The sequence below is a fragment of the Lichenostomus cassidix genome, chromosome 4A (genome assembly GCF_008360975.1).
Source record: "Lichenostomus cassidix isolate B80296 chromosome 4A, HeHo_3.0, whole genome shotgun sequence".
NCBI lineage: Eukaryota > Metazoa > Chordata > Aves > Passeriformes > Meliphagidae > Lichenostomus > Lichenostomus cassidix.
The window spans coordinates 2,640,588-2,904,284 of record NC_139485.1 but is presented as its reverse complement, the minus strand read 5'-3'; the positions used below and the strand labels follow the sequence as shown (position 1 = coordinate 2,904,284).

Sequence of the window (263,697 nt, the reverse complement as noted above, 5' to 3'; positions counted from 1 at the left end):
TATTCTCTGTAGGTTTTTATTCTGCTCCATTTTACTGCAGATCCTAGCCCTGGATTCTGCCCAAGCAGAGATTCTTACAAAGTGTCTGCAGTCTTGAAGGGCAAAAGGTTGATTTTTGCACAGGTAAGATGGTGCCATGCCACCTCAGGGGGTGACAGGAAAAGCTGGCACAGCCACCCTGGGAGCAGGGGAACAGGGCAAAGCTGCAGCAGGGAAACTTCTTTCCAAAAACAATTCAAAAGACCCTCCAAAAATCCCACAAATGCAGATGATTGAAAAGCAGTATCATTTCTGAAACACCATACCAACCCATGCTCCATTAAAAAAGCATATATATGTATATCCCATTTGGGAAGGCATCTGGAGCCACCTAAACTCAATTAACCACCAAGGACCAGATTTCCATGCACACCAAGCTCTGGCAGTGGTGTCAATCAGAATCAGGCCTAGGGGGGCACTGATAACCCATTTTGTCTCACAAAAGCTGTCTGGAGCCAATAATCTCAAGAATAATTACACGTTAAAAGGGCACGATTATTTATTTCCTATTTCTTTACCAGAAAGTGGACAGTTGCTGAGCCCTAAAAATGGAAAGGGGAGCGGTTATCCTTAGAAATAAAGCCTCTGGAAAAATGCCTTTTATCTCGCTGAAAAAAAATGTGTTTTTCTTCATTGTGAAGAAAGGCAGATTTTGCATATTTTAATTAGATGAGTTGAAAACTTGGGAAAAAGAGAAAAAAGAGAACCTGCTTTGCTGTCAAGCTCCTTAGTGAAGAAAAGTTCTGAAAGTTCAGGAACTTGGAGAGAACTTTAAATCTCCATGGCTAAAAATAATCCATCCCTTAAGAAAATGCAATAGATTTTTTTTCTTTCTTTCTTTTTTTTCTTTATCATCACTGCCTTGGATGACTTCAGGTCATTAGACCATGGAAATTAAAGTAGGAAACTGGAAATCTTTTTCTTTTCAACTTGCTGGCTCTTTGCAGACTCTTTTTGCTGCTAGCTGGGCAGCGGGTAATCCCTGCAGGGCTGCCGTTCCACTTGGGTCTGCAAGAAATGCTGCAGCTTGACGAAATAGAGCTTGACAAGATGTTTGGAGCTACAGCTGGTGATGCAGGCATGAGCAGGAGGTTTCTAAGCTCCTCCTCGGTGGTTTTAATTCTATTCTGGATTACCTTTATTAGCATTATTTGAGGTTCTGTCTGTTTTGCTCCACTGAGCACTGAGCGAACACCGCGGGCTCTGCTGGTGGCAGCAGGGACAGCTCAGCCCAGGATTCACGTCAGGGGAAGATCAGGCTCCAGGACTTACACCTGCTGCTCCCACTAATATGTGCAGGAAAATTAGTTTAATTCCCGTTGTCACAATGCTCCTTCCATCCTGCAATGGACCACAGACTGACAGAATCACCAAGGCTGGAGAAGAACTCTGAGATCATTGACTCCAACCATGAAAGCAGCACTGTGTTCACCACCAAACCATGACCCCAGGTGCCACATGCCCACACCTTTTGAATTCCTCTGGGGATGGTGATTCCAGCACATCCCTGGGCAGCCCCTTCCAGTGCTTGACTACCCTTTTGGTGAAGAAGTTTTTTTAATATCCAATCTAAACTTCCCCTAGTGCAACTTGAGCCTATTTCCTCTTGTCCTGTCACTTCCTAATTGTGAGCAGAGATTGACCCCCCAGCTGTCCCCTCCTGTCAGCAGCTGGGCAGAGCCACAAGGTCCCCCTGAGCCTCCTTTGCTCCAGGCTGAGCTCCTTTCCCAGCTCCCTCAAACACTCCTGGGGCTCCAGACCCTTCCCAGCTCCACTGCCCAAGGCCAGTTTTCCTCCATTTCCTTCTTACTTCTCAAGGTGCTTTTTTTTCCCTTTTGCTGCCAGAGAATTCACATCTTTGCCTCCCTCCTGCAGACAGATCCAGCCCTGGGCACGCTGAGCTGGGTGTTTTCTGGCAGGGCTGCCGCTGAGCTGCACCAGCTCCCAAGTGCTGGCTGCTGCAGGAGTGACCTCGAGCAGCGGTCACAGGGCTCGTTAATTACTGCTCATTAGTGATGTTCGCTCCTTCTGGACTGTGTCCCTCTCCCTCTGTGCTCACACGGGGGGTGATGGACATGCTGACCCCTCCTGTCAGTCCCCCTGCCCTGCGTGGAGCTCTGCAGGACAAACTGATCCTGACAGGGTTGCCTGCACCCAGTGTGAGTCCTCAGGAAAGTGCCAGCAGTTCCACCCACAGACACACACGGGGGATGGTTTAGAACATGCTGGAATTGTCAGAAAGGAAGCAGAGACCTTGACCTGGCAATAAATCTCCTGGGAAGAGCATGGTGTAGTGGCACACAGTGCCAGGGAGGGCTCGGCAGCCAGGAGCACTGAGAGGTGTGAGAACATTTGTATGAGACCAAAGGAGTTTAATTCCCATCTCCCCACAATTCACCTCTAATTTCAGCCTTCAGGACAAATACCTTTGAAGTGTCGCCTTCATGCTCTCTTGCCCTGGATATCTGTCTTCAAACCTGGTCTTTTCCTTAGTGCACAATTATTAATTCTTTTTAAAAAGAGAGTTTGGGGTATTGGAAAGAAATCCTTTAACTGTGAGGGTGGTGAGGCACTGGCAGAGGTTTCCCAGAGAAGCTGTGGCTGCCCCTGGATCCCTGGAAGTGTCCAAGGCCAGGTTGGACAGGGCTTGTAGCAACCTGTGATAGTGGGATGTGTCCCTGCCCATGGCAGGGGGTTGGAATGTGATGATTTTTAAGGTCCCTTCCAACCCAAACCATTCCATGATTCTGTGATTCTATACATAATTACTCTGGAGCTGGGCGTGGTTACTTTATATTAAGTGACTGGAACTGTTTTACATTCCATCGCTGCCTTGTATTATTCTTGCTATGTTTAGTCCTCTGGATCACAGACTTCCTTTCCCCAGCAACTCCCAGCTACCCTGCACTTCAAGAAAACCACTGAAATCTCTCGATAAAACTGGAAACGTACTGGCAAAGTCATTGCTTTCACCCCATGCCAGTTGGACAAAACAAATGCTGTCAAATGAGCATCTGAGAGGGCAGAGAGAAGGGTTTGCTGTCAGCTATAGCTGCAGAGCTGCAGAGTGTTTCCCCCAGCATTGTATTCCCCATCCACAGCCTCAGGGTGACCCCAGAGGAGACCCCAGAGGCAAGGCAGGTGTGGGGATTTGGGGTGCAAACTGCTTGGAATGCCAAAAAAAAAGGTTATCCCTTCTGAACTGCATGGTCTGTGCACCGTGCTTCAGAAAGAGGGAGGTCATTGCAAAATCCAGTTGGTTTCAGATGCTCAGCTTTGTCAAAGCAAAGGTGTATTGAAGGGGCAATAAATCTCCTGGGATTATTATTTGATCTGCTCTGGTGGGTGGCTGCCAGGGGATGTGCACTGGGGACTTCAGCCAGAACTTCCCAGACAATGCCTCAAAATGCTGTGAAACCACATAGCTCTGTACTGTACCTGTCCCAATGTAATTTATATATATATATATTTGTGCTGCAAATGGATGCAGCCTACCCTCGTCTGTATTCAATTAGGATTTGCATATTGGGGACATCAAATCCTGTGCTCTGTCCTTCTCAGGGCTGTGTTCTGCCTGAGTTAGGGGGGGAAAAAAAGGCAGAAAATGACATTGTAGATGCAAAGGGGAATAAACATCCTGGAGAAAATCTTCCAATCTCTGCTGGCAATCAGCTTCTGAGCTGGAGCAGAAGGGATTAGATCCCTCAGAGAAAGATAAACTTCTTCTATCTGACATGGTGGAGAAAACTCTCACTTTACAGATAAATCTCCCTGTGTGCCATCTTCAGGGCTGTTTATCCTCTGTGCATCTCCCAGGCTAATCACAGGCAGTGGCTTTCTTTGTGTGCAGTGTCCTGCAGTTCTGAGCATTGTGCTCCTGGGTTTTATGTGCCACCAAAATCAGGGACTCAGGAAAAGTCTGCAAAAGCAGAATATGCAATAAATGGCTTGTGAGTGTCCATCCTTCTTTCTGTGTGTCTGTATCACCTCCCCAAACTGAATCATTCTCATCTTTTCTCTCCCCACCTCAGCAAGGACATGTATTTTAGGTCAGGAATTTGTCTTTTCATCTCTTCAACCCTCAAGCCTCTCATGCTGAAGCAGCATTGTGGTTGTCCAGGTCCCATCAGTAAGCCTGGTGTGCAGTTCTCACCTCAAGCCAGGCTGATATCCTTTATACATGCATTGAACCTAAGCAAAATATTGATTTCAGTGGTGTTTCTCATGATTTACATTTGTGTAACAAAATTGTTTCTGCTGCAAATATCCATTTTCTCTTCCGTTTAATGGAAATACGATTCTTCATGTGGGAATAATTCTGTTTGGCTTTTAAAACTGGCTGCTCTGGGGACGGAGTTTACCAAGTTTAAAAAAACCCTGACTTTGCATAGTCCAGACTACAAATTATTCTTTGGGAATAGGAACCTCTCATTTTCCTGTGGCAAACTCTTAGATAAAAGGAGTGCATTCAGTCATGTTGTCACACCTTACACAGTTATTAATGAGCTCAGGGATGGAGCCATGCTACAGGGGTAATACACTAATGATCACTTATAGATTGTATTGCAAACCTGCTGGTGTCATGGGATTTAATATTGCATTTGAGGGCAAAAAGAACTGTTTTTGTAAGGAATCAGCATCTATCTGCAATTTCAAACCATGGTATCAAAGTAGATCCTTTAGTAGGAGCCTTTAAAGTAATTTCCTTCGCTTGTGCAAAGCCTCCACTACTTTGCCCTTAGTGTTCCTACCCATTATATTTTACTGCCTTCTTTCCTTTTTATGACCCCATTTTTATTTACAGTGCAGCCCTTAATTTAGTAGCGCTGACACAGTTACATTTGCAGCAATAGCTTAATTACCATATATTCATGAATAGGGTGGTTAGGGATAGTAGCTACAAAACATGACAGATTCATTTGCATTATTATCATTAGCATGCTGCACAAACGAGTTTCTGTTTGGGAAGGAGCTGTTTAATGGGGCTATATTGGTTCCATAAGAACCCAAGTCTGGAGGAGAAGAGTGAGCTGCCACTAGCACCATACTGGCCTGAAACCTCTGCAAATTGCACTGTGATCGTGCTGACAGATGGTATGCAATGCCATTTTCCTACTCAGCAGAAAATGGAAAAATATAATAAAGACACGGCAGAGATTAGAGTCTTTATCAATGGGACTTGAAATCTAGTGCACCATATGCTTGGTATAAAAAGAAACATTCATCTGAAAAAATTAAAGCAGAGCATAGGCTGAATTTATCTCTTACTCTTTGTAGACTTCGTGGTTAGGTTTGAATCCATAATTTTAAATACAAGTGTAGCTGTAGTGGGTGATAACGTGGTGCTCTAACATCTTCCCTGCTCTCTAGTAGCAAGTCCTTCCCTCCCTGCTGTCAGAACGAGACTCTGTCTGTGCTGAGGTGATTTTGTCAGCAGGAAATGGTGCTGGCTGCACCAGCTGGTGCTCCCAGAGCTCCTGCCCACCCCGTTTGTTGGTGGCAGAGCTGCCCCAGTGCCCAGGGGCACAGGGATCTGAGTCTGACCTTTCCTCTGGCAAAGGTCCAGAGATGCATCTCCAAACATCTCCAGCCAAGGCTGCTGTTTCTGCCAGGATTACTGTGGCTGCTTTTTGCTGGGTGTTCCTTAGTGGCAACAGAAGAGGCTTGCTGAATGCTTGAAATGCAGGCACACCAACTCTATCAATAAATACATCTCTGACAGTGTCCTGCAGGGATAGCCAGCATTCCTGGTAAGATGCCAAAGGCCAGCTCAGGTGTGTGGGAAATGCTGCACCACAATGACAGCACAGGATTCATCTCGGGGCACATTCACTGCACAGAGAGAAAGCTGCAGAGCTCCAATCACTGGGATGCTCAGGTGTGTGCCTCATGCTTGGCACAGGAAAAATCCCACTAGGGTTACTGCACCTGCTGAAATTCAGGTGTTTGCTGGAGTGCATCCCCAGATCTGGAGCAGGGATCAGGTCTGAGGGAGCAGGGAGGCCAAAATGCTGCTGGGTTGTCCCTTGAGGATGTGAACTCTGTTTATGCCGTGAGGTAAAAGCAGTGGGAAGGCTAATTGCACAGCCAGGAATGATGACTGCTCCTGCTGGGCCAAGAGGAGATTTCCCAGCCTTAGAGATGAATTTGCAATACAAAAAACTGGTGCTTTGGAAAAGTTACCATTTCCCCCTTTCACAACCCTACCTGTTAGCTGGTGCTTTGGGGTAGGGACTAGCCTGAGCAACAGCTTCTTTCAACCACACTCACACCAGAGAACAGGAATTTGTTTGGAGTAGGTAGAGAGGCTGTTCAGCTCATTTTCATTCCCTTCTGACACTCCACAACGAGATGAGAGAAAGGAAGACATATATTCAGTTTTCTTCTTCATCCAGATGAGATTGCTGAGACAGCAGGGCCATAAAACCCAAAACCTGAGCCCTAGGAAGCTTCATCACAGACAATGAATATAAAGACAATAATTTGCAGTATTTCCACCAGCTTGTGTGAAAAGCTGGTCTGAGGGAAGACTTTTTGGTTAAAAACTGAGCTCATCTGTGTTAAGAAACAACAGGGTCTGTGCTTTCTCTAGGGTATCTTGTAAGTCACTGTTTAAGAGAGGCACCTCCAAGGCCTCAGTGCTTGTACTCAAATCCTGCTCACACCTGGCTCTGTGGCATGAGACTAAAATTGTCTTCCAGTCCTGGAGTCTTGATTGCAATCCTATGACCCATGGCTTTGGGATGTGTCAGCAGGATGCACTTGTCAGGGTTGCCAAAGCATTCCATGGGAATAAGACTTGGTCTTTGTGTTCCCAAGCAGCAAAAACCCACTATATTACTCAGCAGTATATTCCTGCTATAAATACACTTTTTTTTTTCACATTAATTCATCCTTATTTACCACAGCAGATAACAGAACTCCGGGCTCAGATCCATGCAGCAATAAAAAACGACAGAAATTTCTCCCAGATTATAAAGATTTGTCATGTTGTCACTACGTTTATTTTCTCCATCTATTTCTCTCCTTTCTGTGCATTGCTTTATGCTCTGCAGGGCCCTCAGGGGAGGAAAAGAGGGTATTGTTTTGAAAAAATATAAGGGTTTTTTGATTAAGGGATACAAAATTAATTTGCTTCACAGAGCCTGGGAGCATATTATTTGACAACTGTACTTCAGTGAACAAACACAGCACACATGGCCAAATTCATCATGTTGATCACCAGACCTTGGCCATTTGTTCTCCAGACTGGGGCGTCTCTTTTGCAATTAGAGAATGTGAATTTGGTGCAACACATGGAAAGGCAGGTTGCTTTTTTTCACTCATTTGCTCAGTGTTAGAGGAATGGTGTGGCTACAGCTCCCACTGGATTGGAAGAGTGTTGGAGCACAGCACATAGCACAGTGGTGATACTGGACACCACAAAGAGCAGTGCTGGAGACTAAACCACCCCCTCTGGAAACCCCAAACCTAGATTTACTAGCAGGGTTCAGTTTAGGGTTAGGTCCTAACTGAGCAGGAGAGATCAGAGGAGTCACAGTGGTTTTCTCTGAAGAGTAGGTTTTCCCATTTGGAGGGTTGGGAATCAAGGTTGAGAGCCCTGAGGTTGTTCTGGATAGGTGATGCTCTCAAAACAGGGCACAGCCAGTCCTTGGGCAGACACTGTTAGCAACTGGGAAACAAAGCTGAGGACAATTTGCTTTTTGGGGTATTTATACCCCGGAAAATGGGGACATTTCTGAGTGTCTGCCCTGCCCTGGGAAGGCACATCTTTACCTTGCTGTCCCTGGGGTTCAGCTCCATCGCTCCCAGCTGGGACATCCCCCTGATGCACAAGTTACATTGCCTGATAAGCCTCCCTTTTGCTTTGTGTTTTTGAGTGCAACAAGGAAGAGCCCAAAATTACTCACACAGGCAGAAATGTCACTATGGAAACAAGGAGACAGTTTAGCCTAGTTTGGCCAGTATTGACAGAGCTGCTCTAATAACCCAGAAGATGGTGCGACCCTGGCTGTCTGCAGGGAGCTCCTGAGGAGTACAAATCCTTAAATCTTCTAAAATATCTAAATATCGGGTATAATGGACATTATCAGCTTTTTCCTATTCTCACAGTGCCTTCCCATATCTAAAGGACTTTGGGAGTGTGCAGAGGGGATGAGACCTGAGCAAGGCTTGTGAAGACTCCCTGTTTTGCTGTCCCAACCCTCCCACTGGATCAGATGTGTGTGTGTTCAGAAATCACACGATGTCTCCATGCACAGAGCAGCTCAGATCTGTGGTTTAGGTTCAGTTTTCTGCAGCCCCAGCCTGGGCTCAGGATGGAGAGTGTCCCACAGCTCTTGAAAGCACAAAACACACTCTGCTGGAGGAGCAGCAGTGACTCCTGCCACAGCAAACACATCTCGTGTGTACAGCACGACCAGCTCTGTCAACTCGAGTGAAAATAATGCTATAAAAACAAGTTGGATGAAATCCTACTGCTCATGAGCTCTGGAGAGAGGGCATGTCCCCATCTCCCTTCTCCCCATGACTTATTTACCTCCATTTGCCTCAATCCATGCAGAGAGCTTTCAGGAAGCTGCTGCTGTGACCATTTTTCTCTGCAGATGTGTTCTCTGTGGGGTCTCACTTGTGTGGAAGATGAGCAGGAGGAATGCATGGAGATGAGACCCTTCCTGCAGATCAGCCCCAGCTCTCCCTGCCAGCACAGCCTCCCACACCTCCTGTGGTATGAAACCAATTGAAATTGAAAATACAATTAGCAGCAGTAAGTAATTCTGTAGTGCCAGTGTTTTAAATACCTTCCAGACAACTGTGTACCCAGAGAGAAACTCAGTGTGGCATCCAAGTGGATGGTCCCCAGAAGAATGAGAGGGAATAAGCTCCCAAGGACCCCCTTAGGGAAATTTTGGGTGGTTATTCGTGCCAAAGGTGGGGAACATGCTTGGGGCTCCCACCAATCCCAGAGACCCTCAGCTTGAGCCAGTTTCCCTGTGGCAAACAAAGTAATGAGTCTGACTGGGACAGTTTTGCTGTTTTTATTGCTTTGTGGGGCCAATTACTGGGGAAGAAGGAAAAGAGAAGGAAAAGACAGCTTTTAGCCATCCTGGGCAGATCAAACCTTCTCTGTCCTAGAATACCAGCAGTGCTTGGTGGCCCCAGAGCTCCTGAGGGAGCAAAGACCAAACCTGCTGCCTGGGAAGGGTTTCCAGCAATGCTGGGAGCTGCAGGAGAGAGCTTCAGGGGAGGTGCTGTGACCAAAGGTTGGCACCATTTCAGAAAGACGTGATTGCCTCCAAAAAATATAGTTTTTAAAGATAATTAATTGACCCATTTCAGCTTTTGCTTTTATTCTTTTTTCTTTTATCTGCTATTTCCTCAGCCCATCATTCCTAATCTGTAACTGTGTCATCTTTTACACAATCACATTTCTTACAATAGGTAGCTTAAAAGAAAATTAATCCTAAAGAGTCAGATCTATCCTGGTCCTTTCTGGGCTCATGTTTCTGATCTGATCCATTTTTTCCATGCTGCTCAAAAGCAGTGGAAACAAATCTTCCTGAAAATCACTCCCTTCTTCAGCCTGTGATTCCTCTTATATGATTCATTTAGTTCTGTATAGGAAATAAAATGAGGCAAGATGATAATTTTTTCCCCACTGAGGCAAGTTTTTTTGGGGACTTCCCAGAGTCCAGCACTTCTTACTCTCCTCACTGTCACTGTGGTACTCCTAAAAACACACAGGAGAGTGAGCTGGTGAAGAGGAGCTGTGAAAAACCCGAGGGATCTGCCAGGTTTCTCCATGTTGGGAAACACAAGTGTTTTGTCTCAGGCTGCTCTAGTAAACAGAATGTGAAATGCAGAGTGAGGGATGGAATAAGCTCCCATCCACAATATCATTTCTGTGGGAGGGAGACGTCTGCACCGTTAGTTATACTGAACATGTTCTCCTTTGCCTGCATTGTGCTTTCAAGTCTTGAGTCACAGAAACATTCCCCTTGGAGAACATTGAAATTAAAGACTGAATCAAGCAGGAATTAATTGTGCTCAGTAATTGTAATTGCAATGCTCACGGTCCCTGGTCCTTGGGAGCAGTGGGAGGAGCAGCTGCTGCTCTGCCCTGGCAGCTCCTGCTCCCTGCAGCCAGGGAAGAGCTGCATGTTGGATTTTAATGCTTATTTCAGTCTCCAGCATCTCAGGGAGTGCATGAAATGTTTGCTGATGCCAAAGTGGTCCCTGGGATGAGCGTGGCCAAAATGCAGGGTCCTGCTGAGCTTTGTCAGGAGAATTTGCTTTCCCAAGGTCTTCTCTACTGCAGAGGTGATTCAAATGTAGCCAGGAAGGCTCTGGTGAAGGAGCAGCACATGCAAACTGATATCTCAGCATTGATATGTCAGCTTTCAGCCCTGTTGCAGCTCTCCAAGTCCCTTTACAGACAGGAGGTCACCCTGGCAGATTGACCAGCACTGCTCATCCCCACTCCCATCCCAGCCCACCGTGGCTGTGAAAGTTGGTGGCTTTAATTTAAGATCCAAATAGCACTCTGACAGCTCCACTCTCCCACTGAATATCATCCTTCCCAAGCCCAAGTGCCACCAAGTAAGGAAGCTATTCACCCATGTTAGACACTTTCATGTGAGGCATGGAGGCTCTGCAGGCAGCTTCTCCTCTTGGAGCACCATGTGGCTTCACACACAGCATCCTCTGGACCTGGTTTGTGGTCAAGAAGCCACTGGGAATGTCTTGGGTGCATGGTGAGCCCTCAGTGTGTTTCATCCTGGGGAGAGACTGCAGTGTCCCTGTCCTCAGATGTGGTAGGGAGCACTCTGTAAAATTGGATGTGAAAACAGGAAATGTCCCAAAAGGCATCTATCAGTGTTATTGCCCACTAAACCTGCCTGTTGTTAGTTTTGGAGGTGTTTCTGCTGTGTGTGCTGTCAGTTTATCAGATCTTTCATCCAGCACAGGCTGTCTCAGACTGGTCCAGAGGTTACTGAGTACTCAGGATGTGCAGTGGGGGAAAAGGAGAGAGAAAAGACATCTGGAAGTTGGATATTCCCTGCAAAGAAGTGCTGCTTCTCACCCACAGATCAAGTGCTCTTTGGATTTCCAAGGTTTTCCTCCTGTCCCAAAGTGGCACAGAAAATCCCCAACCCCTCAAAAGAGCCTTATGCCCACTGACTTTCCAGCACATTGGAGAGCAATCCAAAATGAATGTAGATTATCAAAAAAAAGTCACAGATCAGCCTGAGTGAACATTTTCACTCTGGATGCAGCAGTGCCAAGTCGGAAGACAAGAAGATACACACAGCCCAACTTTTTTCATAAGAGCACACTTGAAATGGATGTCATCCCTATATATTTTTAGATTTAATGTGAAGTTTCACCCCTTTAAAATTAACTTCACTTCTGACATATAATGATGTGATTGTTCATCACATCTTTGATTCTGCATTAGCTGTTGGAATTCAAGGCTTCTTCTTTTCCTCTTTTTTGAGTGTCTCTTAATAACAAAGTTCAGTTAAAAAAAAAAGGAGAAGAAGAAGAAGAAGTTTGTCTTCATATGCATTTCCCATGCGTGTGTAAAACTCACAGGCAGCTTCAGAGCTGCCTACTGATCTGAAAGTCCTCCCTGTTTTTTTTATAAACTCCACAATATATTGCTGTCATTTCGTATTTAACAGCAGGTGCTATTAAAGGACACAAAACATGTCACCGTAACCCGGAGGGAACGGCAGAGGAGCATCGTGGTTGCAGAGCTTTGTGTGCAGCAGGAGAGTGACAAGCAGTGGGTGTTTGGCTCTGGCACGTTCCCCTGCAGGCTCCTTGCCTCGAGGGGTGGGGAGTTGTGGTACCACTCGTGTAGCACCAGCTCTTGGCATATGAATTGCAAATTTCGATTCTCCTCTTTTTGGGGGGAGATTTCATCGAGGAAGAGGCAGGGCATTGCTTCTTGTTTGGCAAACAGCTCTCCTGCTGTTCCCCAATGGCGAGGGGAGGGAAATCCCTAATGGTGCAGGAGCCATCAGTCGTTGTCACACGGAATCTGCTGGGGTGTAAAGGCAGCATTGTCACAGCAGTGCCACCCCTGGACTCTGCAGAAAAGGTGGTGGCAGACACTGGGACAAAGGCAGAGAATCCCAGGATGGTTTGGGTTGGAAGGGACCTTAAAGCTCACCTCATTCCAGTCCCCCTGCATGGGCAGGGACACCTTCCATAGACTAGGTGGAGGGTGTTGAAGTCAGAGCAGTGATTTTTACTGCAGCCTGGAAAACTTCTTCCTGTGTCGTAAACTTGGAACAGAAAGAAGTAGGAAAAATTCCAGATTTAGATCCCATCTCTGAATTTCACTGGATCTGATACATCCCTGAGGCTCTGGGCTTGGCAGAGCAGAGGGTGCTGGTATTACCTGCATTTCCTAAGTGTAGGATCTCTCATCTGCAGTTGCATTTCAGACATACGGAGTGATAAAAGGATTCTCAGTGGTTCTGTACACATGTATGTGTGGATATACAGAGATATGTATCTATACATATTTATATGTGTATATTCATCCACCCTTACTATGAATCTAGAGCACTCTGTCCCTCTAGCTCAAATTTAGATAAAGGGGAAAAACCACCATGATTTTCATAGAATGGTTTGTGTTGGAAGAGAGCTTAAAGATCATTTACTTCCAAACGCCTTGCCATGGGCAGGGACACCTTCCACTATCCCAGCTTGCTCAGAGCTCCATCCAACCTAGCCTTGAACACTTCCAAGGATGGGGAAGTTTTCATGTTCATTAAATTCTGGCAGTGCCCAACTAAGAAGGCTTTGTGCCTTTAGGAATCCTCTGCTGCATCTGTGCTCTTGCTTGTACAGCACATGGAATGCAAGCTGCAACCTGAAATATTCAGTGGAACTAAGAGCATCGAGGCTGTGGAGTTGTAAAGTGAAGGAAGGAAAAGATTGGTTCACTGGTAAAAAGAAAGAAGGATTTATTTCTGATTTCATTCTTATTAAATTGTAGATAATGTTGGTGCAGGCAAAATGTAAACGGCACCTAGAAGAACAGAAACTTCCCCTAAATCAGGGTTTCTCACCCTTTAAGGGGGGAGCAGCTCCCTAAATGCAACCTGTCATGATTTTGGTGTAAGACCAAGAAAGTGCAAAGGATGGCAAGAGATGTCAGTGTGAGTGAGGCATGGGGATCTCTGAGAGCTCTGGAGAGGAGCTGTGCTCTGGAGCCAAAAGGGTGTCAGGAGACAGGGATGAGGCTCAGAGCGGCTGGAAACTGCTCGGGACTGGCAGGAGAACACCTTCCTGCCTGCTGCTAATCCTGTCTCCTGTGCACAACTTGAAGTAATGAAAAGCAGACCCTGGAGGAGATAAATTACATTATTAGCTGTTTCTGACTTACTACCTCACTCTGCCTGGAGATTGCTATCATCTTCCATGAACAGGAATGGGGAAACATCACCCTAAAGAGGTTGGGACCACGGAGGGTCTGTGGGGTGTGGGTGGCAAAACCTGCCCAACTTCAGTGTTACAGCAGGATGCATGAATTTACACATGGATGTATCCAAATTTATGTGCACTTGGGCCTGTCAAAATGCAGAGAGTAAACACTGCTACAGAAACATGTTTTCATGTTGTCTTGTGTTCTCGATATTATATAGAGGACAACAACAGAAACAGGGAAGGAAACAGGGTTTTTGCTCCAAGCAAAATAACTGCAGCTTTTGACATATATTTAGCTGGGAAAAGGCAGACTGATATTAAAAAAATAAGAAGAACAGAAAAGCAAAAGCCCATTTTTCAAGTTAATTAAACAACTGGAGCAGCCCAACTTGTTGGTAGACTCCTTTGAAATGCACAGAGTTCTCACTCTTGCTTTAAAGCTGACTGTAAAGCACATCTTTTATCTTTACTCTGCCAGCCACCTGCTCTCTGTAGATGAGTCCAACTGCAGTCCAAGGAATTGCAACAAAGCCCTGCAAGGGGAGCAAGGCAGGGAAAAGAGGATGATTCCATGTCACATGTCCAAGGATCTCCTGGCACAATATAAGGAGTCTCACAGGGTAACCCTGGGTGTTGAGTGGGTCTGTGTCCTCTGAAAGCCCCAAATATCTCTAGTGAAAGTGGCCCTAAAATACCAGTTGCCCCACTTTTAGCTGGGTCAGGGTGGCTCCAGAGCTTGCTGGAGTGTTCATGACAGAAAAAATTGGCATTTTCACTGTCACTTAGCAAAGCAATCCATTCACTGCAGTCTGTTTCATCTGAGGCTCTCCAGATGCTCCTGCTGTGCATTAATCACCAACAGGAACCCTGAGGATGGCTGGAAGAGCTGTCTGCTGCTGAGGCAGGCACAGGTAAAGAGCTGCTGTGGACAACAGGAAGGTTTGTGCAACATTTGATCACAACCATGCTGCAGTTTTTAAAGTGCTCGTGATTTAAGATCACAGAATCACAAGATGGTTTGGGTTGGAAGAGGTTTTAAAGGTCATCTTGTTTCAACCCCGTGCCCTGTGCAGGGACAGCTCCCACTGTCCCAGGTTGCTCCAAGCCCTGTCCAACCTGGCCTTGGACAATTCCAGGGATCCAGGGGCAGCTACAGCTTCTCTGAGCACCTCTGCCAGTGCCCAACCACCCTCACAGGGAGCAATTCATTGTTGATATCTCATCTCATTTGTAGGTTTCTCTCTGCTGAGGAGCCACAGAGCTTCTCTGCCTCAGTGAATGAAATGAAAACTGGGATGAGATGCAGGGGAAGCATCCATGTGGTTTGAACCCAGAGCAGCACAAAGCTTGAAAGCACAAAGAAAATAATGACCCAAGGTCTTTCCACAGGCTCAGAGGGAAAAACTGATGTTGTTCTCTTCAGTCTTTTTGAAAACTGAACAGGGTCGTTTTTCTGTAGAACAGTGGTCATTTTGTTGATGAAAATCTAGAAGAGTTTGAACTCCTTCAGAAAATACAAAATTCCCCATCTCCCTTTTTGCAAGCCAGAGTGAAAAATCTCTTCCTAATACCTAATCTAAACCTTTTGCATGGGTTGTTCACAGCAGTTTGCTCAGAGAGCAGTGGGGCACTGAGCTGAGGCTGCTGGGTGGTGTCCAGCACATCTGGGTGCTGCAGAGCAGCATTTGGATCAGCAGGTGATGTCCTGGGTGTTCCTACACCTTTGCACAGGGGTCTTGTGTTTCACAGGCACAGATCATCCAAACAGTGGCCCCGGGGTCACAGGAGGGATTGAGTTTGAGGGCATCAGCACCAAAAGCAGGTGAAACTCTGGAAATGTGATTGCTCCTCCCTGCCAGGCACTGGTGGGTGCCCTGAGCTGGTGTCTGGGTGAAGCAGTGGTGACAGGAAGCAACCTCCCCATGGGAAACCTCCCCCATCCCTGCCCTCCTCCCTTCACAGCCCCTCCAGCCCCAGCCTTGTATTTCAGAGCCCATTTTGGAGGCAGAAAATGATGTGTTCCCAAAGGGAGCAGGGTAGGGCAGGCCAGGAGCTCTCTCCTCCCTGGAAAACAAGGGATCTTCATAAAGACAGAGATTTCTCTTACTCACAATAGCCCACCTCGCCTCTGCTATTTTGGGAAGTTTGCAGCCACCCCGTGAGCCCTCAGAGGCCCCATGGACGAGCTCAGAAACGGAGAAATCAGCTCTTCAAGCTCATGGGCACTGCAACAGCAGCCACAGCCAGGGCAGGGGCTGGAAACAGGGAAATTATTTGGGAGCTGGAGGAGGGACAGGGAAGCCTGGCAAGGTCAGGGGTGCATGGTGGCAGGGCTGGGGCTGTGGGCAGGGCTCAGGCACTGCTTGCAAACATGTCCTTTGGCCAGGTGGCCAATTCTGCAGCTTGGCAAGACAAAGTCTGCACCATCCAACTCTGCTGAGCTCCCTGGAAGAAGGCCAGAGGCTTTCTGGCTCAGTGGATGCAAATCCCTGGCCCATTAAATGTTTGGGGAGAATAAGGGCTTGATAGTGCTTTTTATGCATGCTGGCAACAGGTATTTTAATAGGGTCACTCCCCAGAATGGCATTTATATTGTAATGTGTATTCTGAAGGGATAATTCGCTGGAGTTGTCACATTTATGGGAAAATCAATATCATTTTGAAAATTCTTTAATGTTTTATGTCACAGGTACTGCTTAAGTAAAATAATGGACTTCATCCTCATTTACCAAGAATGATACCTTCATATTGAAAACCAATGTTTTAAAAAATTCATTTCCACATCAGATTTGAAGCTGGATGTTTAATATATAGCTGTTAAGGGTTTTGATTAATATCTCAGTTCCGCTGTTCCTGAAGCAGTGTTATTAATACTGACAAGGAAAATGGAGGCATTTTTTCCTGCAGGTTTTTAATAGAAAATTGTATTTGAAAAATTATCTTGCAACAGCAGGCATTTCATACAAGAAAAAAAAATATTGGTTAGTTTGCAGCCAGTTATCCTACCAAAAATCTCTTGTTCAGAAAGGTTTTGCTGAGCTAAGGGCTATTTCCTTCATCATTTCTCCAAGGAGGCAAAGGCATCTCAGCAAATTCTGCTGAATCGAGCGTTGACAAGCAATGCAGATTGACATTACAGCCCAGAAAACTTCCACAAGCAGCTGTCACAGCATGTCCTAATTATCAAATCTCCCCTTTTATTGTCACCAAAACCTGGATGAAACCTGCACGGCCCTCCCTGACAACATTTCTGTATCAAATGGGAGGTTCCTGTTCCCAGATCTAATGAGCCCTGAAACCTGCCGATGGCCCCAGGCAGAACATGGCCCGAGCTGGATTTCAACAACACAGGATTTTGATAGAAATTCTGCTTTCAGGTGGGAAAAAAGGCACATTTCAGTGAGAGGTGTCCTTGCAAATGGTGGCAGGGGAGGGAGCTGGGGAGGGAGTGCTATGTGAGGCTCTGGTGGTCAGAGGTGCATCAGGCACAGGGCTGAGCACATGGCTCTGGAATTGACTGCAGAAATAACAATATGGGACCTGGGAAAGCAAACAGCTCAGCTGGGATTTGTAACTAACTCCCCCAGGGCTCATCCCCGCCAATTCCCTGCTCCCCAGACGCCTCTTTGAAAGGCGGCAGAGTCCAAAACCCTCACTTGCCAAAAAAGTTTGAAACTGGCAGGAACCTCTCTCAACTCCCTTCTCCACAGTTGAATTCCCATCTCCTCCCCGCAAGTGCCTCATGTGCTGTGAACATTTTATTGGCTCGTTCCCTGGAGCAACCTACACATGGCTCCTGCCCATCCCTGCTGGCTCCTGTGCCCTGGGGAAATGTGCCTGGAAACCCAGCAAAACCCATACAAGTTCTCAGTCAGACCACACCAGCAGTGCCCAGTCCAGCCAGGCAGAGGCAGGTGAGTTGCCATGTCAGCAGAATGGGGAAATAGTAGCAAATTGTGAATAAATAATTTTTTTTTTTTTGTCTTAAAATGCATTTCCAGGCAATGGTGGTTTCTTATAATGTTTCTCTCTCAGATTTTCTCTTGCTGGACCATCCTGATGCTGGAGATGCTGCTTGAGCAGCTTCTTCACAAGGCTGATGGATGCCCAAATCTCACCAGCCCATCCCTTCCCTCCCTGGGGAGAGAGGCAAGCTCAGCAGCAGAATTCAGTAAAATGAGGATTTTCAACCACACCGAGGTGATTGCAGCCAGAAGGACCAGAGCAGAGATTTAATCAGGGCAATGTGCTTTTAATTTGCCTTTTTTTCCTCTTTGTAGCAGGCCCAGTGAACAGCCTGGAAAGAGCAATAATTAATACATGAGGCCTGAGAGCAGCCTGGGTAGCAACTGGAAAAATTTCATGGAAAACCAGGTTTAATTGTGCCTGCCAGCTCCCTTCCAGCAAACTGCTGCCACACCAAGTGCTTTGGAGGGAAAAGGGGACCATTTGCTGAACAGCTTTGATGTTCTGGGCTCTCTCAGGCTGTCCTGCAGGGCATTTCAGAGAATCACAGAATGGTTTGGGTTGGAAAGGACCTTAAAACTCATCCAGTGCCACCCCCTGCTATGGACAGGGACACCTCCCACTATCCCAGGTTGCTCCAAGCCCTGTCCAGCCTGGCCTTGGACACCTGCAGGGATCCAGGGGCAGCCACAGCTTCTCTGGGCACCCTGTGCCAGGGCCTCATCACCCTCCCAGGGAACAATTCATTGTTGATATCTCATCTCATTTGTAGGTTTCTCTCTGCTGATGAGCCACAGAGCTTCTCTGCCTCAGTGAATGAGATGAAAACTGGGATGAGATGCAGGGGAAGCATCCATGTGGTTTGAACCCAGAACAGCACAAAGCTTGAAAGCACAAAGAAAAGAATGACCCAAGGTCTTTCCACAGGCTCAGAGGGAAAAGCTAATGTTGTTCTCTCCAGTCTTTTTGAAAACTGAACAGGCTCGTTTTTCTGTAGAACAGTGGTCATTTTGTTGATGAAAATCTAGAAGAGTTTGAACTCCTTCAAAAAATACAAAATTCCCCCTCTCCCTTTTTGCCAGTCAGAGTTACTGGATGAGCTCAAATGAGATTCACTAACATCAGTCCTCTGATCTGTAATTTATGATGAATAAACTCACCTTCAAAACTCTCCTGGCTCCAGGCAGACCTGTAGGAAGAAAACAAACAAGCAGAAACTGTTGCCTTCTGATAGTTATGCTGTCATTGACATGATGTTTTATTACAATTATGCCCTGTCCAAACTACAGGTTGCCCTCCACCTGCCCTGGCCGTCCCTTCCAGACTGTGCTGTCAGAGCTCTTGGGATCTCACACTGCCCTGCCCACTCTGCATTTGCCCTGCAAATGCTGAAAGTCTCTGGAGCATTTAAATCCTGAAAGAGCAGGAGGAGGCCAGGAGCTTGTGCTGCACTGAGAATATTGTGTTTGTACAATTTTCTTCAGGTGCCAGGGAAGGCTCTGTGCTCCCCCTGCAATCCTTGCGTTTCATAAACTCTCTGTAGTTGTGCTGGAACAGAAATCAGCTCCCAGAAGAGGTTTTAAGAGTAAATGGTCCCAGATTTCCTGGCAGGAACCTGTTGCCAATGCCAGAGAAGCTTTCAAGGCTGCAGTGCAGGGCTGGAGCTTTAACTCAGGGCTGAGCAGTGGCTGGGAGAGAGCTAAGGCTCCAGGGCTGTGTGAGCACTGGCAGGAGACACTGCAGGAGCTGCATTTCCCTCTGATCCCAGAGGAAAAGCAGAAGCTTCCCCCCTCCAAGTCTTTAATTAACGCCTGGATGATGAGAAATCTCACTGTGGAAAGCCTCCAGCAGCACAGGGCAGAGTTACCACTCATCTCCCAGCACTGGGTCCTGCCGGTGCTGGATGCTCCCAGCTGCACCAGCCCCAGCCCTGCCTGCTCCTAAACCTTTACAGGAATTGGCACACTGCAATTCCCAGTCCAGGCATCCCCCCTGGCCCTGCTGGCACCGTGCTGGTGCTTGGCTCAGCCTCCAAGCCCAGCAGGGCCAGAGTCACACTCCAGCCGGGAGGGGAAGACCAGGACAGGGAGCACCAACTGTGCTGGCAACCTGCAGGCAGATGCATCATCCAGGGAGGAAATCACGTTCCATGGTTCCAAATCCTCTGCGCTGCCTGAGCTCAGTCACTGACTGTAGCAAGTGCTCCTGGGTGGCATCAGTTTTTCCCAACATCCTTGAGCTGCTTTGGGAAGCATGCCCTGCTTCAGGTGGGCATCAAAACCCAGAGCAAGGCTGGCTGTTTGAGGCTCCTTCTCTGGAGAACTGGGAAATTATAACACCAAAGGAAATTTCAGCAGGGAGGAAAAAAAAATGCATTTTTTGAGCAAGACATTTTTACCTGCAAATCCCAGGTGGGATCTTCCCTCCCCCACCTCTCCCGCTGCAGTGTGCAGTCTCCTGCTGTAACAGTAATATGATTTTGTGTTCAAACAGAGCTTTTGAGAGGAGGAAACAGCCACTTTCCACCTTCAGGAGAAAATGGAGGTCAGTTGCCCAGGGTCACACGGTGAGACTTGGCAGGGACAGCAGCAGATGAGGGACATGGACTGCCAGGTCCCCAGCCAGACTCTTGTCTCTCTCTCAGCCAAATTGCTGGTGACTCAGTGATTTTTTTCCATTTCCATCTGAACCTCCAGCAATTGTGAGCTGTGGGGCTGAGGGCAGTGTGGTCCCTGGGCCCAGACTCTAATCAGGTTTTTCAGTTCCTTAGTTCTCCGGCAGATTAGAAAGTCATTTTTGTTGTCACATTTAGGTTCATTAGTAGCCTGTCAGATAAATTATTTCTGATCTCGCTGATGACACTTGGTTGGGCTCCAGCTCCAAGCAAACCACAATGCTGCTGGTGGCTGGCTGTGTTATTCCCAGCCAGTTGTCAGCAGGAGAAGAAAAATCATTACAAATTTTGTCGCTGTCACTTGGTTCAGATTGGACAAACTGGGATGGAAACTTTAATGCCTCATGAAAACAGAATCACTGACTGTAAGTGGCATTTGCTGACACTTCCTCTCTGTGCTCCTTAGAGCCAGCTCTGAGCTGCTTCTGAGCAGCAAGGGTTGGAGCTGGAAGGGCTCTCTGCTGGCAGACATCATCACAGGACCTTCACCTGGGTGTGGGGCTTCCCATGGGAGACTGGATTTAACCTAAAAGAAGATAAATTTAGATTAGATATTGGGAAGGAACTCTTCCCTGTGAGGGTGGTGAGGCACAGGGTGCCCAGAGAAGCTGTGGCTGCCCCTGGATCCCTGGAAGTGTCCAAGGCCAGGTTGGACAGGGCTTGGAGCAACCTGGGATGGTGGAAGGTGTCCCTGCCATGGCAGGGGGTGGAACAAGATGAACTTTAAAGTCCTTTCCAACACAAACCATTCTGTGATTCTGTGATTTAACTATCAATGTATGGTTGCTTTCCCCAGCCAAGCCAGGGAGACAAAATGAAAGCCAGAAATTATCAGCCCCAAAGTCTTCTGCCTTTTAATTTATTTGCGACCAATGGGTGACTTGTCTTTACAACCCGCTTCCATTTTAAAGAGCATTTTGGCAACTTTCCACCCCCTAATACCATATAGATAATTCTCTCACAATGTACCATAGATAATGCAATTAGCCTAGAGTTTCCATAGACATGTTTTATATTATCTACTTAAAATAATCCTGTTTTCTTGCTGTAATCTAATCTAGCTGTGACTTGGTGTGCCCTAAACAAGATATATGGTTGAAGACAAGGTAGAAATAATAAACATGGGGAGGATAGGTGCCATATCCTTGTTTTTTGATTGAGACACGGTGGATTCAGAGTAGATTCAGTGCTCTGCCTAGCTTGGGTGGTATATTTGTGTGACAGAGAAAATTCTAAAGGCATTGCTGATCACAGAATCATGGAAATATTAGGATTGGAAAAGCCCTCTGAGGTCACTGAGTCCAACCTTTAAGCTGACACTGCCAGGCCCACCACAGAACCATATTTCTGAGCACCACATCCACACATCAGTGAGTCAACCTCCTCCCTGAGCATCCTGTTCCAATGCCTGACCACGCTTCCAGGTTAAGAAATTTTTCTTCTCCAAACTCAGGAATTTCAAAGCACTGGAAGAGTGTGCCTGAGCCCTTCAGTCAGTGCAGCACCTTGTGGCTTTGGGAAGAGGGCAGTGCAATTTGATCTGAAGGGTTATTCCTGCTGCAGAGGCATGCAGGACCTACCAAAGTCTGTGAGAAAATGAGGTGGTGAAGCAATGTTCATGGCCTCAGCCATCACTTCTGCCTCCCTGTGGCATCCAGCTGATCCTGTCTGTGCCCAGGACATGCAGAGTGGTGATCATTCCAATGAGGAGCATCCTTCAGCAGCTCCTTGGCACTGCCAGAGCATGGCTTTGCCTTCAGCTCAGCTGGCACCACCATAAACACTGCTCCACCACCCCCAGAGCACAGGAAGGGCCAATGCAAAGCAAAACATGAACGGTTATTAGTATTGGAATAAGATTTAATTATATGATTGGTAGGTTAAATAAGGATTGATGGGGCTTAGCTGCCAAGCTGGATGTGTTTGCTGTGGGAAACACACATTGTCCATATTGCATATTCTGGAAATCTGGGAGATCACGAGAAATGTCCTGTGCCATACCCAGGAGCTCCCAAGTGATGTGAAAAATTCCCCCACCTGCACCACAAAAGGGGTTTGAGGTCTTTGTGCACCTTTATCATCCTCTAATGATCCGTGTGCTGCAAAATGAATTCATATTTGGCTGAAAACCTGGATGGGCTTCCAGTATCTATCAAAATTTCACAGTCCAGCATCTGCCCTCTGCAACCACAGGCATCCATCACTTTTCTTGTCCCCATCTTCAAAACATCTTGTCATGGATGGGCAGGAAGCTCAGAAATTCAGATGATTTCTATGGAAAGAAAGAAAGTCCCCTGTTTAAGTATCAGACCAAATTCTGCTCTGCATTTTCATGCACCCTCTGTACCCATTGGGGTACATCTTGGGTGGGGTCAGTGCCACAACCCCTGTCCCCAAGGCAGGGGCTCCTGGTTGTGCCTAGGGCACTGAGCTCCATCAGCCAAAACCCTGGGAATGGGCACTCCTTCCTCCTGCCCTGAGCCACACAGCCCACAAATGTGCTTTCCTTGTCGACATGTATATTTTATAGGCAAACATTCAGCCTGCAAACTCCAAACATCCTTTGGAGCTGTTGTCACAGCTGAAAAATCTGAAAAACCTGATGGAAGTGGGAAGGCTCGCAGGTATAATACAAGCAGTGGTTTTGGCACAGTTTAAAGTCAGATTAGTCGATATAAATGGAGGGCCTGGTTGTGCTTGTAGCATCAGAGATGCATCATCTGTTGAAGCTTCTGAGTGCCTTGTTCAGCATGTGCTCAGCTGCAGGAACATGAATCCCATCCCTGCACTCTGTGGGATTCCTGGCTGTGCTTGGAGATAAAAACACCTCCAGAGTGGCTCAAGTATTCCATGGGCAGGGATGAAGCATTCCACCCTTTGCCAGACTGGCTCTTTAACCAGGTTTTGTGGCTGTCAGGATGTTTGTATTTTGTAGAGGAGGCTGAGTACCCAATCACACTGTCACCTCCAGAAGCTCATTTATCCCCATCTGTCTGAAAAGGCTGATACCTCCCCTGGACCATGATTTCCACCTGAATCCCATCCCTGAGATCAGCTGGCTTCCCTAGGCTTCAGTGCCTCAGTCCAAGTACACAATTTGTTTGACTCCCCTCGATTAGAAAGCTGCTTTTCCACGTTTATCTATCTCACAGAGATAAAAGAATATATACCACAAAAATAATTTCCGATTTAAACTCCTGCATTTATAATACTTCCCATATCTCTCTGTTTTTCTTTTTGGCCTTAAAATTACTCTGTCACCACCAAACTGCAGCATCTCTCATCTGTGTGTGGATGAGAATGCAGGAAATCCAAAGCACATTATTAATACAAAGTAATTTCCAAAGCATTAAAAGCAGACATGTATTATAGCAGAAGCTGTAAACCAGCAGAAAAATTTAATACCATGTAAAGGAAGAGAAAACCGTATTCCGGAAAGATTTTTCCAAGTCGAAGGAGGATCCAGTGGGTAGGAGCATCTGGAGATAAATGGGAATAGAGAGATGCCGAGCGCATCGCTCGCTCAGCTCCATCACAAGTTAATTACTGGGGAAGGGTCTCGTTGTTCTGCGAGAGGGTCCCAGCCCTGCTCCACCTCCCAGGCAGCGCTGCTGTCCCCAGGGCAGGCGCTAATGGCAGGATTTATCACTGCCACCACACTCCATTACCGCAGTTTAGTGTTTAATGGAGCGAGAGGAGGCTCCGCGCTGCCTTGGCCAGCGGCTGCTGCTCCCGGCGGGAGGGGATGGGCGACGGAAGGGTTAATTGTGTGAGTCCGGCACGGTGACAGCGCTGCTTGTCCTCATTCACCGGGAAATCAGAGAGGTGACAGCTCTGGATGGGATGCACCAGGCTCATGGTGTCACCGAAACAATATTTTGTCCTCCAACAATGTTTTTCATATTAGAGAGTCAAGGCATTACTGTATTTTCTGGCCAGGATGTGCCACAGAAATCATCTCATCCACACATAGCCCGGCTGTGCAGCGAGAATCATTCCATGACACGTGGATTTTAGAAGATTTTCCCCATATTTTATACAGTAAAAATCCATAGAACTTAATTGGTTTAATGTTCGTTGGTCTAAAGCAACTTGCTCTGTCTAGACCAACTTTAGTCATTGGTCTAAAGTCGCGTAGCCTTTAGTGTTTGGCTTCTTATTGGATCCGGATTTCTTTGCCTCTGATGCTAATTAGCTCCTCACTCCTTGATTTCTTCTCAGTCCTTTCCGGACTAGATGTCTCCAACTCTGCCAGAGGTAGTGTTTGGGGTAGATGTTCATGGATGGACATTGATGTTCTGTTGTTGGTTTTCATCTTTTTGGGTATCTTTTGGGCTACTCCCAGTCTGTTGGTGTGTTAAGCTCATCTCCGCAGAGTGATGCTACATCCCTTAAAAAAAACTTATGAAATTCCTTTCCCCAAGGCTAAGGCAAACCAAGACTGATTAAAGTTGCAAAAAATTTTTAAACTGGTGTGTTTTCTAATAATGGCAGAGCCCCGGGTGGGATGTGCAGAGTCCCGGAGGGATGGCAGCCCAGTTCGAGGTTTTGTGGCAAAAAGGAGGCAAAATCCGACCAAAAAAAAAAAAAAAGAAAAAAAAAAAAAAAAAAAAGAGACCAGCACAGAGCTCGTCCTGCTGGCCTCCCTCTGCCCCCCTGGGAGGGATTGGAGAGCTTGTGGTTCCTGCAAGCTTCTCTCTGATCAGGGCAGGTTTATAAGAATGTCTATAAAGATGAACACTTCGGGATGAGCAAATAATGAAAGCATCTCCATAAAAAAGTAGAAGAATATACAAATGACTGAGCAAGCAATGAGCAGTTTGAAAAAGTACAGGCAGCAGCCAAAAATCCCACTGCATGATGGTGTTTGGGATGCTGGTTGTCACACACAGCAGCCCAGCCAGGTAATTTGCTGCCTTTAGAACTGAAACAACTTCATTTTTCTTGCTTGAAGCATTCTCTTGGTGCCAACAGCTCTTGTACTGCCTCTGTTCTGCCCTGCCTCCCCTCAACCACGCTGCTCTGCTGTGGGGAGATGTCAGTTTGAGAGAATCCACAATCTATTACTGCCCCAATTCAGCCGAATTCTTCAGCTATAGGATCGAAAAGGCCTCAAATTTTGTATCCAAGTCACATAACATATGTTAAAGAGCTTGGAGAGTTAAGCCAGCTTCAGCTCCCCTGCTTTAATTTTTTAAATGCCAAAGCTCCCCAGAAAGCATCCTTCAGAGGAGGATACCCACTTAAATCCTAAACACTCTGATAAAAATGTGATTTAAAACATTGGGATATATGAAAAGGAGGCACTTGAAAGTGAATAAAACATTCAGCTAAGTAATTGTGCACACACATAAAACACTCACCCTGTGCACACTCTGCTGCTTTTGCATCCTAAGTTTCAAATGATGTCCCGTGAATTAATGCTGAATATAGAGTGAAGGTTATGGAATGCAATAAAGTACAGTAGCAAAAAAAGAAACCCAAATTCTATAAATAAACCCTGCCTGCTGTCCTGAGCTGTCCCCCAAACACACATTCTTGTTCCACCCATGAGTTGCAGTGCCTGCTATGTCGCCCATCAGGGATTTAATTTCATCATTTCATCAAGGGAACATCATAAAACCTGATTTTACAGCTACTGTAGAGAGGCTGAAAAATGCCCAGAGAGGAGCTGGAGTGCACTGTTATTCCTGATTGACTCGAGCCTGTTAGATTGATTCCATCAGGAGGGAATATTTATTAACATCTCCTCAGGCACTTAATAACCAGAATGATTTAGAGGCTGTGTCTGATGCAGAGAGTCACCCCCATCCTCACCAGCATCCTGCCCTCCTTGGACAGGCCTGGGGAGCCTGAGGAGTCTCTGCATCCTCCTGCAAGGCTGAGAATTTCATTTGTAGCACATTTAGCATTAAATGTCACAATATTTCCTGCTGCATCTTTACACTCAGCCACCTTTTGTAGAAAATGAACTTCCATCCCATCTGCATCCTCAAACTTCGTGGGAAAGGCTGGGTGAGTTCCCTGGATGGCCTCAGCTCTCATTTCAAAGGCATCTTCATAAATACACTGAAATAAATATTGAAATCAATAATAAAGGAAAGCCAGCCCAAACCAGCTCTAAATCCAGCTGGCTGTTGAACTGCTTGGGAAATGCAACTTAGGAACCTCAGCCATTTTAAAATACAATCAGATGTCTGATTTTCCTCTTCTGAATTTAAACCTCATGGCCACCACTTGTGTCACCAACCCAGTTTTAATTTAGAACCTCCTGATAAGCTGGTGCCACTTAAATGACTCAGTTGGACCCAAGCTATGATGAGGTTCCATTGCTGTCTGCCCCTGCACTTAATGTTTCCAAATATTTCTAGATTTCCATCAATCATTGTGAGACTTCTTGTTTCTCTTAATCTGCCTTGTGCTGGAAGCATCACCTCAAAGGGCTGCCAGGGCAAATTCAGAACCTAATCTTGTAATGAAAAACTTCAAAACGGCCTCAGGGTTGAATATATTAAAAATGAAGATAAAATTCTCGTTGGTGTTTGAATGTGCTAAGTTGATCCCTGAGCCACACTGTGCCCACAGCTCACCCTGGAACTTCTCCTTTCCTTGTGGAATCATGGAATGCTTTGGGCTTCAAGATCAGTGGTTTCAAGATCATCCCACCCCACCCCTGCCATGGACAGGGACACCTTCCACTATCCCAGGTTGCTCCAAGCCCTGTCCAGCCTGGCCTTGGACACTGTCAGGGATCCAGGGGCAGCCACAGCTTCTCTGGGCACCCTGTGCCAGGGCCTGCCCACCCTCACAGGGAACAATTCCTTCCCAATATCCCAACCATCCCTGCCCTCTGGCAGTGGGAAGCCATTCCCTGTGTCCTGTCCCTCCATCCCTTGTCCCCAGTCCCCCTCCAGCTCTCCTGGAGCCCCTTTAGGTGCTGGAAAGCATCCCAAGGTCTCCCTGGAGCCTTCTCTTCTCCAGGTGAACATTCCCAGCCCTTCCAGCCAGGCTCCAGAGCAGAGGGGCTGCAGCCCTGGAGCAGCCCCATGGAGTTGCAGATTATGGGATGTGACACTCCAATGAACCCTGAGCTCTAAACACAGCCTGAGACCCCCAAAGCAAAGTTTCTCATCTGGCTTTGGTGATTGGCAGCCCAAACTGCCTCTGCTCTGAAAGGACCAAAGCTGAAACCAAGCTGCCAAATCACTGAACCAGATCAGCCTTTGGTTCAGGTTTCCAGCCCACCCAGCCCTGTGCATCCCAGCTCTGCGGTGGATTCCTTGTCCTGATGGAGGAGATGTACTTTTTTTCTGGAATGAACAGTATTTTGATATCAATATCTGTCACAGCCCTTCCCTCTGAGGGATGTGCTTCCCTCAGCAGCAGCACCACACAAAGAAGAGAGATCTCTGAGGAGGGCTATCAAAACCAAGAGGTCAGAAGGGAGGTAGAAGAGCTCAGGTACCCTAAAGCAGCCCAGGGCATGGCTTACATTGTATGACAGCTGGGAAGATTAAAATGTTCAGAGGAGAACAGCAGAAGCTTTTTCATGTCTTTTTGTTGCTCTCCCCCAGTCCTATTTTAATCAGTTTGGCAGGAGAAATGTCTGCAAGGCATCTCTCACCCATTTATTTTTTTTACTGGTGAACATGTATTAAATGGCAGATCTTCCTGTGGAAATTTGAATCCCATGGCCACTTGACAAGGTGTGGAAAATGAGGCCAAGGGCTCCTAACAAGTGATCTGCTCATTACCTTGCCCCTGCTGAGATAACAGGAAATGCCCACCTGGCCTTGTGAGGGAATTTCTGAGGACAGATGTGCTGATGTCTGCAGTGCCAGTGTGTTGTTTGGAGCTGAGCCCTGATCCCCACCAGGACAGCAGCAAAGCTGTCCCAAAGGTGCTTTTCAAGACTTCCAAGTGCCTGACCTTCCTATTTCAGCAATACTTTACATTTCACTCACATACACACACGTACACAAAAACCAATAAATAAGATTTAATCTTTTTTTCCTGGTACTTACACAGCTGAACTTTTCTGGGAATCATTTTATTGCAGCATTCAGGGACAAATTAGTCTTGTCAATAATTGCTGAGTGACAAGTGTGTGGTGTTATCTCCTCCTGGATGTTTCCATCTCTCCCTCCCCTGTCTTTGAGCACAGACCAGCACTTTTCACTTGCTGTTTCTGCACACTAAGGAGCAGAGCTGAGACTCTTGTCTAACACTGTCCAGGACACCCAGGCTCTCTTCCCAAATAGGTTTCTGCCAGATTAAAAGATTCCCTGACTGAGTGCTGGGATTTGGTCACTCTGAGATGAGCCTGGTGCCACCCTGCCATCCCCATGGATGGCCAGCCCAGAAATGGGGTGTTTGTGCCATCAGACTGGCTGTCCCAATCCTCAGAGCTCCACCTGCCACCCTCCCCCTGTTTAAGTTCTGAGGCTTCCATCCACCCCTGGAGCTGGAGCTCTGCTTTCTGCTCACTCCACTCCTCTCACACCACCTGGAAATCAGCCCTGGTCTATGCAATTTGCCTTCTCCTGTGCCTCTGACACACTCAGGGTGGTGTGATGCCTCAGGGTTGGGTGTTTGGCCATGCCTGGAGTGGGAGATGCACAAAGTGCAGAATAACAGAATGCCCTGAGCTGGGAGGGAACCACTAAGATCATCTAAGTACTCAGCTCTGAAGTTCAGCGCTTTTACCAAAATCTGAGCCATGAAAACTGGGGGATAAGGGGAAAAGCCTTTGGCCTGTCACCAGAGTGTTTGATACCTGTGCAGACCAACAAATGGATTGTTTTCTGTTCCTGAAGGTGAATTCCCAGTGCCCTGCCTGGGTTGGGGTGCAGAGCCTCTCTCCCCTCTCTTCATTCCCTCCCTGATGAAACCAGAGCAAGCTTTTCCTTCCATTTCACCCTCTCTTCCCCCTCACGCAGGGCTGCAGAGATTCAGGCTTCACTTCCAGGCTCAGGCAAGTGGTCTGGACCAGAAAGGTTAGTACCAAACATCCCCTGGAGCCTCACTGCTCCCAATCCAATTCTGCTCCTCCCCAAGGTCTCTCTGCACTCCCTGTGTGCTGTTCTCATTGCAGGCAATCCCATCAGTGCCCTTACTCAGAGCTGCAGTGAAATAAAACACTTCTTTGGACAGAAAATACTTTTCCCAGAGCTGGCCACTGCACCCAGGGTAGAAGCTGTGACTATGGATGATGTCCCTGCTGGACCATGGCCACTCTCCTGGTGCCCTCAGCCCTTGCTGGGGCTGGGCAGTGCTAGCTGGGAACCAAACCCTCTGCTAGAGCTGAGAAAACACCTTTTTCAATATCAGGGCTCAGTCTGTTGGGGAGAAAAGCTCTCTGATCCGTTTTCCTGGCATTTGTGACAGAAATGCAGCACAAAGCTATTCCTGTGGGAATTTCCTACTCGAGATACCAGGCTGTTTAAGATGAGCTGGGGCTAAGCTGCCTGGAAATCAGCACAACAGAGGCAGCTCAGCTCTTCTTTGGGCCATAGAAATATTCTCAGGCACGATTTTGGGTCAGGAAAAGGTGTGGTGGAGCAGGAAAGCCTCCAGCCTCTCTGTCCTGCTTGGACGGGCTGTGGGGTGCCCTGTGCTGGAGATATTACAAACCACCCCCAAAAAACCTATTAAAATCCACAATATTTTGGCTCCTGCTCTGGCAGGAGTGGCTGGCACACCTCACCCCTCATCCATCCTTTCCAGCAGCCATGAGAATGGCACCAATTTGATCCTACTGCTCTTCAGTCTCTTGACCAACATCATTCCTAAATTACAGCCCTGGAAATGTTTTGGCATCCTCAGCAGGACTGGGGGGGAAATCAGGAGGAGATGGTAAGCCCAGCTCCACAGAGCTGGAAATATGAATGAAGAAACTGCTGATAAGGAGGTTAAACCTGGCACTCACCTTGCACATTGAGTTCTGGGCTCTAGGAAGACTCATCTGGGGCTTCATGGACTGTTTTCACTGAAAACAAGTTTTGTAGTGTCTAAAAGACTAAGTATTAAAGACTAAGTATTATCAGTAAATGTATGAAACGACCACATCTGCTTATCCAGCCAAGGAAAGTGTGATCCTTTAGGGGAAATCAACTCTCCCCAGTGCCCCTCACTGCCACACAGCATCCCCATGGCCCTGTGGGCTCACTGAGGGGAATGGTGGCGTAAAAATAGAGCCAATGTCACCTGTGGGTGCCCAGCAGGGACAGCCCAGGTGAGGCTCCAGAGGCTGTGTGGAGTGTCCCCCAGGGAATCCAACCTGCAGGGGAAGGTGACCCCACGGAGGGAGCAGAGATGGATGTGGTCAAACAAAATCCATCCCCATCACTCATGGGCTTCATCCCCCTAAGAGGAGGGAGGTGCCAACTTCCCTGCCTGCCACTGACCCCTGCAGGTGTCCCTCTCCCCTTGGGGACACAGCTGAGGGAACCCAGGGTGACACAGCCTCTTCCTACCTTCCTCAGAAACCTGAAACCCTTCTTCTCACCCAGCCAGGTTAACATTTCCCAGCTCTCTCTCAGTTCTTGAATAATTAATACAGCTGGAAAATACAAGTTGTAGGTGTTTGTTTTCCTTCCCCAGGGGCTGTTGTTCTGTGCTGTGGCTTCTCCCCCAAGCTCTCTGTGAGTGTCCTCTGCACATCCCTGAGGGGCTGCTGGGGGGCTCAGGTGCTTCATTAGGGGTTTAATTACCTTGAATTGAAATCTGGCTTCCTTCTCTATTTTTAACATTAGCCCAAAATGAAGGCATTAAGGAAGTGAATGGGAATGATTCAATAGGAATTCCTTCATTAAGGAATGAAGACTTAAGGAAAACACAAAGCAAAAAAAGAATATTGGTGTCCTGTTCGGAACTGGAGGGGAAATGACTGGAACAAGGTGCTAAACTGGGCCCAAAATTAGGGATAACTCATCTGTAGTGTCCCTTGCTGGCACACAGTGCACAGCAGACATCCACCAGCCCCACTCCTGCCCCAGCACTGGGATCAAGCAGACAACTGCAGCTCGCAGTCAGGCAGGTCTGGAGGACAAACATCACAGCTCCACAGGGAGTGCAACCCTTCCCAAGCACTCCTAACAGCCAAATAACTTCCAAAAAGACATTAGTGCTTCCTGGAGCGGAGCTGGAGCCGTGGGTCTGTGTCATCTTCCCTGGTAATTGTCACTTGCTGGGCCTGTGGCAGCTTGGCAGCGAGGATGGGCAGGCAGGGATGGAGCAGGTTGTTAATTATGCTGCTTTATAAACTCTCCATCTCATCCACGAGCAGATCTTTACCCTGACGAGCAGCCTGTGCACGCAGGCACAGCTACAGGGTGTTATTAATTGTTGCACATCCCTGTTTGCAGAGACACAACCCAGATTCCACCTGCAAAGGGATTAAATGAGACCTCACCCGGCAGTGTGTGTGAGAGAAATGGACCCAAAATGAAATCCTTCACCACCATGCTATTTTTGAGCCAGAATTGCATTTTCGCTCTACAGGCACATCAGCCCCGCAGCAGGGGCGTTAGATTAAACTGCAAAATTTAAATAAATGACACTTTAAGAATGCCCTGGAGCCAGGCAGCTCCCGGAGATGAGATGAGATGAGATGTCTGCAGGGAGAGCAGCAGTGTGGCTGTGTGTGCTCTGCTGGCCCAGCCCAGCTCAGAGCCCTGGTGCCTCACCAGTTCTACCTACAACAGAGGCTGGGCAAGGTCAGCTAGGAGAATAAAGAGCAGTTAGATTTATTGAAGGCCTCCAAGGTACACTTAGGGCAGACAAAGCCTACTGGAGAGGCTACACCCAAAATGGACAGCGAGTCAGGAGTTTTTCATATGTTATAAGTTCTGTCCATTAACATATTGAGCCTTTTTGCTCCAATTACTCTTTCAGGTAATGATGTCAATTACCCCAAGTTTGCTTCCCCCAGGCCATTGCTGTTTACATATTTTGGGGCTCTGAGGCAGCAAAGTGTCCCTTGGATCTCGAGTTTTAGAGGAATTGTTTTGTCTAACACATGCTGGGAACAGAAGTTTTAGCACTTTATATGGAAGTCCAGAGCTACACACTAAAACTACAGATACAAGAAAAATACAGAAGCTAAAAATCCTTAAGGCATCAGCCCCACCAGGGCAGGGCAAAGCCTTGTCTTTCCCTGGGCACTGCTCACAGAATCCTTGCCCATCACAGAGCAGTGGGACAAGCTGGAAATTTGCATTAAGATGTCTCACGTTCCTCTGGTCAGAAGGAGCACAAGAGCTGGCAAAGCTCCCTCTGTCCCATCCCACCAGTCCAGAGGCCCATTGCCATTGTTTTCCCAGCAGAAATCCCATTGCCATTGTTTTCCCAGCAGAAATCCCATTGCCATTGTTTTCCCAGCAGAAATCCACAGGGGCTTCACTTCTGCTCTCTTCCATTAGTTAGGTTTTGCACAGGCTCAGAAATTTGGCTGAAACACAGCAAAGTCCTCAAGACATGGAGAATATAGCATTGATAAACTCTTTGACTTTATTCGTCTTTTCCCAAGGAATATTTTATCCTCTCTGGTAGGCAAAGTGTTCCTATTTCCCCAAAATGCCCAAGACAACAAAGAGGCTGCATCCTCCCCTCCTTGTGCTGCTCTGACAACACAGACACACACTTTTACAGAGCAAATCACCATTACTGATGTCAAATGTTGTTAAAATAATCTTCTTAGCAAGCTGCTTGATTTATGGTTACTTTTAACTGCTGGATTTTTTTTTTTAAGGAAAATCAATCCTTTTGTATTTTCCCCTTTGAAAAATTCCTTCAGTAAATTTCCTGCTCTGAACTGCCAAGACAGAAATCACTTCCCTTCCCTTTCTGCTTTTGAAGAAACAGGAAAATCAGAGGCAGTAAATGACAAACTTCCAGGCCTCAGTGACAGAAATGGGATGGGTCAGAAAAACAATTATTTATAGTTATCCCTGTTATCCTAATTTGTCTCCTGAGCTGTGCTACACCCATGGGATGGCATTTATGGCTTTTGTCTCGTGTTCTTGGCAGTGCCACAGGATGCCACCCCACATGACAGTGTGGCATCTCAAATCCCTGTTTTCTTGAGCACACCAGAGGCTGCTTGGGAATTTCCCTGCTTGCTGCTGGGGGAACAGGCAAGTGATGAACTAGGATCCCCATCTGCTCCAGAGGCTGGGAATGACTCAGTGCTCCATCAGGCTGGGAGGGTTCATTTGTTTTTGTCCTTGTAGGGAACCAGTGTTATCAGCCTGGCTTCTCCCCATGACAAGCAGATTCTCAATCATTTTATGCAAAAGTTCACAGTAGGACAGTTTTATTTTTGGATATGGCAATGAGTGAAAATTTGGCAGAAGGAGGCAGGATTTGGATGGGGGAAATCAGACAGGGCTCCACCCCATGTCTCTCCAGCTTGGAATTTTGGATTTGAGCGTTGACTCTTGTTTTCTTTGCACCCAGCAGAGCTTTGGGACTGAATCCCCAAAGAAGACATTGATAAAAACAACACTTAGGAGGCTTTTGGGAGAGCTGTGTTTTTTCCCAAAGCCCCTCCAACACCCCTCTGGGTGTCACTGGGGAGGGAGCACCCCTACCCTGTCCCTGCCAGCTCACCCCAAATCCCACCAACAACAAAACCCTGAGGGGAGATGACTGCAAAACCTTCATCCAGCCAGGAGCTCTGCTGTCACCTCTACATCCATCAGATGCACCTTGTAGGAGGGGAGAAGGCCTGAGATTAGATTGCACTGCAATCTTCAAGAAAAACTGCTTTTTGATGACAAAAATGATGAATTGCTGTCCGTTCTGGGAAGATCATATCTGTGTGGCAGTCGGAGCCATTCAGTGCTCTGAGGGTGATGAATCAGGAGAGAGGAGCCTGGAACTCATCCGAGGGAGGAAAAAATCTCTGTTTTCTGTACATGTACACACACCTCCACACATGGGCATCTTGAGCTTGAAACCCAGTTTTTTCTGCCCAAAGAGCAGCTGTTTTCCATTAAATAACCTGAGATTTCACACCCTCCTGTTCACTCCTTCCTTTGCACCCAGGGCAGGCTGTTATGAGGATGAGGAGGGAAGTTAATGATGCTCCATACAATGAGGTTTATTGATAAACTCTTTATCTCAGTGACAGATTTTTCCCAGACTGCGACTGGTCTGAGTTGGACAGGGCTTGGAGCAACCTGGTCTGGTGGAATGTGGCCATGGCAGAGATTGGAACAAGATGGCCTTTAAGGTGCCTTTGTGATTCTATCATTTCATAATTGTAAGATTTTATTCAAGCAGGTATAAAACACACAACCCCTTCCCCAGCCAGTGCTGTGGTTCAGATATTAATGGAGAAGAAATTGCCAATCTGTTATAAGACATCTGCTTTTGAAGATAAACCCAGCTATTTCCAAGGTGACTCTTTTATTCCCAAGCCACCAGCTGAAAACTGCTTGGAGGCAGGCTGGGGGGGAAGCAGAGGAGGTGATTCCTCCTCTGTCCCAGCCCTGTGGAGCTTCTCCCCTGGCCTGGGAAGAAAAGCTGCTGCTCTGACATCTGCCAAAGCCTGGGCAGGTTTTAGTGCTGCTCCTCGTTTATGGTGGCATTTGGCTGGCAGCTCCAGGAGTGGCTCTGGCCATGTTGTCTGTTTGCTGTCTGGGCAGGCTGCCACGTGAGAAGGGCTCAGGATGTGCAAAATCTCCTCCAGCATCACTGCAACAGGTTGTAAAATACTCACAGTACCTGCAAGCCGTGCAAGACTGGGATCTGACATGACACTGGCTTTTCTCTTCCCCAAAAAGAAGTGAAAAACAGCATTTAAAATACTCAGAGCTTGCTAAGGTCTGCTGTCAGGGCCAAATGTCAGGTTTTTACACATCTTTGCAATGGCCTGAAGTGTTGCCTGGAGGTTTTGGGTTGTTTTCCAGTCTGTCTTTGATCTCTTGGACAGAAGTGGTCAGAAACATCTCCTGGAGGCTCAGCAGCCTGTGCTGGTGGGCTGAGGGCACAGAGCAGCCCAACCTGTGGAGGAACCTCCTTCTCTGAATAGGATCCTAGAAATGTTGGAAGGGAACTTAAAAATCACCTCATTCCACCCCCTGCCATGAGCAGAAACACCTTCCACCATCCCAGGTTTCTCCAAGCCTCATCCAGCCTGGCCCTGGACACTCCCAGGGATGGGACAGCTACTGACTCTCAATGGGAGTAATCCCATATTGATGGGAATAATCCCACTGGAGCTCCCCAAGTCCATTGGGAAGCCACAGAGCCCACCAGGAAGGGTAAAGGTAGCCTGAGGCGATGGAGAGCAGCAAAGCAAAGCCCCACAGGTGAAGGTGCCATTTCAGCACAGGCTCTGCTTTCCCACAATCCACCCACAGCTCACACACAATAAGCAAATACCTGCCACAGCCACAAAACTACTCATGTTAATCCTTTTCTCCTGGCTAATACAGTTATCATTTGTATGACACTAATGAACACTGTTCTCACATGGATGGGTTTGCTCTGAATGACAGATTCACCATCCTATTCCAAAGCAGGAGATGGAAGAGTTTTCCCCTGTGAGATGTTCACAGTGATTCCTGTAGTGCTTCTACATCCCACATCCCACATCCCACACTGCCATCTGACCAGGACCTCCCCAGACCCCACCAGCCCTCACTGAGCCTGATTCCATGGGCTGGGGGGTGCCATGGATTATTCCAAAAGTCACTCCAGCAGTTTTGCTCTTACCCAGTCCCACCTGTGCTGCTCCCCAAATCAGCTGCTGGGCAGTGCCATTGCTCCCCTGGGATATGCCCAGTCTGACCAAGGTCTTTGATCCACTCCCTTCAGTGCACCAGCAAATTCAATGTCTTTGCAATGCAGTAAATCTGGATACAAGCTGTCTTTAGAGATGCAAGCAAGAAGTTTGGGTGGATAATTTATAGAGGACGGTAATAAAACAGACTGCACAGTTTAGATCTTAATAAAACAGCAATGCCTTTTGTCTGATTTTATGGACAAATTTTATTAACTTAGTACCTTTGTACCAGAGAGGTCTGACAGGTTTCTAATGGCTGAGAGCTCTCCTGAGCAGAAGAAGAAGAAGAAGAAGAAGAAGAAGAAGAAGAAGATGATCAGAAACACTTAGTGCCCGAAAGCAGACCACAAACCCCTTGCAAATCCATCCTCCTCAGGTGGGTCAGGGCTGTGGTGGAGCTGCAGGGAGAGGAGGAATCACAGAATCATGGAATGATTTGGGTTGGGAGTAACCTTCAAGATCATCCACTCCCACCCCTGCCATAGCAGGGACACCTTCCACTGTCCCAGGTTGCTCCAAGCCCTGTCCAGCCTGGCCTTGGACACTTCCAGGGATCCAGGGGCAGCCCCTGGAGGAGCAGCTTGGCCAGGATCCACCAGGGCTGCTGGCCAAGGCTGGCAGCACTCAGGGACAGCTGGTGCCTGGGAGAGCAGGAATCAGGAAGGGTTTGCTAACAAATCCCATTCCAAGCCATAAGCAGCAGTGCTCAAGCACTCATCCACAGCCTCCCTGTGTCCCACCCCTCACCTCACATCACAGAGTGCCACCCAAAAACATGGGGGTGACCCTGGCTGGGGAGCTGGGGCAGAGGGACATCCCTGCTGGAGGACTCAGGGGCAATGGGGGTGGGTGGGAGACCCTTAGGGACACCCCAGGAACAGCAGCGCCTGCACTGCCCATCCCAGCTTCTCCCTCCAAGGACAAAATCCAGGGAAGAGAAAGGTCCCAGTGTGCTGCCCTTCTTCATTCCAGTTGGTGCATGGATGTGTTTATCTGAATCTAGTTTTCCTAATTATTTCCCTAGGACTAGGCACAGCTCCCTTTTGTAGGTGATCCACTACCCATTTGTGTCTGGCTCATTGAGTTATTTAAAGGGGAATTTCTGCTGATTCTGACACTTGTGTGCAAGACTTTGCACCCTCCACCGTGGCCATGGGATGGGGGAAATGGCCTTGGGGAGCTTCCCCACCAGGAACAGCCATGGCATTTGTGGTGTTTTCCTTGGAGAGCTTCATCCCCACACGTGACACAGCACCAATAAAGAGATCATCTGTGTGTTTTTTCTTCATCTGTGTGTTTGTTCTTCATCTGTGTGTTTGTTCTCTGCTGTTTCCTGCAGGCAGGACAATGCCAGCAGACATGGCAGGGTGGTGGGGTCTGATTGGGACCCAAACCCCATCCCAAGGCATCCCCACTGCTGAAGGACACAGCCAACATCCTCCTCCCTTGTACTCCAGGGTTAAAAAAAGGGGGGGAAAAAAAGAAGAGAGAGACTGCATTCTCGTTTTGTTGCCATAGCAGCCTTCTGGATTATTTAGACTGATAGCATTTGTAAAAATTCAACAAAGGGTAAAGGATCACTTGGAAATGGGAGCAGATGTAACAGTGCGTGCCATATGCCACTGGGAAAAAATCTATTGGCAGAGGCAGCAGCATCAGAACGAAAGCCTAACCCATATTGTGCCACGGAAAATGTCACTTTCTCTAGATTACAGGGTAGAGCTTTAAAGCAGAGAAGATGATGTTCACATATATAATTGCTGAAAGACGTCCCAGGCGCAGAGCTGCAGGGAGGTGGGCTTGAACCTGATGAACCTCCCTGTGACACAAAGGAGAGGTTGTTAGCATTAAAAATTAATTAACCCTCACACACAGCTGACTGGGACTCACTCCTGAGCAATCCTGCCTGCACAGTGGATGAGTTACAAGGGGCTCTGTGAGCAGGGTGAGTAACAGAGCCCTGGGAGAGCTGCTGGCTTCACACCCTGAGCTGCTGCTGCAGCAAGAATGGAGCCTTTCGGAGCACCAGAGCAAACCACAGAGCTGCCAAAGGGTCCAGAAAACCTGACGGTGCTTCAGGGAGTTATTCTGAGCAGAGGTCAGGGCAAAAACCTCCCAGCTCCAAGGAGGAAGGGGGCTGGAGGCCAGAGGCTGGCAAGGAGCAGGGAGGCTGTGGGTAAGGGGGTGAGGCTGTGGGTGACCCTGCCCAGCAGCAGCCTGGTTCCAGGGCTCCTCAAAAGCACAGCCAGTGCTCTTCTCCTGCTCCTCTCCTGCTCTTCTCCTCCTCCAGTGTCTCCAGCTAACACCAGAGCCATGCCAGAAAGGCACCTGAGGACTGAACACAGGTCAACCACATCTTGGATGGATGAGGTTGGACAGGGCTTGGAGCAACCTGGGATAGTGGAAGGAGTCCTTGCCCCTGCACGGGGTTGGAACAAAATGATCTTTAAGGTTTCTTCCAGCCCAAACCACTTCTAAGATTCTCTGACAATACCTGTGAGGGTGGAAGCCTGGCAGGGGAAAGCTCTGCTCTGACCTGCAGAGCCCCAAACATGAGAACTCCAAACATGACAACTCCAAACATGAGAACTCCAACACCTCCAAGACTCCCTGTGACAGGCAGATGAGCAAGAACTCCCACTGCCACTCACCCGAGGCTGCAACAACCAGTTATTAAACACAAATGCAAATATTTCTCATCTCACCAGCAAAATAAGCAACCAATGGAGCAGCAGAGCCAGCACTGGAATCACTCCCTCCTCACTGCACACCCCATACCCAGGGTTGTTTGCTCCTAACCAAATCCTGATTCCCTGTGATCACAGCAAATCCTCCTGGGCAGGATGAGCCTTCACCCAGCCCATGAGGAAATACAAGCTTTCAGAGCCAGGCAGAGCATGGGAAAGCCAGGTGAGCACTGCTGCCAGCTCCAGGCTATCCAGGAGTGTCATTGTCCCTCCCGGGGAGCTGGGGGATGAAGTGAGGCCAGCCAGGAATTCCAGAGCTGTCTGGAATCACCAGGCTCCTCATGGACACAGCCCTGTGCTGGCTGAGCAGGGATGTGATCAGTTCCTTTGTCCTACATGTGTATTTATAGGATTAATAGCTGTAATCCAACCAGAGCACAATTTAGCAAAGCCTAATAAATCTTTTTTTTCCTTGGAAGAGATGAAGCATTGATATTTTCTTGCTGCAAGGACCATCCTGAGCACCCCAAGCAGAGGAGGCTCTGGACCCCACAGGTCTCCTCCTGACGCTGTACCCTGGGGCAGCACCCAGGCTTGGGGACAGCCAGGAGAGGAGGTGACCAGGACCAGATGGCACACACCAGCATGCCTGTGAGGATCATCTGGAGGGACAAACCCTTCTCAGCTGTCCCTGGGTCCACTCTCTAAACATTTCTTTCACAGCAATGATTTTTGGAGCCTGAGTTTCACCTGAGTGATGTCCCCAAGTGCAGTGTCAGCTCAGGTGATGCTCCTGGTGCATCCTTCAGACAGACACACCCTGCACAAAGCCCAAGCTGTGCAGAGCCCAGGGACAGCCTCGGCATGTGGGGGAAAATGAAGGGCCCTGGGATGGTCCTACCTTCTCTCAGGAGAAAGGCTCAGATGCAGAGCAGGGCTGGCACATCCCCAGGGCAGGGTGGCTGCTGGGGACTGACCCCACCAGGGCACTGCACCCCTCCCAAGTGATCCTTGGGGTAACCTGCCACAGCAGCCACACCCCACGGGGCTTGAAGGGCTCCTGTTTCTCAGATCAGATTATGGAAGAGGCTATTCAATGCCCAGACCTTCCTACAGCAGCCTGGGCAGCCATCCTGGCCACGTCCCCTTGCTTGCTGCTGCTGCAATTGAAAATAAAAGGATCAGAATGGGCACAAAATGATAGGAAATGAAGACACACATGAGGCTGGAGCAGCAGGGACAAATGCCAGCCAGCAGAAATCACCTCATCTGCACTTTCCAAGGAAAAAGTTGCTTTATTAAATTACCAGCCCCTGGAAAAAAGTATATCATGTTCCTCTCGAGAGGAGAGAGACACATAAAATTTGGGCTGGTTTTGACAAGATACCTTCAGTGAGTGTAAATCACTCATGGGTTGATTAACTTCTCTTCTCAGGCAATTCTGCAAGTTAAATGACAAAGCTTCCTCTCCTCCTGAAGGCTTTTACTGAACTCATAATGAATCCAGGTATACTAATGCCTTTCTTTTTTATTATTACTATTATTGCAGAGCCAAGGCAGCATGGCAGTGTTACTGCCTGGGAGCTGTTTGTCATTGCTACAGGACACCACTTGCTGTTTACCTTGTTTTCTCCTCAAATACCAGTAAATTAAAAATTTAAAAAAAAAAAATTGGAAAGAGAATTTCATCAACCAAGACAAATGATGCCATTTTTTGATGCATATGCAAAACAGCAAATTAGGAATTTGCTGATGCTCTTCCATTTACGACACAAAAGGGGTGGGATGCTGGTATGACCTCCCCAGGATGGAGGAACTCATTCCATCTCCTCAGCCTCACCTGCAGCATTTTCCCTGTGAAAACACCGTGGCACCACAAAAAATTCTTTATGGGTGTGCTCTACTCGTGCCTTAAAATCTGAAATGTAAAATATAATTATTTTCAAGCCTATTTGTAGCAACATTTCTTGCATGCAGGGCAAGGAGCTGGGGCTGCTCCCCTGCTCCTCCTCCCTGCAGAAATTCAGATAAAAGAGGGAAAAACAAATCCTGCAGATCCCTACACCAGGGAATGTACAGTAGGGACGTGCTGTTAACCCAGAGGGGTGACCCCAGAGCTGCTGGGATGTTTTCTTGGGTTGGCTAATAATAATTGCTAATTGCTGTGGGCTCTAATGAGAGCAGGGATGCAGGAGGAGGGATGGGTGAGCACACCCTGCCTGGGGCAGACCCTTGGCGAGGCTGGCAAAGCCTCTCACACCTCACACAGAAAGTCCAAACATCGCCGTGAAACGCCTGAGAAATGATGGAATACATCCTCAAAAATAAACTCTGCCAAGGCAAGCTGATAGCAACAAAGGAGTTATGAGAGGAGAGGAAATGTGCCGTTTGGGGAACGATAACCTTGCAAACACTCTGTATTCCTGACACAGAAAGAACAGAAGCGACACGCTCCCTGCTCTCCCGCCCATTCCAGAGAATCCGAGCTTTTCCACAAGCTGCGAGAAGGATCGTGTTTTATCTGCTCCTTCCCAGGTTCAGCTGAGGTTTCAGCAGGAGCTTGCTGAACCATCAGTGCCTGCAATTAACACTTGCAGCTATTTTTACAGTGGATCTGGGCTGGGTGTTGGAGAGCCCCCGGAGAGAGGCTCAGGCGTGCGCTGAGGCTTCGGGAGGAGCATCACCCTGACTCCGCAGGCTGCTCCCTCCCTTCCAGCCCACAGTGCTCAGGGAAACCTGCAGGAAACCTGGAAATCTTGGTTCTCAGCCTAACCCTCAGGTTCTGCCCCACTGGGCACCCTAAACTCAGTGTGCTCCTCACTCCCTGCTGAGAGCACAGCCAGCTGCTGCTGCCCTCTGAGCAACACCTCCAAACACACCTTGGGACTTCCAGAGCCTTGAGGCTGGGAATTTGTCCAGGAAACGCTTCCAGGTGCTATTTGAGCTGCAAGGGAGGCAGCCCAGGAAGAAGGGGTTGGAGCCTCAGGGCTCTGCTGTGAGCTGGGCTGGGGGGAAGGCTTTGGGCTGTGCAGCTCTGAGCTCTCCTGGCACAGTTTGGGAGCAGCAGAAGGTTGTGTGCAGGATTGCTGAGGGAGGCTGTGAGAAACTGTCCTAAGGATGAGATGCTGATTTATTTTGTAGCACAGTAAACCCAGAGTGGCTTCATGGAGCTCTCCAGCATTTCTCTGGGTCCCTCAGCTCAGGCCATGCAGACACAAATGAGTCCTCTAGTGACAGATCAGACACTTTCCATAAGCAGAAACCACAGTCTGGGCTTGGAAGCTCTGGATTTTTAGGTCTGGAATTCAATGCACAGCCCAAGGCCATCTCTGGGATACCCAGAACACCCACAAATCTCTGTGACCACAAAACCTGAGGTGATGTCCAGTGCTGTTACCCAGGCTGAGGCTGTGAAGCACAGCATTGTATGATTTCCTTCCTAGAGCGACCCAAGTGCAGGTGGCAGATCATCCTATGGGTCACTCACAGCCACAACAATGGCTTTTTTTGTTCTCTTTCTTTATTGCAGGCTCTGCCAGGCTTGTGACCACTCACCCTGCCCCAAGGCCACTGGCTGGAAAGCCATAGGCCTAGCAGGAATAAGTAAAAAAGCTATCAATACCATTTTCTTTTTCAGTCTAAACCCAAGAGAAGCTGCAGTGGGAGTGGAAGGAGGCAGGATGGGAGGCATGGAATGGGAAGAAGGTCTCAGGGCTGCCATGGGCATCGCTGTCCCACGGGAAAGCTGCAGGCACCACCTCCAACTAATTTAATTTGGGGAGGAAAGGGGCTGTATTTGTATTTCACACCCCTTTGGTGGCAAGAAGAGGCTCCCTCTCCTCCCTCAGCAGCCTCATTCCCCAGCAGCAGTGATCCAATGCTTCTGTGTTTTAATCTGCCTGGGAGAAGGGGGATAATTAGCAACGAAGCACACGTGCTAAGAACATGCAATTATAACAATTGGGTTATAATTTATGTCTTATCCTTCTGTGCAAAGTAATTAATATAGTAAAAGATTGTTTATACCTAAGTGAGTAGAAGGCAAAGTTAGCTCTGCTTGGTGATGGGACCCAGCTGAACAAGAGCCAGAGCTGGAAACCCAGGGAGAGGCACAGAAATTCCTGATGGAACAGGAACTGGTGTTTGGGAAAGCCTCTTCTGGGCACCTTACAGTGGAGGGAAAGGGGAACCTGGCAGGTCCTGCTCTGCCTTTGCTCTGCTCCCACAGGACAGCTCCTCCTCGGGGCAGTGGCTGCTCTCTTGGTGGGTCCTTTGACCCTGCTGAAGTTTTGACCTTTATTTTGGGTTTGAGATTTATTAAAGGAGAATTTAGAGGCTTTGATCCCCATCCAGCAGCCACTTTTCCTCATTTCCTGGAGCAAGCAAGGTGAGGGCTGGGCCATCCACAGGCTCCCAGCAAGGAGGGGTAGGGCAGAGTGCCACCAGCAGGGACAGAGGGTCTCAGGCAGCCACCAGTGCCACTGGGAAAGGGAACTGGGACCAGAATCAGCTCTAACTACAGTCATGCCTATGCCCATGCAAGAGTCTGAGCAAATTAGCAAGGACTCATTTTTTCTGAGGATGCACAAGCAGTCAGGACCCTGAAGTTTAATGAGTTGTCACCCCTCAGTGCTGCCCTGCAGCTGGTCCTCACCAGCATCAATTCAACATGTACATTTTTATTAAAAATCACTGCAAACTCCTGCCAGGTCACAGAAATAGGGAACTGACCACCTTCTGTGTCCCAGGGGAAGTCACAACATGCCCAAGGAGCCCTGGGATGAGGTTTCCTTGCCCTGTCCCTGCTGTTTGTGGAGCTGCAAGCCCCAGGGACTGAGGATGAAGGCAGCAGGGATGAACGAGGCTCCTGCCCTGGCAGGACTACCTCGACCTCTGCTCAGAGGCAGATTTTGTGTGCCTTGGCTCTGTTTCCATGGCGATTTGCAGAGGGAACATCCCCAGGGATGCACTGGGAGCAGGATGGGCTGCAGGGCTGGGCACAGGGCAGGGGGTGCTGCTGGTGGCTTGTGCATGGAAACTGGGGGGAAACAGCAGACACTTGGACTTCAGTTCTTGACTTCAACAATTCAAGTTCCAAACTGCTGCTCTCCTCCTGTGCTGCTGGGATTTACAGAGCTGTGTTCACCCCCAGCTCCTTCTTGGCTGGTGTCTCCTCTGTGTCCCACCTGTTTCAGCCAGGAAGTCCCAAAGTAAAGGACCTAAAGGTGCTGCCAGCCCCTGGCATGGACAGAGCAGCCAGGCAGGAGCCTGCAGCCAGCTTGGACACCAAACAGCTGAGGGGATGCACCACTGTCATAATCCATGTCTACTCAAGGCAAAACCTGGATGCTTGGAGAGCCAGGTCTGTCTGGAGCAGCTGTAAGGAGTGTTGTTTGTGGGTTCAGGTGGGCTCCAGCTGCCTCTTACACCATCCCATACAGAGCAGGGAGCTGTGGGGTTCTGCCCTTTCCCTCTGCCTCCCACTGTGGGCAGCCTGTCCTGAACAGAGAATAAGAGCACAATGAGCTGTGGACAAGGACAAACCCTCACCTTCCCAGCCCATCCACAGTGCTGAGATGGTGACAACTCTTGTTCTGGGTCAGTTGTCAGTATTTAAAGCTGCAAAAATTCCTCCTGTCCTCTGAGAGAAGGGATGTCCCTGCAGCATCTGCATTGTCACCCCTGCCTGTGCCCAGGAAGGTCACAGCTGCCTTTGGCTCCTTGAAGGATCATCCAATGCCCCAAGAGCAGGCCTGGGGTGGCTTCTGCTGCTTTACAGTTGAGCTCAGCCCAGAGCAAGATGCTACCCGTGGTGTTAAACCCCATTTTCATTCACAGCCCTGCTAGGAGGCTTATTAGGCTGCTTTGTCCAGGAACAGAGCTGTGGTGCAGCCCCTGGGCTGTGCATTTGCTCTCCAAGGGCTTAGCAGGGGGAAAATGACTCCGTGGGGCTCCTGCTGAGCATCATCTCCTGTCCATCATCACCAGCTGGGCTTTTCCCATGTGGGAATTGGGGCAAAGCAAGCAGCCAGCCTGGAATGGAGAAAGTGGAAGCAGGAAGAGCTGCTGTGCCCAGGACAGGCTGTCAGTCCTGATGATCAACAGCGCTGATAAACGCTCTGGGAATCGATCCCGAGGGAGAGGAGGTCCCGTTCGGTCTGTGGGTTAATGGCTGCATTTTCCCAGCTCTGCTGAGGCTGCTCTGATCCCAGGGGAACTCCTCCCCTCCTGCCCCTGCCTGTGTGTCCAGAACCCCCTGCAGGACCCACTGCTCAGCTGGGTGCAGAGCCCAGAGCCTGCAGGGCAGGGTTGGTGCCTGGGACCAGCTCGGGCAGAGCACCCTGTGTCAGAGAGGATGCTATGGGATTGGTACCCAGCCAGCCTCTGCTCCTGCATCCTCTGCTCTGACCAGCACATCCCTGTGCCCAGGCATCCTGAAAAACACCGGGAAGGGAACATTTTGGAACAGGGCCACGGCTGGGAGCGCTGGTGGCACAGTGCCTTGCAGCACTGCTGTTTGTCCTCCTGCCAGCGCCGAGAGCCTCCAAGGGGACTCTCCAAGGCCAGCGGCTGCAGATGAGAGGGCAGAAGCCAAGCAGAACTCTGAGCTGACAGCTTTGCATGTGGCTTCTGCTCTGAAGGAAGTAATTAACAGCAATAATCACCTGAGAGCAGCAGCACGCCTGGGAGGGGACACAGTTCGTCATTGCCTGCTGCTGCTGGACACAGGGATGGCACCACCTTCTCCGGAGCAGCAGCAGCAAAGGCAGATGAATACAAAAAACTCTGGAAAATGAGAGAAAAGGAGGATCTAGGAAGAACCTGTGGAGTTTCACTCACCTGGGTGACACCTGCAACACCCACAAGGGAGCAGAAAAATCCTAACAAAATTAAATGTGTGTTGGGATGAGACCCAACAACCCTTAAAGGGTTCCTGGGAGCTTGCAGGCAGCCCTGTTCCTTGCTGCCAGCCACACTGGGAGTGGGCAGTGCTCCCCAAATGCCACCCCAGGGGGACAACACTGGGTACCAGCAGCAGGATCCAGGGTCCTGTGGGGGGACATGGAGCCTTTCAAAGCCCAGTGGGGAGCAGCAGCCACTCTGCCTTCTCAGCCTTGCCAGAAGACTTGCAGATGGATGTTAAAGGAATTTAAGTTTTAATTTTTTATTGTGTCTGACAGTTTATTTTTGAATTAAAGCTGTGCTGGTGCGGGGAGGGCTGGAGCTGTTGCTCCTGTGGCTGCACTGCCCTGGCACGTGTTCGTGGTGCTGTTTCACCCACAGGTTTGGGGAAAGGAGCAGAATGGCCTCTGGGGGCACAGCCCTTGCCTATTTATTTCAATAAATCCACTCCGAGTGCCATCTGTACTGAGTGGATTTCCTAAGAAAAGAAGTGAAGGAACTCCTCCAGGCTCCATCACCTCCAAGACACCAGATACAATAAGTCGTTAAAACCCATCTTCTGCACTTAAAAATGACATTACATACGGTGCATCCCTGGAATGGCCTTTCTAATGCTTCTGGGGGGACGCAGGATGACAAATCAGCCCAGGATGTGGGAGCTGATTACCCATTCCTGGGAAAGAGAGACTGAAAAGCTCCTGTTTTGGGTGCACCGTCACACCTGCTGGAGAGGTCACCCCTTGCTTTGCCTTTCACACCAGCCCTGCTCTCAGCCAGTTGCTAAAACCAGGCATGAAAGAGACTTAATTGCATTAGCAAATGGCTCCCAGGAAATAATTAACTCTTTTATGGAAGTGACCTCATTAGGCAGCATTAAGTCGGGCAGTGAGGGAGCCATCTGGTGCCTCTGACATCACTGCTCCAGCAGGGCATGGGATGCAGCCACGTCTGCCTGGTGCTCCCAGGGGTCACTCGGGGGTTATCTTCCTGTCCCCACAGTCTGATCCCAACACACGTGTCCTCATCTGTGCCAAAAGACACCTGAGTGAGCAGCACAGGAGCAGGACAGGCCGTGCCAGGGAAGTTCAGTTCCTGCTTCAGGAGATGCAACTCCTGCACGGAGCTGCAGCACAGGGGGAGGTGGAACAGCACAGATGAAATTCTGAAGGGCTGCCTGGGCTGGGAGCACATCTAAATCAATAACCAGGCAGCCCAGCGTACATGGAGATAATTAATTACCTCTTACTGCATTATTTATTATTGCAGGGATTTATCATTTGCTATAATGATTCATTATTTTCTACTCACTCCCCTCTGCAGCTCCTAATCCCTGGTGCTGAGTCAACTTCCAGCCCTGGGCAAAGGTGTCACCAGGGAAAAGCAGCCCTGCAAAGCTGCTGGGAAAGCTCTTTGGTGTCCAGCGTGCTAGCAGGTCATCCTGTTCCTGAGCCAGGGGCAAGGAGCAGCCCCTTTTTTGGAAGGGGGAGTAATGATGGTTGTGCCCAGCCACGGTGGTGATGCACAGGGCTGGATGTGCTGCAGTTTCACCTGTGAAAAGTTCTCATGGGGGTGAAAGAAGGGCTACACCTGAGGGAAAGAAAGAGCCTGGACACCTCCCTCAAAAACCTGAAATTTGTGGAAAAGTTGTCAAAATTGAAGGAGAGGGGCAGGCAGTGAGATAAGGCGGGGCTGTGGGATGAGTTGGGACTGCAGGATGAGCAAAACCTGGTCCTGAGCTGGAGGCAGGAGGCAACAGACAGAGCAAATCGAGGGTCTCCGTGTGAAAACCTCCTGTCTGCCAGCTCTGTCAGCAGCTCAGGAACCTGCAGAACGAGAAGATGGAAATCACAGAGCAGCAGTGCCTAAGTGTGAACACGAAGAAACACAGCTGGAAGGAGACTCTTGCTTTTCCCCATCTCCCCTTGCTGCGGCTGAGGTCAGCTGTGATTATGTTTTATCAGAGAAAACAGCAATATTTGCCCCATTACCTGCCCGGCAGCGGCAGGGGGTGGCCCAGGGGGCTGGGAGCATGCTCCTTTTAACACAATAAATGCCTTTTACTGTGCCCATCGCCGATATTTGCAGTTTCCCGGCTTGAAGCTGCTCCGCAGCAGGACCCAGCTGGTCCCTGTCCCCCACAGGGAGCACCAGACAGTGGGGTTGGCCAAATCTGGGGTGCCCCGGGCTCAGCCCCCTTTGGCACCCAGGGCAGCAAGACAGCCTGCAAAGTCTCCCGTGCCTGGCCAGTCGCTTTGCACTTAAAAACACACTTTTAAGTTTGGATCCAATGGGAAAACCTTTCCTAGCCAGCTGGGAATAAACGGGGTGCCTTGGTTCTTTTTCTCCGGGTATGTGGGTGCCCTGTGAGACACAGGAGCTGATGCCAGGGCTGAGGGCTCGTCCTGCTTCTCGCTCCCCAAGCGCCGAGAGCGGGAGAAGGGATGCGAGGCCGGGGAGCTGCACGTCAAGGATGCTGACAAGAACATCCATCTCGGAGCATTAATTCTCCAGGCTGCAGCAGCGAGGGTGGCTGGCAGGAAAGCGGGTGGCTCCACGAGCCAGCATTCCCAGGTTTCTGTTCTCCGGGAAGAGGCTCGGCAGCGCTGCCAGCGATTGCCATCTAGAGGTGTTTGGGGAAGCAGTGCCCTCGATCGCAGGCGCAGCCCGAGCCGCCAGCCCCAGCGCAGGGACACGGGGCTCCTCGGGGACTGCAGGTGGCCGTGATGTCCCAGGACATGGCCCGCCCCAGCAGTGTGCCATGGGATGGCTGTTTGGTCACACCGGGAGAGAAAAGCTGACCGTGGCTGGGTTTGGGATAGAATCGTAGGTTGGAAGGGACCTTGCAGACCATCCAACCCCAAACCCCCTGCCATGGCACACCTTCCACTGTCCCAGGTTGCTCCAAGCCCTGTCCAGCCTGGCCTTGGACACTTTCAGGGATCCAGGGGCAGCCACAGCTTCAGGTTTTGATGTGCCCCGCAATAGACATGTGCGGGGTGGGGCTGATTTTTTTGGGTGGTTTTTCTGTTGTTTGTTTTGTGTTTTGGTTTTTTGGTGGTTGGTTGGTTGGTTTTTTTGGTTTTTGTTTTTTTGTTTTTGTTGGTTGATTGGTTGGTTGGTGGGGGGGGGGTGTTTGTTCGGGTTGGTTTTGTTGTTTTTTTAAAGTTAATTACATTAGAGGCTTGGCTGTCCCTCGGTGTCCCCAGACCCCCCGGCCGCTCTCCGGGAGCAGCGCTGCATCTCCTGCCTCCTTCCGACCAGCCTTTTGCAGCTCCGGGAGCCCAACAAGGCGCCAATTGTTTTCAGAAGCACAAATGAATTTAAGAAGGGTCTTGGCGAGCCTTTGAAAGCGCAGCTGCCCTGTGGCCCCTCCAGCCCGGGGCTGCATTTCCCTATCGCTGTGTTTATCTGCGGTGCTCAGAGCGCTGCCCATCGCCAGAACCCGCCGCAGCACGGACACCGATAGTGCCCTTTAGCTGAGCAATGGGACATGCCTCTCATTCAGCTGCTCTGTGAAGAATGAAATAGTCATTTTTTAAAAAGCACGGATGTCTAGCAAAGCCAGCAGTCCGTCCTGTATGTTCCTTGCTGGAGGTAGAGAGGCAGTGCAGAGCCGCAGGTGGAGATGTCCCCAAAGTGCTGCTGTTAAAATTCCATCTTTTGCTCGAACCTCTTTGGAAAAAAATGCTGATTTCCAAAATCCCATTCTTCCCTTCCTTCATGGTAAAAAAGGAAGTGAAAAAGGCGCATTTGGCACAGGCTACAGCGATGCCTCTGGCACAGCACCGTGGCTGGGGGTCTCAGGTGACCTGTCCTGCCTCAGTTGTGTCTCCCTGAAGGGCTGGACACTGAAAAATGTGCTTTTCTTGCTTCTTCTGAGGGCTGGGTGGTGCCCACTGACACCCTGCCCTGCCAGGGAGGGCTGTGAGCAGCACTCGGTGAGGAGTTCAGGAGCCTCAGTGTGTTGGTGATGCCTCAGCACCCTGAGCCCCTGGTTTGTAATTGTCACACATAAATACACATGTTGGCACTGAAGCCTTTTCCCACACGTGGCACATGGTTGCTTCAAGCCTAATTTGCTCAGCCTCTCCAAAAAGGGCTTTCTTTTCCCATGGGGTATCTTGTTTTGAAGACTCAGCAGCAGCATTAGAGGGTTAAACCACCAAACCACCACATGTGAGAGAAGCTGGCGTGGTGCTGCTCATCCTCACTCCTCCTGGGGCTTGAAATGAAACAGCTATCAAGGTTGTATTCCCAACAGGGAAGGGTTAAACTGGGATTTTTGTGATGTGGGGTGTCACTCAGCAGCCTTGGTTTGGGCTGTAAGAGGGGGAGAGCAGATGCTGCCCACTGTGTCTGTAGAGGCAAAACTGTTTTACTCTGCAGGTCAAACTGAGTTTGATTTGTACCACGTGGCTGTGCCAGCTGGGCATCTCCAAGCCCCGTTGCTTATTTACTCAGCTTTAACCTCCATTTGCTACTCACAAGTTGTTCTCAGTTGCTACTAATGCAATTATTTTAATTTAAATTGATATTAGGAAGAAATTTCTCCCTGTGAGGGTGGGCAGGCCCTGGCACAGCTGCCCAGAGAAGCTGTGGCTGCCCCTGGATCCCTGGAAATGTCCAAGGTCAGGCTGGACAGGGCTTGGAGCAACCTGGGACACTGGAAGGGACCTTTGTCCATGACAGGAGTGTTGGAATAGGATCCCTTCTAACGCAGACCTTTCTGTGATTTTATGATTCAGGGACTCTTCTAGGGTCTCCTTCCAAGGGCTTCATCTGGCAGTGAAACAAAGATTTCCCATCAGAAGTCATTTTGAGAGTGCAGTATTATGGTTTGCCCAACTTTGGGGTTTTAAATGCTGCAGAGTTCCAGGAATGTCCCTTCTTAGCAGAGGGGACAGCAGTTTCTGGCTCACTGCACATCCCATCCCTGAGCCAAGCAAGCTCCACACCAGGATGGCTGAGAGGGCACCAGAGGCTTAGAGAAAAGGGAAAACAGAAGGATTGGGAATTGCTTAATTAGAAACAGTTTTCTCCTTTAATGTTCTGCAACTACTTTGAGGTCAGGAGAATTATTAGTAATATTAATCGCTGAATTTCCAGAGAACTAAAGTTAATAGCCTAATTGGGCCGTACCGTCCGGCACTAACTGCTGAGTGCCAGCAGGCAGCTCATTAAGGCTTCCAGCCCTTCTCCCTTGGCAAATCTCATTTCTTCTAAGCCCACATCCTGGCTAACATGGCTGCAGAGGGTTAAGGGTTGCGATGAGCACACCAGACCAACCAGGCCGAGGCTCTCTGCCCCTGTTTTCACCTTTCCAACCATGCAGTGACATCTCAGGCCACTCACCTTTGGCATGTGTCCCCAAGTGGGAAAGGAAAGGTGGGTTTTGCTGGAGATGAGCCCAAGTGCAGATGTTTTGGCTCTGAACAGGCTGGGATATCATTTCACCCCATGCCATGGGCAGGGACACTGTACTTGACCAGGCTTTCTCCATGTCCTGTCCAGCCTGGCCTGGGACACTGCCAGGGATCCAGGGGCAGCCACAGCTTCTCTGGGCACCCTGTGCCAGGGCCTGCCCACCCTCACAGGGAACAATTTCTTCCCAATATCCAATCTAAACCTCCTCTCTGTCACTTTGGAGCCATTTCCCCTTGTCTATCCCTGCACACCATTGTCCAAAGTGCCTCTGCAGCTCTTTTGGTCTCTTTCAGGCACTGGAAGGCCATAGTAAGGTCACCCCAGAGCTGCCTCCTCTCCAAGCTGCAGGGATGCCTTGCTGGAGCACATGGAATTCCTGCTGCCCCTTTGGGGCTGGGTGGCTCCAGCAGGGAAATGCTGGTGGTTCCCACAGGAGGACAGGACAGGGATTTGCCTCCTGCCAAAGGGGAATGTGGAGACACTGATATTGTGGCTGTGAATGAACATGACCCAGGCATCATCCTGCCCAAGCTGTGGGGCTCTGGGGTGACCAGCAATGGAAAAGCAACAAAAAAGCCCTCAAAATACTGAAATAATGAACTGAAATGCTGCAGACAGGAGGGGTTGTTTCTTGTTTTTTAGTTCTGAAATGCAGCAACAGAAAACAGAAGGGTAGAGAGATAATGAAGTTCCAAACCTGCCCATTTATGTTTACAAAAATGACAAGGGAGGAAAACGAAATTTCAGCGGGTAAAATGAGGTTCTCAAAATTACCAGGTTTTATAAATTGCATGTATTTATGTGTGTGTTAACTATATATAAAAGCCTTATATTTAAAAGATTAGTGCTCCTTCTGGCAAGGCATCAATGAAAATTTTCCTCTGCAGTTTACCTCCACAATACAAAGTGAAGATTATCTCATTCCAGCGTCACTTTTTATAAATAGCACTTTAAAAGCACCTTTACAAGGCCAGTCTTCTGCTGCCATTTTATATTATTCTTTCTTACAGAATTCGGAGAAATGCTCCAAAATGCAAAGTTTTGCCTTGGGGAGCAGGAAGGGGAGGCACAGAGCTGTCACTGGGAAAGGTCCCTGTGGCATTATGGAATTCTGCTTTTCTCTAGGGGTGTTTAACAGCAATAATAGGCAAGACCTTACAATAAATAGAATAATGCAGCCCTTGGGACTGTGCTGTACTCACTGTGCACTGTTTTAGCTTTTAACTGCCTCCTCCCACCCATGGGGCTGGCGTGGAATCAACCACTGCCTACATTGCTCTTAGTGAGGATTTGGAGCAAAGGAGCTTTCTCACCTAAAGGCTGGAGCCAACTGAGAGGGGGGAAAAAACCAACCAACCAAACCTAAACCACCAACCTTTTCATTTTTATTCCCTTTTAAGCTCCAACTCTTGGCAGGCCAAGCAGCAGACAATGGGGCTGAAGGAGGTGCCTTTCCCGTGCAGGTGTTGAGCAGATGCAGCAGCAGAGCAGGGGTTGGTGCTCTGTCCATGGGCTCAGGACAGCCTCTGGGAGATCCTGATGTCCAAGTGGGCTGCTCAGCAGGACAGGTGAGGGCATGTGGAATCCCCAAATCCTCCCTGAGTGGCTCCTGGCTGCTCCCCATAGAGCAGGGGTCGAATCTTTGTTAATCACACGGTTGTGAAATGCCCAACCACTCCTCTCACAGCCCCGTGCAGATGGGCCACACTCGTGTTATTAAATAAAGCAGCTATTAGCCAGATCCTGGAGCTGTGGGATTCTGTCTGGCCAGGTTTTTTTTCTTTTGTCTTCTCGTTTCTGCTCTGGCACGCCAGAGAGATTTATAGAAACAACATCAAAAGGCCTGAGAGTGGAGGGGATGGATGTGCTGAGCTGACCACTGGCCCCCGGATTTGTCAGGCTGGTATTTATTACAGCAGGGGAGGCGACAGCTATGTTGAGATCAAACTCAAAAGTCAACAGTGAAATTGCATCAAGGCTGACCACTTTCAAGCTGCTTGCCAGTAATCCCTGCTCCTTCCCTCTGACAGCACGATGAGAGGGGAGAGATAAATTAGGAGGCAACGAAATGCACGGAAAATACATGAACAAAAAGCACGTGGGGCTGGTGAAGGCTGTGATGTGGGAAATACTCACAGGGCTGAATGCTGCTCATGTGCTGATGCCCTCAGATGTCTGGAAAAGGGTCTAGGCATCAAAGGAGAGGTGACTGTCACCGCAGCTCAAAGTGCTGCTAATCTGCCTGTTAAAAGGTGTGAGTTGTAAGCAGCTGCAGGGCCGGCCAGGGGGAAAAAGAAATCGGGATGCTAAGGGGAGAGACTGGAATGACAATTACTTTATCCCGTAAAATCTCTGATTAGGAGTTGAAAACTTAAAGACAGAGGCCAAGCAGCTGTGAGGACTAGGGAAGGGGAAGGTTGTTTTTGTTTTGTATTCCATAAGCTTCTCACACTAAGAAAATTTACTGCAAAACAAGCAGATCAGTGGGAAAAAGTTGAAAACACAAGATCCATTCTTTAAAAATACACAGATTCACATTTACAAGACTTCTTAGTGTATATTTACACTGACTATTTTGTTTTCTTTCTAGAATAAAAGCTGCCATAAACCTTCAAAGACTTAATGGCTGTTTCAACAGCTGAATTACAAAACAGCGTGGTCACAAATTGCAAAATAAACCTGGATGGTTTAAATAAAGAGGAAAAAAAAATAATCCAGGTGATTCACTTCAATATAGATTTATATAGGGAAGGTCATTCTCTTGACACACTTTCTGGAGTGGTGAAATGGTAAACTTTTAGTATTTTAATTCATGCTTTGATATTTTGGATCCCAAAGAGAAGCAACCAACTGGGCTCCTGCTGGACCACAACCCTGCTGGGAGGGAAACTTGAAGCCATTTTCTCCCAAAACTCCTCATTCACAAATGGAACAGACTGAAATGACCGGACTGGAATTCTGAGTGCCAATGTCTGGGATGAGATTTGGGCTCCTCTGCCAAAGCAAGAGGGCAGCTCATCTCTGCAGAGGGAAGGCTGAGAGGCTGCACTGCTCCAGTGATTTCAGCATCTCTAGTGCTGAGCCTGAGCACAGCCCCAGCTGAAGGAAACCCAGTGTTCCAATGCTTCAGAACGTGGGCAGCACAGGTTCTGCTCAAGGCAGGAGGGCAGCTCACGGCCTTTTCCTTAAAAATCCATCATTTAGCACATTCCCTGAGGGTACAGTGGCACAGCACAGTGCAAACCACTTAGATGCCAATGTTCCTGAAAGCCTAAGAGATGGTGGAAGCCAGACTCAAAAACCAACTTGGAAGATCTTTTTGAAAAGAAATGTATTTTCTTCATAAATACAGTACAATTACATTTTACAATGTCTTTTTACTTTCTAGACATAAAAACACTAACTTTTACAAAAGAGTTCCTATACAAATACATGAAAAGAGACTCCCCCCTCCCCACAGCCCCCTGTCCCACCCCTGGCACGGAGCAAACCCACAGGCAGCACAGTGAATCCTGGGATAACCTGTGCCAGCCCCAGGGAGAGTTATCCCAGTTATCCCAGGGTTTTCCTGCCCTGACTGCTCCAGGTTTGTCTCAGTGGGAAGAGCACTTGGTCCGGCCGGAGTCCCCACGGGTGTCACACGTCCCACGAGCTGCTGGCCCTGCCGTGGGCTCCTGGAGCAGGAGGTGTCCTTGGAAATGGGTCTGGCCTCAAACTCTGCCAGTTCCCCCAACACAGGCAGCCCCAAACACGAAACAAAGTCAATGCTCAACAAGCAAACAGCACAGACCACACAGGCAGAACTTCAGCCCCAGCACACCTGGTGACCTCAGCATCCCACTGAGGAGCAACTCTCATACCCCCTGGAGTCCTCAGACACAAAATCACTGCTTTAGACCCCCCCAGGAGCTGCCAGGTAGGAGCTGTTTAATAACGACATCAGGCCAGGTGGGAACAAAAGTCTCAAGATCTCAGGCAGCTCCCCAGCAGACAAACCACAAAGGAACTGCCCAAGGGAAGGACTTGGGAGTTTGGCCATTCTGTAAGCAGTGAAAGGAAAGAGGAAAAATAACTAAACTTCATTTTGTTTTGCTCTACAAAGAAGAATATGTGGCTTTCTTTATAAAAGCTACAATTCTGCTCCTAATACCCGAGTTTAAGAAAAACTCTTAGTCTAAAATTTTGGTTTGCAAAGGTCGTCGCAATCACTGTTAAAAACCAGTTTCTACTAGAAATAAGCTCTACAGAAGGCAAAGGAACTAGGTGTGCAGTTTGTCTCCTTAAAGCAGTTTCTGCTCAAAAACAAAATAAAAATCTGTACAGAGACTGAGGACTATAGTACATATCTTCCTCAAAGCAAGCAGCTCGTTTACATTCACATCAGGATGGCTCTGAGGAAGCTCCGGGGGAAGAATACATTCCTGATGGCTCCTAAGTTTGTCAGCACAGGAAAATGACCTCCAACTTCCACATTTTCGGGGTTTTTGCTTTTTTGGAAGAAACCAAAATGACAGGGTACAGAGCCTGACCTAAGCAGTGTAAAACTGCACCATCTTCTTCCCGAATTACTTCCATAGGCAATGAACTGCTCCTGCAATCCTGATGGTTCAGACTGTCAGAGACAGCCTGGCTCCCATTTCTGGAGGAGACAGTTGCTCTGTTTTATTCACAGAAAGCTATTATGTCCTTTTTGATTTGTAAAAATAAATTATAGTGGTATTCCACTTGAAAACAGTTGAGCTTCAAGGAGGATAAACCAATTATTTTCACCTGAACAGCCAATACTGATTGGGCAAAATCAGTTTTCTGAAAGATTTTATCTGTGAAAGATCTGAGTTTTCCCAGACATTTTAGAACTAATGTGAATCAAGTGAGTTGTAACTGTTTATTTAGAGTCCTACAGTTGTAAAACTTCTTTCCAGCTGCTCAGAAGTATTTGTAAAGACGGAATATAACTTTTCCTGACTCTAAAAGAGAAAAGCATTCAAACATTTCTCCCCCCCTCACACAGACACTCGATGGCATTTGATCTCCCTCGTTCATTTTAAGCCAAACCCACAAAATATAATATAGATATTTATGCTGAAATGGCAAAAAGATAGACACCTTGAGCTATCGAGAAAAGCTTCTCCTGCATTTTCAACAACTGTGGAGGAGGAAGAGAAATCACTTCAAATCATCCAGGGTGGGCTAGTGTAAACCAGGAATTAAATATATTCACTAACTCTGGGATAATTAGTTGCTGGATTTCCTTATTTCTGGGGTGAAACGATCTGACACAAAAATGTTGCTACTCTAATGCTGCACAGAAAGTGGAAACTAGCCAGGTTCCCAGTGTGTGACCACTGGCTAATTAAATATTTTAACATTCAAGTACAAAAAAAAGTAGTTTTTAACAGAAATTAATATTGAAGTGTTTTAATAAAATGCAAAGACAGTAACAAAAAATACTCATGGTACTTCTATTGGTCATAATATCTCCTTATAGTTTCTTTAACCAAAGCACTGCTGCATCTGTGCCAGTTCCCAAAAATCTGGAAGTGAACCTCATGACTTAAATATGTAACTTTCTTCTGTAATGCCTCTGGGATTTTCTTTAAGCTGCTCTCTCCACTCAGATGAATTAAAGAAGTATTTTGAAAGGAGAGAATCTGCCATCTGAACCTTTGCATGGAGCTTCTCTTTAAAGCTCTACCTCTGAGGCTTTGCTCTGTGAAAAAAGAATCCAGAAAGGAGGGATATACAAAGTTGAAGGCATTTGAAATATAGAAAAGTCTGCCACAGAGAAAGATCTCCACAGATGCAGTAGATTAAGCTGCTAAAACTGAAAAGCAGCAGGGCTTCCCACCTGCACTATGGTAAATTTGGAGTAGTTTCACTAAAGCCAATGGAATTACAATGTCAGAAATCTGATCTAACAGATCAAGGCTGGGCCTGTAAATTCTCCTTATTAATTTATGTAACACATGAATGCAATATATTATTTACTATCCACTGTACAAATTATTGAAAAAGTACTTAAGTATAAAAGTGTGGCAAATCTTGCAAAAGGAACTACAAATATGAAATGCGACATTAATCACCGGAGTAATTTGTTTTAATACAGAAATAACGAAGAAATTTGGGAAGTAAAAAAAAAAGTTACCACAGAGAAAATGGAAATCTTTTCAGCCTATGAATATGAAATACCTATTCTGAGTTCTTACACTGAGAGTAAAGAGGAAGTGAAAGGGAAAAATCTCCCTTGCTCACAGCTCAGATTTATAAAAGCTTCCCAGAACACCTGTATTCTAAAACCATGAAGTGATGCTCACCACAAAGTCCCTGGTTCTGATCATTTTAAGGCCATTAAGCTCACCTTACTACATTCAAGCTAGACATATAACCAGCACCTGGGAGAGCAGGTACTTCTGTTTAAGAGACTTTAAAAACACTGAAATGAAATACCAGATGTAGTGCACCTAAGCTCTATTTTTTTCCTCCAGATGTTACCAGATCCAGTATTTAAAAAATAAAGGGGGAAACTTTCAAAGAACAAGTGTTACGGGCTTTTTATAATTTAGAACAAATTATAAATTAACCTGTCCAAACTTTTGAGACATAATATACAAGAGCAAACAGCTGAGTGTTCTTTTATTACTCAGGTACTACATTTTTTTTCCCAATAAAAATGTCTTTTAAAAATTTCTTGCTACTGTTATCCCAGCTCAGATCCTGGCACAGCCTTTCAGATGAGGTATTCTACCATCTCTCCATCTGGGAGGTCCTGCCCCACAGTCTGAACAGGGGCTTTTCTTTCAAGAGTGCTGGAGTGGAAGAGTGGCCCATCTAGGTGATGAGGAAAAACAAGAGACAGACAATTAAAGGTGTAACTTCAATGAGGTTAGAAATATGCCTTTAACATTTTAAGTCATCTTCTATCACTGGCCAAAGACAGCTAATAACTTATTTAATTTTTAAAAATTCAATTCCCATGTAGGCAGCCAGACAAATAAAGCTATTTTATCAGATTCCCTTTGGGTACCTCCCACTGATACACAAATCCACATAAAACTGGAGAGACTGCATTTAAACCAATGCACTCAGGGTGGATTTTCAGCACCAGACCTGTTCTCCCTCGATATCCATTAAACAGCACAGCATGGGCAGGAGGCAGAGCCCAGCCAAATGCTCTCTGCCATAAAGAACAACAGCATTGTTGTAAGGAGAAGAGGCAAGGTTGTGTAATCTGCATTGATTTGGCAGAGTGGGCTGGAAAACGAGCAGCTCTTGCCAGCTGGGAGCTCTGTGGGAAGCAAATTCAGCTCCTGTGACAGTCACTGTCAACTGGATCTCGCCCGGGATGGTACTGAGAGGGCTTGATTGGGATAGTTCCCTCTCCTTCTTCTCCCTCCCCTTCTCTGAGTCCACTTGGCTTTGGATGGCACTCAATGCAATGGCCAGGATGAACAGCCCATTTTCATGTGCTGTTTAAACCCCACAACCTCCTCACAATTCACTTCAGAGCAGACACTGACTCAGAGACTGCCCAGGAATTTGCATTTCCCTGTTCTCAATTCTCAAATCTCGCTGTGCCTCCCCGCCCAGTGTGCCCACACTTGTGCTACCACTCTTCAAGCCTTTTTTTTTCCCTTCAGAGCATTTGAGACCACTCAGAACACTCACACTTGTCCCTGAAATCCACTTGTCCTCACAAAAGCTAACCCCAGTTTGCCTGGATGGAGAAAGAGACGTCAGGGCTGCCCCACAGATGGGGAGTGGGTGGCAGGGGCACCCCTGGGGCAGCAGCTGAGCTCTGTTACCTGTTTTCTCTGCACTGTAGGTCAGGTTGGTGCTGGGGAGTCGTGCTGGGGTGGGAGCTGCAGGGGAAGGAGCAGCTTTGCCCTGCTCACTGCCCCGGTCTGTCTGGGTGCTGCAGTCTCTGCTGCCTGTCTTCGAGTGGGCTGACAGCAGCGGCGTGGAGGGAAGGACAGGAGAGGGCGTGGAGGGGATGGACTCCGAGCGATATTCTGTTCCCAGCAGAACACCTGCGTGCAAAAGGGAAGGAAATGGCACAACCACAGAAAACAAGGTGGTGTCAGCTCTGCACCACTCTGCAGTGCTTGCTCCAAGGGTCTGGAAAGTGCTCCATCCTTCCAGAGGCAGCACTGGTTTGCCTTTCCACTGCACCTTCCACCCCTGGGGGCTGAAGTACCTGAGAAATAGCAATGTCCCCATGTTGCTGCTTGCACACTCTGCACATTCTGAAATCACCTGCAACAGGTTCTCATTTGCATTTTAGGAGGTTTTTACAGTCAGAGGAAGGCCTCTATGCCCAACTTCTTCCAGGTAAAAAAAAATCTGGGATTTGCTTTGTTACAACTCCTTTTCTCAGAACAATGCTGTTGAGCCATTCCAGACAGGAGTCATGTTGGTGCAGGCACAACACTACAGGACAGAAATCCTGATTAGTATCTCTGCTCCAATTCAAGGAGACTTTATACCTGCAGTCAGCTGTAACACCCAGCTGAAAGCAAGTGCTTGGTAACCCTGAAAACTTGTAGATTGTTTCATGAGCCAGATCCAGATAGGGATGTTATCACAACTGGTGTCCCAGCTTGTAAGATCACACTGGAATTACAGGGGTGAAGCTGCAGACTTTCTTAAAGTCAAGTACCAAACTGGGAATAAAGGCTTACATGCTTAATGGCAGAGCCTGAGTATCAGAAGTCACTATTTACTAGAAGTGATTAAAATAAGCAGCTATTCCAAATGTGTCCCATCTTGCTTGCAGCCAGCTTTAGTGCAGGCCAGGCCCTCTGATCTGTCTGTCCAACACCCTCCTCTGCTGCTCCTGCCTCCCCTCCAAGAAGTGGCTCATGTATCAGAATTGCCACCAGTATTTGGAAATTACCCAGGCTGCCCTTCCAGCTCTTGTCCTCCCTCTTCTCCTCCAGGATGGGAGTGCTGCTCAGCGTTGAGGAGTGAGACAGCAAGCCTGAGCCAGCGTTGGAGATGGACATGAGGGACTTGGCAGGTCTCATGGAGGAGAGCTGCTCTGTCTTGCCGGGCTCCTTGCGGGAGCGCTGCTGCAGCACCTTGATCATGGCGTCCTTCTCGATGATCTGAGCATGCAGAGTCTTAATCCTTTGGGGGAAGGAAAAAGAACAGTTTAAGTGTCTCCTCTCTCCCTGCACTGAGGCCTCAGTGTCCCTGTGGCTGTGACTAGGGCTACCTTAGGTATCCGGGGAGGCAGATGGTGCCAGGAGATTGTCCTGGGCACTGGCTGCTCTCTGGCCCACAGAGCAGATCATGTGAGAAAGTGCTCTGAAGCACCCACCCACCTCTGGCTGCTGGAAACTGCTCTAAACAGCCATGGAAAGGGCTTGGAGACAAACCTGAGAGTTATGGGCAGCACACAAGACCAACAGAAAGAATTAACACACTTTGGGGAGTCTGCACTGGGCCCAACCCCAGGGAAAACAGCTCAGTGAGCCTGTTAAGGGGTGGCTGGAGCCTGGGGTCTGATGAAGGTGCCCTGAAGGGAGAAGAAGAACAAACTAGATGCAAAAAATCTAAGACAAGGCTTTTTTGCATTAGCCCTCAGTATCAAGACAGGTTTTGGATTGCTATGTAGATACTTCCTTGGCCAAAGGAGTGTCTGGCATTTGGCATCACTGCTGCTGGTGAAGACACAAGACTTTCTGGTTGAGGCGTCTACCCAGGCAATTAATTTAAAATCCCTGTCCCAAAGAAGCCAGATAGGCACCAAACTGCACTTTACCTTCCCTCCATGTCAAGACATCTCCTGTTGGCCAGCAGGATCTCCTCCTCCTCCTTCTGGATGCGAGCTTCCAGCGAGGTGTCATAGCTGGGGTTGGGCGAGTGGCTGATCACCGTCGTGTCCCTGGGAACAAGCAGAACAGCAGATGAAGGAACCTGCTAAATTTGCTGCTTTTCCCCCCAGCAGCACAGAAATACTGCTCAAAAGTAACAAATAAGAACATCCCTTTTTTTTTTTTTGAGTTTAAGCTGGCTCAGTGTCTTCCAAAAATCCAATTCCGAACCTCATTTGTGTCCTAATGAAGAAGGATTACAACAGCATGCAGATCATTAAAACAACAACCTCCTGATCCTTCTCAGACCAGTCCCTAATCTAAACTGAGTCACTGCACTACTCTAAACTGATCAATGAGGCAAATCCAATGACACAGGAAGGGCAAAAGAACACCAAGGACTTTTCTTCAATTGAAACAGCACTAACTTCACTTCAGATATAAAGCTTTTTCCCTTCCCCTTCCAACAGTATCATACAGGGGATGTAAATATCAAAGGGAACAAGGCATGGAAGTTTCTTAAGCAATCCTAAGCAGTTTAGTCAAAAAAACTTGGAAAGAGCTGAAAAGTTTCAGACTGATTCCATATAGTGCCTAATGCTAACACTGTGATAGTTGATAGTCCACTAACCAAATGATGAGTATTTCATGCTATTTGTGAATGTTGAAGGGCATGAGAAGATCATTCACCAAAGAAACCCAACCTTAGCCAGTTCCTGCCTGTGCCCTAAAGCATCCTTCCTGCAACCTCAGCTTCCTAAGGGATGCCAGTTCTCACTGTTAAAGAAAAGGGAAAGAAATCTGGACAGAGTAGATGAGGTTCCCACTGGAATTAGTGGAATTGAGATGGAAATGGAAAAACAGAGGCTCTTTCTTGACTGGACAACATTCTTGTTCATTTATTGAAACCTGAGCAGGCCTAACACATCCCCTCCCACTCCATGATAAACAACAGACCAGGCCCCAGTTTATCAGCCCACGCTGGAAATATAACATGGCCTCTAAGCACAAGCAGCAGCAGGAACCTTTAGGGAATCTCTGGGGAGGTGGAAAACAGTGCACAAGAAGCATCAATACCCTAAAATAACAGCTTGCTTCTAGAGCAAGATAAGATAAGTCTTTAAGCGCTAACACAGCAGATCTGCAGCTTCACCCCTGTAATTCCAGTGTGATCTTACAAGCTGGGACGCCAGTTGTGATAACATCCCTAGCTGGATCTGGCTCATGAAACAATCTACAATAAAATCTGCTGTCCAGAGCCATAAACCAGTGAGCAAGACAATGATGTGCAAGCAAGGCTTAATGCTAAGGAGTTGCACTCCAGTAACAGCTTGTTTACCAACCAGCTCAGGCACTCAGGCCTATTTACAGCCATAATAAGTGTTTCTGTACAATTGTCTTGGAATGGGAACTTGTTACCAAATTTCAGACACCCTTCCCACCCCCAAAAGCAGTGCTCACCATACACAACAGAATGTTTTCAGCAGAATTTCCTAGTAGATGTTTCTGGTTAGTAACCAGACAATACCACAAAGTGATTTGCAAAAACATTCTGGAGAACAAGGAAGCCATTCAGGGTGAATGATGTGAATCACCGAGCTCACCCCATCTCACATGACTTCAGCAAGGACTGATTCCTGTTTTAAAAATAAAAAAATAAAAAAAAACCCCAGGCCTCTTCTCCTTTGAATCAACAGCTTCTAGGAATGGCTCAGAACAGTTCTAGTCTGGAAAATGACTCCTGCATGTGGAGGAATCTTCCCCTGGAAAAATGTTTCTAATTGCTGGCAATTGCACAGCTCTCAGGAAGAGCAGCCAAGCTCCACTTGCATGCAGAGGTCTGAGGAGCTGTTCAGCCCACAGGGCGAGCGATCACGGGAGGGTGGCATGACAACATTCCTGGGTGGGAAACATGACATTCAACTGGAAAAAGAAAATAATCCCAGCGCTATGAAAAGTCTTATTTACCTCTGAGCAGCCACAGTGGCAGCTGCATCCAAAGCAAACTGTCTCATCACACTTTCCTCCAGGTATTTCTGTTCCCACTTGGTCATGTCAGCTTCCAGAGCAAGGATCCTCTCTTCCTTCTCCCGCAGGAGCTCCATGAGTGCCGTGGCATTGTACTCGGAGACGTTGGCAGCCTGAGATGTGCCCTGACGCTGATTCCCAAGAGAAAAAAACCAAACAAAACAAAAATAGAAAAGTTTCAGGATGCGTCTGTCAGGCTCAGGGTTGGCTGGTTTGCTTTTTTGTTACTGCTTTGGCTCAAGAAACCCCTCAGAGGGAAATGCAGTGGCTTTATGTTGTGTTGGGCAGACTAACAAGAAAACACCTGAGATGGAAAGTACTCCTCCCAAGGCCTTTTTTTCCACGTGCAAAGCCCCAGATATGCATCCCAGAGCTAGAGTGTGCTACACAGGTGTGATGTGCACTGCCCATCCACAATGCCTGAAGTAATACAGACTGACTCCCAAGTGTTCAGCAAAGCACTGAATATTATACAAGAGTTATCACCCTTTCAAAAAAAAAATACATCCAAAATATTTTTAAAGCATTTGGTTATTAAATTAATATGATCAGTGTATAGCTGGGAGTTGAAATAATCCAGTTCTAAAGCAAGATTTGGAAGACAGGCAGCGTTCCTTTTCAAAATAAGGAAGAGTGCAGATTTGCTCAGGTAATAGTTCAATGAATAAAATTGCAGTTTTATATGGAAGTCTCATCTGGGATTAGCAAGACATTTGACTTAAAAAATAAAATTAATGATTTAAAAGAAAATAAATTGGGCAGACATGTTATTTTATGCTGAGCTCAAAATTTTTAACCAGGTTAAAAAGCAATTTTTTGTGTTGGCTCAGGCTCAGTGTAAAAATCTGTGAGGTTTAGAGTACCTAATCTTCGAAAGGTGTAACAGAAAAGTTTATCAAATTACTGTAACTCCTACTAAAACCAGTACAAACCCCCAAGATTTAAACATCCATTCCTAGGCAGAGGTGGAAGTCAGGGGATAAAAATAACCTGAAAGTAAATGTTAGAACACAGACCTGCATCCTATTTCCAGTAAAATTTAGACACCTGACAGTTCACCTGTGTTTGACAGAGGCTGAAGTAAAACTAAAACTTCACATTTAATTCGTAACACACCTGCACAATCTAGTTATCATTCATTCTTTTCACTGAAAAAGACTCATAATACAATTGCAATATGGTCTGTGTGAAGCTCCCATCCATTCCCATCAACTGCATTTATAGAATAGGTTTTGCTGGTTTAGTCTTGTATGGTTTTTTTAAAAGCAGAAGGTTTTTAAAGGCCTTTTTTCAGGCCAGTTGTTAATGAATTTTATATAAAATCCCAAACTGTGAACAAGATTTATAAAGTCATTTCAAAGCAAATATAACCAGGTTACTTAACGTGGCTATTTCTGCATCCTAGCACAGGATGCATCCTCTGTTGCTCCTTATCTAAATTTTCTTGTTGAAACAGAATTAAGTCAAGTAAAAACACCACAATGGCCAGCAAATTCATTACTTTAGCTCATAAAAAGAAAAGTTTGTTAACAAAACAAGACGAAAAAACCCAGTGCCTTTCTCTTCAGTGAGGTGTAAGGTGCAGGGAGCCCAGCAGGGCCATGGTGTACCTGCTGCATGCGGAGAGATTCCAGTTCCCTCTCCAGCCGGGTCCGCAGCCTGTGCTCCAGCTGCTCCCTCTTCTCACACGCTGCCTGCAGCTGAACTAAGGCCTGCTGCATCTTCTCCACCTTCTCCACATAGACCTGCTTCTTTTTCAGCTGAAACACAGCAAGGAAAGGCATCAGAAGCTAAATAATGAGAACGAGTGAACTTCATGTTTTGCCACCACCAGGAAGATGTCCAGGTGATTTCCAGAACCTTGAAAGGAGCCCAGAAGAAAGATGGAGAGAGACTATTTACAAGGGTGTGAAGAGACCGGACAAGGGGTATTGGCTTCTCATTACCAGAGGGCAGGGTTAGATGGGATATTGGGAAGGAATTGTTCCCTGGAAGGGTGGTCAGGCCCTGGCACAGGGTGCCCAGAGAAGCTGTGGCTGCCCCTGGATCCCTGCAAGTGTCCAAGACCAGGCTGGATGGAGCTTGGAGCAGCCTGGGATAGAGGAAGATAACCCTACAGCAGACAGTTGGAATTGGATGCTGTTTAAGGTCCCTTCCAACCCAAACCATTCCATGATTCCAGGTCTCAAGACTGCTGTCAATAAGCCTTGGCCTCCTGCTCTGGACTGAACACTCAGGATGTTACAGCTCTGTCCCATCTCTGCATTCCTGCTGGGTGCATTGGTCCTTTTTGTTCTCAGTGACTCCATGGCAATGATGAGGAACGAGAGGAAATTATCTGTTGCAAATGCCTGAGAGCAGCAATGGACTAGAAAGGGCACCAGGGATTCAAACAGTGTTTGAGTGATTTGACACACGTTTCCAAGGTAACTGCAGCAATGTTTAGAGCTGTTCCACGAGTTGGGAACACTCTCAGTGCAATATTGAAAATTGCTGGCAGCAATTTTACAAGATTAAGCAGAAACTGAATCAAAATTTGTGGGATCCTATTGCAGTCCCATCACAATAAAATAATAGCATCAAAGCACACACCAGCCATGGCCCAGGTTCTCCCCATGCCAGGTTTATCCCAGCAGTCTGGACATTCTTCTTGGCCTAAGAGGTCCTGCTTTGCTCCTGCCACTGCCCGGCCATCCTACTCCATTGTTCATCCTGCAAGCCAAGCTGCCACCCTGCCTCACAAGAAGCAACAAAAATTACCATGCTGAGCCCCCCAGTAACTGTCTTAGCAAGGTTAATCCACAGTTCAGGCAGGATAAAAACAAATTAAAATATTAATTTAAAAAAAAGCAAAAAAATAACCCATACCCAGGGCCCAGCTCTATTCAAATATAGGGAATACTTCACACCTGTGGGCATTATTTTATGTTAAGGAAAAGACTAACAATTGCAACTAGCTGGCCCTGTGCAGCAAATCTGGGGCACTGCTTTTGGAGCTCTGATTGTCATAAACCCTGAAATACAAAAATAGCAGGAAGAAGGCAACTTTTCCCAACAGCCGGAGCCAAAGTTCTAGAGAAGCACCACAATGCAAAACACAGACTCCCTTATGTGAGTTCAAAGAGCTGCTCTACAGCTTCATGGAAGAAAAGTCCACTGAGGGATATTAAAGACAAAAGACACCACTTTTGGCTCAGGAAGTCCTTCTTGGAAGCGGAAAGTATTCTGGGAAAGTATCACTGCTGGTTGGCCCCATTCTGACAGTGTTCCCTAGGAATCTGCTCTCAGTTTCAGCAGACACAGGATACTTTGATCTGAACAACATGCGCTGTTCTCACATCGCACCTTTGCTCCAAAAACGTCTTATCATGTGTTTCTTAAAAGATTTTCCCTTTTCTCACTCCTGTTCCTTCAGGCAATGCGAAGAGCAGAGAGAGAAAAATCTCCAAACACTATTAATCCCAGACATAGTATCCTTTTCTTCTCTTCAGAAAGTCAGCAGGCATCTAATCTCACAGCAGGAATGTTGCTGCCTTAGAGGATTTTTCCCAAACAAGAATTTTATAATAAAAGTTACTATAAACAGTGAGCAATCCAACCAAAGGACTTCCCACCAGTGCATGTACAGTAGAAAGGTATTTTTGTTCTTTGATTGCTCAAGATTTCAAGCTTATTTGGAATGGAAGGGACAAACACATTTTAATACAGCTTAATATTCCACTGCTGCACTGCAGAAAATTAATAAATATGTTATACTTAATAAATCTTTTTACTCCAGATCATAGTGCTTGGTAACACCAATTTAAGGTTTCTCAGACTCCCCTAAAGTGTGGATTAATGCACAGTTTTAAACTTAGATTAAAATGAAGAGCACTCAGTATCTTGAGTTTTGACCTGGGCAAGAGTGAGGAACAACCAGATAAACTCACTAGCAGTGAAATATGCATCAAGCTGAAAAATAAACTCTTCAAAACCAGCTCTCTTCCCTCTCTCTTCTTGATAAAAGAAGTTAAGGTGATGGACATTTGGTCTCTTACAACCTCCAAAGCATTTAAATTTCTGAGCACACAGGCCAAATCCTGCAAAAGCAGCCACCGACAACATTTTACAGTTTCACAATTAACAAACCTGAGTATGCATATGCGTGGATTAACATTCTGGCCTGCATTCAAAGAATACCAAGAGCCCAGCCAAAAAGCAGAATTAGGACACAGAAATTCCACTGAAACATTCACTTTGAACGTGCTCCCATCAGCCAAACCTGCAGGTGAAAAGTTGCAACACAAGCTGTTGCCCAACTTCCCAGCACTGCCTGCACACGCCTGACTCGGGCACCAGACCCAACCTACAGGCACAGCTTGTTCAGTGGCTTTGCAGAAACACAACATTTTTTTTCTCCCTTCACAAGATGCACTTCATCTTCCAGCATCGGGAAGAATTAGGAATGTTAGAAGGTTTAGGGCTGGTGTGTGTATTTTTTAACAAATTAATACCAGAATTAATTCAGGAATCCCTCAAGTAATTTTCAGGGTTTTGGAACCCAGGTGTTCAGTAAGCTTTAAAGGCAGGGATGTGCTCCAGACAACCCAACTTTCCTTATGTCTTTTGTCAGAATTATACTTTATCTGTAAGATTTTTTCATTTCATGCACTTGCTGTACTCAGTTAAGTCACTGCATATTCTTGCATTCTCATTCATTTCCAGCTCTGCCGCTCTGCTACTGCAAGTATTTGTGGGAACAATTTACCTTTCTGTGAACCAGAATTCTCCAGAAGTGGTGGAAGGGAAATCTAAATTTGTAAATTTTTTGTTTTCATCTTTCTGATTTGATCTGAACTCTCAATATAAAGAGGATCAGGAACGATTCTTCCAAGCACAGAGGGATTTCATTACCAGAAATCGAGAGTATGATCTTGTTTTCCTAAGAGAGGAATTGGAAACAATTTCCTCAGTACTGCCAGGGTGCTGAAGACAGAACTAAGATGGGAAGAAGGAAAAATGGCAGCGTGTTGAGGCATGTTCTTGGTCATTTGCCATGGATTCCCCACCCTCTGTCTCCCAGCAAAGAACCAAAGCTGGCTGCTCAATGCCAAGGGCCACAGCAACATCCAGCAGGGCAGAGATGGCATCAAGGGATGCAGGAATTCTCTCCTCTGCATCAGGCCTTGCAAAGAACACATGCTCTTGATAAGAGCTCATTCCTGAAGCCCTACAAGGATGCAGTCACACCCTTTGGTATGTAACTTTAAATAAATTTGACAAGATAGTGATTTTCCTTTTGATGGTACAGCATTTAACTAAGAAGCAAGCTCATGTTCACATAATGTATCGTAACTGCTCTGCCTCCAAGGGTGCTCTGAAAATGCAGAGCATTTTGCTAATGAGAATGTCATTATTATAACACCTATTTACGATGTAAGCTCTCAAATAACCTCAGTGCATGTCTGGAAGCACAGCACAGCAGGATGACTGTCTCCTTTCCCAGTATTTTCTACAGCACAACTTTAATAATAGCCTTATCATCTCCAGGTCAATCCCTGACTGCTTTGGAAAATGTCCTGACCAAGCATCAGAGGTCACACTATCATTTTATCAACAAAATTTTCTAACTAAACCAATGTAAACAAGAGCAGGCACTCTCCAGTTGCCATTTACTACAAAGTTTACGTAAATTCTGCAACAGGACTGAGGACAAAAAAAAATAAAGACAACCAGGAGTGGCCTGGGCTCTGCAGAAATCCAGTACACAAAGAGTAAAGTAATGCACAGAATACCCCTGAAAGATTCTGCCCTGCCTGATCAAGTATTTCCAGTTTCATTTAATTTCCCCTCTCCCTTGGCATGCACTTGCATCATCTAAAATCAATGGCCAAGGTTTTCCTCTCAGAAACCTGGATATTTGATTATTACCACAACTGTCCAGCAGAAAGGTGATTAACATCCTAAAAGCCAAACAAACCATGTTTCTCCATTTATTTAGGCTTTGACAAACCATGCAAACGCTTTCAGGGATCCCAGGTCCTTGCAGAAGGATGGATGTGAGGAGGGCACAGAGGTTTCATGGAAAGGGAGCAGGAGCACACAGGAATGAGGGGTTTTCAGTCAAGTCACCAGGCACAAAGGAGGCTGTAACATCCCTGAGCTGCCTCTGCAGGGTAAACACAGCCCTGGACACAGCAGGTGAGGGGGAAGGATCTTCATTTTGGAAAGAGATTCATTGCTTCCAGATGTGTTACTCAGCAAAGATTTTTTTTTTCTTTCTGGGGAAGAAGACTTCCTGCAATGATTCAGAACTCTCCCAGGCATTTTGTCAAACCCAGCCATTACCCTCTTCATCTTGGACAGCTCCTATTTCAGCAAATTGGTAACACTCGTCAGCATCTGCTTGTCTCCCACCCACTATTTCTGATGTCTTCAAAGTCCTTTGTTTAATATATTCAGGGTGTTTTCATTACATTCTGGGTTTATCCTAAAGCTGAATCCATTCAGATGCAGCTGAAAATGTGCTTCCCCACAAGAATTTGCCTGCTATGGCAGAAATGCAGTGGGGGGAAAAAAAAAAAAAAAAAAAGAGACAGCAAGCACATTTAAATCACTTCTCCCTCTTGCAGTTGGAGTATATTCCTCTAGGATGCCTTTGAACCCTCAGTTTGTTTGAATTCAGGCCCAACAAGGCGCCAGTGACCTCAGCAAGAATTCCTGCTGCAACAATTTGGTAACACCATCCCCTTGCGAGGGAACAGTGTTTGTGGCATGGGAATGTCACAATGTCGTCGCCCCGCTTGTTTGGGTTAAAATAAGTTCTAACTCTCAAAGCCACCTCTGGAAAATCACTGACAGGCAGAATATGTGAGACATGGCAATAAAAAGGCAGTTCTGTCACAAGAATGCAGGTCATCAGAGGAAAATAGTTACAGGGAAAACAGGGAGGTTTCTCTCCTCAGCACCCAATCCATCCAGGAATGACAAGCCATCCAAAAAGTGTCCCCTTTAGAAAAAACTCCTTCCTGAAAGGAGCATTATGTAGCTCTCAGAGTCTACGTGAAACAAAGCTGTGGAGACTAGGAATAGCTTTTTATAGACCCAGGGAAGTGACTGGAAAAAAACAGACCAGGCATCAAGTAGACAGCTCTCCTTTGGGTCTCCTTCCTACAAGCCAGAGCTCTGTTCTGCAAGTGTCTCAGGCACAGCATAAAAAGTACAATAGATGTCATTGGGAAATGCATTTTCCCATTTCCCTCCTGACAGAACCCTCAGTGTTATCAGAAATAGAGAGTTATATCTTTTCTCAACAGCACAGTGGGAAATTAACACAGTATCTCAGCTGATACCTGCTTCATGTTGAATTCTGGTGGCTGAAGGATCTTAGAACTTCTAAACACACTCACTTTTCGAAAAGATATTTCATTCAAACTTGTCCCCTCCCTCAGGCCCCAGTTTCCACCCATTAGAGAGGCTGTCTGTCTCCTCTTCCCACTGCAAGGTGTGTGTGTGCACGAGAATGCCAAACAGCAGATATTTTTATCTTCCTGGTGGTTGCCACTATTCTCCAAAGCTCAAGCTCTCCTTGAGGCACTCAGCAAAAAAAAAAAGTGGTTTGTAAAGTGGTGGAACAAAGTTAAACTACTATAAAAAACCAACAACCCTGCTGCCATCCCACCTGAGTCCCTCACAGCAATCCACGCTCCAAAATGAGAATTTTTCATTGCCTTAGCTCCAAATATTATTATCACCAACTGTCTCTGACTGTGATATACATTTTTAAGCCAATATACATTTTACCTCAAATATGTTCCATTTGTGTCAAATGTATTACATGTAATGAAAATAATCTGAAGTTTTGATTTTAGAAACCACAGACCAATGCTTCCCTAGAAACAATTTTAGTAAGCTGCTGATTTACGCAAAACTGTGGAACATCTACTAAAGGGAAGAACAAAAATAGAGAAGTGAAAATAGGGGTTAATAACTGTGTATCTTTGCAGAGAGTAGAAAGTTGTAACGTTTAAATATTGTATATAAAACATATACATACTTAAATATGTCTATGTACAGAATTGCTAAGTTTGCTTTAAATATTTATGATCACTCACCCTATTTTGCACTTTGCAGAAATAAACCCCACACTATCAAAAACTTTAATGGCAGCTTGTTCTAAATTTGAAGAGCCATTTCACCCCTGCTAACAGGGAAAGCATTCTGTGAATGTCTACTTTGGCTTCCAACTGCTTCACACTATGTTTCAGTATCTCCAAGATCATTCCTTTCTCGATCACATTTAGCATCCCTTTATCTCTCCTTTCACTCCAATTTGGATGCTAAAATCCAATATATATAAAAAACCTCAAAGCTCCACAGGTGTAGACAAGTGTGTACATTTTACAGATGGGTGGTTTTGTCTAAACTGGCAACTTAAGTAAAGGACTTTGAAAAGAATCTAAAGCTCCAATTCCAATGCAACATTTAAATTCAGTTACAGTAATATATGCCTTATAGAACAGAAATATTCTTTTTATAAAGGTTCTGATGCATACAAGGCAGGGTTACTCTGCTTAATAAGAAGTCAAAATGGGAAGGGGGGGAAAAAAAGCTGAAAACTTACATTACAGGATGCAACAACTGAAATGTGCATCTCCCCCTCAGGCCCTGAGCCAGAGTGGCTGCCAAACCTGAGCCTAAGAGACTCCACCCTCTTCTGCAGGACCAGTTCAGAAATTCCTGACACTTACAGGGACTAGTCACTCAGAGTAACCTGGCAGGAATAAAGAAATAATCAACAAATTGTTCCCATCTCTTGGCCACTGAATGCCACTAACTCAGAAAGGTGTTTCCAGCCCCTTCTAAAGGTGCCCTGAGCAGCTCCCTGGCTGCCTTTCGGGGAGTTACCAAACAGCCTGGGGATTTGAGAGCTTTCCACAATTTAACACTAATGAGGCAACAAATGCCTTATAATCCTAAGTATTTCATTAAAAAGTGATTTGGGAAACCTGCAGAAGTGACTTTTTACCCTTTGTTTCCCCTTATTCCCTCTCACCTCTAGGAAAAAGCAGAGTTAATTCCTGCTCCCTCACTGAGATGCTTCCATATTTATCTACAGCAGGAAGGGTGGCACTTCCTGCACACCCTGGGATTCGAGCAAAGGTTGGATGTATGTGACCACAAACCCTCACGCAGATCATTTCACTCTGTATCAGTCTAAATGTGGTTTTTAAGCTATCTTGCTATTTAGCCCAGTTACTTACCTATTTCTCTGTTCTACCTAGGCAGAAATACTTTGCCACAGCACTGAACCCAATTCTTCTAGTAAAACAAGAGCAGTCTTTTGAAAATAAAACATACAATTATTATTACCCCTCAAGGCTTCAACTTTACTGTGAGTGAGCCAAAATTAGTGCCTACACAGAGGTTCAACCCAGCCAAGTGCTGTGTGTGCTGGCCCAGCTCATCACAGCACTTCATCCAAGCACTTTCCAGGGAAACCACAAGGATGTCCCATGCACATGGGAGTTAGTGACACATCAGATTTTTAAATAAGGTGCTGAAATTTGAGTGAGAGCCAAAGAGCTCCAATACATTGCAGAATCAATCGCAGAATAGTTTGAGAGCCGAAGAGAACTATGCCACATGCAAATTACCCTATAACCTAATGCTCCCTGTCCCCTGAGTGACAAAGGTAAGGCAGCCATGCCAGGCTAAAAAAGTTATGACAGCAGGTAAACCCATGACAACATCCTGGATGAGCAGAGCAGGACCAGGGGAGGTCCAGAGGGATTGAGGGAAGGCTTGCATGAAGAGATTAAAGGAAGGACAAAAATTAAGAACACCAGGGAAAGAGACACAGGAAGGTTCAGAGGAAGGGCTATTGAGGCAAATCCAGAGCCCAGAGAAGAGCAGGCTAAAATTCAGACAGCAGCTACACCTGCACCTGGGACAGTAGGATATTCACTTTGTATTTGATCATTCCTCCTCTCCAGGCACAAAGGGATCCTGAAAGGAGAGAGAACTAAAAGCAGACAAGGGGAGGGTTTGAGGAATGTCTCTGAAGACAGCAAAATTCAGGTGGCCACAGGCAGAGTGCCCAGCTGAGGGAGACGTGGAGATGGCAGGATTGGAGAACAAACCTGCAGTAAGGAAATGTGCTTGGTCAGGAGACTTCCTCCCGAGACTCTCCACGGAGGAAGAGTAGGAGTAAAGGAAGCAGAGGCTGGAGTGGGAAATGGGGCCTTGGAGAGGAAAGCTGTAGGCGGGAGGGAAGAGGATGGACACCGTGACGCAGAAGGGCAGAGGGTGAGAGCCATGAGTGGCAGGGACAAGGCTACAAAAGAAACTGCTGTGAAAGCTGCCCAGCTGAGCAGCTCAAATGCATTATCCCCTCTTGGGAGGAACAGGAGAGAAAACAACTAAGGTCATGCCCAGCTTATTACAAATGCTGGGCACATGTGGTGATCTGCACTGTCCCTACACCTGGAAAGGGGACAAGCTGCATTAATCTGATTTTACTTGAAAGTCCATTCAATCTGAATTTCTGCCAAGTTCAGGAAGTTTCCAGGGCTGAGACTTCAGGCCCAGCCCATTTTCACAAATTGCAACAAAAAGAAAACAAAATATGGCTGCTTAGACAAAAGCACTTCCAAGGAAATACCGATTTGTGGCTTATCTGTTTAGCTAGTCAACACAAAGCTAAGCCGACAGAAACAGCTTTGAAGAAAGCAGATTTCCTTATAACTGCCACAAGACAAACTCATTCCAAACTCCAAACTCACTGGAGCACAAGCTCCCCTGATTTCTCTCTCCCAGCAGCCTTACCTCCTCCTCCAGTTTCACCACCTTGGCCTGAGCATTGTTCAGGGCCTGGTCTCGGATCTCGATGTGTCTCCGCTGGTCCTCGTTGGTGGAGCGTGCAGCAGCCAGCTCTATTTCCAGTTTCTCTTTTTCCCTCTGGGTTTCCTTGTCTGTGGATAACAAAGGGATAGTTATCAATGCACAGCATCTGTCTCTGCCCAGTTTTCAGAAGCCTTTCAGTCCAGAGGTGAAGGAAAGATTGTACTGGGACATCTCACAAGAGAGAGAATGCAAACCTAGTGCTGAGAGGGAAAATAAAAGGACATAGCTTTCAAGGAAGAGAAGGACCTGTAACCCTGAAAAACAAGTATGGCACCTTCAAGCAACAATGTGCCACAGAGATAGTGAGAAGGAACAGAAGGTGCATCACTCAGTACAGTTACTCAGGTAATTTGCTGTGATTATGCAGATGGTTAGTGAAACTTGGCACCTCTTCACCTCTGAGCTTTCAGTGGTGGAAAACAAACTGAGTAATTTTAGTATCTCAGGCTGGGGACAGAGATGGCAGACTTGTGTGCCTGAAAAACTTGTGTTCCTTTTCTCCATACTGACCCTCCAAACTGGAAGGCTGTTCTGTCCCTTCTCAGAGGATCCCCTAGCAACACCTTGGAGTAAAAGAGGAGTCAGAAAACAAGTGAGCAATGAGAATTCCTCAGTCTTCCTCTACTGCCCTTAACAATGACCCCCTGGGCCAGAAGTGAGGCACACACATCTGTTCTGGCATTGCTCAGAGCAGACCTGCCACCCAAACACAGCAGCTCATCCTTCTCTGCTGCTCTCCAGGAAGAGCTGGACTGTGTTGGAGCAGCAATGCTGAGCGTTGCAGGAACAGGGCACTGCCTTCATGACAAAATAGATAGGATAAAAATAATTGGAGACTGGAGAAATTATCAGCAGGGGTGTAAGGCAAAGCCACAACACAGAACTGATGTCCTCGGCAAATGTTGCCATTCCCAGCTCAAGCCAACCAGCTCCAAAGATAACATTAACCCACTTGCTGGATACACAACCACAGAATACTCCCTGGAGTGATCTACACCCAGCACTGATGACACCAGAGAAACTGCATTCCAGAAACCAATATCCCACGACAAAGGAATGAAGACAAGGAGTGGAAGGCTTGAAAAACAGGAACTAGGTGCTGGGTGTTAGGACAGACTGCATATGGAGTACACAGGCCCATTTGTGCAAGCATGTGCATAACTATATTTACAGGACCACAATTACTCCCTTTCTACTGCCAGCAAAAAGCCAGGAGCAAAGCTTTAGCAACACAGAGTAGCTAAAGATTCCCTTCTGCCAGGGAATCAACACAGCCCACACACAAGTTGCAAAACAAACCTGTCCACCAACAGCACCCAGAGCTTTGCAGAGCAAAACCTGAGTGCAGCTCAGAGCCAGCTTAGGACATAAGACACAAGCACAAATGTCATCACCTGCTTATTTTTATTCCCCATCTTTTCCCAGCATTTCTCCTCCACCCAGGAATGAGTTGCTGCCAGTGTGAGCACACTGTACTGCAGAGACTGAGCTGCAATGAGACAGGGTGGCATTATGCCAGCAGGTATCAGTCAGTGCCACCAGGCTGTTTGCTGATCTGGAAATGCTTGCAGAGAGGCTTTTGGAGGTTTTGTTGCAGACTTTTCTCCAAATGAGAATTGCTTCACTTGACAAGTGCTGCAGCACCCCTAGAAATGCTGGGACCAATGAAATATAGCACTGTGGCTACTATGTTCATCCAAAAGGAGAGGCCTCACAGCTGTACCTTCCCACCTCTCTGGGTGCACCTATGAACCTCAGTGTCCACCCAACAGAAGGAGAGACTAAACTCCCAGACTCTCCACAACTGCCAGGAGCTTGGAATTCATTCCCTGACAGCCGTTTGCTTGCAATGCAAACCACAAGGAATAAGCTAAAGATGACACAAGAGAGGGACACCAGCATTTGTCAGAGTACCTGCAGTGTCTATTACACCAGAGAAAAAACTCTGTTTTGCAATTTTATTGCTCTACCTTTTTATGTAACAATTGGAGAAAAGTGAGCATTGTCAGAAGGGTGGAGTACACTGTGGGATGAGAGAAAAGCTGGCCTGGTGCCGTCGGCCTCAAGACATTTCAGAACAAAGGAAAAGCAGCATTTCACACCCGTCATTTTGGTTTGCCTTGTGATAAATCCACTGCTGTGGACAGAATTCCTGACCCTCACCCAGCCCAGCAGACTGCAGGAGTGTTCATCCTCTTTATTTTTGCTGAACAGGATAGGGCAGTGGTAAATTAAACAGGAAGGAGATAGGAGACCTAGCAGGCTCCTCTCCCACAGGCCTTAACTCATGACAGGACTCCTGTCAGCCTGGGAAGGTTTAATCTCAAAGCTTTCAAGGAATAAAATAGGTGGATAAAATATCATGTAAATTATGGAGCAAACACTAATTTTATGGTTTAACTGCACATTACCTCTGCTCCAAAATCTCTAAGAAATCCCACCAGATGGACTTTACATACTGACAGAAGAGGAATTCTTGAATCCCTCCTCCTTTCTCCACTGCTAGTTTTGAACTGCCACTGCCCTAATTTCAGTCCCAATAATTAACCTGCTGCACGGTCCTCCTTCCCAGGGTGACTGGAGCTTTCCTTTGCCCTGTAATGGCTGTGGAACTCACTTTGTGCAAAGAGCTGAGAGATGGTTTTCCGATTGTCTTCAGAGCCCTCAAACTCCTTCTCTGCAAGCTGCTTGTTGGCTGTCTCCATCCGTTCTGCAAAAAAAAATTCAATAAAAGCAAACGAAATAATCAAAAACTTTCAAGCATTAAGTTACATCTGCTCAGGGCCTTCCTGATGCTGGGGGAATGGATCTCTTAATTCTACATCCTATCAGAAGTTGGCCCTCGCTTTTCAAATGTTTCTAATTATGTCCTTAAGGAAATGCTCTCAATGAGACAAAACAGGTTAAAGTTCCAAAGAAATTATTTTAAACATTCGTAACAGAGCAATTGGTTTCTTCCATTTACAACTTCATTTTTTCCACACAAATCTCACCATGCAATTAAAAGATTCCCTTATAATTCTCCATTAAATCTTAGCAGAAGATTAAATCACTGTTGTCAAATTACCTGGCTTGAGGGAATAGTGTAAAACCCTAAAAGCAGCTTAACAGCTCTGCTGCTTCATGTGGCTAGAAATTTGTATCAGTCCATGAAAATTAGAATGAAATGTTTATACTGGGTTTTATTATGAATAAGATTATTTAATGCAGGCCTTTGTGTACTGGGAAATGCATGGCTTTACTTCCTGGATGCAGAACAATTTCTGGGCATCTTAGTAAGAGACATGAGGCAGTGAGAGCTGATGATGTGCAGGACAATAAGAAGGCTTTCCTAAAAAAATTAACTTGCAGTTTAAAAAACTGTTTGTGCACCTTCAAAAATCTCAAATTGCAGATGTTTTTCACTTTTCAAGCTAATGCTTAAACTTTTACCCCTGGTAAGGTCAAATACCACTCAGCACCATTGTGCTGCCAGCCTTGGTGCTGCCTCAGCCTCTTGGCAAAAACCAGACACTAATAACATCTCACACTGGAAAAGGAAGGCAGATCCAAAAAACCAGATGCCTACATTGATAAGGAATGACAAGACCTTCAGGAAGAACAGACACTCTGCAGTTTGTATGTCAGTGCAAAAGGGTCACTGGACAGGAAATAAAGTGAACGTGCCTGGTGTGGGATTAGGCAGTCAGCAAAACCTCTTTCCATTTGTGTAAACTGAACAAATTGTACAAATTGTCTCTAGGATATAAGACATGAGAGAATTCCAGGCTTGCATCTGGTTTATGGCATTTGGCTTATCACATGTTTCTTGTCAATGAGAAACAGGCTGAAAATGAAAAACTACAGTCCTCTCCTAAACCTGTCTTTTCCATTCTCCCAGCAAGTGCTTAAAATCTCTGACTACTGAATACACCTGAGTATCCCATTGTATTCCAGTTGTGTCAGACACTGATTTCTGCAGCAAAACTCTGTCCTGCCAAGGAAGCATAACAATAAAAAAACCCAGCATTAAAGAACAGAAGGTTTACTTCATTTACCTCTCAGATCCCTGTTGAAATCATGAAGCCTACGAATTTCTCCTTCCAGTTTGTTTCTCATGGCCTTTTCCAGGGCATCCCGCTTAGAGGATGATTTCTCCAGGTTTTTGTATGCCTCTGAAACTTGCTGAATTTCTGTTTCCAGCTGCAGCGGAAAGTGAAAACAGGCACTTACTATTTTATCACTAACAAATTTCATTCAGTCTCAGACAGGAGATTACATTCTCTCAAGTGTTCTTTATTGAGGGAAACCTACACTTAGACACTAAGTAAAAGAAAGTCTCAGGTCTGTGATGAATCCCTCTATAAAAGGGTATCAGTGGCTGAATAATTTTGCAATAAAATATGCTTTATCCTTCCTTTTAGCCTTCAGCATAAAGCTTCTCTGATCATCCAGAGCAGGAGATTCACTCCTAACTCTCCCTACTGGGCATGGTTTGCTATGGAAGTGTGGATCCACACAACAGCAAACCCCACCAGCACTGTCTACAGCAAGTGATCAACAGGGAGGTGGAGGGAAGTACATTTGTGTCCTTCTGTCACTATCAGGAAGCTGTCAAAAAATTCTCCAAAGTATTTCCTGGCCAGCAACCTTCCAAAAAAATACAAAGTGAACATATGTCCCTGGTTAGAGGTAACACAGAGAATGAGTGTGGAAAGCCACACTGGTCACCTGAACTCAAAGCCATGTTTTAAGCAGTCACACATTTTTCTGGGCCTGGACACTGCTCAGTGCAAAGAGCACAGCAAGGCCCACAAAACCCTAAATTGCCAAGTAGCATCAGCCTTTCCACAGCTGCAAGGCAAAAGCAAAGCTGACCTGCCGTACAGCTTTAAACCACTGGTCATCAAGAAGTTATTTCTGTGAGGCAGCATGAAAATACCTCCACATATGCACATTAACGATGGGTCTCGCTGGGGCTTTTTCTTTTAAATGTTTTGGCATCATCTACTATGCTTGTTCCATAAAGCCAAAGGTGGCAGATAGCTGTGTCCAAATCAAGGTATTTTCATGGAAAATGTGTGGTGTTGAGAGAGGGACAAAAGGAGTGCTAGTCCCAGTCCTGCAGTCCAAATGTCTTTAGTGTAGCCATAGCAGCACTACTTGCCTTGCACACTGTACTGCCAACCAGTTTTGTAGCAAAGTCCCCTGTGCCTCCTTGAGTGGCTGTGGTCTGGTGCCATCCCAAACAGGCCCTTCCTGCAGCCTCTGCAGTCTCTTAGGGAAAATGAAACCTGCTGCTGTCCTGGGCAAGCTTTAACTTAACCAAGCAAGCCAAGCAGTCAGCCTCTTCAGCAGCTCAGGATGTGCTTTTGAGCATGGTCAATGAACTGTTAGCAGAAAATTGAAGGCTTTGATTGCATCTTCTGCCAAAGTTAAGCTGCTGCCCAAAGGGACAGGACACAAACTAATCAATCTGCATACAAAAGACTCTAAAGTACATAATCAATCCCTTCAGCAAGGAATCCAACAGTTGCAGATTAAATGATTCAATTATGGACTAGACCAGAGACAGAGAAGTGCCTGAATTCCAAAACCACCCACCTTCTGCAGCCGGGCCACTTTCTCATAGCACCCATCCAGCTCCTGCCGTAGGGACCGGTTCTCCTCCGACAGGATTTCCACCATCTGCTGGGCCCTGGAGACGATGGCAAAAGGATCTACTTGCATCTGCTGGTAGGGGGAAGGGATCTGCTGGGCCCGGGGCATCACGGAGTAGGAGTCGCCTTGCTGCTGCTGCGGGCCTAGGAAGGGCTGGCATAGTCGGTACAGATCTCCCTGATGGACTGGGTTGGACAAGAAAGGCTGCTGGGTCCGGGGCAGAATGCCAGGATCTGCCTGGCTGGGAGTCAGAGGTTGCTGCTGCTGGGAAGGGGACAGCCTGGAGGGTGGCGGAGACTGGAGCAAAGTCAAAGATCCCAGGGATGTCAAGGAAGAAGTTGGGCTGTGGTGGTGAGGTGGTCTCTGTTGTAACTGCAGCTGCACATCTGGGTTCTGCCTGGAAAACAGAGCAGAGGCTCCATCAGTCATGCAGAGGAAGGTGCACAAAGCCAGGGACAAGGTGGGTAGCTCCCATGCACAGGTCTTCCCACACAAAAGCCTCAAGTGAGGCTTTCTTCAATTTTATAAGTCAGCTTTTAAAAAGCGTTTCAAAATCAAATCTTTACCAGAAAATATATTCTAAGGGCACAAAGGTATTTCCTCTTGAGATTGCTTTTTACAGAAACACTAAGAGAAAGTCCATCAACAACTACTGGTCAACATTATTTTCATAAGTTTTCGCCACACTTTGTGGATGAAGCTGCTCAACTAAGGACCTATTAGGCATTTTTGTTCTGGCCTTAAATGTGCCATCTGTCATTGAGAAAACAATGAATTTTTTTCTGTAAGCCAGGATACAGAATTAAAAGCATTGGCTAAGCTTGATGCTAGTATTCCAACACCACTGGTCTGAGCTTTCTGAAATATCAACCTACAAGCTGCAGCCTGGTTAAATGAGACAATTAAAGGATCTGAAAACCAACCTAAGAATCAGAAGCAGCATTTTCATTCCAACCTGCCGTGTCCTATGCAGTAGGTGTGTTTACTGCTCCTAACAATAACCTCTGCAGGCTATCAAAGACACATCCAACAATCTATAACATGCCTGAGTCCATCACAGAACTATCTCCATGCTACACCCTCTCACATTTCCCAGGCTCTGGAGATCCCCAGCTCAACTCCTGCTGCATTAGCCAAGTAAGAAATCTCTCTGAGAAGACTGCATGGATTTATCATGCTTGGATGACCTCAGGAGGCAGTATTTGCCTTCTCCTCCAAAAACATTCAACCTTTCACTTCTCTTGATGCTCTTTATCATAACAGTTGAAGTCCCTCCCTTTCCACAATGCAGCCAGTCTCTTCTTGAGCAAGGAGCTCAGCCCAGAGCAGACCCAGCCTGGCAGCTCAGCATGTCCTGAAACACTCCTGCTGCTCTGACAGAATTTCCCACCCTTTGGGACACAGTTCAACCCTGCAGCTGGAAAAGCACACAGTGTTGTTCCACCTGGCCAGAGCTGCTACAGAACACCCTCTTGGCTGCCTGTGCTCCCAGAAGGGACCCTGGACTCCTGCCCTGCAGAGCATGGACAAGACAGCTCACAGCATTCCCAGAAGCCTTGGGGGAACTGACAACAGCAAGTAGGAAGCTGGAATGGGAACTAAAGGGTTACACAACCAGCTTCTCAGCCCAAGCACAAAAACTCAGTATCATCCTTCCTGTTCTCTGCAGAAAGAAGGAATCACTCCTCATACCCATCACTCTCATCTGGGCATTACTCACATCTGGCAGCAGCGCAGGGAGTTCAGCAGTTCTCAGCCCAGCACGGGGTTCACTGTTCCAGCATCATGCCCCTCATGTCTCATTGCCCTGCTTCCCAGCAGAGAAAAAGCACAGAAAGCTCCACATTCCTTAATGGGGAAACAAATCTAGCCTTTGTTAACTAAGAAAAAACAAAGAATCACTGCTCTAGCTACTGCTTCCCTCTTTCTCACATTCAGGTGCCTGTGGTCCCTGCCAGCAGCATCATTTCAGGAGCTGTATTTCCCCAGAAATGATCATTTGCGGCAGGAGGATTTCAGGGGTCATGCAGAAGAGAGTTGTGCAATTAATTTCCTCAGGAATGTTCGGTTCAGTAGCAGCAATTTGGTTCTTCCCCTCCCAGGGGGGCAGCTCTACTTATTGTTGCATTGATTTCATTAACTTTATTTGCCAGTTCTCATAATGAAGAATGAGGCAAAAAGCATCACAGGCCATGCCAAGGTCACCTGCTTTGTCTCAGGTGGTCTCCAGCTCCTTTCTTAACTTGTTGTGTGCAGAGTTAAAGCTTTGCATCCTCAAAATATTCATCTCCTGGAGTTCATTCTTTACCTTTCACCACAGCTCTGCTTTGATGCTATAATCAATTAGGGAATAACCTTGCTGTGACATTTAATCTGTGATGACCTACAGAGTCAGATCAAAAGAAATATGTTGCCAGTCTGCCTCATGGATGCAAAAAATCAATTTTCAACCGACAGAATATTCTCTTCCAGCCTGAAAACAACCTGGAGCAGCTACTCAGGGAGACTGGTCTCAGTGAGTTAATCTTATAACCCTAATGAGGACGATTTAGATGCCAATGTTAACAATTTGAGCTATTTGACTAAAAACATCTTGTTATTCTGTCACCAGAGACCCAGTGGCAGAACTCTTACATTCTGAGCACCAATGAAAGGAACAAAATGATGGCCAAAGAAACACAACAGCAGCACTTAAATTCTGAAGGGACAGTTGAACTGCCATGCCTTGTAATGATCCCTTTTTCAAAAACGTTTTGTAAAGAACAACTCTAGGAAATGATGGCTGAGTATTTCTAAACAGGATACATTTCCAAGAATTCCAGCATTTTGGCACACACATCCAAAGCCTCTCATAATCTTGAAATTATACCAAACTTGTGGACTCAAGATAAAACATGAGAGCTTGGAGCCTCTATTTCTGTGACATTGCCAACAGCATTAGGGCTTCCAAAATGTCACACATGCATTTATATTCCCAGCAGAACTAGACAGCACAGCTGGGTTAATGCAACCTACCTTAAAAAAAAAATTTTAAAAATTTAAAATTCTAGTAACCTCACAGTAACACAAAACCTTTTAAGATTTTGCATGCAAACTTTTACATACACATTCAAAGAACATTTTTGCATCCCCACTATTTACAATTTTGCTTGCAAAATATTTACAAACATTTTGTGGGTACAAAATACCTGGTTCTGGGATTTCTTCATATTAACTTAAAAATTGAAGAATTTATTTCTCTGGTAAAGCAATTTTGGGCTGAGAGAGTCAGAAAGGTGAACAAACACAATTTAGATTTTTCAAGATTTTTAAGCCAGACTGCAAAATTTTAAGGTAAAAATGACTATTGGTGTCACCTAACAGTGTTGCTGATAAAATGCTAGTAGAAAATTCCCTCCACAAGAGAATGAGTCCTCGGGTAACCTTGCAATAGTAATCAAAATTTTATCTGAACCAACCACTTCAAAAAATACATAGACTCTCAAAACACGTGGAAAACAAAATTACACAACCTCCTTCCATTTGCCTCAGTGCCACAGAGACCTGAATAAACCAAACGCAGGGAAAAAAAACCCTCAGAGCAATTATCCCCACAAGTGTTTGGGTTTGAAAGCATAACTTTAAGGGCCACTTCTCTGTGCACCACGCAGGAATCTCTGCTCCCCTGACAGCCCCTGGCATGGATTGGAGGAACGCTCCAGGCAGGCCAAGTCCAAACCTGGATTTATGGCTCTGCAGCTACAGGGGTCACCTCTGCAGCTACAAGGGTCACCTCAGCTTTTAAGTCAGGAGGACAGAGCCAGGGAGTAAGGGCAGCTCTGCAGGCAGACCCAGCCAGCAGGGCTGCTCAGGCTGCCAGGACAGAGGGTCACACACCAGCTCTGTGGGGAGGGCAGAAGAATGAAGGCATCAGGAAAGGTCTCTGGCTCGTTAAGTCTTTTTTTTTTATGCCTTCCCGACTTCTCCTGCCTGTTTCATGTTCAAGAAGCTCCAGTTCCATTCTCTTCCCCAGCCCTCCTGCACAAAGCAGGAAACGCTGACTGCAGGAGGGAGAAGGCTCCACGCCATTGCACAGCCGAAATCAAACCCAGGCATTTTTGTTCTGCTGCCCAGTCATACCTGATTAGCCCCTACTTTGATGCTGCTCAGGGGAACGCACTGCACAGAGTGATTTACTAATTATGGGACAAATTCTGCAGACCTCCCTCTCAAAAACTTTCTGTGAAGTCAAAGGGATTAATCACCACAGCAGGAGCTCAGGCGCTTGGGCTCCAGACAGAGGATGGCGCTTGCATCAGAGGGACAAGGAGCTCCGTGTGCCCCCAAACCTGCATCAGACAGGAGCTCCGTGTGCCCCCAAACCTGCATCAGACAGGAGCTCCGTGTGCCCCCAGACCCGCATCAGACAGGAGCTCCGTGTGCCCCCAAACCTGCATCAGACAGGAGCTCCGTGTGCCCCCAAACCTGCATCACACAGGAGCTCCGTGTGCCCCCAAACCTGCATCACACAGGAGCTCCGTGTGCCCCCAAACCTGCATCAGACAGGAGCTCCGTGTGCCCCCAAACCTGCATCAGACAGGAGCTCCGTGTGCCCCCAGACCCGCATCAGACAGGAGCTTCGTGTGCCCCCAAACCCGCATCAGACAGGAGCTCCGTGTGCCCCCAAACCTGCATCACACAGGAGCTCCGTGTGCCCCCAAACCTGCATCAGACAGGAGCTCCGTGTGCCCCCAAACCTGCATCGGACAGGAGCTTCCTCTGCTCCCAAACCTGCATCAGACAGGAGCTCCGTGTGCCCCCAAACCTGCATCAGACAGGAGCTCCGTGTGCCCCCAAACCTCCTGCTGCCACTGGAGACCTTGCAGCCCCCAGAACAGAGTCCAAGGCACCATGCTCTGCTCTTAGACCTGGAGGGTTGTTTTCATCACCAATGCTAAAGTGCAGTTGAGGTATTAAGGAGAGAACAGGACTTTGGAGCTCCACATGCAGCCAGCTCTCTTCTAAACTTTCTTTAAAATTTCCAAATAACAGCAGAGATGCCTCCGGCATGCCCGGTATTTACATTAAACCAACATCATTACCAACATACACTGCTCCCAACATTACACCGCCCAGGAGCAGGTGAGGCAAACTGTTTGCAGACTGGTTTAAACTTACCACACAGCCCATTCCTTTCCCAGACTGGGGAGGGTGAAGCATGAGAATGCTGTGAATTCCCCAATGTTTATCTTGCTCAACGAGTTTTATTTAACCGCATCATTAGGTCACCCTCAAATTCCCCCGAACAATGAGGGGAAAAACCCGCAGAAAAGGGTGTGGCCTCGGGAGCAGAGAGAAGGGGCTTTGTTTCCTTGACGCACAGTTCAAAAAATGCACACATTTACCAATCCAAATGAATCCCGATAAACACCGAGCTGCAGCGCAGGAAAACTGGAGACTGCAAAGACACTCCTGGTGTGAGGAAAGGCTCTCCCCGGAGCTGTTTGCCTCTAAAATCCCCACACCATCACCCAGCTGCACCTTTAGCAACACAGAAGGTTTCTTGTCTAAATGAAAGTTTTTCTTAAAGCGTGTGGCAGAAGGAGGGGGATAGAGGACTCTCTCCCTTCCTTTGCTACACTGCTCTCTAATTTATGGATTAGTCTTGCAATTGTTCTATTGCTCCAGCATTTGCTTGCAAAGGAAACCTCTCCTCTGTGCAGCTATTTAGGTTAAAAAGTAACCTCATTAGATTCCCAATGCTTTGAAGACAAATTTCAGTTGCTTCCCCTACTGGAAACCTTGCCAGCTGAACCTTTCTCCTCCCCCTCCTTCCCCCCACCATGTTCTTTCAAAGCAGCCAGGATCCATCCAATACAGACAAAAATCACCCTGTCTAGAGGAGCTGACTGTTGGCGTGTTTTCAAATACCTCTCCCTTAAACAGCAAGCAGGCTATGTCTCACTGCATATAATATTATGAGTATTTCTGATGCAGCAGAACCATCGAGGAGCTGTTTCCCTGTCCTGTGTGCACAGAGGTTTGAGGCCTTTGAATTTTCAAAAACATTTGCAATGAGCTTCTACAATCATTACAACCCCCCAAAACCCTTTACTTCCCCTTTTCCTGGCCTCTTTATTATTTATTTAGCCAGATCAAAGGGCCTTTTCATCAGGCTTGTATGCTGCTGAAGTCATTTCAGATCACAAACAATGGTGGACAAACTCTGAAAATAGCTCCTCATAGGACTAGGAAGGTTTTGTGCAGATTCAAACTCCCTAAAGCTCAGACCCTGCTCCCAAATACTGACCGGTTTCTTCAAGCTCCCCTTGAAACACAGCACAAAATGTGCAAACACAAATGCACAGAGAATCTCCATTTTACCTCCTCCTGTTGCTCCTCTGAATTACTCTTTTAGCTCCAAAATGAAAACAAAATTACTACACCAGATCCCACCTGGTCTCGGGCAGAGATGAGATGGTATGGAAACAGGATAAGTAAAGCAGGGGTTTTAGCCCACCTTAACAAAACTTCATCTTCCCACACGGACATCAGTGTTTGGCTCAAGCCAAATCCAGCTCCTTATCTAGAGGGAACCAGAACAGCCTGAGATTTCAAATGATATAAGAAAAATGAGCAAAAGCTGAACAAGCAAGCCTGGGATGAGGCACAAAGCATACTCCATTTTCCTCTCCTACACGTTAGTCCACTGAAAATAAAACTTTAAAATGCTACAGGAAGATCAGGTGATTTTGCTACTTGCACCATTACTGCTTTTATTCACTTTCTCCTTTCCTGTGTGATACTGTTTTAAGAAAAATCTCCATCTGGCAGATACAATTAAAGAACAGCTTAAACCTTGCAATAAGTAACTGCAAGTTTCTACAATGAATCACACCATAACTTTGGCTTTTGTAGCAATGCTTTTGCGAGACTCTGGAGCCTCAGCATTAAACTTCCCCATACCATAAAATCAAGTTGGCTTGTTTTGGATCTTTTTTTTAAATAGTCAGGCCTCTCTAGTCAGCTACTGAACCAGGTCATTGTCCTTCCAGACAGTCTGCAGCTGAATACAGTATGTCACCTCACATAATGAAGATGGGATCTTTGCTGAAGGAAAATCTGCCTGAGGAGTGAAGGTGATGGACTGAGTGTTATATTGTCTTTCCCTAGGTAGCTGTCACGGGGTTTGTTTCAAGGTCTCGCTTACCTGACTGACCCATACTCAGGGGGATGCTGATACCTCATCATAGGCCCATCAGCTCTTCCCTGCTGGCTCATGCGATGGTCGCTATAGAAATGTCCCGAGTCCTGAGGTTTGCAGTTCATAGCTGGGGTGGACACGTTTTTGTAAGGGTACTCCGGGGGAGGCCCCCGCTGCTCCATCCCTTTCATGCTGGGCTGGGAAGGGGGCTGCACCGAGTTCTTGTAGAACTCATTGGAGCCAGAATTTTTGTAAGGGTCGCTGGACTGCTGAGGGGACAGCGGGGACAGGGGGGAGAGCGGCGCGCTCGTGACGGGCGCGTGGGCCTTGACCCCGCTGGTGGCCAGGGACAGCTGCATCAGCCTCTCGCTCAGGGAGCGCACGTGGCCTTGCTTGAGGTCCTTCAGTCCCTCGTCCTGGTGCACCTTCCCCGGGCTCACCCTCTGCACCGTGGGCCTCCCCTCAGTCCTCATCTTCTGGTTGGTGACGCCCGTGACATAGAAGGCCGCCCCGACGCTGGCGTGCGGCTGGCCCCGGAAATACTGCGACTGCACCTTGGCCTCCTCGTAGGTCGGGAGGTCCTCGGCGGCCTGGAGCCGCGGCGAGAGCTGCTTCTCCATGATGCTGTTGTCCACCTGTATCTCCTGGCCCTGGGGCTCCTGGCGGGCAGCATGAGTCACGAGCTGGTGGTCCTGGGAGCTCAGCCCTTCGTTCTGCGGGGCCGGGCTGCCGGTGCTGCTGAAAGGGGGGGCATTGCCTGTGGCTTGCTGGTGTAAGGCGAGAAGGTTGCGGTTGTCATTGGGGTTCCCGTATCGGAGCTGCTCCTGCAGCAGGCGCTGTAAAACTGTCGTAGCTGCTTGCTCTTCTGAATTCCTCATCTCAAACTGTGGTGCCTTTTGGGTGGAATGTAAAAGCTGCCCTTGACCTAAGGAAAGGAGACACGGTTATTAGCGCCCCGCTAGATCGGGCAAGAGATATTCAAGAGTGATGGCTTGAAATACAGAGAAAAAGCAGGTTAGATTACCAAAGGTTCCCATAACAATGGGGGTCATCAAGGCCCTTGACCTAAGAAGGACTTGCATGCCCGGGGGGCAAAGCCTCAGAAAGGTGATGAAAGGTGACTTGAAAGTTTATAGGCAAATCAATCGACTGCAAGCTGCAGGGATGCATGCCAAATACCTCAGACAGCATCTCAGGAAAAAAGGAGACCTGGAATTCACAGGATGACGGTAAAAACGCCTGAAACCTGTTTGCTTTACACTTAGAGCTACCACCAGTGAAATACACGTCCCATATTTGTAGGCAGACACGGATTAAAGTGTGAAATCAGCAACTCGTCAGTTTTAAGGGCAAGAAAAAACCAAAAGGAGGCCCATTGAGATAGCATATGGTTCAAAAGAAGTAAAGAAATCTATGAGCTTAGATAAAGCAATTCATGAGTACCTAGTTAAGCAGCAGGTTTTCAGAGTTATGAAATGCCCAGAGTGAGATCAGCACCTATTCTCCCTGCTGCAGAAAACCCCAGGCACGGTGCAAGTGAGGATTCAGGAACTTCCTGCTATACAAAGGCAACCAAATCCTCACACATCTAAATATCCTCAGCGGAATGCATGCAAATGCATGGGGAGGAAAAAGAGTTGTCTGATCTAAGGAACAGAAAAAGACCTCGGAGTGGCAGGAAAAAACACTGTGTCCCAATGAGAGAAACACAAAGAGCCAATGTCAGGCACATCCTAAGTACAGATTAAGCCAGTGACCAACAGCAATTACGTTTTGCTCAGTCTCCCAGTGGAGGCAGGAGTGTGTCATGGAAACTCAAGCCCACTGGCCTTGCATGAGCTAAAATATCAAAAATTAATGATACCTTTGAGACATGTGACTGAAAGCAGAGATACTTTTGAGCTAGAGCAGCTCAGAATAAAGAGTAAGCCTCACTCGCTGGCCAAGCTGTGGCTCTGCCCTGATGGCAGAACACATGTTAGTGTTCTAGCATTTCGACACCTTTTTTCTGTATTACACTGTCCCTTTAGCAAAAGGTAACTTGCTCCCAACAGTTTGTTCTGTGGCAGAATCAGGCACCAGGAGGCCTGAAGGGTCTGCTCTGTGCTCCATCTCTACAACCTCCAGTTTGCTACAGGAAGCAAAGCCCTTCAACACAAGGACTCACACTGAGCACACAAAAGCCTTCTGCAAAACTTAATGGAGAGAAAGTTAAAATCCTCATTCCAGGCTGCTCACCACGGCAGGAATTCAGGCCCTGTTAGCTGACCTGGAATGTGACTCCTCTGAAATCCTGTTTGAAGTGGCACATACCTTTGTCCTTCACTTGGAGCTCCCTGGTAAGGAGCAGTTCTGCCACATGGGGGGACACACTCAGCCTTCCTCCTGCAAATCCAAAATCTCCACTCAGAGATGGCTTCAGGCTCCTCTTCAGCAGGCCAGATCACTTGATACTCTCCTCGCTCCCAAAATAATTCTGAGGAAAGCATTAAAAACATCATTTTAATCAGTAGATGAGACCCTAGAAATAATAAACCTTGGCCCATATTTCAGATTTTCCTTTTGTAGCTTCTCATTTTCTCCCAGAGCCTAACAATTTTGATCCCTTTAGGATGAATGAACCCCCATGTCCCCAGCTATCTACTCCAGCTGCTGCTTTAATCATGACCATTTCTGCTCCAAGATTAAATGTTGCCAAGTAATGCTTTGTCTCATCTGTGCCTCCAAGTGAAACAGTGATTAAAACCTGCTAATTCTTTAACTCCATTGTTTTATTTTTCGCTCAGAACGAAAGCTGCAGCACAGATGAGGGTGCCCTGTGCTTATGGCTCCTTGGCCACTGGTGCTGAGCGTTTTGAACTGGATCAGCAGAAATCCTCTGACAGAGGGTGACATGGGGAAATGCTTAACAAACTTCAACACACTGTGCCTCAGAAATGACTGTGAGAATGGTCACTTTCTGAATATTAGCTTTATTTTACAGACTGGGAAAGTCAGGGGAAGAAAAGGACATTGACAGAGTTTATGCCAGAAACACATTGCAGAGCCCAGCTCTAATTCCCAAAACACTCTTCAATTACGTTACTTTTCTCTTTCAGAATATGAAGCAGTGAAGAAACTTTAACCATTGAGGGGAGAAGCAGGAGAATACAGAACCATGTGTATTTAGGCAAGTTACAAGAAGCAGTTACTGAAGGTGTCCTAAAGAAAAAGGCAAGCAATGCAAAAGTTGTGGAATGTATTTGTACATGCAGTGTGTTCATACTTTAAGGAAAGGCAATGAAAACAGAACTAGTGAAACTAAAAGTATTCATTGACATGTATAATTTAACTTAATGTCCTGGAATGTTGCAAAAAATAAAGCAAACAGATGTAGTGAAGGAATTCAGACGTGGATACTTCTGTCTCTGACTTATTACAGCACAAATCCACACCCAACAAAAACTACCTCAGATCTGCAAGTTAAATACTTGAGGTGTCAACAGCAATTTCAAGGCACATGAACAATATCTAAGGAGAGAACAAGGCAGTGTTGTGTGGTGTGGTACTTCAAGATGGTGGTTGAAAAAAACAGCTAATGTCAAATTCTTAACTGGTGACTTAGCTTGAGAGGGATATATTGAAAACAGCTGCCAGCAAAAATGCAGTAAAGAACCTTTAAACCAGGCATTAAAGATAGCAGATAACTAGAGCAATTTCTAGCCTCTTTTCCCAGTGTTGCACAACAGAAGTTAAGGTTTCCTCGTCCCACTCACGCCAGAATCATCAGTGACTCTTCTTTTTTTATTTTTTTTTCAAACCAAGCTGCCCTGAGCAACCCTTTTTATTAGAGCATAAAAAGGCTTTTATTATGCAATATGATGCTGCCTTTCCACCCAAAGATTTCTTTTGTCTCAACTGGAAAAATCTAAGGAGGTGGGGGGGGTGTTTATTTTTTTAATACAAAGATACAACCCAGCCTGAGATTCTGCCTCTTTGCCTTAAAGATTTTTTCCAACAGACAAATTTAATCTGTGCATGTTTAACTCCTTCAAACGCTCCAGGAACCATTTCACATGCAGAGCTTCACTCCTCAGCACTACCAGCTCCTTCTGCTGAGCTGATGGAGGGAGGGCACAATTCACACTGAAAATATTTGCTGGAACTGAATACTACTAATTCTAGTGTGGGTGTAAACTAGAAATCAACCTGGAAATCCAAAGCACAAGGTGGGCTGAGACACAATATGAAGATATTCTGGCCAACACATCTACTTTCTTTAAATACCAATTGGTAGCCTATTTTTTTCCAGTTTTATCCCATTATTTTTAATTAACAAAGAAAATCTTGTGCAGCTAACTTGGGTGGCAGCATTCCTGGAATCTGCTCTCTGAGCAGGCTGGAAACTCCTGGCAGAACCAGTGAGTTAACTTTTCTATTAACCAAACACAAAAATGAACAGTACAATGGGTGCTGAAGCCCATGTGTTATTTATTTATTTGGACACCAAACTCTACTTGTGTCCGGCTCTTCCAGCAATTTCGGTTTGCAGTGTGCCAAAGATGGACATTAGTGAGATGCACTGGAAAAGTCAGGTAGAGCTGGGAGGAAATTAGAAATGCTCTGTAGACATTTTAAACATACATATTTGGGGGTTTAGCCTACATCTATTATGATGGACAGGGCTGAAATCAGACTCCCAACAACTCTGCCAAACTGTATGGATTGGATGGAGCACTCTCTCCATTGCCACAAAGCCAAGAAACACCTTGCTTTTCCAGTGGACAATTCAGGTTTAGATCAAATCTGATCCAAGGAACCACTGTGAGAGTTCCCAGGCTGAACCAATTTTGCAATTTGCTCCCAAGCATCGCAGCTCTATCATCTTACACCTCATTTTAACCTCTGATCTGAAATTACTCCTGGTAACTTGAGGGGAAAAACTCTTGAGGAAACATCAGAATCTAGAACTGGTAGAACTAACACAGGAATTGCAAATAGTGCTTCACCATGCTGAGATCAAGAAGGAGCACCAAAGGGAGCAGTGGAGGTACTATTTAAAGGAAGAAAAGCCTCATGTTTGCAGGGCATTGTGTAAAAACCCAGTAACTGAGGCTTCTGTCTTAAACATCACGTAATTATGCACAGGAACCTTGCCAGTCCCTCGTGAGGATGGAAGATTAATGAAGAATTTAAAATGATAATACTGCCAGGCTGTAGGGAACCAAAGCAGCACATTTCTGTGCAGCATGCAAATATTTTTCAGCATTATAAAAATAAACAAGCTTAGACAAGTGAGCGACTCACCACTGTTTGATGAGTGGCTCTAATGCTATAGCTCAATTAACCTGCATGGAGCAATAATAACCTCACAGGCAAAGAGAAGCATCTTTCTTTAGCTTGTGAAACTAAGAGGAATGCAAGAGTCCCTGTGAGGACAGCCTGTGCATACTTGCCCAGAATTACTGCTTAGCCAAGGAGCTAATTAGCTTACACATCAGGTGGGATGGGAACAGGTTCACCACCTCATCAGGCTGGAGTACAGTTAAGCACTTTCAGTTTTATTCCTAAGTTTTGTGCCACTCACACACAAAACAATCCAGTGACAGAATTCAAACTCCAGCAGCAAATTCTGTGAAGTTGTGTTTTTCTTAAAAGGTGTGCTCATGATACTGCCCATCCTGGCTGGCAGCAGGGGATGGGATGCTATCAGGTAGATTAAATTTTAGGCTGGCTTTTTTAGGTGCAGTGTTATCTTCAGACAGACCTGCACACTGTGATAGAGGCGGGGAAACAGAGACAGCATGGAAAGGAGCAGCTGTGAGGTCCCTGGGCAATGCTCCCATGCTGAGTCACCACTGCTGCTCCATGGCCCATGCACAGCCCAGCAGGCTGATCCCTGATCCTGCACAATCCACTCAACCTCAGTGTCCCCAAGACCACTGGGACATGGCTGTTCTGCACACACGCTCACTTTGAAGTGGCTGGGAGCACCAGCCTCCCAGGGGTGAGGTCCCAAATTATTTAATGAACAGTGCAGGTGATCACTGAATGCTCTTTGCTTGCTTTCAGTCCTACCCAAGGAGGAGGAAGGGAGAGAATACACACCAGGATAGCCCTGGAGAATAAAGGTTCCCAACGTCTGGCGCCAACACCCAGACCTGCAAGGCAGCACCCAACAAGTCCCAGCGCTGTGAGAGTGCTTTAGCACCTGCTGCTAGCCAGAAGGAGGTTCCAGACTGAGCATCAACACCTCCCCAGCTCCCATCCAACCCTGCCTGCCTCCCTCTTCTGCCCTTGGCTCAGGTGAGCCGGGAGGGTGGCACCGGCAGGTGCATGGAGCGCTGCCAGCATTACTCATCTTCATTCCAGAAGGGCAGAGTCACCGGGCAAACAAGAAAAACTTCCTTCTTTTAACGAAAAACAAGAACAATGTCACCCGCAGGGGGGCAAATAAGATGCATACCCATTGTATTAGATCATCGGGCTACGGCAACGAGAGGCCACAAGAACAACCAAAGACTGGTCCCGGTTTTAACAACCCTCCCAGCCAAACCCAGTCCACCTGAGCAAGGATTAGACTGTCCCTAACCCTGCTCCTCAAACATTCCTGGCACCAGGCACTGGGAAGCCTGGCAGGCCTGAAGAAAAGGCAGAGAGTTGCTTGGCCTGGCTGGAAATAAATAAGTCAAAACATCAACATGGGAAGATCCCCTCTAAATAACATCTCAAAGGAAAAAAAACTGGAAAGACCTTACTTGACCTTTTGAATTACTGCTCCTTCACTAAAAAGTATCAATTTCTTCACAGGGAAGTTCCTGTAATCTTCACCAACATAATTTAGGCTTTATATTACAAAGGGAAAAAAAAAAAAAGAGAAGAATAAACACTGACAGAGCCCAGTATAAATAGGAACATGTCATGGCTTTTAAGCATTTTGAAAAGAATGCTATGGAATTTCAAGTTCCTCCATAAAATTTTAAAAGTCACAAGGGCAGGAGGATTTATCCTGAATATACCAGTCTAATAGGAAAACCAGCTGTTTTTATTGAGAATATTTCTACATGAAGACATCACACCATTCAGTTCCCTAAACTGTTATGCAGTACTACCTAACACTGCTCACACATCTGCAGAGTCACAACCCTTTAGGGGCAGGTACTGCCATTTCTGCATAATTAATGAAACACAAATTCCAGCACAAGCAACAAGAGCTCTGCTACCACCTCCAGAAAGGCCAAGATCTCACCTTTTAGATGCCTTCCTGCTAAAACCAGCTCAAACTCACGCAGCTTTCACCACACCAGCTCCCATTTCAGAGGTGCCTCCCAGCACAGAGCGAGCAAGATTCATCTGCCTCAAACTTCACAGATTTCCAGTAATTATCCTTGCAGGACTGGGGGATTGCTGCAAGCCCAAGCCGCAATTTTAATTCAGCATCAAGCTTTGTTTTGTCTTTTGCAAATGCTCTACTTCTTGCTGCTGCTGGCACTCAGGCAGCGCCCTGCTTCTGTCGTCAGCAGCCCCTGTCCCACAACTATCCCAAATATGCCTCAGCACCAGTTTCATTGCATTGTGTGGTTTCTCCATTCCTTCCCTGATTTAGTCCAGGCCTCTCCTCGGGGCTCTCAGATAATGAAAACCATGTGAGAGTAGAATGTAATCTTCAAACACACAAACCAGTTTCATGTGCATTATCAGAAGGGAGCAAAATGTTGACAGTGCATCATTTGTCCCTACAGATAGGATCAGATTCTTTCAATTGCTGCTGAGATAAAATAAAAAAAAAAAAGATTGGAATCACCATCCATGTTAAAAATAAAGTCAGAATTCAAACCTAAAAGCTTAAGCAGTCCTGAAAACAATGGAAATACGATCCCCAAACAGATACATACATTTTGTGCCACCTTAAGGTAGTTTTTCTTCGTATATCAGTGACATCATGAGAATTTATATCATAAGCTGACACATAAAAACCATAGGTGGAGGAGGATGCAGAGAAGAAAAAAACCACTATGGCCGAACTTTAGCATGGAATTTTCTGGCTTTTTCTAGCAATACCACAATTTAAACTATTTTAAGCCCCCATATGGAGGAGCTCTTCTTACTTCAGAAAGCAGTATTTAATGAGACTAACTACAGAATCCAGAAAGCAGGTAGGCATGGCCCCTCCTCTGGTCTAAGGGCTGCTTTTTGTTTCCTTTAGAAAAAAGAATAGCTAAAATACAGGTACTTTGCCAGTTATCAATCAGAGATGCTGTGGCCAAGGAAGGGCACAAACCTAGTGCAGTACTGGGACAGCCCAATACCACCGAGTGATCTCAGTGGGTACCATGGGTTAAAAATACGAATTCAAAGTAAAACCCTACAAGAAATCCAGCCCACCAAATTTTTTAGACAGCAAGGATGTTATAAAAGTGGTTTTGGTGTTGCTCTCTTATCGTAACTACCTGGGTTTTTCATGTGCACCTTGTAAAAAACCTTTAATTACCTATAAGATGATTGAGCCTCACCACCACACTGGGAAGAAGATACTACTCCATTCATTTTAGCACAGTGGTGATTGGCTAAGGCCTGGCCTACACTGCTGTTTTTTGTTGCCACAACTATGTCACTCAGGGAATCAATTTCTTTCAATGCAAGGATTCCAGCAACCACTCTAAAACAGATGCATTCACAGTAGGAAATAATTGTTTTTAGGTATATCGCTTAGGAAACCTCATGTGAACCACATCAGCACAACTTCTTCCTTGCTAATATAAACTTCATCACTACTGGAAAGATTTTCTGTAATAACAGGAGTAGCAAGTCCAGATCCTGCCTAAATGGATCAAGGATGTTGGCATCCCAGGATGTGTGCAGGCAGAAGGTGGAGGAACCTTCTGAGTGATTTCTACAGCTGGAGAAGATGTAGAAAATCAGATCCTTTGATTCTGCAAAGGATCCTCAGCAGCTGCAGAAAAGAAAGGTTAAAGATTTAGAGCCCTAATGAACGAAATGAACTTCACTGAGTGCACAGAAACCAGAGGTAACACATGGCTCCTTGAGCACAAATCCAAGGTGATTCACCTTCCCTGCTCCCACTCACAGCTCAGGCAATGCCAGCAGGGCTTGTGCAGGAAATGCATTCAGCTCTCCCCTGCCTGAGGAATGTGGTGCCAGGGCCTCTGCAGCCAGGAAAAGCTGCTGTCCTGGGTCTCCCAAGGGAACACAGGGCAGTTTGCCTCCCCCAGCACCACCCTGGGCCCTGATCTCCATCCCAGCCTTTTGAGATTGCTCCATGGAAGCATCCCTTCAAACCCCCTGAGCAGCAGGGATGGGGCCAGCAGTCTCCCACTCACAGTTTCTACTGCCATGCCTACTCTCCCAAATCAAAAATCCACTAGGCTTTCAACAGATGCTAAATCCACTCTTCCCCCCAGGGGTGCTAAGCTTTTTTTATTGCTTTTTCTTTTTTTAAAGAAGATCCAAGTGCTCCACACCCAATCCCAACTGAACAAGAGCAAAAGCTGCTCTTTTCCATATAACTTTGGAGTGCTCTCTTCTGCCTGCTCTCCACGAATCCCTGATCTCACCCAGAGGAAGGGTGGAACAGGCTACGTAATGGCTCTTGGTCTCCTCAAACTTCATCATTCTACAGTAAAAACTGTTTCAAATTTGTTTTTACCCAATACAACTATCAGCACGCTGTCCTGATGATTCCAGAAAACACCAGATTATCACTTCCTTGTGCACCTCCACAGGCTACCCCAGGATCCCAGACTGGTTTGGGTTGGAAGGGACCTTAAAACCCATCTCATTCCAACCCCCAGCAGGGGCAGGGATGCCATCTCACACTGGTTTTAAGTTCTGGCTCTCCAGAAATACAGAGGACGTTTCAGCTTTGTTTCTTTTCAAAAAGACAATGGGAAAACAAGGACGATCTGTTTTCCCAAGCCCCACAAGAAGACAGGCTAGCCCTAGTATGAAGCAATCAAATTTGTTTCAGCTGAGCACAGAACCACCCAAATTAGAACAGCAGGAAAAGTCCACCAAACTCTGATGGGAACAAAGTCACTGAAATGTGGAATTACTTTCCTTGAGGGTTACAGTAAATAATCCTAATAAATTAAGTAATTCTTTCAAAAAACAAGTTGTGTAGCGACACAAAACATTTTTTAAAAAATATTACTGTGACACAACTCTTAGACAAGGTCTTACAAAAGCTAATTAATTAATTAAACAAAATTCTAAACTGCCTTAATTCATAAACATTCATATAAGAGAACTGTTCAACAACATCTTGGTCTACAATTACACACTGTAAGTGTTTTGCTAATACAAATAAGCCTTTAAAAACCAATTTTATTAGATCAGTGAACTTTTTTTTGTCATTTGCACAAAGCCTGATTCTATATTGTAACCAATACTCATTAACCTTATGTAGCTCAACAGCAGTTACCAAGGAAAATGACAAAAGTCCTCTCCAAACTCCCAAGGAATTTCAATTATTTTGTATTAAAAAAAAAAAAAGGTTATTTTAAGCTGAGACACAACCAAACTAGACAAGAGTCATTCTCAGAGAGGACAAGAAAGTAAAAAAGCAGCAAGTATGAATGGCAGCATTTATCTCTGAAGCCCTTCTGCAGGACCAAGAATGCAGACTGCCTGCCAGGAAAAGAGGAGACAGTGAGCCCTTGGGAACAGGAGGGAGCCCTCACTTCTCCAGGGCCAGCCAAGCCCTATGGGAGCTGCTCGTGACAGGGATGACACATCCAACCAGCACCATGAGCCACAGCTCCATCCCAGAGCCCAGCAGACTCCAGCACACCTCCTTCCTGCTAAGCACCTCACACAAACCTCTCTGCCCTACTAAGACAAGATTTTAAAGCTTTGAGAAGTTTGTTTCCATAGGGCTTTGAATTTTCTTCTCAGGGCTTTTTTTTTTTTTTTTAATTCATGACTTTTACTTTTCCATTTCTATTACTTTCTCTGATCTCCTGCTGACATCAGATGTCTGGTTTGCCCTGAATGGTCATTTATACATAGGTAAGTTTCCAATATATTCTTACTTTTAAAATTACGTCCAAGTGTCCATGCAAACACAAATTCCATCAAGTGAAAAAGTCCCTTCACTTACAGGCATAGTAGGTGAGTAAGAGAAGATTATACTGCATATTTAAAAATTAAGTTTTCCTAGGAGTGAATTCACACTATTATTCCCCAAAGTTGTTGGATCCTTTTTCTGTCTTGAAGACAACATTTCAAGGCTACTCTGGTAATATGCAAGATTTGGATATTTGCTGACTTTAGAGTTCTCCATACAGCCCATGACTTTCACATGGACACAATTCCAGGATCAGATCTGTCCAAAGCATGAGCCAAATCCTTTTGCAAAGGCTGCAAGGATGGCCGTGGAGGCTGCAGTGTGAAGTTCTTCCTGTGGCCAGCACTGCATTCCAGAGCTGTTTGGGAACACACTCTCTCCTGGATAAAAGGGTTTAAACAACTGAGCAGCTCCTGCAGCCCAGCTGGACTCACAGGGCAGGTATGTGCCTGCTCTTTCATAAAAAGCAATTATTTAAGTCTACGATATGATGCTGCTGCAACATCTGGGGCACATGCAGAGAGAACATCAGGCACCAGGGTAAGTGGAAGTCTAACCTAGAAAGTTGGAACTCATCAGAAAGTAAGAGAATTCCTGAAAGCAACGAGCTTAGAGAAATGGGTTGTGGCCCAGATTCAACACAATGGACTAAATCACTTTGACAAATCCTCTAGTGCTTCCTGAAAGTGTATAACCCCAGCAATAGGCAGTTTGGAACACTTCTATGAGGAACCAAGTCCTCTCTTGTGTTTCAGTGGACAGAAGAGGAGAAAGAAAGCCCTGGACCTTATTGCCAATCCCCAAGAATGGCTGTTCTCACACTTTTATAAACACTTGGTCTCCATGGAAGGGGGATACCTAGCAGCAAACATTGGCAACCAAGGACATTCTGCTCCCACTATATCGTCCACAATAGCAAGGAGAAAAAAAAATCCATAAGGCTGCTTTGATTAGGAACCCTTTGAGAGGACTTCTTCAAAAGTGAGTGTCTGAAAATAGCTTGAAATATGGGAATGTGCAACAACAGCCAGATGGGGGAAAACAGGCATCTTACTTTATTCTGAAAGCATTTACACTTCAGCCCAAAGTGGGAACATCTATTAATCCAAGAACCTCTTGCCAAGAACAAGGTCATAGTTTTCTTTTTAACTCAGAACAGAACCCAACACACAGCCTATTCTGCACCAGAGAATCTCATCATTTACAGGTGTTTGGAACCAGGTTTTAGTTTAATACATACTTTGAACGTTTAAGAACTTTATTATACTGTGCTTTGTCTTCCCTGCAGGTCACAGCTCTGCAGCTCTCTAAAAGCCACCAGTAAGAATAAAGCAAGAACTGCACAAGGAGTTCTGCCCCACGAGGGGTATAAACAGACAAATTCTTTCACTGCCAGAAGTATTTATGCATTAACACACTCCTGGACTATTGAGAATTCTAAAATTAAAGACCTTTCTTCTGTGTATACATTAATATGGCAACAATCTAAACCAAGCTCAGATTTTGCTCCATGTTAAGCAAATTAAGCTTTAATGAGCTCAAATTTTACTTGAGCTGTTCATTCATTGCAGTGACAGTGAGCCTCAGCCGTGGAGCAAGGCATCATTGTGCTGGGCCCTAGAAAGAATTACATGGTGCAAATTGTTCTATCAAAATAACCACCAAAAAAATATTAATCACTTTACACTCAACTGGAAACAAAAGGAAGGGCTAAAAGTGGGAGAAGCATTTATGCTTTGAGAACTTGGGGGTTGCAAATTCTCAATTTCGCTGTCATGGTTAGGAAAATGTGGCAGCAAAGCAATGCAACCTTATTCCTAAATAAACAAAAAGATTGGTCAGTCTGCTGATGCAAGACAGCCTAAAGAGAACAAGAGAACTATTAAATTATCTCCACTTCTGGGATTCTGGCTATTCTTTTGCAAAGTGAATGGCTTATGCTAATCAGGATGCATCTGAAATGCATCATTCAAGCCTTCTTGTACAAATATAGTTCTTATTTATCCCAAAAGATCCCCACCAGCTGGCAATGTTTGCATACAATGTTAAACCCAACCTCAAGAGCCTGTGCATTATGAGTCATTTTACACTTAAAAACATTAGTTCCCTTCACTGTTCTCCAAGACGGTGTATCCCACGAGAAGAATTTTTGTGGAATTCAGCAATAACACACAATGTTACCATCCAACTTCCTCTTGCACAAAGAAGTTAGTTTTCTGCTGTTCGGTGGGGCTTTTTTTTTTGGCTTTTTTTTCCTCCTAACAGTGCTTTTCCTCCAGAATATCTTTGGGGAAGGAACAAAAGGATTTTTACCAATCCCTTCTCTATGAATCAAATATTTATGCTATGCCCTCTTGAAGCACTTTCATCTAGTAACCTATGGAATGTGATCTCCTGACCTCAACACTCAGGCACGTCTAAATCAGCTGCCCTTTGAGCTGTATTAGAGGCTGCAGAGAATTTTATACATCTGTATCACAGGCATATGAAAACCTTGTGGCCCAGCTGTGGCATTCTCTGCTACAAAGCTTTAGTCCAAAGTGTGCTTCAGAAAAGGGGAATGCTTTGGTAGTTCCACGTTTATGGTACAATCTGATGCCATGTGTCACCAGGAACAGGCAGGGTGATGAGCCATGCTATCAGCACATTAACCAGCCAGCACAATTTAAATAATTATCATGGCAAACTCCAATCTCATGTCCCATTCTGCCCGTTCCACACTGCCCAGTTCCCTTCTGCCTCCAGCCCAATCCCCAGGGCAAGCAGCACTGCCTGCTAAACACCTTCAGAGTCAGGAAGACAAAACTTGTGGGATGAGCAGGCACCCCATTCCCTCCATCTGGAAATCCCACCCCTTTCTCAAGAAAAGTAAGTAATTCCATGTTGTGTTTGTGCTTCCCAGGAATGTTTTGAGGACGGGGTTAAGTTGCAAATAAGTGTCCTGGAAATAAAAGGAAGGGAGACCAGGTGTCCCAGATGAACCTGCAACTTCAACTACAGCACAAATGTTTCCAGGGTCAGCTCATCACCCTGCTCTCTCAAGGAGCAGTCACTGAGGGAACCCTGGTGAAAGTCTGACCCAGAGATTGAACAGGGTCATGGTTCTGATGGTGGGGTTCATGTTTCCATAGCAGCCCTGAAAAACCAATGTGATGCTGCCCATCACTCACATGAGAGAAGCAGGAGGTTATGGGGAAAGCTCAAGAACACAGTTCTTGCCTTCCCACCCCGACCTGGCAAAAAAGTTCAGTCCCCAGAAACAGTGGGGGGAGCCAAAAAAAGTGAGACAGCAGCCAAAACCAATGCCCTGCCCTCTGCCCCAGGATGGATCCTGGTCACCTGCCCCAGTGCCCTCTCAAGGTGCCCCACTGGCTGCTGCACCTCAGCACAGACTGAAGCATCCCCAGTTCCCTGAGGGTCCAGCAGCTCAGAGCACACTGACTTGCTGCCCCACTTTTTCCACTTGCTTTTCCCACAGAAATCAATCCAGGGAAAAGGAAGGGAAAAGAAACTCTAAAAAAAGGAGGAACGGGGAGCAGGACAGACCAACATGTAGCATTTCCTGTATCATCCACAGGAAAAACCCACGCAGCAGGGAAGAGCTTGATGTCAAGGCTGATTTCACCACGTGAACAGGCAGTTCCTCCTGCTGGGGGATGCTGTGTGATTCCACAGGGAACAATACAATCTTCCCTGACACAAGGAGTCCTACTGCCAGCCACGCAGAATTCCACAGGTCCTTCCCTTGCAGAAATGGCTGGTAGCAAAGAAGGAAGGAGGAGAAGGAGGAATGTGGGTACAAGAGCTGGGGGAGAAGGAAAATGAGACATTCACTGTGGTATTATCACTTGTAAACCAGGACACACTCAGCACTTGGCCCCGACAGAAAGGATATTCTGCAAAATATGTTTCCCTGCACAGAGACTGGGCCTCCATCCAGTTATTATGTGCACATGTCCCTGCTGCGTTTTCAGCCTTACTTTGAAAAAAAATAAAATTAAAAAAATCACAAAACAAAGAAAACATCTCCCCATATTCACTCTGCACAGTGCCAAGCATGTTCCTAGCCATGTTCAATAATCTGTTAAGGCGTGTTAATTAGGGGTGCAACACTTTTACACCTTGTGACACAGCAGTAAAGCACTTAATGTAAAACAAATTCCAGTGTGAAACAAGAAATCAGCCCATCGTGGCAGCCCTGCTTGCACGTGTGACACATAAATGCACGTGTAAATGCACATACGTGCTCCTCTCTGCAGCACGACCAGCAAAGACAACCTCAACACGTGGATTAGAAGCACAATGAGTGCAATTATTTTCTCAAAAGAAAAGAGCACCACAAGAAACGGCTGCTTTCAAACACAGCCTGACACAAACCCACTTCAGCGACTTCCACCGAGTTTTACTCAATCCAATTACACACAAGTACATCACTATTCATTCTGGCAATTTACTCCCACTGGTGAAATAGGTGGATGAGAGTTCGGTGGTGGTTTTTTTTCATGAATTTTGCAAGATGAAAAGTAAAGTTTACAGGACAGAGAAGTGATGGACAAAAGCTGACAGAGAAGAGAGCCAGCCTAACTCCCAGGTTTAGGCTGAAGAAAGAATGCAGAGTCCCTTGCAGCATGAGCACATCTCTTACCTACTGATCTGCTGAAGACAAAAGGGTTTTCTTCTTTTCAGAAACTGGACACTTGTAGCTCGTTGGGTCAGTCACACAAAGCTTCCCTGCTGCCAAAGGTATTCTTTTTCCCCTCGGGTTTTTGTTGTTGTTGTTTGGTTTTTTACCCCGGAGAGTAAAGGGCAGAACAGTGGATTCAGCAGGGGCAAAGGGTGGAATTCGAGATTTAACGGGCTGGAGAACTGCACAGCTCTCTCCAAAAGATGCTGTATTTCAAGGCGCTTTCATTTGCAAATCCTTCTTCATCCTCAGTGTCAATAAAACTGGAGGAGGGGGAGTAAACTTTTTTTTAACCGCAGAAATAAACCGGACTCCACAGAACGGGGAACGCGATACGAACTGGATTTGCGGCTCGACTTTTTCTTTTATTAAAAATAAATATACTCTCAGACAGGCAATCGAGCTGGGAAGGTAAAAAAAAAATCCGAGAGTCAGGCGGGACCTGCCCGCGGTGCCCGGGAGGAGGAGAGGAGGATAGCGGTACCTCGAGAGCGGCAGGATGAACACAAAGAGGGCAAAGTCCGCGGCGGCGGCAGCTCCGCTGTCAGTGGCAGCGCCGCGCGGGGCACTCGCAGCGCCGGCAGCCAAGGGCGGCCCGCGGCATCGCGCCCGGCCGGGCTCCGCTCCGTTCCGCTCCTCGGCGCTCGCTCCCTCGCCGCTTCCCCGCGGTTACCTGGCGGCAGCGGCCCGCGGCGGGTCACCCTCGGCGGCGCGGAGCGGAGCGGACGGCACGGGCGGCTCGGCTCACTCCTCCTCCGCCTCCTTCCGCTGCTGTGGGCGCGGGCGGCCCGCGGGACGCGCTCGGCCGGGGCGGGCAGGAAGCGCCGCCGCCCCCGGGCTCGCCCCGCCCGCCGCACCGCCCCGCCGAGCCGCGCTCCGCCCGCCCGGCTCCGCTATTGTGTGCGGCCGCACGGACACGGCCCGAGCGCTGCGAGCCGCGGGGAGCCTGCCGTGCAGCTCCCGGCCCTGCTCAGACACCAGCAACCCCACCCTGGGCATCCCTGGCAGCCTCAGGCTGTGCCCATTCCCTGTTCAGTGCCCCAGCACCCTCTGGGGGAAGAGCCTTTCCCAAATATCCAACCTCAGCCTCCCCTGACGCTGCTCCAGCCATTGCCCGGGTCCTGTCACTGCTCACGGAGATGGGAGCTGCCCCTCTGCAGGATGCTGAAGATCATAATGAGGTCTGCCCCCCTTCTCCTCTAGGCTGAACAAACCAAGTGACCTCAGCCACCCCTCATAAGACTTCCCCTCCAGACCCTTCCCCATGTCTCCTTCGGACACTCTTTAAAAGCTAAATGTCTTGTCTTACGTTGCGGTGCCCAAAACTGTCCCCAGCACTCGAGGTGAGGCCACCCCAGAGCAGAGCACAGCAGGACAGTCCCCTCCCTCACCCAGCTGGTGATGCTGTGCCCAATGCCCCCAGGCTTTAAACAGCCCTGGTCCCTCTGCAATCAGCCCCGAGGTCTCAAAACCAACCTGCCAAGCCACTGCAGTGAATTGGGTTCATAGCAGCGTACACCAGCCCAGGACTCACCCCCTTTTTGCTGGCCAAATGCTGAAAATAAAGTGTGGCAAGAGCTGATCATACTAACTGCACATGGGCAGGGTATTAAAGGAGATCCCTGTATAGAATGTTCTGCTTAAAACCAAAATGTACATCACATGATCTTCCGAGGCTCAGGCTATCCTAGTAGGAAATATCCACAGACCTCTACTACTCTGCCACAGCTGAAAATAATGGTCAGTGTGGAAAGAGGAGACTAAAGACACTTCGGTTCTTTTCCCCAAATACAACGATTTTGCTGTGTTTCAGCATTTTACCACATGATAAAAGATGGTGGCCACATTCAGAGGTGGCTTTTGCTGAAGGCTTTAGTGCCTGGAATCACACTGTAGAATTTCAACTCCTAAAACAGTTTAGCTTTAAACATTCCACATCATTTACAGCAAAGCATGAACACATCACCTTTGTCCATGTGTCCCCATTCAAAAGCCCATAAATGGATCCCAAAACGTTGCTAAACAGAAATACTTGATGCAGTCTTGTTTTGGAAGATCTAATATAGTACTAGTAATGGCAGTAACACAGTCAGCTCTGCAGTGGAACCAGTCTTTGCATCAGAGAGCAAAGCTCTTGTTCTGAAATGGGCTAAGCAACACCAGCTTCTCCTCACCCCATCCCTGTAATCAGGGCAAATCCCCAGTCTAAACAAGGCCCAGAGATAACAAACTGGTCCTTCAGTTGGGACTTATTTGTGTACAAACAATCGTGCCCTGCCTTCCTCACAATCCACCTCCTCCTCCAGCTTTTGCATACAGAGCACTGGAATCCTCCCCCGGTGAGGTCATTCCTGTCCTGAGCTCTGGAGGAGGACAATCTGACAGAGACAGCCTCCACTTGGCTCCTGGTCATTACCTCGTCATTTCAAAAAAGAGCAAAACAAAAAACTGACTGCAGCTGTCACGGTGTGTCCACAGCTGATTTCACACAGAAAGGCCTGATCATGCAAATATGAAGCCCACTAAGCAGTCTCAATTTGGTAAGGTTTGGGCCTGAGATGCCACTGGTTTCCAAAAAGAACTAAAAGCGCAAGAACTGGCCACATGTCAAATACTTGCACTGTGAAATTTGGCCTTCATGTGAGGAGAGATGGCATGATTTGGCCATTTACCTTTTAATCACTCCGAGCAAATAAATCCTTTCCGACATTCCCGACTATTAACATTGAAAAGAAAGACTTGGACAGAAATTCAGGAAGTCAAATTACAGAAATCCCAAATGCAGCATCTATAAACATCTATTTTTTCCCCTCATAACCGCCATTCATTCATTGGAATGTTTTAATGGAAGAAATGCAGAAACACATGTAAACAGCTCATTAACATCCCATAACCTTACAGTTTGAAACGCCAAAGGAAAAACAAAAAGGCAGTGCAGAAGCAGCTACTGAAGCCCACATTTGCTGGATGCTGTGGGGCAGCACTGTAAGGGAAATGCACAGCTAGAGTGAGGGAAAGAGTTATAAACTGTGCTTCAGTCACACATCCTGTCTCCCTCCCACATGCTCCAAGAAAATATGGGAGTACAGAGAGGAGGCAGAGTCATCAGGAAAGCACAACTATTGCTTCATGCAGGCGCTGGGGAGCAGCGAGCCTTGCCCGAGGCGTGTTAACCTCAGCTCCTCTGCTGCCTGCTCCAGGAGCACTGCTCATGTTCAACCCACACTGCTGGAGATACCAGCCTTATCGGGACTGCAAAAGAACAAAGCTGCATGAAATCCAAACTCTCTTCCTTAAAATACACTCCCCCTGCATCCTCCCTTCGCCCAGCGCCGTGCTCAGGAGCTCCAGCACACATCTGAACGGCTGCCAGCGGAGGAAGCCAGCAGTTTCCATACACACATCACGCCACAATGTGGGAATTCAGGAAACAACACAAGAAAGGGGTTCCTAATAACTGTTCCAACGTACTCGGGCCAATTTATGCAATCACACAAAGGTCACGGTGGTTGTGCTAAAAAGCACAAAAGATAAGCGCTACAACGGCAACTAGTTCAAAGTAGGAGAATAAATCTTGGGCTTAGGAAAATCTGGAATTGCTCCACCTACAATTTAAGAGGTTGTCCACATTCTTTAAAATTCCTCCATCTTAAAGTTCCTCCCTCCAGGAATGGCTGTAACTCTGCCGCCCTTTGTCAGCAGCAGCTGGAGCTCAGGAAGCTGCTGGTATTGTCCCTCCTGTACAGACACACCACAGCTCCCTGCAGCATCCACTCAGCACAGCACAGAACAGAGGGGCCTGAATTAATTTCCCTGGATCTCTGATCTCAGGCCAGTTTAACAGAGCTTTTCTTCTTGCACATAAAAATACTTAGCAGGGCTCAGAAGTGGCATTTAGCTCTTGGGGCCAGACAGAACATCCCCACCAAAGTAGGGGGTTCATTGTCTATAAAATACATTATTGGGGAAAATAATGACCCTACAGTAAACAGACACTTATACAAGAAATAGTGAAAAAAACTAAGAAGAGGAGCTGAGGATGTTTACCAGGTGAGCAGGAGCAGTGAGTAGGCATTTCTGAAAAGGGAGAGTGTATTTCTTGTCATTGAAGCCAAAGTCAGGATCCCAGAACGGGTTGGATTGGAAGTTTAAAGCTCATCTCATTCCATCCCCCTGCCGTGGGCAGGGACACCTTCCATAGATCAGGTTGCTCCAAGCTCCATCCAACCTGACCTTGGGCACTTGCAGGTCAGTTTGACAGACACTCATTGAAGAAAAGGAAGTAAGCAAACCATAGTTTGGGAATACAGATCCAAACAAGACTAAAAGGTTTCAAAACCTTGTAAAAATCACAAGAAATGCATGGAGAAGGCACCAAGGGCCAGGAGGGTGAATGGTTTGTCCAAAGTCAAGTTGGGAGCTCAGTGCAGGACATGCAGTACTGCATTTTTTGCTGCTGTTTTACCACCTGGTTCTAGCACCCAGCACCTTCAGGGTGGCCATGGCCATCTTTAAGTCATATGCAGAGGGTTTGGTGTTGCTGCCACATCCAGCCCTGAGCTGTAACAAAGCCTGAAAGGCTCCCTCGGGTCCTGCCTTGGGGTAAGGCTGGAGAACAACTACAGTTTCTGAAGGGAAGTTAAATCAGACAGACAAGAAATTGAGGCATGAATTATATGAGTTATCATTCAGCAAGATGGCAACAACAGCTATTCACAGACCAACAGCACCAGAAATTACTACCATGAAACTTGACATGCGTGGAATTGCTAGAAAAATTCTACTTCGCAAAACACATCAGCAGGAACAGTTACACACTACTTATTCCTCTGCCTTCACTAACTGCTCTGTCTTTATACACAAGTGTATTACTTTACCAATTCCACATCATAAAACTTTGATGACCACATAACTTCTGGGAGGGAAGTAACTGATATAAAAACTTCTGCACAGCCAAGTTCATGTCCTGTCCCTGTTGTGATTTACACTGTAACACAGACCCAGCTCATCTAAGATTTTTCATGCTGCTTAGTGTGAAGAGTTTTAAAAGTCTGTCAGTCTGGGAGGTACCTCTAATGGATTGTAACTCAAGTGCAGCATGGTTCCTGGGGTGAAGAAAAGGCCTGCGAGGAAGGGGAGGAAAAGGAACAGCTTAGCACAGTGAAATGTAATATAGAGGTCAGCAGTGACATGTCACCCGTGAGGTGATTGATCAGGTACCACCTGTAAGGAGAATTATTCTAACTGCTGAACCTTGGCCCCTCTCTGTGCAGGATTTCAGAGGAGAGCCCTGTATGCAGGAGAGTGATAAACAACTGCCAGCTATGGAAAAACTAATGTTTCAGCTTTGCCCTAAATGCATTCACACCCCAGTGCCCTGCAGTTAAACGCAGTTTGGGCAAAATAAGGACAGCAGGGTTAGACTGGACAAAGTGATCTCCTTCCAAAACACTGTTCTCCTCCCAAAAATGGGCCTGTAGGCCTTTAACTGATGTCTGTTATATGTTAACAACCTTGATGCAGGAAAGTTGACCATCTCCCTTGTTTCTCTGCACTCTTACCTCTAAACTCTCTTTTAAAAAGAGATATGTCTTTAAAATCTGCTGGAATTAATTGAAATATTCCCTCAACTTCCAGTGGATTTGGAGCAGAGTGAACTGTAAGAATAAGGCATGGAGGCACTGAACTTCAACACAGTTTGCTCTCAAGGACTTAATATTATATGACATTACAAGTGAACAAGATGCACAGCAGGTTCTGCAGCAAAACCAGACTTGATAATCCTGACATTTCAATGACCATAAAGCCTAAGAGGGGACAACCACAGTTGATTTGATACCAAAAAGCCCAACCTCTTCAAAGCCTCCAGGCGTTCTAATGGTGCAGCTGTACTGATAGATACCACAGCGATGGGGAAAAGGGGGTGGCTCTGATTTAAAGCTCTTGCAACTCATTTTTAACGCTGATGTCAGAAGCAGAGACAGAAGTGAGAAATGAAAGAGGCCCAACCAACAGCAATCTCTGGCTGGGAAGGGTGCAGGTATGGTCTCAGTGAATGTGCTACAGCTCTGCTAACTGCAGGAGCAGAACCATCTTCCCCTGCTACACAGAAGCTGTACTGAAGAGTAACCAGCTTATTTTGAACATGAAATTAAAGAAGACAAATGAAAGGAGAAAAAAATTGTATGTACAAAAAACATAGTGAAACAAAATAGATTAATTTCTCTTAAATAATTGCTTCCAAAAGTGCCAATTAGAATTTTTATGAATATGTAGATGTGCTTCTAAAAAACAATCTTTCCCCTGTAGTAAGCTACAAGAAGATTGATAATTAGAAAAAATAAGATATCAAGTTACAGGTAATTGATTAACATCTCATTTTCATGTAAATGAAAAACTAAAAATAGAATTATGGAACAAAGTCTGATTAGATTTTACAATCCATTTCAGAAGCTGCTGTCACATACTGGAAGAGCACCAGCACTCTCTGCTGGTGATCTTTGTTCAACAGTTATCAAGAGAAAAACGAGGAATGAAAACACATTGTGTTCTTGATATGAAATTCCATTTTTATCTTCAATTGATGATTCATTAGATCCCTAACAATTTGGCAAACAGCAACTCTAGGAGCTAGCTATGCTTTTGGAAACAAGAGTCATTACTAAGAACTGCATTTACCCTGGGCAATCATCACTCACTGGAATCAACTCCACTGTCTCAAATAAACATCTGATGTAAATGCTTCTCTCAGCAGAAAGCACTTCTGTCGTGCTGTAACACAAAGACAAGCTGGTGTGAGAAATTCCCATGATGCCAAATCCCTTGGCTCCACCCTGACTTTCCATCCATTTTTGAGCTATGCCAAGAAAAACAGCTCTCCTTAAGAAAGTCCTAGCACAGCTCAAACACCTTCTCCAACGGGAGCCACAGTAGGAATCCTGCTATGTTTTCATCAAAGCAAACCTGCTCCCAGCCCTGTCTGTTCCACCCTTTGCCAGGAAGCTGGAAAAGCTTTGATTCCCTCTGCCCAGGATGCACCCAAGCCATGTGTCCTGGATTACCTTACACACCTGAGCCAGAGCTTGCACAGGGACAAACAGGCAGCAAAAACAAACCCAAAGCATCTCAGTGCCTGCTGTCCCAGCTCCTAGACTGTGCTCGGATCAGGCACCAGGAAAAAGGATTAAAAACTGGCAAATTGAATCCATGTGCAGTTCATGGAAGTGTGGGAAACAAAAGAGACAATGTTAAGGACAGAGTATTCATTAGCAAAGGGCTCAAGTTTCTTGGCTTCTGCCATCTGCTTCCCAAAGGCCATTTTTCAAGGTAGCTTTTTGTTCTTCAGTTTTGAATGTAGCTGAGGAAAGACATCCTACTCCTTCTCAGCTAACAAACTAAAGCTCAGTGCACGTTCAATGGCTTAAAATATTTTGTCTTTTTAATTCCCTGGGGACAAGAGGGAATGCAATGTAAGTGATGGGGTTTTTCTCCTGGGATTTGAATCAAAACTTTACCTGATACAGCTGATCCAAAGACCTCAGACACCTCCATAAATATTCATTTACACTATGGTATTAAATACATAAAGAAATCCAGTGTTTACAAAAAAATACACAAGACTTCATAATACAGTAGATATCTGTATATTATGTGTAGCCAGATACACAGCCCTTTTGACTGTTTTCCTTTATGAAGTAAAAATTGGGAAGAACAACTCCTGAATTACAGAAACAGCAGAAACAGCTCAGAGCCCTAAAAAGAACACATACAGTGGCAAAAATAAGTGAGTTTTAACATAGTCACAAGTCAAAGTCAGGAATAATTGTTCTAACGCATTCTGTTCCTGACACATCTCAAATTTAGAAGAGCTTCACATCTGCTGAGAGTCCCAAAGAACCTTTCAAGCATTCAGGGATCACTGACACTTGGCAGAGTGGGACAGAGTGACAGCCAAATGCCAAGCACAGCTCTGAAACACTGCAAGAGGAACAGACATTCCTGCCTAAGGGGGAAGAGCAAGTTTCCCACCGGAGAGGACAAGAGTTTTCAAGCATGAAGTTTTCTGCTTTTCAAGGAATTTAATATTGTGGACATGACAGGATCCAGCCAGAGACCAATGATCTATAAGGAATGAGAAGATGCTCAAAGCCTTGAGAACTTAAGCACCTACAGGAAATTAACATGATTAACTTTTTAATATTATTAACTATACATGCCAGACTGCTCTTAAATATTCTCTTCCCACATCCTTACCCACACCTTTACCGTCGTGCCATAGGAATTCCGTATTCAGCTCTGCCCCTTGATCATTAATGCAGACTCCTGAGCTTCAGACTTCAAAGCAAGGCACGATTAAGAGTCACAGGCACAGGACTGGGACAGCATCAAACCCTCCCTGTGCAGGAACCTCCACCTTGTGTCCAACTCCACAAACACCTCTTTCTATCGAGACTGGGAAATCCAGGGATTTATGTGGAGCTTCCCAGAGATTAAATTAATAAGGGAGCCCAACAGTGCCTCATCTCCTTCCAAACACTGGTAAATGAAGGGAAATGTCTCATAAGGTAAGGGAAAGAAAGATGTGAGCAGTCTCCAAATGTGCAAGGGAAGAAACCCAAGGCTTCATGGTGTGGAAATGCACTTCCTGGAGAAGGCTCCTCTTCTCCTCCCGCCTCTAAGCAGCACATGAGAATGTACTTAGGGAGCCCATCATCACCTACAACCCTGGTGGTTTAGTTTTATTCCTGACTTTCCTTTTCTCTTTTTCCTTCTCCCCCTCCCTCATTCTGCTGCTCAGACTGCCTGCACTTGCAGCTTCCTCATTTCTGCAGGTCCTCCTCTGCCAGGTGCAGCACATTCCCAGTACCACCAGCATTACTGGGAGCTCCAGTCATGCCTCACTGCCCAAAGCTTCCAGCACATGAGACTGAACTACAGTTAACACACTACAAATGAAATTACAGCACAGATATATCAGCATGCAGGTCTGTCCAAGACCCTAAGGGACTTAGGGACTAATTTCAATGTAACTTACCATCAGCATGCCTTTGAGTTATATTTGAAAGTTACACCAGCATTCCTCAGCCAAGATTAAGCCAGCTCAGGCAGAAAGGCAGTCTGGGCCTTTTCAGCTTTACTTGTAGCTGGTCTTAAATCACCAACTCTCAAGGAAATTACACAACACCTGACTAGAACAGGTGCAGCTCCTTTAGTGGTAAGAAAGCTGCTACAGATGACCAGATTCAGGAATTTTCATCAACAACATGGCCTAACACCTGCTCAAAGTTAGACATGGAAATGGTACAGTGGGAGCTGTTGTAGAGACACACACTGTCCTCATCAGCCTGATGATCCCTCATAAACACTGGGCTAAAGTCATGGCAGATGGGGCTACTGAGCAAAGATTTACTTAGTAAGATGGTGAACTGCAAAGCCAAACTCAGAAATTTCTCTGCCTAATGAGAACGTTGCAATTAGGTCATCACTGAGCGAAAACATTGCCAGAGAATAACTAAGATGTGACAGCAGGTACTTGGAATGAGAACAAGGATTTCATCCACATAGTCCTGCTGCTGAATTATGTGCTGATGTAGCCACCTCCCAGCAGGACATGCAGGTGTTGGGATACACAGACCCACTTTAGCACAAGCAAACTGAATTCCCAATCAGGAAAGTTCACGTCCAACTTTGATGAAATTTGACAAAGGGTTCAGAGCAAGTTTCAGGTCAGAATTCTGTTTAGGTCATGGATGAACTGGATCCAGGCCACAACCTTTTTTTTTTTTTTTATCTTCTGGATTCCAGTTTGAGCAGTGTTTCTTATTTTCAAATCCTATTTCTGCTAAAAAGCTCCATCAGTTCTACACCCAGCCCTGCTCAGCTCAGGGTGCACATTTTGGTAAACACAAAACCTTTCTTCAAACGACAAGGAACTTCAATAGAACACTCTCCAGACTGCTTTTGGTCACTGAAACTCCCTCCCTTGGATCCTGCACATGGAATTACCTGTCCTTGGGGCAGACAGGTCAGGAGAGGGAGATTTGTGGGTTAATGGGATACTGTTCTGATCAGGGAGATTAGGTTACAAGGCTGTGCCTTTGGACACTGCCTTCTTCAGTGTGGCACTTCAGTTTACAACTGGGGATTTCTCCTAATTAGATTGTACTCTTAATTATTTATGGCCTATATTATCTGCAGAGGCTGCCCAAAACCTGAGCCTTAATGAGGATAATTGGAATAAGCATATTTTCCCCCCTTTTGTAAAGCACCTTGAGCCTTGCTGATGAGAAATGCTTAGGAAGCGATTAGACGCTTAATGAAAAATTATCATTAGAAAGTGGAATAAAAATGAACTAAGAAAGAATTTTCTATTTTATACTGCATTGAGACTGAATTAAGGATCATTTATCAGAGGCAACACTGAAAATTTTAACCTGAAAATTGAGTGGGGATCTTCTTTATGCATGTGATGATGGGAGAGTGCAGGAAAGGATGCCAGGGACCAGAGTCTGGACATGAATGTTGTGAGAAATCCAGACTGCCTCTCAGGAACCTGAAATATGGAAATGTTGGGCTATCCCAATCCCACCACGTGCAACCAGTCCTTGGCTGGTCCGGCACCACGAAAAGCAGTGGGTGTTTGACATCACCCTAGTTCCTGTGTCCACCTCAGCTCATCCATGCTGACAATTTGGCTTTCTAGCCCTCTCCTTTTTCCAAAAGTACCCTGGAATTGAGGCAGGCAGGATTGGAGCTGCTCAGACCCTGTGGTAACAGTCACGGTGAGTGTTTCTGGCCCTGCCTGACTCAGCCTGTGAATGAAAGGCACAATCCCTCCAATGAAATCCACAGCCTCTGGTACCGGGATGGCCAAACCCAGACACGGATGTGAAACCTGTAACCCTTTTGGGACTATCGCCCTGCAAATCTGTTCTCTAGGAGATCAAAGCAGACGGATTTGGAGAGGTTTCTGCTAAATTGAGAGCTGGGGCAGTGCGGGTGAGCTCCTGCGGTGTGTGGGGCCGCCGGGAGGAGGGCAGAGCAGGGACATCTCTGGGGCTGGGCAGGGGCTGTGGGTAACAGAGCATCCCGGCACTCCTGGAGCTGACAGGGAGCCGGAAAGGGCCGGACAGGGAGCGGGGAAGGGCCGGACAGGGACCAGGGAAAGCTCCCACAGCCCAGCAGCCCCGAGCCCCGCCGCCTCCCCACCCCGAAAGGAGCGGGCTGAGCCCCGGAACCGCCCGGGGAAGGAGGAGGAGATCCCGGTGAGGACAGCGGGGACACACGGCTCCCCGGCCGGCTCCCTGCCCGTCCCTGGTAGTGCCTGAGGCACACCGCCGGCCTTCCCTTCCCCGCCCCGCGCCGCGCCGCGCCTTACCCCGCGGCCGCCAGGCCCCGCCGCCGCCCGCACCTCCATGCCGGGCCGCTCGGGCCAACGCGGCGCTCAGCCGCGCCGGGCAGCTCCGCCAAGGGCCCCCGCCTTGCCGCGGGCAACTTTCAGCAGCAGGCTGCAACTACGGCGCCCGGCAGCCCCGGCGGGCCGGCAGCGGTGCCGGCCGGGAGCTGTAGTTCCGCACGGGAGCCGCCGGGAGCTGTCGGCCCGGGGGAATCGCCGAACCAGCCGGGTGGGAAAAGATCGTTGAGAGCATCGAGCCCAGCCTGTGACCCATCCTCACCTGGTCAGCCAGAGCAGAGCCCCGAGTGCCACAGCCGGTCAGTCTTCCGACGCCTCCCGGGATGGGCACTCCAACACCGCCGGGAGCAGCTCCTTCCAATGTTTAATCACCCCTTCTGGGAAGAAACTCGTCCTAATATGCGACCTGATCCTCCCGTGTCCCATCCCTGGGTGCTTGGGACCCCTGCCCCGGTTGTCCCCTCCTGTCAGCAGCTGTGCAGAGCCACAAGGTCCCCCTGAGCCTCCTTCGCTCCAGGCTGAGCTCCTTTCCAGCTCCCTCAGCCACTCCTGGTGCTCCAGACCCTTCCCAGCTTCCTTTCCTTCTCTGGACACTCTCCAGCCCCTCACTGTCCTTCCAGAATTGAGGAGCCCAGCACTGGACACAGTGCTCGAGGTCACTTGAGCCACTGCCCTGGTCCTGCTGCCACACCAGGGCTGGGACAGGCCAGGTGCCACTGGCCTCTTGCCCACCTGGGCACACTCTGGCTCATGTTCAGCTGCTGTCACCAGCACCCCCAGGGCCTTTACCACTGGACACTTTCCAGCCCCTCTGCCCCAGCCTGGAGCGTTCCATGGGGTTGTTGTAGCTGAAGGATTTAAGCGCTTTACTTTTTATTGCACCTGGCTCTTACTATCAGCCCCCTTGACCTGCTCTATCTATTACCTTCATTACATCACAAGCTTTCTGCAATAGCTTTGCTTCTAATCTCTCTTCCACAATTTTTCTGACTAAGACCATTCCTCACCCCAGAAAGACTCTCAACAAAAGCAATAAAAATGTAAAAGTCAAACTGTCAAAGAGGCATTAATAGGCAAAGCTTTAAAAAAGCTCCTGGAAACTCTGTCATTGAAGTGTTCAGCTGCTGGTCATCCTGTGTGCAGCTCCTGTGGTCTCATGTTTAGATGTTTCATCCATTTTTGTTTACAACTACAACTTATTTTTATTTAAAGCTGAGTACCTCTCTGGCCATGCTGTGCAAGGTTTGCTGTGTTGAACACAGAATAGTGCATAAAACAAGCCACGTGGAAACAAAAGGACATTTTAGAGATGTGAGTGGGAAGCATCCAAAGCCAGGTGGAAAAAAGCAGGGACATCTGTGTTTACAGAGCATTATTACTGCTTGCTGTATTTGATTACAGATAGCTTTGTTTGGTTGTTTTTGATGGAGAGAGGAAAGAGCCAGCAGAGGTAGTGGCCACACACCAACCTTCCACTGTAAACACCCAGAAAGGAGGGCTGGGGGGAAAGTCTGTTATTGCTCCATGGGAATCCAGCAGTGCAAGGGCACAAGAGTGACACAAAAATGGACTCTGCTGTCACGAGGCCTTGTTTGCCAGAGCCAGACAAGGAGGATCTGTTACAAAACATGGTGGAATGTTTGTTTGTGTAGTACTGGATTTCCAAAATCCATGGTCCTTTTGTGGCTGACAGGCCCCCTCTTTTCTTTGCCTCATTCCTGCAGCTGTCGGAGGTCTGCACCCCTGCCTGGAAAACATGAGCACAGCACAGCAAAAACGTGCATCATTCATGTGCCATCAGACAATGCTTGCCAGAGTTACAAAGGAGGGGAGGAAGACAAGACCACAGCACTGCAGTAATTTGCATTATTTCCACTTTCTTTGCAACAGTCACTTTTAGCTTTAAACTGTAACGAGTATGTATTTCATTGCAGCTTTACCACACTTCAGCATTACTGAGTTTTAATTCACACCCCCTCATGATCAATTGGAATTTGGCAGTGTGTCTGTTGTAACACATGCTTTCCTTCGTTTTGGTAATATTGCATACATAGAAATTAACTTAAAAGCAGAGTCTGTGTTGTGACCTGCTGCTTACCTCAGGAATTCCCTCCATGGCTCATCCTGAATGCTTTGTGCTGTGCAGAACCTCCAGGGAAGCACCACTGCGGGGGATTCACTAGGGATCAAACCAGGCTATGGCTGCCTCACACCACTCCCTGCTCCTGGATCCACCAGGAAGATCCTCAAGCAGTTCAGCTGGAGCAGTGCATCTCCTCAGAGCAGAGCTGTGACTGCTGACACCATCCAAAGTCGAGGCCAGGCTGGAGCTGGAGAAGCCCCAGGTTTGGTTTGGATCCACATTGGGGCCCAGCAGTGAGCACAGGAGCACATGGCAGCCCACATGGAAATCCAGCTCCAGGCACTGGAACCACATTGCTGGGCCTCACTGACAGCCCCTGCAGTTCTGCTGAAGCCACACACAAACCTCCCTGGCCAACTGGGCAGTTTTACCATACCACTTTCAGTCCTTTTAGGACCCCAAACTTCAGCAGAGGCACAATGCAATTCTCTTTGCCTGGAAGTTCATTTTTACCTGCCCAATCCTCAAGATTTCCTCTATGTATTGACATTAAATACATTAGTTGCCTATTATGAGGCAAGTTTTCTCAGCTGAACTTGCCTTTTCTTTTTCTTGATTTGCACATTCAAATTTTCATTTTCATTACTGAATGGCATGGAAGTTGTAACATAACAGCACATCTGTAGCTATTTACTTCCTTACCAACCAAGTTCACTTTGACTGGGTGCTTACAGAGCCACTGGACAAATATAAAAGGAGATTTACAAACATTATAATTAGGAAATTATAGGAAAAATAGCTCAGATTCCTGATGCTAGAAGATACTTTAATGCAGACCATTCTGAAAATGTGAAATAAGGACAAGATGCAAACGGGGAGCACTTTAAATATGTTTATTCAGCAGCTATTACAACCAACCTCCAAAAAACTGGAGTCCCCTCTGATTTCTGAACCGTGTCAAGTGATGGAAATGCCTCTAAGATGGAAGCTGAACAGTGCACTCCTTTCTGAGATATATGTCTAACAGGGATTAATCTCTTTGAAAAGGCAAAATATAAATATATACACTCTAACTTCACAACAACAGTTTAAACTCACTACGTTAATTCAAGTGGGGTAACAGTGGACAAACCCACATCATGTAAACTGCAGTCGGAAAAATCTCTGCTCTCTCCTGCTCCAAGGTCCCGTTCCTGTTTACATTCTGGGATCTGCCTCTGGCAGAGCTGGAATACAGAAGCGCTGAAGTGTTGGATCTCAGGGGCTGTGCACGGGACCAGGACGTGGGGCTCTGCTCTCTACACGTTGCTCAAGGCATCCACACCAGGGAGAACCTTACCTGGGGGCAGATAAAACACAACAGCAGCGTTAAACACCCCTCTGTGCTCAAACAACTTTGCTTTAGGCTTGCACTGCAGCATTTAAAGATATGTGATTTTAAAAAGTTACATATCAGGAATTGTAGGTTGAAAATGGAAGAGTTTGGCTCCACACAGTAAATCCTCCCTGCAGCCTCCAAGGCACCCAGATGTCAGCAGAGAGATTCCTAACACAGCCCAGCCATCAATCCTCAATTAACAGTAATGGCACATTTCTGTCCAAGTCTCTGCTAGGACCAGCTCCAAACACTCAGCATCCTTTTCCGTTAAATTTGACGGCAAACAGATTTTTGATTGGATTTAGGGAGTTGCTACATACTTTCTTAAATCCCTAGAGAAATGTAAATAGAATCGTGAGGAGTGTGGTGGAAATTTTAATTAATTATGAGAAAAAGTCTCCTACGAGTCTCAGCTCTTTTTAGTGTGACTAAAACACCCAGGTTGAGACATTTAAACGTCTCTTTCCAACTGACGGAATCAAAGAATGTGTTCATCTTTCAGTACAAGGGCACAGATTATTAAAGTGCAATGTTTTCTTAAGCATTTTTACCTTTTTGTCCTACTCTAATAATGAACAGACACCACTCTGGTTTTGCCTTTTCTCAGAAAAACAGCCTTCTAATGCTCAAGCTGTGCAGCAGGACTGAATTGTACCACTGTCCACAACTCACTAGTTTGCTGGGTTTTCAGGGATTTTTCTCCCTTTTTTCATCTTCAGAAGCATTTCTAATTAACCAGACTTCCGTTACATTTAAAAGATCACACACACAAACCCATATTTTGGGCCAAAACTTAGACAAGTTTGTCCTTTTGAATACACAGTGTTTCCTTCGAGCCATCTGCATTCTTTCCCTTCCCCATCACTCCCTAGGCAACAGAAACAAAAGCTCTGTCTCCCACCTCGCTCCTGGAAACAGCAGCTGCAAGGCAGTTTGTTGAAGTTTCTCCTCCCCAGAGGAGCTGACAGCATTGGATAATTTACACACACTGGGAAACGGCAAATTACCAGAGGAAATGAAAAGTCGTTGAGAGAACAATGTAACTCCTTGCAGGAATCCCTGTCCATCCTCACCATTTTGAATTCCAAGTCCCCTCGTGCAGGTTTGTTAGTGAGCACTAGAGGGCTCCCCAAAACCAAGGGAATTCCAAACAGGAAGAGGAGACTTCTGGCAAGATTCCAGACTGCTCTGATGAGATTTCCCTATCAGAAACTGGCCATTTGAAACAGGCTGGTTGGCATGTCCTGGGGGATCAGTGACAAAAGCCAGCCCACTCTCTCGTTTTCCATTCCAGTATTTTTGCTTTCTAGGAGAAGCAGACTGGGCTCTTTGCAGGAATACTCCATTTTGTTTCCTCTCCTCCTCCTCTATGACAGCTACAAAAGAGTAGCAAGAAGAGCTTGTGGTTCCAAAGCTACATGTAACTAACTCCACATGGCGGGACAGAGAAAACCTTGCGCTTCGTAAAGCTCCCAGAACTCCAAATTCACTCAAAGAAATGAAGATAAGAGGATTTACCCTCTAGCAGCTCCAGGCTGGCACCACCTCCTGTGCTGACATGGCTGACTTTATCCTCAGTGTTCCACTTGGCACAGCAAGTAGCTGTATCTCCACCACCTGCAGCACAAACAGAATCCATGAGACACATGAGAAATTCAGATTTTGCCCAACTGAAGGCCCACAGCCTTGCTGTGAGCTGGTTCTGCTCCCAAACACTCACATTAGTACATGCAGCAGATTTTAAAACCACATCTCCAGGCTGAAGGACAGAGGAAAATGAAAGGAAAGGAAAACACTCTGACATTTTTAACCTATTGCTGACCAGCAGAAGCTGCCTTCATGCATTAAGAAAAACAAGAACAAACACTACTTACCAATAATGGTGATGCAGCCTTTTCCAGTTACTTCTACCACCTTGTCCATCAGGGCTTTGGTTCCTTTGGAAAACTTGTCCCATTCAAAGACCCCAACTGGACCGTTCCACACGATTTGCTTGGCCCTTCCCACAACTTCAACAAACTTCTTCACACTTTCAGGGCCACAGTCCAGGCCCTAAGGCAAGTGAGAAAAGGCACAGATAAACAAGAGTTTCTCTGTATGCACTGACAGATTTGCCAGCAGCTGCTGTAGGAGGGTGGAGTCTGGTGTGGTATTTATCTTCCTAACACCACTAAGTCAATTTTAAATCAATATCAGATTCTTGAAGCCTTAGCTGGAAACCTTTGCCAACCCGACTTAAATTCCAGTCAAATAAAAGGGATTTCTACTGCATTCAAATCTGCAAGTTGGAGAGGCATTTTGCTGCTTTAATCCAAATCTCACAAAAGCTACTTTAGACTTAAAAAATTCAGAACAAACAACAGGGTTTCAATTTCATTACACCAACTAACTCTACGCAGCTTGACTACCCTCAGAAATATTTGCCAAGGCTCACAATTACTCTTTCTACTCTTTTAGGAGTTGTTCTACCCTATTCCTTACTGCTTCTTCTCTCAGTCCCTTTCCCATTCAAACCTACCATCCAGCCAGCAGGAATGCCTGAAGCCACTGTGGCTTCCCCAGTCTGTGCATTCTCATCGAATTTGTCAGCAGTGATGAAGTCAACAGGCAGAGTGATCTTCACACCATTCTTCTCTGCCTTGGCCATCAGGTCCTTGACAATCTTTGATCCCTCTTCATCAAATAGAGAGTTGCCAATCTAGAGAAATTATTTGGGAAAAGTAAGAGAGGGGTTTGTTTAGCTCCTGGTCATGACAGAGGAGAACATCAGCAGCCAAACTGCTCAGACAGCAATTCTGGAAAGATTGTTTTCTTAAAGCACATGGTGAAACACAGCAGTAATCTGAGTTTTGCAAAGGGATTGTCAAGTAATTTCTCAGTGCTCCCTACTCTTGCAAAGAGCTGAGATATCCAATGCTCAATCCCAGAACATATAAGGGGCATTCAGACCCTATTATTCACTAGAAGCAGATGCAGAATTGTTCTCATACCTCCATGTTGTTGAGCACTTTGAGGAAGGTGAACGCCATTCCACCACCAATGATCATCTCATTGACCTTATCCAGCATGTTATTGATCAGCTGGATCTTATCCTGAACTTTGGCTCTGGTGAGAGAGAAAAAGAATGAATAATGAATATTGTGCCTGTGGTATGTCAAGGCTGTTTTAGAGAATGATCCAACAAAAGGATTGTTGGGAACAAGCAGAAAGAGAATTCAGCAAGTTAGCTGGCCAGCATTAAAATTCAACTTACTAGAGTATTATCCAGCCCTCCATTTCTTCTTTTCTATTTAACATAAACCTCATTTGGCCCTTTAGAGCCTGATTTCCCCTGAGTGCCCAGCCAAGTTAATTCACCTGATGAAATACACCTCACAGAGCTGCAGTGCTGGACTGGGCACACACATGGGCAAAACTGGCTGCAATTAAACATTTCTGCACGTGAGCAGTCAATTGCTTCTGCACCTTCCAGTCCCTTTGCACATCAGGTGCTGGGGCAGAGCAGAGCCCATGCAGCCCCAGCAGGGCCCTGTTGCATAATGAGAGGTCGTGTCAGTTTACAGAGTGCTGAGCCTGAGCACTCTTGTACCCTGAACTGGGGAGGAAAGGTCACTGACAATGTCTGGGCCATCACATGGCTCTAACTGCTCTCCTGGCTCATCTGTGCAACAAACTGCTGGGGATTGGCTCAATTTGGGGAATGTAAGAGATCAGGAGAGACAGTGAGCAGCCAGATTGTATCCTCACAGAAGCAGACATGTCAGTTAGCTCCTCTTTAATCACATCTCAGATCTCAGGAGTCAGCTACAAATCCAAACTGTAGGTACACTTGAAAGGAAAGCACCTGTTTAAACCAAGCCAAAACAACTTTTTGGCTTGGATTTGTAAGAGGAGTTAAGAGAAATCCAGTCATAATGTTCTTGAGTCTTACCCTCCAAGAATTGCCAAGAAGGGTCTCTCTGGACTCTCTAGGGCTTTGGCAAAATAATCCAGTTCTTTCTTCATCAGGAAGCCAGCAGCCTTCTGAGGCAGGTTGACACCTACCATGGAGCTGCAGAATTAAAGTCAAAAGTGAGGAAAGGAAAAATTTATATGTTGAAAAACACCCACTTCTCACAGCATTGCAAAGCCAATCTTTTAGCCAGCTGCAGCAATGAGAACAACCACCTCCTGCATGAAAACACACACAGGGGCTTTGTTTTCCTAGTTTGATAAGACAGCTGTACATGCTTACTTGCTGAGATTGGTTTTGCACAGAATATTGATCTGCAAGACATTTATCATCTCAGCTAGTGATCCAAAACACTGAGGGACAAATAAGAACAGCAAGAGCAGAGATTTCTTCTTCCAAGAGGACCTCTGCAGTCTGCAAGTACACATATTTACTAGGCATTCAATGAAAATAATCACTCTGGAGCAATTAATCTTTTGGGAAAGAGGGCTGTTGTAATTGCAGGACAATTTATACAAGCCCTAAGCAAGTTAATGTTTAGATCTTTGAAGTCTAAAAAAGTCAATGCAAGTCTTGAGATCTTGTTTCAGCTGCCTCCTGTTCCCAGAGGCAAATCTGAAAGAGCATACACTGATGACAATTCCCTCCAGTAAATCCACCAGTGAGGAACAAACACAGCACAATGATAGTGGGATAAACCCAAAAGGAAGTTCAAACTCCTTGATCTGCAGCTCTTCCTATGGAAGGGAAATGGGTACCCACCTGTGAGCTCGGTGGGCAGTGCCAAAAGCATCATTGACATAGACATCTCCCAGTTTGGAAAGAGAGGCTCTGAAAGCATCCACTTTTGCAGGCTCAGCCTTGATCTAAAAAGAGAAAGGACAAGTTTGCACCCTGAGACTTGATTCTGAATCATTAAGCTCAAAGTCAGCAATTTGATTCATAAACCCAAAGCAAAGAAAGGTCAGCTGGAGGAGTTCATCTGATGGGTCACTCTTTTCCTATGCTCTCTCCCAGTCCAGCAGGAACAACAAAAAGGTTCAAATGGTTTAAACTCCACTTTAAACTCCCCTAGACTGCTATTGGAGGCCTGAGGACTGTTCCCACTTCTGAACTGCAGCACCACAGACCTTTCAGTCTCTGCAACAGATTTCCAGTGTTGTGTGGTGAACACAGGTAGCACAGGAAGGGTGTGGAGAGACAAGGCAATGCTGAGATCAGACTAAACAAATTTGTGCTTGCTTACTGAACAAAGAAAGCATAGTGTCCAAGTACCACAGGTAAAAGGGATGAGCTCCTGAAGGACTGAATTAGCAACTGCATTGAGGATTAACTGATCAACAGTCTGATAAAAGGCCAGAACACTACAACAGGCCACAGTGAAAGCAGCCAACACTGGAAAACTGGAGGTAAGTGTAGTCAATTCAAGTGGGCAAGAACAGATGTATTTCTGTTAAAATACTTTTTTTCCATCCTCCAAGCATCCTACCAAATCCTCATTGGATGGCTTATGCAGTTCAGTTTTCTTTCCCACCGTGAAGAGACAGCAGAGCTCACTTGGACAGCAGGTGACTGCTCAGATGTAGCTGACAGCCACTTGCTGCTGAGGAACAGCCCAAACTGGCAGCCAGGCCAGCCCCTCTCCAAGGGCTTTTCTGCTCTATCAGCTCATCATCCCACAGAGGCCTCTGCCAGCACCCAGATGTGACACCATGGGGATGATGGCAGGAAGGAACTCCAAGAGATGCCAGAGGGGTTCAGCACGGCTTTGGGGGCCCTTTTTAGCAGAGCCTGAGCAGGAGACAAGTCCAAGGGACCACAGAGATTCTAAAGCAATGCAGCCAGCTGCTCCTTCACTCAGCAAACTGCCTGGCTTTACAGAAACTGAGTGCTCTAGTAAAATCCAGTACCATCTGTGAACAGAACACAAGAAGTTCTGACAGCAGGAACCACTACCATTGCATCTGCTTTGGAAAAACACAGTTAAAGCACCAGTCAGCAACCTGCAATCCTGTATTGCATCACTGTTCTCACAGCACTGACTTTCACCTCTGGTAGGAGAGGCAGCTCTGTCAATGGCACCTCTCCTGCTGTGCTCAGTGCAGTTTGTGCTTCCATATGCACAAACCCACCTAAATCATCTAGGAATTACAGAAAACCAAAAAAAACAAGGGACTGTCTGCCAAAGAAAATGAGATTCTAGCCCCACTCTTCTCCCTGCCACCATACTTGCAGTGACACACAGTTCTAGCAATGAATAATTCCTGATTTGCTCAACTGCCCCCTGCCATCTGCACAGGCTCACCAACTCTGTGCTGTGTTCCTAAACTACAGGAGTCCTGTGTCAGCCCGTAAAGGGCACCACTCCCTGTCAGCATTCCCTGGATCTGAACAGAGCCAAGGCCTCTGTAAATCCAGCGGGGTCACCATTGCTAAGAAAAGCAGCTGTCTGGAGCAAGCACTCTGCTGACCTTCAGCAAAATGTCAGAGGTGCAAGGCAGCCTGGCTCTAGATAACTACTCTGAAGAGCAGGCAGGCTTAGAGAAGGGTTTGATAATCCCTGTGCTGCAGAAATATTAGCCATATAACCAAAAAAGAGGCATCATTCTTATGGGCCTGGTGGCAATAAACTATCCCCAAATTGTTTTTTATTTCAGACATCCAAAAATGAAGCCCAACAAGCAGCAGTTTCTTGCACAACCCTATTTTGGCTTTTTTCCTTTTTTACAGACTGCACCACCTTTGACAGTCATCTACAGCCTTTCACTTGAGCTGTTTCATCTTGGAAATTCACTGCATTCAAAGCTCTTGCACAACTGTGGGACACACTGACCTAAAGATCTCTGCCATCCTTTTAGGAGCAAATTCATTATCAGTGTTTTAGAGAGGCTGCTTGCTCTTTGTCCGTCTGCAGCAAAGGAGGTGGTAAGACCAGAGCAAGCACACACAAAAGCCAGACTGGAAGTCTCACCTTGTTCCCTGAAGCATCCTTCCCTTTCCCTTCCTCTTCAACATGGAATCGGAGGTTCTCCAGCAGGATGACTGAGCCAGCAGCAGGATTAGCACAGGCCTTTTCCACCTCAGGGCCAACACAATCCTTCAGGAACAAAACCTCCCTGCAAACAAAAGAGCCACACTGTAACCTCACCAGTGACTTCCTGGTGGAAAGGAAAACATTCAGGTACCCTGATAGGGAGGGCCTGATGCACAGCAGGCTGCTCTTGCACCTTACCTGCCCAGCAGTGCCTTCAGCTCCACAGCTACTGGGGCCAAGGAGAACTTGTCAGGCATGGGGACACCATCGGGGCGACCCAGGTGACTCATGAGAACCACGGACTTGGCTCCATGGTCCAAGCAGTGCTTGATGGTAGGAACAGCTGCCTTGATTCTGTAATGGCACAGAAGGACAAATCAGTAAGGATTCAATTAGAGTTAACCAGGCAAGAGGATTAGTAACACTTGCACGAGAGCTCTAGGAGCTGTCCCTCAAAAATGACAGAAGAAACAGAGCACAAGAGCTGGGCAGAACAATTCCTCAAGAAAGCATCAACAGAACTCTCCATCCCAGCCTGTTTCCATACATTTCACTGTTATCTTCCCAGCAATGTAGGACATGGAAGTAAAATGCATTTTGTAGTCTAAATTCTGCTGACTGCTCAGCTAAGAAATGCCAAGACATACTTGAACACTACCAGGCTTCCTGGGTTACTCTGTGATTCTGCACCAACAGAGAAATGATGAGCAGTGAGGACACTGATAAACAAAACTGACACCTGCATACAAGTGGCAAACAAGCAGGGTGAGGTATCTGGCATCACTCTTTCTAAACCCCAGGACTTTGTGTGCCACACTGCAGCAATTATTCTAACAAAGACAAGAAGTTAACACAGCCCCAGGGTAAGCAGGAGGCACAGTCACTTCTGCATACTAACAAAGACAATTTGCACACACAGCCTAAGGGATGTGGCTGTGAAATGGTCATAGCCAATTTAGGAAGTCTAGGACCTCTAAAAGAAGAGATATTTTCCATATGCTTTCCACAGCAGCTACACTGAGCATCAGCTTTGTAGCTAAGTGTAGTTTGCTAATAGCTGCAGAGGGTTTAATTAACAATTCTTGGACTTTCTCTGACACCTTTAATATTCTGGTGTGGGCAACAGCAGCTTAATCATGGTAACATTCCAGATACTGGGCTGAAGTCAGAGACAAAGCAGACTCTGAGGCCTCCATTTGGGATGGGAATTATGGCTCACCTCTGATTGTTGGTTATTTTGTGATCCTTCATTGGAACATTGAAGTCAACCCTAAAAAAAAACAAACCAGAAGCAAAATTAAATATTCAACAAATCAATTTTATTGATTATCTATTCTATTAATTTTTTTTCTTTAAATATTCAACAAATGAGTGAGGGAACCTGCCAGTGAAGGTACTGGCTATAAAAGCAATGTTACAATTAGAGTAAGATGTTCAGCTCTGCCCTGGCCACAAGTCTCATTTTGAAATCAGTTCGTTTTAAGACATTGCTGGTTAGGATAATAGAAAACAAATGGAGAACAAACACTGCTGAGATAACTCAGGAAAGCTGGGCCATTCTAATGCTCAGGATCAGAACAGCAGTTATGCTGAGCAGGAAATAAACCAAGACTGAACTTTTTATTTTTAAACAATATGATTTCAGATCCCCAACGAGGAGCAACCAAAGGAAAAAGAATGAGCAACGACTAGTGAGTGACCTTGTGTTCTCTAATGAGGCTTCTAAAACACTCAGCTGGACTACTGTAGCCAGCAGGCAGTTCAAGGAAGCTTTAATTTCTGTCCTCTGCAGCTCTAATCCCCCTACAGCCAAGTGCTGTGGCTTATCACATTCTCCCTGGAAGACCTGACTGGGATCTTGAGGTAACTTCCTTACTCGTGCCAGCTGAAGGGCTGGAAGGGAGGAGTTTCAGCAGCCCGTTCTCCTGGCATCCCTTGTGCCCATGTGCAGGAAGCTGCATTGCGTAACCAGAGGCAGAAATTGCTCACTGAGCTACACGAGGGCACACCCATGGCTGGAACAGCGAATGGCAGGGAGCAGAGTGTGCATCGTTCATCATTCTATACATTAAAGAACACCCGAGTTCAGCAAGTTGCATGAATGGATCCCCCTGCAGCCCACTCAGCACGTGAAACAAATGGCAAGAAGGACAAAAGCTGCCAGCAAACCAGGAGTAGCTGAGCAGAAAGAAATTGAACTGGCAGCCCCACAGCAGAATGGTCGAGTTCTAGAAGGGGCAAAGAAAAGCACCATTATGGGGCCGTTATCCTAAAAGGAGAGAATAAAAGAACGGTTTGCTTTACAGAGCCATCAAAACTACAACAGAAAGACCCAGCTCAGCCTTCTTCCCACTGCAGACCATTGAAATCTGAGCTGCCCTGAACCCTTTCTCCTCCCCATTCTCAACTTTTCCTGAAACTGCGGCATTTAACACCGGAAGCTAAGCAGGGTGTGAGTACGCCAAAATTACGATGAACAGGGGCAGAAAAAGAAGAGGTATCGATTTTAGTACTACTGAGAACACGCGGTGACTCGTTTTAGTGAGATGAGCAGCAGGCAGGAAACAAAACCTGGCAGGTCACCTGCTGTGTTTGGGTAGCTCCTCACAGAATTACAAAGGTAGATTTGTGCATTAATTAACAGGGATTTTGAGCGGGCAAACCCAACCTATCCTCTGCCAATGCACGGGGGTAGCACGACTCAGAAATGGCAAAAAAAAACCCAGTCAGATGGCCCAAAAAAAAAGTAAAAAATCAGGTGTTAGAGAGATAAAAAGATCTTTTGTTGTACCAGATTTGAAAAGTGCACGGAAATCCTGAGCAAGCATCTTCAGTACTTGCTACAGGGGCTGGTTTCTGATAGTAAAATTTTTAGGGAACTAGTTCACAGCAAGGTTGCAGAGACAATGTAAAAAGAGAAAGTAAGTTGTCTGACACACTATGGGCAAGAGAAGCCATACTTTTGCTAACCCTGCCTACTAACAGAGTAGATAACACAGGCGTAGTAGCCACATTATAGTGACCTTGAACAAACTACCCGTAATAACAGCACTTCGAGCAGGACATATCACCATGTACCTTGGCGCCTTTATCTCCTAGGATTTGGCAACAATTCCAACATTAGGCTTTCAGGCACTGATGCTTTATAAATAAGCTCTGAACGCCTATTTTAGGGTTTTAGAGCGGGATGTGCAGAAAACCTGCCATAAGGGCCATCCCCGGAAGTGTAAAGGCCAGGCTGGACGAGGCTTGGAGCAACCTGCGATAGCAAAAGGTGGTCCTGCCCTTGGCATGGCGGTGGAACGAGATGAGTTTTAAGGTCCCTTCCAACCTAGGCCATTCTGTGATTCGATTCCTGCTGCAAAATGCTTAACTGGTATTTGAGTAGCTGGACAGAGCCGTATCTTCACTTTTTCATTGGAATGCTTTTTGAATTTGCAGTAAGGAAAAAAATAACTGGGAAACAAGCGTTTTTCTGGGGTAGATCTCCGGAAGAAAAGCACGGCAGCCTGCCTGGATTTCCCCTCCAGCCGCCTGTGACCGACACACGTGTGAGCGGGTGATCCGGGCAGAGCAGAGCCGGGCCGGGATTTCCACCCTGCCCGGCCACCACGTCCCCCGCAGGGAAGCCCGGCTGGCTCGCTGATGGATACAGGAGCCTCTCCAACAACCGGCGAACGAAAAAAAAAGAAACTAAACCCGCACAGATCGACACGTGCCGGGTTCGTGCAAGGGGCTGCTGCCGGGGGGCACAGGCCCGGCCCCAGCGCGGAAGGATGGAGCAGGGCGGCTCCCGGGAGACGCACGCTCCCCCCGCAACGCCTCACCTCATGACGACGCGCTTGCCGTTCACGTCCACCTTGTCCAGGGTGAGTTTGTTGGAGAGAGACATGTTTGCTGCTTGCCCTACTCGCTTCGCTCCCGCTCGATCCTCTCCGCTTCGCCGCCTCTGCGTTCTGCCGCAGCGCCGCCCGCGCCGGTGCCACCCAGCCCGGATCGCCCCGCCCTTCCCGTCAGCGATTGGTCCGCGCTGTCCGTTGCGCGTTTCTATTGGCTAAGAATCCTGTCTATCAGAGGACGTCCCGCCCCTCGGGGGTGGGGCTGCGGCGCCGGCCCCGGTCACGTCCCACACGCAGCCGCCGCTCCCTGAGGGGGTCGGGAGTGCGCGGAGTCCGGTGCCTGAGCAGCCAAATTAACGGCTCCGGACCTTATCTGAGGGAAAATTATCCTTAAATGGTGTCTAAACGTGCGTCCTCTTGTGGGAATCCTTCAGGTGAAGGGCAGGCACCTCACTGCTGAGCCATAGGCTTGGGGCAGGCCAAGCATCGAACGTAAAGGACGAGACAAAACCCGGGATATTTTTAAGTGACCTACATAAATACTTCTCAAGACAACTGGGGGCAAAACAACTGTTTGAAGGGATACACCTTGCAGCTGCATGGTTTCATAGAATCACGGGATGGTTTGGGTTGGGAGGGACCTTAAAGCTCATCCCACCCCACCCCTGCCATGGCAGGGACACCTTCCACCATCCCAGGTTGCTCCAAGCCCTGTCCAGCCTGGCCTTGGACACTGCCAGGGATCCAGGGGCAGCCACAGCTTCTCTGGGCAACTGTGCCAGGGCCTGACCACCCTCACGGAGAAGAGTTTTTCCTAATATCCAATCTAAACCTACTCTGAGTTTGAATCCATTCCCCTTGTCCTGTACTCCAGGCCCTTGTAAATAGCCTCTCTCCATCTTTCTAGAAGGTTCCCTTCAGGTACTGGAAGGCTACAAAGCCTTCTCTTCCCCAGGCTGAACCACCCAAATTCTCTCAGCTTGTCATCACAGGAGAAGGGCTCCACCACTCTGCTCATCTTGGTGCCTCCTTGACTTGTTCCACATCCTTCCTGTGCTGGGGATCTCAGCACTGGACACAGCCCAAACCCTGCCCTGTCAGTTCAAAGCCATTCCCTGTTGTTCTGTCACTCCATGCCCTCACAGCAGGTTTGTGGGTGCAGTCCAAAACCACCTGCCCCAACATACGTGCAGCCTCTAACGCAGTACTGTAGTGGGCTGTGCATTGGGCGACAATAGCACAGAGCAATGGACTGTACTGGGTGAAAAAGAAGCTCATGGTCTTTTGTCTTTTGCCCATAGGATAGCCCTTTCTGTTGCTGACAGGGTTATTTTTTTGCCACGCTCACAAAAATGTACAGATACTGCTGAGAAAGAGGTGATGGTGAGCTGAGTGCCTGACAAAATCAGTTCTCTGCTGACAGAAAGGTGCTGGAGCTTGTCCAGAGAAGGGCAGCAGAGCTGGGGAAGGGTCTGGAGAGTCAGTCCTATGAGGAAGAGCTGAGGGAGCTGGGGAGTTCAACCTGGAGAAAAGGAGGCTTAGGGGAGACTTTCTCCACAACTCCCTGACAGGAGAGTGCAGCCAGGGGTAAGCTGGGCTCTGCTCCCAGGAGACAAGAGACAGGACCAGAGGAAATGGCCTCAAGTTGTGCCAGGAGAGATTCAGGCTGGACATCAGGAAGAGTTCCTCATGGAAAAGGTTGTTAAACATTGCAATGGGCTGCCCAGGGAGGTGTAGCGTCACCATCCCCAGAGGTGTTCAAAGAATAACTGAACATGGCACTCAGTGCTCTGGTCTCATTAATAAGGTGGTGATTGATCAAAGATCAGATTCAATGGTCTCAGAGGTCTTTTCCAACCTAAATGATTCTCTGGTTCAAAGGAGCATGCACTGACAAGAAATGAAACACAAAAGTCCCTAGAAAGCCAGATTAATGCACTGCTCACATGGATGAGCACAGCCTGGGGCAGAAAGGTGGGAGTCTCATCTTTCAAGACGTGTCAGAAAACTCAGAAAAGCCTGGATGGGCCTCCAAGACATGTTAAAGGTGTCAATCCCAACAGCAATAAACACTGAAATACACAAGTGGGAACAAACTGACAGGTGATGTGAAATCACCTGTAAGGCGGTCACCTGTTAGGATGAAGTGAGCAGGAAACATCACCTTTAGTTTGTCAGTGTGTATCACTGTAGTTGATCTTCTCTTGCTATGAACTATACAATCAGGGTTCACATTAAATTAGGTCCAGTAATGGTCTCAGTATTGACTGCAGAGTAAATTTGGGGTACACCCAAGGGTCCCTCTTGCAATGTAGCAACCCAAACTCAACCTCAGAATCAGGTCTGTCCTTGTAACCCAGAGCCCCTGGACAGCACTCACAGTGTCACCTGTGGGCAGGGACATCTGGAAGTGTCAGTGTGAATACAGCCTTCACCAAGGCCTAAGCTAGTCCTGGATCAAGCCTTTCCTTGGGAGCTGGGATCAGCTGCACAGAGCACAGCTGGCCACAGCCACTTCCACCTGCCACGCCAGACACAGGTGAACAGCAGGTGAACAAACACTCACCATAGAGAGATTCTGGGTGAGGAGATAAGGAAGGGGTTCTCTAGATCCACAGGAGCTGTAACTATTTAACTGCTCTGAAATTAATCCATTTCCTTCTGCCTGTTCTACTTCATGCTGTGCTGCTTTCTCCAAAGGCAAAGGTTAAATTCCTCGATGCTGACTCAGAAAGGAAAGCTCTTCCCAGCTGCAGTCCACGTGGAGCACCTCCTGCTTTCCCTGGGAAATGGGTTCATTCATTAGGACAAGGCTTCATTTTCAGAAGCTCGCCTGTCACCTCCTAGGGGTAAAAAAGTGCAGAGCAGGAATATCACAGTGTGTGGTGGCATGAATACAGTAACCTGAGCACCCGCAGCAATTTAGGACAGCCGTGTGCCACAGCTGCAGGAAAAGGGACAGCAGGACAAAGTGAATCCCCAGGTGGACAGGGCATTGAGCAATAAAGGACTAAGCAAGCCATCGATAAAAGTAAATAAATCAAAACGAACAAGAGCACTCAATAGGACTAATTCCACTACAAACCACACACATCCAATAGGTTGGGGAGTTTCAGATAAAAGTCTGGAGCAATCTTAGTGTACTTTCAAGGACAATTGTTGTGGCAGAACAGCAGCCATAGCTCGTTCAGCTGTTCTGATTTTATCCTTGCTTGCTTTTCCTCCATTTTTTTGTGAAGGACATGAGATAAGGGAACAGGGAGGATGCAACATGAGAACTTGAGGGGGGAGAACACAATTCCAGATAGGATATGGCCCAGGCACAAGAACTTGTATCTCAAATAGAAGTTACAGAGAAAGGGGAGGAAATACAGACACATTCAAAGCTCATTTCAACGCTTGAGTCACATCTCTGTCCTTCCCTCCTGTTGTGAAACATTTAGAATATACTGCAAATATTGAAAGAAAAAAGCCCATCCAAACAGTTCAACCTCTGCACTTTTAAATTAACCAGTGCAGCAAAGCCAGGAGGGCAAAGGGCTAGTAATAACAAACGCAAGGAGCTGGGGTTAGACCTGTGACCATCCTAGGAAGGCATTCCTAGGGATATGAAGCAGCAGCTGTACTTTAGACTGGCACAGCCCTCTCCTGCATGATCCTGCTGGCTTCTTTAGCCACAAGGAACAGGACTCTGCAAGTTTAGGCAGACCAAAGGCTTTGGTGCACTGGGGTGTGTGTTTGTGTGAGACAAACGGGAGGGCTGTGGTTTGGAGACCAAGAATTTGCATCTCCATCTGTGTCGCGTGACCCAGGCAGCAGAAACTTCCTGCTTTTAGAACCACCCCCTGCAGTTTAAGCTTCCACTTAAAAACAGGCTGCAGCACAAGGTCTGAGTGTTCTTTTCTCCTTGCAGTGGGAGATGGTCAATATTCAAGCACAGGGATTGTGTAGGAAAGACAAAGAGCATCCAGTCTGGAACTGTGGGAAAAACTGCCTGAGAAACAGGCACAATCCTGAGAATAAAGGTGTGTATCTGCTGGCTGCTCCCTCACCTGGCCGATGCCTGCACCATCTCATTCTCAACATCTGCAGGGACAAAGGGCAGCAGGACTGTCCATGCAATAAATTGAATGAGGGGTTAAACCAAAAATGCTGGAGAATCGTCTCTGTGTCTCTTTTCCCTGCACCTGAGTGTGTGTGTGTGAGTACTGCTCTCCAAATCTCCTTAAAATCTTTAGAGATGTGTTTAATGGGATACAGACAACCCAATCTTACCTGGTCAGCAGTTTTCCTTCATGACCGAATGTACAAATTCACAGCTACTACTTAAATTGTCCAGTCAACTGGAAGGGAAAAAAAAAAAAACCCTAACATTGCCCATAGCACAGCTCTGCTATCAAGGCAGATGCTGAATTTGGAATCAGTCTGACCTGAAGGGCTTGTCATAGTGTTCTGCAGAGATGTGGTCTAAAAATATTACTTAAAAAGGCAAAAAAAAAAAAAAGCATTTTAAAAGATGATGTAGCCATACTGAACTGAAAGCATCTAGGAAGTGGTTCAAAAACCCATGCAGGAACTGCATGCTGGTAAAATGGAAAATGGATTCCATCAAGCCTGAAAACCTGATGTTTGAGGCAGCAGCTGCAGAGGCTTCCAAATTAACCCTGGCTAGGACAGGCTGCAGGAACACAGCATTTCTGTGCTTCAAGTGCCCAAGAAAAGAAGTTTTAAACTAACATGAATGCTACTATGATCCACAATATCCATCAGAGCCCGAGAAGCTGGTATTTTTCACAGTGCATAAAAGGTATAAAATGAATGAACCTGTATTTGATTAAGTAATTTACCCTATTTTTCCCTAACAAAACAGTGATATGGAATGTGCTCGCTGCCACCAAGGGAGGTGAGGCTGCTCTACTGAACTAAACTGAGCTCAAGTAAAACTGAATTCAGGAGCTCATAATAGAATTTACTCTGGGACAGCTCATGTTTTCACTTAGGAAACATCGACTTGCCAGGTTTCAGGAAGGGAAAGAGATTTTAAAATTCCAGGAGAGTCTTAGTAATTTTTAATTCTTTATTAAACTTGGCTTTTCTTGAATCACAATGATGTTGGCCAGATGAATGCAGAGATTTTTGTGTCACACCTTGGTCCCCAGGATTTGAGGCCTCTTGGCTATTAATGAGCACCTGAGGTTTTGGTATGGCTTTTTTTTTTTTTTAATTCAGTCAGAGCTAAAATGAAACAGTTCCATTTGAAACAAGAAGGTTCACACACTGCCTTAACCCAAAATAACTCAAGGCCTAAATTAAACAATCCTAAATGTTTTGGTTACTATTTCTGTGCAACAAACCTGTATTTTCCAAACCACAACTGCCAGAACTGTAAGTTTCCACACCTGATGGGGCATACTAGGCCAAAGAGAGTCCAAGAGGATGAAACTACAGAGTAAGCAAAAAATATTTAAAGGAGATGAAAGACCATGATGTAAGAGACTTCGGATGCTACATTTTTATTACACAGCTTATAATTGCCATTATAATGTTGGAGGCACAGTCTTAATAGAATAGGAAACGTGAGATGGCATGTCTTGAGATGCAAAGAACTGTAACAGCCCTACATTAACATCCCAACCAGCACTTGCTTCTCCATTCTTCATGAGGAAAACTGAATAACAAAACTTCTCCTGTTTAAAACATTTGGAAGTTCCAAGCAAAAAAAAAAAAAAAGAAAAAAAAAAGAAAAAAAAAGAAAGCATAGTTTTTAATAAATAAAAGTGTTTTCTTGCTTCCATTGTGTTCTGTCAACTTCACATTTTTCTTTTGTATAAAATTGCAAGTGTTTTAAACTCTTTTAAAAGTCGTTTAAGTAAGTTTGGTAAGATTCAAAGAGCAGTTTTTAAAGCCTGGAGCATATGTATACCTTTTTATTAAATAAAGCACAGGTTTATAAATAGCTAGATACAGAAAACAATAATATAGACAAAGGAGTAATACAATATTGTTTGTAACGGAGGATTTCCAAGTGATATTTTAAATTTTTGAATCCAAACTATCTCCAAAAGGAGCAACCTATGTACATATTAAAACATTTACATTTGGGAAAATATTTAGCTCCCACATGATTCCACTTGCACTGTACATTCAAACGGAAAGATATTTTGGTTCTTCAATGTAAAGCACCTTTTGTAATATTTTAATCACAAGATAAACATCCTAGAAGTAATGATTTCACCTTTGGGGAGTGTTGGACAGAGAACCTGCTTTCAAAGACCTGAATTTATCACAACCACCTTGCCCCTTCCTCCACCCTTGGGCTCAGTTATTTCCTGGCCCCAGAGCCTGATCCTCTGGCTGGCCCTACAAGCTGCTCTCACATCCCTCCCAGCCAGCAGCTGCTCTTCCTTATTCCCTGATAATGATCCTGCACCTCATTAAGTATCCTGCTTTGGAAAAAGAGCCTTATTTTGCTGTACCTGGATCAAACACTGAGTTTCACAAAAAATTATAAAGCCTAGGAAAACACCTCTCTTGGGAAAAAGTTGGAGGTAAAGCCATAAACATTCAACCTACACAGCAATTAGACAACAAAAGGTTGAAGGCAAAGTGCTCTAAAAATATATTTGGAAATAGTTTAATGCTGCTTTATCTACCAGGCAGGAGTTGAACCCTGAACTACCTCCCTGTTTCCTGCAGCAGGAGGACAATGTGTCATTTCCATGCCATCCACTCTGTAACCAGCAGTGAAACTCTGGCTGGAGAACTGAGACCACCCACAGCACAGACAGAAATATGCAAATACTTCCTTTTCACCTGCACAACCACACCAAGAACACTGAGAAGGAAGGTGGAGAAACAAGACAACTGAAATCTCTGCATGATAGTGAAGCTCTAAAACCCATCCTAACACAGCCAAACAGCTTTGGGTAACAAACTGCTTTGTAAGAACAGCTGTGCTGCTGCAAACTGAGAATGAAACCTCATGGAATGGCTGTGCAGTGATGTATCTCAGCATATAACAACACTACATATTACGTACAGCTATCACCTAATTTATAAAAATATTCTATATTCATGTAGAGATAGTAAGAACCCAAATCCTGCTACAGAAATATTTTGTTTCTTGAACCAGTGGCAGCAGCTGCTGCTCTCCTCACTGCAACCCAGGTACTCTGACTTCCTAACAACACATCCCCAGCACAGCTCTTCTGCTCTCACACAACAGGATCTTTCTGGTAGTTCTCAGATAAAATGCAAGAGCTGTTTGCTCAGGACTTTCACATACACAATCTATGGCCTGACATCAGGCTTTGAGTTAAAAAGCAGAACATTAGAGAGAATCTCTTTATCTACACCAATCTGAGTATTTCTCCTCTACACACACAACTGGTACGTGTTTATACCATGGACTGCACTGCACAATGAAATTCAACATTATTGAACCCAGCAACTGCTGCCAACAGCCAACTCAGCAATGGATGGGGAGAGCAAGGTTCAGTGAGTAACAAACAGGTGATCAGCTACTGACTGATAAGCATCTCTACTTCTCACTGAAGGTATTTTTGATATTAATGATTTCATGATCAAAACCTGTATTTTGATATTGCAGTTCAGTATCATATGACAACTGTCTGAATCCACAATGCTTGGATCTGCACAGCCCAAGCAAAGAGTTTGGATCAATCAATGGAGTGATTGTTGGCCATTCCTGGAGTACAGACATCTTTAAAGCAAAGCCTGAACTGTAAAGATTTTAAAGGCAGTCTGAGTGACAAACCCTGCTGGTTCATTTAAGGAGTGCCAGTAGATTCTGGGGGGTAGTACTGACTGCACTGCTCCTTCCTAAAGCTGAACACTTTGGCTATTACCACCTCACACTGATATTGCATTCAGGTGTTGCAGCAGGTTTTGGCTTAGGAGAGGTTGGCAATGAGCAAACCTCCCAACGCAGACAACCTTCAGGCAGACAGTCTGAGCAGCAGGGGCGTCGTGGGGCAGGATGTGCAGAGCTCAGTGAGGGTTCAATCCCAAACCTCCCTATTATCTGCCATGCAGGAATCCAGGTCACATGGAGACAATGTGAAGTCAGAGTGTGAAAAGCTGGAACCAGATGTTGACAACAAGAAAAGGCATTGGAGAGGAATTTCTGGCAGAAGGCAGGCTGTGGAAGCGAGGGGGTTCTGGAGTAAGGCACATCTCTCTGCAAACAGAACCTTCAGTATTTTGCAGATGCAAATTCACCATTTTTTAACACAGTACTGAACTTGACTATGCATAAAATAGCCTGGTATAAGACTGGGAAATCAGTTTCTGTTTCCTTACTTTCCTTAATTGTATTTTGACAATTTGCCAAAAAAAAAAAAAATGCTATACTGCAAGCTCCACGGAATGGGAACATTCCCTGTTTGTGAGCATCAACAGCCCGGCACCAGATATTTTTGGTAAGTCTAGATTAATAACCAGAAAAGACTCTGGAAACTCACTGCAAAAACTACCTCTACACTGAAGAAGAAATGCATCTAAAAGACCTCCACAAGGATCAGTTAATGCACAGACCTCACAGCAGCTGTTTTGGTTGTGTTTCTTCTTCAGGGTTTTTTTGTTTTGCCTTAATGGGGGATGGGAGGAGCAAGTCTTTCATAAGGCTGTGTCATCATCTTCTCCAAAATCCCCCACCAGCAGTGAGTGTTTGTCTGGCTCGCTGAGGACTATGCTGTTCACTGAACGCTTGTCTGAGAACAGTGAGTTGATGGAGGCTCTGCTGTAGTTGATGATCCGATCCATCAGGCTCAGCTTGGGGGAGCCAGTGCCTGTCTCGTCGATCCCCACGTGGACACTGATCTCTGATGGGCTCTTGTGCCTCATCTGACCACGGGCACGGAACTCCAGCTTCTCAGAACTTGGTTTCTGGTACCTAAGGAAGGAAAAACCCAAAATATAACAATACCTCTGAGACTAGAGTGAAGTACACTGAAATATGATAGAAACTCTATGATCCTGCACAAGGCAGACACACTTATAATTTGACCAACAAGATTCCTCACAAATACACAGAGGAATTTCCCATTCTGAACACACTTCTGATTTGTGCATTTCTCTCACATTAGAAATGACATTTTTAAACACTACTGTCTGCTAAATACAGACTTGCCTGAATTGTTCTTCCAAAGGCTTCAAAATCTCTCATAGTTCCACATTTATTTTCTCAAAGTAAAAGACACAAGCTTCAGCTCCAAGTTACAAACCACATGACTGTCCCTACTCACATCTTTAAGAGCAAAGAAGAAAGCACAACAGAGACTGAGGAGGCAGCCATGGCTGCAGATCCCATCCAGGGCTGTAGCACCAAACCAATGGGCAGGAAGACACCTAGAAAAGTAAACCAGCAGTAAGTTCAGAGCAGGAGGACTGCATCATTCCTGTAGTAACAAATACAATTTCATGTGCATTGCCTACTTTTAGTTGTTTTCAAATTTGTTAACAAATAGGATTTTAGTTTAGACAACAAACATTTAATACGTAAGGATTTGTGTTCTATCTCAACCTCAGGTGAATACACACCTGGATGTGTCTCACTGCCATAGTCTGAAACTCAGAGCTGGCATGTCCTGCCCACCCTGCAATAAAACTGCTTGTTGACAGGATAAACCTTTTCTCTTGAAGTTACTTCAATGTGCTGAGCAGTAACCACAGTGTGGGAGAAGAACAGCTCACAAACATTCCACTGCAACGTCTCCAGGCAGACAACTCTGCCCTTACTGACAGCCTCCAATAAAGACAATGGAAACCCTCCCACACACCAGCAAATCACTGCAATCTTCTACTCACTGAGCCCAATGCAATTAGTGCAGGCAACACTCACACACCTGCAGCTATGGGAACTCCAATGAGATTGTAAATCAGAGCAAAGACAAAGTTGATCCGGATCCTCTTCACAGTTTTCCTGGATAAATCTATGCTTGCTACCACATCCATCAGGTCATCCTGCAAGGTCAAATGTTTATTGGAGCAGTCAGAGAGACAGAAAGCACACATGTGGTGTCAGCATAGTCCTGTTTTACAGCTCACTCCAGTGCACTGGATAGAACAGACTGATCACAGTAAGCCCTCTGGAGGCTGCAGAGCCCAGACAGTCAGCACCAATCCTAGTCCAGATGTCATCATAATCCAAATAACATCCACAGCACCTCAGGACAGCTCCAAACCCTGACCACAATCTGCTAGGATGTTGCTGATGTGTAGGAAGAAGTGCCTGTAACCCTGGAGGTGTTGTGGTGCATTACCCAAATGCTATTTATGTTTGTCAAAGGACAGGTCACTTTATCCTCCTTTGCCCACTCTCAAACTTTAATTACCCCAAAATGTGCAGTACCCAGACAACTTGGAAGTTTCCTTCATCAGAGAATCACCACTGCACTACACAAACACGATGAACACAATCTCTCTTCCAGTTCTCCCAGAGGTTGTGCACCTCAGCAGTGATCTGCACCATTCAGACCCCTCTTATCAGCCCCTGTAACTCAGATTTCTTACCCTAATGAGAACCACATCAGCTGCCTCGATGGCCACATCAGTACCCGTGCCAATGGCAATTCCCACATTGGCCATGGCCAGGGCAGGGGAGTCGTTGATCCCATCTCCAACCATGGCCACGCGCTTCCCTTCGTCCTGCAGCTGCTTCACTTTGGCCACTTTGTGTGAGGGGAGAACCTCTGCAAACACTTTGGTGATGCCAACCTGGACAGAGACAGAGGACACAACTGTGCTGCAGCTTTTCTAGCAGCTGTCAAAGCTCCTGCCTGGAATGGTGTGGCCAGGAAAGCGAAACCCTCGGTACTGCTCATGAGCATCAAACAATGTTATTTCCATTCTTGTGTTCCCTCTTTACTCCCAATCTTTTAAAATTACCATTTTTCCCAACAGACCAGTTCTCTGCCAGCCACCAGCAATATCAGCATACCCTACCACCCTTCCTGCTGCATCCAGCTCCAGACCCAGGCACAGGACAGCTGCCTACCTGAGAGGCAATGGACCGGGCTGTTTTGCTGTTGTCACCGGTCATGAGGACAACTTCTAACCCCATGCTCTTCAAAGTGTACACTGCCAGCTCAGCCTCTGGCTTCACAGTATCTGCAATAGCTATCAAGCCACAGAGCACTCCTAAAAACAGAAAGAAAGTGTTTGTAATAAAGATCTTGGTTGATGTAGGGAAAAGAAAAAACAAGAAAAGAACTACCCCCCCCATAAGAACAGTTCCAGAACCAGTTAACGTTGACAGTAAAAAGGGGAATGAGAACAGGTATTGGGGCAGCAAGGTTTAAATACAGAGCATGGAATGTCCAGCCACAATTTAAAAAAAGAAAACCAAAGACCCACATTCCTTTTTTCCCCTCTTCTTCCCCTTTGCTTTTGTTGAAATCTTTGCATTGTATTATTATACCCAAGGCCCCTGTCAGCTAAGAAATGCAGAAGAGCCTTTTCCATAGGAAAGTGCTGTAAAATTAGTTAATGTTCTCTTTTCATCCCATTACTCTGCTTCAGGTACAGCTGTTATGACATCACTACTTATAAATTCCAATCGAAGTGACATTTTATGTGATAATCAGTGACAATCAAACTCAATAAAGGAGCAGCACTGAACTCACCATCCACAGCTGCCAGGACAGCCGTGCGGCCTCTCCGCTCGTGTTCCATCATGGCTTTGTCCACCTCACTTCTCACCACAAGGCCATTCCTGCTCATCCATTCCCTGTTCCCAATGAGAACTGAGTATTTCTGAGAGGTCACAGTAGCTGAAGGAAGAAAAAACAATCCATGATGTGGATAACCAGCAAGCTTCCCTGCAGCTCATTCCAGCATGCACTGAACAGCACTGCAGGGAATCCAAACAGAAATAAAGAATTTCTCAATACTTTCTGCCCTACTAATCTCTTCATGTGTCCTTCACAAGAGAGACACCAACATTTCTTCAGTCCTGGTGAGTTACCCCATGTCAGAGGGCCAAAACCCACAGGTCAAAATACAGTGAAGGACCAAGTGCCCCTCTCAGCACTTCTAATTTCTATATAACAGCCCAATGGAGTTGAAAGATCTAACCATGAGCTGTTCTTGAGTGAAAACTAATCAGTTATGCAAATATGTGTAATTTTGGCTAGCAAATGGTAGCTTGGGATGAAACAAAGTTAAACCAGAGAGAGCTGACAGACATGTCCTGTATGATTTTCCAGTTCCATATTCAACATGTAACTTGAAATTGTATTTAATTTAAATGTTCTGAGTGATGTGTGAGCATGAAATAAACTAATGAACAACTATTTAACGTGTGCCTTGATGTCAGTCCAGCTCTTCAAGGCAGAAATACGTGACCTCACTCTCAAGGATCCCAAAGACAGAAAAGCAAAAATTGTCCATTTTTTTCTCTAATACAGAGTTAACTTACTTGGTAGTTCAGCATCAATTATCAAAGCAGGCTGCACTGATTCATCTGCATTCTCCTCAATTTTCACAAGTGTCACATTTTTAACATTGTTTTCTTCAACCATTCTGTTTTTCCTATAGAGTAATGCTTCAATATTGGTGACCTTGCAACTAATGCCACAGCCTGGAACTACCTGAAAATCTGTACATGTCCCAAGGGTTTCTGAGTTCAGTTCCTAGGGAAAAAAAGGATGGAAATTGATGAAGTTTTTAAATATGTAAAAGCATGATGCAATTACAAAGCCCACAAAATAAAGCACAGTTGAACAAAGAGGAGGGAAATAATAATCAAAATCTGAGTGAAGCATCTCATATAGTGTGATTTATGTGGCTCCACAATTTTCTGCTTTCCCAATGAAATAGAGCAATTACTTCATATGTATGAACAGTCTGGTATTTACAAAGTACTGCAAGGGAGGTTCTTCCCCAGGGGGAGAGCAGGTGGAGGTGTGGAAGCCACTCACCTTTTTGCAGTACTTGGTGATGGCTGCTCCGAGGGGATGCTCGCTGTTGCTCTCTGCTGTCCCCACAATCGCCAGCATCTTGTGACGAGGGAGTTGGTTCCCCTCCACCAGGAACTTCACCTGCATCACTTCTGGAGTCCCATGGGTGATGGTCCCTGTTTTGTCAAACACAACCACCTTCACCTGCAGGAAAAACAGGAAGATGCAATTCAAAGAACCAAGCACAGAGATACAGATTCCTTGGAAAACTTGAACCCAGAGTGATGACGCGTCACTGGCGTAACACGGAATATCCTGAGCTGAAAGGATATTCCATGATGTGCCCCAACAGCAGCTGGCACAATGCCCCCAGCCCTCACCTTGTGTGCCATCTCCAGGGGCTCCCCACCCTTGATGAGGATGCCATTCTGGGCCCCCACGCCCGTGCCCACCATGACGGCAGTGGGGGTGGCCAGGCCCAGCGAGCAGGGACAGGCGATGCACAGCACGGTGATGGAGGCCTGGAAGGCGAAGCGAATGATCACCTCTGCTGCTGCAATGCTCTTGTTGTAGCCCTGCGGATGGAGGGGCTGGTCAGGGAAGGAACTGAACAACAGCAATGACACATTCAATCACAGGCTGCCTCAGGTGTTGGAAACACCTGCTAGTGTATCAATACTGAAGTAAAGCACAAGCAAATTATGCAAAACCTAAGACAAATGATTTAATTAATGGCTAATTAACCAACTTCTGTTCTATACTACATCTACCCCTAATCATTTTATTTATAGAGCATTTCCCTAAATGAGACACCACATGCTACAACCATTTAATGATGCACTGTAATAAAAGATACTGTATCAAAAATATATACCGTAAGGAGGAAAAAATGAAGATAGCTTTCCCAGAAACCAATTAATTGTAATCATAAATAGTCTTGAAAAAAGGAACCTGTGATCTAAGCAACCCTTAAGTGCAAGATGGGATCCCAAACCTCCTCTGGCATCTGTAATAAAGGTGAATTGCCCCGATTCCCAAGATGAATTTAAACAGAGCTATGTACATAATTGGAGCTTGCAAGAGGAAGGACTTCTTTCCCCACAGAGGAGGGATGGATGGTGGGAAATTTTTGATGTTTAAGATCTGCTTCTTTTAATTAACTTTTTTTAAAATCCTAACTTTCAGGAGTGGATTCTCTTTAAGTATAAATGCAGCAGTGATACAGTATAAAAAAAACTATAATGTAAAAAATGTAGTAACAAGAGCAATAACACTGACTGCTTACTAGGATAATTCAGAAAGGGAACCACTGTAGTCTAATAGAATTGTAAGGCTGTTCATTAAATATTTCAGAAGGTGTTTAAGGAGATTTACTTACCAGAAAGTATTTTTCCACTATTTCAAAATCCACAAACCCAATTATAATCCAGGCAAAAAGGGTAACCACAGAGACAGCCACAATAAAAGGAACAAAGTAGCCACTAAGTTTGTCTGCAAATTGCTGGATAGGAGCCTGGGAAAGAGAAACAATGTCACTCAGCACCATCATGTTTCTTCTCTTCTGTGCCTTCAGACACAATCACAGCTGCTGCTTGCAGCACACTTGCCACATTTCATAATTACAGCTTTACTTAATAAGAGGATGAGACTTGACTCAGTAGACTGGATCAAAGTGCTTACTCAGCAAGAGACTTCATTACGCAGCCTCAATTCAAATCTAAGCAGTCTCAGCCACTCCTCCAGTGATTTGGTGTGCTGGTGCCTGCATGAGACAGCAAACCCCAAGTGCTAAATTTGATGATACTCTACCTTTGAGGTCTGGGCCTCCTCCACGAGTTTAACAATCTGGGACAGAGTGGTATCAGCTCCCACGTGGGTGGCCGAGATCAGGAGGGACCCATTCTGATTGATGGAGCCTGCAATAACTGTACTGCCAGGCTTTTTAGTCACAGGCATGGCCTCACCTGGGGAAAGGGCAACAACAGGCAATACTGCTGAAAAATGCACCTTTGTGACAGCTACCAACTCCTAACAAGGGGGAACATCAGCTTCAACTTTCCCTCTGCAGGTTTGTTTAAAGGAAAACAGTTTTACACTTGGAAAAAGCAAATGCTGACCTGTGATGAGAGACTCATCCACCATGGAGTGTCCTTCAATAACTCGGCCATCCACTGGGAATTTGCCTCCTGGGACCACCTTGACAATGTCACCTCGTTGGACCAGGTCCACATCCACTTGCTCCTCACTGGAATGGTGCAAATGTTTTCTAAGAGACTGGAACTGGAGTGACCCAGGCACTACACACAAAGCATAACCCCACTGGCTGGCATCAGTGCATACAAAAATGATCAGAAGAAAGCCACAGTGCTCTTTGAGATGGCCTATTTTATCATAATTTTGTTTACTTTCCCGTTAAGAAAATCCACTAATTGTTTTTTCTTTGCTGTGATAAGACAACAAACCAAAACCCAAAAAAACTAGCAATAAAACAATAAACCAATAAACCAAATCAGGGCACTGTTCATTCTGCATTTCAGTATTTTTAACTGCCAGCAAATCTTAAGTTATTTGCTTCACAGTTCTATAGGATAGTAAAATTTGTCTGTGAATTAAGCATATTAACAACAAAAAAAAGAACAACAGAAAAAGCAAATGACAAAGCAAGATACCTTAAAAGAACGTTATCAGGGCCCAAGGTAACAATAGTAGCTTCAGTAGCTTGCAATGAGATTAGTCTTGCCAGTGCTTCTGAGGTTTTACCCTAGAATAATAATTTTCATATTTTTCTGACTATACTACTGGAGAAAAAAAGAAAGCTGGGTAAATGGCAACTGTGTATGTTGCAATTTACCCTCTTAAGAAAACACTTCCCACAAACAGACTGATATTACGTCATTACATATTTTTACCAGTTCAGTTACTGAAGTTGATTTTACAAGGCAGAAGGTTCAAAGAACCCAGCACAGCTCTTGCATGGGTGTTTTTCACAAGGCACACAGCATTCTGAGGTGATTCTCAGTTTGGGTTTTCTCTCCCTCACCTTTGCCACGTGCTCCAGCCAGCGGCCCAGCGAGATGAACACGAACAGCATCGGGGGAGTGTCGAAGAAGGTGACAGGGTTCACTTTGGCTTTCTCAGCCATGGCAACCAGGAGGATGACAAAGGAGTAGAGGAAGGCAATGGATGTTGCCAGCACCACCAGCACATCCATGTTGGCAGTGTTGTGCCTCAGTGCTCTGGAGGCCTGGATGTAGAAGTGCCAACCTCCAAACACCTGTAAGGGCATTTCACACACATCTCTAACACACAGCAGCAGCTTTTCCATTTCATTTGTGTTATTTGCCTCTTCCTGAACAAAATCCCAGCTCTAGCTGGGGCTGTGCTCTCTCCACAGCACTCTCATATATTCCCAGTGCCCTCCCAGTGGGATTCAGCACCTCTCCACTGCCTGCCCTGCTCTACCCCACCCCTGACAGTCCCCAGAAGCAACTATTTTGGCAACATAACCCCAAAATCATTTTGCATCAGCAGAATTATATTCACTTTTAAAACTTAATTTCTTCATCACCTTCCATTTTGAGTGTTTAAGCCCAACAAAGCAGGAGTTGCCATACCCTCACTCACCTGTACAGGGACACAGAGTAAAAACGACAGGAAATTCATGACAGACAGTCCTGGCAGGAGTTGATATTCCAGGACCATGGAGGAGTGCAGGGCCTCCATCTCCTCACTGCTCATGTTGTGATGTGCATGAGCCTCTGAGAGCTGGCTGTCCATCACCATCATGTAAATCATCAGCCCCATGACAGGGATACAGAAAACCAGGCTCACCACAAAAGACCTTTTCCACCTCAGATTTAAAAGGAGAAAAAAAATGGAAAAAAACTTGTATTGCAGTCAAGTGCTGGAGAACATTTTAACTATCAAGTCTGCACAGACACACAAAAAATCAGAAATTGATGGCTGATTAACAAAGAACAATTAAAGATGTTTATGGAATCTTAGTATGTCTAGGAATACTTACTGCCTGATTTCCTGTTTGTGATCCAGATGACTGGCAGATCTATCCTTTTTGACTAAGGAAGTAGTAAAACCTAAATCCTAAGGAAGAAAAGCACAATAATAAAAAAAGAGAACAGTCAGTTCTAAAATACACTTTGTGCTCAGTTATTGCCTAATTACTGATGGTGCCAGTCTCACCTTTGATTAACTTTATTAACATTTCTGATATGAAATGTTACTGTTGTCTGTCACTATTGTTTAGCTACCTTGCAAAAAGACAAAAGGAATCTGATGCAGAAATTAACCTTTCTGGAATAAAATGCTGTTCTAAAATGTGGCTTTCCAAAATGGCTGTTCCTAAAGCACAGAAATAAAGACATTGACAGAGAAAGCTGAGAAACTTATTTCACCTCTGACCTGCTACAGTACTTTATTTTTAAATAAATGTGCTTCATTTTTCTACAAACTCACAGCTTATATGTCCAAATCTACCATGATCTGGCTTTAACAGTATTTCTGTGGCAAACTTGGGCAAAGTTGTAACAGAGCATTTTTGAGCCAGAAAACACAAATTAGCTGCAGAAACCTACACTAAGAACAAAGCAGACAGAAGAGAAGAGACCTATTTTTAGCTTTAACAGCCTTTTATTTCTGGGATGTGTAACTCTTCCAAGGACACTGGAATTTTTTGAGAGTTGGTGCCTTCATGAAACTCACCTTTATCACTTGTATGACATCTCGAGGACCAATGGCCTCAGGGTCATATTTGATGTGGGCTTTGTTGGTTGCAAGAGCTACCGAGCAGTACAGAACACCATTGGTCTTCATGAGGGTGGATTCTATCTTGTGCACACAGGAGGCACAGGTCATCCCTCTCACCTGTAAAATAAAGGTTCCTTCCTGTTAGCAAACCCACACGTTACCTGAGAAATGCATCTTAAAACGTGGGAAAAGTGCTTGTGACTGTGGTGCATTATTTACTGCTTTGATCTGGGGTGTGAAGCAGTGAGATGGATCTTCCTAGTTAAGGATGTAGAATCATGGAAGGGTTTGGGTTGGAAGGGACCTTAAAGACTATCCAGTTCCAACCCCCTGCCATTGGCAGGGATGCTCCCACAAAATCATGCTGCTCAGGACCCCCTCCAACCTCCCCAGAAAAAGCATAGCTTAGAGATAAGGTTATCAAGCCCTGCTAAAGCTCTGTTGGCTCCTCAAGCTCAGAGATGGGGGACACTGAGCTACACTCAGCTTCAAAAAGAGAGAGAAAAAAAAAAAAGTAAATTCTGGTAATAGAGCAATCAGAAATATCAGGAATATTTCTCTGCCTTTTCAGCATCACTGTAGTGAGGCAGCAGAGTTTGCAGGACAGGATATCATTTGTGACTCATACCTGACATACTCTTGTACTTCATTTTTTGTAAATTAAGCTCTATTACATGATTAAACTTGAGGGAGTGAACACTAACACAACAGGCACATCCAACAGACAGAAGTACTAAAAGCAGAGGGTGGGTTTAACGATTTGCTTACAACAAGTTCCAGAATTCCATCCCCTTCCCCACAGTGTTCCATCACGGTGGCTCCGAAGCCCAGCTCCCGAATGAGCTCTGCAATAGCTGCAGGGTGAATGACAGCAGGGTTGTACCTCACTTCTGCCTTCCCTGCCATCAGGGCAACAAGGATCGAGTGTATCCCTAGGAAAGAGAACGTGTGAGTGGCAGATCAGGCTTTTAATCCTGCATTTATGGTAATGTGAGGGCACTATACAATTTATTGAAATTGGGAAAGTTTCCATGTTGTGCATAAAGAAAAACAGCTTCATGATTGGAAGCTACACCAGTGCCAGCACCTCAGTGTAGGTGTGACACATGAAAGCATTGCTCCACATGAGCAGCATGCTTTTAGCAGTCTAACTACAAACATTCTGTCCATGCTACATGAAAAATCTGTTCTCACTTAAAAGAAATTTTTCTAAAACACAGTGCCTATTTCTCTGATCTGTATTTATCATTTCTAGAAGAGTTTTTTAAGGGAGAACCTGTATGAGAAAGGGCAGATCTAACAGCGCAATTCTACTGTGCACTGAGAGGATTTAGGTTCATCCATTTTCTAGGATGAAAAAAAATTAAAATCCAGGCTAACTTGAAACCCATCCATCTTCATTACAATAATTAAACACAGTCTGCATTAATAACTGTTACATCACAGTCATGCACCTGTTTGCTCCTGCAAGTATAATCACAGACACCACTGTCCTGACTCTTTCAGCAGAGCTAAAATTAACCTGTGTGCCTTTAATCCACTCACACTGTCCTTCCTCACAGCTCCCTCAGGCACACATCTGCTTCTGCGTTTCAGCTGCACACCTGGGCACCTCCCTCCAGTAGGAAAAGCTTGTTTTACTTTTAAAAGGATCTCTATTTGATCCCTGGATTCTTTGGAGCATTCAGCTGCTGCTTTTGCAACAGCAGTGTCTGGGCAGCATGTCCATAAAGCAGCAAGAATGGACCAGAGGTGAGCAGGAACAGCTGTCCTGACAATCCACCCCTCAAAAATACTGCAAAAGTCAGATGGATTCTCCAAAACAAATGCTTGGAAACGTAACAGACCACACTGACACTCATCTCACCATCTTCTCTTCTCAGGTTCCTCTCGATGTTGGCTACACACGAGGCACACGTCATTCCCGTCACCTGGACATAGCACTTGGAGATGGTCTTGGTCTCCTGCCTGCCAAGGTGGGCTGGTGGCACTTTGGAGGGCAGCTCAGGCTTGTGAGAGTCCAGCTGTGCTTTGAGGGAGGGCTGAGCTTTGGCCACAGGGAGTTCTGCCTTTGCTGGAAAGGAGATTGCAGTTTGTGACACTGAACAGCCACCGCAGCGAGGGATGAGCTGCTGTGACACAGTGCTGTTCATTTAGACTGAAAATGAAAATGTTAATTGTACACTCCTCGTCAATCTGATCCATCCACCTGGCTGTCAGTTAAGAGGCAGCAAAAGAAAGCAAGACAGAGGTGGGCCACTGATTAACTTACTGTTTTGTTATTACTTTTCCTTTTGCTTTTTCTCACTGTCTTTGTTCTGTTGCACGTACTTTGTCCTCTCCTGTAGGCGCAAGCAAAACCTCTGACTGCAACCTTAGCTTTACACACAGTTTTAGTGACTTTACCTGGAGCACAAAGCTGAACTTGTAAGCAAGTGCGTGTTTCAAAAGCAAAGTCAGTGTTTTGAACCTGAGATAAAGGCTCTGGAACTCCAGGCCTCTGCTCCTTACAGCAATTCAGGGGGAAAAGGATTAAACATGAGTACACAACCACATCTACAGTTATTGACACAAAATAGCACTTATCTGACATATTTATATTGCCAGACACCTCAATTATTTGAATCAATCTGATGTATGAAAGGATGTGCACCCTATCTTTAATTATCTCTTCAGCAGTGAAGACATAAAGCTTCTCCTGGCAAGCACAAAGTGCACGTCAGCTGCTAAATTTCAGCTTGGGTAGTACCAAATCCTAAACAAAACTGCCCAGTCCTTGTAAATTTAAAAACATTTTGTGTGTCATTACCTGGAAAAGATGCATCAAATCCCATATCCTCTATGGAGGACCTCAATTCTTCTGGGCTTGTCTGCAGTGGGTCGTACTCTATAGTCCCATTTCCATTTGGGAGAGAGACACGAACAGATTTCACACCTGCCTTTTGGGACAGGACTTCCTCGATGGATTGCACACAGGAGCTGCAAGTCATCCCCTCAATATTGATCACAACAACTTGAGTGAGGGGCTGGCTGGGATCCTTGGAAGCTGGGTGGGATTTCAGTGGAGTTGCCAGCGTGGGGAAAAGTGCCATGTTCTCATGCTCCTCAGCAAGGCTGACTCTGAACCTCTCTGGAGACACATTCTGCACGGCTTTCCTCAGCTTTTCTATGCTAATTAAGCTTGGGTTGTAGTTTATAACAGCAGATTTGTTCTCCAGTGAAACCACGACACTCATCACTGCCGGGAGCACTGATATGGTGCTCTGGATGTTGAGGACACAGGAATTGCAGTGCATCCCCTCAACTCTGAACACAACTGTCTTTGTCCCAGACCTGCTGGAGTTTTCTCTCTGTGATGCCTCAGAGTTTCTGGGCTGAGCAGTTCTCAGCTTCTCCAGGTCAATCCCACTGAGCTTCAGCGGTCTAGGCTGCTTTTTGAATGATGCTGTGAAACCTGCTGCTTCAATTTGCTGTTTTATTTCTTCTGCTGTAATTAGATGAGGCTGGTAGACAACAACAGCTTCCTGATGGTCCAGGGACACTGCAAATTAACAGAAACAAGTGTGTGTCACTGCCCTAAGGATAGATAATAGGCACATCACAGGATCTCATTAAAGCTGTCCAGCAACACTTTAAATGGTCAGAAACATAACTGCAACAGAAAGGAGATTTCATTGGTTTGGTAAAGATCAAACAACTTAGATCTTCAACCAGTTTTTGTCTAGTACTACAACAATTTTCAATTCCTCACATTTTTGCTCTTTCCCCAGTATTTTCACAAATGGCATCACTACTTACTGAATTTATCCTTTTTTAGGTGTCTATGGCAATACACCTATCCCAAACCTAATTATACAGGTAAGTTGGTCTTGCCTTTAAGATACATTTACATATATGCCAATACCAATTTTTAATTGGGCAGAAAAGATGAACTATTATTAATTACGATTTTAAAAAGACATCTGGTATTAGAGATTTCTATAACTGGCAATAAAATTATGGAACACAACTCCTCCAGGCTTTACCACATGTAAAGCAACCACTGAACAAGTGTCACACACGTAACAGCAACATCCTTCCCATAATTTGGGTTTCTTTCTTCACTTCTAGTCCACATTAAAGACATAATTAAATATGCAGTTCCACAAAGAGTCACTGTCACACTCAGCTATCTCATCTAAACCTGCAATACCATCAGAGAACACACAGCATGGCCAACTTCAATTTATATCAAACCACACTATGGGGTGTACCTCTAACCTGTTAAATTCCCTGCAATTTGCCAGCTTCAATTTACACAGAAACCCACTCAGGTTTTACCTCTAATCCTCTGGATTCCCTGCAGTTTGCCAAGCTTCCCCTCGATGGTGCTGGTGCAGGAGTGACAGGTCATCCCATCGACTTTCAGGCGCAGCACAGCGCTGCTTGCCTGGGACCAGCTGGAATCTTCCCAAGTTCCAGGCGTCACCTCTGGCACAGAAATGCTTAAATCTACTCCTGGGACCATCTGGGTAATCTGGCTGCCATTGATGACGGAAGGGATGAATGTCACCACTGCAGTTCTTTGATCAGAGGACACTTTCACATCCATGATGCCTTTGTTCCTCAGCAATGTGGCGCAAACCTGCCTGGGCGTTAGGGCTGACTGGGCAGGCAGGGTGAGGAAAATTGTGTCAGGTAGAACAGGTTGTGGGTTTGGCTCAGCCAGGGTAGCATCAAATCCCATGTCACAGATGGCTTCCTGCAGAGTTGCTGGAGTTTGCACCTTGGAGTCGTAGATGACCACAGCGTTCTTGTCCTCCAGAGAGACCTCAAGGGGATAAACAAAACAAATTAGCAAACTGCAACACGAAGAGTTGAGAACTGACACTGCTCCAGACTAGAAATTGCTTTTACTTGCAAGTATTAGCAATACTCATCCAGAATAACTTTATCTTGCACTACTTACCTTAAAGAGCAAAGCCACCACCCCTGAGTAACTCCTGCTCTCCTGTGCAACAGCAGGGCTGGAGAGAACAGATCCCAGCCTGACTCCCTGTTCCAAAATCCTTGGCTGGCCACTTGTACTTACAACATCCAGACAGCACCAACGCATTTAATGAAACCTCCAGAGCCAAATCCACCTGAATTAGGATGACTAACCCAATTCAATCCCTGGAGCAAAACAGCCCACAGAAGAAACCCAAATCTGTTACAGTAATTCTAACGCAGTTAGGAGTAACTGCCCCCAGGCTACGAGGATGGAAGAAAACACTCTTTGAAAAAACCCACAGCTCTAAGTGGCAGTGAAAGGAGCCCAGGATTTCCAGGCAATGGAGGCACAGACTGGTAACTTGCTGTGAACAAATACCTGCATCAGTCTTCACCAAAATTCCCTTTAGACACCTGATATGTGACAAACATTAAAGAAGCTGTTTTTCCTCTCTCTGTACATTTTGGTGATTCAGGGACATCCTCATTTGGTAACCTTTCCCATCAGATGGTACAAGTATCCTCAATTTAATTTGCTCCCAACAGATGATACATCAAACACAATAACTGCAGTTTCCAAAAGGAAAAAGCAATGCCTGCCAGAGGCCCAACGCATTATCAATTCAATTCTATCTTTCCTCTGGGCAAAGGTACAACCTAAAGACCATAGACGTGATTAAATTATATCAGTTAAATCATTTTAAGAACTACCTTTCCTCATTTCTGTCCCAATTATGGGCCTTAGCAGAATTAGCAGCCTGGACATTTATCGGTTTCATTGCAGACTAACCTGAAAGCAGCTGTTTGTCTGTATTAGTCATCTAGCATTCATGCCCCTTGCTGACCTAATTCATAATCATTAAACAATTGATCACCCCTCCCAAATTAAAATTGTGGCCCAGTTCTGGGAAGGGAAGTGTTCACCCAAGACATATCCACTACAATAGGAACAACCTTTTGATAAAACCAGGAAGATATTATTTTCTTTAGAGTAAAATCAACAATTACAGAATGTAACAGGATGCTTTTAGAACACAGAAACTAAATAAATAAACTTTTAGATTTTCTCTTGTTAGAGCTGTTCTTTCTACCACAGGTTGGGTCACAAAATTAATAGGAGTCTACCAGCTTTCAAATTATTTCCATTATAAAAACTACTGTAAAATTATGTACTGTGCAGGGATAATCAGCTCACCCTGGAATATTCTACAGTCCAATATTTTGCCTGTGACAGAAAAAAGACTAACAAGTTTGGTATCTCCTCTGAGCTAAGAAAAAAGTTAAAATTAAGTCAGGCAAAGAAAGCCTGAATTAGGACAAATCCCATTCTTGCCCCGTTTTTCCCCATTACTTCAGAATACTGAATTAATTGTAAAGCAGAAAATTAAGAGCAACAGATAATGACTGAGCTCCCACTACAGTAAAGCAAGCAGTTGCTTTTCTCTTATTTACCACAAATACACTAATGCACCTCCAACATCAGCCTCCCATGAAACAGACAGAATAAAACTCTTTCCACATTATTTTCCTCCCTTGGAGCACAATTTATCATGGTTTCTCATACAAGAACAAAGCTTTGCTAGAAACAGTGCTAGAGTCACTTACTTTAATGTTATGGATCCCATTCATCTTCCCAAGGTGCTGCTCAATGCTCTGGACACAGGAATTGCAGGTCATCCCCTCCACACCAATGGCCACAGATTTTGCCTCCATTGTGAATTTCTACTCAGGTCTTCTCATTGCTGGTGGCTAAAAACAATCAAGACATTAGTTCCTAAAGAATTTCACAGGGACTGAAATGAAAACAGGGATGCAGTGGAAGGTGTCCACCTGGCAGGGGTTGGAATGAGATGAGCTTTCAATCCCTTCCAAACCAAACCATTCTGGGCTTCTACGATTTAACAGAACATCCTTCACCACAGGTAACTCTGGGAGATGTCAAAACCTGAGCAGACCTGAACAAAATGAAAAACTTCACATACTTATTGCCCTGAATTTTCAAAACGAGAAAGCATTCAGACATCTTTTATTTGATTTGGGTTACAATGGAGATCATTTAATTACATGCAGAAAGCTGTGAGTCACTGGTGTGTGAGATTAAATTATAGGGAGAAGCAAGTGAGAGAGAGAGGGACAGCAGCTCCTGGAATGCTAAAACAAGAGGATGGCACGTCAGCCACAATGGCACAGCTGATAACTCTGTTTTTCCACATTTCTCTCTCATATATTGCCCTACATTAGCAAAAACAAGTGATACTGAAATTAGCCCAGGAAGCTTTTTCCCCACACCTTGTTCAGAAAGGTCTAATTTCTGCTTCTCTGAAGAGTTTCATTATTATTTTTGCTCATAAAACAAGCCCAGAGAAAAAAAATTACTGAACCTAAATGAAATTAATTTGTAGAAATAACAGCTAATGCAAAGAACTTCTTTTGCCCAATGCATAAACTGTTAAGTGACTGAGGGGAAGAGAGGCAAAAGAAACAAATCTCCAGACTTTTTCTTAATATTTTGAAAGAAGTAATGCAAGTTATCATTGACAGAGAGGAAAATGATCACAGTTAATGTTTGGCAGCAATGGAAGCAACAGTAAAATGTGATGACTAATTGAAGAACTGAAGTGAAGCACAAGCTTTACTTGTTTTCTTGTCCTGAGGACTTATCTCAGAAAACTCAATTACACTGATGTTTAATAAAATAAATTTTTCTTGTTCCTTGGTGACATTTCCAAACTGTTCCCTGTTACAGAAGGCCTGAAGGGTTCTGGTTTCATTTTGAGACGTGCAACAAACCATGTAAGAATACAAGCAAGTTTCATCATGGAAACAGGTTTACCTCCCTGATGCACAAAACTAAATGTTGAATTTAACAAGAAGTATAAAACAGAACAGTGACTTTTCCAATAGATGAAATACATCTCATCCCTGCTAAGAACAGAAATAAGACAACTCTACCTGAGGAGTTATTGCAGATCTTACTTCTTGCCTGCTTTTACAAGAGCTGGGTAATTGGCAACACACAATATTTGCATGTGAATATTCATACATTTCAGAAATGTAGAACTGCCACTGACACAAGAATTATCAACCAGCAGAAAAGCGTATTTTAAGTAAATTTCATACAGGTCCTTTCTCAGACTGATCTGCACACACAGAGGTACAAAATACTTAAAAAAACCACCAAGTTACCCAAGAAAACACTTGCTTTCCTGTCATCCTATTGAAATGTGATCCTCTGTGCTTCCCCCAGTCCTTCCCTAAGGAATGCTCAGTCCACACCCAGCAAACGAGGACATAATTGTAACTCCACAGTCAGAGAGACACAATATTCCCACAAGTCTGAAGTACAAATAAAGTTGCAAAAAGCACTTGACTTACAGGGAATTTTGCGAGCACAACCAGGCACATGGGACAAAATGAAATGAGACATCACAGACAGAATCAATCTGCCCTCTGGTAAGGTTTGGAGAGACATGGATTTAAAAGCATTTCAGGAACACAACCAACTTGAACTGCCCTGACAACTGCACTGTTATTGTACTTTGAAAACTAAAATAAACTAAGGGGACCCTTTGGCTGTGAGATGCTATCCAAAATAATCAAAGGCTGGCAAGATGCTGCCTTGGAGGAGAGCTGGGGTACAGCTGTAAGCCAGGGAGAACCTGCTGAGCTCCTGGCTGCTTTGCTTGTCCTTTAATTTAAGAGACTCCAGCTACAGTACAATAATAGCCATTTTTACAAAATCCAGGATACAGTGCTAAATGTTCTCTGTCAAACTTAACAGCAGCCACACTCACAGTGCGCTGAATTAGCACTGGTTACAGTAACCCTCAGCACTGCTACCAAGCGCCCACCAGTGCATTAAAAACCCAACTGTTTAAATATGTAGAAATAACATTAAACTTTTTTTCACATCTATCATTATTTCAGTTTGTATGGACAAAGCATTTCCTCCGTTTTCTCAGTCTGTTTCCTTGCCCTTCTGCTCTTCATTCATAAACACAGCACAGCAAATCCTTTCCTGGAAGAGGCTGTAATCCAAACATGCAAAAACCATAGAGGCATAAGAACAAAAAACAAAAATAAATTTATTTTACCTTCCACAGCCCCAAAGTACTAAGATGACAAGAACTTCCATCACTAGCATTTATCTGTTGGCTCAAACTGTCTCTTCTTTCTGTTCTCTGACTTCCAGTTAAGAATGGCCCTGACCTCTATGACGTGAGCATCACTCACAGCTCCCTGCTGCTGGGGAAGACAACCAATGTGAACTTTTATTTGCTTTGTTGCATGCTGCTAACAGTTTTCATACTAATTTTAAAAACAGGTAGTTCTGTAAAAAAATGAGATGTGTCCAAATCTAAACAAGCCATTTGTGAGCAACACTGGCCTCTTCAATCAGTTACATGGTACTATTAACACTGAATTGTTAAGGACCCGTTTCTCAGTCTCTGTTTTCTGTACAGACTTGCTGAAATTTCCAAAAGCCAAACTGTCTGGATTTCAGTGCTCCTGATGCTTCAAAGAGACCTTGTTCTCAGAATACAGGGTTATACACAGTGGCTCTAAGCAGACACACATCCTTTTTTCCTCCCCTTGCAAAATTCCCAGGACAAGCAGTTAAATTTAAAGGCTAATACATGCTTACATCTAAGACTGTATTCTACCTTGTCATATTCATTTCATTTTTAATGCTCTGCCTCCTTTACAAGTGCTTCAAGGTAAAAAGAATTGGGCTGAAACTTGAATGAATTATTTGTTGTCATATTTCCTCCTCCCGACAACTTTAAATTAAGGAAGTCCATGACTAAGCAGACTGAAAATATCTGTTACACCAATGAATTAGGAGTAGATGCACACAAGAGGTACACAAAAATTAGCAATTTAATCCCAGTTCTCATCATTTGGGTCAACATTTTACCAAGTTTCCATGAAAATAGAAGTCAAAAGATCTGCATGAGGCTGTGGCAATCCATGTATTCCACAGCAATGGCTTGTACAAGTTAGCATGAACACATCCTTTTAAGTGAGATGCTAAGACATGGATTACACAGGTTTTAGAGGAAAAATAATGCTTTTATTCTTAACCAATGCATTGCTCCATCTATAAAACACCTTTACTATCAATTAGTAAAGAATTTTAGGATTTGACAATACAAGGAAATGGCCTTTCCCCTTACAATTCACTAGCTCTGTATTTAGTCTCATTTTCTTGAAGAAAGTCAGTGTTTCTGGGAAGTGAATGAAGCAATAGAAAGAGGTGATTTCTACTTCCAACAGAAATTTCTCCTTATGGAAAGGAAAATTTAATAATGATCAAGTACAAGGTGACTGAGACACTCATTCATCTCTCTAAGCATTTTTGATGTGCTAACACCAGTCACTGGAAGTACAATATCTGAAGCAAATAAGGTTAGACGAAGTCAAAGTTCAGTAACTCATAAACGCACACCATTACAGAAAATTTAAAAAACGAACAATGCAAAGGGGAAGTTACAACACCAGTATAAACTGAGAGCCCCATTTAACCCTACAAGAGGCACTCCTAATATCCAAGCTAACCCAGGCACCACAGAGCAACAAAGTTCTGTGCCCCACAGACACAATTTGTGCCCATTTTGGGATTAGCAGGGATACAACTAGGAAGGACAGGTGCTTCTGGTTACCTGTACAGCTCCAGTTTTCACCAGTTTATCCATAATTACCTTGACTTTATAGCTGCTGAAATTAAAAGAGGTCACAGCTTGGCAAATACCACACAAACGCCAGCAAAAGAATCTCTCAGGTTTAATTACAGTCTTTAGATGTTATTAAATTTCTAAATGGCCAATTGCTACTTAGCTCACTTTATTTATGACAGCAGAAAGCTAAATTACTTATTACATTAAATGGAAAAAAGGTGCCTGTCCCTCAATAGCTGCAGGGACCTGTGGAAAAGAGCAAAGGGCAGGAAAGGAAAAAGCTGCATCATCTCATCCCTGGGCTTCAAAAGCTGCCACAGCAGATGGTCCAATAGGGAAGGAGGAGGTTTTATAGGGTTCACAGGCAAACAGATCCATTTGAAAGTGAGACTAGGTCAGAGATATGTATGATAGGCCCATGGATAGGTGAGGCTTAATCACTGAGAGAGAAACTGTACATCTGCAATAAATGTCACAGCTACGTGACACTAAATAGGTTGTAATTCGTGTTGCTCAAGACTTAAACAAGCCTTGCTTGGTCAGCAGAGGATGGAAATTGCTATCAGGGAATTTATTTCTATACAAACTGCACAAGGAAAAAGGAAGCACACTGAAAGCATTCTGCTTCACTTGTAACAAGAGTTTAACAGTACTTGAGACAAATTCTTTGCAAATCCTTTAACTCATTATTGGCTTTCCATGACCTCTTCAAGTCAGATTTTTGGAGAACATGAATGTTTCCTTGGAAAAATCATAGGAAATATTAGGAGTAGAATATAATTTACAACCCCTTGTGTTGTGTGAGCATACGGAGGTCAACTGAGGCTCCTCAGTCTTAAGCTTAGTCTCACAGTACTCAGCAGAACAACATGGAATGCATTATACAGTGAAAATAAGAGTAAGACAGTAAACTACATTTAACGTTAGGTTTTGCTTCCCTGCTTTACCATCTGAGAAGGAAAAAAAAGCTTCAGGTCTTTGGTCTACTAAGAAAATACATAATTATTAATTTCTAATCAAGCTGTGTTTGAGCTCACACAGTACATTGCAATAAACACACCTAACTCCTACACTTCCTAATCTTCACCTATTTACACCCACACAATTCAGCAAGTATTTAAGTACAGAAACACAACATTTGCTGACTGTATGAAAGATTTTAAGCAACTTTACACTACGTATATTCAATTTCCAATACATGAATATAGGGGGGCAACGGTTAAGCTGTTTTGCTCTTGTTCATATTTGTGAGATTTCACCCCAAAGCATCATAAACAACTATTTTCCCTTTTCCAGACTATCCACACTGTGTTTTTACTGAAAGCATTGGAAAAAGGTACTTGTGCACAGAGTGCTGCCATCGTAAGGTAGCATAAGGTGACAAGAAAAAACACTAAGTGAGGTGTTTCAGAGGGACAAGCTGAGCAGCTCAGAACTGGAACACAAGCTCAGTGACTCGTGGGGTCAGAGACTCTCTCTGGCCATCGACAAGGGCTCAAGAGGGACTTTCCCAAGTGAGCTCCACTTACTGCGTGCCGAGCCCACAGTGTGGATGCTCCCTGCTAAGCAGAGCCCGCTGCGCTCCCGGCCAGCCCCGCTGGTCCCGCAGCAGCCCCGGAGCAGAGCCGAGCTCCTGCCGGGGCGCTGGGAAGCGGCTGAGCAGGAAACGCCGTTCTGAAACCGGGGCCGTGCTGGGACACCGAGATGCTACCGGGGCACCCCCGAGCCCCCCGGGACGAGGTCACCGGACACCCTCACACACCCCCCGGCCCCTCCGAAGGGCTGGACAGCCCCCGGCCGAGCCGGGCGTGCTTCGGGGCCCGGGCCCTCCCCTGCCCTCCCGCCGGTAGCCCAGCACCGCCGCAGCCAGCCGTACACCCCACCCCGCCGGGCACACGGTGACAACGGGCCGGGGGCAGCCCGCAGGGCGGAGCAAAGCCCTCAAGGCGGGTCCGCACGCACCTGAGGCCGCGGGAGCCTCCCCGGTCCGCAGCCACGGAGGGAAGCGGGAGCCCCGCGGGGGTCCGCACTGCCCGGGACAGCCCCGCAGGGCAGGGCAGCGGGAGCCCCGAGGCAGGAAAGGAGCAGCGAGGCGTGCCCCGAGCAGGGTCCCGGGGCGGAGGGGAGGGAAGGAGCCCCGAGCAGGCTCCGCACTCACCGCGGGCTCCCGGCGCTCCCGGCCCGGCTCTGCCCCCGCCTGCCACGTGACCCGCGCGGCCCCGCCCATCAGGGGACGCGGGCGGTCACGTGGCGGCGGCGGGGGGAGAGCAGCGCAGCCGCGCTCGGTGTCGGGACAGAAGGCGCGGCGAAGGGATCGCGACTAGATAGTCTCTGAGGTCCCTTCCAACCAAAACAGTCTGGGACTTTCTGATCACCAGACACCCGCATGACCCGGTGACTGCTCTCTTCCCACCCCATTTCTCTAATCACTTCTACCCCGAACAGAAGTTAAATGCAGAGACAGGCTTGCAACAAGATGAGCTTTCCGGTCCCTTCCATCTCAACTCGTTTTGTAATTCTACAAGAATTCATCAAGAAAGGCATGTTTCTCCTGGCATACTACCTGCTCCTGTGGAGCGTCTCCGACTCAGAAGTGAATTTAATTTCTCCACAACTCCCAGAGGTCACAGGGAGAAGCAGCAAGGCAGAGTGATTCAAGACATAAAAATCCTTTAGTGCAGAAAAACCAGGATCTCAGCTTTGTCATTAGCAGTCGGGGGTAAAGGGCTGTGCACTCTGCAGAGGGAACGCAGTGAGGTTGATTCACAAACACAGCTGGGTAAATGGACAACTCAACAATGTTCTGGACTTGTCCTTTATCCACCAGTGATCTTTACAGCAACAACTGGGACCATGAAAAATTACTTTGAGTTTTACACTATTTCTTAAGCAGAAGCAGAGGAAAGCTCGAAGAGCCACACAGGTTTCTAGGTATGTTTATTAGACCAGGAATGCCACTGTACAAGTGGTAATCAGGGAACAAATGCCATTACACGACCATTTTCTCAGTGAAAGTTTAGACCAGTTCATTTGAAGCACAGGCTGTTACTCCCTCCATTCTCTTGGAGTGACTCTGCCAATAGGTGAAAAGCCCCACTCAACATTAAGCTGTGTGAGCACCTGTAAAGGGATAAAACCCAAGATTATTACCTCTGAAATCAAAGAAACCTTCTGAGAGAGGCCTATTTTTATTGTTTTCAGTCCAGATTTCTTGTATTAGAACATGACATCTCGTTAATTTTCTAATTAAACAAGTGAAATGTATTTACATTGAATAGTATTTAAATGTTTCAGTTTTCTGTTTCAAAATATCCAACTTTAGAAGAAAGAATCTGGAATGTAAAACCCCACCACTATACTGGTATTTTCATCTAGAAGTTTTGCTGCTGAGAGCTGTACCTGTATAGGTTAGAAATCCCAAGTAAAATAGAGAACACTTGTGTTTCTCACACATTTTCTAATCATGCAATGGACTGACAGAAATTTGAGTAACAACTCAAAATCAAGCTAGGAACTAACAGAACTTTCACCTCTCTCACATCACTATTCACTTACGCAAGAAGTTCTTAAATTCTGACCACTGAATTTATTTCAAACAGGCAAAACTGACAGCTTTAAAGTTTGCAGCTCAAGTCACAAGAGAGAGGTGACAAAGCCAACTTACATAGCCCCAGACAGTGGTGAACATGGCAGCTCCACCAAGGAGGACCATGGCTCCGTATTTATCATGGAAGTCTGGCTCATGCTTGCGATGAGCTTGTCTGACTGCAGTGTGCTGGATGCCACGAGCTGAGGAGTGGGAAGAAGTACAGGAATCAACTCAAATATGTGCTCAAACCATTCACAGTCCTCATCTCCCACCAACAGAGAGGCAAGCGTTAGTGTTACGAGACTAAAAATGCTGGGAAAAAAATAATCTTTTGGACTTAGAGCTCTGCAATGACTCCAAAACACATGATATACACAAATCCTTCAACTTTTTTTTCAGCTCTCTGAATTTCCCTCTAGAAAGGTATTCCTCAAGTCTAATTTCAGTAAAAAAAATTCTCAAAGTTACCCTTTTCATTAATATATTTTCTTTAGTATTACTGTTTCTCTAATAACCCAACATAAGCACTGTCACGATGAAGCTCACCATGAAATTATGGGGTTGAAGATAGAAGTTGTGGGTAACACCTAATCCCTCAGCATTTTTGAGGGGAAGGGAGGGAGGTGAGGAAGGAAATGGAAATAACCCGTGGGCATGAGATAAATAATAGAGGAAAAAAAATACACAACAGTATCTTCAGGTGATGCATATTATAAATGTGCACTATAAAACATACACTTATTAAAGAGAAGACAAGAGTGAAAAATCAAAGCAGCAGCTACAATAGACAGATTGCCTGTCAGTTGTGTACAAAGCATTTGATGAGAGGGTGATGTGTGCTTAAAGACATTACAAAATAAAACTCTTTAGTGTCAGGTCAATGGTTTGCACGTTTCACCCAACCACGACTAGAGAAGGTATTGGCGATCCCCACAATGTTCCTACGCTCTGTGAGGCTGTGCAAGGTGTTTCTTTTAACATAAAAAAGGCTGCATGTCTAGCGAGAGCCGTTTATTTGAGGCGCCTGCAGGATGAGGATAAGCACAACATACCCCAGAGCAGAGGAGCAGACACTGTGGGGTTTGTATCACTGAAGTAACTCTAACCTTGACTTTAAGGGCTGGACATTGACTACACCTTGTCACCGCACGGTACCAGGCCACAATGTGCCTTCGGTACTACGAAAAAAAAACACCAAGGAAAGGAGTCTTAAGTCAAAAAGCAACTAGGAGGTAAAAAAGGCAGAAAGAAAGAAAGAAAGACAGAAAGAAAGAAAGACAGAAAGAAAGAAAGAAAGAAAGAAAGACAGAAAGGCAGAAAGAAAGAAAGAAAGAAAGACAGAAAGAAAGAAAGAAAGAAAGACAGAAAGAAAGAAAGAAAGAAAGAAAGACAGAAAGAAAGAAAGAAAGAAAGAAAGGCAGAAAGAAAGAAAGAAAGAAAGACAGAAAGAAAGACAGAAAGACAGAAAGGAAGAAAGGAAGAAAGACAGAAAGAAAGAAAGAAAGAAAGAAAGAAAGAAAGAAAGACAGAAAGAAAGAAAGAAAGAAAGAAAGAAAGAAAGACAGAAAGAAAGAAAGAAAGAAAGAAAGAAAGAAAGAAAGAAAGAAAGAAAGAAAGAAAGAAAGACAGAAAGAAAGACAGAAAGAAAGACAGAAAGAAAGACAGAAAGAAAGAAAGAAAGAAAGAAAGAAAGAAAGAAAGAAAGAAAGAAAGAAAGAAAGAAAGAAAGAAAGAAAGAAAGAAAGAAAGAAAGAAAGAAAGAAAAGAAAAGGGGAGGCGAAGGACGCCAGAGTCGCCCGCAGCCCCTGAGGTGCCCTCAGAGCCTCCCCGGTGCACAGCGGGCTGTGAGGGACAGTCCGCACAGGGAAAGGCACAACCCTCCGAGGAACCCCCCACACCCCGAGAGCCGCCCCTGTCCTTACCGACGAGGCTCCGCGCGGCCCTAGCCACCGGGAACATGCTGAGAGCCGAGCCCGTACCCTTGAACCGCTGAAGAACAAAATGGTCGCGGCGGAAGTGGCGGCGCGGCGGGGGCCTGTGGGTAATGCCGAGCTCCTCCTCGGTGCGGCGGAGCTCCGCGGCCGGGACGGGCTGGGACTGCGCTTCCCTGCGGCTTCTCGGCACCTCCCGGGCACGGACGGACTCTGTGAGGGGCTGAGGGACACGAGGAAATGGGTACAGCCGTGACGACAGCGGTAAGTCCGTCTCGGCGGCGACTGCAGATGCAGTGTCAGGATGGCCGAGTGGTCTAAGGCGCCAGACTCAAGGCGTTCCGCGCCTTCCCGCGGCGGGTTTGGGTGTTCTGGTCTCCGTATGGAGGCGTGGGTTCGAATCCCACTTCTGACACCACTTTTTTTTGCCCTGTCTGGGTTACCTTAAATTCTCAAAACGGCCGAGTTGAGAGTCCGGGATTTTAGTGCAAACAGAAATCAGAAATAATTTTAATTGTCTCTTCGAATAGGCAAATAAATCCTGACGCGTGAGTTAATAGTCATCTCTCTCTGGTGATTCTCCATCAGAGCCATAACCCACAACACACAGGCTGAGTTATTGCCCAGTGCATTCGGATTTTAATAATATGTGTAACACACGACCCAGCCACATAGGTGAGTGTATAAAGCGAAAAATGTATCTCATGAAGCAAGAGGAAGAACTTTATTACATTGAGGCAGACCACTGGAATAGCTGCCTGGAGAGGGTGTGGAATCTCCCTCTCTGGAGACATTCAGAACCCATCTGGACACATTCCTGTTCTTCCAAAATGCAGAATATGTAAAATATTCTTAAGAAAGGATGTTCTTTGATGTTTGATCTTTGTATACTTGCTAGCCTAATCAAGGAAGATTTTATCTGTGGAACAGCAGCTAGCAAGCTCTAAGTGATGTCCGACTGTTGGGAAAACAAATTACTTTTTGCTAGAATTGCTTTATCGAGGTTTAGGGCTTCTTATGTTTCAGTTATGTTAGACTCACGGGGAGGTTTCCAAGGCTTGTGAAGAAGGTTGTGCCACTGATATCAGACACAAAGAATGCAGAATTTACGAGCCACAAGGACATTTTGCAGAACTCCCACGATCAGGAAAAATCTAACGAAGCCAACTGGGCTGAACTCGGTTCAGCTGGTAAAAGGTAATTCCAGCATGGGCAGATCACACTACTGACCCACAGACCACCAACCTGAGAAACTCACCGACCCAAAGGAAAAGGAAAACTGAGCATACATACTGATGAGCAGGAGAAGCAAGAGCAGCATAACGACTAGAATGGAATATTAATGAGGGAACTGTGTATCTTGGAGGCAATGAACAGCAATTCTTTTGTTTGCTAAGTAGTAAAAGGTTTTGAGAGTTGGCGTGCTTGATTTGTGGAATAGCAATGAGCACCCAAGGCTAGCTTAACTCTGAAATCAATCAGTTTCCCTCTGAGTGTGTAACTATTAGCTTCTGGCACAGCGGGTATAAGAATCCGATCCTTGTGGGCAACACTGTGTCACCTGCTCCGGGCGACCCTGTCTGGGATGATCTCCAGAGACGCCTTTCAACTGCCACTGTTCTGTGATTCTGCTGAGAGCGGCGAGCGGCGGAGAGAGTTCAAGAGCCCGCAACACGTCCTAACTCCCGCCACGCTCTCCCCCTCACGGCCAGCCCCGGCCTCCCCTCAGCGCTCGCCCTGCCCTCAGCTCCCGCTCCGCCCTCATCTCAGGGCTCGATCCGCCTCACCCTCAGCGCCCACCCTCCCTGAGCGCCCGCTCCGCCCCCGCCCCAGGACTCACCCTCCCCTCAGGACCCTCCCGCCCCTCAGCGCCCACCCTCCCCTCTGAACTCCACCAATGGCGCTGCTCCAGCTCGCCGCGCTCCCGCAAGCCAATCGAAGGCCGGCGTTGAGGCGCGGGCCGGCGCCTGGGCCAATCGGCGCCCGGCGGGCGGGGCCTGGCTGCCGGCGGGGCGGGGCGGAGCGGGGCGGCTATGGCGGCGCTGCCGGTGCCGCTGCTGGCGCTGGTGCTGCTGCTGGCAGGATGGGGCGGGCCCGGGGCCGCGGGGCAGCGGCGGAAGGAGGTGAGACCCGCCAGGAGCCCCCGTGCTGCTCTGGGCAGGTTCTCGCTGGGTGGGCTGAGGGCAGGACCGGCCGGGGCCCGGTGGGGTGGCCTGGCCTCACCTCACCCCGGCTCCCCGCCCTGAGGTTCGGCCGCCTCTGAGAGGAACTCGCTGGGAGGGAAGGTCTTTGTTTCCAGGTTCTTCAGTTCTTGTTAGGAGTAGTGCAGGAATGTTGTCTTCCTGCTGCATGGGGTTTGCGAGGGGCAGGATGAATGGTCTGTGGCTATAATCGCTAAGGTGCAATTTACTTCCACACACTTGACCTACAGGGTTTGGAAAAATCCTTCTATATAAGTGATTATACTTGCGTCAGTTATAGGTAAAAAAAAAAAAAAAATTAACTATTATTGCTATGGTGGGATTCTTGGGACTGTCCTGTGCAGGGCCAGGAGTTGGACTTTGATGCTCCTGCTGGCTCTCTTCCAGCTCACGGTATATTATGACTATTTCCTCTAACATATTTATCTGAAAAAGTATGTTAATGAGTAGGGAAGTGATTTATGGCAAACGTAACGTTTGGGAGCTTGTCAGACTAATGCCTCTTCTTATAGTGTTATAGAATTGTCTCTTTTTAAAGGAATATTTGAGTGTTGAGCAATCCTGAGTTCTTCAAATATGTTCTGAATTATGGTTCTATTTTTTCCAGCAATGCTGAAGGTGAAATGTTGAGCTCACTTCCACAGAGCTTCCATCTCTGGTGTTGATTCCATTGACACAAATTTTGAAAACTGAGCGAGTTTGATGCTTAGTATTGAACAAATGCAGTGGAAGGGATGGGGGCACTTTGTGCAGCTGAAAGAAATCCTGCAATTAGCAGTGTGAGGAAGGGCTGGTGAGTCTTCACCACCTGCATCAGGCTAAGTGCTTAAAGCTGTATGTGTTACTAGGTGGTTAAAGTTAATGAATTATGTTAACATGACTGTCAAAAACTTCTGTGAGTGCCTTCCAGAATCTTACTGAAGTATCACATCGCCTGGTTGGTGTTGTTACGAGATGCAGTGCAGATATTTGTTGCATCAAATCTAAAAACTTTTAAGATTGTACTGTGAGACTGGAAAACCCCCCAGCAACGTTGCTCTGACTTGATTTTCAGATGGTGTTGTCAGAAAAGGTGAACCAGCTGATGGAGTGGGCCAGTAAAAGATCTGTTATCCGAATGAATGGAGACAAATTCCGGCGCCTGGTGAAGGCTCCTCCCAGAAACTACTCGGTGATTGTGATGTTCACTGCTCTTCAGCCTCACAGACAGTGTGTTGTGTGCAAGTATGAGCTCCATTTCGTCCTAAATTAGAACTTGAATGTCATTATATGCTTTGTAGGAAACTAAATTTAAGAATAGGGTTGAACTTTCACATACGTGGGAGGAAAATACATGGGCAAATTACAGTAGGATTGTCTTTGCAATTTAATGTGTGGGAATATCTTTGTAATGTGTATGTGAGGAAACAACATAATCCTTAGTTTTATGTTCCTCCTAAAATAATCCCTGCTTTGCAGAAACAATGTTTACTCTCATGGGCTTCTGGAGAAACACACGCAAAGCTCAATTTTGCTGGTGTGACCTGCTGAAGAAATGTTTGTAGAATTATTGCTAGCCATGCAGCTGAAAAGAGCCTCTTAATTAAGAGACTTGCTCTAAGTTGCTTGACACTTATTTATAATGATAATATACTGCATCCTTTACTATATTACGGCTCTCCTGTATTAATCTGGAGGTGACACATGTCTGTGAGGGTGGATTTTCTAGGTGGTCAGTTGAAATTATTGGTTTCCCACCATCTGAGATGGGAGAAAGGACACACCTGGCCACATTTTGGTGCTCTGTGGACTGGCAAATTATGAGCAGCTGGGTTTCATTTCACCTTTCAATTAGAAATTGCCTCTGCTTGTGTTCATGGACTCAACTAATTTTGCCCTTCCATTTAAAAAAAAACAGCAGTGCCAAATGTTTCACTTGATTGTAGATGAGTGTCTGGGCTTAAATGTTTTCTTTAACACTTAAACTTTCTTTTTAACCCCAGAAAATGAATGGGGTGGCTGTGGGATGCACCCATTGATGGGGTGGGCGGGACAAACCCATGATATAGCATCTCACTTGTGTTTTCCAGGCAAGCTGATGAGGAATACCAGATTCTGGCAAACTCCTGGAGGTATTCCAGTGCATTTACCAACAAGATTTTTTTTGCTATGGTAGATTTTGACGAAGGCTCAGATGTGTTTCAGATGGTAATGTCTTTTTCTCTTCTGACATTGTTTTTAACTTGGGTTTTGGGCAAGAAGGTAAAGATGTTACAAAATATAGTGGTGCAGTGAATAAAGGAATGAAAAGTTAAAAGCTGTCATTCTTGGAAGAAAGAGTGCCTGAGCACGTTAGTAGGAATATTAAAAGAACTGACAGATGTAGAATAGGTACAAGGGGTGAATTGGTTTCTTTTACTTTTTTCCCTGAGTTTATCTCCTGTAATAACTTATGGTGTAAGTCTTAATGGAATCCTTCTGCGGTATATGAAGAGGCAGGATAGAAAGCACTGATGTCATTAGGAACAGCTATTACAATTTTTAGATTACTAGTGAATGATAGATTAGGCTTCTGGTGTGGGTTAACTAATTTCTTTTCAAGTACCCAGTCATTTTTCTTGTCTATGAACATTATGTCTATTGTGTGACACAATTTTTTCTCAAGCTGTGAGAACATTCTATGTACACTTGCAATTGTAGGTCACATTAATAGTTCATTATAGTCTTGCAGATCTTAATGTTTTTTTAAGGGGTACTAATCTCTATTTAACAGCTACTCAGCTTAGGCATCAATACTTTATTAAATAGAAGCTTTTGAACTGGAGAGTTGAAGAGGGATGTTGCCTTATTCTTGTTAATTTTTTCCTTAATGTTGTGTTAAAAATGCATTCATCAAGCCATGGCTTTTCTAGATTAGTAGAAGCATATATTACTATTTTGCAGATTTTTTTTTAATCAAAAGTAGTATTCAGAGAAAAAACTGATTCAAAAAAATGTTCATGAGATACAGAAATGCAAGCTGTGTGCTGTCTTTCTATAAAGAAATGAAGCTCAATGAAATTGAAGATTTACTTTTTCTGATTTAGTAACAATATTGCAAGGCATAAATGGACTAGAATCGTGTTACTAAATAGTCCCTTCATAGGCTGTGTCTTCAGTGCACTCTCTCCCTGCAGCTGAACATGAATTCTGCCCCCACCTTCATTAACTTCCCGGCCAAGGGGAAGCCCAAGCGGGGTGACACCTACGAGCTGCAGGTGCGTGGCTTTGCGGCAGAGCAGCTGGCGCGCTGGGTGGCCGACAGGACAGATGTCCACGTGAGTACAGCCACCTTCCCTCAACAAACACCTCCTGGGCAGGGCCAGCTGCAAGTGTCACTTGTCTTCTGTGGCTCCTCGTCTGCTCTAAATAGCTCGTCTGCAAAATCTAGTTCAGACGCACAACTGCATCTTTGAATTTCCTTACAGTCTCCAGGCTGGTATTTTTTTTAATGCTGTATTTGAGAAGATGGTAAAACTCATCTCCTTCCTTCTCACTCTTCTGTTTCTTGGAAGGAAAACAGTCTCTAAATTATTGAATAGGGTAAAGTTGTGTAAAACTGCAGTTACAGTATTGGTGGAAGAAGCATTGCTTACTTTCCAAGTCAGATTTATTATACAGAAAACCCACGTGTGCCAAATTTTTTCCACTCAATATGTTGTGGATTTTTTAGCAGGACTATAGGTATAATGTATAATCCTACTGAGACAAAATAATTTCCTTGTCCTCTGTTCAGATCCGTGTGATAAGGCCACCGAACTATGCTGGTCCCCTGATGCTGGGGTTGCTGCTGGCTGTCATCGGAGGCCTTGTGTATTTGCGGGGCAGCAATCTGGATTTTCTCTATAACAAAACTGGCTGGGCCTTTGCTGCTCTGGTGAGTAATCATGACTCTTGTCTGCCCATTGTATTGAGTGTTGCAGCAATTTAAGTTTTTAAAAGCTTCTGCATTTCAAGATTCTTAAAACTGGTAGGGGAAGATGAGCTGCAGTTATTTTTACTTTTTGGTTGATTGATAAGATATGATCTTAGTCCTTTCAGCTCACTGAATGCTTTATTAGATACCTTTTGTATAAGTATGAAGTAGGGCAATTCTTAGACTGCATTCCAAACCAGTACATTTTGATATGAAGTGAAAAGATATCAGGTTAAATTAAAAAGAAAAATTAATGTTTATTAGACAGTGTTTCTTCTTTCCTTTTCAGTGTTTTGTGTTAGCAATGACATCAGGCCAGATGTGGAACCACATTAGAGGCCCCCCATATGCTCATAAGAATCCCCATACAGGACAAGTGGTGAGTCTTGTCTTGATTTACATTTCTGTTATATTTCTGCAGAATAAGGCTGATACTTCAAGACAAGTCAGAGTGTTAATTGTAGTTTTGGCTTCTCTCTTTGTGAGTGAGACTAACCTCTCCTGCAGTGAGCAAGGCAAATCAACATGTCTTGTAGATGTGTTGTATCTCCAATAGTGAAGGGATGTGATAGTTCTAAATTGCTTACAGCAATAAAGGTGTTTATTTTGAGTCTTACGTGTTAAAAGTCCCATTGCTGAGCATGGCAATTTTGTCTTCAAGCTGGTCTTTTTAACTTACATCACTCACCTAATGACTTCCATATAAAAATATCTTTTCTCAAGATTATTGAGGTAAATTAATATCCATTGACCTCAGATCTGAAGTCTCTTGGAAAGAATCTCTTTTTAACATATTTGAAATGTACTGCTCTGTTCATAATACAGAACGAGATACACTGTAAAAGTAGTCACAATGTTTTGAGAGCATTGCATCTCTTCAGGTGCTTACACATCACACACTGGTTTTTCTCATGTTTTTACTCAGGGAACTAGCCTGGTGACATTTCCTTTCATGCCTGGTTAGATGAGTCAGGCCTTCTGTATTCTTCTGTTAAAAGTGGATCAATTTTTTTTCCTACTTAGATACAACATCACAACCATAATAGGGTGCCCCATAGGGATTAAAAAATGGTATTCTGTCACAAACTTCAATTTTTCTGTTAACCTAGAAGTAAAACATATTTTAAATGCTTTGTTCTGGAGCCAAGTGAGTCAGGCTCACACACAGATTGAAGGCATTGCCCCTAAACTGAGCAGCCATGTACACAACCTAAGAATCTCAGGGAGTGGATCAGATTTGGAACACATTTGGATATAGGAAGGTTTAATCTTGTGGTATTTTGCTCAGCTGGACTGAGAATCTGGACCATGAAGGTTGTAGCTGCACTTGCACTTACTGTAATCTGGATGGTATGTGAGGCTGGTTGTGCATGATAATAGGAGGATCTTTGATTCTCTTGCAGCTCCCCCAAAAATCAGTGATCAGCAGCTGAAATTGTTCATGCTTCAACTTCTGCTTTCTTCTAAAAAAAACAACGCAAACCCCAGTTCCAGGCTGTGTAGCTGTTGTTAATGATGTCAAAATTGACTCCAGACTTTTCTAAATTTAATTACTCTTTGTCTCTTACAGAATTATATCCATGGAAGCAGCCAAGCCCAGTTTGTGGCAGAAACACACATAGTTCTGCTGTTCAGTATCCTTCCTGTGAGAAGCATGTGGTTAGTGACAGTTTTTTGGTCAGGAAATGCTGCTGCCTTTTCTATGGTGCTTTGTCATGGCTGTAATTGCCACCTAACACTGATGCAGAAGCTTGTGAAACCTTTCTGCACTGACAAGTGTGCTTTTCCTGTTCTTTAAGTTGAATAGAAGAATATTTACCGCTTTCTCACCTTCTTATTTAAGTACCAAACTGAATACAGCATCAAAGTTGTGGATCTTTGTGGAATCAGAAGAATCTTCAGGATACTCCCTGTTCCTCTGTGCATGTTTCTTTTCAAAGTCACTTATTTCTTGCTTTGGTGCTGAATTCATTCCTCTGATATTGATCTTTTATTTCTTCGCTTACCTTCTTGTAGTCTTACCACTTGTTTATACTAATGATGCAGGATTTTGCCACACTATCAAGAAAGCCAAGTGGAAACATTCAGATTAAAAGCTTTTACCTTTCTCATTGGTACAAAATTTTTTTCTTTGGGATCATAAGAATACCTTAAAATTCAACATTCTGCTTTTCTATTCCCATGTGTATGGTTTTGAACTTCAGTAATTTCTGGCTGGAGCTTCTATGTCCTGTTACCTGTATCTTCACTCATTTATTTTTGTTCAGGACTTTTTCTTGTATTTAATGTTTTTTAAGTTAAAACAGGAAATCTTCTGATCTTTTTCTATTACTGCACTTCTGATGCATGTTGTGTAATTCAATGTAGAAACTTTTTGTTGATGTTTATTTGTGTAATTGCTATCCATCATATTATGGACCCAACTTACCAATTGCTGGAGGTATTTCAGATTATTAAATTTGGTGAGGTTTCTGTGAGTTGAAGTTGCTTTTTGCCTGTGCTGAAGGTGGGCTGTGTATGAAATGGAAAGATTTCCTGATTCAGTCAATGTTAAGTATTTTTCCTTTCAGGAGGAGACTTGGGACTGGACATATGTAGTGAAATGGAATGAAATCTTTGGAAGTTCTGTCTTTTGATCCACTGGATTCACTCTTTTGCTTTGCTAGGATTCATTCTTGGCAAATGTCAGGCCTTTTGTGTTGTCTGTGCTTCTTTAATTTTATGATTTTTTTTTTTTTTTAAATTTTCAATTGAAGAGCTAGAAAAGAAATATTGCCACTTGAAAGACAGCTGGTTGGATTAAATACTGCATGTCTTCTATTTGTTCTGTTGGCTGAGTGAATGCAGAAGCTGAATTCCTTTGGGGATTTTCCAGTGGAGTAAAGAAGCAGTAGGAGTGGACCAAGCTCTCTGGGAAGGAATTCTGTTCATTACAAGTTGAGATAATAAATGCATGTTTTTAATTTTGCCTGAAGACCTTTCAGCTTATATTTTAAGCTTGGCATTTATTTTCCTCTTAAAAGTTGACATTATGAATGTCTTTCAGTTGTTCTTTTTTTCCCCATAGTTGCTGGTTTGGCTGGGAAGTCTTTGATTTTTCCAGTGAGTTTTAATGCCCCAGCTATGGTGTGGGAGCTGAATTGAGGAAATCAGGAGTGAGTGTATTGTTTTGAGTCCATTGTATTTTGTTGGTTTAGCCTTAAACAGCATTTGTAGATGGTGGTGTTACTTTAGGAATGGTCCTTCTCCACGAAGCTGCTACTTCTGACATGGATGTGGGGAAAAGAAAAAGTAAGTACTGACTCTTGGCTTTCTGAGCAAAGACATATTCAGTAAGAGTGTTTGATACACCATTTAACAGAAATGATTTTGCACTGGGGGATTTTGTTCACTTCCCACCTCTAAGCCTAGGAGAATCATTTGGATTTTTGACAGTTTTTGAAGTTGCTTAGCAAACTGCAGGATGAACCCTTTTGGCAGATGGAGAGAGATAAAGGTGCTTTGCAGCATTTTGCTAGTAAGGGGGAGAAAAGGGGATTTTTTTCTCAAAGCATTTGTATAAAATCATTGTACAGAAGGAATTCAAAAGAAAATTGGTGCTTATTTAATATTTCCTCAGTGACACTAACAGAGGCCTCATTTGATCAAATCTAACTACTGCAGAAGGCTTTGAAAACCTGAGTCACTGTGGTGTTCTCTGACACACTACAGAATCTTACTCTGCTCTCTTGCAGTTATGTGCATTGCTGGCATTGGCTTGGTGGTGCTGTTCTTCAGCTGGCTGCTCTCTGTCTTCAGATCCAAATACCATGGCTACCCCTACAGGTAGGTCAGGCTGGGGCCCTGCAGCCACTGCTCTCCTGGGCTTTGTACACAGCTACACCATTGCTGCCTCCTTTGGTAGGAAATACTCTTTTGAAAATGCTCCACTAGTTTCTCAGAGTAGCAATATTGAGTGATAAAGTCATCAGGAATAAGAGTATTTTGTGGATATCCTGTCTTTTCAGTCTGGCTAAAGGGAAGGGATTGTGGAACTCGCCTTTTAATGCCATTGTATATTGTAAAATATTTCTGCTATCTCAGCCAGTTTATACTGATGACAAGTGCAATTTTCCCTCTACTGTTCTCTCCTCCATATTCTTACATCTTCATTATTAATCCTTATTTGTGAGAACAGGGAGGATGCCTGATGTTTTAAAGCTGACTACATTTTGGGATTGCTTGTGTGAGGAGTCCAATATTATTAGTAGACCACTTTATATATATGTGTGGCTGATCCAGATATCTTAGCTGTGTTTGCTAGCTTTTATGCATTTTGAAGCAATAAATAAATGTTGAAGGACCAGCTTCTAATGATTCCACCATCTGCAATGAGCTTAATTCATCTATAAAGCTAATCCTATAGACAGATATTATGGCCTCTCTATGAGAAACGAGTTCTTATTTAAAAATACCTAAATAATAAAACCTGTTATTTTATGAAGACTTTCCTCAAGAGCAGAAGACAGGTGAACTTATTCTGTGTTTGATAATTGGCCAGCTTTTATTCTGGTTTCTGCAATGGTTTTAGGTACTCCTGATGAGTTTATTTTAGGGAAGATGGGGTTGTCTTTGGTTTTGAGTTACTAAAAACTCACTTTTAAGCGACTTCACAGCTGCTTTTGTTGTAGCTGCATCTCATTTGTAGCAGTTTCTCATTCTGGTTTTCTTGTCATTTGTAAAAGCCAAGTGGAATGTTGCACACCTTTTGTTTCCTATTCAATGAATAAGAATGTTTGTTCTTTTGCTCTTTGCAGTTTCCTAATGAGTTAAAGGATTCCAGAGTCTGTAACATCGGGAAGGTGGTGGCTCCTGGAGTTGGATGTGGTGGAATGAGGAGCTCAATGTGTGTGGTTCGTGCTACCTCTGCTTACACTGACCGAGACAGTTAAACACTGAACCAAAGACGACAAGTAGTGCCTTAAATAAAACAATTTGCTCTGAAGGATGCAGAGTATTAAGATACAATCTCCCTTTCATAAGCTTTACATGTTCTTAAGCAACTCTACTTCTAGCAAAATTCGGAATGTAATGCTTAAAACTACATTTCCATGGACTAACTAGAAACGGTACTTCCAGTTCACTTGGATAATCTGTTTACCATGTTTCTTTCCCCCTTGCATTATCACCTGCTTTCCTATTTGTGCATAGCAGATGACAGCAGCTTTTCTGTCGTGCCTTTTCATGGTTGAGGAAACAGCTTCATGTACCTGGAAATCTTTTCCTTCAGCCTGTGTGAACCCTAGGAGCATGCTCCAGATTCCAGTGTGGAATGTGCGTATCCTAGGGCTGTATCTCATTTTGGAGAAGAGTTCTTAACTGCTGTATGATGCAAGAGGTTGTTTCACAGATGAAGGGGGAGTTTTCAGCATGTAGAACTGAGTTATTAATTAATTAATCTTTCTTTGCCAAATGCTGAAACTGCAACGTTTAAGTTGCAAACCTTTTTATCGGAGATGGAAAAAAAATTCTTTGAGTGGCCAACACTCACACTTTCAAAAATACAAACCAAAAGTACAAAGATATCTATGTGTTGCATGAATTCAAAGTTGCTAATAGGCTTTCAAGTTACTGCCTGGAGCCCTGGCAAACCAACAGATAACAGATTTCTGCTCACTGTATAAGTTCTTGCATTCTCCACTTATTTTCCCCACATTTTTATCCTTTGGGCAGCGATATCTACTCCCAGGATAAATGTTAACCCAGGACACATTTGATAGCCATACAACTGAATGCATGTGCTGCTTGCTCTCTCTTTTTGTTCTCTCACCTCACAAAGGTATTTTGCCTTAAGAATTCCTGAGTGGAAGACATTGTGCCTCAGCCCAAACTGTTGTGCAGCTCAGCAGTTGTACTACAGGAAATCTTTGCAGCCTGATTCAGTAACACTTCCTTCCGCAGGCTGTGGTGGCCTTAGAGGTTTGCAGTCAGAGACTTTTGTCTCCTGCTTCTGCCTCCCCCCTGTCTCAAGGGGTTACAGAATCTAGATGTTTTAGATTGAATCTCAGAAAGGATTGTGTCACTCCAAGTAGAATGTTACGCAGTTTTGCTAAATTAATACACATCTCAAGTGCCTTAACTTCACTAATTTAGTTGTTTGATGTTTCAACTTGTTGAGATGCATTTTTCTATGCCATATAGAATGATAAGCCTTAGTGGAATGGATAAATTGTGTGCCTGACTGGGTTTTGAACAAGTTTCAATAAAACTTTTGAGTCTAATCCATGCTCTTGTGTCTTTTGAACTTTGACCTAAAACGAGCCAAGCTCTTTTCTTCCACTGTTGCTTCAATGTGTTAATTGTAGCCTGTCTTTATAGGGTAAATAACCTGAGAATGGGTGAACAGACTGGATTAGTAGCCTGTATGTGTTTATGTGAAGAATTACAGCCCAGAATGTCAGCACTAGAGAGCTGCTCATGTAGCCAACTGATAGCATAAAGATTGCATGGTTTTGACTTGTCTTTGACAGCTGTCATGTGGTGAAAATCTTGGATTCCTGGAGTTCTAGACAGATCAACTCAGTGTTTCTGGAGGTGCAATCTTTTTAGCACTGTAGATTTGCCTGGAACAACTCAGCACTGCTGTACTTGTGAATTGTTTATGGGAAGTATTTTACCAACTGGGCAGGAAAACTTTTTCAGTTATAACTTACTCTGCCCCTCTAAAACCATCCAGTCCCATATTGACTAAGTTTAAACAGTGGCACCTCACACAGGTGGATGGTGGAGTCATGTTTGCCTTCCACTTGAGGTGGCCAAAATGTTGAGTGTTGGGGATTTTCATCTTTATTTTCCATGCTGACATATGAGATGGAAGTAATGCTCCTTTTTTTCCAACAGTTTTGCTGCTCTCTAGGCTGAAACTGAAGTGCATGGAGCAGGAAACAGGTGTGGTAGTGGAGCAGAAGATTGAGTTCTTGCAAGGACCAGTGGCAGGTTTAGAGAGGATGAATTCTGGCAAGGTTTGACTTGTGCAGCAGTTGAGAGGTAATGGCTCTCTCTAGTTGGTACCCAGGGTGGCTCTGGGATGGGCACTGGCAGCTCACTGACTGGTTAATGTTACACAGTCAGGGCCAGCAGAACAAAGGTGGACAAGGCAATGCATTTGAGAGCTTGTGTGGGAAAACTGGGAATTGCTGAGCACATCTCCTTTAGCAAGTGAATCATTAAATAGCTCAGGAGTGCTCTAAAAGCTTACCTTGAGAGAACACTTGTAATAAAGGCAGGAAATGGTGTATTCTGCAGCTGAAAATGGACTGAGTGGTTTTGTTAATGTGGCTGGCCTCAGTGACAGCTGCTTTTTTCTGCTTTTGAGAAGGAGCTGTGGTGTGTTTAGAAGATACTTTGGAATTACAGCTAGAAATAATTTAGGGAGCTCTCTGTGCTAAGCACAAGGCAAGAGAGTAAATTTAATTGGATTAATGTATGTAATAGTTTGCATTATGGACAATTTACTGGAAGCTCCAGCCTTCAAACCTTCAGCTCCATTCTAGTGTTCAGCACAGAACATGATTTTCATGAGGTCCTGGCACAGCTGCCCAGAGAAGCTGTGGCTGCCCCTGGATCCCTGGGAGTGTCCCAGACCTGGTTGGACAGGGCTTGGAGCAACATGGGACAGTGGAAGAGGTCCCTGCCCATGGCAGGGATGAGCTTTAATGTCCCTTCCAACCCCAACCATTCTGGGATGCTGTGATGGTGGTGCCTAGTGGTCATTGCTGCAGTTAAGCCTTTCACAGATGCTCCATGAGCACCTGCTCTTCAGGGGCTGAACTGCCCCCTGCTCCAGCAAGGTGAAAGATGTGCTCAGCTCTGCATCTGCTGTGCTCCTGGTGCTCATGCAAATAACCTTAATTAGTCCCCTGGCTGGTGATGGCTGTGAAGTTAAGGTTCAGCCATGAGGGTTAGAACAAGTTCAGCCTCTTGGCAGGCAGTCGGGTGGCTTTGCATGCTTGGGGAATATGAGGTGATGGCTGGCTAGAGACTTCAGGAGGAAAATATAGATACTTTTATGGTCACAACTATTGGATGTGTAAGTAAATGTACACCAAGGCTTGTTCTGAGCCCTGTTCAAAATGTGTAAAAGCATAGCAGGGATTTTTTTGATTCCTGACAAATCTAAGTTGGAGTTTTAGAAGTACTGAAAGAAGTCAATTGCTTAACTTCCAAGACATTTGGAACATCCAAAGAAAATCAGATGTGTGAATGGCTTCTGCTTGTTTGAATATGCTGCCCATGACATCTGATTATTGTGGCATCTTGTAGCCAAACTTGCTTGGGAGAGAAGAATGGTCTGTAGTGTTCCTTTATGGGCTTATTGGAAGCAGTTTTTGGTGGTTTGTTTTTAAAAATACCCGTTCGATAACAGAAAAACACTTAAGCTGAAATCAGATTTTTGAAGAAGTTAAAATTTCCAAGTGCTTTCATCTGCTGTGAGAATTAATTCTCACTAAAGATTTGAAAAAGTCTTGGTATTTGGCTGCTGTGTTGGACCTTGGTGTTTGCTGCTTTCTCATGCTGAAAAGGTTTAATGCTCAACTACAAACCACTGCTCCACTGACTCCACACCATCCCTCTGAACTTTCCTAAGAGGAATAGAGCAAAAGCAACACAACAAACCCAGGCCTTTGAGTGAGCGTCATCTGTTTCCAGTTTTATCACGTTTTTTTGTCTGAGGAAGAGAGTGAGTTTCATGGCACATAACCTGTTCCAATTACCAGCTCAAATCTTGAGCATTCCTACAAAATTAATTTAAGCATAGGATTTTATTGGTCTGGTTTAATTGTGCCACTTTTATCACAGACAAAAATATGAAGGAGATGTATATGTAGTTTGTATTTCTAGGTCAGGAGCACATCAGGTTATTAAAATATCCTCTTGTCAGTTGATAGCTATACATGTCTTTCAGCCATGCTCCTTAAAAGTAGGGTAATGTGTACTTAAGAAAACTAATTGCTATCATTATGAAGAGAAACAATGGGTGTGATGAGACTCTGCAGTGGCCCTTGGTTTCTCCTGCAGGCTCTGAATCCTGACTCTGCCCAGCCTGCTGGAGCAGGGGGAAGGAGTCCTGTGTGCTGGGGAAAATAAACTGGGGGCAGGTCTGGTGGATGTGCAAAATGTTTCCCTGCAGATGCACTCAGTATCTGTCTGTAAACAGATTTCAATGCGCTTCTCCAATCTGTTTTTTGACAACCTCATGATAATGTCAGGTTTTGTCTTCTGGAGTAATTGCTGGGAGATGGAAGCATTTCCATTTTTACTTTCTCTTGACCTTTTCTCACAGTAGGGTTCCTTTTTCATGTGTGACTTCAGATAGAAGTTATGAACTGGAGGCAATTAAATTTGGGATTTTAAACTGCTTTCAAATGCCTTCCCCAAGGAAAAAGTAAAAGAATAAAATATTACAGAGCAACAGTAATAAATCTATGTTATTCTAAATCAGTCGGATATTAGTCGGTAATGCTGACTAAATCCCTTGAGGAGGAAAATGAATGTTTTGTGTTCTTATTTTAATCACACAGTTGGAATCCTAATGCAGAGCTAAGAGTGGGTAATGCGTCCGGTTTCCTTCATCTTGGTAGCAAAAACCTAGAATGGCTTTTTGCAATTTTTAATGGCATTTGTAGCAGTCAGTTAATATGGATTTTTTTTTTTCCCTTCTAAAATCAAGTGAGAAGGCAGGTGATGCTTTAGTCTTCTCCAAGTGCAGCATTGGCCATGAGACAGGTAACAAAGCTGCTGCTAAATCTGGTATTATTCAGCAAATACAGGGTGGAACTCTTGGGTAAAACGTTACATTCTAAAGCAAATTGTGTTTAGACCTGTCTGTAGAATTTCCCTGGGATGTGTAAGCTCAGATGTGCTGAAGTGTTGGTTTTATTATCACAGAATGAAATGGGTGTTAGGGGTGATTTGCTTGGGTATTTTCTCATGTTTCATACGCTGCTTTATGAAACCAGGTGAGTTGGTACATTTCATTTTTTCTTTAATTTCTGCAGAAAAAGATACTAATTTTCAAAACTGGTTTTCTTTATAGTAAGTGAATAATACTTGTCACCTGTTTCAGATTCTCTGTGGTACTGGGCTTGGCTTTGGTAGTCCACTGTGCTTTGGTGTTGTGTGGAGATGGAAGTTCACACACAGCCCCAGCCAGCGGAGCTCAGCTGCCTTCTCACGAAAACCTCTCACAACTTCCCCTTGAATACGGCTGTGTTCCAATCCTCCTCCTTTCACAACATTTTAACATCTGACAGCAGTGTAGAAGCTGCTAGTACCAGCAGGGAGAATTGTCTTGGCATACTTAGGTGTAGCTGCCAATGATGCATTTCCTATCTAAAGAACTTTCTGTTTAAAATAAGAAAAAGTTGTAGCCCAGCTGGGCTGAAGCTGCCTTGAGCAGGATTACCTGGGGCTGCTGACATTCAACCTCTGTGTAGCTTACATTGTCCCTATCTTGCTGTCTTTGTACTTGGGAAACTCTCCTCCCAAGCTTGCCTTCTGGGTTTGTGTCCTGGTGGGCTTGGAGCTCCAGGGCTGGTTCCTGCAGAGGATGAGAGTCGTGCTGGTGATCCCTGAAGAGGCTGAGGATCATTCTGGTGCTGCCCATGGAAAAGGAGGATCACGCTGGTGATCCTGTTGAAGGAGGAGGGCTGTGGTGATCCTTGCAGAGGAGGAGGGTTGTTCTGGTGGTCCCCGTGGAGAAACAGGGTTGTTTCGGTGCTCCCCATGGAGTAGGAGGGTCGTTATGGTGCTGTTACTGTGAGTTTGGTCATCCGCTCCGTGTTCCTCTTCACAATGGTGACATATCTAAACGCTGTGATGAACCTGCCGTGGTTGAAGGCAGGCTGCAGAGTCGCCCAAGGCCGCAGCTCTGCTGGGCTGAAGCGGCGCCTGTCCCCGGTGTGCCAGCAGCTCCTGTCCCCTGCTGTCCATCCCCCGGGATGTGTCACGCCTGCCTCCCGCCGCCATGGCAGCAGCCGCGCGCTGGGGCCCCCTGCTGGGCACAGGTGTCAGTGCACTTTGTTACGAAATGATGTCACGGGCATCGGTCCATGACGCAACCGTGACGTCAGCCCCGCCCCAGCCAATCAGCGCCGGGAAGGTTGGAACGGTGACGTAAACTGCCCTAGCAACAGTCGGCGCGGTGCCGCCCAATCAGAAAATAGCTGTGGGCGGCCGCGAGCCAATGGGAGGCGGCGGAGGAGGACGGCGGCAGGAGGCCGGTCCCCTTAGGCTCCCTCCGATAAGATGGCGGCGGCGCTGGCGATGGCGGCGGCCGCGGCTTTGTCTGCGCCCAGCGCCTGAGCGCGGCCCCGGCCCGGGCGGCCGCTCCGCTCCGAGCAGCGGCAGCGGAGTCATGACCGCAGAGCCCGTGAGGTACGGCCGGGCCGGGCGGCTCGGCGGCGGCCGCGCGGGGTGGGGCGGGGCCGGGCCCGGCGCGGCGCAGCGCCGGCGGGACGGAGGAGGGCGGGAGGCGGGATGGCGGCGGGAGGGCAGCGCCGCGCTCGGCCGGGGCGGCGGGGCTGCGCCCGGCGCGGAGGGAGGGCGGGAGGCAGGGAGGGCGGGAGGGAGCGCGGCGTGCGGCGGGAAGGCCCGGGCGGCCCCCGCCCCATGTGCGAGCGGCGGGGCAGCTCCGCCGAGCCCCTCCCGGCCCGCGGCGGGCACTGCCATCGGCGGGCCGCTCCCTCCCTCCGGCCGCGGCTGACACCGAGCGGCGCCAACTGACAAACGCCCGGAAAGTCGCGCTGAGCGAGGCGCCATGTTAAACTGTTCATAAATAGTTGTCTTTGTGTGCTTTCGGTTTGTCCGAGCCCCCGGGCCTGACCCCGCAGCCATCGCCCGCAGACAGCCTGAGGCGCCGCGAGCCGGCAGGGCTGGCATTGACCCTCACAGTGCTGCGCTTATCTTACACCGTCTCACAGGAGCATCGCTGTGTCTCTAGTGCTCGTCACTCTGTCTGTAGTACTGAGCCTTGGGTAAAGTTTTTTCTGCGGTCATATCTGTGTATCTTCACCTCCCGCCTTATTTGGAGTAGTGTAACTGCTATGTCCCATCAGACGCAAGTTAGAGGGATAGTGGTTCTTCTCCTCCTGTGTATTGCTTGTTTTTAAAGACTTAGTATTTCCTGTTAGGAATCTGCAAGGAAGAGGGTTTTGATTGTTATCGTCACTGTTGATGTTGATGGCATGCTGATGTAGGTCATGAGCGTTGCAAATACACATTATTTGGTGCATGACTTCCCAGCAGTTAGCAGTTTCTTCGGCATGTGTTTTCTTCCTTATTTTGTAAGACAGGGATTGTCCATCTCTCATAATTTCTCCTTCTCACTCCCACTTTCTCCCCTCTGTGTTCCTAAAGTACTTTGACAGTTTAAACAACTTTTGTTGGAGTCATTATTTTGTTGTGTAGACTGACGTGCTAATTAGGGGGCTTTCTCCTTTTTGTTCTCCAGTCCTTGAAAATCAAGGATAGAGTTTGATTTTTGTAGAACAAAAATATCTGAGTTACTGATTTTTATAGTCTGGTTTGCAGTCACCATTAATATTTTATATTCTGAAAAATGCTCTTCCATTTGGACCACTTCGCTTTTTATTTTATTGTGATTGTCATATTTTTTTCCCTGTTTTCCCATAATCTTTTTTGTCTCTTTTTGAATGACTTGTTCCTGTTCTATAGGATGAAGGGTTTGTACTTAACCTTTACCAAATTCTTATGTTACCATTAGGGCAACAATTAGTGTTACTACCAAGGGGCTGCTTCAGTTGGTGCTTTGGAGGAAGAGGACACAGAAGCTCATACATTTTCTATGCAATTTTTAGATTACCTGCAGAGAGGATTGGATTATTTCCGATTATTTGTGATCCTTAAGACCAAAAAGCATGGACAGGATAGCTCTGAGGTTGTGTGCAGTCTTTGGGTGGGATCTGCCCACAGAATAAGCAGCCCTGTGACAAACTGCTTTTAAGCAAATGGACATAAACAGTTTTTGATGCTCCAAACTTTCCTTCTGTCCATGAACTCAGTTCTCATTCAGGTTAAATGTTTGTTACAATTCCCATCCCGTGTAGAGCTTCTCTTGAGCAGTTTGTACTTCACAAGGTCTGTGTCAGGAGCTGGGCATGGCATTGCAGGGTCCCAGCGTTTCAGGGTTGTGATGAACACGTTGCATGGGTATTTCCTCATTTCTGTGCATTCAAGTTCCACTTAAAACTGGAACTGGAGAGAATGAAATGGAAAAGAAACACACCCTCTCTTTCTCTCTTTTGTTCCCATTTCCCACAAGTCCTGTTGGCTGTCACCTGCCTACATCTCTGTCACTTCATCTGCTCTCTGCAGCTCTGTCCATGTCAGAGGTGTGCAGAAGCAAAGGACTGGGGGATTGCTGTTAGAATTCTTGGGAAGATATGTAAAAGCTGCATTTGGACAGGAAAATCTATTTCCAGCACTTCTGGAAGATAGACTTAAAGTGTTTCATAGGAAAATAATCAATACTAGTCTGCTCCTGGAGAAGTTGTAAACTTCTGTTACAAGGAATACTTTAACATTAAGATCCTAGGAGTCTCCCATGTCCCGAATGAGAAATTTAGAATGATGAAAACTGGAGTAACCTCCTAAGAAACTTTAAAAAAATTCTGCTTCTGTAAATATTTATAAAGATGTCTCAATATTTTTGCCCCAAAACCTTTTTTTTTTATCCTTCTTTTCTTCTTTAAAGTGGAGGAATTTTTGTGATACTGACCTAACCTGTTCCTGCTACTCATACATTGTACCAAATAAGCACAGCAATAGGAAAAGAAAACAAGTTTTGAATCCTCCTCACTTGAACAATTTGGTAGTCAATGAAAGTAGATTTTTTTTGTTTTTAAGTTTGCAAAATAAGCTTTATTCTTGGGGTTTTTTGTAATCCAGACTTACCAACTTGCATTGTGATATTGGTCATTTGGTTTTAAGGTTTTTATTAAATTGTCTGCATTTTTTAATCCGTTGAATGTCTTTGTTCCGAGTGATATTGCAGGGCTGTTTGAGGTGTGTTACTTGATGCCTCAATGATATAATTGGAAGTAAGTCAACACCAATCTTCTGTATTCCCTAAAGGGACTGTGTAAGTTCTCTGTCTTCCACACTGTTCTGGAAGGGGCATAGGCTTTGGTTCTTCCTGAGGAAGAGCAAAACTGTGTCATCTTCGGTGCCAGATGTGCCCCAGAACCAATATCTGCAGCACTTAAATTAAATTCTCTGAGAGAGGAACTTACTGCAGAGACTGTGTTATTTCTGGTTTTGTACAATACTGTCTGTTAGGGCTTTGTAAACTTTGTGTCAAGGTCTTTGTAGGGCTTAGCTGAAGGTATCTTCATTTTCTAGGAAATAATTTGGTGTGACAGAGGTGTGTGTAATACAAATTCTGCAGCAGGGTGACCTTAACATTGTGGGAATTTGGAATTCCCTGTTCTGTTATAGATGAACTCTTTGTACCCTCTGCTTGAAGTGTGGCTATACCTCAGCAAAGGAAAATATCAAAATAAGGCTAAAATGTGCTTTGTTCACCATAAAAACAAATGTCTACAGCCTGTGACCAAGTACATTTTAAATTGGATTACCAGAAGTGTCTTTTATAAAGGGAAAGCCTAAGGACAGTGCTGAACCTCATGAAATCACATTTTGTATCACTGGAGCTCAGCTTGTGCCTGCAGGTGATTTGGAAACGTGAGTCAGTTCATGGATGGGTCAGTGGCAGGCTGCTCCCTTGGTGTGGCAGCAGGAGAAAGAAGAAATTGTAGAAATTCAGTGGCAAATAGGATGGAAGGTTTTATGTCGACTTCAAAAGAGGTGAAGTGTCCTGATTTATTTGCTTAAGGAGGAGCATAAAGATTTCATAGTCTGTGGTGAAATGTAGTTGTCACTCAAGGTGGGTGATGGATTAATTTGTGTTGATTTTTTTTTTGTTGTTGTTAAAAAAGGAGTGAAACCTTGAAGAGAGAGAACAAGAACTTGATGACACAGCTTGCTGACCAATGTCAACTGTAGTGCTATTGAAGCAGTTTATTTGCAAGTCCAAAAGCTGCATAGTTGTAGAAATTTCTATCTGAGTAGGTCCAACTGTAGGTTTTAATAGGTTCAGCCTAGAAGCTTTGTTGGGCAAATGCATCTGTCATGAAAAGCAAAACTGAAAAATAGGCAATAAATTTGGGACTGAGATGGCTTTTATCTTTTAAAATGCAAACCCATGCTTTGGATGAGCTACAACCCTTCAAGCCTGTGGCAGCTGTGATTGGGAATATTGGGAGAGATGAAGGGCCAGGCTTTGATTCTCAGGCAGAGTTACTGCTGAGGGATGCTTTGCTGAGAACCTGTGATGAGCTCCAGGCAGCAGAAGGCAATTGAAGCAAAAGGCATTTTTACAGTTACAGTGCCCTGATGCTCTCACAGTCATGAGGCCCTTCCTTCCTTCACACAGAGTGTGTTCAAGCATTTTAAATACATTTTACATGTCTGGTTTGTATGTTATGTGTGCTAGACTGAGCCTCCTTTCCTGAGTCAGCAGAGTGAGGTGTGCACTTTGTCATGATTTGTGTTTCATAAAGGTGAAAATGCTGTGTTTAGATTTTCAAGTGGTGGCTTCAGTCTTTTTCAGCTTGCATGTTATTTCACCACTGAAGTTATACTTTTGTGTGGCATTGAAGCCAACCTAACAATGAGATTGTTTTGTCTTGTGGGTTTGTGATGATGTTGCTTGTTTGGGTTTTTTTAAGATCTCATTAAAGAAAAAGGTTAAAAACGTTTTTGGGTTTTTTTTCCCACTTCTTAGTGAATGAAGTGTGATAACTCACACCATGTCAACAGAAATTGTGTAATCTTCCTTGAACAGAATAAAAGGTCTCTTAGTGACTTTGAACTGTTGCTTTCTCAGTCCCCTTGTGTGTCTGGAGGATGATAATTCTGTTTACTTGTCTGAACCTGTTATGCTGTATTTAACCTCTAAAATTATTTCATCCACATCATTGTCTTTAGCTGTACCAGCTATCACTTGATTAAGCCCCCATGGATTTAAAGTCAGTTCTAAATAAAGTAAAAAAGTGAATGTGTGTTAACCAAGTGTTATGTACAGAATCTCTGATGAAGTGCTGGATGCCTCCTTCTCTTTTCAGTCACAGCTGTGGTATTCAGGTATTTTCTGATGTATCTGATTTACTAAGTGTGATACAGTTCCTTCTAAAGACAGGAAAAGTGCTTTGCTGTGATAAAGGTCAAACACAAGCAGGATACACAGACTGTGGTGTCACTTGGGTCCTGGCTGGACAGTTTTTGGGTGACTTTCTGTATCTGTCTCTGCTTATGCTGGGGGCTGGACTAAGATCTCCAGAGGTCCCTTGTGTGGAGTGGAGGACAAAGGAGAGGAGTGAGAGTGTCATCAGGTGTGTGCAGGGTGTGAGGTTTGTGTCCTTGGGGAGCAGAGCTGCTTCCTGCCAACATGAACTGATCGTGTGAATCCTGAGTGTAAAGCCTCTGTTGCTTTGGCATAATTGATGTATCAGTGTAAGTAAGTTCCAAAATATGAATCTGATCTAGGATTTACAGTGTCATGTTGCTTTTGCCTGCAGAAAACCATGGTTGAGTTAAAAAGCAATCACTGGGATGAAGTGTTCTGTTTCCCCACCTTTATAAAACCGTGTTTTACTTGTTCAAGTGGCATAATGGTAAACTGATTTTATTTTCTTGTTTTGTATTTTCTGTGAGAGAATAGTTTTTTTAGGACATTGCAAGTGTGTTCATTGCATCTTTTTTAATTGGGATAAGAAAATAAACAACTTCTAGCAGAGGTTTTATCACCTTTAACTTTCCAACAGCTGTAAGCAATTTCATTCATGTGTGTTCAGCCACAATTTTGAAATGTTTTATACAAAACAGTGATGTAGGTGCTGACCTTGTAACTGAAATCTTTGAATTGGGCTAAGTCTAACCCTTTTCCTTCTCATCAGGAAAAGGTTTTATGAGGATTTGCAGGTGACAGAATCCTGGCCTGATTATATCAAGGCTTAGGAGCAGTCTCTTCCCACCATCCTAAATAAAATATTGAGACTTTTACTGTGGATTGTTGGAATTCTGCTCTTCACACAGAGATACAGTCTGAAGCAGAGGATGGCAGTCTTCAGACCAGCAGTTAAAAAGCATTTCTGATTTTATTTTTCTTCAATTATTTTTCCTAAGGATTGTTTAATTTTTTCTGCTTAATAGTTGTTCTGCAGTGTTTCAGCTTCAAAAGTGAAAAATGACTGAGACTTAACTTGTAGCAACTGTAAACATGAATTTAAAAAACTTCTGCCTTGAACTATTTAAAAAGTTTAAACTTAGAAAAATCTTGGACAAGTATTGAACTTAAGCAAGGCATATGCTTTAAAAAAGTGTATTTGTCAACATCAGGATAAGTAAAAGCTGGAAGGGACTCCTGTGTCACTTTCAGGAGCCACTTGAAATGCAGATGAGAGCCACTTGTTTAGACTAACAGTTGGTAGGATCCTGTGGAAGAATGACAGTTTTGTTTGTTTAAAGAAAATGCAGTTTTCAAACTATTCTTCCAGGTGTTGACAATAACTGGGACATTCCCCATTTCCACTTTTAAAGTGTCTGAAGAAAGTAGATAGAAACTGAGTACAATAACAAGGTTTTCAGTGCAGTTTCACAGGATAATCCAATGTGTCCTGGGTTTGCTGCTGAAATGGTCAGTCCTGCTCCTTCCACTGCCCTGGTGATGAATTTTCATCACCTCACCTTCCTTCAAAAGAAATATCATCATGTGAACATGTGGCGAGTTGGATCAAAATGAAAACTGTTTGTTAAAATTTTATTTGTCCAAGGTGATGTGATTTGCTTTGGGGAACATGAGCAGTGGTCAGTGCAGGTGGGGAGGTCGTGTGGTTGGTGCCCACTGTGTCTCTGCCCCTCCTCAGCTGGGCAGGGAGGGGAAAGCACAAGGAAAAGTTCAGGTTGAGATGAGGACAGGGAGATCACTCAGCAATTGGCATCGCAGGCAGAACAGAGTCTGCTTGGGGAAATCACCTGAATTTATTGCCAGTCATATCGGAGGAGGGTAATGAGAAATAAATCCCCGATGTTAAAGCATGTTCTCCCCACCCCTCCCTTTCTGCCAGGTTGAATTTTGCTTGATTCTCTGCCTGCTCCTGATGAGCAGTGCAGAGGGATGGGAATGGGGTCTGTGGGCAGCTCATCATACTCCTTCCCTGCTCCAGTGTGGGTTCTCTCCCACGGGAGACAGTTCTTTATGGACTTCTCCCATGAGGGTCCTTCCTTCCCATGGGCTGCAGCTCTTCCCCAGCTGCTCCAGCATGGCTCCTTTCCCATGCCATGGGGTTCAGGACCAAGCTGCTCCAGCACAGGCTTCCCGTGGGCTCACAGCTTCCTCTGGGCATCACCCTGTGCAGCTGTGGGATCCTCCATGTGCTGCAGGTGGCTCTCTGCTCCCCTGTGGAACCCCATGGGCTGCAGGTGGATCTCTCCTCTGGCCCTGGAGTGCCTCCTGCCCTTCCTTTTCCTCAGCCTCGCTGTCTGCAGGGCTGTTGCTCTCGCATGCTGGCTCCTCTCCAGCTGCTGTTGTGCATCAGCTTTTTGCCCCTTTCCCAAATCCATGACCCCAGAGGCACTACCAGCACTGCTGATGGGCTCAGCCTTGGCCAGCAGCCTGTCCATCATGGAGCCAGCTGGTGTTGGCTGGGTTGGACATGGGGGAAGCTTTTGGCATCTCCTCACAGAAGTTTGTCACCCCTGTAGCCCCCCACTACCCAAACCAGGTTAGAACACCCGAGGGAGCAGCACTCAACAGCCAGATGGAATTAAGTGTGTTATGTCTAGATTAGGACACAACCTGTTTGGCTCTTTATTTATTCTAATTATTTATGGACTCATTTAGCCTTACAGGTAATTTGCCTGCTCTGGATGTGTTGTTATCCTGGTAAAGGCCAGGCTTTTATTGTTGGATTTTACAGCACTTGTTCTGAATGTAGGTAAGGAGTGGTATCCTCCAAGGTAGCTCCCAAGGTCACAAATCAGGTTCATGGCCAACCAATAATAGCAGGGCACCTTCCCTTTCAGTCCTGTTTTAATTAGGCTGAGCACTGTTGAAATAGCTCTACAGTGATGGGGAAGCCATTTGCTTGGAAAACTCCAGTCTGAAAACACTAATAAATAGTGTGGGGAGTGTCAGTTAGAGGAGCCTTTTTGCCTTAATAGTGCTTCAGAGATGATTCTACAATTTTATGCTCCTGTTTTTTTAAAAAAACACACTTGTATGGATTGTGATCAATTTAGTAGTGACTGGGCCTGTACTGCAAAGAATAAACATTATGCAGTAGAAGCTTTAAACAAAAATGATAGATTATTAGTCTCAAGTATAAATGCATGACATAAAATCACTTTTGTAAAAAACCAGGTAAAGCATTGCCCTACATTAATATTTCTCTCTAGTGAAGTATAGTAAATGTAACACCTTTACTTAGATTTGACCTGGTATTCCTTAATAAAGGTTTATGGTACAAAATGGTGAATAATCAAGAGAAAAAGCAAATTGAGAAGGCTTTTTAATATTAGTTTGTGTATCATTTTTTTGATTGGTTGTCAGTGAGAACATTTTGCTCTAAAAATGATAATTTTAGGTTAGTTAGGATAAGAGTTAATAAATGATAGTAGATAATGTTCCAAGTATTAGTCACAAAGACACATACTATTCTGAATGTGTTTTGTATTGACAGCAATAATACTAAACTCATCTATAATTCCCATTTTCTCTCTAAAATGCTGTTAGTAGAATATGTTATTTATAAACTAAATGAGCAAAATTCCACATGTGTGGCTTTTTTTTGTCGTCGTTTTTACCACCAAAGATGTACTTTCTTGTGGCCTTTCTAAATGTGCTTTATTTCTTCAGACCATCTGGAATGGATATAAAATCTCTTTATATGCTTTTACTATCAAATAATTCTGAACAACTCTTTTTTTTTTTTTCACTTAATGCGAGTAAATTGTCATTAAATCTCCTTTCTAAAGGAGAAGCATGCAAGCTGTTAAGACTGCAGTGTACCATTATCATCTTCTGTAATGTTTTCCAAGTATGCCTTCCATCCATGAGGAAAAAGGGAAGCCCAAGATTAGGAGCTGGCAGTTGTGTAGCAGCATGAGTCCAGTAATTAGAGGGAAAGACTTTTGGACAGATTGAGAGAAAAATTTTAAGGTACTCTTGAGAGTTGAAGAGCTTTGTTCCGCTCTTTCAGACTTGCTGGAGTGATTGATGGTACATATGTAGCCTCACAAGAAAAGTGCCCTTCACTCATGCAGAAAACCTTTTCATTGCAAAGTGCTATTTTGTTTTATTTTGAGTACCTCAGGAGATTTAAAGGAATTGCAGATTTTTCTTTTCAATGGATGGTTTATGTGGTTATTTTCACTGATTGGAATAGTCACTGACATTGATGTGAGGATACTCTTTCACTCACTGCTCAAGGGAGAGCTCACCTGCACGCCCTTCTGATAAAATGGGTTTTTTTCTTAGCAATGACAGTTAAATTGAAAGTCAGAAGTTAATAAATGGATTTGTTCAGAGAAATAGTAGTGATGCTAAAGGTGAGAGCTCCTGTTGAATATTCAGAAGTTCTTACGACCAGTAAAACAGGCACAGAAAAGGTAATTTCTTCTTGCTGTTGGAAGACTATCTTGCAGTTAATGGGGAAACAAGCAGTGGGAAGGGTGGAAGCCTTTATCCTTCATCTGGGCTCACTTCTGCTGGGGCTAGGGCAGGTCAGCAGTGGGCAAACCGTATGGAGCAGCAGATAAGGAGTGATGAGTCAGGACATATCAGCAGGCAGATTCGAGAGGGCTGATAGCAGGGGGGAGAGCAAACAGCTCAGGGCAGCTTCTGAACAGGGCCTGAACACCCTTGGCTGCTGTCAGGGCAGCTGGAATACCTTGGTCTTGGGGAATTGTAGGAGTTTGGGATAGAAATAAACCACGTGAAATAGCAGGGGGTAACATGGAGGTTATGAAATGGAACAGCTTTTTGAGGAACGCCTGGGATCGAGGTGTTGCTTTTTACTGGAATCAATAAATGTACATGAGACTCACAGTTCCTGGGGACTAAAAGTGTCTGGTGAGAGTTGCCAGGGGATTATTTTTTATGAGTTAATTATCAGTACTCGTATAAACACTTCAAGGAATGGTCTGGTCCTGCATAGTTGTTTTTCTGGCAAAATTAACACGACACAACATGTAGATGGTAGATTTAATAGAAGTTTTGCATAAACTTGTCATATTCAATGGACCTGTTTGTTTCTAAGTTTGCAGGTGAAACTCTTGTGTTGTTTCTAGTGGTTTATATCCCAAAGGTTACATTTTTTAAAATAAAATAAAAATATTATTGTTCTCACTCTTCTGGCTTCTGACAAGTATAATATTTTTTTTTTTTGCTGTCTTCATGTCACAGCAGCATTACCACTCAGACTTTCCTAAATTTTGTCAATATCTGTGAACAGTGAAAATGACTTGAAATAGACTTTTATTATGAACAGAGTCCTTAGTGCTTTTTTGTCAATAAGGCTATACCTACTATTTCACTTTGGGTTTAGCAAAATGATGTGGTTTTTATTTGCTCTGATATCCTAGTGGAGAAACAAATGTTTAAATCTCTTGTAGATATGTATTAATTGAAATTAAATATAATTTCTTTCAGGCTTGATAAACTGGAGTGAGATATGTAAGTAACTTGAAGTATTACTTGTATTTTAACAGTGAAAGCAAGTTGAATACATTGGTACAGAAACTCCATGACTTCTTGGCTCACTCATCAGAAGAATCTGAGGACGCAAACTCTCCTCCAGCATTATCTAAAAACAAAAGTATAGGTAAAAAGCATTTTATGTTTATTTTCAATGTACATGTGATTCTAAAGTCAATTAAGTTGATGTTGTTATTTCACTATAGCACATTTCACTGGGGCAATTATACAAAGTCTTAACATGATTTAAGTGGGGATATCTTGATAAATACACAATAGGCCTTTGATAGAATATTTATTTCAGTTTTGAATCTTTGTAGATATGAAAAAAATCTAATCTGCTGGTAATAACCTTCTTTGAAACACGAGATAGTAAACAATCATGTACTTGTAGGAGTTCCTTGTTCAGTGTTCATGAGTTTATAAATGGAGTATCTTGGTCTTTCTGCTGTAGTAAAGCTTTTGCAGTCCTTTTAGGTGTGGAAGAAGTTCTGGAGGTTATGGTTTCGTAGTAATTTGAAAAAGATTGCTACATATAATCTGGAAACATTTGAAAAGATGGTAATACTTCTAAAAAACCTTGAGTCCTATACTAGGTCACAATTGGTATTGGAAGTTTTTACTACTAAGGTAGAAATGGGCAACGAAGTTTAAACACTTTGATAACTGTGATTAAAAGAGAAATTATTTCATATCAGCACTGAATAAAATCTGTTTCCAAATTTAACTGCTTTAATGTGTTTCTTAGTTTAACTTGGACTGGATACAGGTGCAAAACCTTTCAGTCTCTACTGTTTAATGAGCTAAAAATTGTGTTGATATGGTGGAGTGCAGGAGAATGAGAGTGTGCTGGCTGTATGACAGAGTTTATTTTCAAACGCCTGTTGTCTTAAGTAATATCTTCCATGGGTTTTCTGTCATGTAGTTTTTATCTTTTAATGTTTTGTTTAGAGAGAGAGTGTGCTGCCTGTGGTGCTCACCTCCTCATGAGCACCAAACTGAACCATTAGCATAGGAAAAAGAAACTACTCATGTGATACTTCAGCAGAATAGTAAAATAAACTGGGATGTAGATGCATCTTAAAGTGAAATTTTGCTGAGGAGCACACTGGGAAAAAGAAATCTTCTTCCTTTATCCTCTGTAGTTAAAAATTAGCATATGGTTCCTTGCTGTAAAACACAGATTGTCTTTGAAATGGATACACTTGAAAATTCATAGCAGACATATTTTAGTGTTGGTTTTGAGATCTAAAAGAACATATTAAAGTTGAAGAGTCAGAATTAAACACTTAAATATTAGGAAATGCCAGAGTTAACTGTGGAAATTTCCTTCCCCTCCCAGTGTTCTGTGCATAATGAAAGTGTCTTTAGCAACTGTGCTTGCATTTTTTTAATCCACAGGATACTCATTACAGGCAGAAGTTATGAATGTGATTGGGGTCAGATCAGGCTTATTTAGTAATGGATGTTGTTTAGTTCCAGCATTTGAAGGATGTATGAGCTGTTGGCTTGTGAGGAGGGAGATGATGATGATGATGAAGGTGGTTAAGTGTGGCTCAGGAGGGTTGGATGTTAGAAACCAGTCGGGTATTAGCTGCAGTTACTTCATACCCTAAACTTATGTCCTGCCACACACAGAGGTCAGTTAAAATAGGAAGCAACACTTGCTTTAGAGCCTTAATAATGTTCCTTTATCTCCTCTGCATTGGAACTGGATGTCTCCCTCCTCGCCACTCACGAGTGCCAGCAGGAGAGTGCAGGAGAGCTGAACTGCCTGCTCATGTTCAAGAGCCCAGCTCCTGCCCTGGAGCAGCAATCCCAGGGGAAACCCTGCTCTCTGCTAGCCCTGGAGTGGCTGGGGCAGGAGCAGCTGGGTCAGCCCTAAGCTGGGAGGAGATGTCTGGGTGGGAATGGCACACACACAGCCCAGGCACACGGAGAAACTGGCAGTGGAGCATGTTAGCTGCTTTTGGAATAGCACACGAGCATCAGGCTGCCAGTCTGAGTGCAGAGTCTGCAGAGACTGGAGCTGCCAGAGCTGGGGAAGCTCTGCCAAGCTCTGCAAGCTGGTATTTTCCATGGGTTTATCACTTGGGCAGAATTGGTCCAGAGTAGAAGGTGGGGCAGTATCCAAGCTCCAGAGCAAACGTCACCCTCCTTCTGAATCTCAGGTTCCTCCCTCAAAATAGGGGAATGCCTGTAATATTCTAGAGAAGAAATGTCAGGTACTTAAAAAGGCCAAAAACTTTGCTGCCATTTTTTATCTCCTCCTTCACATGCAGAAATGGCTGGATGTTTTTCCCTGAAATTTCCTCAAACAATTCAGCAGAGGTCAAACATCCAGCATTGGATTCTCTAAGTGATTCAGTTTTTTCAAAGTGTAGAAGAAAATTGTTTGGTTTTCCCAAAACTGAAGTTTAAGGGTAAAGAAGTTGCAGTGCTAGTAGTCCTCTGTTAAAACCACAAATAATCCTGGTAAGTATTCTGTAATTATACTTCCTATTCAGTAGTATCTGTTAAAATCTTGTTGTTCCTAAGCTTTTGGAGCAACTTTATACCAGAATCATTGAACCACTGAACTCAAAACTTTCCCCTCCATTTCCAGGACTTGTGGATTGGAGCAGGTGCCAGTGGGTTGCAGGTCTTTAGGCTTTATATTCCACAGTTCCCAAAGTCAAGAAATAGGATTTCTCAGTCATAACTTGGATCAAATAGGATTTGTGTCTGTGGTTCCACGACCCCAGATTTAATACTTGGTTTTTATTGTCGAGATGTGTAAGAGAAAATACTTGAAGTAACTTCTCAGATATCAACAAAATTGCACTAATGTTATTATTTCTGCATGCAGTTGCACTTCCAGTGCTTCAGTATTTCTTCACCAACAGGAAAGCTGTCATTCAGCTTCCCAGAGAATGAACTGAAAAAGATTTCTGAATTATTTCTGTAAAATTTACACCATACAGTGGAATGTCTTTTTTGTTGTACAGCAGTTTCTCTGAAAGTCACACAGATGCCTGTATCCTGATTGGTGAAACATAACAATGCTGTGATGTGCAGTGTGCAGAACTTTTGATGTTCCTTCCATTTTAGTGGACTTCTTTAATTTCTCTCCGTAGGTAAAAGTAGAGAACCTAAAGGAAGCCCAGCTTCAATGGAGAACAACAGGGACGAGGTAGGAATAAAAATGCTTTTGAACTCCATTTGCATGTCTAGAGCACAATGGCTGCATTCACTCTCTAGCTTTTACAATAAATACTTAAATAATACTGTCAGAACCACCCATTAATGTCATCACCCTTCACCCTGTTATTCAGATTACAGTAGGTACTTAGTAGTCCTTGTAGGCAAATATGCTTCCTTTTCAAAGAAAAAAAAAGGAGCTATGAGCAGAAATTTTTCATATGGTGTGTCTTTCTTCTCTCTGTTCTCCTGTTGGAAACATTCTGGTTGACAATATAAACACAAGTGCCAGTGTCCTGTCTCAGTTTGCTTTTACTGCTGTGAATTCAGGTATTTTATTGTGCCCAGACCTAGTTGTGATTTGAGTGCAAAAAATGCTGAAAAAATCAGTTTTCCTGCACAGGCAGCCAGTGCTTTCTGGCACATGAGGCACATAGCAAGTGTCTGTTCTGCTGGCAGTTCCTGGGTGCAGCCTGCTGCTACTTGTGAGTGCCAGAACCCTCTGCAAGGGAGTGTTGGAAAAGGGTGGTTTCTTCATGTTGCATGAAGAGCATTCACAGACCTGTGAAAGCTGCTGACTTCTGACCTGAAACTCTGTGGATTCAGTTTAATTGAGTTGGCATGACTGTTGAATTTGTCACTTGCTGCTGCTTTCCTACTGCTCTTTTAAAATTATTTTTTATAAGGTCTCTGGTGACTTCTGAGATGTGGTCTAGTTAATGTAAGAAAGTGGTTTTTTGACAGATCCCTTGGATACAAATGTGTTGACTTTTAAATTTTTTTTCTTGTTTTTAGGGAAGTAGTTCTTCAGAAAGAGCGAAATCCTTAGGATTATCCCGTTCCAAAAGGTTGGTTTGGAAAATAAAACAAATAAATTACTTTTTTGGTATGGGAAGCTATAGAAAAGTTGGTACACTATGCCAAACAATTTTGGTACACACTAGTATAAATCCATGGAATTATCAGAGTGCTGGTAAAGCAAATGTCTCATAGTACACTTAAAATTCAAATAATTTCTCAGGATGAAAAAGGTTAAGATTCTAAAGCTTCATTTTTCTTAACAAAGACAAGATTATCCCTTATCTTCAGGACAAAGAAGTTTATACGAGTATTCGTTAACTTTTGCTATTTCTACATATAGGATTCTTCCAAAAGTGTAACTTGAGTCATACAGGAAAAAAAAAACCTTTATTTGCTTGGCTGTTGGGAGAGTGCAGCATTAAACTGTGCTGTTGAGTTGTCCTGTGCAGAAACTGCCATTTACTGTATCCCTGCTTAATCCTTTTTCCTTCTTTGGTCTAAAACTCATGGAGTGAGCTGTTTACCAACTGCTTGAATCTGCAGGAGACAAACTATTTGTGTCTCAAGTAAAGAGCAGACTTAGTCCAGTCAGACTCCTCCTCATCTGCTCTCAGCTGATGCTCACTCAAATTCTGTCCTCCCTGATTTTTATTAAATCCCAGTGAACTGTGCAGGCAGTTGAGCTTTCATTAGCTGCCTTAGTCCTGCTCTTTAAAAAAGTCTGTATCTCTTTTCATTCTCCTTTTTATCCAAGTTGCTTTATTTTATCATGCCTGCTGGAATTAATATTCTTCAGTCTCCTTTTTATGTTTGTCTTGCTGCTATATTTGCAAGTGTGGTTTTATATTTGGCTTTAGTTTCTCCCTCATCTTTTGAATGCAATGTCCTGCTGAACTCTTTTCATTTATATATCTTTTAGTCCTGTTTTTTGCTTCCTGTCTTATCACTAAAGGGATTTTCACTCACACATTGATCATACTGTGCCTTATACTGTCATAACCAGTATCCTGCAGTTGTTTATGCATTGCCTTCAGATTACTGAAAAATTTGCTCCATATTCTGTATTATTTTCTCCCTGTCCTGACGTAGTAAAATCCACTAATTTTCATGGATTCAGTTCTAAATGATGTTTGTGTGGAATTTGGGCAGCTGATCCTTTTGTTCAACAGTCAGCATTTGCATTTCTTTCTGCATTTCCTTTATTTCCTTGCAAGCATCTCTTCTGCCAAGATGATTTCTGTAATTTGATAATATCTGTGTGTTCTCTTTGTGCTGCTTGCTAAACCTGGAAGGATGTATAAAATTTCTGAGCAGACATCTACTTGTGTTTCATTTGGACTTTTTTCTTAGAAGAGTGACTTTCTTAAAAACACATCAAACCTTGATTTTACAATAAAACACAGCAAGCCTGTGAAACAAAAATATTTTATTAGTATATATTTTTATTTCACGTGGGAGAGGAGAATTCCTGTTCCAAACCAGAAAATTAGCCTACAATTTATATATTGTAATAACTTGGAGCATCCCACCTCATAACATCTTTAATTAATTTCAAAAGAACTTCATTTTTCACAGTTAATATGGTATTTTGCTTGCAAAGCTCGCCTGACCTGCAGTATGTACCATTTGTTAGAGCATGTTTTTTTTTTCTGTCTGTGCAGGAAACCTACAGTTGTAACAAAATATGTTGGGTCAGATGATGAACAAATCATAGATGAAACTGTAAATGAAGACATTTCAAATGAGAACTCAGAGAACGATGTAGATATGCAAAGCTTGCCTAAAGGTAGGTCATGTCTTTTTTTTTTTTTAAATTTCTGAATTCAGCAATTAGCCAAGATTATGATGCAGCATAAATAATTCACTAGAATGCACATGTATTAGTAAAATGCCTCTTGAAGGTCCTGTTGGTTTTCTATCCCCACAAAAAGAGGAACCCAGCATATTTTAATCTGTGGGTGCACCAGGATGTGCTGGTGGCTTAATTTCAGATGCCTGCTGACATCTGTATAAAACCATCACGAAACAGGGGAAATGATTTATTCTGTTGTTTTGCAGGAATCACAAGCTCTGTCACTTGGAGGTCTTATTTTACTGTTCTGTCTTTGAGGTTATTAGCAATTAGATCAACAAAAGCAAAACTAACTCTGGAGGGAAAAATGCCATTATTGGATCTATTTTTAAGCACCTTTTAGAAACAGTTAATACTGTAGGCCTACATCCCTCTGCTCTTAGCTGCAGTGTGAGTTGGATTAATCTCCATTTTTTACCTATCAAAGTTACAGGAAAATTGCTGCTGTTTACTGCATGAGTAGCAGTATGTGGAGCAGTCATTCTAAAATGATTTTTTCAGAATATTAGATTATTTTCATTGTCCTTACAACAAAACTGGCCTTTTAAGTAGGAAAGATGTGGTTTTTTTCCTTCACATAGTTTTGATTAGTCCTTTGTTTAAATTAAAATGTCATTTTTTAAATCTTGTTAAACACAAAGCAGGTTTTATTCTACTCCTCTTTTGTTTATTTCATGCTCAAATAAACAAATATGAGGGAAACCAAATAGAAGAGGGCAAAGAGAGAAAAGCATAGTTACTCTAAGGGTTTTGAGGGATTTAAGTGATGTCCTTTATTGGTAGCAAGTTCCTGTCCTCCACCCCCGGCAGTGTGACAGTCCTGTCCTGCATGTGCCACAGCAGAGCAGTGAGAGCAGAATTTGCTCCTCAGCCCATTCATTCCTTGCCTTCTGTCCTACAGCTGCAACACAGATGTAGTTTGAAATGTGTGGTTTGCTTTTAGTTTTGGGTTTTTTTTTGTTTGTTGTTTTGTTTTTTGGTTTTTTTTTTCTGTGAACATCTGTGCATTCAAAACTTTGTGGAGTTTTAGTCAACAGCTTGCACTTCTTTTTTTTTTTATTTTGTTGGCTTTATTTAAACCAAACTTTTGCACTTCACTTGGATGTGTAATGGTTTCCAATTTCTAAATAAAATTATTCTAGGTACAGTGGTTGTACAGCCTGAGCCAGTGCTGAATGAAGACAAAGATGATTTTAAAGGGCCTGAATTTAGAAGCAGAAATACCGTTAAAATGAAACCTGAAGCTCCCAAAAAGCGTGGAGGTAAATACAATTTAAAACATCTATTGAAATGGGTTTAAATTGTTGCTTATGACCACATTTGGTACATCTAAAAATCGTTCATATTTCTGATAAATTATCCTAAAAATACCTCCACTCTTCTGGCTTTCTGTTCATTAAGGATTTTAGCTGATCGAAATTAGCCTCCATTGCTGCCCCTGCAATGCAGCAGTGAAAGCTAAGATTAGTTCCCATTAAACTCCTTATTTTCAGTCAGTATAGGATGCATCATTAGCTACAATTGCTTGGTTGCAATCAGGTGTTACAGGTATTCCTTTTTTAAGGAATTACATTGGAACACTGTTGATACAGGAACATTCACTGACTCACCAGGAAAGCAGCCATGTTTGAGCAGGGACATGTATAGGCAGATTATCCATCAGCAAGCTAGGAAAAACCCTCAGCCCTCAAACAATACAAAGACTTCTTTTGTTTTGCATTTAAATTGTGGGAAATTCCCTACCAGTGGGCCCTTCTAAGGATTACCTTTGAAATGCTGCTGTGTCATCTGGTTTTCCCTAACATACTGCTAAAGCTGAGAAGTTAGGTAGATTATAACACCAACAAATTGTTTTCTCTCTTTTTTTTTTTCCAAAAAAGTAAAGGAGGGGAGGGAGGATTGTGGATGAAGTAGCCAATAAGAAGGCAGATATTTTTGTTAACACTACTGGCAGTATCTTAGCTCACACACCTCCAGCAGTACCCAGGGTGTTCATCAAACAGCTCTTGCACACACTATTCATCCTTCCCATTGTATCATTTGAGATCCTTGCTCTCTTTTAGAGTAATTTATTGGGTGCTGTTTCTCCATGTGTGGTTGAAGGGGAGTGAAGTGTGACTGTGGAAATGTGCTTGTGCATACACCTGGGCTCGTGTGGTGTCAGTGACATTTGGAGCATTGATGTTTTCTCTAAATTAGTAACTTTGGAAGTTGGTTCTGTTTTATTCATGCAAGATGTCCTGTTCATATAAGAATGCTTTTTCCATTTGTGCTTGTAACAATTTTACATATGGTCCAGCAGGACTCTTCAGGGGTACAGTGTTAAAAAGATGAGACACTTGGGCTTGAGCTTTGTGGCTGTGTCTGCATCCCCAGGACAGTTTATATGACCTGCCCTTCCAGCTCTTTTCATCTCCATCCCTAGGAATTTGCAGGCCTTCCTTTTGTATCTGGTTACTCATCTACTGTGCCTGACATATACACATATATATTTTAAATATTTGCATTTCTGTTAGGAATTACATGTCCTGTGTGTATTAGCAGTAGTGGTAGAAGCAGAACTTTAGCCTTTCTAGCAACCACATGCTCTCATCTGAGACAGCAAGAGGCATTGTGTCATTATTTTCAAGTTTTGTGTCTGCACCATGGCTATGGTTGTATTTTTGCTAATAAATTCAGTTTGGAATGTTTTTAACTAAGTATTTTCTCAGTAATAAGGAATTAGCAGTAGTTTAATTTCCTTGCATCATCATTGTTTGTAGTAGTAACAAAGGTTTGCCTCATAAATTCTCTCTTTTCCTGGCACCAGCTTGCAGGTATGAGGAAGGAGGCCACAGTGCTCCCCCTTGGTTGTGGAAAAGAGGGAGGTGGCTCAGGACTTGGCAGGGAATGTCATGTTCTCCCTGGGTTGGCTGGGACCCTCAGTGATTCCTGCAGCCCTTGAAGGACTGTGATAAATGCCAGGGTTGGATTTTGTGCTGCTGGAAGTGGAATTCCTTCCCGAGGAGCGTGATGTGATGTGATGGGTGTGTTGATCCACGGTCACTGCAGTGTTTGAAACTGCTGTTTGAGCTGCTGTGGGGGTTGTGAGAGAGGCTTGCAGTGCAGTCAGGAATGCCTGGAGGCTGCAAACATATCCTGTATGCAGAATTTCACTGAATTAGGAGGGTGGCTCAGCTGTTCCACTGCCCCATGAGCCATCTGAGGTGGTGCTTCAGCAGCAGATTGCTGGGAGCTTGTATTGTGTCTTGAGAATGTTCATTCAGTTCCTTAATGTGGTGGTGGTGGTGGTGCTTGGTTCTAATTCTGCCCTAATGATTCTTTAATTAAAACTAGAAAAAAACACAGAGTCTGTACTCAGATTGTAATCTTTAAATTAAACTATTTGAGTTCTTTTCCTTATTGATTTAATCACTGAACATGACAGCAAAGGACAAGTCACAGTTAAGTGATCCCTTATCAAACCTGTATCTGCTTGATCCCAAATTAAGCTTTTGGAAGTGTATGAACTTTCACAAATGATTTTCCTTTTTCTGGTGTTGAAAACAAAAAGGCCTTGGCGTATTAATTAGTCAGTTTAACAGCCTGGCCTGGAGTGAGCCTGCCAGGCCCAGGTTCACCCCTTCTGAAGTGAACTGGGGGGGTGGCATTAAAAAAAAGCTTTCTTGGCCAAATGTAGGTGCAGCAGCAGAGTGGTGCACACAGTCTGGGAGCAGTCAGCAACATGGGGAGAACATGTGTATTACAGCAAAATTGTAGCTTCAGAAAAACCCAGAAACTGCCATCAAATAGGGAGCAAAATGTGAGAAAAAAAATTTCAGACGCTATTACAAGGATTACTGACATTTTCTGTGAGAGTTTTCTCTATTTTTCTTTGAGAAACTAAAACTGTGTGTGAAAGAAATGTCATAATACAGATATGAATTGCAGTGGTGTTTGTTGAACAAAGATTGAATGGAGAATGTTGTCCAGAATATCAGAGCTGCTCTGAAAGAGCTTTAGCGATGACTGTTATTTTGGTGTGTTCTTATGAGGCGACCACTTAACCCAAATTAAACCTCTCAAAGGGAAAGAATTGTATCTTGACCCCGAGTGAAGCGTAGAAATCAGGGGAAAATTCAGTCTTAAAATGGCAAATGGTTACAGAAAGATTTCTCTAGTGCTGGGTGATGCAGAAATAAAGGCATATGAAAAACCTGACAGGCCAGAATCTTGTAAGAAAATGAAACAGATTCCTTAATTAAAAATGAAAACAATTAATGTGTGGTTTATAATCCTCTCTCTAGAAGAAGGACTCCATGGAATTGTAAGCTGTACAGCTTGTGGGCAGCAGGTGAACCATTTCCAAAAGGATTCAATCTATAGACACCCTACACTGAAAGTGCTTATTTGTAAGGTATGTGGTAAACAGTTCTGTTGGTTTTGTTTCAAAATGTCATATTAGTTGATTTGGGTGGGATTTTTGTGGGAGTAGTTCTTGTTCATTAGTCAATAAAGTTGTCAGTCATTAGCTGTTACAATTAAGGAAACTAAAAGAAAAAAATGGCAAATATACTTATGAATTTATGTCCCTTTTTTCTTACATCCCAGTTATACTGGTTGTGCTTTCTTTGTTATTTATTTCTATGGCTTAAAGGGTATTATCTTAGTGAATTTTTAATGTTAAATGATCTGTCTGAAATTTCTGCCTACTCATAATGTATTTTAAGAACAGTTTCAAGTCTGCATTTCCTGGTAAAGCATTCCATGTAATAAGGAGCAGAAAAGCAGCTTCAAAACCATCTCTATTTCTGCCAGCTCTTGGACTGTTGTAATTTATGGCAGCTTTGCTATGTCTAGTCCATAACCTAAACCCAGAATGTCTTCAGCTCTGTGGCTTCCTGGTGGCCCCACAGAGGCCCTGAGTTGGCTGCAGTGGGAAGAGGTGGGACAGGGCAGGAAGGAAATGTCCCTGCCTCCCGCTGTGGAGACCTCTGTTCATTTTCAGAGGTGCAGAGAGCTCTCTTGCATATTTCTGTAGTCGTGGAGATCTAGTATTTCTACAGATACTGCTAAAGATAGAGATACAGTTCTGTGTTAGAATGTACATGTAGCATTCCCCTGCTCTTCCCTCCTCCTCCTCTTCCTTCCCAGTTCCTCACTGGTGTTACAGCTCAGCTGACTGATTTATCTCAGCCATGCCCATCTAGTCTGATGTTCCTGCTCTTCTCTGCATTCTGGCTTGTTTCTTTTATAAAATATGCTTTACAAAGATCAGCTCAGAAGGTGATCTTTTTCCATCTCCACTGGAGTCCCAGCTGTTTTTCCTGGACTTGCACACCCTCAGCACGTGGCTGTAGCTGCCCATGTTCCTGCAGGGCTCACCTGGTTCATTTTTATAACCTGTTCAGGGTGTTGGGCTCAGTAGCAGCTCTTGATTGGGAGCTCTGCTCCATGAATTATAGCAAGGGTTGTTTCCCTTGATTTTCTGTGTTTTTACTTAATTGGACATGGCCTTATGTTAATGTGAGAGGGAGGGATGGAAGCCCCTGATCTCCATACTCCAGCTCTTCCATTATTTCTGTGCCTACTTTTGCCCATATTTTTCTCCTGCTTAGGTAAACAGTCCCAGACCTGAGAAGCTGTTTTCCTTTGAGTGTGAATATTCCATCAAGTGTCTAAACAGCAGATTTGACTGGGTTTTTTGTTGATTTTTGTTGTTTGGATAGTTTAGTTGAACAGATGTTCAAGTCTGTTCCGGATAAAGGGGCATCATCATTTTAAATTCAGGTGATGAAGCCTCTTTTGGATTCTGAATTGTATTAATGCCTGTTCAAAGCAGAGCTGCAAGTGTGGGAGAGCCTTCTTCAGTAACAACTGGAAACAAAATAACACCAACCTTCAAAATTTGGTGCAAACAATTCAGCAGTTTAAGCTATCGACGCTAGCTGAGTTATTTGTATTTTTTTCCTTGTCATTACCAAATTTTCAGTGAAGATACTTAGTTTGCACCTGGAAATTGAATTCTTGGATGTTAAAATCATGAAGAATACCAAAGACATTTTTATTTAAAGCCTTATGGCATCATGTGTTAACATAAGGAGCATCCAGCTGAAAACTGTAATTTATTTAGGATTAATTGTGTCAGGGAGGATGTGGTGTTGATTTACCTAGGAAATAGATGAAAAAAATGTTCAGACTGGAGAAAAAAATTCAGCTGATGTTCTAAATGACACAAATATGCAGCCATCAAACAAAGCCTGTTTAATTTTCAAGGAAACGTTGAGCCATCTAAATAAGTAATGGTTTGGGACCTGCTGTGTCCATAGAAGATGTTTTTTAGGTTAAAACAAATGTAAAAGGCTTAGAATGCTGAAGACCTTGCAGCTGCTGCTTTTACTGGCTTGCTTCTAATGCATGATGAAATCTAATGAATTGCTGAAGCTCAGTTGAGAATGAATAAAGAATTCCTTGTCCTCTCTTTCTTTACAGACTTGCTACAAGTATTACATGAGCGATGACATCAGTCGTGATTCAGATGGGATGGATGAACAGTGCAGGTGAGTGTACAAAAACTGAAATGTGTGCAAAATGTGAAAGTGTACAAGAGCTGAAATGTGTGCAAAATGTGAAAGTGTACGACAGCTGAAATGTGTGCAAAATGTGAAAGTGTACAAAGACAAAAATAACACCCACAGCTCTACTGGTTTGGGGATCTTTTTTCTTCCAATCATGACATTACTGATTGACAAATAAAGACAAGTACATAATAGCTAAATCAACAATTATTTGTTACCAAGAAATACTCAACCCCAGGGTTTTTCTAACTGATCATTATTTTCGTAATGAGCAGGAGAACATTTTATAAAGAAATTTAATAACAAACACTTGTAAGATATCACATTTCTAACTAAATGACATGCCACCTTACTATTACTTTAAAGGTGGGGGTAGAATCTGACATTCTGAACCTTGTGGGCTACAGAAACTCAGCTCTGCAGATGCATCTCCCTCTTTTGAAATACTAAAGCACTTCTCTGCCCTTTTGTCAAATGTGTAATTCAGTCAAAGTGGTGCAATCTGTGGTTTCTATGAGCTTATTATCTGCCAATTTTCAGGTCTTCATGTGCTCCTGCAGTAGTAAAATATGAGTTAAGACTTGAAAGACTTAAGCTTATTAATTTTGCTGTAAAATAAATCACAGTTTTTTTGGAAGAAACAGAGAAAATAAGGTTTAATTAATTTTTTTCTCTTCTTTCAAGAAGTCAGTGCTGAAATTGTGTGTGAAAATTAATGAGCATTTCAGCTTTGTGAGCTGTTAATCTAATACATGACTTTCCTGATTTTTCAGTTCTCAGCTGAGTGCTTTGCAGACACACTTTCAGTAATGGTTTCAACTAATAGATACCTATTAATCACCTCAATTTTTAAATATATCAACTTCAAAATGTATCACCTTGTGGATGTGGAGACAAGACTCTTACCTCTGTCATTCTCTTTCCAGGTGGTGTGCTGAAGGTGGAAATTTGATTTGCTGTGACTTTTGCCATAACGCCTTCTGTAAAAAGTGCATTTTGCGCAACCTGGGCCGAAAGGAGCTCTCCACTATCCTGGATGAAAACAACCAGTGGCACTGCTATATTTGCCATCCAGAGCCTTTGTTGGACTTGGTCACTGCGTGTGACAGTGTCTTTGAAAATTTAGAACAGTTACTTCAACAAAACAAAAAAAAGATGAAAGTTGAAAGTGAAAAAAGTAAAATATATGACCACACAGTCAAGTTTTCTCCAAAGAGAAATAATGCAAATTGTAATGGGGAAGAAAAAAAACTAGATAATTCATATTCAGGTTCACTAACGTATTCTTACAAAGCACTAATGGTGCCAAAAGACTTGCTTAAGAAAACAAAAAAACTGGTTGAAACTACAACAAATCTGAATTCTAGCTTTGTAAGCTTTTTGAAAAATGCTGCAGAAAATGTAGAAATAAGCCCAACTGTGCAACTGTGCCAGCTGAAAGCTTTTAAATCTGTGCTGAGTGACATGAAAAAAGCTCATCTGTCACTAGAGGAAGGCCTGAACCTGGAGATTCAAGCATTGAATGTTAAAATCAAAGATAAAAATACCAAAGAGAAAAAAACTGAGGTTAGATCAGAAAAAAACGAGGTGAAAAAAGATGAAGGGAAGGAACATGTGGCATTAAAAGAGGATGACACCATACAGACACAGAAAAAAGTTGTGTCGGAGCAGCCTGACAGTGAGCCCATGGATCAAAGTGTTCCCACAGTGGAACAGACAGATAACAAGGCAGCACCTGGGGAAGAGAAAAAGTCTGGCAGGAGTGAAGAACCACAGTATGAGCCAAACAGTACAGAGGCTTTAGACATGGATATCGTGTCCATCCCCTCCTCCGTTCCTGAAGACATTTTTGACACTCTGGAATCTGCTATGGAGATTCAGATGCCATCGGATGAGCAGGACAGTGGAAACACAGGAGCAGATCAGGAGACTCTCAATTCGAATACAAAATCAACTACTCCTGTGAAAGATACCAAAGGTGGTACCAAGTTAAAATCATCGGCTAAAGGAACAAAAGAACTGATTGTAAAATTGACTCCTGTTTCCCTTTCAGAGTCTACAGTTAAAGCAGAAGATCAAGACAGCAGTCTAGAAAAGGACAATAAAGACGTTGATGCAAAACCTAAAGCGGAAAACTGTGATTCTGCAAAACAAAATCACAATGTTGGCAGCGAGGCCTCCACGGAGAGCGAGGCTGTGCCCGTGGAGGAGTCGGATCTGCGCAGGTCGCCGCGCGTCAAGACCACCCCGCTGAGGCGCCCCACGGACATCAGCCCCCTGACATCCAACTCCGAGGAGGACAGCAACGACACCAGCAATGAGAAACGGAAGAGAAAGTCATCTAAGCAACCCAGGAGGAAAAACGATAAAAGGAATTCTTCTGACAGCACTGCTGATGGTCCTAGTCCTAACAAAGTTTCCAAATCCAAAAAGCCATATGACTTAGATCACAGCTCGGACTCTGATGAGGTGCCAGCTGTCCTTAAAGAAGCAGGGATGATGAGCCGCAGTTCCTCAGACAGTGAGAGCAACAGTGAAGCGCCAGCGAATGATCAGAAGACTTCAGATTTTCAAAAGAGTCAACCGGTAAAGGATGAAAACGGGAAGCGAAAAAGGAAAAGTTCCAGTTCCGGTTCAGATTTAGATGCTAAAAGAGGCAAATCAGCTAAAAATGCTGCCGCTGCTAAAAAGAAAAGACAAAACTATTCGGATTCTTCAAACTATGATTCCGAGTTGGAAAAAGAGATCAAAATGTTGAGTAAAATTGAGGCTGCAAAAAAATCGAAGAAAAAATACTCACAAAAAGATGATAGTTATGATTCCTCTGAAGAAGAGCAGAGGAAAAAAGTAAGCAGTAAGAGAAAGGTAAATTTGAGGAAGAAGAGAGGTAAATCTTCTGAAGATGATGATGCTGAGAAATCTTCCCCAGAGAAGGAAGTTAATCACTCTTCTAAAGATAAAAAAACGGGTAAGAGGTTAGCTGCTAAGGAAAAGACAAACACAGACTCGAAAGAAAAATCTGCAAAGGGAAAACATGATGAGTCTTCTGATGTTGAGAAATCTTCACTGGAGAAAGAGGAGAGTCCTGAAGTTAAGAAGAAGAAGGATTTGAAAAAGAAAAAGGCACAGGATGATTCTTCTTCAGAGAGTACTGAGAAGTCTACAAAGAAAGAGCACAAGTTGGAGTCTTCAAAAGACAGACTCAAGAACAAAAAGGGATCAGAAAGCAAAGCAAAGCAATCGGAAAAACTGAAAAAGAAAGGTTTCAAGAAAGAGCAAGATGATTCCTCTTCTGATCTTGATAAGTCATCTCTAGAGAAAGGAAGTAGCAATTCATCTGAAAATGACAAAATTAAGAAGGAACCCGTGTTTACAGAAAAGAGGAATTTGAGAGAGAGAGTAGCTAAAAAAATACACATTGATTTATCCTCTGATACTGAGAAATCTCCCCAAAAAGAGGAGAGTTCTTCTGATGATGCAGTGCGGCGCAAAAAACGGACTGAAACTAAGGAAAAGAAAAAAATAAGTCACAAAAAGAAAATTTCCAAGAAAGAACAGAATGACTCATCCTCTTCTGATGAGGAGTCTTATGAAGACACTAAGAAAAAGACTAAAAGGGGGTCAGTAAAAGAAAATAAAAAGAGCAACTTAAAAAAGAAAGTGGCAAAGAAGAAGGTGGTTGTCACTTCCTCTTCCTCGTCTGATAAGGAAGAAAATGATGATCAGAATTCCACAGGCGATGGAAGCAGTGATGAGCAGAAGATCAGGCCAGTGACCGAAAGCTTGATGCTGTCTGCTGATGCAGGATTTTGTCAGTCATCAGGTGTGCAAAAGACTTTATTGTACACATGTTATTTATGTATTACCAGGAATCTTGTAAGATTTGGGTCACATTTAATGATCCAGAAGTGAAAAATACTCATCAGTAGGTAATTATACAATTAAATGTTTGCGGCCAGTTGGGTTTCCTGATGCAGATTTGGAAGCACCTGCTGTAAAGTTCCCTTCCAACCAACCTATCTTGTGGTTCTAAGATTCCATGATTTCAGTTTGTGCAATTTGTCCCTTGAGAAAAAAAAATGATGTCACTGTAAAAGGAGGTCCTTTGGGAGCTCCAGGCAGTATTTGCAGCAGGTACTGCCTGCCTTGCAGTCCAGCTTTCCAAAGCCTGGCCCTTGCCTCACCTGCCCAGGGATTATTTAGCTGAAGCTGCTTTGAAGGAGCAGATAATGTGGTGAACTCAAATTTATCACATGCTGGCTGTGCATTGGGTGTGACTCTGGAGACTTGTGGCACTGTCATACACATTGAAAAATCAAGTAGATGATTTTTGTGCCTCACAAGAGCCATGTAGGCTTAGAACAGCTACTTACAGAAATCTGTCATTGCTTATTGTTTCCATATATTGTGTCTCTGCATTTAATACTGGGACTTGCAGGGCTTTTCCTTGAGTGCTGCCTAATCAGTGTTTTCCCCAGTGATGCCACTGCTGGGGGAGATTACAGATAATTAATGGTTTGCATAGTAATGAATGGCTTTTTGCACATGGTTGCTGCCACGGCCATTAAAACCTTCCCATGGACAGACAATTGATGGCACTCAGTGACAGTTCTCAGCATCACTGAACCATCAGAGAAAAATGCCTTAAAAATGGAATTGCTGGAGTACAGTGTACATTCATGGACTTGGTATTGAAATGGCCCAAGAGGAAAAAGTTGGTTTTAATATATCAGAAGGTGTCTGAGGCAGTGAGAGTGATTGTTTCATTTGCAGGTCATAAGTGGAAAGATTAGGTCAGTTTTGGAGAGATGGATAGCAGGGCAGAAATTGGAACAATGAAATTGTGGTGTGGGATGATTGACAGAGACTGAAAGAGAAGTGGTTAGGTTAGACTGGAGACAAAATGCTAAAAATGGGGAATCTGAATTTCTGTCTGCAAGTCACCTACCGGGCAGTTCTAGGGGAGGCTGAGCTGGATATGTGCTGAAAGGATGAGAGGCAGTGCATGCAGCATTTTGTAAGGAAAACTGATTCAGGTCCTGGGAAGATTATTATGTCCACAGAGCATCGTCAAAGCTTGATGCTGGTTGCCCTGTCCAAATGGGGAATCCCTGTCCTTGGAAATCCTCAAACCTTGACTAAAAAAACTGACCTCACTTTGGAGGTGACTTTGCTTTGAGGATGGAGGATGAGTAGAGCATGTCCAGATGTCTCTTTCAGCCTTAGTTATTGTTTGATTATATGAAATTTCTGTCTCTGTTAGAGTGTTCTCAGAGGAGAAGAATGTGCCCTTTCTCTCCAGTTTGCTTTTGGCTTAATAGGTGAATTAATAAAGGAGTCTCTTCTGTGTCAGAACAAGCTGTGTAGATTGGTGGTTGAATGAGACTCAGGATCTGGTTAAACCAGCAGGATGCTTTTATTTATCTACATGAGGGACTTCCTGTGTTCACCTTGAAGTAGGCCTCTCACAGCCTAGTTCTAGTCCAGTCCTCCAGTGCCCCTGAAATAAAATAAACAGTAGAAATCATGAATGAGGGGATCTCAGCTGTTACGGTTGTGAGGTTGCTTTCCCTAAGCTTAATTTTATTACTTAGCAGGTTTGTCTGACTGATGAGCAGGTCAGAAGAGCAAGGGAAAGCAAGGGGAGAGGCCTGGGAATGTGTTAGAAAATCCAAATTCCTCAGTGCAGCCAGGAGAGTGCAGAGGAGCTTAAGGGAAGGTTTCACACTGTGCTGTGCCTTCCCTGTCATGTGTCCTAAGCTGTTGGATTTGATGTCCTTTGCATATGAGACAATGCCATGCAGTGCAGCTGAATTGGGATATTTGCAGTAAGGGTAGCACGTGGAATTCTCCAGGTATCACTCTTTACACACACTCATAATGTGAAAGCAAAAGTAGGAAGGATTATCCAGTGTTTCCAGTGCTTCCTCAGGGCAGCAGGGCAGCCCATGGGCTTGGGGAGCAGTTCTGTAATACATCTGTTTGTGCCTTCTTTGCCGTTTGCATGAACTCAGTAGTGGAGGTTCTGACAGAGCAGATAACTTCTTAGGAAACTTATTTCTGATTCCTGGGTAGAGTATTTAGTCTCTATATTTTGGTGTAAAATCCCAGAATCACAGTATGTAATTAGGAACGAATTACAAGTTGTGTGTAGTAGCAAGTATAATGTGCATGGAAAAACTAGATTTATTTTTATATATCAAGACAGGTAACTGGTAGAAAAGTGGCATTACCCAGCTGTTTTTAAACAGGGATTATTGATGAAGATATAATTCACGTGTTGTGCTATTTATTGTGCTGTCTTTATTGCTGGGTCTACACCCATTAAGCATTTTCTTCCGGGTTGTTTTTCCAGGAGATGAGGGAGAGGCTCTCTCAAGGACTATCCCAATGGAGGAGGAGGAAGATGATGATGATGACGACCCTGAGAATAGGTATGATACCCTCGATAAGGACTTAAAAACGATTATAACACCCCCTAGGCGTGGGCGCAAAGCGGCGCAACGGAAGAGCAAGCAGGTCGTAAAAAGCACGGCTGCCTGCCTGGTAAAGACTCGCTCACGGGCCTCCCGCAAGTGTGAACACGGGGCCAGAAAGCAGAGGCCCAGAGCCAGAAATGCAAAGCAAGTGTTTAGAAGTGTTAGCTAACACACCTGGCTGGGGGGAGTTGGAAATGCACTGCAGCACTGTCCTGCTGCTGCTCCCGGTGCTGGTGGGAGGTTGGTGACAAGGATCTTGCAGGCAGGTGAAAAAGCTGCTGCTGCTGCTCAATGTGAATTTCAGCTAGTTCTGGGAGTAGAAGGGGACAGTTTGCATCTGTGCAATGTGCAGTGCTGCAATATTTTCAGAATGAATTTGGTTATTACTGTTACTTAATATGCTTTTTAAATTGAAATGCCTTTTCTCAATAAAGAGAAAGCACAAATGTGGGAAAAACCATATTAGGTATTCTCAGCTGTTAATTCAACTGAGTTTTAATCCACTAAAAAGTACCTGAAGTGACTAATGTGAGTTAAGGCCATGATTTTACAAGCACTGTGCATAGGCTCAACTGGTATCAAAGCGACTAATTATACATATATATTTTAAGTCTTTACGTAGATATTTTCAGAATTGTGGCTTATATGTATTGCTTCAGTTTTGAATTCAATAAAAAAGAATCTCTGTAAGATACAGTTAGTTAAGACATGTCATATTTTACCAGTACCATTGTAGCTATCAAAATTAGCCTGGCTAGAAATGTAAAAGCTTCGTTTCCTGACGAGTAAATGCACAACATGAACTATTGCTCAGCTCCGAGCCACGGTTTCTTTTTGGAAGTTACTGTAGTTAGACTGAAGAGCTGTGCAACAAATTTTTATACAGTATTTCAGAAACTGATTTTTTTGTTCTGGTTTGGTTTGGTTTTGGCCATGTAGCATGTGTGGGACCAGTTGCTGGTGGAGTCTTTTTCTGCTTCTGAGCCTTACTAGTTTAGACTATGGAATCCTTGTTTCACAGAGCTGTATGTTTTGATACGTGGCTGAAGTCAATTTGAAAAACACTGTTTTATATCCTTTACGGACCTCAGTTTGGCATCAAAATGCTGCTGCTAAATTAGTTCTTGTGTGTTTTCAGTCATCAAATTTAACCCAGTAATTCAACTCTTTAAAGAAAGATGCTTTTTAGGGACTTGACAGCACAGGGTCATAAGCAGAACATGTAAACTTTGGTAATAAGATTTTTTTAAAGTCTGTTTTAATTTCAGTCCTGTTTTAATTACTTTTTTCCTTATTTTTATTTCTTCTTTTTGTTGATGTGCGTTTCTGGTTGCTATCTAAACCAATAGACTTTTGTCAGAAGTTCAGTATTTACATTCACAAATGTTTCTTACAGAACTCAATCATTAGTTTTAAGAGCTGTATTGAGAATTGAATTGACTTAATGGATAACAAGCAACTCAGTAATACAAATTTGGGCTTTAAAAATCAGTTTCTGTACTTTGTTTTTAAGCTGCCTCTTTGTTAAGTTTTTTTTTAGGGTATCATTTGAACATTATTTATGAGATGGGGAGGTATTTTGTCAATAAACAGTGTTGTCAACCTTCAGACATGTTAACTGCTAATGCAGTCTGACTTTACCTTTATCATATGTTGTACTTGGCACCAAAATCAGAGATATAAACTGTAAAAAGATGGAACAAATTTCGAGAAGTTAAAAACTTGTTCTTCTGTTTACTTAACACAAAGTGTTTAAATAGTTTACCTACTGATTCAGAGAAGTTGCCTATTTTCTTCCAGGCCAAAGAGGGTACCTAGTACCTGCTGGGTGTTTGTAGTGTGGGAACTCTCCTGTTTGCAAGTCTCTAGTTTAGATGTTCTGTTATTTGCATACCTGGGGATGTGCATGACATGAATATGAATAGTCTTGAAATCAATTTTGCCAAAATGCAATATCCGAGTGGGTCATACTATGCCATACAGTGCTGTATGCTTTCATCTTCTGTTGTGTAACTATTATTGATCCTTCTGATCTTTTAAATGGTACTGTTTGATATGTTTGCAGTAGTTCTGTTTATTAAGAAGTTAATAGTGTATTTAATGCAGAATGCCTTTAAGTATTTGATGGTTACAATAAATTTTTGTAAAACGTTTTTCTTGTCCAAGCATTTAATTTAATACAACTCTGACAGCTTGAAAATCAGCCTCTTCCAACAAAGACAGCACAGTATTTAGAACAAGGTGTTTGGCAGTTTCTACTCATTTTTTAGACATGTATGATATTTCATCCAAATAATAATTTCTTAAAAGATATTTTAAAGGGTTCTGAATTTTCTGGTAGTATCCTGTGAAGGCCCATTCAAGCCAGTAGTGCTCTAACTGGAATTGTGGTGGCTTTTATTAGCCACATTCCAACCTCCTCTCCCACCCAAGGGCTTGTTTCGGGCAACCTTACTTCTACATTTAATTAGTAGGTATTCATGAACACTGAGTGTGAGTTGATGTAATCTAATTGGTCATAACATATCACGATAATGAGCTAAAATTTAAAACCCTAACTTTTAAAGAAAAATGATTTTTAGAGCGGTAGCACCGTCTCACCAAGATTTTTAACAATCTCTCAAAGAGTCCATCGTATTGGCACTGTACAATTCATGAGCAAGAATGGTGCAAATTACCATGTGGGCTTAGCTCCACATCATGAGAGGCTGCACTCACTATTCCTGTTCTGCTGCAATGTCTGGAGGAGCATTTAAAGTAGTCCTGCAGTGTAACTAAGCAACCCCTGGGTAACTTCCAGTTTGCCTGGTTCTGGTGGAAAACTTTTCTTTTAGTATGACTTAAAAATCCATAGCAATCAATTCCTTATTTAGAAGTGTATTCTGCTGGTGGTGTTGTTACAAAGGGGAAATACGTTTAAATCCCAATTGATATAAAGCTGTGCATACGTGCTGTTATTTTATTCTGGCGTTGGTTTTGTGTCCTGGTTGAGGTTCCAGCACTATTCTGTAGGGCACTGTATAAATGTGTTGGGAGAGTGACCTTCATACAAATGTCACCATAAGTTTAGATAAGATGGAGTGAGGCAACATGACATGCTCAAGGTCACAGCAGATCAGTGCAGGCATGAGTGAAATGCAGGGATTTTTTGACATTTATTTTATTTTTTATTTTATTTTTTACTACCTGTGCTGGAGGCTCTCTGTGTCTCTTAATTAAATCCATTGATGGTGTTCAACTCATACCTGGTTGGCCAGAAATCTTTTATATCCTTGACCTGAGTAAATATTACAGTCCCTTTTGATTTACATGCTTTTCTCTGGAAGAATGTGAGTGAAGGAGTTTTCACACTATCATAGCTTGTTTTTCTTGCTGCTATTAATGCAAATACTAAAATGTTAAAGCTACTGTGTGAAGTTTCTTAGCTTAGAGACCTGGTCACTTTAAATGGGTTTTATCTTAAAATAGAAATATGATGTGTTATTCTGGTCAACATCTATTGTGGTTTAATTGAAAAGCAGCTTCCAGAGTCCAATACTCAATTTATTCTAATTCATATGAGCCATTTGTTACATCAGTCATTTGTCACATGCATTTCCAAGGCTTAATCCCTTTGGGTCTAATATTGCTTACACTTACCATCCCTATCCAATATGTAGTTAATTTTAAAAGGACATCTTTTAAATCCTGAACATCTTGATAATGTCTCACATTTTTAACCTAAATTCATACTAGTAAATTCATTGAAGAAAATGCAGCTTTTGTCACAAACAAACAGTCCCATCTCACTTTGGTTGCAAGTGGTTGAGTCTTTATCCTAGGTAAAAAATAGACTAATTTTCTATTGTAGCAATAAGTTCTTCCTAACTGTTATAAATAATTGGTTCACCGAATCTGGTTGTTGGTTATACTAATGATTAATAGGGGTAGTAGATTTTTTGCATGGTCTTTTCAGGTGCTAGATTCATTTGCTGTTTTCTATTCCTTTTAAAAAATACTTCATTTAAAAGCAAGTAAAAATGAATGTCTTGTTTTGCTAAGAACCAAAGTCAGCCTTTTAAAGGTGACTTGTATAGAGGTAAGTATTGCCATGCACAAGCTGTGTTAACTTTGCTAATGCACTTGCCAAAATAATTTCAAAGGCAGGACTTTCAGGATTCAACTTCAATTTTTTTCAGTCCTTTTAGTTTTTTTCCTGTTCAAAACTTTGGGTTTTTATTAAACAAGAAGAGTAGCCTGACCACTACTCTCTGCATTTTCTGGAGTAGGAGTTAAGGTTAAGAATTTATGTTAAAAGCTGTTAAAGGGAAGCCAACCTGTGGCATTCCAAGCAGTTTCATTTTGAAGAAAAAGTTCTGACCATTAAGAGATGGAAGAAATATAGTCTGAATTTCTTACATGAAGAGCTGTTTATTTCTGTTGCTGTTACCCATGATGTGCTGGGTTTTAAAAAAAACAACCCACCAAACCCTAAGTCCCTTTTCCAAATATCCTCTGGGATAAGGCAAAGTGCATTTGAAAGAGGATGTTACTTATCTGTGGGCTTTAGTAAGTTTTCTTTGGGTTCATGCTGTGATCTCGTGATAGATGTGGAATTAAAGTTCTCCAAGGGTACTGCATGGTAAAGTTTTAATCAGCTTTTTCTTCACAAGCCATTTCTCAAGAAAGAGGGGGAGGGCGTGTTTAGGATGCTGATGGATGGTTTGACTCACTGAACTATCTGAAATGTTTATTAAACTATTTTGCTTCCATCTTTTAATAATCACTGCATATAAATTAGTGTGAGAGTGTTTTCGAAAAATACACTATTGCTCAATAATTTGAAAATACTGTGTGGAGTGACAGGAGAGATACCTTGGGAAAATTCCCTTTGATAAGGTCTTTTGTTTTAGGGACACATTACAGGCTGGAAAATGAAATACTGATTGTTAAAAGCCTATCTGATAGTGCTCCATAAAGGATTAACAATTTTCTGTTGTATGAGAAGCTTTGCTTGAGAGATCCCTGTTCCTCTGCCATTCCCAAGTTGTGGTTCAGTCCCGTGGGTTTGGAGCTGTTGTTCTGAGTGGTGTGAAAGCTTTCCATGCTGAGCTATGGACACATTTGTTCTCCCAAAAGGCAAGACAGATGAGCTTTGACCTAGGCAACACATAATTCATTTTAAATGGATGACTTTGGAATGAAAACAGTAGTGTTTCTGATATTTAGATGAGGAAGACCTGGTTTATTTTTTTTTTCCCCTGGAAGTACAAGTACTCTGGCAAGTCCACTATTATCCTGTGCTTTTGACAAGACCATTTTATATTCTGCCTTGACTCTGCCTAGACTCAAGATTTTTGTCTTGCAAGTGCAGTGTAAAGGAATAATTTTTCCATAGTCAGTTGTGCATTAGCTGGAAACTTTCTTGTTCTGCAGTGAAACTGTGGGAAGCTGAGCAGACAGTTTGTGGAGCAGGAACTAAAATCATGATTTTTATCTGAAATTCAGATCCTGTAGTGTTGGTCAGACTTTTTGGGTATATAGACATAGGGGTTTTTGCTAGAGTTGCTGTAAATGCTTGTAGTTATCCAGATAGACCATAAATAAAATGAAGTCTCTAAGTCTGTACATTTTATAACCATTTCCAGTCTTATTGTAAAGCAGGAAATTTCTCTTTTAAAGAAGCATTATACAAACCTGCTTTCTAAAAACAAGTCACCACATTACATTTAATGTGAGATTTTTGCTGATAGATCCTGTCTTGCCACAATGACTTTTCATCACGTGTCTTTTTTTTTTTTGTTCAGCTTTCAGCCCTTTTTTTTGAAGTTCTGAATGGTGTAGGATTACACTTGTCGTTCATAGATTTACTTGAACAATGGAATAAACAGTGTTTTCTGTTTTACTTCAAAGAATTGCCAAGAAAATGCTTTTAGAAGAAATCAAAGCCAATCTTTCCTCTGATGAGGATACGTCTTCAGATGAGCAACCAGTAGAAGGAAAAAAGAAACCTGCAAAGCAAACTGAAAACAAAGGAGATAATGGTAAGCACTAAAAAGCAGCTGGGAAAATGCCATCCTGTGGCACCTGCTGTGATTTCAAGGGTCACTTGGGAAAAAGGTGATTGTTAAAGTTTTCAGCAAAAAATATTATTGCTGTTGATACGTAGTTGCCACATAGAGGCCAATTTATGTGGTCATGAGGATAATCATCTCTTTTGGTCTTCTGTATGTTTACTTTTTTGTTACAGTCTGATTTTTTTAACCAATTAAGAAGTCCCAGGGGTTTGTGAGGGATAATGTATACAGAACAGGAAATCCTGCAAGTGCACAGGAGAGATTTGGCTAACACAGCCACTGGAACAGGCATTCCAAGCATTCAGGCAGTGTGAAATGCTTAACATTTGAGGAAACTGCTATGTTGGTGCTTGTAATTAATTCCCTGGAAAAGCACAAGATTTAGCCTAAATTAATGCAGATTTTAATTCTTGCCCAATTTATGTAAGAAAAGAAAGTGACTGATATGCATGTGGTACTGACTCTTGTATGTGACAGGAGAGAATGAAAAGGAAAACAATAAGTCTGAGAAGGAAGAAGGTGATTCTGAGTCGGATTCAGAGGAAGAAGAATCATCCAAGAAGCCCAGATACAGACACAGACTGCTGAGGCACAAACTCTCCATGAGTGATGGGGAATCTGGTGAAGAAAAAAAGGTGGTGAAACCAAAAGACAAAAAAGAAGTGGGGAAGCGCAGAAATAGAAGGAAAGGTACATAATCCACACCTTTTTTTTCGGTCATAAAAAGTACTTGCTTCTATAAATTAAGTCCAGAGCTTGTCAGAATAGAGATCTCAACCTCTGTGTTTTTAAAATCCCTGTGTAAACTTCCTTGTGTATGAAACCAAGAGTTTCCTTATCTTTGTTTGATAAACAGTTTTATTTGAGATGCTGAATACAAGTGCAGCTCTCTCCACTTACTGTATCCTCTGAATTGCATTCATCTTGCGGAGTCTTAGAATATCCATCTTAAACAGCAGAAGCAAGCCCAGGATGTCTAAATTTGGGGAAATCAGTCTTGTCCTTTATGTAATTTCTCTCTTGGACTGGCAGCAGTGTCTCCAGGCTGGAATTTTGGTGCAGCAGGCTGGAGCTGAGCACCAGATGGCACTGTGAAATGAGCCTGCTCTGGGGGGCTGCCTTTGTTGTTGCAGGCAGGAGCAGAGAACCTGTGGGTGTTCCCTGGTCAGAAAGGTGCACTGGGCTTCCCTGAGCCCTGTGCTGCACTCATGGCAGCCAACTTTTGGGGTGTCCCACAGAATAAACGATGCAGTGGGATTTGTTTAGCGTTTTCCTCCATGAAAACTTTCATTTTTATCTGTTTGCATATTCATGTTTTTCCTCCCTTACGGAGTTAAAACTCTACCTGCAACATTTATTTCAGGAGAAATAACTGTGAATTACTTTTGTATCCATGTGTAAATAAGAGGCAGCTCAGGGTTCTTTAGTGTAAGCCTTTGAAGTTCACTGCCCTCAAACAGAACAATGTATTTGATTTCACTTTGCCCTTTTTAGCCCTATGTTATTAATGGTACCTTTCCCCATGGATGTGGAACAGCCCATGTTGTTCTAAGCTTTGTCATTCATAAAACAATTAAAGCTCCCACTGTATTCAAGGTCAAGCTGAAATTAAAGGTGTTAAATGCCATGCTGGTGTCTTAATTTACTAAAACTGCCAGTGATAGTTCCTCAAAGGGGTTAGGAAAATATTGCCTAATGCTGCTGGTTTAGGTGTATTTTTAATTGCCTTTTGAGGCAGTTTTGAGCTTGCATTACCTGAAGACATGCCAGGTCATAAATGCAGCAATGTAATTTTATATGTTGTTAGTAAATAAGGGTCCTTTTCTTGAAGTATGGTTATAAAATGACATATGAAGCATTTGAAACAAAAGCTTCTGTTTAACTAAAAACCATCTTTTGTTTTCCAAAGCTCCATAATATTCCCCACTGTTCTCCATCATATAATGCTTTTTCTCAAGTGCTTGTAAAATATATGTAGATGTTCATGCATAAAGACCTCAAGGCCTCTTGGCACAGTAAGCCAAGACTTACAACCAGGACTCAGCTCATGGTTAAATTCTATGTTTTTCTCCTCTGTACCCCTTTTATCCCTCTTACTTCTTACTAATATAGGTGTAATGGGTCCCATATGATATGAACCTCGACAGTGCTTGTTGCTCTTAAACAGTTTGTTGTGCAGTGAGGAGCTGCTGGCTTTGCAGTGTTATTGACCATGAAGCAATGAGTAATTGTAATTAATTACAATTTTCTTTTTCAAGTGAGCAGTGATGACTCCAATGACTCTGAGTTCCACGAGTCTGCAGTGAGTGAGGAAGTCAGTGAGTCTGAGGATGACCAGCGACCAAGGACAAGGTGGGACCAAAACTGAGTTCTGCTTACCCTGAGTTTGGGGTTTGGTTTCTAACAGTGCAGTTTAGGCAGGGAGATGGGAAAAGATAAACACTGTGGAGCAGTTCTTAAAGCCCTTGATGATATTTGAATGTAGGAATTACAGAACATTAATTTATTTTGCAGCAAATGTACTAATTTTGAATTTGTACCACAGTAGGGCGTACACGACAATTTGATGGGCCAGTACAAAAACCCCCAAGAAAATTGGACATTTTTATGCCAAATACAGCACTGTCAGCTGGTGGATTGCAGTATAAAACTAAAGCTTGACAGTTCTGAGATTCTGTGGGGTTTTCTCATTGCTGTGTGTCCAGTGGGCTGAGGGGCAAGAAGGAATTTAGAAGTCACCCCTAACTGCACCAAACCAGTGCAATATTTCATTAACTAATGATGTAGTACTTCTTTACCATTGTTTTTCAGTGAGGCAGTGGATTATTATGGTTAATCAGTAGTATTGTCTTTTTGGTTTTTTACTAGATCTGCCAAAAAAGCTGAGGCAGAAGAAAACCAGCGCAGTTATAAACAGAAAAAGAAACGAAGGCGGATAAAGGTTCAAGAGGATTCATCAAGTGAAAATGAGAATAAGGTGCTGTATCATGTTCTGGAGTAATAAATGGGGAGTTCCTGTCTCTTCTGCCAACTGCTCAGGGTATCTCAAACAGCTCTGCACAAAGTACAGTAAAAAATTAAAACTTTCTCAATGTCAGTTCAGGCAAAAATTTGTAAAATGTCACCACTGTGGAGGTAAAACATAGTGTTTAACTTAAACTTTTCCTGCCTGGGTCGTAATAAAAATGCATGATGTTGAAGTAAATAGAATTTTTAATCTAAATGTAGATGAGACAAATTGTAGATGAAGACTTCAGTAGTGTTGGGGTTTCTTTTCCTGTGTGGTGTAGGTAAGGGCTGATCTAATTTAGCACCAGTATAACAGAAAGAAAGAGCTTTATTAATAATCATTACCATGAAATGATAACAGTGCCTTCAGTACTGCCATTGCACAGCTGGGTTTATCTTTAATATCTTAGAATACATTACAGTTAAGGTGGCACTTCATTTGTCATGCTTTTAAAAAGTAAAAAAATCCTTTTTCTCATTAGCTAAACTTCATCTGTGTGTAGAAGAATTTCTGGGAGCTTGTCTAAGAAAGAAGGATTTGGTTGTCTGTGCCATAATTTTTTTGCTGACGTGTACTTCATTTAATTTCTAATAGAGTAATTCTGAGAATGAGGACAATGATGACTCAAAATCTCCTGGAAAAGGCAGGAAGAAAATAAGGAAAATTATCAAAGATGATAAGCTTAGAACAGAAACACAAAATGCACTTAAAGAAGAAGAAGAAAGAAGAAAACGTATAGCAGAGAGAGAACGAGAGAGAGAGAAATTGCGAGAGGTAAGGTCTGGTTTTTGTGTAAAATTGTGTGAACTTGAATTTCTGGTGATGTTTAAGATGATAAATTTCTACCTCAATGTAATTTGATAAGGAATTTCTGAAAACTCATTCAATGCAGCCTTTCAAGCCAAAAGTTTTATCTGCAGTTTGCTGCAGGTTGACCTTGGTAAGTTATATTTGATGCTGTGATCTTTAGAAAGCTCTTTCAGTTCCCTACTGCTTGCCTTCAGTGCCAGAGTAAGTTGTGATGCAGTAAAGAACGGAAGATTTCTCTTTGCTAAATAAATTACAACTTCTAGTTTCTTCTAAATCCGCTGTGTCTCAAGTTCTGGGTGTTATTCATGTGACAATAATGAATATTCCCCTGCTGCCCTGTTTCTGTTTGTAGGTGATAGAGATTGAAGATGCTTCACCTCTGAAGTGTCCCATTACAACCAAGCTGGTTTTAGATGAAGATGAAGAAACCAAAGAACCATTAGTGCAAGTTCACAGGAGTATAGTGACCAGACTGAAGCCACACCAAGTAGATGGTAAGGAAAGAGTTTAGAGAAAAAAAACAAGATTTTTTTCTCTTCAGGGACACAACCCCTTATGCAGACTGAATTAGAATAATAAAAACTCCTTGACAGAAAAAACCCAGAATGTGTCTTCTCCCTGTCCCCAAGATCAGTCAAACTGCATCCTCACAGTAATATTTTCCAACCCAGTTGCCACATCTTCAGTGAAACTGGGAATATAATCAATTTTAACACAAAGATCATCCCACATACAACCCACTGGGCAGAAATGAATCAATAATTATCCTGACAGCTGCTTTCCTAAGAGTTACCATGATCCTAGTGATCCCAGCTGTCTCTTAGCGGGTGAACTTTATTAAAATGAATGTTTAATGAGAAAACTTTCAATAATTTCCTTCAGGTGTTCAGTTCATGTGGGATTGCTGTTGTGAATCTGTTAAAAAAACCAAGACATCTCCTGGCTCTGGCTGCATTCTTGCTCACTGTATGGGCTTGGGGAAAACGTTACAGGTAAGAACCAAAATTTGTTTCCAAGTGCTGTGTGGTTCCCTTGCAACTCAGAACAAGAAAATAAATAAGCTGGTAGGAGAGAGGCTCCAGGAGCCTGTTTCTAAGATCGTGTAATAATCTTAAGCAGGCTGTGTTTTTTCTGTCTCTCTCATTCTTTTTTTTTTCCTTTAAATGGTTTATGTTCTAGAGTGTTTTTTAAATTTATTTGCTACTGATAAAGTACAAATTTATCAGGTTTGCTTTTTTTATTTTTTAATGCTAGACTGCATGTCCAAATTCAGATGCTGGTGGGTTTGTGGGATTTTTTGAGTGACACAGAGCTGAGGATGCTCAGGGGGACTGAGTTCACTCACAGTTCAGGCAAACCAAACTGCAGCTGTGGTTGGTGCTGAGGCACAGCAGGTTTTTAACTCCAGCTGCAGTGTATATAGAAATTTGCCTTGTTTAAGGAAATGGGGGTGACAGACACAGTATTTTGACAGTCTGCAGTTCTACAGAACACTTTGACAATCACCTTTAAAGGGTATATTTTTATCCACTTGATTCTAAGGTGGTGTGGTTCTTCAGGAGTTAATTACACCTTTTCCTGGTGATTTGCACTGCTTTGCAGAACTGATGTGTAGGGGACTTTGTACACTTACACTTTATTAGTTTGATAAATACTTCACAGCAGAAGGTGTTTTTATAGTGATCCAGATGTGCTAATGACAGTCATTTTGGTTGCAGCCTTGCTAATCACGGCCCCAGTTTCAAACATGTCAATATAAACCATTTTTAAGGCTGCTGTTTGAAGCTGAGGTCGTTGTTCTTTCCATATTGTCCATTTTCCAGTCCCTCTGCTGTGCTCTGTGATGCCATTTGTTGTTCAGCTCTTAAAAAAGCTGAACCAGCCTCCAGTTTTAGCAGACTTTGCAGACTGCAGGGCAGGATGTCAGCAGAGATCAGACAACTTGCTGGCCAGGAGAGAGGATTTTGGTCATGAGTCTTCCTGGGTAGTTTTGTCTTACCACAGAACCACCAGTCACTCCTTTTGTTTTAAAACCAGTTTGTTGCCCAGTGTTCCAAGCACAGTGATGCAGTTTGAAATTCCTCTGAACAGTGTAGTAAATCACAGTTGCCAGATACCAAGATTTTATGCAGAAAGAGCTTTCTGCTGTTGCAGTTATATGGATTAGAGTGCAGCTTTCACCATTAAAAGCCCAGTGGGAGAGCTGGAGCTGCCATTGGATCACTGACTCTCCTCTGGTCCTGCCTTTGGTTGCTGCTGCTCCAAACAGGCAGCCCAGCAGGAGCTCTGAGTGACACCAAAATGTTTCAGGTTTTCCCAAGCCTCGAGGAGGTGCAGCACACAGCCAGGGTGGCTGCAGGGTGAATCCTTGGAAAACATTGCCATAACCTGCTGCAGAGCTCTTCTGAGAGAATTTGCCTTGAAATACCTTGAAAAAAAATCTGGAAAACTGATTTAAGACTGAAATTCACTTTTAAGAAACTTGAATATGAATTTATTTTCTATTTGGGGCGAGTGTTGGGAGAAAGCTTAGAAACAATCTGATAGAAGCTTTTTAATTTATAAAAATGATTGGTGAAATGTAAAGGGAGGGTTCCTATTCTTAAAAACCTTCAGCGATTCAAGTGTATCTCAGTATGTGAAGGATGTGTGTAGCCATGTAACACAGAGTAAGGACTTTATCAACTCCAAATACACCTGTGTGAAATTTTAACCAGCGAGTTGCAACAGAAAAAACATATCTAAACAAGGCTGTTGTTGGTAATTTAATTCCATAATTGAATAAATGCATTTATCTTTCTTTCCTGGTGTTTATTTGGTGTTCTGCCTGGTTTTTTTTCTCTTGCAGGTAGTAAGTTTTCTCCACACAGTCTTGCTGTGTGACAAATTGGATTTTCGGACAGCTCTGGTTGTGTGTCCACTCAACACTGCCTTGAACTGGCTGAATGAGTTTGAAAAATGGCAAGAAGGTTTGGAAGATGAGGAAAGACTCGAGGTAAAAGGCTTAAAGAGAGTTCTTCATGAAATAACTGAATGATCTGCATAATTGGGAAGCTCCACCACTTGAAATACAGGCTAAGGAATGCACTTGAACCACGTGAAAAATCCACTTGCATGAATACATCAGAACTATTAAAAGTTATACACCAGAACTGAGTATTTTAAGAGGAATTAAAGCATTTTTTTTTTCCCTTTGGAAGGTGTGTGAGCTGGCAACTGTGAAAAGGCCTCAGGAGAGGAGCTACATGCTGCAGCACTGGCAGGACGAGGGAGGGGTGATGATCATTGGCTACGAGATGTATCGAAATCTGGCACAAGGCAGGAATGTGAAGAGTAGAAAACTTAAAGAAATATTTAATAAAGCTTTAGTCGACCCAGGTAAGTGAAAATTAATGAAGGTTGTATAGATTGTGCTTGCAGGTTTATGTGTGTGAGCAAAATAAATAAATGATGTTAGAAGATTTACCAGATTTTCTTTGTTGGCTTTTGCTGAGTTACAGAAATTTGTTCAGAATCTTCCCCATCTGCTTTTGTAAACAGACTTCTGTAACAGTCTTTTCTGTTCAATCAAATACAAGGAATATATTCTGGAAACTTTTCCTATTCAGTGAGTTTTTTGTTAGCATTGCTTTCTTTGCAAATTGCTTTGAGGTGACCGTTGGGGACCCAAGGCTGTTTTAATCTGTTAATTTGTTACAACCACAAGCTGTTTTGTCCTTGATGGAAATCTACCATTAAGGGGGCAACTACACATGAAAATAGTAGACAATGTACCTTAGAAGTGTGAAAAAACAAGTGTTAATGAAGTGCTAATTAAGGGGATGCAGATAAAGCAGTTAATTATTTTTTCAGTCTTGAGAAACAGATGTCTGGTTTGAGCTGAGTTGAACTGAGCAAATTTATGTCAGCAAGTATGGAAGCTGAAAGTATTCCCAGTTAGTATGACTGATTGATCAGGTGGTCATGAAAAAGAGGTAAAAATTTTAGGGTTAGGAAGGTTCACCAATACAGCAGAATTTCCTTACAAGTTCTGAAGTTGGCAGCTGGTACCTGAAAATAACTTAGGGTTATACAGGATGCCTTAAAAACTGTTTTTAAAAGGCACCTTTGCTGTGAATGCAGGTGTAGAAGGCAGGGTAAATGGAGCCAGGTTTTCTTGGATTTTAATTATCTGAGTGGACTTCACATTGACAATGTGTGATTGATTTTCTTTTTTTTTTTTCCTTTTTCTGATAGATAATTGTACTTGATGAGTTTGATTTTGTGACATTTCAATTCATAGCAGGGCCCTGAATTCTGTTCTAACAGACAAAGAGTTTATTCTAGTGGGAAAAAGAGCTTTGTGATTATTGGCTGGCATTGGCCAAGTGGAATTGGCATCTCTAGCTCTGCAAAAAGGCTGTTTGAGCAGCGAAAACATGAATTAATTTTCTGCCAGTTTGACTCACTAAGTCATACAGTTGCTGTGGATTCAGGGAAGCTCCAGTGCAGCAGCTGATGAACTATTTTTGTTGATATATAATGTGTTGATTCCACACCCATTATTTAAGCAGTGAAGGAAGTGTACTTCTTGCCAGTGGGGTTTTTGACTCCTCCTACAAAAACTATAGTTACTAAAACAAAACAAAAACCAAAACTAAGTAACAAACCAAAGGCGCTAACTCTGTGCTGTCAGTGCTATTCTGTATCTGATTTTCTCAGGATACTGCATTTGCTGAGAATATTGTCAGGAAAGTCAAGGCTAAGGGAGAAAAGGTGTGAATTGCTGTCTCAGTAGTGCTGACAGGACAGTAATTTTGGACTCGGTGGGTCTTGTTCTGGTGCAGTGATGAAATAAAATATTACACAGTGATTGATTTTTATGGGGTTTTTCCTGATGGAAAGTGTAAGGGAGGGGTTGTTGCCATGTGTCTTTACAGGAACATTGTCCCTTCATGGCTTTGTGTTTGTGTAACCCTAGAGACACTGAGCTGTGGGGTGAGGTGATGTTGGACATGCAGTGTTAGGAGGAGACAGTGGTGCTACCTTCCCTGTCCCTTTTACATCCTCCTCTGTTCCTGTTCTCCTTCCAGACCTCTTCAGACAGAGCAATGTTTGGCATTAGGTTGTGGATTTGTGTAGTTTTAATGCAGTTTGGAAGCTGCAGCACATTGAGCCTGACAGATTTTGAGTAGTTCCATATGAACATGGAGCCTCCTGTTCTTTTCTCTTCTAGCACTGGTTAGTGGGGTGGAATCACACCATTAGGAAAATTGACCTTGAAATAACTCCATAATTATTTCCATAGAATCATAGAATCTCTAAGCTTGCAAAAGACCTCCAAGATCAAGTCCAGCCTCATCAGGCCCACTAAACTGTGCCCTGATCTTCCATGTCTACTCATTTTTTGAACATTTCCAGGGATGGTGACTCCACCACCTTCCTGGGCAGCCCCTTCCATGCTTAACCACTCTTTCAGTGAAGAAATTTTTCCTAATACCAGCCTGAACCTCTCCTGGCACAACTCGAGGGCATTTCAGGTTGCCTCATCTCATTCTGTATTTTAACTCATTGCAGAAAGACAGGAGTGTCCATGTGTTGTTCTCCATTAATTTTGGAGCCATTAGGTTTGGCTAAATGGATGAGAATGTGCATTGCAAGATTCTCTTGTGTTTCTTGCTCTCTTGGTGAGTCAGCATGGGCAGTACAGCAGGTTCCAGTGCAGGAAAAAGCCATGTGCTGGCTTGCTGCTGGGACTGGAATTAGGGAAACCTTGGCCTCTGGGAGCACTTCCCATTAAAAAAGCTGCAAATTTGGTACTGGAGTGCTAATTTAATGAGATGTGTCTGGTGAATCCTGCTGGGGTAAGACATACTATATAGGAGAAGCTTGTGTTGCACTGTCAAGGGAAGCAGAGGGGGAAGGTTTAGCCAAAGTTTATGGGTGGAGAAATGATTTCATGAATTAACCAGCTCTGCTATGTGAAAGAATGGCAGGATTATATACAATGCAGAGTTTCCAGCCTGCTTTGTGCCACTGCTGAAGGGCTATTGGTTTACTGATCACTGCTGTGCTCTGCTTGTAGCACTTCAGTAACTTGATATTTTTTTGTACTTGTTGCTCCTAACAAAAATTCTGGTACTGTTTAACTTGGAAACTGCTCTTTAATTGGCAGTTGCATAAAGTTCTTGCAGACATCAGAGGTGCAGGAGACCTGTTTATATATATCTGTATGTATATATATTATGTATATATTATGTATTTCAATATATTAACATGTAAGTACAATAAGGAGGTTGAGAGGATAAAGACTTTGAGGATCTTTGAGGAAAGATTGTATGAGTAAGGCTTTTTAGCCTAGAAAAAATTCAACCAAACTGACAAATTTTCCACCATATAAGAGCTGGTTAATCAAAGGAGTGTTATCAGTTAGTGTTGACATCATTTGGAGAAAGGGAAGGGCAGAATTTATTCGGATTTGCAGATATTCAGATTATTCAATTTGGGTATTGTTGCACAGTGTTTCAGCAAGAGAGAGGCTGTGGAGTTTCCCACTCCTGTCAGGTCTGCCCCTTTCTCAGAACCCTTATCTCAGATGGAGAAAATGATCTAAATGATCCCTTGAGGTTCCTTGAAGTTTTACATTCCTTTGTCATATTTTGAGGAATGCTCTGTCCACAATGATTTGCATTTGGGTTTTGTATGAACAAGGGAAAAACCCCACAAATTTATGAAAATCCCTGCTGCTGAATCGTGGCCAAGATGTTAGTTCAAGATATCAGTGCTACATGCCTGCCAAACAAACCATGAATAATTGTACTAAGATAGGGGTTTTTCATATTTTTACTGTCATTCACTTTAAACAACAGATTTTGAGGGTTTTTTTAAATTTCATTTCTTTAATTTCATGTGAATGAATCACAGTTTTTAATGAAACAAGCACTAGAGAAAAGATCTGTCACTGCTAGGGATGGTTACATAAAATTAAAGGAAGGCTTTGTGTGAAGCCACTTGATGTTTTTCATGCTGTCAAAACTGGGAAGGTACAAAAGCAGTGAAATAATATGGAGAAATGTTTCTGGGGCAGGTGGGAAAATTCAGGAATACATTGGCTTGGAAAAGCCTAAGTGTATTTGGCATTCATATATGGATTTTCATAATTGTCTTCTAGACATGGTTCAAAAGTTTGGTTTTTATGTTGGTGGTGGGTTTTATTTGTTTGGTTGGTTTTTTTGTTTTGTTTTTTGGTTTTTGTTTTTTTTTTTTTTAAGAAATACCTTCTTGATGCTTTTCTCTTCACGTGTAAGATTCAAATCACTTTTAAATGACCTTAAAATCACCTTAAAATGGCATTACTGAGGTGACTGGCAGTGGCACACAAGTGGTCAGAGGTGTAATTGATTATCTGTTGTTAATCACTGCCTCGTAATTAATTTTCTTCTCTACAAGGCAGTTTAAATTCAGTCTGAGAAAAAATATTCTCAGTAAGTTATGAAAGATTAGACTGTCCTTCCTGGCAAATCATCCTTTGCTCCTCAAATATTGGCCTTTTTGGAGCTGAATTGCTGAACCCAACCGGTGGCTTTTCTCCAAGGTGCAGCAGCTTGTCATGAGCTGCTTTCAGAGCTGAGAGTGCTGGAACTGAGGGCAGGCTTAGAGCTGGTAAAACATTTATTCTGAGTTACTAGTTGGATCCTAGAATATCTTTTACTTCATTTTCAAGGAAAGAAATTCCAGAAATTGCGCTAAATCTGCAAACAATTAGAGTGTGTAAGTCTGTTCTGCCAAGTTGGGTATTATTTATCATATTATTAGAGTTGCTCTGCATGGTGTGGAAATGTGTTGTGGTGTGGTTTTGACATTCCTTGTGCAGCTCACTTAAACCAGACTGATACTTTATCTTCTGGAAGAAAGCTGAGGACATTCCTGAGGTGACTTTCAGCTGCAAGGTGGCAGTTCACTTGTCTGTAATTCAAATCAAATCTGGCTTGGTTTTATATTGTCTAAGACTTCTGATTGCACTCTGTCCCCCTATTGCTACTCTTGCCTTAGTGAAAAATGTCAGGTTACCTGATTTGGGGTGTTTTGGCATTGCCTGAGTGTCAGTAGATGGCAGCCTAAAGCTGGAGAGAAGTTTTCCCGAGTTTTGCTGGGGTGGGTGGAGGTGCAGCCATGCCCAGCCAGCTGCAGGGATAGACCATTTTAACAGGAATATACTGCAAAGCTGAATTTAACCCTTCCCATGAAGGATTTACAAGCAGCAGCCTGTAGTTTACCAGAGTGGCTACTCTGAATCTGAACGCCTGTGGAAAGGCTGAGTGAGAACCAATCAGTGCTTAAAAAATCTCACCATAAAACACACCAAAAAAGCCTGTAAAAAGACCAAAACACTTCAGTAACTGGTGGAACAGATTTTGGATACTTGGTGCTGTCAGCTTCTTTGTGGCAATAAAATATTGTGGAGAGATGTAATGTTGTTTCTTTCCAGGTCCTGACTTCGTGGTGTGTGATGAAGGACACATCTTGAAAAATGAAGCATCTGCTGTCTCTAAGGCAATGAATTCTATTCGGTCTAGGAGAAGAATAATTCTGACAGGAACACCACTGCAGAATAATCTTATAGAATGTGAGTAGTTGTCTTTTGTTTCCTTCAGTACACATTTGCCTGTCAGCCGTATGAAGATATATTTAGTTTGATTGGAAGAAAAGAATTTGATCTGCTGCAGCTGCCTGCTGGGTTTCTCTCTATTGAGACATGACACATTTATTTTCTGTTTGCATTAATCCCAGCACTGTGCTTTCCATCTTGAGCCACTCAAGTCTGATCTTTTTCTCCTAGATCACTGCATGGTTAACTTCATCAAGGAGAATTTGCTTGGCTCAATTAAGGAATTCCGGAATCGATTCATCAATCCCATCCAGAATGGGCAGTGTGCTGACTCCACGCTGGTGGATGTCAGGGTGATGAAGAAACGTGCTCACATCCTCTATGAGATGTTGGCTGGCTGTGTTCAGGTAAAAACAGTTTATCCCTAACTCATCATTTCGTTTAACTGCAGGGAAGGAGAGGAATTATTTCATCTCACTCTGATGGAAGCACCCAAAGTCCTGTAAAATTCTTATTTGAGAGCTCCGTACATATTTTATCTTAAATATTTTCACTGATTATTAGATCTCTGTATTATTTATTGTGACTAGAAAAACTTTATGGTTTTTCTCCAAATGTCAGTGTATTCTAAAATGCATGTATTAGAGAATGCAGCTCTTTCCTGCTGTAACATTTTATGGTAGAGTAGTACATGAGTTGCTTTGAAATACTCCTTTTTAATTCCAAGTGCACACTTAGGAACTGCCCTGAAGTCTGCACAGAAAGTTGTGGTCCATGGTTTGTCAGTTGTTTCTGAATACCTCTTTTGTCTCACCTATGAGAATCAGAACAATGGTGAACAGGGGAAAAGGAAAATTATTCAAGTTTAGAAGGGTGAAGAAATTGTTACCTTACAGACCTTAGAAAAAGCATTGGATGGAGCCCACATGGATTTTCTGCCAGCCCTGTGCAGAGCAGATCCTGTCCATGCAGAGCAGCTCTGTCTTGTGGTCATTGGGTGGGTGGAGAGACAGACTAATGTAAGAGTCAAAAAAACTGGAGCAGAAGTAACTTGCCCAAGCAAGTTACTCAGCAAATCTGTTCTCCTGAGTGAGTCCCTCTGTGATACAAACACTGATTATTAGCTGCTTGCCTTCCCTGTGCTTCCACACAAAAACCTTTCAGTATTCTAAAAAAGCCCACAGATGTAGTTCCCAAAGCAGCCACTGGAATTGTAGTGAGCTCTGCAAGGCCTTGGAGCTGGGCATGGGGTTAGCAGGTCATAGGCTGTCCTGACAACCCTGAGTGGGGAAGGTGAGTTTCTGCTGCCAGGACCTGGGATGAATTGTATTTACTGGGCTGTTTTTCCCTCCTGTGTGCTTTGTTATTTGAGATGCCACAAATCCTTAAGCTCTCAGGAGTCATTTCCATGTTTCTGTGACTGAAGCACTGTTTGTAAAATTGCAGAGGAAAGATTACACAGCATTAACAAAGTTCCTGCCCCCCAAATACGAGTATGTGCTCGAGGTGAGGATGACTCCCATCCAATGCAAGCTCTACCAGTATTACCTGGATCACCTGACAGGTAGGTGCCTGCAGCTCTTCTGACAACACTGATGTCATTGAATAAAGGGCATTTCCCACAGGTGGTAGTGAAAATTAATTCTCTGAATGTTGTACTACTCTGCACTAAAGTGTTTGGATAACGAACAGATAGGCTGGGTTTTTTAGTTTTTTTAATGTGCAGCATTACAAGTCATTAAAGGTAGCTCAGATTAGTTAGCCACATTCACTGAAGCCTAAATGCAAATGTTATTTTGTGTTTTCCACCTTGGGCTGCTCTTACAAAACCTAAATAGAAGTGTCTGTCTTTTTAAGAGGATTTGTATCCATTCCTGTACTGGGCAGCAATGTTCTTTTATGTGAAAAACATAATCATGTTTCTCATTATCAAGAAAATGGGGAAAATCTAATTATGACAACTTTAACTAGGAGAAAAACTGCCTGTGACTGAGTAATTTGAGCTCTTTTACAAGAGATGTTACAGTATGATGTGCAGCTGGAAAGAACACTCAGCTCTGCACTGATGGGCTCTTCAAAGGGGAGCAGTGTGTGGCAAACTCGCTTCAGGGTTCACTCTAAAACCTGAACTTTATTGTCAGGTGTAGGTGGTGGCAATGAAGGTGGAAGAGGCAAAGCTGGAGCTAAACTGTTCCAGGATTTCCAGATGTTGAGCAGAATCTGGACTCACCCTTGGTGTTTGCAGCTGGACTATATTAGCAAAGAAAATAAGGTAAATTAGATATATCAAAATACTCTCACTTGAGAACTTTCCAAATAAGCTCTGCCAAACTCTAGGTAAAGTTTCGTCAAATTAATGGAAATCTTTGTTGCTGTGGGGTAATTTTGCTGCTGGTTTTGTCATATTTTTCTTGCTGGGTATGTTGCCATTCTTCAAACATTTTGCAAGGGCAGGCCTTTGTAGAACTTACCGTTGTTTAAATGAAGAGTAAGCAGATGGCTAAAGGTTTAATAAAAGCTGCTGGATGAACATACTTAATAATTTCTGTTTTTTCTCTTTTGAGGGCTATTTTGATGAAGACAGCATGGATGAGTTCATAGCTTCAGATTCCGAGGAAACTTCCATGAGCTTAAGTTCTGATGATTATTCAAAGTAATTGAGCTTTTATTTTGTTTGTTATTTTGTTTCCTAACAGACCTGAAGTGATTTCTATAAAGTGAATGTTTATTTTGTATTTTATATGTCTGTTAGCATATATTCCCTAGTGTGGATTTAAAAAAAAATGTTGCCTTTTTAGGAAAAAAAAATCCAAGGGGAAAAAGGTGAAAAAAGAGTGCAGCTCCAGTGGAAGTGGCAGTGATAATGATGTTGAGGTCATTAAAGTCTGGAATTCAAGATCTCGTGGAGGTGGGGAAGGAAATGTAGAAGATCTTACAAACAACCCTGCATCAACAAAGTCAGATGAAGGTGAGGATAACACAGAGATAAAAATGTGAGGCAGCTTCATTTTGCAGAAGGCATTTTGGGAGAGCTGTCAGGAATTCTGCTTTATGGCAGATTGGCAAATTCCTAAATTCATTATTTACAGCTCCTGCTACTTCTAATTATGGATTTATCCTGGAAAAACAAGGGGCATCAATTTAGAACTCAGGGGTTTTGAGGCAGGGAAGCTGCCCAGTGAATTTTTTAAATTCAGAAGTACAAAATGATAGAAAATTAAGAGGAGCTTTGCTGCTTTTTAAAACATATTTCTGAAAGATTAGGAAATATATGTGTCACAATTTGTTGCATCTGGAATTTGAATTGGATGCTGAGCAAGCAGATCCTGTGCAGCAGGAATACAAGACCTTTTTAAAGTTCTTATTCAGACTTCTTACAGCTGCACATTTAATATTTGGGTTTTTGTTTAATAATCTAGTTTTTGTCTGGTGTCACAGAGATAACTTTCTGATTCTATTATTTCATGTGTGTCTAGTCCTTTTCCCTAAGTAATTTAAATTTTTGGGGACAGTTAAGGTGAGAAAACTCTTCTTTTTTCCTCCATCCCAGTGACAAACATGTAAATGTGTAAGGGGAGGAAGGTTTGTGTGTAAAACATTTACAGTTAGAGATTAAACATGCTAAAGGAATTACATTATAGACAGAGTGAGTTTCTGTCTCTGCAGCACTTAAATATTTCACTCTCATGCCACCTTGTAATTGCTGATAGTGCAAAGGCTGTTTTTTCTTGGCCTATTTAACTCTCATACCAGTTAAGCATGTAAATTGAGACCATGTTTTCATCTTTGATTTTTTTAATTTTTTTTTTTTAATAGGGAAAGCTACATCCTCTTCCAATCCTGGCAGCCCAGCTCCAGATTGGTACAAAGATTTTGTCACAGATGCAGATGCTGAGGTGTTGGAACATTCTGGGAAAATGGTGCTTCTCTTTGAAATCCTTCGGATGGCAGAGGAGCTGGGGGACAAAGTGTAAGTTCTGGACATGTTACTAAAGACTTGATGAATATATTAGTCTGACAGTGTTCTCCATCCACTCATCATTCTGCTGGGACTGTTCTCTGAGGCAGACAAGAATGTTCCATTCCTTGTCAGGGAGTCTTCCCACACCTGCATGAGCTCCACCAGAGCCTTGCTCTGTGTCTGGAAAGGCTGTTTGTCTCCAAGGTTGTATCAGAGGGAGGAGGGAACAAAAATGAAGCAGTACAGTAATTAAAATAACTCCAGAGATGAATTCTGTGTTTCCCTGTTTCTTTTTTCAGCCTGGTGTTCAGCCAGTCCCTAATATCTCTGGATTTGATAGAAGATTTCCTGGAGCTGGCTAACAGGGACAAATCTGACAAAGATAAGCCTCCTATCTATAAAGGTGAGTGTCTTCTTCAACAACTGCAGCTCTCATAACTCTTTCACAAGTCTCTATTCAGTCCCCAGGGAATGGGTTTGGAATAAATGTTTTCATTAGGATATTGCATGCTCTGGACTGTCCCTGAAGCTGGCAGAGTTATTGGTCTCCCCTGCAGGTGGTCTCTGCTGTCCCAATCTGGACTTCTGCTTCTGATTTCATTCTGTTATCATCCATGCTTGTTGTAGCCTAAGCAGATTAAGTGTTCACATCTGAGAGAAGGCATTTTGTTCAATTCTGTAGAAAAATGATGTTAAACTCTGGTGCATGGCAAATCTTGATCCTTCCTCCTGGGAGAGAGAGTGTGAAAGAAAATGAGGCTGCTTTAAACCAGCGTGTAAAACATGGAAAATGTGAATTTAGGCTTTATATGTGCAGCAGCAGGTTGGCTTATGGATTCCATAAGGGAGCAAGTATTGAATTAATTATTATCCTAGTGATGCTCAAATGGCATGGAATTTCTCACTAGGATGTTCCCAGAGCTCCTGATGATTCTGTTCATCCTTACACAGAGTTTCATTCCCACTGCATGTGGATTGAAGAATCCCTTCAAGTCTTGCCTTTCCAATCTCTCATCCAACTTTTCCATGTGTTTGCACTTAGAGATAAGGGAAAAGTGGCTCAGTGATGGTGACACTGCAGTTACTGGGAGTCTCCAGTTTCTGTCTCTCACAGATCTCTCATTTCTGCCTGGTGCTTCCTTTTCTGAACCTTTGTCATCTTTAGATATTACTAGATGTCTTTTTGTGGAGTTGGTGCTTTTAGCCTGAGATAATGTTTTAAAGAGTTTTGGGGCTTGTTCATGTGTGTTAGTTCTGGCCAGCAATTAGATGATATATCATGAAAAGATTCACCTTGCCTGACATAACTCAACAATCTGTCTCTCAGAAAGGATTGAATTGAGCAGTGCTGGCTCCCGAAAATGCTGTTTCCTTTGTAACTGATGGCTCAGGGGTATTAATTTTGTGTACATACACCTCAATGGCCACAGAAAATGGAAGGTTACTGTCAACTCGGGAGAGAAGAAAATCTTCCATCAGCTGTAGTTATTTTTTCCCCCAATGTGACAAGAAGCTGCAGTAACTCACAGGGTAATTAAACTCAAAGATTTTGCTGGATTTCAGTTCCAAAATGAGCTTGACCTTTGAAATCTCCTTTGGAGCACTGACATGTTAGTGCTGGTTGTTGGGGGACTGACAATGATTCTGGAACATGAGCCAACCTGGATCAAATGGAAAAGTCCAGTTAGTGCTCTAGTACCTAAAGATTAGATGTAGCAACATCTTTGGTACTTTTAAAATTTAACTTTGGCTCCAGGTTAAGCCATAGCTCTTCAAATGTATATACACAGATAGAAATAGTGAAAAATAAAAGGACCCCCCTCCAAAAAAGCTCAGGTATTTTCAAATAATTAAATTTAAATTCAAGCTCAGAACACTTCTTCATTATATATTTGTATCTTTAAATATATCATGTTATATTTATCATATAAATATATGATATATATATTTATATATATATGATATATATATGATATATATATCATATATATCTTTAAATATAATTTATATCTTTAAATAAAACTGCTTTGAGGAGTTGATCCTTTTGTAGAAAAATAGTAAAATTTTCAGAAGGAATTTGTAGGGAGAAATACTGGATACATTTTGCAAGGTAAAATGATATTGACAGCATTTATTCTCATTTTGAATAATTTTAGACAAAATTGGCTTAGGGTTAGTACAAGCCATTGCAGGCTTGTGGATGATTTTTCTGTCATAATACATATTTTATATATTGTTATTTTAGCTCTGCTACATACTTTTCAAGGCACTCCGTGCCAAGTACCTGTATTCTCCAAAAACATGTGATCTTCTGCCATTGTCACATTAGTGTATTTTATGTTCCATATTTGCTCTTTGCTCTTTAGGGAGTTGTGTATACCCAATGTTATCAGTCTGGTTATTTACACCATCAGCATCTCCATAACTTGGCTGTTGCATTTACAGGTGAAGGGAAATGGTTCAGAAATATTGATTATTATCGCTTGGATGGCTCCACAACAGCTCAGTCCAGGAAAAAATGGGCTGAAGAGTTTAATGATGAAACGAATGTGAGGTGAGATCTCTGCTGAGTGGTATTCTTTATTTCCCCTCTTTTTCTTTCTTTTGTTCCCCATTTATTATTTTTATTAGCTTAATAACCTTAACTCCAGGCAGATAATGACCCCAGTGTTGGCAGAGCTCACCAAAAAATGTGCAGCAGTGTGTGACTTCAGAGGGTTTCCTTGCTGTTTTCATTGTCCTTTAGATTGTAACCAATTTAAATCAGAGAAAGTGTTTTTATTGCAATGACTTAAAAGGATATAAGGACCTAGGAAGGGTGTGGCCAGGAGGCTGCAGTCCCTGGGCCACTCAGAAGCAAATAACTCTCTTTGCTGTCTCCAAAATTGGCTCCCAGCCCTCCACTGCTCATCCAAAATGGGACTTTCTGGTCTGATTTGGGTAGAGAGGTACAAACTTGTAGCTGGATGAAGTTAAGGAACTTCACCTTCCTCAATTTGTTTAAAAAACAAAGTATATAATTATGTTGCAGTCATTTATAATGTGCAGGGGGGGAAAAAGTTAAGTAAACTAATTCAGTGTTAATACTTTAAAATAGTTTATTCTGTCAGGTGTGTGTCAAGAAGAAGTTCCAAGTTGAACCTGAGTGAGATGGCATTCAAAATTGCTTCAGATAATAAAGAGTGTCATTGGAGAGTTACCCTGAAAGTTTGCAGGCCAGGAGAGAGTTTCAATAGCATGGAATCTGCCTGTTTAAAATTATGGTTTAATTTGATATAACTAATTTCATTAGAGCTTGAAAACGCAAATCCCGAAGTTTTTTCTTCCCTGCCAGTTTTTGTTAACAGCTGCTTTGCAAAAGGCCTTGATGTGTATTTTTGGGAGTGTATGTTTTGCTAGAAGTGTTGTTCTTGTAAAATCTGCATCTGTTTTATGCTTAATACATGATTTCAATGAAGTTTTAGAGTTATTTCAGTGTATGAACAACTCCATAGTAACACAGGAGCAGCAGTTATTTTCCAAAATACTCATATTTTGCAACTCTTCTCTGTTCCAGAGGCCGCTTGTTTATCATATCCACCAAAGCAGGTTCCCTGGGAATAAACCTGGTGGCTGCTAACAGAGTCATCATCTTTGATGCCTCTTGGAATCCTTCCTATGACATCCAGAGTATCTTCAGGGTTTATCGCTTTGGCCAGAACAAGCCTGTGTTTGTGTACAGGTTTTTGGCTCAGGTATGTTCCTGGCTGGTATTTCTGGGATATTTTATCCTGCAGTCAAATCTGGGAGCTGTGGCTGTTGGGATTGTACCTGTTTGGGTTTGTCTTGGAGTCTCTAGTGATCCACACTGATCTGTAGCAGTACTTGACCACTGAAGTAGCTCTTGAAGGAAAGAAGGGTAAAATAAATGACAAATTATTTCCTGTTAAGTCCACTAAGTCCTCCTTGTCTCACACTTTGTGTAACACAAAGTCTGGGATTCCAGCGGTGATTCACATGTCCAGACTCAGAATAGCTTTTTGAATTTGCACCCCACTGAAAATTCTGAATGGAGCAGACCCTGCAGATGATGTTGTTTTTGTTAGGGAATAGCCCTGCCCAGGGCAGCTCCTCCTGCAGACCCTGATGGTTCAACAGGAATGAAACCACTGGGAGATAAAGAGATTTTTGTAAATAGACATCCAGTCCTGACTTGAAAACTTGTGTCACACCCTGCACTTGTTAAAGATGTGTAACAATTCTGGTGGACACTGCTCTGTGCTTTATGTCAGGCCATTATTTCTGTTAGAGGTGTCTTGCTTCAGCTTCTGGTTCTTCAGGTGTGACAGAGGAGCCTGGAGATCCTTTCCCAGTGGCACTTAACCCTTGATCCAGGCACTGTTTCCATCCCAACTGAAGCAGGTCCTTGTCTGCGACATGTTACACTCAGAAATGGGGCTTTTCTTCAGGCTTCAGTTTATTTTTGTAGTTTTCTCTGTGCACTTTTGAACTGTTGATATCCTTTTTAAATTATGCTGTTCAGAACAGGCTGTGCTGTTCTTGTCCTTCTCAGTCATCTTTTTTTTTTTTTCCAAAAAATAAGTATTTTTCCTTTTTTTTCATCAAAGATCTAATTTTTTTTGTACACAGCTGTGGTGAATTAGACTTGACTGCTTCCCTTTCCCTCTCCCCTCCACCACAGAGATATGGTATCTGTTTTCCTTTTCACAGGCTGCTCAAAGCAGCAAAATAAGGTACATGCTGTGAAAATTGCCATTTTTTGGTCATAATCCTACTTGGGGGAATTGAAGCATAACTGGATCTCTTAGAATCACCACTAAAAGGACAGTTTTCTTCCTCAATGATATCTGTCCCATGCACAATTCCTGCTGTGTTGCTTCCAGCAGGTTTTTTTCTTTTCCTGCTCATCAAGCAAAGGGGGATAGAAACTTGATGGAGGAAACAAGGCAAACACAACTGCTGGGTTGTTCTTTTGGTTCTTTCCTCTCTGGAAGTGTTTCCTGTGGACAGTCAGGGTGTGTCTGTGTTTAGGGAACCATGGAGGACAAGATCTACGACCGGCAGGTGACGAAGCAGTCGCTGTCCTTCAGGGTGGTGGACCAGCAGCAGGTGGAACGTCACTTCACCATGAACGAGCTCACTGAGCTCTACACCTTCGAGCCAGACCTGCTGGATGACCCCAACTCGGAGAAGAAGAAGAAGAGGGACACCCCCATGTTGCCAAAAGTAAGTGGTGCCCATCGTGGGGAATTGTGTGCTGTGAAAAGCACCTGGGTGTGTTTAAAGGCGTGAGATATTCCAGGCTTTTAGTGCAGAGCAGTGCTGGCCACTTGGAATGAATAGCATGAAACACTAAAATACATAATTAGTGTTATAGATCCTATAATGAGCTGGGTGAGAAGTTTCCCCTCAGTGTAATTGACACTGTGAGAGAAAGATACTCATTCAAAGACCAAACTTTTAAGTCAGAGCAAACAAAGACACTTTTCCACACATTTTGAATAAATAGAAGTTTGGCTGCATGAAACTGTGGAAAATTCAAATTCACATGAGTGGGTGCTGGTGATACCCAGCACAGCCTCAACTTGTGATAGCACATCTCTCAGGTGGCACTGGAGGTAAGAGTCAACTCAATCCATGTTTTCCTTCCCTAAGACTTTCTGGACTTCAGTTTTTTGTTTAACTTCCTGTGGGGACCATTAGTCAAAAAAAGGTGTCTTCAGGCTGAGTGATCACTTGGTCACCTTTGCTGTATTTAAGTATAGAAATAATGACAGTGTAATTTACAGAAATAATAATTAATAATTAATTACAGACCATGAGCTTTATGTGAGTGTAGTGACTACTTAGCTAACCTCGAGTAAAGGCAGTTTTCAGAAGCAGGTTTTGTTGTTATTTCTGTATAGTAGCAGCAATTGAAAAGGTGCAAGGTGAGAAAACTGTTGAATTATTTTGGTTGTATTTTGGGTGCTTTGCTCTGAATTTCAGCTCTGATTGGAAGTCTTCTTTTAAATCAGAGAGGTTTAAGACTGAGCTGTTGTTTGGGGCTTTTTTAAAGCAGGTTTTCACAGACTCCAGACTCAGCTCCCATAGAATTTGTGTGCTGGGATGGACTGGGCTGATATGGAGCTGATGGGAAGAGGTTTTTCCCCCCAAATGCTGGCAGTAAAAACCTGTGAATTACAACATAACCTGCATTCCTTCATGGAAGATTTCCTTTCTAATACACTGATCTCTCTGTAGCATTTCATTTCCATTGGGAATTTAAAAAGACAAATGTCTTTTTTAAAATTCAAACCCCTTTTTCAGTCTTTCTTCATATTTTCATTCATCACCAGGATTTCATCCTAAAGCTTACAAACCAACTGATAATCATTATTCTGTCAACAAGCTGGGAGGGAGCTGACCATGAAAACAATGATTCAGAGCAGACAAGAGAAGGGTTGAACAAAGAGCAGCTTATTGATAACTGGTTAACATAATTAACTTCCCAAACACACAGAAACAAATAGCTTTCTGTAGCTGCTGTGACAGAACCCCTGGTCAGGACTTCCACACACAGTTCCCAGAGTGGCTGCAGAAATCTGTTTGCTTGTGGGCACTTCTTCCCAGTCATTGTTTTCTGAGATTATAAAATGCCAGGGTAGGATGGGCTGGATTCCTGCTGGTGCAAAGCCTGGCAGAATGAGGGGTGTGGAGGAGGCTGTGGGTTCTCAGATAACTCCTAACTGAATCCTTTCAGGAGTGGTGCAGAAGTTCAATGATGTTTTCATATTAGGAATTTTAGCCTGGATGCTGTGGTGTGTTGGAGCTTCCCTAATTGATCAAGCTCATTAGCCACACAGGTCATTTAGAAAACCCCTGCTCAAGAATGACCTTCTAAAAGGAGGTGCAGCAGGAGCAGTTTTTCATAGTCCTGGAGGGATGTTTTCCTTCATCCTTTGCAGCATCACCTTGACTTTCAGACTAAAAGGTTTAACTTGAAGAAGTTGGAGATGTTGGACTCAAAGTACTGCTTAGTGTTTTAAAGCTTATAGAGATGCTGTTTGTGTAAAATAAATGCAGATTATTGATTATCTCCAGCCTAAGCACAGGAAAAGTCCCTGAGTACATTCCATTCTTCTTAGGATCTGAAAGTGCATTTACTGTTGTGGAATCTGAGTGTATTCCTGTGGTTTATTAAGTGATTGGACTGTCATCTCTGCAACAGATTGTTAATCCATTGCTCTCCCTCTGAGGAAAATTACACTTCTAAATGATTTTCAAGTTTTATTGTGCTGTGGAGTGCTTGGAGCTGCTGTGTGTGGAATGGGGAGGGAGCAGGAGGGGAGACACAGGGAGCAAACAGAGCAGAGCTGCAGAGTGACTTTCCATCCCTTTATCTCCTGCTTTGAACAGGACACGATCCTGGCAGAGCTGCTGCAGATCAACAAGGAGTACATCGTTGGCTATCATGAACATGATTCACTCCTGGACCATAAGGAGGAAGAGGAACTCACTGAAGAAGAAAGGAAGGCAGCCTGGGCAGAATATGAAGCAGAAAAGAAGGTAAAGCTGTTTAATCTGGTTTATGTATATGAAAATAACCTTTCCAGGTTTAGAGTCCCAATTACCTTTTCAGTTAGTCTTGGGGTAATTAAATTTTCTTATAGACCAAGAAATGAATATGTAAAGCAAATGTTGACATAGGAAAAATGGAGATACTCTGTCTTTTCTTTGTTCTTTCAATGCTGGTTCTTTCTGTGTGTTTTCTTTGTTACTTTAATTACAAGTTACTTTTACACCTGCATTTATTTTCTAATTTATGGGTGTATACAAAATTGGGTGTGTGGGGTACACCAGAGCACTGTGTGTTGTTAAAAAAAAGCTGTGCCTTTTCCCTTAGCAGGGGTATAAGGAAAGTTAATGAAATGCTGCCAAGATAGAAATTCTCTTTCAGATTTGCTGGTGTTAACCCAAATTACCTTTTGAATTTCAGTGGGTCAGGTACCCTCAAAAGCCTTCCTCTGAGAGTGAAAAAAGTGTGTCTATAAATGGCCACTGACCATCTTGAGTGAACTGACAGAAAGGGTTGGGGAGGGAGAAGAAATAGGGAAATATGATACAGCAAAATCTGAAGTTGCCCTGTGAGAAATCCATGTGGGCAATGAGCTTTACATTCCTGCTAATAAATTATGCATTTCACTTCTACAGAATTTGATTACAGGCTGGTCAAACTCAACATTATGTAGTGTGTTTTCAATATAAAAAAATTCATCTTAATTATAGAATATAATTAAGCTATACTAGTAAGCCTTTTTATTCTTAGTATATCAAATAATGACAACTAAGCTAAACTCAGAGATTATTCAAGTCTGGAACTTGGGTTCCTCTGTGACTGAAATGTGGTTCTGAGTTGAAGTTTGGGAACCTCCATGATTAATGTTCAGTGCCTGTGGCCCTCTCTAGGGGTTAATTTGTTTTTATGGTTATTACAGAAGGCCATGAATTATCAGTTATTAAGTGATAACTGAATAGTTAACTTGTGTTTTTCAGGGCATGACCATGCGTTTCAACATGCCAACTGGGACCAACATGATTCCCACCAATTTCAACTCTCAGACATATATTCCTTACAACTTGGGTGCTCTGTCAGCAATGAGTAACCAACAGCTGGAGGTAAGTGCACAGCGTGCCTGTGTTGCTGCAGGGGTTTTCTGTCACAAATTGTGGATAATGTCAGTCTTAAATATCTTTATGTAATTGTAATCTGCTCTTAAGAGTTTGGAGGTTTGGGTTTTTGGGGTTTTTTTGCACGTAGCTTTATGGAAGTGTAACTTTCATGTATATAAAGCTATACCTGGGCAGTCTGTCAGGGTTCTGGAACACCACCTGCATTCTTTGCAGGCTTTTAATTACCCCTTTTGAAACTGTAACATCTTCAAGTCTGTATGGTAGAAAATTTACTTGGGTTGCAGCACTCTCGTGCTGGTCTGAAAACCTGTGAGTACAAAAATAGGTTTTTACAAATACTGTCTACAAATTGCCAGGTTTGTTCATGTTGTTGAACTGCTCTGTGCTGAAATTCAGATGGGTGGCAGCTTAGACTCATTGACTTGTGCAAATTGAGAGGAAAAAGGTAATTGAAGTCTAGGTAGGTACAAGAGAAAGATTAAGAACTTGCAGAAGTTTGGGAAAGAAACGTGTTTATCGTTTCTGTGCTTTATAACTGATTTTCTGGTGTTTTCTCAGGACCTCATTAATCAAGGAAGAGAAAAGGTAGTGGAAGCAACCAACAGTGTGGCTGCAGCAAGAATCCAGCCCCTTGAAGACATCATTTCAGCCATAGTGAGTGGAATGGATAACCCTGGGTTTGGATCAGGAGTGGAAAATATTAAACACTGTCAAACAAAGATACTGCTACTACAAGTGGTCATTCAGCTAATGAATTGCATTATTAATGAATATAATTTCCAGTTGGCATTGACCTTTATCCCTGCAGTAACCCTTGGTGGGATTTAGCTGGCACAGAGCCTTACAGGAGTGGCAGTTTAGATCCATAAGTATTTGCCATGCCCTGAAAACTCTGGGTTTTGTATAAATCAGAATAACAATTATAGGCAAGTAGTTATTGTATTTGTGGACTGCTGATTACCAGTTAGAACTAATAACTCACAGTTCTGATTCTGGTGAAGTACAGTTCTGCATTGAGTGGAAGTTGGGCTGGTTTAACTCTTGGTGCAGCTGCAAACATGACCCAGGCTTTTGTTAAAATGATCAGTGCCAAGAAGGTTTTGGGTTTTTTTGCTTTGCAGTGGAAAGAAAACTTAACCCTGACGGAGAGCCAGGTGCAGGCCCTGGCCCTGAACAGACAGGCGAGCCAGGAGCTGGACGTGAAGCGCCGAGAAGCCATTTACAACGACGTCCTCGGGAAACAGCAGATGGTAAAATATCTTACATTTGTTTATCTACTGGCAGTGTTTGAATGAGGATCTTGTATGTGTTCATTCCTCAACTACAAGTGTGTGTTTAGGCACATAAATATCCTCCCAGAACGGCCAGCAGTGCTGGGGTTCATTTTCTGGCCTCAGCGAGGGAGATGCAGGAGAAGTCCATAAAAATCCACTGGCCAGGTTTTCGAGCTGAAGGGCTTTGCTGCAACAAGGTCATGAGGCATAAAGAGAAATCTGATTCCCAGAGCTCAGCCAGCCACTTAGGAAACACATCTTAGAAAGTGTTGGTAATGTTGTTTTAGCTTAAAATTACTTTGCAGAATCTGAAAGTCACCCGGATGATGTCAGAGGGAAGAGTTTTCTCTCAGGCAAACAAACACTGCCAGTCCACAGGCAGGACTTTCAAAGGCAAGATAAATGGTACCTGACAAATGATGATGTAACTTATACCTGGGAATAATTTCACAGTAGAGTACATGTTGCCATGGCAACTCACCTAAATGCTGCCTGCAACACAATAGCCAAGTCTTCGGGAGAACTGAGCCCTAAATGGTGTTACTAAATGGTTTCTGCAGTAATGGGCTGGTGAATGCCATCACATTAGGGATGGTGATAACAATGGGGCTTTTTCCCCCAGCCATGCTGTCCCTAACAAATTGATTTCAGCTCTGAACCTGATCCTGGGAGCAGTGAGAAGGGTTGTGCACTCAGGCAGCTCTGCTTTCCCTCCACAGTTAATCGGTTGTGTCCAGAGGATCCTGATGAACAGGCGGCTCCAGCACCAGTACAACCAGCAGCAGCAGCAGCAGATGTCCTACCAGCAAGCAGCCATGGGCCACCTCATGATGCCAAAGCCTCCAAATTTAATCATGAATCCTTCCAGCTACCAAACCATAGATGTGAGAGGAATGTATCAGTCAGTGTCTGGTGGGATGCAGCCACCACCCTTACAACGAGCACCACCCCCAATGAGAGGCAAAAATCCAGGGCCTTCCCAAGGGAAACCAATGTGATTTTGCACTAAAAGCCTAAAGGATTGTTAAAATCAGAGAAAGAACTTTTATTTTTTTAGGAATCAATGGCCTAACAGAACTCAACTGTAAAAAAAGAAAAAAAACTTAAAAAGAATAGTTTGGTTGCTCCCCTTAAATACCATGTTCCATATTAGTGTTTCAGCTTTGTTTAAATAGGACATGATGTTTTCCCTGTTGTCAGTGATGTTGCCTAGAATCTTCTTACATATGTTGAGTACAGGAGATAACAAGTTGTTTTCAGTGAAAACAAGTCCTCCCGTTACAGTAGCATCTCCACAGGTTTCCTGTCTAAACTCCTACGCTTGGCTTTTCGTGGCTGCAAAGCTTTGGGAAGCTTAGGAAGGACTGCAGGTCTGTATGTTCAGTCTGACATATGTGAATTGTAGACAGCTGAGTTCTTGATTAGAGTTGATTCCTCAAATTATGGAATACTTTTCTGTTTACCCATTTCTTTCTATTAGTGGGAAGGTTGTAACAGAAATAGTCTAGTTTCCTTCATGGATGATCTGTGTTGAATGGAACAGGAACTGAAAATACTCTCTGAAAAAAATAGAGTGCAATATTCGTAAATACTACTGCTCTGAACCTTCTGAGGCACAGGGAAACTGTGCATCCAGCCTTAAACACGACTGGGCCTTCCCCAGTCTGCTGCCATTTCTTATTTTCAGTTCCATGTGATGGAATAACAGCTGATGGTCTGGGAGTGGGAGATGATTTCCCTTCACACACCAATTCTATGGCTGTGGAGTCCAGCACAAAGCACATTTCTGGTAACTCCTTCATGCTGGTGCTACTGTCTCTTCCCATTGCCGGCAGTGGGGGACACAAGCCAACACAATTCAATTCCTGCTGGTTTGGGGGGAAAAGTGCTGATGGTGGCCAGGGCCAAACCCTGTCAGAGAACCCCCTTGAATGTGGCAGAACCATTGCCGACTGAAAATCGATGCAGAGAAAGTGCTGTAGCAACTTCCAGAGCTGCCACAACCGGGAAATGATTTTATTGGTAGAGTTTTGGCTATGCACTCCTCCCCACCCCTTCAGTTGTGTGAAAACATGGCTTAGGACACAAAGAGCTTGATTTGTTTTGTTGTTTTTGTTCTGTTTTGGCTTTTTTTAATGTAGGTCAGAGATCATTTCCTGGTTTATTCTATATCATTATTACTCTCTTTGCCCACACTTGTTGTGCTTGTGAAGATCCAGTTAAATGCAAATAGAGCTTTTCTTTGAATAGTTTGGTTGATTCTTACCCCCCCAAAAAAACCCATTGATAATCTGGGGGCACAAGTAAGTGGCAGAACATGGAGGTGGTGGTGTGTGGACAACAGAGGACTCTGGAGACGGATGGAGGTGTTGGCTCCAGATCGTGCTGGACTCTTCTGCCATGCTGGCATGAACTAAAATCCTTCTGGTTCCTGGAAAGTTTGTTACAGGAGTTTGAGTTCTTGCCCTGAATGGACAAGTTTTGCATCTAAACATGCAGATGTTACACGATGTTTTGGTTTGTGATTGACACTTGGTTTGTGACGTGGACAGAGGTTGGTTGGGCTGGTGCAAACCCAGCTGACAAGTTGCTGTCTTGGACTCTTTGATTACAAAATCCCACAAAAGACCCTCAGTGTGTTCTAGTGCTCTGCCAGCTCTACAGTTAACTCTGATCTGGGGGAGGGAGCAAAGAGAGATGTGTTGGCACTAGAAGAGACAAAACGTGAGACGCTGAGACAAACATTTGAAGGCAAATGTACTCTGGGCAACTCTCACCGATATTCCTACGTGTTGTGAATAAGAGAAGTACTTTCTACCAAACCTGGGAATGTTAAATGGAGTTTTACAGTAACTCAAAGACTTAAATGTGGAAGTTTTAGGCAACATTGAAAGGCACATTTTATTTCATCCTGGACAAAAACCTATGGATAACAGAAGACTAATGCATAAGAAGGAATCCGAGATAAGCATTGAAGTAAAAGCTGGACCACTTTGCGTACGTTTCTCACTCGACATTTTAGCTGCATAACAATGTGCTTTGAGTATAACATCAGGCTTTAACCAGTACTTAAAGACAGAACATACATCAGTAAGATAATAAAAGGCTCATTTTTATATTTGTTTTAGATGTTTTAACTAGATAAAAATGGCTTAAGATGACGAATAAAAATGTTGCTTGTAATACAGTTTTGCCTGCTAAATTATCCACATTTTGTAACCTGTTTATTCCTTTGGATGTAAAGCGTTTTTGCTTAGTATTGTGATATTGTATATGTTTTGTCCCAGTTGTATAGTAATGTTTCAGTCCATCCCAGCTTTGGCTGCTGAAATCATACAGCTGTGAAGACTTGCCTTTGTTTCTATTAGATGGCTTTTCAGTTCTGTATTAAATATCTTAAGTACTATAGAAAAGGTGTCCCCTCTTCCTATAAGGCTGTTTTGTAATATATATAAGGACTGGAAATGTGTTTTTAAAGAGAAGAAGCATTCAAGTATGACAATATACTATCTGTGTTTTCACCATTCAAAGTGCTGTTTTAGTAGTTGAAACTTAAACTATTTAATATCTCATTTAATAAAGTGACCAAAATACATCAACGTGCCTTGTGCTACATTCACAATCCAGCGTTAACTCCACAGGGATTCAGCCTGGGAATGTGTCTTTGGAGAACTGTGCTGTGAGTTGAAGCTCTTACTGTTTTCTACAATGACATTAGTGGATGTAACCATTGATTTAGGAAAAGAGCTGTGGTTCAGATTTTCAAATTACTTTTAATTTAATAGCAGCTTCTGCCAATCTGTCTGTTAAAAATGAAGTGAGTTATCCAGCAGTGAGATGGTTAAAAGGGGGGTGAAATTCTACTCAAACAAATCAGAATAACGTACTGCTGTATTTTAACCTCGTAATTGTACTTCTCCCTTCCTTAGTTATTAAACCCCACCTGTTGGGCAAAAATACCCCTATCCTAAGCAAAAAAAGTGTCAGTTGTGTTGCAATATGCCCTCTGCTCGTTCCCTGGCCTGCTGGGGCTGCTGGGGGTACAGCAGGTCTTGGTAAAGCTGAGGGAGGTGGAAGAGGTGTCTGGGCTGAAGATGATGGAGTTGTGCTCCAAGGGGCACAGTGGGCAGTGTGTTTTTAAAGATCCCTGTGACTTTGAACTTGGCTGAACACTGATGGAGGGCACTGGGCAGCTCGGGCTGGATGTGGCTGTCTGTGTTGGGCTGGGAAGTGTCCTGGGACAAATCTCATGTCCATAAATGTGCTGAGGTGCCCCAACACTGACCAGCCCCCCATCACTGTGTGAGGTGCCAAGTGCCTCCCCTGAGCAGCTTTTGCCTTTATCTTAAAAGCAGAACCACTGCACACAGTAAATAACGCTAAATTCATCAGTTCAAGGAAGAAATAGTTTTGAAGTTGGATAGATTTTCAATGTTTATGGAAAGCCAAATGTCCTAAATGTTCCCAGCTGGAGGAGTATGGAAAAATGCTGGTGTTGCAGCACCAGCCATGTAATCACACGGTGTCTGAACTTCCCAGACCTGCTCAGGTGTCAGATAACCTCCTGTGCACCCTCTGTGCTGTGGAAGCCACCCTGGGGATGTGGCCTGGGATAGAGCACCAGCAGCATTCCAGAGGTGTCCCTGGAAAAGCTGTGCTGCTCTGAAGGGTCTGGAGAAGCTCCTGCCCTGCCATGTGCAGGTGGGATGAGTGCTTCATCCTGTGTGACCCACCCAGCCACAGCTCCTGTTCCTGCTCTCCCCAGGGATGAGGTGGCTTGGGGGTGGCTGCAGGAGAGGATTGGGAAGGGGCTGTGGCCTGACACTGCTCTGGAGAGGGGCAGAGGCTCAGAGGAGGTGGGGTCACCCCTCAGTTCTGTGCTCAGCCACTTCCAAGGTCAGATCTCAGGCACTACCCTGGCTTTGTGTGTGCACAAAGCTGCTTGAGATGGAGTGTGAGACAGAAACTGATACCTGAGGCACTCCTCAAAGCCTGATCCAGCCACAGCAGCTGCTGTAGGAATTCAGCTGCACGAAGCTCATTTCCCTGGATTCTTGCCGATGCCCACGAGCAGCAGTGATGGTGGACATGTGCCCTGGCCACATCTGGTGGTGACCTGCCCTGCTCAGTGGCATCTTTGTGCCAAATACCTCCTGGCACAGTGAGGGAAGAGCCTGGGAATCCTTGGAATTAGCTTCCCAGGGCTCCTGCTCAAACCCAGCACAGGTACTCAGTGACACCCTCACTGTTTTCCATTTTAAGAATTCAGCAGCTTCAAGGCAGTTACTGGCTTTGGACAAAACAATAACCAGTGCTATCCCCAAGGAGTGTGGGTGTCTGTCTTCCCATTGACAGGAATTTCAGCCCTTCAGGAATGCTCCATCCCTGGGTGCCCTTCCAGGAACATCTCAGCCACGGTCTGGCAGCTGCAGCACATCTCTCTGGATGTACGGCCAGGTGGGACAGCAGCAGAAGGACACCTTCACTACCTTCCAGCACTGAGCTTCTGGATTCCCTCTGCAGTTTGGGGCTCTCCATCTCTCTTTCTCCACAGGAGGTAAGTCTTTGAGGCCTCTAATCCTTTTCCCCCTTGGAGAAAGGAGCCTCCCAGCCACACATCCCACCCAGAAGAGCTCCCCATAGGCAGTGGGGTCTCTGTGGGGATGTCCCTGAGGGCATGTGCATGCTGCCACTGGTAGGTCTGTCTCCTCAATCCTTCCCTGTGCCTTGGATCGTGAGCCAAAGCCAGGGAGAAGGGCACTTTTGCTGTGCTTGGCTCCACGTTGGACTCTCACAGGGAGTTCCCCTCTGTTTCTGGGCCTTCCACAGTGGGACTCCAGCACTTTCCCACCTCTTTGCTGCCAGCCTCCTCCCTCCTGCTCTGCACAGCTGTCCCAGGATAATGTTTCCCACACAACAGGCCCACCCCTCTCAGGTGAAAGGAGAAGGGTTGAAAGCGATGCCTTTTGTCCCATTTGCTGTGGCATTTCCAGACCCACGGTGTTGTGTGTAAACCAGCTCTGGGGTCAGGGGCACGGGGGGGCATCTGGGAACCACCATCACCCCCTGCACCAGCCTTTGTCTTTCCTTTGGGAGAAGTTTTCCAGTTGGTTGTTATGACTTCGAATCGCATGGAATCTACACGAGCTGAGACCCCAAGCAAACACTATTTCCTTTTGCTAACTTAGGATATTCTGTCAGGTTGAAGCATCCCAAATGTATTTTCCTCTCAAACATTCCCAGCAGGGCCCACCTGCCAGCCCTATAACACCTCCAAGCTGAAGGAGAAGTTGGCATCTCCAGATGGAGTAACAGCTGAACCAAGGGGGACGGGATGGGGTGGAGAGGTGAGTGTGTCCCCAGCAACCTCCCCTGCACATCACTGCCTGCTCCTGTGCACTCAAAATGCATCCCATGTCTGTGGTGGTTCCCTCTGCTGCTCTTCAGCTCTCAGGTCACTCACATCTTCAGCTGCTTTGTTGAACCAGAACAAAACACAGGAAATTCCTGCAAAATAAGTGTTTTGGTGGGATTTAGCAGTGCTGAATTCCCCCTTTAATGAATGTCCCACACAGGACAGGATACCAGCCTTTACCAAGGGGTTTCCAGTAAATTCTTTGTGGATTTTCCTTTTTGCAAGTATGAGTTTTTTGAACCCAGATCCTGAAAAGGTGTTTAACAGCATTCCTGGCACCTGTGTGTCCCTTTGGGGCAGGAGTCTCTGCTGTAGCAGCTCGTTGAGTTGGGTATCAGAAGAAGGCCAGTGTTGCCCCCATGGGCCAAATCACCTCCCTTTGGAGTCAGTAAAAAATGTACTTGGCATTGCTGAGACCAGGTTTTGACTTTCATTTTGAAGAGGAGCAGGATCTTAATGCCATATTTATCTTCAAGCACAACAGAAAACCCTGGCTGGAGGGAGCAGGATCATCCCAGGGGCCAGAGCAAGGCTCCAGGCTGAGGGATTTCCCTCCGTACAGGGGAAGGTCAAAAGTGCACCTGAGGACGCATCTCGTGAGCAATGGAGCTCCCAACACAGCAGCTGGGGATGAGATGTTTCGGCAGTGACTCAGAGGAAGAAGCTAAATAAACTCTTTTTATTTCAAACATGGGATTAAATTCCTTCATGTCTGGATCATTGAAGGTAAAGCTCCTGTAATCTCCTCATTGCCAACCCCAGCCTGTCGTCTGGTGGCTGCCAGAGCCGCTGGGACAGTGAAGGGACATGGGAGGTGGCAGAGAGGGCAAGAGACAGCCGGGAGCAGAGCTGGGCACTGGGGCTGCTGCTCCATTAGTGGTGTAGCTCATGAAGAAGCTGGTGTGGATCATCCCCAGGTCAGTGAAAGTGTCCTGGGAATTCACAGGCTGAAGCTGAAGGAGCTGAGGTTTTACCGTGACTGTTTTGCGAGGAGGAGGTTAAGAAACAACACTGTGAAGTTGTGATAAGGAAAACCCAAAGCCACCACAGCTGTCGTTGTTGAGGTTCTTGCACACTCCAGAGAACCCTGCTTGCTATTGGCCTCTCCTCGTGCTGCCAAGTCCCTGTGCCTCTGCAGCCACTTGCTCCTGCTCCCACCGTGTGCAGAAATCCCTCTCTGCTGGTCACAGGGACAAAACATAAGCTGGAAACTTTCCCTGCAGCTTGTGACATCCCAAGCAGGCAGCACGGGCAGACATGTGGCACCAGTGTCACTGGGGGCCTGTGCTGACTGGGGGGCACAGCCAAGCCTCCCCCATGAGTGTCCCTGGCCTGGCCTGACTGGAGAAGGGCTGTGGCTCTCTGGCACTCTTGGGCACCAGGTGGGGATCTGGGGCTGGCTCGGAGCTGCTGAATGTCACCAGGCTTGCTGAGCCCAGCTGGAGGCAGAGGAAAGGTGATAGGACTGTGTGACCAGGCAGCTCCTGCAGAGGAAAATGTTACACAGCCATGAATGTGCAAGCACTGCCTGCAGGGATGATCCTCATCATGGTAATTGACTAAAAGTGAGGGAGTTTAGAATTGCTCTTGTTGCTTTCTATTTCTCCACTGATTTTTCATGGTGCTGCAGGTGAATCTCATGCAAGATGTGCTGGTTTTATTGTAGGAATGATGGGTCCATCCAAGACACAGCAGATGCTCCAAACATTTTGTCCTCTTGGTTTTGAACAGTAAATCCACGGGGATGGATCATGTCCCAAGGAGACTGAGCTGCCCAGACCTGTAATTTGATGTCTTCCTCCTGCAGGAGTTTGGGGCTCAGGCAGTTGGTCTTTACTGTACAAAGCCCTTTTAGAGGTGGTTTTAGTGTTCATATTGATGAAGAAATACTGGGTTAGTTGATGAAGAGTACCAAAAAAAAAGGGCTAGCAAGAGATCTACAATATAAAGACAATTTTATTGCCGATAAGCTCTTAAAACTCTTTTTTTTTCCTGTTTCAGTAGGACCTTATTCTTCCTGATGAAAATCCGGTCATAGCATCTCTCATTAAAAATAAAATTATTTTGAAATAAATAAATATATAAAATAAATATCATATACATTTTATAAATAGTTTTGTCCTTATGCACAGTATCCATGCTTACATCTGAATAATGTTCCTTGCCCCATTCCCACCCCAACAGCAGGAAGAACCCCACACATCAGGACCTGTCCATGGAGCATCATCCATGTAGCAAACTCCCAGGCTGCTTAAGCAGGGCACAACTCAAAGGCTTTTCCTTAGCAGGGAGCTAACCCAGCTCAGCAGCAGCATCTGCAGCAGTTCTGTGGTCTTTGTTTTTTTTTCTCCTCTTCATTTTTAAGTTGTTTTGGGGCTTTTTTCCCCCCCCCGGCAATCAGGCTTGCTCACCTGCTTGTTCTTTTAAGTAACCGTAACATTGAATATTCAGCCTCTCTTGTAGCAACTGGGCAACGGAAGTGAATGAAAATGGAAGATTAAATGTAGGGTTCCCTCCCTTCCCCTACCCCCACCCCATAAATAACCCAGGTTTGATATACGCTGGAAACAAGGAGGAACAGCATTGTCTGAATTCAATGCAAGTGCTTCCCTAGGTCATCTACGCTTACAGGAATGATGGAATGACGGTTAATAGAGTGCTCTGGGGAAAAGCTTGGGAGCCAAGTATGTACACTGACCCTGCAGGAACCATCACCTGTAGTGGAAGAGGTCTCTGTACATGGCAGGGATTTTGGCAGGGTCCACGGGCCGGGGTAAGAAGTGGGTGAATTTCTGGTGTCTCTTAGTCCTGTACCCCTCGCGGGGGGAGCCGTCCTTGTTGAGGGCCACGTAGTACTGGCGCTCCGAGTCGGGGTGCTTGTACAGCGTGGAGGCGTACGTGTTGTACCAGTTCTCCTCAAACTGCTCGCGGAACACACACTCCCGGGTGAGCTTCTTCTGCCGTGGGCAGCGCGGGAGGGGAACAGAGAGACACTCGTGTCAGGAAGTTACAGTAGGAAACATTGTCACCCTGCCTGACTTTATTTTTCTGGCATTTTCCTAGCTGCCGTCTGCTGGCTCCCCTGAGGACAGGGATTGTGCTGCTGGGGACACTAGCCCTTGGCGAGAGCTGAAAATGGGTGCAAATCGAGATCCAAGGACTTCTGGAGTTGGAGGAGGGCGAAAAAAGCAGCAGAAGGTGGGTGTGCATTTTGCAAAGGTGCCCTGTGAATAAATCAGGGACACAGCAAAGCTCTAAACCTGCCTAGGTGTGAGTTTGGAGCTCGTTGGGGTGGCCATGCCACCATGCAGGGACACATCTGCCTGTAGCAGCCACCTCCAGGGTACCACCCACCCCACCCCTACCATGAGGACATGGGTGGCTTTGCCAGCACTGCTGTGCTGTCACAGAGGGTCCAGCCATCCCATCCCATCCCATCCCATCCCATCCCATCCCATCCCATCCCATCCCATCCCATCCCATCCCATCCCATCCCACAAGGGGCACTGCCTGGGTGACTGGGAGCCCTTTCAGCTGAAACGCTGTCTGCAAATGTAGAGTGCTCTAATATTACACCCACTGTAGCTCACTGTAAACTATCCGGGCAGGGAATGTGTTCCTTCTGCAGCACACAGAGTGCTCAGTAAATGTTACTGCCCACAGTAGATGTGTTTTGTAATGCAATCCAGGAGCTCACATGTGCTAAGAACCTGTTTTCAATGTTTTGCTGCTAATTAAATAAAGCCCAAGGTGAGCTGTGAGCCCTCCAAAAGTCCTAGGCCACAGCCCTGGCCATCTGAGACCCAGGGAACCATGGGCTTCTCTTCCCAGATCTGTCAATAAATACAGGCTGGTTTTTTTCCCTCCTCTCGGATGCCATCTACTTGGAATATGTTGGAACCTGATGACTGGCTGAACTCTGGCTGTTGCTTTGCCCCCATTCACCCGTGCTGCACGGGGCAGTTTGGAGTACAGTGTTTGTGGAAAATGTTTGGCGAGTCTGGGGTGACTCTGCAAGGTGTGATTTATTCCCTTCCAAGCCCCGGGATGTCCCCACTGAACCTGACACCATACAGGCAGCGGGTAAGGTGCTGCCCATGACTTTTGCTGCCCTAAGTATTAGTGGCATTTCTGAAATCGTTGGGAAGCTTTATAGAAATGTTGGCACGAGGTCAACAGGGACAGGCGGAAAAGCTGTGTGTCCTGAGGGGACTCCACGTGTCCCTGTGAGGATGGCTGGCTCTGGCTGCATCAACACAGGCATCAGGCAAAATTGGCACAGAGGGAAATAATAAACTTGCTGGAAATTTAAAAATACCGCTGTACTGTGATCTCCCAAAATACCATTGTAATGCTAATGCTGTTGTCAGGCGCTGTTTTATGGACCTTTAATTAAGAATACTGTAGTGGCTTTCGAGTTTGAAAAGCCATCATTGTACAACCCACGTGTCCCAGATTTTAAAACTCCAGGGTTATTTGGGGACCTGGCTCGTGACGCCGGCACAGTTTGGAGCAGCAGTTTGACTGTGTCCCTGCAGAGTCCTGCCTGGTACACAAGATCCCAGAAGGGTTTGGGTTGGAAACAACCTTAAAGATCACCTCATTCCAACCCCCTGCCATGAGCAGGGACAGCTCCCATGGCTGTGTTCAGGTCAGTTCTGTTTCCAGATTCAGTGCTGTAAAATGCTATCCTATTTTTGTTTCTGTGTTGTAACATGAACACAGGCTCTAGAATTTAATTAACCCATCATGAAACTCGATTCACAATCAGAACTGCAGGGTTTGAAGGCAAAGGGATACACTGGCTCATGTTGACCAGCAAGCACAAATGAAAGCTGCAATTGCAGGAGATGCTGAGCAGCCTTGGGGTTTGACAGGAGAGGTGCTGCTCCAGCCTTGCTTTCTGAAGTGTGCTTCAGGAGATTCTGTGTTTTATGGAATCTGGGTGACTTTTCTTTTATCTGTTTTGCATATCTGTAATTCAACCACCGCCTCTGCTGTGTAGGGTAGAAGCTGTTACAGAAATGAGGTGGGAAAAGAACAATTCTTGGTGCATGCAGTATTTGATGATCAGAGAATCCCAGAGAGGTTTGGGTTGGAAGAGACCTTAAATCTCATCTCATTCCATCCCCTGCCATGGGCAGGGACATCTTCCATTATCCCAGGTTGCTCCAAGCCCTGTCCAGCCTGGCCTTGGACACTTCCAGGGATCCAGGGGCAGCCACAGCTTCTCTGGGCAACTCATATAAACATCAGCAGCTGCATCTTAAATTGTGAAAGAGTCTGTGGCAGTCTCAGGTGGGAATAGGAGAAGCAAAGATGACAGAAACTCATGGTTTAAACTTTGCTAATCAAAGTTTTCCTGACAGCTTCTCTCTATGCAGAGTACATGAGTTTAAAAATGTGAGACTGATCCAATTCAGGGAGAGGAAGTACTGCCTTCCGCTCTGGTTTAAAAGTGACTTATTTTATTTCATTTTATTTTTACTTAATTGAGCTAAATAATTAGGAATTGAGTTCAATTAACCTGTAAGGAAGTACCTCTGCCCAGCTGTTAAGACCTGGCGTTTTGCCTGCAACACTTAACAAGTTTACACTTGGGGTTTTTTGTCAAAACATGGAAAATTTTAGCCTGAAAAGGCCACTTCTAGGAAATCATAAGCAGTAGCACTAAACCCCTTAAAGGAGTTACAGAGAATTTTACAGTAACACTCAGGCCACCATTTCAGCTTCTGTTGGTTAAAGAGCCATAATACAAAGGTAAGATCTGCAGGTAGGTGCAGACCTGACCACGAGGAGAATACAACTGATATGTTAGTCAGGCTGGGAAAACACATAAGCAGCTCCTGCCTGGCTTTATGCTAAATGTCTCCCTGCCTTTACCTGGCTATTGCCCCACTATTTCTGAAAGGCAAAACCTCAGTGAGCCCCGTAGCACCCTGGGACAGCCCCAAGTAGTGCTCTCACAGCAGGAGTGAATCGTCCTTCAAACCCTATTTCCTATATATCATTTACGTTGTAACAGCAGTGGCGCCAAGAGTAGGATGGAGACCAGTGGCAGCCCCAGGACAGGGGAGGCCTGTGACAGAGCAGCTCATGACACAGCTGAGGCCACAGGCTGCAGTGGGACAGGATGGAATCAGCCCAGCTTGAACTTACCGACCCATAGAGCTCGCCTCTCTCATTCATGCCGAGGTAGAGTCCGGAGTCCACCCCACGGATGCTCACCAGCCCCACTGCCAGGCTAATAAACTCCAAAATCCCTAAAACAGAAAAGGACTGCAAATCATACAGAGGAAAAAAACCAACACCAGGTTCCAGCAACAAAAACAAACCAGCCATTCCCAACCTTTGCAAAGCTTCCTACAGACCCTGTTTTTCTTATTTATAACGACACAGTTCTTAACTCTCTAGTCCCATCTGCATGCAATCTTCTGATTTCCAGCCTGGGCTTCTCCCCAGCACTGTGAATTTGAGTTGCCCAAGAGGGATTACCTTTGCTAATGAGAAAAGCTTTGCAAGGTTTCGTTGGTTTGGATTTGGATTTTTTTCATAATCACCAAGAAGACAGATGTAGAAGCTTGTGCCTGGCCACGAAAAATTTCAGAAGGCTGTTACCATGCTGGGTTTTATTCTTCACCAGAAGGAGTCTGATTTTGTCTTCTGGTATAAGATGGTTGTCCCACAGGTTTTAAAGTGATGAGTTCAGTAAAAAGAAGTGAAAAGCACTAGCAGAGATGTCTGTGAGGACCATCTTCATCCTGGCACTCTAGGGGGGTACTTGCCAACCCAAAGTGTATGTACAAGCCATAGGGATAAAATCCAGCTTCAAAGGACACAGGTAGAAATGTATCTTCCTCTGCAGCCTTTGGAGACACGGTGCTGCCAGTCCCTTCTCATAACCCTCTGCCACCATTACTGCCAGAACCCCTTCCTGCTCCTATGTCCTGCTGCCTGTCCCAGCCTCCTACCAGCCTCCTCCCAGTCCAGCAGTGTCTGTCCCAGCCATCCCAAGCCCTGCCAGAGCAACTGTTTTACCCATGGGCTTCAGCCTGCTATGCTGGTGTCAGATACTTTAAAAATGAGGGGCAGCATCATTTTGTCTGGAAGGAAATAGCAGGGTGTGCCTGCTGCACCCCCACAGCTGGCAGCTGTTTGATGGGGGAAAGCCTTTTAACAGGAGAACCTTTGGTGAAGCACTCAAAACCAAACAGCCCCTAGAGCAGTGGGGACCTTCAAACTTCCCAGGAAGACCTCCTGAAGGCAGTGCTGGGACTGTTATTATGAATATCATGCACTACCTGTCTAGAGATCATGGGCACTGTTGCCCATGTCCAGTGCTGATTAATTAGCTGGGAGGTAGAAGGAAGAGGGTTTCCCTCATCTCATCTGACAACTGCATGTCTCCATTGACCGGAGGAGAAAGTTGCCCTAACCTTTAGCGTGGCTCCAGCTCTCCTAATATAGCTCCCAAAACATCCAGCCCTGGGCAATTGATGCTCTGATCAGGTTACCTCCCAGAGCTCCTCTTCAAAGTATTGCCTTGGTTTAAAGCCACCGCGTGACAAGCGGCCACCTGAGCCAGCTGACTTCAGTGGCAGCCACGGCTCCTGGTCACCGCTCAGCCTGGGGCATGTCTTCTGCTTGGCCAGGCATGGATGTGACAACTCTCAGCCACTGCCACATTACTGCCTAAATATAGGGCAGACCAGACGGTGTGGCCACCCCTGTCCTCCTTGGCACGGCGCAGACTCATCGTCAGGTGCTGGCAGCTAAGCTGGCTGCAGGAACTCCTACCTTCCATCAGAATTTCTGTCTGTCCTCCTTTTTCCCTGCCTGCTCTGGGGCTTGTGCATCTAATCCAGCCCTCCCTGCAACCAGCAGGTGCTAGGGGAGATGAAATATGGACTTGGGAGCAGCAAGTCCTGGAGACAAACAGGGAAGCCAATGATACAAAACATGCTTTATGGACCAGTGCAGACATTTTACAGGCTGGAATATGCCCAGCTACACATCCTGGCCAGGGGACACATCCTGCCTGCAGAAACACCAAGAACAGGCAGCACACGCAGGGAAAGCAGCCTTTCCAAGCCAGAGAGGCACAGACCCGGACCCTGGTTCTGGTCTCCTCAGTAGTTATTGTGGTTTTTTAGCTGAAAAGACTCCCAAAGAGGGAGGAAAGCGGTGCAGGATGAGGGGAGGTCTCCTCCCTCCACTACCCACCGGTTCTGACATGAGGGAGTTACTGAGCTGCTGAGTGCTTTTTCCCATCCACAGGGCAGAAACAACCACAGCCACTGTTTGAAAAGGAGATGGACAACTACAGGGAGTGCAAAAAGTAATACAGCTGTACAGAGATACACCCAGGAATGGGGGAGTCTTTCCCAGGTTGGAGACAAGGGAATATTCAAGTGAAAAATATCAGGTAACTGGAGAGTGGTAAATGGACCTTCCTATAGGGATAGACACAATCCTCAGCATAGCACTTTTGTCTCCTGTCACTTCTGGGAAGCAGGAAAATGTTGCTGCTTCCACTGAGAAACTGAGGGATGTCTCAGGCAGGGGAACCAAGAGCTTTTCTTGAGTATGCCCACAAGCGTGCTCTGCACAAGGCACATAAATCCAGATATCCAAAGACCTGGTAAGGACCAAGCCAGGAGCAGCACCAGCATCTTCCCTCTCTGAGCAGGAAGGTGAGACATCCCTCATCTGGTGCAGGTTGGGTAGATACAGGTTTTGCAAATGAAATTTCTTCCAAGGTGCCCATGACAATCTCTTCTGACAACATCCCTTAGTATTCTCCTCTTCTGATCTTTGAGTGGCACTTGAAGGCATGTATGGAAGATGACTATGTTGAAAGAGCATTAAGAACGTAACTTGAGCCCACAAAAGTCAGGAGACAGAGTGAAGGCTGAAAATATGTGAGCGGATATCCATCCTGTCCTTAACTCACTCCAATTCTAGACAAAATTGCAGCTTCATACATCTGATCTCCAGCAGCACAGGGAGTGGCCACTGGGGCCAGCTCAAGAATTCTCTTTCCAATTGTAGCGGTGTGTTTTTGCGGTAGAACATACTTTTGTTTCTTTCTTTTGCTTTTTTTTTCCTTCCCCCAGGACTTGCCTCTTTTTTTTTCCTCACTTTGATTACTCATTCTCTTTGTTCCTTGAGCCTTTCCAGATAAGACTTGGAGAGATTCGATTAAGACTCCGACTGGATTCTTTTACCACCAAAGCACTGAATAATCTCCTGAGCTTTGCCATGGCTGGACCCACACACTCTCACTTTACTCTAAAGCATCCCTCAAAGAACAATTCAGCTCCCTGCACCTGTCTCTTCTTACATGACTGTATTCAGGAGCCAGGGTACAGAAACATCAGATGTTGTATTAATGGCTACAAACCTAAAGCTTCGGCTAAAAACCTCAACAACTGTTCAGCAACAGGTGCACTGCTGTCTGAATGTTAGAATTACAGCAAAACTTTCTCTGGGGGTCTCAGCAGCTTCTCTAGGAGTCTGTGTAATACATCCATGAGCAGGTTTGTACCCGACAAGAGCTTCATTTGCTGCCTTTATTCATCTGCAGTGCAACCTCAAGGCCTTCTTCTCTCCTTCATTGCAGTGAGGAGCACCATTGGGTTCACTTGTTTAATGCTGCTGCAAAAGAGACATGAGGCAGAAAAGGAGCAGTTCCTCCTGGCAGGGATTTTCCTGGCAAATTTCTCCAAGTTTCATTCTGAGAAGGATTGTCATAGGGGTGCTAATGTCAGTCCAGACCCCCTCCACATTTTGATTGTCCTTTATTTCTTTGTAGAGGAAGGTTCTGAGAAGATGCAGTGAGAGAGACACATTTTTGAAAACACTTAATTCTTTTGGGGCTGATTTTGCCAGAGCTGCCAGTTCAGAGAGTGAATTTGGGCACTTCTGTAGTGTGAGAATGAGCTTTCTTCCAACAAACCTAGAGGGCTTTGCTGCATTTCGTGTTAAACCTCCTCTAGGAAAACTAAGCTGTGCTCCATTGTTCTTTCATGAATCTGTGTTTTTACAAGTCTAAAATATCACATTCCAGAAGACAGGTGTGATTTGGGAAGGCTCCAGTCCTCGACAGATGAGAGGCAGTAGTAGTTCCTGTGATTGCTCAGGCAGTGTGGGTGGATGATGCCAGTACCTCCCCTGTGTCCTACAGTCACACCCCAAAATGCTGTGCTACAAAAGAAACTCTCCCTTTAACCCTCACTGTTGGGACCTTGGGACTCTGTTCTGCATCAGCAGGGCTTTGGCTCTTCATTTTCCTCTCTGGAAGATGTGGATGTCTTGCACATTTGGTAGCTTTTGGGATGGCTGTGCATGGGAGGGTGCAGATACTGCCTGTCTATTCCTGAATCCCTTCCAAATTAAGAGATAGGGATGCCAAGTGTGATTCTACCCTACATCCCACCTGCAGCTGGGCATGTGCCTTGGCTGAGGCATTGCAGCCATCCATGGAGCACGTTAAATATCTGCTCATGGACCAGGAAGCACCTTCCAGCCACATGGGCTTGATCCACTTAACCATCATACTGGATATCTAAGTGTTTCTCCAGATGCCCCAAGATTGAAGGCAGCTTTAAATTGCTTCCCTGAACTCCTCTACATTGTTTGCCACAGTTCTGGAGTCTCCAGAATCACTCAGGCTGCCTATTCCTCTTATAACTTTCTGCTTGCTGACTGCTGCATGCAAAATTTAGGAATGCATCGATACATGACATTCTAATATGAACCATACCAGTACCATTGGAATTTAAATATTCATGGCTACTGAACGCAGATGGTGAATATTGTGTGCCAATACATTATTGCTTTGAGTCTCTGCTGAAGCAAGGCTTAGTCCAACTTGATCTGAACACAAGGATTCCAGTCTAATCCTTTGGGGCTTTGTCTTGCAATTACAACAAATAACTATTTATTTTACACTGCCTCTGGGAAAACCCTGAAGCAGAGAACTATAATATCTGAAGTCTGGTCTAGTTTACGGAGCTGGATGAGGACTGCTAAAACACTTAGGGAATGCCAGTGTTTCGATTTATTGAAAGCACTGTGTGACTTAAGCTTCAGCATGCAAAATTCATGAAAAGTTTTAGCATGTTTAACATGTTTTTTCTAAGTTTGAAAATACACTTGTATTACTCAGTCTTTATAAAAAAATGGACCTGAGACAAATGCTGCCATTTGAAACTGGCTGTTTAGTCGTCCAAAGGTAAGTAAAAAGAACTGATAGACTAGAAACACTACGTGGCAGCTTGAAATATAACTAACCAGATGCAATGGGTTTGCTTTCAGCCCTTTGAACGTGGAAGCCCATTGCGTATTGTGGCGCAAAAGGTTAAAAGATGGGTGTTTTCAGGAGGTAATTAAAGAACGCTTGCCCCACGAACATATTAGTACCTGACTCTGACCCGTGGGTTATGACTTTCTTGTTGATTTAGGCAGGGACATGCCATGCAAACACCTGGTTTTTATGGAAAGCACAGTGCAGAGATAAGTTTCCCCAGTTGTTCCAAAAACCTGCCTTACACCTCCAACAACAGCAGCAGTGGCACTTCCCGGAGTATCAGAACCAACTGGTTGCAAACAAGTAAAGGCAAAAAACAGAATTCCTTTCACCGAGGAGTTAAATCACTTGAAAACTATAAAAAGCCTTGCGAGCATGTCTTGCAACCTGTTGACAACATAGCTGAGATCACTGGCATGGGACTTGTTGATAGCTTATACAGACACCTGCACTAGATGCTGGAGTAGTGGGAATTTCTCTTAGCTGTGCTCAAACTGACTGAACTCTTTCGCCTGTGGCTTGGGATGCATTTTTTGAAGATTACATATAGTCTCATTAGAGGTCCCTGCTCTCGTGTGCCACTGATACAGGCACTGCAGTCTTCCAGCTGTATCCCGGGTGGCAAGGTAAATCCACGGTGCTCTGCCTATTGTTCCATCTTCTTTCTTTCCGAGGTCCCCCAAGCGTTTTTCCCCTCTTCAGCTTCCCCCTTTCCTTTCCAGCAACCTTCCCAAACCCAGCTCCTGACACCCCTCCAGCCAGCTGATCCCTGCCTGCTTTCAGGAGACGCTCTCCTAATGAAAGTCATGCATGTAAAAGAAAGCAGCTCACAAATATCGGCAGAAGCCAAAAAGGAGGAGGAGTGAAAAAAAAAAAAAAAGAACTGAAAAAGCGAGGAATTTCTTTTTCCAGCATAGGAATTTCCAAGAAATTCCAACGAGGAACGTCTCTGTTTTGCCTCCCTCACCACTAACTTCAGAGGCACAGCTAGAACTGGTCACCGTCCTTTTTTTTCTTTTTTTCTTTTTAACTTTTTCTTTTTTTCCCCCCTTGCTAAAGCACGTTTTAGTGCACCTGCAGAAAGGCTGAGCGCCGGGAGAGTAGGAAATTGGAAATAAAAACTCCCGCATTGCTGGGGAGTGAGCGCATTTGTTTAGGAGGCCAATTATATCCGTCCCGGGATGATTTATATTAGCGGGGTAATTAGTTGTGCGCGCGGGGCACCTGCTCCCGGCCCGGCCGGGCACCCCCCCGGCCCCTTACCGAAGCGGCTGTGGTCCTGCCGGGTGCCCTGCACCGTGCCGTTGGGGAAGATCTCCAGGTGGAAGCCGGTGCGGCAGTAGAGCTGCCGCCGCCGCAGGATGCCCTTGAGGTGAGCGAAGTCGGTGGGGGAGCCCCGCTGCAGCCGCCCCTCGATCTGCCCCAGGCGCTCGTTGAGGAAGCCGGGCGAGTCGGCGAGGGGCAGCCCGGCGCCCAGCGCTGGTGGGAAGCCGTGCAGGTCGGGGTCCAGCGCGCCCAGGAAGCCGCCCACCTCGGCCATGGGCGCGGAGCGGAGCGGCGCCGGGGGCGCGGGCAGAGCGGCCGCTCAGAGCGCGGGCTGCGGCCGCCCGGCCCCGCGCTGCCTGCCCCGGCCCGGCCCCGCGCCGCCCGCGCCTCCCATCGCTGGATCCAGTGTCCCGCCGTCGGATGCGAACTGCACTTTATATACGTACACACTCCCCTTACATTGACATATTGGATATTTAAATGCAAGCCACACCTCACTGGCATCCCCTTTGGCTATTGCTTCCCCCCCACCCCTTCCTCTCTGATCCATTTGGCTTTCTTTAAAAAAAAAAAAAAAAAAAGGCCCGCTTCACTCCCTCTTTTATTATGAAAAAAATGGCAGGAAAAAGCTACACATCGCAGTGAGGCATAACAGCTCTTGGCAGGTCCCCGCCAGCCGACGATGAAATCATGGAGCCCCCGCACGCACCCGCTCCCGGCCCTGCCCGGCCCCGCAGCCGCGACCCCAGACCCGCACGGGCCGGCTCGGTCGGAGCCCCGGGTGGGTCGGTGGCCCCGGGGCTGTGGGAACCCCCAGGTCCGTGGGTGCTGCCACCGCCTCAGCCCGAGCGTGCCCCCCACCCACCACCCCCCGGAGCGGACACGGTGGAAAAAAACAACACGTGAGGAGAGGGTCGAGACGCGTTTTTCAGCCGAACTTGTAAAAACGGAACGCGATCTTTCTGAAGGCGATCCCGCGGGCTGTACGGCCGGGTTACAGCCGGAGGCAAGGGAGGGAGAGCGAGCGGCGCTGCCCGGCACGCCGCGGGCTCCCTCCCCACCTTCCCCATGTTGGAAACAGGTGTTTCCGCGCTCTCCCGGCCCGCCGACACCGTATCTGTGCCGGCAGCTGCGGCCGCGCTGCAGACAGACGGAGCCGGCGGGGCGGAGCGGAGCGGTGCGGAGCGGGGGAAGCGGGCACAGACGGGCCGGGCAGCGAGCGAGGGCACGGAGGCTCCCCGCCCTGCCCGGCAGGCGGCGCTGCTGCTCGCGCCGCGCCGCCCCGGGGCGCTGGGGACAGCGGGGTCCCATGGCGGGAGCGGAAGTGGCCCAGGTGAGCCGGGGACGGGGACTGGGCTGGCGTGTCCCTGGAGCTGGGTGTTGCCCGCACCCTCCGCCGTGCTTCGTCGGGGACAGAGACCCCACAAACAGCCAACCACAAGCACCCGAAATTGCCCCCGAGCCACCAGCCCGCTCTGCCGCAGCGGCTCCTCCGGAGGGCATCAGCGTGCAGAGCTGAGGCATCGGTCATGCATCGGTCATGTCCCGCTTAGCGGGTCTCCCCCACGGGGTATCCCCTTAGTGGGGTCTCTTCCCGAGTGGGTATCCTCTCAGAGAGTGTCTCCCGGCAGCGGGTCTCACCATGGCAAGTATCTCCTCCGTGGGTTTGTCCCCTTAGTTGGTCATTAACTTCAGCAGGTCTCTCTGCAGTGAGTCTCTCCTCTTAGTGTCTCTTCCCACAGCAAGCTTTGTCTCAGATGTTCTCTCCTCTCATTAGGTCTCTCCTCCGCAAGTCTACCACATGGCGGTAGAGAACTCAGCAGGTTTCTCACCTGAGAACATCTCTCCCCACTCAGCGGATTCCCCCTCAGTGGGTTCCCGCCATGGTGGGTGCCCTTCAGTGGGTCTATCCACTCATCTGCTCTAATCCCTCAGAAAATCTATCCCATGGCACATCTAAACCCTCAGCAGGTCTTTCCTCTTGGAGAGAGTGTATCCCCTACTGTGGGTATGCTCTCAGTGGGTTCCTGCCATAGTGGGCCTCTCCCCTCAGAGAGTATCTTCCCTACTGAGGATTCCCCCTCAGAGGGCTCCCGTCATGGTGGCTCTTCCCTCAGCAGGTCTGTGCTATGTGGATGTGCTCTCAGTTGGGTTCCCGCCATTGTGGGTCTCTCCATAGAGCGTCTCTCCCATCAGCAGGTCTCTTCCTCAGCAACTTTATCCCATGGTGAGTTTCCCCACAATGGTCTCTCCCCTCAGAGTGTGTCTTGCTCACAGTAGGTTCCCGCTCAGAGGGTTTCCACCGTGATGCGTCTCCCCTCAGCAGGTCTCTCCCATCAGAAAGTCTCTCCCCGTCAGGACCCATGATGGGCCTCCTCTCAGCAGGTCTCTCCCCTCAGAAAGTCTCCCTGGATCCCCTGAGTGGGCTCCTACCATGGTGGGTGTCTCCCCACAGAAAATCTCTCCCCCTCATGGTGTTCCCGCCATGGTGAGTCTCTCCCCTCACGAGGTTCCCACCATGGTGAGTCTCTCCACTCACGGGATTCCCGCCATGGTGAGTCTCTCCCCTCACGAGGTTCCCACCATGGTGAGTCTCTCCACTGACGGGATTCCCGCCATGGTGAGTCTCTCCACTCATGGGATTCCCGCCATGGTGAGTCTCTCCCCTCACGAGGTTCCCGCCATGGTGAGTCTCTCCCCTCACGGGGTTCCCGCCATGGTGGGTCTCTCCTCAGCAGGTCTCTGTCCTGAGCTGTTCTCTTCCCCTCAGTAAGGTGCTGCTCCCCATATCATCCCAGAGGAGGGTTAAACAGTCCCTGCTTGCAGGTCTTTCCCCCCAGACCCAGGCACTGCTCTCTTGTGAAGACATGAAGGAAATTGTGATACTGTGATGTGAAACACTCGCCCATGTGTCTGCAGTGGGTGAGGAGTCTGGTTTTTAAATGGGGTTTGGGGTGGTTTTTCCTGTTAGAGCTGTGGCTATAAAAGGGGTGTTGATGCAGAACTTGACACGTGAAGCCTAAACTCATGTTTTTTAAAGAAATACAGGCTGTTTCAGAGGTAGTAAAATCTACTGAAGTGTGTTTGTTGACTATTTGTTTATCATGTGTGGTTACATGGAAATACCACTGTCTGAGGAGTTCAAGCATCCGACTGCAAAGATTACGGTTTTGTTGCTGTAATGTCTATATGAAGACTCAGATGTGATGAGATATTTGAAGGAAATAAATTGTGCTTTGGTGAAAATTACAGAGGTCCAAGATGGGGAAGGGCCAGACACAGCTGACAGGACACCCCAAACCTGCAATTACTATTAAGGATGTAATCCTGTAAAAGCTGTGAATTTAATGCATAAAATGAATGTCATGTGAATGATCCTGCTACAATCAAATACACTCTTCTGTGGTTTTGCTGATGTAAGTGTGAGGTTTGCCTGTGGATCCATAGCAAATTCATGTTTGCAAATTCTTATTTCTGCACATGTCTGAGGTCTGATCCCAGGGGGATTAAGAAGCAAGAGGAAAACCTAGTTTCCGCATTGAAGGACTAACCAAACTCACAAAGGCCTCTGCCACTGACTTCACTCACCTCTAGATCTGTCTAAAATATCCTTAAACCCAAATCCACACAGGCACTTAATGGAACACTTAGGAAACTGAAAAAGGTAACAGAATTCAATTACACTACAGTAAAATCCAAGATAAAGTAAAAAATCCACAAACCTGCATGCTTAACT

The 263,697-nt window shown here is 44.6% G+C and overlaps 7 protein-coding genes and 1 non-coding gene across 17 annotated transcripts; 3 read left to right on the top strand and 5 right to left on the bottom strand.

Annotated features, from left to right (window-relative positions):
- Nucleotides 1-56,331: 56,331 nt before the first annotated feature.
- On the bottom strand, nucleotides 56,332-114,057 carry AMOT (angiomotin). 6 transcript variants are annotated; one of them, XM_085060074.1, is made up of 13 exons: nucleotides 113,904-114,057; nucleotides 88,793-88,955; nucleotides 86,486-87,404; nucleotides 79,240-79,693; nucleotides 77,694-77,838; nucleotides 76,274-76,366; nucleotides 73,579-73,724; nucleotides 64,383-64,532; nucleotides 62,713-62,903; nucleotides 60,693-60,815; nucleotides 59,823-60,055; nucleotides 58,732-58,956; nucleotides 56,332-57,757 (listed from the first exon to the last, which is right to left on the bottom strand). In XM_085060074.1, the coding sequence occupies exons 3-13, from the start codon at nucleotides 87,355-87,357 to the stop codon at nucleotides 57,657-57,659; spliced, it is 2,733 nt and encodes a 910-aa protein (XP_084916200.1). In that variant the 5' UTR covers nucleotides 87,358-87,404; nucleotides 88,793-88,955; nucleotides 113,904-114,057; the 3' UTR covers nucleotides 56,332-57,656. The 6 variants fall into 6 exon arrangements, 5 of the variants coding, with proteins under 5 accessions (XP_084916200.1, XP_084916201.1, XP_084916197.1 ...); XM_085060075.1 differs by lacking the exon at nucleotides 113,904-114,057 and adding an exon at nucleotides 113,639-113,749; XM_085060071.1 differs by lacking the exon at nucleotides 113,904-114,057 and adding an exon at nucleotides 113,606-113,743.
- Nucleotides 114,058-116,602: 2,545 nt separating this feature from the next.
- PGK1 (phosphoglycerate kinase 1) lies at nucleotides 116,603-128,072 on the bottom strand. The gene is made up of 11 exons (XM_085060076.1): nucleotides 127,916-128,072; nucleotides 125,308-125,358; nucleotides 124,287-124,442; nucleotides 124,026-124,170; nucleotides 121,817-121,920; nucleotides 121,034-121,153; nucleotides 120,093-120,207; nucleotides 119,621-119,800; nucleotides 118,977-119,154; nucleotides 118,621-118,719; nucleotides 116,603-117,063 (listed from the first exon to the last, which is right to left on the bottom strand). The coding sequence occupies exons 1-11, from the start codon at nucleotides 127,978-127,980 to the stop codon at nucleotides 117,023-117,025; spliced, it is 1,254 nt and encodes a 417-aa protein (XP_084916202.1). The 5' UTR covers nucleotides 127,981-128,072; the 3' UTR covers nucleotides 116,603-117,022.
- Nucleotides 128,073-133,416: 5,344 nt separating this feature from the next.
- Nucleotides 133,417-158,505, bottom strand: ATP7A (ATPase copper transporting alpha). 2 transcript variants are annotated; one of them, XM_085060068.1, is made up of 23 exons: nucleotides 158,419-158,505; nucleotides 152,188-152,331; nucleotides 149,932-150,421; nucleotides 148,421-149,152; nucleotides 147,479-147,685; nucleotides 146,380-146,543; nucleotides 145,567-145,728; nucleotides 144,872-144,948; nucleotides 144,472-144,697; nucleotides 143,888-144,121; nucleotides 143,517-143,608; nucleotides 142,965-143,092; nucleotides 142,657-142,811; nucleotides 142,226-142,360; nucleotides 141,228-141,422; nucleotides 140,869-141,051; nucleotides 140,367-140,580; nucleotides 139,573-139,719; nucleotides 138,945-139,087; nucleotides 138,461-138,664; nucleotides 137,794-137,911; nucleotides 137,194-137,296; nucleotides 133,417-136,841 (listed from the first exon to the last, which is right to left on the bottom strand). In XM_085060068.1, exons 2-23 carry the CDS (start codon nucleotides 152,293-152,295, stop codon nucleotides 136,565-136,567), a joined length of 4,494 nt encoding a protein of 1,497 aa, XP_084916194.1. In that variant the 5' UTR covers nucleotides 152,296-152,331; nucleotides 158,419-158,505; the 3' UTR covers nucleotides 133,417-136,564. The 2 variants fall into 2 exon arrangements, with proteins under 2 accessions (XP_084916194.1, XP_084916195.1); XM_085060069.1 differs by lacking the exon at nucleotides 158,419-158,505 and adding an exon at nucleotides 158,223-158,392.
- A 675-nt stretch (nucleotides 158,506-159,180) lies between these two features.
- Nucleotides 159,181-161,930, bottom strand: COX7B (cytochrome c oxidase subunit 7B). The gene is made up of 3 exons (XM_085060067.1): nucleotides 161,772-161,930; nucleotides 159,925-160,049; nucleotides 159,181-159,380 (listed from the first exon to the last, which is right to left on the bottom strand). Exons 1-3 carry the CDS (start codon nucleotides 161,806-161,808, stop codon nucleotides 159,306-159,308), a joined length of 237 nt encoding a protein of 78 aa, XP_084916193.1. The 5' UTR covers nucleotides 161,809-161,930; the 3' UTR covers nucleotides 159,181-159,305.
- Nucleotides 161,931-162,078: 148 nt separating this feature from the next.
- TRNAL-CAA (transfer RNA leucine (anticodon CAA)) lies at nucleotides 162,079-162,195 on the top strand. Its single transcript has 2 exons — nucleotides 162,079-162,116; nucleotides 162,150-162,195. It is a non-coding gene; the product is annotated as a tRNA-Leu (tRNA).
- Nucleotides 162,196-163,771: 1,576 nt separating this feature from the next.
- MAGT1 (magnesium transporter 1) lies at nucleotides 163,772-174,175 on the top strand. The gene is made up of 10 exons (XM_085060066.1): nucleotides 163,772-163,903; nucleotides 165,036-165,205; nucleotides 166,051-166,168; nucleotides 167,137-167,277; nucleotides 167,736-167,876; nucleotides 168,205-168,294; nucleotides 169,486-169,549; nucleotides 171,132-171,206; nucleotides 171,650-171,740; nucleotides 172,712-174,175. The coding sequence occupies exons 1-10, from the start codon at nucleotides 163,814-163,816 to the stop codon at nucleotides 172,725-172,727; spliced, it is 996 nt and encodes a 331-aa protein (XP_084916192.1). The 5' UTR covers nucleotides 163,772-163,813; the 3' UTR covers nucleotides 172,728-174,175.
- A 4,972-nt stretch (nucleotides 174,176-179,147) lies between these two features.
- On the top strand, nucleotides 179,148-244,564 carry ATRX (ATRX chromatin remodeler). 4 transcript variants are annotated; one of them, XM_085060062.1, is made up of 35 exons: nucleotides 179,148-179,330; nucleotides 189,744-189,856; nucleotides 192,846-192,901; nucleotides 193,705-193,757; nucleotides 195,372-195,496; nucleotides 196,705-196,824; nucleotides 199,849-199,958; nucleotides 202,034-202,101; nucleotides 203,046-205,942; nucleotides 208,475-208,553; nucleotides 214,491-214,621; nucleotides 215,132-215,344; nucleotides 216,913-217,006; nucleotides 217,523-217,631; nucleotides 218,259-218,438; nucleotides 218,827-218,968; nucleotides 219,357-219,466; nucleotides 221,323-221,469; nucleotides 221,675-221,852; nucleotides 226,942-227,079; nucleotides 227,293-227,468; nucleotides 228,508-228,625; nucleotides 229,203-229,333; nucleotides 229,626-229,714; nucleotides 229,860-230,029; nucleotides 230,878-231,031; nucleotides 231,322-231,425; nucleotides 233,468-233,576; nucleotides 234,579-234,756; nucleotides 236,054-236,248; nucleotides 238,421-238,570; nucleotides 239,558-239,680; nucleotides 240,254-240,349; nucleotides 240,817-240,945; nucleotides 241,689-244,564. In XM_085060062.1, the coding sequence occupies exons 1-35, from the start codon at nucleotides 179,311-179,313 to the stop codon at nucleotides 241,965-241,967; spliced, it is 7,284 nt and encodes a 2,427-aa protein (XP_084916188.1). In that variant the 5' UTR covers nucleotides 179,148-179,310; the 3' UTR covers nucleotides 241,968-244,564. The 4 variants fall into 4 exon arrangements, 3 of the variants coding, with proteins under 3 accessions (XP_084916188.1, XP_084916189.1, XP_084916191.1); XM_085060065.1 differs by lacking the exon at nucleotides 179,148-179,330 and adding an exon at nucleotides 188,916-189,105; XR_014852168.1 differs by lacking the exons at nucleotides 240,817-240,945; nucleotides 241,689-244,564 and adding an exon at nucleotides 240,052-240,140.
- A 4,758-nt stretch (nucleotides 244,565-249,322) lies between these two features.
- FGF16 (fibroblast growth factor 16) lies at nucleotides 249,323-260,396 on the bottom strand. The gene is made up of 3 exons (XM_085060061.1): nucleotides 259,959-260,396; nucleotides 253,544-253,647; nucleotides 249,323-250,341 (listed from the first exon to the last, which is right to left on the bottom strand). The coding sequence occupies exons 1-3, from the start codon at nucleotides 260,233-260,235 to the stop codon at nucleotides 250,096-250,098; spliced, it is 627 nt and encodes a 208-aa protein (XP_084916187.1). The 5' UTR covers nucleotides 260,236-260,396; the 3' UTR covers nucleotides 249,323-250,095.
- Nucleotides 260,397-263,697: the final 3,301 nt, after the last annotated feature.

Excerpts from the sequence above, each read along its gene's own strand:
- AMOT (XM_085060074.1), bottom strand. The coding sequence starts at position 87,357 with ATGAGGAATTCAGAAGAGCAAGCAGCTACGACAGTTTTACAGCGCCTG. Across the intron at positions 76,367-77,693 it reads TTTCAACAGGGATCTGAGAG|AACGGATGGAGACAGCCAAC; the intron begins GTAAATGAAGTA and ends TTTTTTTTGCAG. Across the intron at positions 60,056-60,692 it reads TGTCTTGACATGGAGGGAAG|GATTAAGACTCTGCATGCTC; the intron begins GTAAAGTGCAGT and ends CTTCCCCCAAAG.
- MAGT1 (XM_085060066.1), top strand. The coding sequence starts at position 163,814 with ATGGCGGCGCTGCCGGTGCCGCTGCTGGCGCTGGTGCTGCTGCTGGCA. Across the intron at positions 165,206-166,050 it reads AGACAGTGTGTTGTGTGCAA|GCAAGCTGATGAGGAATACC; the intron begins GTATGAGCTCCA and ends TGTGTTTTCCAG. Across the intron at positions 166,169-167,136 it reads GCTCAGATGTGTTTCAGATG|CTGAACATGAATTCTGCCCC; the intron begins GTAATGTCTTTT and ends CTCTCCCTGCAG.
- ATP7A (XM_085060068.1), bottom strand. The coding sequence starts at position 152,295 with ATGGAGGCAAAATCTGTGGCCATTGGTGTGGAGGGGATGACCTGCAAT. Across the intron at positions 144,122-144,471 it reads TACTCTGTGTCCCTGTACAG|GTGTTTGGAGGTTGGCACTT; the intron begins GTGAGTGAGGGT and ends ATGCCCTTACAG. Across the intron at positions 142,361-142,656 it reads AGGAGGCCCAGACCTCAAAG|GCTCCTATCCAGCAATTTGC; the intron begins GTAGAGTATCAT and ends TCTCTTTCCCAG.
- PGK1 (XM_085060076.1), bottom strand. The coding sequence starts at position 127,980 with ATGTCTCTCTCCAACAAACTCACCCTGGACAAGGTGGACGTGAACGGC. Across the intron at positions 121,921-124,025 it reads AGGATGCTTCAGGGAACAAG|ATCAAGGCTGAGCCTGCAAA; the intron begins GTGAGACTTCCA and ends TTCTCTTTTTAG. Across the intron at positions 119,801-120,092 it reads AAGTGCTCAACAACATGGAG|ATTGGCAACTCTCTATTTGA; the intron begins GTATGAGAACAA and ends TAATTTCTCTAG.
- ATRX (XM_085060062.1), top strand. The coding sequence starts at position 179,311 with ATGACCGCAGAGCCCGTGAG. Across the intron at positions 221,853-226,941 it reads TAAAGCTTTAGTCGACCCAG|GTCCTGACTTCGTGGTGTGT; the intron begins GTAAGTGAAAAT and ends GTTTCTTTCCAG. Across the intron at positions 239,681-240,253 it reads TGAGTAACCAACAGCTGGAG|GACCTCATTAATCAAGGAAG; the intron begins GTAAGTGCACAG and ends GTGTTTTCTCAG.
- FGF16 (XM_085060061.1), bottom strand. The coding sequence starts at position 260,235 with ATGGCCGAGGTGGGCGGCTTCCTGGGCGCGCTGGACCCCGACCTGCAC. Across the intron at positions 253,648-259,958 it reads GCAGGACCACAGCCGCTTCG|GGATTTTGGAGTTTATTAGC; the intron begins GTAAGGGGCCGG and ends TTTCTGTTTTAG. Across the intron at positions 250,342-253,543 it reads GAGGCGAGCTCTATGGGTCG|AAGAAGCTCACCCGGGAGTG; the intron begins GTAAGTTCAAGC and ends TGCCCACGGCAG.
- COX7B (XM_085060067.1), bottom strand. The coding sequence starts at position 161,808 with ATGTTCCCGGTGGCTAGGGCCGCGCGGAGCCTCGTCG. Across the intron at positions 160,050-161,771 it reads GGCCGCGCGGAGCCTCGTCG|CTCGTGGCATCCAGCACACT; the intron begins GTAAGGACAGGG and ends CCCACTCCTCAG. Across the intron at positions 159,381-159,924 it reads TCACCACTGTCTGGGGCTAT|GTGCTCACACAGCTTAATGT; the intron begins GTAAGTTGGCTT and ends ATCCCTTTACAG.